This window comes from Odocoileus virginianus, chromosome X (genome assembly GCF_023699985.2).
Source record: "Odocoileus virginianus isolate 20LAN1187 ecotype Illinois chromosome X, Ovbor_1.2, whole genome shotgun sequence".
Lineage (NCBI taxonomy): Eukaryota > Metazoa > Chordata > Mammalia > Artiodactyla > Cervidae > Odocoileus > Odocoileus virginianus.
The window spans coordinates 22,976,437-23,264,794 of record NC_069708.1 but is presented as its reverse complement, the minus strand read 5'-3'; the positions used below and the strand labels follow the sequence as shown (position 1 = coordinate 23,264,794).

The 288,358-nt window shown below is 38.3% G+C and overlaps 1 protein-coding gene, 1 long non-coding RNA gene and 1 pseudogene across 3 annotated transcripts; 2 read left to right on the top strand and 1 right to left on the bottom strand.

Annotated features, from left to right (window-relative positions):
- Window positions 1-52,575: 52,575 nt before the first annotated feature.
- Window positions 52,576-151,695, top strand: LOC139033124 (uncharacterized). 2 transcript variants are annotated; one of them, XR_011485733.1, is made up of 4 exons: window positions 52,576-52,751; window positions 86,621-86,789; window positions 149,493-149,601; window positions 150,284-151,695. It is a non-coding gene; the product is annotated as an uncharacterized lncRNA (long non-coding RNA). The 2 variants fall into 2 exon arrangements; XR_011485734.1 differs by having other exon boundaries at window positions 86,564-86,789.
- LOC110139557 (Krueppel-like factor 4 pseudogene) lies at window positions 77,453-78,861 on the bottom strand (annotated as a pseudogene).
- A 12,348-nt stretch (window positions 151,696-164,043) lies between the features above and the next one.
- Window positions 164,044-283,482, top strand: EDA2R (ectodysplasin A2 receptor). The gene is made up of 6 exons (XM_070461793.1): window positions 164,044-164,191; window positions 186,849-186,945; window positions 264,466-264,644; window positions 266,989-267,159; window positions 270,053-270,439; window positions 273,227-283,482. The coding sequence occupies exons 2-5, from the start codon at window positions 186,875-186,877 to the stop codon at window positions 270,427-270,429; spliced, it is 798 nt and encodes a 265-aa protein (XP_070317894.1). The 5' UTR covers window positions 164,044-164,191; window positions 186,849-186,874; the 3' UTR covers window positions 270,430-270,439; window positions 273,227-283,482.
- The last annotated feature ends 4,876 nt before the right edge of the window (window positions 283,483-288,358 follow it).

The window sequence follows — 288,358 nt, the reverse complement described above, 5'->3', positions numbered from 1 at the left end:
ATACTGAGCAGAGATATCCTTTACAAGAAAACAAGCTATAAAGACTTCCCTGAAAGAACACATGCTGAGAAAATTCATTACCACTAGACACATTTAACTAGAAATGATAAAGGGTAGCTCTTTGAGTAAAAGAAAAAGAATTCTGACATAAAAACACAAGAAGTTAGTAAAACTCACTTATTATTGTAAAGTGAAAAGTGAAGTCGCTCAGTCGTGTCTGACTCTTTGTGACCCCAAGAACCAGGCTCCTCTGTCCATGGGAATTTCTATTGCAAGAGTACTGGAGTGGGTTGCCATTTCCTTCTCCATATTATGGTAAACATATGAATTGTAGCTCACGAGGATACTCTCTCCACGGATTTTTTCAGGCAAGAACACTGGAATGGGTTGCTATTCAATCCAACCACGTCTCCTGCATTGTAGGTAGTTTGTTTACCATCTGGGCCACCAGGAAAGTTTAATATTGTAATGGTGTATATAATTTACTTACATTTCTAGGTTGAAAATTAACAAACAAGTCTATTAAAGTTAAAATAATCTGTTATTAGTTACACAAAGTGAAAATATGTAATCTGTACCATCAACAATCTAAAATATGAGGAGTGGACAAGTAAGAGAATAAAGTTTAGAAATGCTACCAAAGTTAAGTTGTTATCAGTTTAAAGTAGGGTGTTATAATTTTAAGAAAATTTATGTAAATCTCATGATAGCCACAAGGGAAAAACCTGTAGTAACTATACCAAATGGCATAATAAAGAAGTAAAATCATACTGGTACCAAGTGAAATCAAATCACATATACATACACACATACATGTACACACGCACACACACACACACACACACACACACAGATATATGGATAAGAAACAAGGAAAAATGGATCAACAAAAGAGAAAAAACAACACAATTATAAAAGTATTATCTATGAAAAATTGTTTTAAATGTAAATAGATTTAATTCTTCAATCAAAAGCTTTAGAACAGCTGAATGGATAAAGAAAACAATACACAAAAATCATGTGACCATCTCAATAGATGCAGAAAAATCATTGGACAAATTTCCTCATCTGTTCAGTATTTTAAAAATTCTTAAAAAATTAAATACAGAAGGAACATATTTCAAAAATAAAGGCCATAGATGACAAGCTCACAGCTAACATCACACTAAATGATGAAAGTGTGAAAACTTTATTCATAAAATCAGAAACAAGACAAGAATGCCCACTCTTACAGCTTTTATTCAATGCAGAATTAGAAGTCCCAGACAGAACAATCTGACAAGAAAATTAAAAAGATCTGAATTGGAAATGAAGAAATAAACTGTCTATATTTGCAAATGATATGATTTATATACAAAAATCCTAGACTCAATAAAAAAACAAACAAACTCAGATTTAGTTTTACAAAATCAGCAGTTTCCAGATACAAAATTACATTAAAAATCAGTTGCATTTCTATATACTAACATAAATTATTATCTTAAAACAAGTTTAAACTGTTCCATTTACAAAAACATCAAAAACAATAAGACATCTAGGAATAAATTTAATGAAGGAATTGATTGGTATTTACACTGAAAACTGCAAAACACTGATGAAAGAAGTTGAATGAGGCAAAACTAAATTTAAAATATCCCATACACATCAATTCGAAGTTTCAATATTGCTAAAATATCGATAATACCCTAACCCATTTGTAGATTCAATGCAATCCCTATAAGTATTCAATGGTATTGTTGCAGAAGTAAATAAAACAATATTAATATTTATATGGAACCTCAGAGGACTCTGAAAAGCCAAAGCAATTGTGAGAAACAACAAAGTGGAAGGCATCACATTTTCCAATATCAAGCTCTAATATTACGATATAGTATATTCTTTAGTGAACAAAGCAAAGAAATACAGAATGGGAAAAACCAGAGATCTCTTAAAGAAAATGAGATACCAAGGGAACATTTCATGCAAAGATGGGCTAAAGGAGAGAGAGGACAAGGACCTTTGAGTCTTGGACATCTGGTCCCATCACTTCATGGCAAATAGATGGTGAAAAGGTGCAACAGAAAAAGAAGAGGGGAAGGAGATGTGGCAAGAATACACAGAAGAACTGCACAAAAAAGCTTTTAATTACCCATATAACCACAATGGTATGGTCACTCACCTAAAGCCAGACACCCTGAAGTGTGAAGTCAATTGGGCCTTAGGAAAGATTGCTAAAAACAAAGCTAGAGGAGGTGATGGAATTACAGCTGAGCTATTTCAAATCCTAAAAACGATGCTGTTAAAATACTGCACTTACCCCAATGTTCATTGCAGCACTGTTTATAATAGCCAGGATATGGAGGCAACCTAGATGCCCATCAGCAGACAAATGGATGAGGAAGCTGTGGTACATATACACCATGGAATATTACTCAGCCATTAAAAAGAATTCATTTGAATCAGTTCTAATGAGATGGATGAAACTGGAGCCCATTATACAGAGCGAAGTAAGCCAGAAAGATAAAGACCATTACAGTATACTAACACATATATATGGAATTTAGAAAGATGGTAACGATAACCCTATATGCAAAACAGAAAAAGAGACTCAGATGTATAGAACAGACTTGTGGACTCCGTGGGAGAAGGCGAGGGTGGGATGTTTCAAGAGAACAGCATCGAAACATGTATATTATCTAGGGTGAAACAGATCACCAGCCCAGGTTGGATGCATGAGACAAGTGCTCAGGCCTGGTGCACTGGGAAGACCCAGAGGGATCAGGTGGAGAGGGAGGTGGGAGGGGGGACCGGGATGGGGAATACATGTAAATCCATGTAAATCATTTCAATGTATGACAAAAACCACTGCAATGTTGTAAAGTAATTAGCCTCCAGCCAATAAAAATAAATGGAAAAAATAAAATAAAATAAAATACTGCACTTAACGAGCTAGCAAACTTGGAAGACTCAGCAGTGACCACAGGACTGGAAATGATCAGTTTTCATTCCAATCCCAAGAAAGGCAACCTCAAAGAATGTTCAAATTATCATACAATTGCACTCATATTACCTGCTAGCAAGATTATGCTCAAAATCCTTCAAGCTAGGTTTTAGCATTATGTGAACTGAGAACTTACAGATATAAAAGCTGGATTTAGAAATGACAGAGGAACCAGAGATTAGATTGGCAAAATCCTCTGTATCATAGAAAAAGCAAAGAAATTCCAAAAATGCATCCACTTCTGCTTCACTGACTATGTGAAAGCCTTTGTGTGGATCACAACAAACTGGAAAATTCTTAAAGAGATGGGAATACCAGACCACCTTACCTGCCTTCTGAGAAACGTATACGCAGGTCAAGAAGCAACACTTAGAATTGGACATGGAATAATGGACTGGTTACCTGGGAAGGAGTACAAAAACGCTGTATATCATCACCCTGTTTATTTAACATATGCACAGAGTATGTACTGTAACATGCCAAACTGGATGACTCACAAGCCAGAATCCAGATTGCCCAGAGAAATATCAACAGTCTCAGATACACAGATGATACCAGTCTAATGGCAGAAACTGAAGAGGAACAAAAGAGCCTCTTGATAAGGGTGAGAGAGGAGAAAGAAAAAGCTGGTTTAACAATCAACATTCAAAGAATGAAGACCATGACATCTGGTCCCATCAATTCATGGCAAATAGATGGTGAAAAAGTGCAAACAGTGACAAAGTTTATTTTCTTGGGCTCCAAAATCATTGTGGACGGTGACTGCAGCCAAGAAATTAAAAGATGCTAACTCTTTGGAAGAAAAGTTATGACAAACCTAGATAGTGCATAAAAAAGCAGAGACATCACTTTGCCAAAAAACTCCGTCTAGTCAAAGCTATGGTTTTTCCAGTAGTCATGTGCTGATGTGAAATTTGGACCAGAAAGAAGGCTGAGCCCTGAAGAATTGATGCTATTGAACTGTCGTGCTGGTTAAGACTCTTGAGAGTCCCTTGGATAGTAAGGAGATAAAATCAGTCAATCCTAAAAGAAATCAACCCTGAATATTCATTGGAAGGATTGATGCTGAAGCTGAAGCTCCAATACTTTGACCACCTGATGGGAAGAGCCAAATTTTTTAGAAAAGATCTTGATGCTGGAAAAGATTGAGGGCAAGAGGAGAAGTGGGAAATAGAGGATGAGATGATTGGATGGCATCATCAACTCAATGGACATGAGTTTGAGCAAACTTAGGGAGATAGTGAAGGACAGAGAAGCCTGGTGTGCTGCAGTTCATGGAGTCACAGAGTCAAACATGACTTGGCATTTGATCAACAACAATACGGATGCATAGAGCAATGAAACAGGATTGAGAGCCAATAAAGTAAACTATGTATATAAAATCAACTATTATTTCAATAGAGATCCATAAATACTCAATGGAGAAAAAACAGTCTTTTAATGAAAAGTGTTGAAAAATAATACATTTGCACATAAAAGAGTGAAAAAAAATCTATTTTACACCACCCACAAAAATGAACTTGAAATGAATTAAAGATTTAAATGTAGGGCCATAAACCATAAAACTCACAGAAAAAAGAAAGTAAAAAAGCTTCTTGACGTGGGACTCAGAGTAGATATTTTTTGGTTATGATATCTAAACAAGCAATAAAATAAAGAAATGAATATGTAGATTACTTTAAATTAAAATGTTCCTTCACAATAGAACAGATGATCAACAAAATGAAAAGACAATTTATGGAATTGCAGAAAATATCTTCAAATCATGTATCTGAAGACAGGTTAAACGTCCAAATTTTTTAAAGAATTCGTGTGATTTAATAGAAAAAAAATAACCCAGTAAAAATGGGCTAAGGACCTGAATAGACATTTTTCAAATGAGGATACACAAATAGACCATAGGTACATGAAAGGAGTTAAACATCACTATTCATCAGAGATATGTACATCAAAAGCAAAGGCAAAACCTCACATCTATTAGAAAGGCTATCATCAGCACACAGGAGAAAACAAACACTGGTGAAGAGGTGGAGAAAAGGAATTTCTTGTGCACTGTTGGTGGTATTGTAAATTGATACAGCCACTATGGAAAATAGTTTATAGGTTACTCAAAAAACTAAGGACAGAATTACAAATGATCCAGCAAATTCCACTTCTGGCTGTGTATGTCCAAAAGAAATAAAATCACTCTGCCGAAGATATCTGTACCCCCACATTCACTGAAGCATTATTTACAGTAACCAAGGCATGAAAACAAACATAGCATCAATCAATAGATGAATAAATAAGGAAATGTGATATGTGTGTGTGTGGGCATACATATAAATAAATGAAATATAGTTAAGTTATGGAGAAGGCAATGGCAATCCACTCCAGTACTCTTGCCTGGAAAATCCCATGGACGAAGGAGCCTGGTAGGCTGCAGTCCATGGGGTCACGAAGAGTCGGACACGACTGAGCGACTTCACTTTCACTTTTCACTTTCATTCATTGGAGAAGGAAATGGCAGCCCACTCCAGTATTCTTGCCTGGAGAATCCCAGGGACGACAGAGTCTGGTGGGCTGCCATCTAAGAGGTCCCACAGAGTCAGACACAACTGAAGCGACTTAGTAGAAGCAGCAGCAGTTAAGTTATGGGAAAGTAAATCCTGCTGTTTGTGACAAAACAGATGAAACTTGAGGGCATGATGTTTAGTAAAATGTCAGACAAAGAGCAAAAAATACTGTATGGACTCACTTATATATGGAATTTTTTAAAACTCATTTATAAAGAGATCAGATTTGTGGTTAGCAGAGACGGGCTATATATTGTGGGACAATTGGATGAAGGTGGTGGAAAAGTATAAACTTCCGTTTATAAGATAAATAAGTATTGGGGATCTAGGCATGTAGTGTACAACATTATGAGTATTGTTAACACTGCTGTATGAGGGAGTACATCCCAAGTGTTCTCACCAAAATAAAAAAAAAAAAACATTTTCTTGGTATATATAAGAGATAATAAGTTTATGTGATTTTGTTTCTGTTTTGTAAAGTTCAATTGTATCATCTTTTTCAATTCCACATGTAAGTGATTTCATATAATATTTATAATTCTCTTTCCGACTTATTTCACTTAGTATGGCAATCACTAGGTTTATCCATGTCCCTGCAAATGACATTACTTCACTCTTGTTTAATAATGGCGACCCACTCCAGTATTCTTGCCTGGAAAATCCCATGGACAGAGGAGCACGGAGAGCTACAGTTCATGGGGTTGCAAAAAGTCAGACATGACTGACTGACTGAGCACATAATATTCCACATCTTCTTTATCTATTTATTTGTCAATGGATGTTTAAGTTTCTTCTGTGTCTTGGATATTATAAATAGTGCTGTAATGAATATTGGGTTGCATGTATATTTTCAAATTATGGTTTTCCTCAGATATATGACCAGAAATGGATTCACTGGATCATATAATACTTCCATTTTTAGTTTAAGGAACTGTTGTACCAATTTACATCCCCACCAACAAAGAAGGAGAGTTTCTTTTTGTCTACACCCTCTCCAGAATTTATTGTTTGTAGATTTTTTAAGTGTTCTATTTTATATTGAAGAATAGTTGTTTTATAATGTGACAACTTCAGGTGTACAGCAAAGTGATTTAATTACACATATTCATATATCTAGTCTTCCCAGGTGGTGCTAGTGGTAAAGAACCCACCTGCCAATGCAGGAGCCATCAGAGAGGTGAGTTCAAGCCCTGGGTCAGGAAGATCCCTTGGAGGAGGGCGTGGCAACCCACTACAGTATTCTTGCCTGGAGAATCTGATGTACAGAGGAGGCTGGCAGGTTATAGTCCATAGGATTGCAAAGAGTTGGACATGACTGAGGCAACTTAGCAAGCACAAAACATTCATACGTCTATTCTTTTTCAGATTATTTCCCCATATAGGTTATTACAGAGTATTGAGGGGAGGTCAAGCTGAATGTAGAAAAGGCAGAGGAACCAGATATCGAATTGCCTACATACATTGGATCATCGAAAAAAAAAAAAAGAAAAAAACAAGAGAGTTCCAAAAAAAAAATCTACTTCTGCTTTATTGACTATGCTAAATTTGACTGTGTGGATCACAAAAAACTGTGGGAAATTCTAAAAGAGATAGGAATACCAGACCACCTGACCTGCTTCCTGAGAATCTTCATGTAGGTCAAGAAGCAACAGTTAGAACTGGACATGGAACAACAGACTGGTTCCAAATTGGGAAAAGAGTATGTCAAGGCTGTATATTGTCACCATACTTATTTAACTTATATGCAGAGTACATCATGAGAAATGCTGGGCTGGATGAAGCACAAGCTGGAATCAAAATTTCCAGGAGGAATATAAAATAACCTCAGATATGCAGATGACTCCACCCTTATGGCAGAAAGTGAAGAGGAACTAAAGAGCCTTTTAATAAAAGTGAAACAGGAAAGTGAAAAAGTTGGCTTAAAACTCAACATTCAGAAAACTAAGATCATGGCATCTGGTCCCATCACTTCATGGCAAATAGATGGGGGAACAATAGAAACAGTGACAGACCTCGTTTTTGGGGGCTCCAAAATCACTGCAGATGGTGACTGCAGCCATGAAATTAAAAGACACTTGCTCCTTGGAAGAAAAGCTATGACCAACTTCAGCTCAGTTCAGTTCAGTTCAGTCACTTAGTCCTGTCAGACTCTTTGTGACCCCATGAATCACAGCATGCCAGGCCTCCCTGTCCATCACCAGCTCCCAGAGTTTACTCAAACTCATGTCCATTGAGTCAGTGGTGCCAGCCAACCGTCCCATCCTCTGTCATCCCCTTCTCCTCCTGCCCCCAATCCCTCCCAGCATCAGGGTCTTTTCCAATGAGTCAACTCTTCACATGAGGTGGCCAAAGTATTGGAGTTTCAGCTTCAGCATCAGTCCTTCCAATGAACACCCAGGACTGATCTCCTTTAGGATGGACTGGTTGGATCTCCTTGCAGTCCAAGGGACTCTCAAGAGTCTTCTCCAACACCACAGTTCAAAAGCATCAATTTTTTGGCACTCAGCTTTCTTCACAGTCCAACTCTCACATCCATACATGACCGCTGGATAAACCATAGCCTTGACTAGATGAACCTTTTTTGGCAAAGTAATGTCTGATTTTTAATATGCTATTTAGGTTGGTCATAACTTTCCTTCCAAGGAGTAAGTGTCTTAATTTCATGGCTGTAATCACCATCTGCAGTGATTTCTGAGCCCCCAAAAAATAAAGTCTGACACTATTTCCACTGTTTCCCCATCTATTTCCCATGAAGTGATGGGACCAGATGTCATGATCTTAGTTTTCTGAATGTTAAGCTTTAAGCCAACTTTTTCACTCTTCTCTTTCACATTCATCAAGAGGCTTTTTAGTTCCTCTTCACTTTCTGCCATAAGGGTTGTGTCATCTGCATATCTGAGGTTATTGATACTTCTCCTGGCAATCTTGATTCCAGCTTGTGCTTCATCCACCCCAGCATTTCTCATGATGTACTCTGCATATAAGTTAAATAAGCCGGGTGACAATATACAGTCTTGTACTCCTTTTCCTACTTGCAACCAGTCTGTTGTCCCACGTCCAGTTCTAACTGTTGCTTCCTGACCTGCATATACGTTTCTCAAGAGGCAGGTCAGGTGGTCTGGTATTCCCATCTCTTTCAGAATTTTCCACAGTTTATTGTGATCTACACAGTCAAAGGTTTTGGCATAGTCATTAAAGCAGAAAGCAGAGACATTTCTTTGCCAACAAAGGTCCACCTAGTCAAAGCTATGATTTTTCCAGTAGTCATGTATGGATGTCAGAGTTGAACTATAAAGAAAGCTGAGTGCCGAAAAATTGATGCTTTTGAACTGTGGTGTTGGAGAATACCCTTGAGGGTCCCTGGGACTGCAAGGAGGTCCAACCAGTCCATCCTAAAGGAAATCAGTCCTGAATATTCATTGAAAGGAATGATCCTGAAGCTGAAACTCCAATACTTTGGCCACCTGCTGCAAAGAGCTGACTCATTGGAAAAGACCCCCATGTTGGGAAAGATTGAAGGCTGGAGGAGAAGGGGATGAAAGAGGATGAGATGGTTTTAACTTCTTTAAAAAGTACAAACAAACAAACAAAAAAAGACTGTATTTCCCACCAACTTTGCCAGGGAAGGTGAACAAGATTAATCTTAGTTAGAAAAAAATAAACAAAATGGCAGCATAGAAATATTTAGTGCTTGATCCTCCTTCAGAAATATCCATTTGAACAACTATCTGTGCATAAAAATAGCTTCACAAAAGCTAAGGATTTTAGGTTAAGGATTGCAGTAACCAGATAAGAAGTAAGAAAATATACATTAAGGTAGGTAGAAAGGTAGATTCATACTATTTTCATCAACCTGCCACCAATCATAGATATTGGCACCATCACCAATCTAGATGAGAGAGATACAGTCTTCCTGTGAGAGGAGAGTGAAGTGAGTGCCTGACTTCACTGCAACTCCATAACTGAAATACCCAAGCACCAGGCTGACACTTATGGCCCTAGGTATCTCCTTATCATCTCTCCAAAATCTATACCCTCAGGTTGCCCTAGCCCAGCACCTTCTATAGTCCCAGGCGGCATCCTTGGCACCAGACTCTTAGCAGGCTTCTGAAAACCCAGGCCACCAGCTCACTGCAATGCCTGCTGGCTCCATAAATCCCAGGCAGAACTCAACACCAAGTTCCCAGCAGGATTCCATGAATGTAGACCCATGGCTTACCATAGGATCTTCTAGTTTTAGCAGACTCTGCAGGATCCAGAGGTCTTAGGTGGATCTTATGGCACCAGGTCCAAGGCAGGCACCTATGAATCCAGGCCCCTCAGTTCTATTATGCCTCTACCAGCTCAACGGCCCCAGATGTCTCAAGAAACTCCAAGTGTTTTCCTCAGCTTCATGTTCCCAGATTCACTCTTATGTATGCTAGTTCAGATAGCCTCAGAGGGCTACTGTAGCCCCAAGTTCTTGATGGGCTCCCACAAACCCAAGCCCTAAGAGAGCACCAGTGAACCCAGACTCCTAGCCTACCCCAATGCCAGGTTGAGACCCATGGATTTAACCTCTAGACTGCCTCCAACAGACCCTGGCTTCCAGCATTCCCTGGTCCCAGGCTGGCCCTCACAGACCCAGACATGGAGATCACTCCAGTGATCACTAGTGTCTGGTTACACAGGATCCAGGCTTTTCCATGTACAGTAAGGTCTCATGCCCATCACAAAAAACTCAAGGATCAGGCCTACTCTATTGAACCCTGGGTCCAAGCCGTCTCCATGTTCCCAGGCACCAGGCTGGTCTCCATGTAATCATACACCAGATTTTCCCACTTACTGATCATGCACCAAACTAACCCAAAAAGGATACAAGCAGCAAGCATTCTCATGAATACCATTAGATGGCCTACCCAGAATCTATAGACAGGCTGATTATTGAAGGACTTTGTCTACTGAAGCCAGTTTCTAAAGACTAAAAGAGGATGCTACTTCATCAAAGTTTAGGCATCAACATAGAACCACAAAAATCATGAATGATCAAGGAAATGTGACTCAACCAAAGGAAAATAATGAAACTTCAATTACAAGCTTCAAAGACACGGGGATGTGTGAATTGCCTGACAAAGAATTTAAATTTAATCTAAATTTAATGAATCTAAATTTATTAATTTTATTAATTAATTATATTAATTAATATATATTAATATTATATTATATGTAATATCATATAATTATATATTAATATATAATAAAATTTATTAATCTAAATTAATCTAAATTTAATCTAAAATTCCATGAACTACAAGAAAATGCAGGACAATTAAATGAAATTAGAGAAAACAATACATGAACAAAATGAAAGATCCAACCAAGAAATATTATAGAAACTTTTTTTTTAGTTGGAGTATAGTTGCTTTACATTGCTGTCATTTTCTGCTGTACTGCAAAATAAGTCAGTCACACATATACATATATCACCTCTTTTTTGGATTTTCTTCCCATTCAAATCATCACAGAGCACCAAGTAGAATTCCCTGTGCTATACAGTAGGTTCTCATTAGTTATCTATTTTACACATTAGTAGTGTATGTACATCAATCTCAATCTCCCAATTCATCGAATTGTCACTCCACCCGCTTTCTCCTGTGGTGTCCATACATTTGTTCTCTATGTCTGTGTCTCTTTCTGCTTTGTAAACAAGATCATTTATATATATATATATATGAGACTATATGAGTCTCTAGGTCCATCCTCATAATTGCAATTGACCCAATTTCATTCATTTTATGACTAAGTGATATTTCATTGAATATATATACCACATCTTCTTTATCCACTCCTCTGTTGATGAACATTTAAGTTGCTTCCACAACCTGATTATTGTAAATAGTGCTGCAATGAACATTGCAGTACATGTATTTTTCGAGATACAGTTTTCTCTGGGTATATGCCCAGGAGCAGGATTGCTGGGTCATATGGTAGTTATATTTTTAGTTTTTTAAAGAATCTGCATACTATTCTCCATAGTGGTTGTATCAATTTATATTCACATCAATAGCATAAGAGGGTTTCCTTTTTTCCTAAATCTTCTACAAGATTTATTGTTTGTAGATTTTTTTAATGAGGGCCATTTTGACCAGTTCCATCCCTGGGTTGGGAAGATCCCTTGGAAAAGGGAATGGCACCCCTCTCCAGTATTCTTGTCTGGAGAATCCCATGGACAGAGGAGCCTAGGAGGCTACAGTCCACGGGATTACAAAGAGTTGGACACAACTGAGCAACTAACTTCCATTTTGACCAGTGTAGAGTGATATCTCCTTGTAGTTTTGGTTTGAATTTCTCTAACAATTAGTGATGTTGAGCATCTTTTCATGTGTTTGTTGGCCATCTGTGAGTCTTCTTTGGAGAAATGTCTGTTAAGGTTTTCTGCCCATTTTTTGATTGGGTTGTTTGTTTTTCTGATATTGACCTGCATGACCTGCTTATATATTTTGGATATTAATCCTTTGTCATTTGCTTCATTTGCAATTATTGTCTCACATTCTGAGAGTTTTCTTTTTATCTTGTCTATACTTGGTTTCCTTCGCTGTGCAAAAGCTTTTAAGTTTAATTAGGTCTCATTTGTTTATTTTTATTTCCATTATTCTAGGAGATAGGTCAAAGAGGAACTTGCTGTGATTTATGTCAAAGAGTGTTCTGCCTATGGCTTCCTCTAAGAGTTTTATGGTATCTGGCCTTACATTTATATCTTTAATCCATTTTGAGTTTATCTTTGTATATGGTGTTAGGGAGTGTACTAATGTCATTCTTTTACATACAACTGTCCAGTTTTCCCAACCCCACCTATTGAAGAGACTGTCTTTTCTCCATTGTATATTCTTACCTCCTTTATCATAGATTTGATGACAAGAGGTGCATGGGGTTATTTCTGAGTTTTCTATGTTGTTTCATTGATCTATATTTCTATTTTTGTGCCAGTACCATACTGTCTTGATTACTGTAGCTTTATAGTACAGTCTGAAGTTAGCGAACCTGATTCTACAACTGCATTTTTATATTAAAATCCATTAAATGTAGATTTGTGAGAATTAAAGAATACATTGGATAAGAACAAGATGGTGGAAGAGTAGGTAGATGTGGAGTACTTCTCTCTCCACAGATAACTTAGGAACACACCTTCAGACACAGAAGATCTTGCAGAACACCAGCTGAGAGCAAGCAAGAGTACCTGGCCACAGGAAAAGAACACATAGAACCATGCAAAACTTAGTAGGATGAAGGAAGTGTTGTGGGGGGAGGGGAGAGGAGAGTGAGAAGGACAAGACATATGCCTGGGGAATGGGGGAACTGAAACAGGGGTCAAATCCCCCAATCAGAGCAATTATATTTGGAACAGAGGAGAAGCATTTGAGGCTGAGAGTAAAGTAGCTCATCTGTGACAGTCTGAGTGAAATGAGAATCACACAGATAAGCCTTGCTTCAGCCATACGTATCCTGGACAGGGACACAAGTCCCATAGAAAGTACAACGACTAGGAGCTGGAGCATAGAGATCGGAGAGCAACCCCAGTGTGAGGTCTGCTGTTGACTGCAGGGAGATGGCCCAAGGGGACGTAAGGGAGGATATTGCAGTGGGAAATGTCTGTGGAGAAATATCAGGCAGTCATGGATGTGAGGTGATACTACTGAATCACATGCAGGGAGTGGAGCCATCGCTCTAGCCTCTCTCGCCACACCCCAGCACTGGCACCAGAACAACAGAGAAAAGCCCCAGAGAGGCTGGCCCTTTAAGCTCCTGATGTGTGGAACAACAGAGAAAGACCCAAGTCCGGAGGTCCCTTTAAGTGCCTGATGAGCTGAGCAACAGAGAAAGAACCCCACCCAGGGGGCCCTGTAAGTGCCTGAACAGGTCGAGCAACACAGAAGGACCAGTTAGAGATCCTCCGATTGCCAGCTTCCAGAGACTGGAAAAAGATTCTGATAAGGCCAAAGCTCCTGTGGCTGAGGCAGTCGGTGTCCTTGCACACTTGGTGCTGCCAGGGTCCCCACTATCCAAGTAGCTGTGCCACCTCCACGCTGAATCCTCACTGGGGCAAAACTTCTAAATGTTAGAAAAAGCCCTAATATCACCATATCTCCTGTGACAAAGCCACGATTTCCCCTGTGTATTTGGCATTGCCCAGGTCCTCAAGATCCAAGCAACCGCACCACCTCCATGCTTGACCCCCACTGGGATAGAGTTGCCAGAGGCTGGAAAAAAACCTAAGAGCACCATATTTCCTGCTTCCCTAGCAGGCAGCTCCCCTGAGTACCTGGTGCTGCTATAGCCCCTGCGACCCAAGCAGCTGTGGCACCTCCACACCTAGTCTCATTGGGGCAGACTCACAAAAGGGAAACAATGCTGACAGTGGAAATTCAAGAAAAACATATATTATTCTTATATTTTGACTTGTTCTGTAGTTGTTCTATTTTTCTTTTTCATTTTTTTCTCTGTTCCTGTAACTATTGATTTTACTAATACTATTAAAATATTTTAATCACACATTTTATTTCTTTTATATACTTCTGCCTCTATGTTGGCCTTCTGCAGGTCTATGGGTTTTTTCCTTTTTTTTAATTCTCAAATTTTTATTTTTTCTACATTTTTTTCTTTTGTTTGATTTTTCTATTGTTCTTTTCTGTTGTAGCTATTCATATATATATGTATATATACATATATGTACATATATATATATATCTTCTTTATCTAATTCTATTTAAATTGCATTTTTATTCTTTCACTTTCTTTCTTTTTCTCACCATGATTATTAGTTTGTTTTGTTTTCATTGCTTTATTTCCCAGTTGTCACCTTGCTTTGGTTTTGTTTTCCAGTTTGTGCTTTAGTTAGTTTTGTTTTTAACTGGTTGATATAATTTTTTATTTCCTTTGCTCACTGGGTCAATCTATTATACTTTATTTTTGGACTATTTCGGTTTTGTTTATGGGTATAAATATGTGTGCATGTGTATTCCCTTGTTTTTGCTATTATTTGCCTGATTTTGTACTTTCCATTTGTCTGGGGTTCATCTCTTATTTCCTAATTTTTGTTTTTCTGTTTTTGTTTTAATTCCCTTTAATGCCATAAAAAAACCACCTGTAGAATCCCCATTCCCTAGTCAGAGATTGGGCCCTGAGCCTTTGAAATGGGAGGGCTGACTCCAAGACCACAGACTGAGAGAGAACTCCTAACTCTAGGGAGTATTAATTAGTGAGAACTCCCACAAATCATCCACCTGTATATAAGACCTGGCAGCACCCAACTTCAGGCAGCATTCAGTGCAGGATATCTCATCCAAACAGCAAACAAGACAAATACAAACACAATAATCAGCACACAACACAGTCACGCCCATCTGCTGGGGGGGGGAGAAATCACCTCACCCCAGCAGAATGCAAGCAAAGTGTCGTTGTACACAGAGCCTACACAAAATACTGGGCTTGCTTGACCCACTGAGGGTAGAAACTAAAAGGAAGAAGGAATGTGACCTTAAAGCCTGGGAAAAGAAGAACTCAAACACAATTAAGTTAAAAAAATTAAAATGCAGAAAAATATTTCACAAATGAAGGAACACCATAGAGGCACACAAGTGCAAATAAATGAAGAGGAAATAGGCAAATTACCTAAAAAGAATTCACAGCAATGATATAAAAGATGATCCCAAACCTGAGGAATGAAATGGAGAAAAGGTAAGAATCAATTAATGCATTAACAATGAGGTAGAGGAAATAAAGAATAAACAACAGAGACAAACAACACAATTACTGAAATTAAAAGTACTCTAGAAGGAATCAATAACAGAATATCTGAGGCAGAAGAATGGATAAGTGAGCTGGAAGACAGAATGGATGAAATAACTGCCAAGGAGCAGAATAAAGGAAAAGAATAAAAAGAACTGAGGATAGTCTCAGAGATCCCTAGGACAATATTGAACACACCAACATTCAAATTATACGGATCCCAGAAGAAGAAGAGAAAAAGAAAGGGTAGGAGAAAATTTTTGAAGAAATTATAGGCAAAAATTTCCCCAACATGGGAAATAGTCAATCAAGTCCAAAAAATGAAGAGTCCCATACAGGATAAACCCAAGGAAAACATGCCAAGACATACTAATCACTAACACAGACTAAACACAAAGAAAGATTATTAAAAGAAGCAAGTGAAATGCAACAGGTAACACACAAGGGAAACCCCATACAATTAACAGCTGATCTTTCCACAGAAACTCTGCAGGCCAGAAGGAAATGGCAGGATATATTTAAATTACTGAAAGGGAAACACCTAAAACAAAGATTACTCTAATCATCAAGGGTGTCATTTAAAATTGATGGAGAAATCACTTTATAGACAAGCAAACATTAAGAGAATTTAATACCACCAAACCAGCTTTCCAACAAATGTTAAAGATACTTATATAAACAGGAAACACAACTGAAGAACAAGATATACAAAAGCAAACCCCAAGCAATTAAGAAAATGGCAATAGGAATACATATATCAGTAATGGCTTTAAAATGCAAATGGATTAAATGCTCCAATCAAAAGACACAAACTGGTTTAATGGAAACAAAAACAAGTTTATATATATATATATATATATATATATATATATATATATATATATACTGTCTAAAAGAGACCCACTTCACATCTAAAGACACATATAGGCTGAAAGGGAGAGGATGGAAAAAGATATTCCATGCAAATCAAAAACAAAAGAAATCTGGAGTAGCAGTCCTCATATCAGGCAAAATAGATTATAAAACAAAGAATATTGCAAGAGGTAAGGAAGGACACTACATAATGATCAAGGGACCAAAACAAGAAGAACATATAAGAATTGTAAATTTTATACATCCAACATAGGAGCACTTCAATACATAAGATAAACACTAACAAACATAAATGGAGAAATTGACCGTAATACAATAATAGTAAATTATTACCACATAAACACACCACTTACACCAATGAAGATAGCATCAAAACAGAAAATTAATAAGGAAACACAAGTCTTAGATGACAAATTAGACCAGATGGATCTAATTGATATCTTCAGGACATTCCATCCAAATGAAGAAGAATGTACTTTCTTCTCAAGTGCACTTGGAACATTCTCTAGGATAGACCAGATCTTGGGTCACAGATCAAACCTCAGTAAATTTCAGAAAATTGAAACTGTATCAAGTATCTTTTCTAAGCACAACGCTATGAGACTAGATACCAATTACAGGGGGAAAAAACTGTAAAAAATTCAAACACATGGTGATTAAACAATACACTTCTACATAATGAACAGGTTACTGAAGAAATCAAAGGGAAAATAAAAAACGTCCTACAAACAAATGACAAAAAACATGACAACCTATAGGATGTAGCAAAAGCAGATCTAAGGGGGAAGTTTATAACAATGCAAGCCTACCTCAAGAAACAAGAAAAAATTGAATAGACAATCTAACTTTACACCTAAAACAACAGGAAAAAGAAGAATTTAACAACTTCAAAGTTAGCAGAAGGATAGAAATCATAAAGATCAGAGGAGATATAAATGAAAGAGAAATGAAGGGAACAATACTAAAGATTAATAAAACTAAAATTTGGTTCTTTGAGAAGATAAAATTGACAAATCTTTAGCCAGACATATCAAGAAAAAAACAAGAGAAGAATCACATAAGCAATATTAGAAATGAAAAAGAAGCTACAACGGACAATGCAAAAATACAAAGGATCATAAGAGACTATTCAGTTCAGTTCAGCTCAGTCACTCAGTCGTGTCCAACTCTTTGCGACTCCATGGACTGCAGCATTCCAGGCTTCCCTGTCAACCACCAACTCCCAGAGCTTGGTCAAACTCATGTCCATCACGTTGGTGATGCCATCCAAAGATCTCATCTTCTGTCGTCCCCTTCTCCTCCAGCCTTCAATCCTTCCCAGCATCAGGGTCTTTTCTGATGAGTCAGTTCTTTGAATCAAGTGGTCAAAGTATTGGAGTGAGTTTCATCCTTCCAATGAATATTCAGGACTGATTTCCTTCTAGATTGACTGGTTTGATCTCCTTGCAGTCCAAGAGACTCTCAAGAGTCTTCTCCAACACCACAGTTATGAGCAACTAAATGCCAATAACATGGACAATCTGGAAGAAGTGGACAAATTCTTAGAAAAATTCAATCTTCCAAGACTAAATCAAGAAGAAATAGAAATTATGAACAAGCCAATTACAAGCACTAAAATTGAAACTGTATTCAAAATTCTCCCAAAAACAAAAGCCCATGGCTAAATGGCTTCACAGGTGAATTCTGTCAAACATTTAGAAAAGAGCTAATGCCTCTCATTCTAAGTGAAAAAGGAAATAGGTAAATCTATGGCTGATTCATGTTGACATTTGGTAGAAACCAGCACAATAAGGTAAAGCATTTATTCTTCAATTAAAGATAAGCATTTTTTTAATTGCAGAGTAAGAAACACTTCCAAACTTATTATGAGGCCATTATCACCCTGATACCAAAACCAGACAAAAACAACACACAAAAAAAGAGAAATACAGGACAATATCACTGAATAACATAGATGCAAAAAATCCTCAACAAAATTTTAGTGAAAAGAATTCAACAACACATTAAAAAGATCATGCACCATGATCAAGTCAGGTTTATCCCAAGGATGCTGCTGCTGTTACTAAGTCGCTTCAATCGTGTCTGGCTCTGTGAGGCCCCATAGATGGCAGCCCACCAGGCTCCGTCATCCCTGGGATTCTCCAGGCAAGAACACTGGAGCGGGTTGCCATTTCCTTCTCCAATGCATGAAAGTGAAAAGTGAAAGTGAAGTCGCTCAGTCATGCCCAACTCTTTGCGACCCCGTGGACTGCAGCCTACCAGGCTCCTCCATCCATGGGATTTTCCAGGCAAGAGTACTGAAGCGGGGTGCCATTACCCTCTCTGTCCCAGGGATGCAAGTACCTTCAATATATGCAAATCAATTGATATGATACACCATATTACCAAATTAAAAGATAAAAAAACATATGATAATCTCAATAGATAGAGAAAAGGCCTTTGATAAATTTTGGCACCCTTTTATGATAAAAATAAATAAACAAATAAAACTCTTAAAAAAAACTGGCATATAAGGAACCTACCTCAATACTGTAAAGGCCATTTATGATAAACCCACAACAAACATTATGCTCAATAGTGAGAAGCTGAAAGCATTCCCTCTAAGATGATAAACAAGACAAGTGTTTCCACTCTCACCACTATTATTCAACAGTTTTGGAAGTCCTAACTATGGCAATCAGAGAAAAGAAAGAAAGAAATGAATGCAGATTGGAAAAGAAGATGCAAAATTCTCACTGTTTAAAGATGACATGATCCTTTATACAGAAAACCCTAAAGACACAACCAGAAAATTACTAGAGCTAATCAATGAATATAGTAAATCCCCAGGATACAAAATTAATACACAAAATTTGCCTGCATCCCTATATATTAACAATGAAAAACCAGAAATAGAAAGAAAGGAATCAATCCCATTGACCATTGCAACAAAAATAAAAAAATATCTAGGAATAAATCTACTTAACGTGACAAAATAGTTGTATAAAGCAAACTATAAAACACTGATGAAAGAAATCAAAGACAACATAAACATATGGAGAGATATTCCATGTTCTTGGGTTGGAAGAATCAATATTCTGAAAATGACTATACAACCAAATGCAATCAACAAGTTCAACGCAACCCCTATCAAATTACCAATAACATTTTTCACAGAACTAGAAGAAGAAATCTCACATTTCATAAGGAAACACAAAATACCCCAAATAGCAAACCAGTCTTGCGAAAGAAGAATGAAGCTATAGGAATCAACCTTCTTGACTTCAGACTATACCACAAAGCTACAGTCATCAATACATTATGGTATTGGGAAAGAAAAAAACAGAAATGTACACCAATGGAACAAGATAGATAGCCCGGAGATGAACCCATGCACCTATGGGTATGTTATTTTTGACATAGAAGGCAAGAATATACAATGGGGCTAAGATAGCTGCTTCAATAAGTTGTGCTGGGAAAACTGGACAGCTATGTGTAAAATAATGAAATTAGAACACTTCCTAACACCATACACAAAGATAAACTCAATAGAGATTATAGACATAAATATAACACCAGAAACTGTAAAATTCTTAGAGGAAAACATAGGCAGAACACTTGATGACATAAATCAAAGCAAGATCCTCTATGACCCACGTCCTAGAGTAATGGAAATAAAAACTAAAATAAACAAGTGGGGTCCAGTTAAACTTAAAACTTTTGCATAGCAAAGGTAACTATAAACAATGTAAAAGGACAACCTTTAGAATGGGAGAAAATAACAACAAGTGAAACAACTGACAAAGGATTAATTTCCAAAATACACAAGCAGCACATACAACTCAATATCAGAAAAACAACCAACCAAATCAGAAGTGGGAAAATGCCTAAACAGACATTTCTCCAAAGAAGATACAGATGGCTAATAAACACATGAAAAGATGCTCAACATCATTCATTATTAGGAAAATGCAAAACAAAAATGCAGTGAGATACTATGTCACACTTGTCATACTGTCCATCATCAAAAAGTCTACAAAAAGAAAATGTGGGGAGGAGCCAAGATGGCAGAGGAATAGGATGGCGAGATCACTTTCTCCCCTACAAATTCATCGAAAGAACAATTCAATGCAGAGCAAACTTCACAAAACAACTTCTGATCGCTAGCTGAGGACATCAGGCGCCCAGAAAAGCAGCCGATTGTCTTTGAAAGGAGGTAGGACAAAATATAAAATATAAAAAGAGAGACAAAAGAGCTAGGGATGGAGACCCATCCTGGGAGGGGAGTCTTAATAGAGGAAGTTTCCAAACACCAGGAAACCCTCGCACTGGCGGGTCTGGGGGAAGTTTTCGAATCTCAGAGGGCAACCTAACTGGGAGGAAAATAAATAAATAAATAAATAAATAAATAAATAAATAAATAAACCCCACAGATTACGTGCCTAAAAGTAATTCCCAGCAGAAAAGTACCCCAGACGCCCGCATCCACCACCAGCAAGTGGGGGCAGAATGGAGAGGAGCGGGCGGCATTGTTTAGGGTAAGGAACGGGCCTGAGTGCCCTGAGGGCAATTGGAGGGAGCTTTTGTGAGATACCAACTTAAACTGTGGGACAGCAAAAGAGAGAGAAAATTAACTGGCCCAAAGACACTGCCGGCTGTTCACAGAACAAAGGGTCTGAGCAAGTCCAGAGGAGCTAGCCGTCTGCAGAATGGTGCAGCCCCGCCAGAGGCAGGAAGCAGGGGGGAAGGGAAAAGGGCAAATTCGGCCCCAAAGGCGGCATCCCCTACCACACTGCAAACAGGCCTCCAGTTTATAACCAAAGGCTTTCTGAGATTCTGGATGGTCGACATCCGCTGGGAGGGTCGTGGCTAAACACAGGGCGCACTCACCCGACCAGCACAGGTGGAAACTAAGGCTAGGGCCACATAGGAGAGAAGGCGCACGGCACCCAAGGAGAGTGCGCCTGACAAACTCCTGGCTGCCTGAGCTGCTCTGGCCGGGGAAGGCACAAACCACTAGCGCAACCGATTCCACGCTTTTGTGGAGTACCCGAAAACTGGAACTGCATGCAATGCAGGGCACGCTCCACATAGAGCAGCCAGGAGCCTGAGCAGCGTAGATGGGGAAAGCAGTTCCCCTCCCTCCCCACAGCACAACGGAACTAGCGAACCTGAACAAGAGACCACTTCCGCCCACCTGTATCAGGGCAGAAATTAGGCACTGAAGAGACCGGCACACAGAAGCCAAATAAACAAAGGGAACTGCTTCAGAAGGGAACAGTACAACAGATTAAAATCACTGTACATAACACTGACTACACCAGAAGGGGCCTATAGATATCGAGAAGTGAAAGCTGGAATGAGGAGCTATCTGAAACTGAACCAAACCTACACTGACCACAACAGCTCCAGAGAAATTCCTAGACATATTTTTACTTTTTTTAAATTAAAACAATTTTTTTTCTTTTCTTTTTTATTTTTTCTCTTTTATTTTCTTTTAAAATGCCCTAATATTCCCCATTACTCCTTAACTTTCATTTTCATATATATTTATGATTTTTTTAATTAGGAAAAAAGAAATTTTTTTCTTGTTTTTCTTTTTTTTCTTTTTCTCTTATTTTCTTTTAAAGTCCTCTATTACTCCTCTACTACTCCTTAATCTTCATTTTCATTTCACTATAACCTTGCAAAAAAAGAGAGAGAAGTCCTATTTTTAAACCAAACTTCATATATATTTCTAAAATTTTTTCTGTTTTTGTTTTTGTTTTTAACACTGTATTTTTAAGAGTATAACCTCTACTCTAGATTTTTAATCTTTGTTTTTCAGTATATGATATAAATTTTGGACATTTAAGAAGCAAATATTCAGTTCCCATTTTTCCTCAGGAGGGTGTTGATTACTCTCTCCCACTTTTGACTCTCTGTTTTCTACCTCAGAACACCTCTGTTTCCTCCATTCCCCTTCTCTTCCCAATCCAATTCTGTGAATCTCTGTGGGTGTCTGGGCTAAGGAGAACACTTTGGGAACAGACAACTGTGTAGATCTGTCTCTCTCCTCTTGAGCCCCCCTTTTTCTCCTCCTGCTCATCTCTATCTCCCTCCTCACTCTCCTCTTCTTCATGTAACTCTGTGAACCTCTCTGGGTGTCCCTCGTAGTGGAGAATCTTTTCACAATTAACCTAGAAGTTTTATTATCAGTGCTGTATAGTTGCAGAATTCTTGAGACTACTGGAAGAATAAAACTGAAATCCAGAGGCAGGAGATTTAAGCCCAAAACCTGAGAACACCAGAACACTCCTGACTACATGGAACATTAAGTAATAAGAGACCATCCAAAAGCCTCCATACCTAAACCAAAACCAACCACCACTCAAGAGCCAGTAAGATTCAGAGCAAGACATACCACGCAAATTACTAGCAAAGCAGGAACATAGCCCTGAACGTCAACATACAGGCTGCCATAGTCACACCTAACACATAGACCCATCTCAAAATTCATTACTGGGCACGGATTGCACCCCAGAGAGAAGAATTCCAGTTCCACACACCAGAACACTGACACTAGCTTCCCTAACCAGGAAACCTTGACAAGCCAATCGTCCAAACCCACCCACTGGGTAAAACCTCCACAATAAAAAGGAATCACAGACCTCGAGAATACAGAAAGCCCACTCCAGACACAGCAATCTAAACGAGATGAAAAGGCAGAGAAATACCCAACAGGTAAAGGAACATGAAAAATGCCCACCAAGTCAAACAAAAGAGGAGGAGATAGGCAATCTACCTGAAAAAGAATTTAGAATAATGATAATAAAAATGATCCAAAATCTTGAAAACAAAATGGAGTTACAGATAAATAGCCTGGAGACAAAGATTTTCAAGATACAAGAAATATTTAATAAAGACCTAGAAGAAATAAAAAAGAGTCAATTAAAAATGAATAATCAATAAATGAGACCAAAAACACTCTGGAGGGAACCAAGAGTAGAATAACGGAGACAGAAGATAGGATAAGTGAGGTAGAAGATAAAATGATGGAAATAAATGAAGCAGAGAGGAAAAAAGTAAAAAGAATAAAAAGAAATGTGGACAACCTCGGGGACCTTTGGGACAATGTGAAATGCCCGAACATTAAAATCATAGGAGTCCCAGAAGAAGAAGACAAAAAGAAAGGCCATGAGAAACTACTCAAGGAGATAATAGCTGAAAACTTCCCTAAAATGGGGAAGGAACTAGCCATCCAAGTCCACGAAGCTGAGAGAGGCCCAAACAGGATAAACCCAAAGCGAAACACCCCAAGACACGTATTAATCAAATAAACAAAGATCAAACACAAAGAACAAATATTAAAAGCAGCAAGGGAGAAAAAACAAATAACACACAAAATAATTCCCATAAGAATAACAGCTGATCTATCAATAGAAACCCTTCAGGCCAGAAGGGAATGGCAAGACATAGTTAATGTAATAAAAGAGAATAACCTACAACCCAGATTAGTGTACCCAGCAAGGATCTCATTCAGATATAAAGGAAAATTCAAAAGCTTTACAGACAAGCAAAAGCTGAGAGAATTCAGCACCACCAAACCAGATCTTCAACAAATGCTAAAGGATCTTCTCTAGACAGGAAAAACAAAAAGGTTGTATAAACGTGAACCCAAAACAACAAAGTAAATGGCAACGGGACCATACCTATCAATAATTACCTTAAATGTAAATGGGCTGAATGCCCCAACCAAAAGACAAAGGCTGGCTGAATGGATAAAAAATAAGACCCCTATATATGCTGTCTACAAGAGACCCATCTCAAAACAAGAGACACATACAGACTAAAAGTCAAGGGCTGGAAAAAAATATTTCATTCAAACGGAGAACAAAAGAAAGCAGGAGTCACAATACTCATATCAGATAAAATAGACTTTCAAATAAAGGCTGTGAAAAGAGACAAAGAAGGACACTACATAATGATCAAAGGATGAATCCAAGAAGAAGAGATAAAAATTATAAATATATATGTACCCAACATAGGAGCACCGCAATATGCAAGGAAAACGCTAACAAGTATGAAAGAGGAAATTAATAGCAATACAATAATAGTGGGAGGCTTTAATACCCCACTCCCAACTATGGATAGATCAACTAAACAGAAAATTAACAAGGAAACACAAACTTTAAAGGACACAATGGACCAGCTAGGCCTAATTGATGTCTATAGGACATTTCACCCCAAAACAATCAGCTTCATCCTTTTCTCAAGTGCACACGGAACCTTCTCCAGAATAGATCACATCCTGGGCCATAAATCTAGTCTCAGTAAATTCAAAAAAAATTGAAATCAATTAAAAGTCATATTTTCTGACCACAGTGCAGTAAGATTAGATCTCAATTACAGGAAAAAAATTGTTAAAAATTCAAACATATGGAGGCTAAATAACACGCTTCTGAATAACCAACAAATCATAGAAGAAATCAAAAAAGAAATCAAAATATGCATAGAAATGAATGAAAATGAAAACACAACAACCAAACAACTATGGGACCCTGCAAAACAGTGCTAAGGGGAAGGTTCATAGCATTACAGGCTTACATCAAGAAACAAGAAAAAAAAAGTCAAATAAATAACCTAACTCTACACCTAAAGCAACTAGAGAAGGAAGAAATGAAGAATCCCAGGGTTAGTAGAAGGAAAGAAATCTTAAAAATTATGGCAGAAATGAATGCAAAAGAAACTAAAGAGACTAAAACAAAAATCAACAAAGCTAAAAGATGTTTTTTTTTTTTTAAATAAACAAAATTGACAAACCGTTAGTAAGACTCATTAAGAAACAGAGGGAGAGGAAGCAAATTAAGAAAATTAGAAATGAAAATGGAGAGATCAAAACAGACAACACTGAAATACAAAGGATTATAAGAGACTACTACCAGCAGCTCTATACCAATAAAATGGACAACTTGGAAGAAATGGACAAATTCTCAGAAAAGTATAACTTTCCAAAACTGAACCAGAAAGAAATAGAAGATCTTAACAGACCCATCACAAGCAAGGAAATCAAAACTGTAATCAGAAATCTTCCAGCAAACAAAAGCCCAGGACTAGATAGCTTCACAGCTGAATTCTACCAAAAATTTAGAGAAGAGATAACACCTAACTTATTCAAACTCTTCCAGAAAATTGCAGAAGAAGGTAAACTTCCAAACTCATTCTATGAGGCCACCATCACCCTACTTCCAAAACCAGACAAACATGCCACAAAAAAAGAAAACTACAGGCCAATATCACTAACAAACATAGATGCAAAAATCCTTAACATAATTCTAGCAAAGAGAATCCAACAACTTATTAAAAAGAACCATACACCATGACCAAGTGGGCCTTAACCCAGGAATGCAAGGATTCTTTAATATCCACAAATCAATCAATGTAATACACCATATTAACAAATTTAAAGATAAAAACCATATGATTATCTCAATTCATGCAGAGAAAGCCTTTGACAAAATTCAACACCCATTTATGATTAAAACTCTCCAGAAAGCAGGAATAGAAGGAACATACCTCAGCATAATAAAACTATATATGACAAACCCACAGCAAGCATCACCCTCAATGGTGACAAATTGAAAGCATTTCCCCTGAAATCAGGAACAAGACGAGGGTGCCCGCTCTCACCACTACTATTCAACATAGTTTTGGAAGTGTTGGCCACAGCAATCAGGGCAGAAAAAGAAGTAAAAGGAATCCAGATAGGAAAATAAGAAGTGAAACTCTCGCTGTTTGCAGATGACATGATCCTCTACATAGAAAACCCTAAAGTCTCTACCAGAAAATTACTAGAGCAAATCAACGAATACAGTAAAGTTGCAGGATATAAAATTAACACACAGAAATCTCTTGCAGTCCTATACACTAACAATGAGAAAACAGAAAGAGAAATTAAGGAAACAATACCATTCACCATTGCAACAAAAAGAATAAAATACTTAGGAGTATATCTACCTAAAGAAACAAAAGACCTATACATAGAAAACTATAAAACACTGATGAAAGAAATCAAAGAGGACACAAACAGATGAAGAAACATACCGTGTTCATGGATTGGAAGAAGCAATATTGTCAAAATGGCTATACTACCCAAAGCAACCTATAGATTCAATGCAATCCCTATTAAGCTACCAACGGTATTTTTCACAGAACTAGAACAAATAATTTCTCAATTTGTATGGAAATAGAAAAATCCTCGAATAGCCAAAGTAATCTTGAGAAAGAAGAATGGAACTGGAGGAATCAACCTGCCTGACTTCAGACTATAATACAAAGCCACAGTCATTAAAACAGTATGGTACTGGTGCAAAGACAGAAATATAGATCAATGGAACAGAATAGAAAGCCCTGAGATAAATCGACGCACCTATGGACACCTTATCTTCGACAAAGGAGGCAAGGATATAACAATGGAAAAAGGACAACCTCTTTAACAAGTGGTGCTGGGAAAACTGGTCAGCCACTTGTAAAAGAATGAAACTAGAACACTTTCTAGCACCATACACAAAAATAAACTCAATATGGATTAAAGATCTCAATGTAAGACCAGAAACTATAAAACTCCTAGAGCAGAACATAGGCAAAACACTCTCTGACATAAATCACAGCAGGATCCTCTATGACCCACATCCCAGAATTTTAGAAACAAAAGCAAAAATAAACAAATGGGACCTAATGAAACTTAAATCTTTTGCACAACAAAGGAAACTATAAGCAAGGTGAAAAGACAGCCCTCAGATTGGGAGAAAATAATAGCAAACGAAGCAACAGACAAAGGACTAATCTCAAAAATATACAAGCAACTCCTGCAGCTCAACTCCAGAAAAATAAATGACCCAATCAAAAAATGGGCCAAAGAAATAAACAGACATTTCTCCAAAGAAGACATTCAGATGGCTAACAGACACATGAAAAAATGCTCAACATAACCCATCATCAGAGAAATGCAAATTAAAACCACAATGAGGTACCATTACATGCCAGTCAGGATGACTGCTATCCAAAAGTCTACAAGCAATAAATGCTGGAGAAGGTGTGAAGAAAGGGGAACCCTCTTACACTGTTGGTGATAATGCAAACTAGTACAGCCGCTATGGAGAACAGTGTAGAGATTTCTTAAAAAACTGGAAATAGAACTGCCATATGACCCAGCAATCCCACTTCTGGCTATACACACAGAGGAAACCAGATATGAAAGAGACACGTGCACCCCAATGTTCATCACAGCACTGTTTATAATAGCCAGGACATGGAAGCAACCCAGATGCCCATCAGCAGACGAATGGATAAGGAAGCTGTGGTACATATACACCATGGAATATTAGTCAGCCATTTAAAAAAATTCATTTGAATCAGTTCTAATGAGATGGATGAAACTGGAGCCTATTATACAGAGTGAAGTAAGCCAGAAAGATAAAGAACATTACAACATACTAACACACACACACACACACACACACACACACACACACACACATATATATATATGGAATTTAGGAAGATGGTAATGATAACCCTATATGCAAAACAGAAAAAGAGACACAGATGTACAGAACAGACTTTTGGACTCTGTGGGAGAAGGCGAGGGTGGGATATTTTGAGAGAACATCATCGAAATATGTATATTATCTATAATGAAACACATCACCAGCCCAGGTTGGATGCATGAGACAAGTGCTCGGGCCTGGTGCACTGGGAAGACGGAAGGATTGGGTAGAGAGGGAGGTGGGAGGGGGGATCGGGATGGGGAATACATGTAAATCCATGCTGATTCATGTAAATGTATGACAAAACCCACTACAATATTGTAAAATAATCATCCTCTGACTAATAAAAATAAATGAAAAAAAAATTCGCCTATTATGCACTTAAAAAGGGCAACTTTTATTGTATGTATATTTCAATAAACCTGATTTAAAATACTTAAAAAAAAAAAAAAGAAAATGTGGAGGGTTGTAGAATTAAGGGAACTCTCTTGCACTGTTGACCACTTCCAATTTGCCTTGATTCATGGACCTAACATTCCAGGTTCCTATACAATATTGCTCTTTAGAGTATCAAACCTTGCTTCTATCACCAGTCCCATCCAAAACTGGTTGTTGTTTTTGCTCTGGCTGCATCCCTTCATTCTTTCTGGAGTTATTTCTCCACTGATCACCAGTAGCATACTGGGCACCTACCGACCTGGGGAGTTAATCTTTCAGTGTCCTATCCTTTCACCTTTTCATGCTGTTCATGGGGTTCTCAAGGCAAGAATACTGAAATGGCTTGCCATTCCCTTCTCCAGTGGACCACATTCTGTCAGACCTCTCCACCATGACCCGTTCATCTTGGGTGGCCCCACACAGCATGGCTTAGTTTCATTGAGTTAGACAAGGCTGTGGTCCATGTGATCAGATTGGCTAGTTTTCTGTGATTATGGTTTCAGTGTGTCTGCCCTCTGATGTCCTCTCACAACACCTACCGTTTCACTTGGGTTTCTCTTGCCTTGAACATTGGGTATCTCTTCATAGCTGCTCCAGCAAAGCGTAGCCACCGCTCGTTACCTTGGACATGGGGTAGCTCCTCTCGGCCACCGACCCTGGCCTTGGACATGGGGTAGCCCCTCTCGGCTGCTCTTCTGGGCAATCCATCAAAACCGCTGTGCTTCTTTGCCATTCGGTGCAGCCACCACATTTCTGCACCATCTTTCACAGCCACCAGATGTTAGGTCCACGAATCAAGGCAAATTGGAAGTGGTCAAACAGGAGATGGCAAGAGTGAACATCAACATTATAGGAATCAGCGAACTAAGATGAACTGGAATGGGTGAATTTAACTCAGATAACCATTATAACTACTACTGTGGGTAAGAATCCCTTAGAAGAAATGGAGTAGACATTATGGTCAACAAAAGTGTTCAAAATGCAGTACGTGGATGCAATCTCAAAAGTGACAGAATGATCTCTGTTTGTTACCAAGGCAAACCATTGAATATCATGGTAACCCAAGTCTATGCCCCAATAAGTGACGCTGAAGAAGCTGAAGTTGAACAGTTCTATGAAGACCTAAAAGACCTTCTAGAACTAACACACAAAGAAGATGTTCTTTTCATTATAGGGAACTGGAATGCAAAAGTAGGAAGTCAAGAAACACCTGGAGTAACAGACAAATTTGGCCTTGGTGTACAGAATGAAGCAGGGCAAAGTCTAATAGAGTTCTGCCAAGAGAATGCACTAGTCATAGCAAATACCCTCTTCCAAAAACACAAGAGAAGACTCTACACATGGATATCACCAGATGGCCAACACCAAAATCAGATTGATTATATTCTTTGCAGCCAAAGATAGAGAAGCTCTATACAGTCAGTAAAAACAAGACCAGGACCTGACTGTGGCTCAGATGATGAACTCCTTATTGCCAAATTCAGACTCAAATTGAAGAAAGTGGAGAAAACCACTACACCATTCAGGCATGACCTAAATCAAATCCCTTATGACTATACAGTGGAAGTGAGAAATAGATTTAAGGGACTAGATCTGACAGACAGAGTGCCTGATGAACTACAGATGGAGGTTCATAATATTGTACAGGAGACAAGAATCAAGACCATCCCCAAGAAAAAGAAACGCAAAAAGGCAAAATGGCTGCCTGAGGAGGCCTTACAAATAGCTGTGAAAAGAAGAGAAGTGAAAAGCAAAGGAGAAAAGGAAAGATATACCCAATTTGAATAGAGAGTTCCAAAGAATAGCAAGGAGAGATAAGAAAGCCTTCCTCAGTGATCAATGCAAAGAAATAGACGGGGAAAAATAGAATGGGAAAGTCTAGAGATCTCTTCAAGATAATTAGAGATACCTAGGGAATAATTCATGAAAAGATGGGCTCAATAAAGGACAGAAATGGTAAGGACCTAAGAGAAGCAGAAGATATTAAGAAGAGGTGGCAAGAATGCACAGAAGAACTGTACAAAAAAGATCTTCATGACATAGATAATCACAATGGTGTGATCACTCACCTAGAGCCAGACATCCTGAGATGTGAAGTCAAGTGGGCCTTAGGAAAAATCACTACGAACAAAACTAGTGCAGGTGATGGAATTCCAGTTGAGTTATTTCAAATCCTGAAAGATGATGCTGTGAAAGTGCTGCACTCAATATGCCAGCAAATTTTAAAAACTCAGCAGTGACCACAGGACTAGAAAAGGTCAGTTTTCATTCTAGTTCCAAAGAAAGGCAATACCAAAGGCAACACACAATCACACTCATCTCACACACTGATAAAGTAATGCTCAAAATTCTCCAAGCCAGACTTCAGCAATATGTGAACTGTGAACTTCCAGATGTTCAAATTGGTTTTAGAAAAGGCAGAGGAACCAGAGATCAAATTGCAAACTTTCACTGTAATGAAAAAGCAAGAGAGTTCCAGAAAATTGTATATTTCTGCTTTACTGACTATGCCAAAGCCTTTGACTGTGTGGATCACAATAAACTGTGGAAAATTCCTAAAGAGATGGGAATACCAGACCACTTGACCTGCCTCTTGAGAAACCTGTATGCAGGTCAGGAAGCAACAGTTAGAACTGGACATGGAACAATAGACTGGTTCCAAATAGGAAAAGGAGTACGTCAAGGCTGTATATTGTCATCCTGCATATTTAACTTAAATGCAGAGTACTTCATGAGAAACGTTGGGCTGGAGGAAACACAGGCTGGAATCAAGATTGCTGGGAGAAATATCAGTAATCGCAGATATGCAGATTACATCATCCATATGGCAGAAAGTGAAGAAGAACTAAAGAACCTCTTGATGAAAGTGAAAGAGGAGAGTGAAAAAGTTGGCTTAAAGCTCAACATTCAGAAAACTAAGGTGATGGCATCCGGTCCCATCACTTCGTGGCAACTAGATGGACTGACTTTATTTTTCTGGGCTCCAAAATCACTGTGGATGGTTATTGTAACCATGAATTTAGAAGACACTTACTCCTTGGAAGGAAAGTTATGACCAACCTAGACAGCATATTCAAAAGCAGAGACATTACTATGTCAATAGAGTTCTGTCTAGTCAAGGCTATTGTTTTTCCAGTGGTCATGTATGGATGTGAGAGTTGGACTATACAGAAAGCTGAGTGCCAAAGAACTGATGCTTTTTGAACCATGATGTTGGAGAAGACTCTTGAGAGTCCCTTGGACTGCAAGGAGATCCAACCAGTCCATCCTAAAGGAGATCAGTCCTGAGTGTTCATTGGAAGGACTGATGCTGAAGCTGAAACTCCAATACTTGGGCCACCTCATGCGAAGAGTTGACTCATTGGAAAAGACCCTGATGCTGGGAGGGATTGGGGGCAGGAGGAGAAGGGGACAACAAAGGATGAGATGGCTGGATGGCATCACCGACTTGATGGACATGTGTTTGAGTAAACTCCGGGAGTTGGACATGGACAGGGAGGCCTGGCATGCTGCGATTCATGGGGTCACAAAGAGTGCAACACGATTGAGCGAATGAACTGAACTGAACGAACCTTATAGAAAGGTGATGAAACAACAAATACAATTATCAAACAATCACCAAAGTTGCAGTTCCAGACCCGATGCTGTGGTCTGGAACTTTGAAACCATCCTCATGGGTCTAGCCCGGATAACTTGTTCAGCTAAAATTTCCAAATTAGTGGAAGAGGGCAGACAGTTAGAAAAAGCTTTAAAGATTTTTTTTTTTTTTGCAGTAATTGTACATTCAGAGAAGCATTATTATATAAATGAAATTTGGTTTGTTCTCAGCTGTAGGTACTATGATTGAATTGAACAGGAGTAATACAAAACTGGCAATTAATACAAGTTACAGATTAAATTGTAAGTGGGACACAGGCCTGTATAAAATATGACTGATTACAGCAAAGAAATAGTTACTATGACAATGACTAGTCCCTGTGAAATGTCGGGTCCAAGTCCCAAGTTCTTTGGTGCCAGCAGCAAGTTTCCGTATGTCCCATTGTTTAGGCCAACTCTGTTTATCAAGGACGATTCAAGGAGGAGGGGGTGCCATTCCACCGTTAAGCCAGCCAAGAAGTCCTTTGCCATGGTAATGTTTCAACGTAGTGTTAGTAACCATTTACATAATGTTTTTTTGTTTTCTCCCTAACTCTTTCCCTAAAGTTTCAGTAGTATAAACATGTTTCAGACAGAAAAAGGGGAGCAGTGTCCAGAAGTCTTCTTTTGGAGGCAGGACGAAAGCCCAAGTTTGTCGGCTGACGTTTATGCATAATTCTGCTGGGCCCACACACAAAGGAAGGACTTCATAACCTAAAGAAATGTTAATTAGTTTTCCCTCCTTCCCAAGGTGTGAGGGTTTCAGGGAGGGGGCATATGGGTGGAGTCATTGGCTGATATGATCAGTCTTTTCTCCATCTATTTTAGGACCTGTAATAAAGGGAGGTTGAGTAAGTAAGCCCAATTAAGTCTGATTTGTTAATCCGGCTCAAGTGGGGGTCGCACAGGTCAGTATAACAATAGGAAGGTTTTCAGGACTCTGAGGCATTTCCTGTTGAGAAATCAGATTTTTAACTTGATTAGTGAGGGTTTTAAGAAGGGAGGTCATAGGGTTGATGCTGCTGAGAGCGGTGCTTTCTGGAGATCTTTAGAACTGTCTTGGCCCATATTGGAATTTCTTCCTCCTGGGGTTCTTGTTATTCCGTCTCCCTTTTGAATGCTAAGGACCCCTTGGGTCAAATTTTCCGAGGGAAAAGTTTGTTGGATCGATCTGGAGAAATACAAGCATATCCCTTTCCCCATAAGATTAATTTCCCAGATTTCTATTGATTATTGAACATATCTTGGTACCAAATGGGCAGAGGAAGAGAAATGTCCTTCAATTTTTCGAAATGACTTTCTGCTCTTGTTAAAATATTTCCCTGTGGTAGGTTTAAAAAATTTAAAACAAATAAAGCTGTATTAACAATAGTTATAAGTTTAGAAAATATCTTATGTTGGAATCTAGTAAAGTCTGCTTTAGATAAGGAAGACAGTAGTGTACCTGTGTATTCCCCCTTTATTTTTTTTATTTGTAACTTATAGTGTGTGATGTGTTCATTAGACTATGTCTTGTGTCTGTGGATTGTAAGGAATACCTGTGATATGTTTAATAGAAAAAGATTGTAAAAATTGTTTAAAGTGTCTAGAAATATAGTCAGGGCCATTGTCTGTTTTAATAGAACTAGGAGTTTATGGTGGAGGTATATATATTTTTTAATACAAAAATTGAATATATAGAATCAGAGACTATATTAATGGGGTAAGGATGTAGGCAAATAACTTGAATCAGAACATATAATTCACTTTGTTGAGCAGAATGAAATTTAGTATAAAAGACTTTATATTTTTTAAGAGACCAGAATGAAGCTTTGGTGTTTTTAGTCCCATCTATATAAAAGAAATGTGAGAAACAATAAATTCAGTGTTTTTGAAGAAATTCCACAGCTTAACAAAAGGACAATGAAATGAAATTTCTCTAAAATATGTTAGAAAAGCTAATTGTAAATTGGTAGAAGTTTGTAATGTGTTCTGAAATTGAATAAAGTTTTATTAAAGTATAAAGGTGATAGAGAAAGCTTCTGACATAGGCATCAGAAGGGGGCAAAAAGCGTGACCCCCTGCTAGTCTTTCGCCAGATGTCATATAACTACTACTTGGAGAAGGAAATGGCAACCCACTCCAGTATTCTTGCCTGGAAAATCCCATAGACAGAGAAGCCTGGTAGGCTACAGTCCATGGGGTCACAGAGAGTCGGACACGATTGAGCGACATTCACTTTCACATAACTACTAGCAGTCTGCTAATTAGAAAAAGGAAATGTCTCAAAACTGAAGAGAATAGCGCCAGGCCCCTCACCCACAACATGCATTTTGAGATAACCTTGGCAACAGGTGAATTGTCCCGGGCCACAAAATGATTGACATGAATCTTGAAGAAAGGCAGGTTTTCAAGCAAATACAGTTTCATTAACATAGCTTAAGAGAACATTTGCATGAGTAAAATATACTGGTTTGTCAAGTAGCTTTTGAGCCTTAGGTGGAACTGACTTAAAGACAGAGTCTGGGGTAAATACATAGTTCATTAACATACTGTAAGACAAACATTTCCGTAAGAAAAATGCATTGGTTAGCTCAAGGTTTGAGAAAAGTTAAGTTCAGGTGGAACCAGGTGTCGTTATGGCAACACAGAATTTTAAGAGAAATCTCTTTTTAAATTCGTATGGAGAAGGAAAAAAAAGAAAGATATATCACTAGTTTGTTTCCTCCTGCTGCTTAAGAGAGATAAAAATGTCTAACACTTGTAGCCTATTTTCTCCATTTGGAGACCCCTGGCTTTCCTGCCTGTTAAGTCAAACTAGATTGGCCAAGTGAAAGACTGAAGGTTTGTGGGGGCAGGGCCCCAAAAAGCCCAGTAGGTATTCTAGAGGGTACTGCTTCAGGATAAAGGAGAAAGTCATTTAGGGCTGGTTGAGGGTTTGAGGGAAAAGGTGGAATTTGCCCCTGGTTTTTGTTGAAGGGGACCTGGGCGGGGGGTCTCCTGTTTGGAGTTTCCCAGAATAGGTTTCCCTTCAATATCAAATTTAGATTTACACTCTTTGGCCCAAAGCATTCCTCTAGGGCAGCAAGGGCAGATTTTTGGAGGTTTTTGTTTGTTTGTTTTAGCTTTCTTAGGGCAGTCTCTTTTTAAATGGTTCTTATCTCTTCATGTAAAGCATCTTTCATTTCCCTTTCTTAAGGCATTGCCCTTTCTTGTTTTAGCTAGCATTTGCATCTTTTGAGTTTCTGATCTTATATTGTGACAAGCCTTCAAACAATCAAAAATAGTCCCTGTCTCACGAATTGGGGCTATAGCCCTTTGACATTCCTGATTTGCATTTTCATAAGCAAGTAATTTTTCTAGTTGCCTTTTAGTTTCTTCTCCAATTACTGTATGGAAAATAGCAGTTTCTAATCTAGCTAAGAAATCAGCATACGTTTCATTAGGTCCTTGCAATATTTTAATGTAGCTACCTGTCAGCTCCCCTTGAGGAGTAATTTGATCCCAAGCTTCAAGGGCCACTGTTTTTAATTGATCATGCAACAAAGGAGGGAATAGTATTTGAGCTTCTATGGTGTCAAATTGTCCAGTGCCAGTTAACATTTCAAAATTAATTTGGTTTGGGGGAGCACTAGCTCGAGCGTTTCTGTTAGCATGATCTCTGGCTATATCTTAAAACCACATTGTCCATTGAAGATACTCTCTTGGTTTGAGGAGAGCTTTCATTAAAATTTGCCAATCATAGGGAATAAAGGTTCCAATAGAAGATGCCATAGCATTTAGAATCTCTCTAGTAAAAGGCGAATGTGGGCCATACATAGTTACAGCCTTTTTCATTTGTTGCATGTGAAAAAAGTTAATACCTTCATATTGAGGTGTTATTTGCCCTTGAGCATCAACATTTCTTAAAACTGGAAAGGCAGAAAAACCATCACTTCAGAGACTTGTGATTGAAAAGTCAGCAATTCAGAGAGCCTCTGTCTGTCACGAAGGGGGTAGGTTATTGTTATTCAGAAAGGTGTTGTCGGTTTTAATGTTAAAAGGTGTCTTAAGGGAGTTGTTGCCAAAATCGTTAGGTTCTATCAAGCGAGAGACTTTGGGATTTGTGCCTGCTGGCAGGGGAGGAGTGCTTGGAGCAACCAGAGCAGGGTTAGTAGGAAAATTCTGAAATATCTTATGTTGTTCTAATTGGGCATTTTGTAAGGTATCATCGTCTAATTCATATCTATGTAATAAGTGTTCTGCCTGTTGCCGAATATCAGGAGGGCTAGAATTACCTTGAAAGGTCAGAATCACAGCCTCAATGAGAGACCATAGGGGCCAGAATTCCATCGGAACTACCTTCATTAGGGAACCAAGGGTTACATTCAACCACTGTCTGAAGGTAAGCCTCTATTTGCTGGCATGAAACCGAAAATCCCTGAACTTTAAATAAGTGCTGACATAAACTAGAAAAGTGAGGGGGCTTTCCAGCCGATTGACCCATGTCTTAATACTTACTGGCCTCAATAGGCCCTGGGGGGTCACTCCGTCCAAATCTTGTCATGTGTACCAGAATCCCTGTTTCTGGGTGCCACTTGTTGGTCCTTTAATGGACCAGAACCTGGTGGTCCGGAGTCGACGATGAGAAAGTAAAAGAAGGAAAGAGGCTAATAGTTCCTGGGTTACACAGCCAGCTTTCGCGCTCCAGGGAATCAGCCAGAAATATAGAGATAAAGAGAAAGAGGGGAAGAGAAAGAAAGAAAGGAAGAAAGACACAGGGACCAAAGCTCTGATGGAGCAAAGGTGTTTTAATCAACATGGTGTGGGCATGTATACTGTAGTTATTCTCAGCAAAGATAAAGATTAAAATTCCAGACTTACAAAACACAAGGCGATCCCTACTAAAGAGAGAAGAGGGTACTTATCACCATAATGAGAAACTAACAAAGAAAATGCCTGATTCCTCAGCCCTGGGAAAGGCGTGCCTCTCCTCTTAATTCCTGAAAATTCAGAAATTAATAAGGACCCAAGGTTTCCTGACAGATCCAAAACAGCACACAGGAAGCCTCCTGTTAAATGCTTCCTGACAAACTACCATCCAAGAACACTTTCCCTTTTAAAGATGTCTTTCAATCGTAAAGGAGAGATACAGACTTCCCCAAACAAGCAAAAGTGCAGGTAGTTCATCACCACTACTCCTGCCTTACAAGAAATGTTATTTTATTATTTTTTATTTTTTTTTCATTTATTTTTAATAGTTGGAGGCTAATTACTTTACAATATTGTAGTGGGTTTTGTCATACATTGACATGAATCAGCCATGGATTTACATGTAATTTTAAAAAGAGTTCTTCGAACTGAAATGAAAGGACAATAATTAGTAACATGGAGTATATAGTTTTTTAAAAGCACTCAAATTTTAAATGCATATAGTCAAATTCAGAATATTCAAATATTGCAATATGTTAATGTGTTATAACTCAAATTTATTACAATCAAATGAAAATCATTATTAGAAAAACTATAACTACAATAATTTCTTCATGAATGCACAATACAAAATGATATAAATTGTAACAACAAAATTATAAAATATTAGGAGAGGTATGGTTGTTCACATAAAATAAAATTTAAGTTATCACCTAAAAGTAGTTATATCTATAAGATGTTTTGTGTAATCCTCCTGGTAATCACAGTGCAAAAATCTACAAAAGATACACAAAATATAAATAGAAAAGGATCAAAGGAAATCACTTCAGAATGTCACCAACTTACAAAGATAGCAAAGGAGGGAAAAAGGTACAGAGAAACTACATAACAGCCAGAAAACAATAAGATGCCATCAGTAAGTCTTTACCAATAATTATTGTATGTATTTACAGATAAAATTTTCAAATCAAAAGATGAAGGCACTGACTAAATTTGAAAACAAGACACAACCCTATACTGCCTATAAGAATTTCACTTCAACTTTAAGGACACACAAGTGGCAAAAATCAAGGGATGGAAAAAGATACTCCATGCAAGTGGAAACTGAAAGGTCAGAGATAGATAAAGAGGTAAGATACAATAGACTTAAAGTCAAAAAGTGTAATAAGAGACAAAAATTACAGTGATAGAAGAATCAAGTCTTTAAGAGGCAGTAGCAATTATAATTAAATATACACTCAGCAGTAGAGCATCTAAATATATTAAGCAAATACCACAAGATTTGAAAAGAGAGATAAATGGAAAAACATAACCTAAAACAGTGATAGTAGATGACTTCAATATTCCACTTTCAATAAAGGATAGATCATCTAGACAGAAAATCCAATAAGGAAATATTTGATTTGAACTATATCTTACTTCACATTGACACAATAGAAATATATAGAATATTCCACCAAACAGTACCAAAATACACATACTTCTCAAGCACACACAGAGTATTCTCCAGGATAGATAACATTAGGTCAAAAAACAAGCTTTAGAAAGTGTAAGAAGATCGAAATCATATCAAATCTTTTATGAACAAAATGTATGGAATATACAACACAAGCAAACTGGAAAAATTACAATTACAAAATTTACAAATTGCAAAAATTAATAATTACACACCTGAATAATGAATTGACCACAAAAGAAAAGGAAGGAAAAAATCATCTTGAAGCAAATTAAAATGTAAGTGCAGTATATAAAAACTTACGGGATGCAGCAAAAATAGATTTGAGAGGGAAATTTATAGCAATAAATGCCTACATTAAGAAAAACAGAAGATATGGAGTGGCTATACTGGTGAAGTAGGAAGACCCTGAGCTTACCTCCTCCCATGGGCACACCAAAATTGCAACTATTTACAGAAAAATCATCAAAGAAAACAACCTGAAGATTAGTAGAAAAGATCCCCACAACTAAAATTATAAAATAGTAATGACAAAGATACAGGTAAGTGGTTTGGCAATGTGCTAGTCAAAATCCCCAACCTCAAGTAGGCAATGCACAAATGGAGGATTAATCATAATTGCAGCAGTTCTACCCGAAAAGCAAGGTGTCTTAGCCCTACACCAGGCTCCCCAGCCCAGGGATACTGCACAAAGAAAACAAGTCCCTAGAATATTGGTATTTAAGGCTATAAGGCCTGCTTTTGGAGAACCAAAAGGCTGTGGGTAACAGAGACTCTTAAAGGGCATACACAAAATCTGACACTTAAGACAGAAACAGTAATTTGAAAGACATCTGATTCATACAAAATGCTCTGGGAGAGGCAGGAGGCAACTAAGACACACCCTGAGGACACAGACACTGGCAGTAGTCATCTTGGTGAGCTCATTCTACCACAAGGACACTGGTGTGAGCAAATTCTATTCTGGAATCTTCTCTATAGCTTATTAGTGTCAGGACACAGCCCCTTCCATCAGCCTGCTGGCATAAGTCTTAGGATCCTTGAAGTCAAGCAACTAGTGATGCAAAGACATAGATTCACCAACAGGAAGTCTGGAAGCAACCATAGACCCCCGAGACTCCCAGTTGCACTAGGTCATGACACCCCTAATAGGGATATTTTTGTAGCCCTAGGAACCCTAAGCCAGCCATATTGGGACATACCATGCCTAGTGGGCCAACACTAGGCCCAGGACCTGGCTGTATACATCAATGTGTGGGCACCAGTCCCTTGTCCCCCTGGGCTCTTGCCTTGTCCACCAGAGGGTGTACATCAGTTTAGAAACAGCTTTGCCCTCTCAGTCAGTGGCCCTGTGACCTGGCACCACTCACCTGTGGACTGACACCAGCTCTGGGATCCCTGTGCTGGCAGTGAACTACCAGCATCAGGAACTACCTGAGTCCCTGAAGTTATCTGCTATGTGACATTGTCCCAACAACCATGGGCCAGCAGCCAGCCTCTGCACTTGGAAGTCTGGCAACCAACTGAGCCTGGGAAAAATTATGCCTAATCACATGTCCAGAGTAGCTGGCCTCACTGCGAAAGAATAATCCACTCACCCACATAAAAGGCAACTCTAGAGGACATAGATCTGTTGAAAAGAAGGAAGTGTGTGGCTGAACCTCATAGAATGTCTCCCCATAATGCTACTTCTCTAAGATTGGAAAATATAACAAACTTACATGACACATGAACATAAACACGGAGGATCAGGTTGGCAAAATAAGATGAGAGAAGATTATTTTTGAAATGAAAACAAAAAGAAGATGACTGCCCCCCACAAGAGCTAAGTGAAGAGATAATTAATCTCCACAATAAAGAACTCAAGGTAACTATCCTAATGATCTTCAAAGAACTCAAAAGAAGAATGGACGAACACAGTAAGAAGAGTAACAAAATGTTATGTAAAGAAGAACCAAACAAATCTAAAGAATACAATATCTGAAATAAATAATATTTATTATTTTTTAGGAATCAACAGTTGAGCAGATGATTCAGAGAAATGGATTAGCAAAATATAAGACAGAATAGTGGAAATTGCATAACATGAATAGAAGAAAATGAAGAAAATAAAAAAAAAATTAAGTGAGGGCAGTTTAAGAGACCTCTGAGACAACATCAAGTATATTAATGTTTCCATTCTGGAGTCCCAGAAGAAAAAGAAAGGGAGCAGGGAACTTATTTGAAAACATAGTTTCTGAAAAAATCCCCTAACATGGGAAAGGAATCAAATATCCACGTCCAGGAAACAAAAAGTCTCAAACAAGATCCACCCAAAGAGGAATGCAACAAGATTCACTGTAATTAAAATGACAAAAGTTAAAGATGAAGTGAAAATATTAAAAGCAGCAAGGAAAAATCAGCAAAGTAGTAACAATAGAGCTCCCATAAGGCTATCAACTGACATTTCAAGAGAAAATCTACAGGTTAGAAGGGGATGGCATGGTATATTTAAAGTAAAGAAAGGGAAAAGAATACAACAAGAATACTCTACACAGCAAAGCTATCTTTCAAGTTTGAACAAGAGATCAAAGGTTTTATAGACAAGCAAAAGGTAAATGAGTGGAGCACCATGAAACCAGCTTTACAAGAAATGTTGAAGGGGCTTCTTAAGTGGAAAAGAAAGGCCACACAGAGCAATATAAAACTTAGGAAAGAAAATTTCATTAGTAAAGACAAATATGCAGTAAAGGTACTACATAAAACATATAGAAAGCTAATAAGGATAAAAGGCAAAAAAGCAATAAAATCATGTACATCCAGAAAAAGAAGCTAAGGGATACACAAAACAAAAATTATGTAAAATACATGTCAATACATTGGAGGGAGGATAAAATTCAGGGATCTTATAATACATTTGAACTTAGATCATAGGGAGATGATAGACAGAGAATATTCCATCCAAAAGCAGCAAAATACACATTCTTTTCAAGTTCACATTGAACATTCTCCACTATAGAATGCATGCTAGGCACAACGAAAATTTTGATAAATTTAAAAAGATTGAAATCATATCAAGCATCTTTTTTGACTATAAACATATTATTTTGCTGAAAGTTTTACTTTAGATTAGAAGAATTCATTAATAAAAGAAACCACTCATTACACAAAAAGAAACAATTTCAAGAGAGGATTATTTAACTTAATTTCAACATGCAGTCATTAAAGGAAAAGGCATAGAAATATAGAGAGGTAACAGCATATATATCACCAAACTGGGCTGAGACCTACATCAAGACTTGAAGTCCTGAGTAATAGCAATCTGGAGCCACAGTTGGGTAAAGGGCCTTAGGTGGTGTGTCCATCTTGCAGGTGAGACTTCAAATTGCAGTTTGGGGGACTACTGCTTATAATTTGAGGTTTTACAATTCTAATTTTTCTTTAACTTTACAATGCTGTTTGCTTCATCTTGTGAGTAACAAGATTTCCCAGACTCCAGGGACTGGCCAAGACTGACCCACTCCTTCTCTTACCTAAAGTGCCATTTGACTTACTGGTAGCAATTGGTGTGGCTGCAGACACTCGCATAGTCTGGGAAGGGTCAGAAGTTAAGAGGCCTGCTCTCCTGCTTTTGAAGCCTAAAGACTACCTCTGTTTTGATTTCCCTAACCGGTATGAGACTAAAATCAAACACAAGGGAAAAAAATAAACTACAAAAACACAAACACACGGTGTCAAAACAATATGCTTTTGTTGTTCAGTCTCTCAGCCATGTCTGATTCTTTGTGACCCCATGGACTGCACTATGCCAGGCTTCCCTACCCTTCACCATCTCCCAGAGCTTGCTCAAACTCATGTCCATTGAGTCAGTGATGCCATTCAACCATCTCATAGTCTGTTGTCACCTTCTTCTCAGCCTTCAATCTTTCCCAACATCAGGGTCTTTTCTAATGAGTCAGTTCTTCAGATCAGGTGGCCAAAGTATTGGAGCTTCAGCTACAGCATCAGTCCTTGTAATGAATATTCAGGACTTACTTCCTTTAGGATTGACTGGTTGGATCTCGTTGCAGCCCGAGGGACTCTCAAGAGTCTTCTCCAACACCAGAGTTCAAAAGTATCAATTCTACAGTGCTCAACCTTCTTTATGGTCCAACTTTCACATTCATACATGACTACCGGAAAGCCATAGCTTTGACTATACAGACATTTGTTGGCAAAATGCTACTAAACAACAAATGGCTCACTGAAAAAATCAAAGTTGAATTTGTTAAAATACCTGCACAATGATACCAAATCTATGGGATGTGGCAAAGGCCGTTCTAAGAAGGAAGTTTATAGCAATACATAACTATCTCAGGAAAAAAGAAAAATATTAAGTAAGCAACTTAAATTACACCAAAAAATGTAGAAAAAGAATTGCAAAAAAAAAAAAAGAAAAGAAAACAGTTAGTAGAAGGAAATAAAGAATGATGATCATAGCAGAAATAAATGATAGATTAAATAAATAACAGAAAAGTCAATGCAAATAAGAGTTTGTTTTATGAAACAAGAGAAATGTTAAATCCTTAGGCAGGCCTATTACATAAAAAAGAGAGCCCAAATCAATAAAATCAGAAATAGAAAATAAGAAATTATACATGACACTCCAGAAAAGTAAAGCATCATAAGAGATTTTAATAAACAACTATAAGCCAATAAAATGGACAACCTAAAAGAAATGGAAAAATTCCTAGAAATATACAATCTCCAAAGACTAAAACAAGATGATATTTTTAAAAAATGAACAGATCAATTGCCCCTAAAAAATTGAATCAGTAATAAACAAAAACAAGAACAAAAAAATCCCAACAAACAAAGTCCAGGACCAGATAGCTTCACAAGTTCATTGTACCAAACAATTAAAGAATAGCTGAAAGCTCTCCTTATCAAACTATTCCAAATATCTGTATGTAAAGGAATGCTCCTAAAAAACCTATTCTATGAGTACAAGGTCACCCTGATACCAAAACCAGGCACAGATACCACAGAAAAAAAAAAAAAAAAAGAAATTACATGCAAATATCTCTGATTAACAAAGATGCAAAAATGCTGAACAAAATATTAGCAAACCAAATTCAAAAATACATTAAGAGGATGATACAGCTTAATCAAATTTTTGTCCTGGGTATGCAAGAATGGTTTGATATCTGCAAATCAATCAATGTGACACAGCACATTGAGAAATTAAAAAATAATAATCATATGATCATCTCAATAGATTCAGAAAAGGCTTTTGACAAATTCAACATCCATTCATGGTAAAGTGTGTTGAGAGGGAATTACATCAATATAATAAAAGCCATATGTGAAAAATGTACAATGAACTTCATACTCAACAGTGAAAACCCTAAATTTCCTATAAGATCAGGTACAGGACAAGAATGCCCACTATCCACAATTTTATTAAATATACTATTGAAAGTTTTAGCTACAGAAATCAGAAAAGAAAAATAAATAAAAGTAAACCAAATTGGAGAGGAAGTACAACTGTCATGGCTTGCAGATGACATTATACTATATATAAAAAGTCTGAAAGACAGCACCAAAAAAACTATTAGAACTCATTAAAGAATTCAGTGAAATTGAAGGATACAAAATGAAAACTCAGAACTCTGCTGCATTTCTATACACTAAAAAGGAATTATTAGAAAAATAAATTAAGAAAACAATATCATTTTCAACTGCATTAAAAGACTAAAATAGCTGGGAATAATTCTAAAGAGCTAAACAATCAGTACACAGAAAACTATAAGACAGAGATGAAAGAAATTGAAGAGAGCATTAAATAATGGAAAGATATACCTTGTTCACGGATTAGAAGAAAACATTGTAAAATTACTATATTACCCTAAGGTAATCCACAGATTCAGTGCAATTTCTTAAAAAGGCAGAAAGAAAAAAACTTAAAACAAATAATTATAAAAGTAATAGGGAAACACAGGACACCCCAAATACCAAAAACAGTCTTGAGAAAGAAGAACAAAACTGAAAGTATGATAACCTGATTTCATATTTTGACCATCTGATGAGAAGAACTAACTCCTTGGAAAAGACCCTGATGCTGGGAAACATTGAAGGCAGGAGGAGAACATGATGACAGAGGATGAGATGGTTAAATGGCATCACCAACTCAGTGGACATGAGTTTGAGCAAGCTCCAGGAGTTGCAGATGGACAGGGAAGCCTGGCGTGCTGCAGTCTGTGGGGTCATAAAGAGTTGGACATGACTGAGTGACTGAACTGAACTGATTTCACAGCATACTACAAAGCTACAGTAATCAGAACAGTTTGGTACTGACACACACACAAATAAGTTAATGAAACAGAAGAAATCCCAGAAATAAACCCATACTCACATAGTTAATTGCTGCTTATTTTTCAGTAACTAAGTCCTGTTGGGCTTTTTGACAAACCATGAACTGCAGCACGCCAGGCTTCCCTGTCCTTCATTATCTCCTGGAGCTTGCTCAAACTCATGTCCACTGAGTTGGTGATGCCATTTAACCATCTCATCCTCTGCCAATCCCTTTTCCTCTTGCCCTCAGTCTTTCCCAGCGTCAAGGTCTTTCCCAATGAGTCGGCTCTTAACATCAGGTGGCCAAATATTGGAGCTCCAGCATAAGTCTTCCAATGAATATTCAGGGTTGATTTCCTTTAGAATTGAATGCTTTGATCTCCTTGCAGTCCAAGGGACCCTCAAGAGTCTTCTCCAGCACCACAATTCAAAGCCTCAATTCTTCAGCACTCAGCCTTCTTTATGGTCCAACTTTCACATCCCTACATGACTAATGGAGAAACCATAGCTATACTATACTGACCTTTGTCAGTCAAGTGATGTCTCTGCATTTTAATATGCTGTCTAGGTTGGTCATAGCTTCTCTTCAAGGAGCAAGAGTCTTTTAATTTCAAGACTGCAGCTACAATCTGCAGTGATTTTGGAAACAAAGAAAACAAAATCCGTCACTGCTTTTAATTTTTCCCTATCCATTTGCCAAGAAGTGATGGGGCCAGATGCCATAATCTTAGTTTTTTTGGATGTTGCACTTTAAGACAGTTTTTTCACTCCCTTCTTTCACCTTCATCAATAGGCTCTTTAGTTCCCCTTCTCTTTCTGCCATTAGGGTGGTATCATAAGCATACCTGAGGTTGTAGATATTTCTCCAGGAAATCTTGATTCTGGTTTGTGAGTCATCCAGCCTTGCATTTTGCATGATGTACTCTGAATATAACTTAAATAAACAGGGTGGCAATATACAGCCTTGGCATACTCCTTTCTCAATTTTGAACCAGTCCATTTTTCTATGTCCAGTTCAAACTGTCGCTTCTTGACCTACATACAGGTTTCTCAGGAGACAGATAAGGTGGTCTGTTTTTCCCATCTCTTTAAGAATTTTCCACAGTTTGTTGTGACCCACAAAAAGGCTTTCACATAGCCGACAAAGCAGAAGTAGATGTATTTTTGGAAATCCCTTACTTTTTCTATGATTGAGTAGATGTTGGCAATTTGATCTCTGGTTTCTCTGCCTTTTCCAAATGCAGCTTGTACATCTGGAAGTTCTCGGTTAATGTACTGTTGAAGCCTAGCTTAAAGAATTTTGCGGATTATGTTGTGAGTATGAGAAATGAGCACAATTGCATGGTAGTTAACATTCTTTGGCATTACCTTTCGATGGGATTGGAATGAAAACTGACCTTTTCCAGTCATGTGGCCACTGCTGAGTTTTCCAAATTTGCTGGCATATTGAGTGCAACAGTTTCATAGCATCATCTTTTAGAAATTAAGATAGCTCAGCTGTAATTCCATCACCTCCACTACCTTTGTTTGTAGTGATGCTTCCTAAGGCCCACTTAACCTCACACTCCAGGATGTCTGGCTCTAGGTGAGTGACCACACCATTGTGGTTATCTGGGTCATTAAGTTATTTTTGCACAGTCCTTCTGTGTATTGTTGCCACCTCTTCTTAATCTCTTCTGCTTCTTTTAGGTCTTTGCCGTTTCTATCCTTTATTGTGCCCCTCTTTGCATTAAATATTTCCTTGGTATCTCCAATTTTCTTGAAGAAATCTCTCATCTATCCCATTCTATTGATTTTCCTCTATTTCTTTGCATTGTTCACTTAAGAAGGGTTTCTTATCTCTCCTTGCTATTCTCTGGAACTCTGTGTTCAGTTGGGACCAAAAAGAATAAAATATTTTTTATATAAAAGAAATAAAATCTACATGTATTCCCCATCCCAGTCCCCCCTCCCACCTCCCTCTCCACCCGATCCCTCTGGGTCTTCCCAGTGCACCAGGCCCGAGCACTTGTCTCATGCATCCAACCTGGGCTGGTGATCTGTTTCACCCTAGATAATATACATGTTTCAATGCTGTTCTCTTGAAACATCCCACCCTCGCCTTCTCCCAGAGTCCACAAGCATGTAAATCCATGGCTAATTCATTTCAATGTATGACAAAAACTACTGTAATGATGTAAAGTAATTAGCCTCCAACTAATAAAAATAAATGAAAAAAAAAGAAATAAAATCTTTCTTTTATTTTCTTTCCTTTATTTTATAGCCTTTCTTCATTTTTCCTTTATTTCATTTCCTCTCTTCTTTGCATTTCACTCCTTCTCAACTATTTGTAAGTCCTCCTCAGACAACCACTTTCCCTTTCTGCATTTCTTTTTCTTGGGAGTGGTTGGTCACAGCCTCCTTTACAATGTTACAAACCTCTGTCCATAGTTTTTCAGGCACTCTGTCTACCAGATGTAATCCCTTAAATCTATTTGTCACCTCCACTTTATAATCATAACGGGTTTGATGTTGGTCATGCCTAATGGTTTAGTGGTTTTCCCTACTTTCTTCTATTTAAGCCTGAATTTTGCAATTAAGAGCTGATGAAATAAGGAGCTCCTTTGCAATAAGGAGCCACAGTCAGCTCCAGGTCTCTTTTTTTTCCTGACTGTGGGGCTTCTCAATCTTTGGCTCAAATAATATAATCAATCTGATTTCAGTATTGACCATCGGTTATGTCCATGTGTAGAGTTGTCTCAAGTGTTGTTGAAAGAGAGTGGTTGCCAAAAGGGTTGTCCATTCTCTTGGCAAAACTCTGTTAACCTTTGTCCTGCTTCATTTTGTATCTCAAGGCCAAACTTGCCTATAACTCAAGGTATCTATTGACTTCCTACTTTTGCACTCCAGTTCCCTATGATGAAATTGTCAACTAATGTATGGCAAAGGAGACAAGAATATATATACAATTTGGAAAAAAAAAAAAAAGCAGTCTATTCAACAAGTGGTGTGGCGAAGATGATGATCCAAATGGGAAATAAGGAATGTGAGCCTCTTTCTCACACCACATATAAACATTAACTTTAAATGCATTAAGACTTAAATGTAAGACCTAAAACCATAAAACATCTAAGAGAAAACATAGACATTATGAACTTTGACATCAGTCTTAACAATAACTTTTTGGATATGTCTCCTCAGGCAAGAGAATCAAAGCAATAATAAACAAATCAAACTATATAAATCTAAAAGGATTTTGTGGGAGAAATTAATTATCATCAAAATGAAAAGATTGCCAATTGAAAGGGAGAAGATATTTGCTACATGCATCTGACAAATGGATAATATACAGTAAACCTCTGATAGGTCGTTAACATACAATATATACAAAAACTCATTTAAGCCAACATCAAACAACAGCAACAACCTGATTTAAAGATTGACAGAGGACATGCATAGACATTTTTCCAGATGGAGAGCTATATCATGTTCTTGGATTGGAAGAATCAATATTGTGAAAATGACTATACTACCCAATGCAATCTATATATTCATGCAATCCATATCAAATTACCAATGGCATTTTTCACAGAAATAGCACATATAATTTCACAATTTGTATGGAAACACAAAAGACCCTACATAGCCAAAGCAATCTTGAGAAAGAAGAATGGAGCTGGAAGAATCAAATTTCCTGGCTCCAGACTATACTTCAAAGCTACATTCATCAAGACAGTATGTACTGGCACAGAAACAGAAATATAGACCAGTGGAACAAGACAGAGAACCCAAAGATAAACTCACACACCTTTGAGCCCTTTATCTGTGACAGAAGGCAAAATATACAATGGAGAAAAGACAATCTCTTCAATAAGTATGGCAGGGAAAGCTGGTCAGGAATGTGTAAAAGAATAAAATTACAATACTTCCTAAAACCATACACACACACACCAAAAAATAAAATCAAAATAAGTTAAAGATTTAAACATAAGATCAGAAACTATAAAACTCTTAGAGGAAAACATAGGCAGAGCACTGTATGGTATAAATCACAGCAAGATCTTCTGTGGCCCACTTCTTAGAGTAATGGAAATAAAGACAAAACCAAATAAATGGTATTTAATTAAACTTAAGAACTCTTGCACAATGAAGGGGACTATAAACAAGGTGAAAAGACAACCCTCAGGATGGGGAAAAAATAATGGCAAATGTAACAACTGCCAAAGGATTAATCTCCGAAATATTCAAGCAGCTCTTGCAGCTCAATACCAGACAAACAACTCAATCAAAAAGTGGGCAGAAGACCTAAACAGACATTTCTCCAAAGAAGACATACAGATAGACAGCTAATAAATACATGAAAAGATGCTAAACATCATTCATTATTAGATAAATGCAAATCAAAACTACAGTGAGGTATCATCTCATACCTGTTAGAATGACCATCATCAAAACGTCTACAGACAATAAATGTTGGAGAGGGTGTGGAAAAAAGAGAACCCTCTTGCACTGCTGGTGGTGATGTAAACTGATATAGCCACTATGGAAGACAGTATGGAGATTCCTTTAAACACTAGGAATAAAACCACCATGCGAACCAGCCATACCACTTCTAGGCATATACCCTGAGGAAACTGAAAAAGATACATGTACCCCGCGTTCTTTGCAGCACTATTTACAATTGCTAGAACATGGAAGCAACCTAGATGTCCACCAACAGATGAATGGGTCTAGAATCTGTGGTACACATATACAATAGACTACTACTCAGTCAAAAAATGGAACACATAATTAACACATTAGTCAATTTTAATGAGGTGGATGAACCTAGAGCCTATTACACAGAGTGAAGTAAGTCAGAAAGATAAAAAAAATATTGTATATTAACGCATATATATAGAATGTAGAAAGACGGTACTGATGAACATATTTGCAGTGCAGCATATGCAGTGTCTGCATATGCAGACATAGAGAGCAAACTTATGGACATGGTGGAGAGGGAGGAAAAAGAGAGTGGGGTGTATGGAGAGTGTAACATAGAAACATAAATTGCCATATGTAAAATAGATAGCCGATGGGAATTTACTATATGACTCAAGGAACTCAAACTGGGGCTCTGTAACAACCTAGAGGGATGGGATTGGGAGGGAGGCGGGAGCGAGGTTTAAAAGGTTGGGACATATGTATACTCGTGGCTGATTCATGTTGATGTTTGGCAGAGGCCAACAAAATTCTGTAAAGCAATAATCCTTCAATTAAAAATAAATATTTTTTTTAAAAATTACTGCTGTTCTTTTTTCAATTCCATAATTTCTTTTTGTTTTATATATTTTTATATTTCTTTTTGTTTTCCTCAGACATTAGGAAAATCAAGTCAGCTATTTCCATGGTTTTTCCTGTAGTCATGTACTGATGTGAGAGTTGGACTGTAAAGAAGGCTGAGTGCCAAAGAATAGATGCTTTCAAAAAAGATAGGGAGTGGGGGAAGGAGAGGGCAAAATGAATGGAGAGAGTAGCATGGAAGCATATACACTACCATATGTAAAGCAGATAGCCAAAGGAAGTTTTCTGTATGACTCAACTCAAACTGTAACTCTGTAACAACCTAGAGGGGTAGGAACAGGTGGAAGGTCGGAGGGAGGTTCAAGAGGGAGGGAATATACGTATACCTATGGCCAGTTCATGTTGATGTATGGCAGAAATCAAATGAATATTGCTCCTTCAATTAAAAAATAAATTTAACTAAATAAAAAAGGAAAGTGATAGTATCACAAATGGAAATGGAGACTTTGAAATAGGCAGTGCCATGACAGCCAACAGAAATATCTGATAGTGTTGGAGTTCAGACCACAACCGCAGGGTATGCCTACCTGGGATTAGTTCCAGATCTGCTATTTTCATTGGTTACAAGACATAGAACAGGTAACAATCTTAAATCTGCCTCAGTGCCTTTATACATGAAGGGAGGACACCAATAGTATCTACACTAAAGGCTACTGTGAAGATTAAATTCATTAATTCATGCAGAGCAGTTAGAACAATGTTTGGCATACAAGAAACTCCTGAAGAAATTTGGCTTCTATTATTTACAGGGTGAAGGTCTCCTTAAAGAAGTTTGGCAGTGCTTATGAATTGAAGCAGATAGGCAACTAAGAGAGACTTACCTTTGAAGTGTGTGTCTCTTTAACTTTATCCCCTATTTTTAACCCCAATTCCTGGGACCTCATTTGGGTCTTTATTATTTCTCATCTGATCTTATTTATTATGCATGGATTGGGACAAATAGAGCATAAGTTGAGGAATAGGATGTAATCCTGTTTGCCTGGGGCACCAAACTAAAGTAGAGTCAGGTCTTGATTACCTTCAAAAGAGTTTAAACTTGCTCCTTAGGCAATAAGGAATCCTAGAGGATTTTAGAAGAAGTAATAGTATTGAAGAATTGTATTTTAAGGAACAGTCTTGTAATGGGAGAAAGACTAGGTGTGGAGAGACTAGCTAAAAAGATTCCCTATAATCCAGGTAATGATAGTTAATGCCTAACAAGGTAATGAAGAGGGAAAACAGGATGAAAGAGATATTGGAGCAGTTGATGAGAGTTTGCAAGTTAGTTTATTCATTCAGTATTCATTGAACACCTACTACTTGCCTGGCATGGTGACATTATTGGGGATGCAGCAACACATAATCATTCATTCATTCAACAAATATTTATTGAATAATTACAAAGTGTCACACATCATTCTAGGAGCTGGAGATATAACAGTGGTTCCTACCTTTAGGGAGCTCACAGCCTAGACTGGGGGAAAGATAATGAAACAGACAATCACGGTACATTTCAACTAAACTGGGATGAAGATTAAACCCGTGCTTAACCCATTTTTTGTTTTTTGTTTGTTTCTTTGTTTGTTTTGCAATGGGAGCCAAGTCACCTAAACTGTGGTGTATGTGTGAGTACTAAATCGCTTGAGTCCTGTCCAACTCTTTGCTACCCTATAGACTGTAGCCCACCAGGCTCCTCTGTTCATGAGATTCTCTAGGCAAAAATGCTGTAGTGGGTTGCCACGCCCTTCTCCAGGAGATCCTCCCGACCCAGGGTTCAAACCCATTTCTCTTACATCTCCTGCATTGGAGGTGGGTTCTTTACCATTAGCACCACCTGGGAAAACTGTGTTATTTGTGATAGTGAAACAGCAAAGGTAGAGGTCAGATAGGGAAGGGGAAAAAAAAACAGATTACGAAGGTCTTTAATTTCACAACACAGTATTTGAGCTTTCTCCTGGGCAAAAGGCAAGGATTAAAGGATTTAAACAAGGGTGTGCAAGCATAATTTAGAGATGTTGCCCTGGGAATTAAGGTAGGGGTGAACTACCTTAGGGGCGGTCTCCCAGGTGGCCCGGGGAAAATGAATCCGCCTGCCACTGGAGGAGACGGGTTGGATCTCTGTGTCAAAAAGATCCCCTGGAGTAGGAAATGGCCCACCTACTCCACTACTCTTGCCTGGAAAATTCCATGGACAGAGTAACCTGATGGGCTAACGTCCATGGGGTTGCAGAGTCAGATAGGACTCAGAGACTGCACGCTGGTGCAGAACTACTTAGAAAGTATAAAGAAGAGAGAAGTTTCTTACAATCCTAGCTGGTCACAAAAGGCCTATCGATATGATTAAGATCCTACAATATTAATCAATCTCTTGCAGTTTTATGGACGGAGACCCTAGAGAGATCAAGTGAACTTGTCACACAGCTAGTAAAGTGCAAAGCTTAAATCTGAAGTTCTGGTCTGATTCTCAGTCCAGTGATCTAATTAGTACTCCCACGTTTGGCGCTGGAGTATGGTCAGCAAAAAATGACTGCAGGGATGGGTATAACAAGTGTGAAGGGCAAGCAAATGAAAGATCAGAAGAGGAAGTCAAAACTTTACTGCTAAAACCAAAAGAACATTCCTCAGTCAGAAGGCCAAGAATGGTTAATGGTTAAGAGGGTTTGGGGGGGCGCGTGCTAAGGAAGTTTAGTCAGAGAAGAAAATACGTGGACAAATCCCTAAAGAGCAGGTCAGAAAGTTGAGATTTCAGCCCATTTGGCTAACCACAACCTCCACCACGAAAGATGTACTCCAGCGCCCTCTGCTGAATCCTAAAGGCTGGTCACCTAACTCGTGCTGACGCAGACAGTCTGAGAAGTCAAAATGGCTGCGACGTTCCAACGCTCCGTACTGTGAAGGACAGGAAGAATTTAGCAACAATGACTGGAGGATGAACTCTGGGCACTGGCCGCTGAGATTGGGGTTTTGGAATCCCGAGCTGTGACAGCATCCTCTTATGAAAGCGCTCTGGAAATTTTAAAAAGGTCTCTAAGCTCCAGGTATGGCGATGTTGTCATTACAGCAGGCAGTCCAGTAGGCAGCGGTAGAGTGTAGCATAAGAGCCTCAGCTCTTTCCTCTTTGTTTCTAGATCTTAGCTGTTATGACAGGATTTGAAGCTAAGTTAAAGTGTAAGACTGGTGAAATTTAGACTTCAAAAGAAGGAGTTTTAATCTAAGACACCTACATGAGCTACATGGCAAGGATTTATGCCAGTAGTAAAGATCAATGAGTGAACTCCTTAAAATAGTATGTAAAAACATATATATGTGGATTTCTGTGTATTTTGGGTGAAAGAGGGCCCAAAGCTTTCGTAAGAGTTTTTTCAAAAGGGTTGGTGAATCCTTTCTTTAAAGGCTATGGCTCTTGGGGAAGAATACCATACCAAAATGATTATGCAGAAATTTAGAGCCAGACTCTCTGGTTTCACATCTTTATGGAGATCGCTAGCTGTGTGACCTTAAGCAAGCATCTTAACCTGCCTGTGCTTCACTTCTTCATCTGTAAAATGGGGATAACATCAGTGCCTACTGCTGAGGGTTGTGTTAAAATGAGTTTATTAACTAAAATGTGTTATACTAAGGATACATTAACTAAAAATAATTTAATGGTTCCCAAGAGTTTAGTAACCATTGGCAGCATTATACTGCTTATATATTACACACACACACACACACACACACACACACACACATATATATATATATATCTCATGTTGTTAACACTTTCAACACCCATTCTCTCCTTTGATTTCCCTTGTGATTTTCTGAGGTTGATTTACACATGAAGAAAATTGAGACAAAGATAGGCCAAATAACTTATATGATGTTGTCCTGGTCAGTGACTGACTTGAGATTTTAGAACCAGGTCTGCTAGATTCTTGACCTCATGTCTTATCAATATGTCATAAGGGACTTGTGCAAAAGACCTTAGTTAAACATGTGTTAAATCTAACCCTGACTCTCATTTTAGAGTTGAGAAAATAAGTGCTCAGTTCAGTTAAGTCGCTCAGTTATGACTGACTCTTTGCAACCCCATGGACTGCAGCCAACCAGGCTTCCCTATCCATCACCAACTCCTGCAACTTGATCAAACACACATCCATCGAATCAGTGATGCCATGCAACCACCTCATCCTCTGTCATCCCCTTCTGCTCCTGTCTTCAATCTTTCCCAGCATCAGGATCTTTTCCAATGAGTCAGTTATTTGCATCAGGTGGCCAAAGTATTGGCGCTTCACCTTCAGCATCAGTCCTTCCAATTATTCAGGACTGATTTCATTTAGGATGGACTGATTGGATCTCCTGGCAGTCCAAGGGACTCTCAACAGTCTTCAATACTACAGTTCAAAAGCATCAATTCTTCAGTGCTCACCTTTTTTATAGTTCAACTCTCACATCCATATATGACTACTGGAAAAACCAAAGCTTTGACTATATGGACCTTTGTTGGCAGAATAAGTCTCTGCTTTTTATATGCTGTCTCGTTTGGTCATAGCTTTCTTCCATGAGCAAGCATCTTTTAGTTTCAAGGCTTCAGTCACCATCTGCAGTGATTTTGGAGCCCAAGAAAATAAAGTCTGTCACGGTCTCCATTGTTTCCCCATCTATTTGCCATGAAGTGTTGGACGAGCTGCCATGATCTTAATTTTTTGGATGTTGAGTTTTAAGCCAGCTTTGTCACTCTCCTGTTTCACTTTCATCAAGAGGCTCTTTAGTTCCTCTTCACTTTCTGCCATAAGGATGGTGTCACCTGTGTATCTGAGATTATCAATATTTCTCCTGGCAATCTTGATTCCAGCTTATGCTTCATCCAGCCTGGCATTTCGCATGATGTACTCTGCATATAAGTTAAATAAGCAGGGTTACAGTATATAGACTTGACGTACTTCTTTCCCAATTTGGAACCAGTCCGTTGTTCCATGTACAGTTCTAACTTTTGCTTCTTGACCTGCATACAGATTTCTCAGGAGGCAGGAAAGGTAGTATGGTATTCCCATCTCTTTAAGAATTTTCCAGTTTGTTGTGATCCATACAGTCAAAGGCTTTGGCGTAGTCAGTAAAGCAGAACTAGATGGTTTTTCTGAAACTTTCTTGCTTTTTTCAATGATCCAATGGATGTTGGCAATTTGGTTTCTGGCTCCTCTGCCTTTTCTAAATCCAGCTTGAATATCTGGGAGTTCATGGTTTACATACTGTTGAAGCCTGGCTTGGAGAATTTTGATCATTACAAAAAAGTAGGGAAAACCACTAGACCATTCATGTATGACCTAAATTAAATCCCTTATGACTATACAGTGGAAGTGACAAATAGATTCAAGGGATTATATCTGATAGAGTGCCTGAAGAACTATGGGCAGAGGTTCGTGACATTGTATAGGAGGCAGGGATCAAGACCATCCCCAAGAAAAAGAAATGCAAAAAGGCAAAATGCTTGTCTGAGGAGGCCTTACAAATAGCTGAGAAAAGAAGAGAAGCTAAAGGCAAAGGAGAAAAGGAAAGATATACCCATTTAAATGCAGAGTTCCAAAGAATAGCAAGGAGAGATGGGGAATACATGTAAATCCATGGCTAATTAAAAAAAAAAGAAAGCTTAAAAAAAAAAAAAAGCCTCAGTGATCAATGCAGCAAAATAGAGGAGAACAATAGAATGGGAAAGACTAGAGATCTCTTCAAGAAAATTAGAGGTACCAAGGGAACATTTCAGGCAAAGATGGGCACAAAAGGACAGAAATGGTATAGACCTAACATAAGCTGAATATTTTAAGAAAAGGTGGCAAGAATACACAGAAGAACTCTACAAAAAAGATCTTCATGACCCAGATAACCACGATGGAGTGTTCCTTCACCTAGAGCCAGACATCCTGGAATGCTAAGTCAAGTGGGCCTTAGGAAGCATCACTATGAACATGGCTAGTAGACATGATGGTATTCCAGTTGAGCTATTTCAAATCCTAAAAGATGAGGCTGTGAAAGTGCTGCACTCAATATGCCAGCAAATTTGGAAAACTCAGCAGTGGCCACAGGACTGGAAAAGGTCAGTTTTCATTCCAAAGCCAGAAACCATGCTATAATTTTTTATTCCTCTTTCTGCCTTAACTCTTAATTTAACAAATACTAACTGAGCACCTACTTTGTTCCCAGCATTATGCTATATGCTGAGGATACAACACCTAGCTTTGTCCCAGCAAATCCCCTGACTTCATGCAACTTTCATTCAAGTGTGTAGCTTAGTGCTCAGTCACTCAGTCATGTATGACTCTTTGTGACCATTTGGACTATAGCCCACCAGGTTCCTCTGTCCACAGGATTTTTCAGACAAGAATATTGGGGTGGGTTGCCATTTCCTCCTCCAGAGCATCTTCTCAATCTGGGGATTGAACCCACATCTTCTGCATCTCTTGTGTCTCCTACATTGCAGGTGAACTCTTTACCACTGAGCCATTGGGGAACCTAGTTCAGTATTAAGCTGTAATTCACATACTAAATTAGTCAAAAATTTAAATTATGGAAATGAGAAGAGTAATATGCTATGAGAGCATGTAACCTGGGACTATGTAAGACTTCCCTGAAGAGGGGATGCTTGAGTTGAGGGAATTAAATAAAGAGAAGGAAGAGAGTCTGGGCAGAGAAGAGAGCATGTGTACAATGTCCCAAGGCAGTGAGAGGGTGATGTATTTGGAAATCAAAAAGAAGATTAGTGTGTAGTTGGCATGTAGAGGAATGCTGGACAAGTAATGAGACAAGGGTGAAGGAGTGGGCAGGATCTTTATAGGCCAAATAAATAATTTGGACTTTTTCATGAAGTTAATGAGAAGCTACTGAAGAGCTTTCATCAGGGAAACGACATGGCCAAATTTGGATTTTGTAAAGATAAGTCTACCTGCTGAATAGCATATCAGAAGATTTTGAGACAACTTAGGATGCTTTTGAGATAAAAGAGGTGGTGGCTTCTATTGGGTTTGTGTCCATGAGGATCAGAGAGATGAGCATATTAAGGGACTAATTGGGGAGTACAACTAATAGGACATAGAGAGTGATTATATATGAGGAAAGGGGGTAGTCAGGTAGAGAGAACAGAAGTCCGAGGTTCCTAGTTTCTATCTTGAACAATTAAGTGAATGGCGGTATCATTTTCTGAATTCGAAATGCTACAAATTTGGGGTGAAAACAGATGATTTTATATATTATTTGAGCATCTTTTTGTGTTTGTTGGCCATCTGTATGTCTTCTTTGGAAAAATTCTGTGTAGGTCTTCTACACATTTTTTGATTGGATTCTTTGTTTTTTGATATTGAGCTACATGAGCTGCTTGTATATTTTGGAGATTAATCCCTTGTCACTTGCTTCATTTGTGGATGTGTCTGTTAGCCATTCAGTCACTTTTTGTGACCCCATGGACTGTCGATATTTTCTCCATTCTGAGGGTTGTCATTTTATCTTGTTTATGGTTTCCTTTGCTATGCAAAATCTTTTAATATTAACTAGGTACCATTTATTTATCTTAGTTTTTATTTTCATTAATTTAGGCATGGTTAAAAAAAAGATCTTGCTGGGATGTTTCAAGAGAACAGCATCAAAACATGTATATTATCTATAGTGAAACAGATCACCAGCCCAGGTTGGATGCATGAGACAAGTGCTCGGGCCTGGTGCACTGGGAAGACCCAGAGGGAGCGGGTGGTGAGGGGGGTGGGAGGGGAGGATCGGGATGGGGAATACATATAAAACCATGGCTGATTCATGTCAATGTATGACAAGACCCACTACAATATTGTAAAGTAATTAACCTCCAACTAATAAAAATAAATGAAAAAAAATAAATTAAAAAAAAGATCTTGCTGTGATTTATATCAAAGAGGGTCCTGCCTTGCTTTTCCTCTAAGAATTTTATAGTGTCTGGCCTGACATTTAGGTCTTTGATCCATTTTTTCCAAAGAAGTATATACACTTATTTATTTTGATAATTGATCTAATACATTGACTAGTAACTGCTTTTTTCTGTATAGAATTCAGATGAAGCTTTCAAGTTAGACATTTGATACATAGGTTATAGCTGAGTTGTTGAGGACAGGAGAAGCACAGAGTGCAGAAATGAAAAGGAGGGAGAAAATGAGTCAGCGTTGGAAATCTGGAGAAAACATTTAGTGGAAGAAAAGAGACAAGATCTATTTAGTGCGCTTCACTCATTTTAAGCAAACCCTTTGAAAGAATCATGAAAGCTATAGTCTTTTTCATCACAAAAATATATCTACATAAAACTTTATGCATAATTCTCAGGGGTTCACAGAATACTAAAGCTTATGTATCTACTCCAGATTTTGCATTATATTAGTGATTAAGATATTATTTTTGTTAGAGTTTGCTTGTAGTTTTTATAAAGAATATTAATTCTTATTGGCTTCCCAAGTGGCTCAGTGGCAAAGAATCCTCCTGCAAATGCAGCAGACACAGGAACCGTGAGCTAGATCCCTGGGTCAGGAATACCTCCCAGAGAAGGGAATGGCAACCCACTCCAGCATTCCTGCCTTGGAAACTCTATGCACAGAGGAGCCTGGCAGGTCACAGTCCATGGGATCGCAAAGAGTTGGATACACTGAATGACCAAGCACACATTCTTTCTTATACATCCCTAGATATTTTCATTAGAGATAATTATTTTACAATATTGTGATGAATTTTGCCATACATCAACATGAATCAGCATTTAGGTATACATATGTCCCCTCCTTCTTGAATACCCCTCCTAACTTCCTCTCCATCTCACTCCTCTAGGTTGTCACAGGGCATTGGCTTTGATTTCACTGTATCATACATTGAACTCCCATTGGCTATCTGTTTTGCATATGATGATGCATATGTTTCAGTGCTGTTTTCTCACATCATCCCATGCTCTCCTTCCCCTACTGTCTCCAAAATGACTGTGCCTCTTTGTTGTCTTGCAAGTAGGATTGTCAGTTCTATCTTTTTAGATTCCATATATATGCATTAATATACTATATTTGTCTTTCTCTTTCTGACTTACTTCACTCTGTATAATAGGCTCCAGTTTCGTCCACTTCATTAGAACTGATTCATATGTATTTCTTTTTATAGGTAATATTCCATTGTGTAAATGTACCACAACTACCTTATTCATTCATTTAACAATGGACATCTAGATTGCTTCCATGTCCTAGCTATTGGAAACAGTGCTGCAGTGAACATTGGGGCACATGTGTCTTTTTCAATTATGGTTTCCTCATGGTATATGCTGAGTAATGTTGTTGGGTCATATGGTAGTTTTATTGCTAGTTTTTAAGGAATCTCCATACTGTTCTCCATAGTGGCTGTATCAATTTACATTCCCACCAATGGTGTAAGAGTGTTCCCTTTTCTCCACACCCTCTCCAGCATTTATTGTTTGTTGACTTTTTGAAGATTGCCATTCTAACTGGTGTGAGATGATACCTCATTGTAGTATTGATTTGCATCTCTCTAGTAATGAGAGATACTGTGCATCTTCTTTTCATGTGTTTATTAGTGATTTGTATGTCTTCTTTGGAGAAATGTTTGTTTAAGTCTTCTGCCTACTTTTTGATTTTTTTTTCATCTGGTGTTGAGCTGTATGGATTGCTTCTATATTTTGGAGATTAGTTATTTGTCAGTTTTGGCATTTTCTATTAATTTCTCCCATTCTGAGGGTTGTCTTTTCATCTTGCTCGTAGTCTCCTTTGTTGTATAAAAGCTTTTAAGTTTAATGAGGTCCCATTTGTTTATTTTTGTTTTTATTTCCATTATTCTAGGAGGTGGGTCATAGAAGATCTTGCTGTGCTTTATGTCAGAGAGTGTTCTGCCTATATTTTCTTCCAAGAGTTTTATAGTCTCTGGTCTTATATTGAGGTCTTTAATTGATAGTGTGTTTACTCTTGTGTATGGTGTTAAGGGGTGTTCTAATTTCATTCCTTTATATGTAATTGACCAGTTTTCCCAACACCTCTTGCTGAAGAGACTTTCTTTTCTCCATTGTATATTTTTGCCTCCTTTGTCAAAGATGAAGTGCCCATAATTATGAGGATTTATCTCCTGGCTTTCTATCTTGTTCCATTGGTCTATGTTTCTGTGCCAGTTCCATACTGTCTTAATGATTGAAGCTTCATAGTTAGTCTGAAGTCAGTAAGGTTGCTTCCTCCAGTTCCATTCTTCTTTCTCAAGATTGCTTTGGCTATTTGCGGTTTTTTGTGTTTCCATAAAAGTTGTGAAATTATTTGTTCTGGTGCTATGAAAAATACTATTGGTAATTTGATAGGGGTTGCATTGAATCTATAGATTGCTTTGGGTAGTATAGTCATTTTCACTGTATTTATTCTTCCTCCAAGAATCTGGTATATCTCTCCATCTCTTTGTTTCATCTTTGATTACTTCCATCAGTGTCCAAACTGTCTTCCATCAGTTTTCTTCATACAAGTATTCTGTCTCTTTAGGTAAATTTGTTCCTATGTATTTTATTTTTCTTAATGCAGTGGTGTATGGGATTGTTTCCTTAATTTATCTTTCTACTTTCTACATTTTGATTGTTAGTATATAAGAATGCAAGGGATTTCTATGTATTAATTTTATATTCTGCATTTTTACTATATTCATTGATGAATTCACTCTAGTAATTTTCTGGTGGCATCATTACAGTTTTCTATTTAGAGAATAATGTCATCTGAAAACACTGAGAGTTTAAATTCTCTTTTCCAATCTTTATTCCTTTTATTTCTTTTTCTTGTTTGGTTGCTATGGCTATGACTTCCAAAGCTATGTTGAACAATAGTGGTGAGACAGGGTATCCTTGTCTTGTTCCTGCATTTAGAGGAAATGTTTTCAGTTTTTCATCACTCAGGACAATGATTGCTGTGGGCTTGTCATATATAGCTTTTATTTTGTTGAAATATGTTCCTTCTATCTCTACTTTCTGGAGAGATTGTATCATAAATGGGTGCTGTACTTTGTCAATTGCTACCTCAGCACCTGGTAAGATGATCATGTAGTTTTTATCTTTCAATTTGTTAATACGGTGAATCACATTGATTGGTTTGCATATAATGAACAATCCTTGAATGCCTGGGATAAAGCCCACTTGATCATGATGTATGATCTTTTTTAAAAAAATATTTATTTATTTTAATTGGAGGCTAATTACTTTACAATATTGCAGTGGTTTTTGCTATACATTGACATGAATCAGCCATGGGTGTCTACATGTGTTCCCCATCCTGAACCCCCCTCCCACCTCCCTCCCCATCCCATCCCTCAGGGTCATCCCAGTGCACTAGCTCTGAGAACCCTGTCTCATACATCAAACCTGGAGTGATGAACCGTTTCACATATGGAAATAAACATGTTTCAATGCTATTCTCTCAAATCATCCCACCCTCGCCTTCTCCCATAGAGTCCAAAAGTCTGTTTTTACATATGTGTCTCTTTTGCTGTCTTGCATATAAGGTCATTGTTACCATCTTTCTAAATTCCATATATATATGTTAATATACTGTATTGATGTTTTTCTTTCTGACTTACTTCACTCTGTATAATAGGCTCCAATTACATCCACCTCATTAGAACTGATTCAAATGCATTCTTTTTAATAGCTCAGTAATAATCCATTGTGTATATGTACCACAGATTTCTTTTCCATTAATCTGCCAATGGACATCTAGGTTGCTTCAATGTCCTAGCTATTGTAAACAGTGCTGTGATGAACACTGGGATACATGTGTCTCTTTCAATTCGTGTTTCCTCGGAGAGTATGCCCAACAGTGGGATTGTTGGGTTGTATGGCAGTTCTATTTCCAGTTTTTTAAGGAATATCCACACTGTTATCCACAGTGGCTGTACTAGCTTGCATTTCCACCTACAGTGTAAGAAGGTTCCCTTTTCTCCACACCCTCTCCAGCATTTATTGCTTGAGACTTTTGCTTGTCAACTTTTTGATAGCAGCCATTCTGACTGGCATGAGATGGTACCTCTTGTGGTTTTGATTTGCATTTCTCTGATAATGAGTATTGAGCATCTTTTCATGTGCTGCTTACTCATCTGTATATCTTCTTTGGAGAAATGCATGTTTAGTTCCTGGGCCCACTTTTTGATTGGGTCATTTACTGTTCTGTAATTGAGCTGCAGGAGCTCCTTGTATATTTTTGAGATTAATTATTTGTCAGTTGCTTAATTTCCCATTATTTCCCCCCATTCTGGAGGCTCTCTTTTCACATTGCTTATAGTTTCCTTTGTTGTGCAAAAGCTTTTAAGCTTAATTAGGTACCATTTCTTTATCTTTGTTTTTATTTCCATTATTCTGGGCGGTGGGTCATAGAGGATCCTGCTATGATTTATCACGGAGAGTGTTTTACCTATGTTTTCCTCTAGGGGGTTTATAGTTTCTGGTCTTAAACTTAGATCTTTAATCTATTTTGAGTTTATTTTTGTTAGAAGTGTTCTAGTTTCATTATTTTACAAGTGGTTGACTAGTTTTCCCAGCACCACTTGTTGAAGAGATTGTCTTTTCTCCATTGTATATTCTTGTCTCCTTTGTCAAAGATAAGATGTCCATAGGTGCACGAATTTATCTCTGGGCTTTCTATTTTGTTCCATTGTTGTATAATTCTGTCTTTGTGCCAGTACCATACTGTCCTGATGAATGTAGCTTTGTAGTATAGTCTGAAGCCAGGCAGGTTGATTCCTCCAGTTCCATTCTTCTTTCTCAAGATTGCTTTGGCTATTCGAGGTTTTATGTATTTCCACACAAATTGTGAAATTATTTGCTCTAGTGCTCTGAAAAATACCATTGGTAGCTTGATAGGGATTGCATTGAATCTATAGATTGCTTTGGGTAGTATACTCATTCTCAGCATAGTGATTCTTCTGATCCATGAACATGGTATATTTCTCCATCTAGTTGTGCCATCTTTGATTTCTTTCATCAGTATTTTATAGTTTTCTACATATAGGCCTTTTGTTTTTTTTAGGTAAATTTATTCCTAAGTATTTTTTTTTCATTGCAATGGTGAATGGAATTGTTTCCTTAATTGCTGTTTCTGTTTTCTCATTATTAGTGTATAGAAATGCAAGGGATTTTTGTGTGTTAATTTTATATCATGAAACTTCACTATATTCGTTGGCTAGCTCTAGTTATTTTCTGGTGGAGTCTTTAGGATTTTCTATGTAGAGCACCATGTCATCTGCAAACAGTGAGAGTTTTATTTATTCTTTTCCAATCTAGATTCCTTTTGTTTCTGTTTCTTCTCTGATTGCTGTGGCTAAAACTTCCAAAACGATGTTGAATAGTAGTGCTGAGTGTGGGCACCCTTGTCTTGTTCCTGACTTTAGGGGAAATGCTTTCAATTTCTCACCATTGAGGATAATGTTTTTTGTGGGTTTATCATATATGGCTTTTATTATGTTGAGGTATGTTCCTTCTATGTCTGCTTTCTGGAGGGTTTTTATCATAAATGGATGTTGAATTTTGTCAAAGGCCTTCTCTGCATCTATTGAGATAATTATTTGGTTTTTATCTTTCAATCTGTTAATGTGGTGTATTACATTGATTGATTTGTGGATATTGAAGAATCCTTGCATCCCTGGGATAAAGCCCACTTGGTCATGACTTATGATCTTTTTAATATGTCGTTGGGTTCTGTTTGCTAGAATTTTATTAAGGATTTTTGCATCTATGCTCATCAGTGATATTGGCATGTAGTTTTTTTTCTTTCTTTTTTTCTTCCTTTATTTTTTTATTTATTTTTTTGGTAGCACCTTTTTCTGGTTTTGGTATTAGGGTGATGGTAGCCTCATAGAATGAGTTTGGGAACTTTACCTTCCTCTGCAATTTTCTGGAAGAGTTTGAGTAGGATAAGTGTTAGTGCTTCTCTAAAGTTTTGGTAGAATTAAGCTCTAAACTTATCTGGTCCTGGGCTTTGGTTTGCTGGAAGATTTTTTATTGCAATTTCATTTTCTGCACTTGTGTTGGGTCTGTTAAGATTTTCTATTTCTTCCTGGTTCAGTTTTGGAAAGTTATACTTTTCTAAGAACTCATCCATTTCTTTCAAGTTGTCCATTATATTGGCATATGGTTGCTGATAATGGTCTCTTAGGATCATTTGTATCTATATGTTGTGATTTCTCCACTTTCATTTCTAATTTTCTTGATTTGATTATTCTCCACCCCCCCCCCCCTCTTTTTTTTCCTTGATGAGTCTGGATCATTTTTTTTTTTTTTAATTTTATTTATCATGTCAAAGAACCAAGTTTTAGCCTTGTTGTTTATATCCTATGGTCTCCATTGTTACTTTTGCATTTATTTCTGCCCTTATTTTTATGATTTCTATCCTTCTACTAACCCTGGGGTTCTTTATTTCTTCCTTTTTTTGTTGCTTATGGTGTAAACTTAGGTTATTTATTTGATTTTTCTCTTGTTTCTTGAGATACGCTTGTACTGCTATGTACTGTCCCCTAGCACTGCTTTTACTGAACCCCATAGGTTTTGGGTTGTCATGTTTTCATTTTCATTAATTTCTATACATATTTTGATTTCTTTTTTTATTTCTTCTGTGATTTCTTGGTTATTTAGAAGCGTGTTGTTTAGCCTCCATATGTTTGTATTTTAATAGTTTTGTTTTTTCCTGTAGTTGACATCAAATCTTACTGCATTGTGGTCAGAAAAGATGACTGGAATGATTTCATTTTTTTTTTCATTTATTTTTATTAGTTGGAGGCTAATAACGTTACAATATTGTAGTGGTTTTTGTCATACATTGACATGAATTAGCCATGGATTTACATGTGTTCCCCATCCCGATCCCCCATCCCACCTCCCTCTCCACCTCATCCCTCTGGGTCTTCCCAGTGCACCAGGTCCGAGCACTTGTCTCATGCATCCAACCTGGGCTGGTGATCTGTTTCACCCTAGATAATATACATGTTTCGATGCTGTTCTCTTGAAACATCCCACCCTCGCCTTCTCCCACAGAGTCCACAAGTCTGTTCTATACATCTGAGTCTCTTTTTCTGTTTTCCATATAGGGTTATCATTACCATCTTTCTAAATTCCATATATATGTGTTAGTATACTGTAATGGTCTTTATCTTTCTGGCGTACTTCACTCTGTATGATGGGCTCCAGTTTCATCCATCTCATTAGGACTGATTCAAATGCATTCTTTTTAATGGCTGAGTAATATTCCATGGTGTATATGTACCACACCTTCCTTATCCATTCGTCTGCTGATGGGCATCTAGGTTGCTTCCATGTCCTGGCTATTATAAACAGGGCTGCAATGAACATTGGGGTGCACGTGTCTCTTTCAGATCTGGTTTCCTCAGTGTGTATGCCCAGAAATGGGATTGCTGGGTCATATGGCAGTTCTATTTCCAGCTTTTTAAGAAATCTCCACACTGTTTTCCATAACGGCTGTACTAGTTTGCATTCCCACCAACAGTGTAAGAGGGTTCCCTTTTCTCCACACCCTCTCCAGCATTTATTGCTTGTAGACTTTTGGATAGCAGCCATCCTGACTGGCATGTAATGGTACCTCATTGTGGTTTTGATTTGCATTTCTCTGACAATGACTGATGTTGACCATCTTTTCATGTGTTTATTTATTTATTTATTTATTTTGCCATCTGTATATCTTCCTTGGAGAAATGTCTGTTTATTTCTTTGGCCCATTTTTTGATTGGGTCATTTATTTTTCTGGAGTTGAGCTGGAGGAGTTGCTTGTATATTTTTGAGATTAATCCTTTGTCTGTTGCTTCGTTTGCTATTATTTTCTCCCAATCTGAGGGCTGTCTTTTCACCTTGCTTATAGTTTCCTTTGTGGTGCAAAAGCTTTTAAGTTTCATTAGGTCCCATTTGTTTATTTTTGCTTTTGTTTCTAAAATTCTGGGATGTGGGTCATAGGGGATCCTGCTGTGATTTATGTCGGAGAGTGTTTTGCCTATGTTCTCCTCTAGGAGTTTTATAGTTTCTGGTCTTACATTTAGATCTTTAATCCATTTTGAGTTTATTTTTGTGTATGGTGTTAGAAAGTGTTCTAGTTTCATTCTTTTACAGGTGGTTGACCAGTTTTCCCAGCACCACTTGTTAAAGAGGTTGCCTTTTTTCCATTGTATATCCTTGCCTCCTTTGTCGAAGATAAGGTGACCATACGTTGATGTATTTATCTCTGGGCTTTCTATTCTGTTCCATTGATCTATATTTCTGTCTTTGCACCAGTACCATACTGTCTTGATGACTGTGGCTTTGTAGTATAGTCTGAAGTCAGGCAGGTTGAGTCCTCTGGTTCCATTCTTCTTTCTCAAGGTTACTTTGGCTATTCGAGGTATTTTGTATTTCCATACAAATTGAGAAATTATTTGTTCTAGTTCTGTGAAAAATACCGTTGGTAGCTTGATAGGGATTGCACTGAATCTATAGATTGCTTTGGGTAGTATAGCCATTTTGACAATATTGCTTCTTCCAATCCATGAACACAGTATATTTCTCCATCTGTTTGTGTCCTCTTTGATTTCTTTCATCAGTGTTTTATAGTTTTCTATGTATAGGTCTTTTGTTTCTTTAGGTAGATATACTCCTAAGTATTTTATTCTTTTTGTTGCAATGGTGAATGGTATTGTTTCCTTAATTTCTCTTTCTGTTTTCTCATTGTTAGTGTATAGGAATGCAAGAGATTTCTGTGTGTTAATGTTATATCCTGCAACTTTACTGTATTCATTGATTAGCTCTAGTAATTTTCTGGTAGAGACTTTAGGGTTTTCTATGTAGAGGATCATGTCATCTGCAAACAGCGAGAGTTTCACTTCTTCTTTTCCTATCCGGATTCCTTTTACTTCTTTTTCTGCCCTGATTGCTGTGGCCAACACTTCCAAAACTATGTTGAATAGTAGTGCTGAGAGTGGGCACCCTTGTCTTGTTCCTGATTTTAGGCGAAATGCTTTCAATTTTTCACCATTGAGGGTAATGCTTGCTGTGGGTTTGTCATGTATAGGTTTTATTATGTTGAGGTATGTTCCTTCTATTCCTGCTTTCTGGAGAGTTTTAATCATAAATGGATGTTGAATTTTGTCAAAGGATTTTTCTGCATCTATTGAGATAATCATGTGGTTTTTATCTTTCAATTTGTTAATGTGGTGTATTACATTGATTGATTTGTGGATATTAAAGAATCCTTGCATTCCTGGGATAAAGCCCACTTGGTCATGGTGTATGATTTTTTTTAATATGTTGTTGGATTCTGTTTGCTAGAATTTTGTTAAGGATTTTTGTATCTATGTTCATCAGTGATATTGGCCTGTTGTTTTCTTTTTTTGTGGCATCTTTGTCTGATTTTGGAATTAGGGTGATGGTGGCCTCATAGAATCAGTTTGGAAGTTTACCTTCTTCTGCAATTTTCTGGAAGAGTTTGTGTAAGATAGGTGTTAGCTCTTCTCTAAATTTTTGGTAGAATTCAGCTGTGAAGCCATCTGGTCCTGGGCTTTTGTTTGCTGGAAGATTTCTCGTTACAGTTTCGATTTCCTTGCTTGTGATGGGTTTGTTAAGATCTTCTATTTCTTCCTGGTTCAATTTTGGAAAGTTATACTTCTCTAAGAACTTGTCCATTTCTTCCAAGTTGTCCATTTTATTGGCATATAGCATATAGCTAGTCTCTTATGATCCTTTGCATTTCAGAGTTGTCTGTTGTGATCTCTCCATTTTCTTTTCTAATTTTGTTAATTTGGTTCTGCTTCCTTTGTTTCTTAATGAGTCTTGCTAATGGTTTGTCAATTTTGTTTATTTTTTCAAAAAACCAGTTTTTAGCTTTGTTGAGTTTTGCTATGATCTCTTTAGTTTCTTTTGCATTTATTTCTGCCTTGAATTTTAAGATTTCTTTCCTTCTACTAACCCTGGGATTCTTCATTTCTTCCTTCTCTTGTTGCTTTAGGTGTAGAGTTAAGTTATTTATTTGACTTTTTTCTTGTTTCTTGAGGTAGACATGTAATGCTATGAATCTTCCCCTTAGCACTGCTTTACAGTGTCCCATAGGTTTTGGGTTGTTGTGTTTTCATTTTCATTCATTTCTATGCATATTTTGATTTCTTTTTGGATTTCTTCTATGATTTCTTGGTTATTCAGAAGTGTGTTGTTTAGCCTCCATATGTTTGAATTTTTAATAATTTTTTTTCCCATAATTGAGATCTAATCTTACTGCACTGTGGTCATAAAAGATGACTGGAATGATTTCAATTTTTTTGAATTTACCAAGACTAGATTTATGGCCCAGGATGTGATCTATTCTGGAGAAGGTTCCGTGTGCACTTGAGAAAAAGGTGAAGTTGATTGTTTTGTGGTGAAATATCCTATAGACATCAATTAGGTCTAGCTGGTCCATTGTGTCCTTTAAAGTTTGTGTTTCCTTGTTCATTTTCTGTTTAGTTGATCTATCCATAGTTGTGAGTGGGGTATTAAAGTTTCCCACTATTACTCTGTTACTATTAATTTCCTCTTTCATACTCATCAGCATTTGCCTTACATATTGCGGTGCTCCTATGTTGGGTACATATAAATTTATAATTGTTATACCTTCTTGGATTGATCCTTTGATCATTATGTAGTGTCCTTCTTTGTCTCTTTTCACAGCCTTTATTTGAAAGTCTATTTTATCTGATATGAGTATTGCGACTCCTGCTTTCTTTTGGTCTCCGTTTGTGTGAAATATTTTTTTCCAGCCCTTCACTTTTAGTCTGTATGTGTCTCTTGTTTTGAGGTGGGTCTCTTGTAGACAGCATATATAGGGGTCTTGTTTTTGTATCCATTCAGCCAGCCTTTGTCTTTTGGTTGGGGCATTCAACCCATTTACATTTAAGGTAATTATCTATAGGTGTGCTCCCATTGCCATTTACTTTGTTGTTTTGGGTTCACGTTTATACAACCATTCTGTGTTTCCTGTCTAGAGAAGATCCTTTAGCATTTGTGGAAGAGCTGATTTTTGGTGCTGAATTCTCTCAGCTTTTGCTTGTCTGTAAAGCTTTTGAGTTCTCCTTCATATCTGAATGAGATCCTTGCTGGGTACAGTAATCTAGGTTGTAGGTTATTCTCTTTCATTACTCTAAGTATGTCCTGCCATTCCCTTCTGGTGTGAAGGGTTTCTATTGATAAATCAGCTGTTATCCTTATGGGAATCCCTTTGTGTGTTATTTGTTGTTTCTCCCTTGCTGCTTTTAATATTTTTTCTTTGTATTTGGTCTTTGTTAATTTGATTAATATGTGTCTTGGGGTGTTTCGCCTTGGGTTTATCCTGTTTGGGACCCTCTGGGTTTCTTGGACTTGGGTGGCTATTTCCTTCCCCATTTTAGGGAAATTTTCAGCTGTTATCTCCTCGAGTAACTTCTCATGGCCTTTCTTTTTGTCTTCTTCTTCTGGGACTCCTATGATTCGAATGTTGGGGCATTTCACATTGTCCCAGAGATCCCTGAGGTTGTCCTCATTTCTTTTGATTCTTTTTTCTTTTTTCGTCTCTGCTTCATTTATTTCCACCATTTTATCTTCTACCTCACTTATCTTATCTTCTGTCTCCGTTATTCTACTCATGGTTCCCTCCAGAGTGTTTTTGATCTCATTTATTGCAGTATTCATTTTTAATTGACTCTTTTTTATTTCTTCTAGGTCCTTGTTAAACATTTCTTGCATCTTCTTAATCTTTGTCTCCAGGCCATTTATTTGTAACTCCATTTTGTTTTCAAGATTTTGGATCATTTTTATTATCATTATTCTAAATTCTTTTTCAGGTAGATTCCCTATCTCCTCCTCTTTTGTTTGACTTGGTGGGCATTTTTCATGTTCCTTTACCTGTTGGGTATTTCTCTGCCTTTTCATCTTGTTTATATTGCTGTGTCTGGAGTGGGCTTTCTGTATTCTGGTTGTCTGTGGCTCCTTTTTATTGTGGATGTTTCACCTAGTGGGTGGGGTTGGACGATTGGTTTGTCAAGGTTTCCTGGTTAGGGAAGCTTGTGTCAGTGTTCTGGTGCATAGAACTGGATTTCTTCTCTCTTTAGTGCAATGGAGTGTCCAGTAATGAGTTTTGCGATGGGTCTATGTGTTAAGTGTGACTTTGGGCAGCCTGTATGTTGACACTCAGGTTTATGTTCCTGCGTTGCTAAAGAATTTGCGTGGTATGTCTTATTCTGGAGCTTAGTGGCTCTTGGGTGGTGGCTGGTTTTGGTTTAGTTATGGAGGCTTTTGGATGGTCTCTTATTCCTTAATGTTCCCTGTAGTCAGGAGTTTTCTGGTGTTCTCAGGTTTCGGGCTTAAGTCTCCTGCCTCTGGGTTTCAGTTTTATTCTTCCAATAGTCTCAAGACTTCTCCAACTATACAGCACTGATAATAAAACTTCTAGGTTAATGGTGAAAAGATTCTCCACCGTGAGGGACAACCAGAGAGGTTCACAGAGTTACATGAAGAATAGGAGAGGGAGGAAGGAGATAGAGGTGAGCAGGACGAGAAAAAGGGGGACTCAAGAGGAGAAAGACAGATCTACGCAGTTATCTGTTCCCAAAGTGTTCTCTGTAGCCCAGAAACCCACAAAGATTCACAGAATTGGATCGGGAAGAGAAGGGGAAAGAAGGAAATAGAGGTGTTCTGAGGTAGAAAACAGAGAGTCAAAAGTGGGAGAGAGTAATCAACACACTCCTGAGTAAAAATGGGAACTGAATATTGGATTCTTAAATGTCCAAAATTTATATCACATACTGAGAAACAAAGATTAAAAATCTAGCGTAGAGGTTAGACTCTTTGAAATACAATATTTAAAAACAAAAACCAAAACACACAAAAGATTTAGAAATATATATGAAGTTTGGTTTAAAAATAGGCTTTCTCTCTTTTTTTTTCTCAAGGTTATAGTGAAATAAAAATGAAAATTAAAGAATAATAGAGAAGTATTAGAGGACTTTAAAAGGAAATAGGAGAGAAAAACAAGAAAAATTTAAAAAAAGAAAAAAAATTTTTTCCCTAATTAAAAAAATCGTAAAAATATATGAAAATGAAAGTTGAGGAGTAATGGGGGAGTAATAGGGAATTTTAAAAGAAAATAAAAGAGAAAGAATTAAAAGAAAAGGAAAGAAAAAATTTTTTTTAATTAAAAAAATATACATATATATCTAGGAATTTCTCTGGAGCTGTTGTGGTCGGTGTAGGTTCAGTTCAATTTCAGATAGCTCCTCTTTCCAGCCTAAACTTCTCGATATCTGTAAGGCCCCTTCCAGTGTAGTCGGTGTTACCTTCAGGGATTTTAATCTGTTGCACCGGTCCTTTCTGAAGCGGTTCCCTTTGTTTATTTGGCTTCTGTTTGCCGTCTCTTCGGTGTCTAATTTCCACCCTGACACAGGCGGGCGGAGGTGATCTCTTATTTAGGTTCGCTAGTTCAGTTCAGTCCTGCTACGGGGAGGGCGGGGCGCTGCAGACAGATATCACTGTGTGTGGATAGCACTCACCATGTTCCGGCCACACTGGGTTTGCCCCGCTCACGGGTGTCTGTGCTTTCCCCGTCTACACTGCTCAGGCTCCCGGCTGCTCTATATGGAGCGGGCCCAGCGTTGAGTGTGGTTCCAGTTTTCGGGTTCTCCACAAAAGCACAGATTCGGTTGCGCCTGCGTTTTGTGCCTTCCCCGGCCTGAGCGGCTCGGGCAGCCAGGGGCTTGGGCGCACTCTCCCCGGGTGCGGCGCGCCTTTTCCCTCTGTGGCCCCAGCATGCTCCGGTCGGGTGCCTGCTGCTTGTGTTTGTTCTCAGGAGCTGGCCTCTAGCCGCGACCCTCCCTGCGACGGATGTCGACCATCCAGAATCTCAGGAAGTCTTTAGATAGAAACCGAAGAACTGTTTGCAGTGTGGGAGGGGGTGGCTTCTCTGGGGCTGAGTTTGCCCCTTTCCCCTCCCCCCTGCCTCCTACCTCCAGCGGGGATGGGCCGGCTCTTCTCCGGATTTTCTCAGTCCCTTTGTTTTGCGAACAGCCGGCAGTGTGTTCGGGCTGGTTAATTTTCTCCCTTGCTATCCAATAGTTTCAATTTCAATTTTTTTGAATTCACCAAGGCTAGATTTATGGCCCAGGATGTAATCTGTTCTGGAGAATGTTACGTGTGCACTTGAGAAAAAGATGAAATTCATTGTTTTAGTGTGAAATATCCTATAGATATCAATTAGGTTAACTGGTCCATTGTATCATTTAAAGTTTGTGTTTCCTTGCTAATTTTCTGTTTGGTTGATCTACCCATAGGTGTGAGTGGGTTATTAAAACCTCCCACTATTATTGTGTTACTGTTAATTTCCACTTTGATACTTGTGAGCATTTGCCTTACATATTGCAGTGCTCCTATGTTGGTTGCATATATATTTATAATTGTTTTATCTTTTTTGGGGGGATTGATCCTTTGATCATGATGTAGTTTACTTCCTTGTCTCTTTTCATGCCTTTATTTCAAAGTCTATTTTATCTGATATGAGTGTTGCTACTCCTGTTCTCTTTTGGTCTCCATTTGCATGAAAAATCTTTTTCCAGCCATTCACTTTCAGTCTGTATGTGTCCCTAGGTTTGAGGTGAGTCTCTTGTAGACAGCATATATAAGGGTCTTGTTTTTGTATCCATTCAGCTGGTCTTTGTCTTTTGGTTGGGGCATTCAACCCATTTACATTTAAGGTAATTATTGATAAGTATGATCCCTTTGTGATTTACTTTGTTGTTTTCCGTTTGAGTTTACACACCTTTTCTGTATTTCCTGTCTAGAGAAGATCCTTTAGCATTTGTTTAAGAGCTGTTTTGGTGGTGCTGAATTCTCTCAGCTTTTGCTTGTCTGTAAAGCTGTTGATTTCTCCTTCATGTTTGAATGAGGTCCTTGCTGGTTACAGTAATCTGGATTGTAGGTTTTTCTCTTTCATCCCTTAAAGTATGCCCTGCAATCCCTTCTGGCCTGAAGAGTTTCTAGTGAAAGATAAGCTATTATCCTTAGGGGAATCCCTTGTGAGTTATTTGTTGTTTTTTTTCTTGCTGCTTTTAATATCTGTTCTTTGTGTTTGATTTTTGTTAATTTGATTAATATGTGTCTTGGGGTGTTTCACCTTGGGTTTATCCTGTCTGGGACTCTCTGGGTTTCTTGGAATTGGGTGTCTATTTCATTCCCCATTTTAGGGAAGTTTTCAACTATTATCTGAAGTATTTTCTGATGACCTTTCTTTATGTCTTCTTCTTCTGGGACTCCTAAGATTCAAATGTTGGGGCATTTGACATTGTCCCAGATGTTTCTGAGGTTGTCATTTCTTTTACTTCTTTTTTTCTTTTTTCCTCTCTGCTTCATTTATTTGCATCATTCTCTCTTCCACCTCACTTACCCTATTTTCTGCCTAAGTTATTCTACTCTTGGTTCCCTCCAGAGTGCTTTTCATCTCAGTTATTGCATTATTCAGTATTGATTAATTTTTTTTATTTCTTCTAGGTCCTTGTTAAACATTTCTTGCATCTTCTCAATCCTTGTATCCAGTCTGTTTATCTGTAACTCCATTTTGTTTTCAAGATTTTGGATCATTTTTACTATCATTATTCTGAATTCTTTTTTCAGGTAGACTCCATATCTCCTCTTCTTTTGTTTGGTATGGTGGGCTTTTATCATGTCCCTTTACCTGCTGAATATTTCTCTGCCTTTTCATCTTGTTTAGGTTGCTGTGTTTGGAGTGGCCTTTCTGTGTGCTGGAAGTTTGTGGTTCCTCTTTATTGTGGAGGTTCCTCCCTGTGGGTGGAGTTGGACGAGTGGCTTGTCAAGGTTTCCTGGTTAGGGAAGCTTGCATCAGTGTTCTGGTGGGTGGAGCTGGATCTCTTCTCTCTGGAGTGCAATGAAGTGTCCAGTAGTGAGTTTTGAGGTGTCTATGGGTTTGGTGTGACTTTTGGCCACCTGTATTTTAATGCTTAGGGTTATGTTCCTGTGTTGTTGGAGAATTAGCTTGGTATGTCTTGCACTGAAACTTGTTGGCTCTTGGGTGGAGCTTGGTTTCATGGTAGGTATGGATGCTTTTGGGTGAACTCTTGTTAATTAATGTACCCTGGAGTCAGGAGTTCTCTGGTGTTCTCAAGTTTTTGATTTAAGCCTCCTGCCTCTGGCTTTCATTCTTCTTCTTACAGTAGCCTCAAGACTTCTCCATCCATACAGCACCAATGATAAACCATCTAAGTTAATGGTGAAAAGATTCTCCACAGTGAGGGACACCCAGAGAGGTTCACAGCGTTACATGGAGAAGAGAAAAGGGAGGATAGAGATAGAGATGACCAGGAGGAGAAGAGGGGGAATCAAACGGAGAGACAATATAGCCAGTAATCAATTCCCTCTTTACTCTCCAGCCTGGAACACTGAAAGAGTTTCACGGAGTTACACTTAGAAGAGGAAGGAAGGATTATAGAGGTGGCCAGGAGGAGAAGAGGGGGAGTCAAAAGGAGAGAGGCAGATCTAGCTGATCAGTTCCCTGGGTGTTCTCTACAGCCTGGAACACCCAAAGAGATTCACAGAGTTGGGTAGAGAAGAGAAGGTGGAGGGAGGAGATAGAGGTGACCTTGGGGAGAAAAAGGAGAGTCAAAAGGGGGAGAGAGCAATCAAGCCAGTAATCACACTCCTAACTAAAAATGGGTACTGAAAATTGGAATCTTAAAGGTACAGAATTGATAACAAATACCAAAAAGCAAAGATTAAAAATCTAGAGTAGAGGTTAGACTCTCAAAAATACAATATTTAAAAAAAAAATCACAAAAATTATAATATATATATATATATATATATATATATATGAAATTTGCTTTAAAAATAGGGTCTTTTTTGCAAGGTAATAGTAGGTTATAAAAATGAAAATTAAAGGAGTAATAAAGAACTTAAAAATTTTTTAAATGGAAAAATGGTAATAGTAAAATATATCTAGGAATTTCTCTGGAGCTGTTGAGGGCAGTGTGGGGTCATTTCAGTTTCAGATAGTTCCTTGTTCCAGCTTATACTTCTTCTCAAGGTCTATAGTCCCTTTCCATTGTAGTCAGTGCTAACTACAGGGTTTTAATCTGTTGTACCTGTCACTTCCAAATAAGTTCCCTCTTCTTACTTTTTTTGGCTTCCTCTGTTTGCAAGTCTCTTCAGTGTCTAATTTCAGCCCTGACACAAGAGGGCAAAGGTGGTCTCTTATTTAGGTTCACTTGTTCATTTGTGCTGTGGGGAGGGAGGAACACTACAAACAAATATCACTGGCATGTGTGGGGAGTGCTTGCAGTGCCTGGGCCACACTGGGTTTGCCCCTACTCACTGGCACATGTGCTTTCCCATTCTACACTGCTCAGGCTCCAGGTTGCTCTGCAGGGGGAGTGTCTAAAGCAGGCCCTGGGTTGTGTGCACTTCCCAGGTCTAAGCCACTCAGGTTCAGGTTGTCTAGTACTCCACAAAGGCACAGACTCGGTTGGGCCTGCATCTTATGCCCTTCACAGATCCGAAGAGCTCAGGTGACCAGGTGCTTGGCGAGTGAACTCTCCCGGGTGGATTGTGCATCTTATCACCTCCCTGGTCCCAGCCTCTCGCTTTCCTGGGTGCACAGCGAGAGTGCTCTCTCAGGTGTGCCATTTGTCTTCTCTTCTGAGCTGATTTCTGACTGCAACCTTCCTGGAGAATGTCAACCGTCCAGGATCCCAGGAAGACCTGGTTAGCAACTGGGAGCCTGCTCCCAGTTTGGTGGAGGATGCCATCTCTGGGGCTGAGATTGCCCCTCGCCTTCTGGCTCTGGCTGTCACCTGCCTGCCTCTCTGCCTCCAGCAGGGGGAGGGACCAGTCTGCAGCCAGCTAGCTCTGGTATGCGCTCAATCCTTTGTTCTGTGAGTGGGCCAGGCTGTGCCTTAGAGCTTTTCACAGGAAAGTTCTATCTATCTATCTATCTATCTATCTATCTATCTATCTATCTTTTTTTCTCCCTCTGGCTATCCCACAGTTTGGTTTGCTATCTCACATTAGCTCCCTCAGATTATCCTCAGGACATTCAGGCCTGGTCCTTACCCAAAGCATGCAGCCCACGCCTCCCTGTTCAGCCCTGCTCACTGCTGCAGGACACAAGCATCTGGGCTACTTATCCGCTGGGAGTTGTGGTTAGGTGTGTAATCTGTGGGTTTTATGTTTTTATTTTCCTCCTGGTTATGTTGCCTTCTGAGATTCCAAAACTCCCCACAGACCCACCAGTGAGAGGATTTCCTGGTGTTTGGAAACTTCTCCTTCACGACTCCCTCCCTGGGATGGGTCTCCATCCTTAACTCTTTTGTCTCTCTTTTTATCTTTTATATTTTGCCCTACCTCCTTTCAAAGAGAATGGGCTGCCTTTCTGGGTGCCTGGTGTCCAGCATTCAGAAGTTGTTTTGTAGAATTTACTCAGCGTTCAAATGATCTTTTGATGAATTTGTGGGAGAGAAAGTGGCCTCCCCATCCTATTCCTCCACCTTCTTAGGACCACCCCCTGTATGATCTTTTTAATGTGTTATTGGATTCTGTTTGCTAGAATATTTGAAGATTCTTGCATCTATGTTCATCAGTGACATTCACCTGTAATTTTCTCTCTCTTTTCTTTATTTTCTTTTTTTTTTTTTAATTTTTTGTGGCATCTTTGTCTGATTTTGGTATTATGGTGATGGTGGCTTTGTTTGGAAATTTTCTTTCCTCTTCAATTTTCTGGAAGAGTTTGAGCAAGATAGGTGTTAGCTCTTGTCTAAACTTTTGGTAAAATGCACCTGTGAAGCCATCTGGCCTTGGGCTTTTTTCTTTTTATATAAAATATTATAGGTTTATTTAAACTTGATTCTCATCTTGAGTATGCGAAATATGAACTCTACAAAATGTTAATTTTTTACTTTGCAGTTTACAAATATACAAAATAGAAGGTTGCTTAAATTTATATTACATATTTATTAAGGCAAGGAACTATATTAAAAATTTGTTCTGTTTAAGGTATACTTGGGAATAAACCATTGTACATATTATTGCACATCTGAAACCACAGTGTGTAACAGACTGTCTGTATAAAAAGATTTAAAGTAAACCAAGTGTATTTCTCTGACTTAGGCCATGAATGTAGCTCTGAAGGCAAAAGTAGGTTTTCCTTGTCAAAGAATATAGCAGTTTGTGAACTCTGGCTTCACTTGGTACCTTTAGAACCAAGACTTAACAAGCATCATCGTTTAGGCTATTAAAAGCATTTTCTGTACTTGAATTTCATCCTTTTCTTCTAAGGTCATAATAATGGCTTTTAGAATGCAAGGAGAACACAACATGATGTTTGTTCTTATATTACATTGAACCAATTCAGTGGGTTCTGGTCTTCCCTCCCCTCAACTCTCAAATCTAATTTATATCCTGATATCCACAACTTCCAGTCGTCTCTTTGGCATTTCATAAGTCCAGGAATATACATTCAAGTTGGATTTAGAATTGGAATGATAGAAGATCCAGCCACAGACCCTATCTGTTTTTTTGCTTGTTTGTTTGTCTTTTGGTTTCCTACTGTCTCCTGATTATCCATTCACAAGTTGACTGGTTGGGAACTTGACCATGATTATAGTGCTTTCCAGCTGGGTTCCTCTCCTCACCAGGAAGACAATATGAAAGGTTAAAAATACTGAATTCTCTTCTGACAGTGTGGGTCACATCCACTGTTTGGGGGATTTAAAAGTGCCTTTTCATGTGTAAGGTGAGGTGGTCAAACCTTGAGAATATCCCATCCCATTCTGGCACTGGAAGGGGTCATGCCCGGTGTGTTTGCAGTAGTGCCTGGTGAGTTCATCTGAGTGGGCAAACTTCCACCCACAGTCATCCCAGTTACAGTGGTAAGGTTTCTCACCTGTGTGGGTGCAGAGGTGTGCCTTGAGATGAAAACTCTTCATATAGGTTTTGCTGTAGCCTCTGTAATCACAAATGTGAGTGGCCATAGTTTTCTGGGGCCACAACCTTCTCCCCTTCTTTGGCTTGGACTCTTCTGGCATGTAGGAGCTGGGTGGTTTGAGTTCTTGGTAATGGAGCAGTGGGACTTGTGGCTGCATCTTGTCAGGCAGAAAGGAAGGGTGGTTGGGCCTGGGGTGGGGATGGAAGCCAGGGGCGGGGTGGGGAGGGAGCCAAAGGATAGGATGACAGTCTCTGCTGCTCAGCAGCTCCTGCGCACCCTGGATCAGAGTAGTCCTGCTGAGGAGCTGCCACCCCAGGGGAAACTCATGCACATGTGACTGGTGGCCATTGCTGAGAGGGGTCCAAGCAGGAGGAGAGAGCCTCATGCTTGAACTTAGGGTGTATGCACAGTGGCCCACTGCGATAGGGCACCGCCACCACCACCAGGTGGCTGCCATCTGGGCTGCTTTTGCTAACACTGATGACCAACGGGCTGCCCTACTCCTGCCCTGAGTGCCAGGAACACTCAGTGATGCCTTCAACACAAATTTGCTCATCAACCTGCCAACCTGCTGACTGCAGCTGCTGTGGCGGAATGTACACTGGGTCCAATTCAGGCTGTGGGAGCTAGCTGCCAGAGAGCCTCATTTCACTGATGTCTGCCAGGTTGAAGGGAGTGTTGGAGGGGGTGCAGACTCACCACCATAGAGGAGGCTGCCACTGGAGCTGCCTGGTGCCATACTTGTCCTGATTGGATAGCTGAAGATGCAGGTGGAGGGCACCCTGGCAGAACTGCTACTCATTGGGGAGGACAAGGATGATGCTGATGAGGACACCATGGCGGCCACTGACTCCTGATGCGACAGTGAGTTGGAGAGGATAAAGTTCAGGTCCTGGAAATCACCGAACTCCTCCGTCTCCCTCCAGGGTAGGAGAGCCGCGTTGCTGCTGCCACAATCCCCACTAACTCTGCCACTCTCCAGACTGGTGGCCGCAGTCACTGCCGCCTGGTCATAGGGGAGGCTAGAAAGCATCAGGGGAAGTCGATTCACGTAGGAGAGCTCTTGCTGTCAGTAGCTATTTGGGGCAACTGCTGGACACAGTGTCTTCTCCCTTCCTGCTGGGCTGGACTTGAATGTGGAGGACAGGAGCAGCACGTCACTGACAGCCATGTCATACTCACCAAGTAACTGCCTCACTAATGCAGGGGCCCAAAAAGCCCTTGGAAGTCCAAAGCAGTGGGGGTACCTGAACCCCAAAGTCAACAAAGAGGAAAAGAAGACTTAGAAATGAAGCCAAAAACAAAAACCCCCAATTGCCCAAGACCCTTCTTCCTTGGAATAAATATAAAAGCCTTTTCTAAAGTTCCTTTGTGTACAAAAGTTCTTAGAAAAGTTGTAAACTCATAAACATAGACAAGCAGCAAGACAAATAAGTAGGTCTGGTGGGCAAGCTGTGCCGTCTTCGAACCAGCAGCATCCCCCGCCGCTTTTGCCATCATCTCGGCCATCACCATGGGCACTGGGGCTGTGACAGGCAGGCTGTGATGCCAGGTGAGACTGGCCATGGCAGCAAGGATCCATGGACGGGGTGGTGGTGTGAGGCATGGGATATGGGGGGCTGCACCAGGCACCTGCGACCATGGATACTGGCCAATGGCAGGTGGCTGGGTGGGGGTGAGGGGGGTTGAGGGGCAGGGAGGGACATTTGGTGGCTCCTGCCTCTGGGGGCCACAGACTCTGCTATCTGCACACTTGCAGCTGCAGTCCCTCTCTCAGGGAACTACCAGGCTTTTTTTGTTGTTGTTGGAAGATTTTTATTACAGTTTTGATTTCCATGTTTGTGATTGGAAATAAAAGCAAAAATAAACAAATGGTCTGTTCATATTTTCTATTTCTTCCTGGTTCAGTTTTGGAAGGTTATGCTTTTCTAAGAATTTATCTATTCTTCCATGTTATTCGTTTTATTGCCATATAGTTGCTCTCTTATGATCCTTTATATTTTTGTGTTGTCTTGTAACTTCTTTTTCATTTCTAATTTTATTGAGTCTTCTCACTCTTTTTCTTGATAAGTCTGACTTATGGTTTGTCAATTTTGTTCACATCTTTGATAAATCAGCTTTTAGTTTTATTGATCTTTTTCTATAGTCTCCTTCATTTCTTATTCATTTATTTCTCCTCTGATTTTGGATTTTAGAGCCCCCAAAAATAGCCTGTCACTGTTTCCACTGTTTCCCCATCTATTTCCCATGAAGTGATGGGACCAGATGCCATGATCTTCCTTTTTTGAATGTTGAGTTTTAAGCCAGCTTTTTCACTCTCCTCTTTCACATTCATCAAGAGGCTTTTTAATTCTTCTTCACTTTCTGCCATAAGGGTGGTGTCATCTGTATATCTGAGGTTATTAATATTTCTCCAACAACCTTGATTCCTGCTTGTGATTCATCCAGCCTGGCATTTCACATGATCCTGTTACCATTTAATTTATTGTTTGGTTTTTTTTTTTTTTTGGTCAGTCTTTTCTGTGGTTTCTGTCTAGAGAAGTTCCTTTAGCATTTGGTGAGGAGCTGGTTCGGTAGTGCTGCATTCTCTTGGCTTTTGCTTGTCTCTAAAGCTTTTATTTCTCCTTCAAATCTGAATGAGATCCTTGCTGGATAGAGTAATCTTGGTTGTAGGCTTTTCCCTCTCATCACTTTAAGTATGTCCTGCCATTTTCTTCTGTCCTGCAGGGTTTCTGTTGAAAGATCATCTGTTAGCCTTATGGCGATCCCCTTGTATGTTATTTTTGTTTTTCCCTTGCTGCTTTTAATATTTGTTCTTTGTGTTTAACTTTTTTTGTTTGATTAATATGTGTTTTGGAATATTTCTCCTTGATTTTGCCCTGTATGGAACTCTCTGGGCTTCCTGCACTTGGGTGGCTATTTCTTTTCCCATTTTAGGGAATCTTTGATTATAATCTTCTCAAATACTTTATCATGCTCTTTCTTTTTGTCTCTTCTGAGATACCTATGATTCAAATGTTGAGGCTCTTAAACTTATCCCAGAGGTCTCTGAAGCTGTCCTCATTTATTTTCATTCTTTTTTTTTTTATTCTGCTTTGCTTCAGTTATTTCCACCATTCAATCTTCCAGCTCACTTATCCATTCTTCTTCAGTTACTCCACTGTTGGTTCCCTCTAGTATATTTTTAATCTCAGTATTGCATTGTTCATGGTTGACTGTTTATTCTTTAATTCTTCTATGTCCTTTTTAAACATTTCTTCCATTTTCTTCATCCATGAGTTCAGTCTATTTATCCATGCCTCCATTTTGTTTTGAGGGTTTTGGATCATCTTTACTATGATTATTTGGAATTCCCTTTCATGCAGATTCCCTATTTCCTCCTCATGTGCTTGGTCTGGTTGGTTTACACCTTGTTCCTTCACCTGCTGCATATTTCTCTGTCTTCATTTTGTTTAGTTTACTTTGCTTGGGGTCCCCTTTCTGCAGACTGGAAGATTGTAGCTCTTAATTTTGGAGTCTGCCTCCAGTGTGTGGAGTTGGGACAGTGCCTTGTGAAAGTTTCCTGGTTGAGGGACTTGTGCTTGTGGATGGAGCTGGATCTCGTCTCTCTGAAAGGCAGAGCCATATCCAATATTAAGTTTTGGGATGTCTGTTGATTTGGTATGGCTTTGTGCGGCCTGTCTGCTAATGTGCAATGCTGTGTTTCTGGGGTTTTTTTTAATAAATTTATTTTTTAATTGAAAAATAATTGCTTTACAGAATTTTGTTATTAATGCCAAAAATCAGCATGAGTCAGCCATAGGTTTACATATGTTTCCTCCCTCTTGAAACTCACTCCCATCTCCCTCCTCATCCCACCCCTCTAGGTTGTTACAGAGACCCTGTTTGAGTTCCCTGAGTCATAGAGCAAATTCCCATTGGCTATCTCCTTTACATATGGTAATATACATTTCCAAGTTACTCTCTCCATCCATCTCACCCTCTCCTTCCTCCTCCCCCGGCTGTGTCCATAAATCTGTTCTCTATGTCTGTTTCTCCATTGCTGCTCTACAAATAAATTCATCAGTACCATCTTTCTAGATTCCACATATATGCGTTAGTATATGATATTTATCTTTCTCTTTCTGACTTACGTCACTCTGTATGGGCTTCCCTGGTGGCTCAGCTGATAAAAAATCTGGCCGCAATGCAGAAGACCTGGGTTTGATCCCTGGGTTGGGAAGATCCCCTGGAGAAGGAAACAGCTACCCACTCCAGTTTTCTGGTCTGGAAAATTCCATGGACAGAAGAGACTGGCAGGCTAGTCCATGGGGTCACAAAGAATAGGATATGCTGAGCGACTTTGACTTTCAAATATTCACTCTGTATAATAGGCTCTAGGTTCATCCACCTCATTAGAACTGACTCAAATGCATTCCTTTTTGTGGCTGAACAGTATTCCTTATACACACACACACACACACACACACATATGTCACAGCTTCTTTATTCATTCGTCTGTCAATGACTATCTAGGTTGCTTCCATGTGCTAGCTATTGTAAATAGTGCTGCAATGACTGTTGGACTAGAGGTGTCTTTTTAAATTTTGGTTTCCTCAGTGTATATGCCTAGTAGTGAGATTGCTGAATCATATGGTGATTTTATTCCTGGTTTCTTTTTTAAGGAATCTTCATACTATCTTCCTTAGTGATTGTATCAATTTACATTCCCATTAATAGTGCAAGAGTGTTCCCTTTTCTCCACACCCTTTCCAGAATTTGATTTTTGTAGACTTTTTGATGATGGCCATTTTGACTGGATATAAAAGACCAAGGGAACATTTCATGCAAAGATGGACACAATGAAGGACAGAAATGTTATGGACCTAATAGAAGCAGAAGATATTAAGAAGAGACGGCAAGAATACACAGAAGAACTATATAGAAAATATATCCATGACCCAGATTACCACGATGGTGTGATCACTCAGCAGGATCCAAACATCCTGGAATGTGAGTCAAGTGGGCCTTAGGAAGCATCACTACTAACAAAGCTATTGGAAGTGATGGAATTACAGTTGAGCGATTTCAAATCCTAAAAGATGATGCTGTGAATGTACTGCAATCAGTATGCCAGCAAATTTGGAAAACTCAGCAGTGGCTGCAGGATTAGTAAAGGTAATTTTTCATTCCAATCTCAAAGAGAGGCAATGCCAAAGAATGTTCAAACTACTGCACAATTGCACTCATCTCATGCACTAGCAAAGTAATGCTCAAAATTCTCTAAGCCAGGCTTCAACAGTATGTAAACCGTGAAATTCCAGATGTTCAAGCTGGAGTTAGAAAAGGCAGAGGAACGAGAAATCAAATTGCCAACATCCACTGGATCATTGAAAAAGCAAAAGAGTTCAAGAAAACATTTACTTCTGCTTTACTGACTAAGCCAAAGACTTTGACTGTGTAGATCACAACACACTGTGAAAAATTCTTGAAGAGATGGTAATAACAGACCGCCTTACCTACCTCCTGAGAAATCTGTATAAAGGTCAAGAAGCAACAGTTAGAGCCAGACATGGAACAACAGACTGTTTCTAAATCAGGAGAGAAGTATGTCAGGACTGTATATTGTCACCCTGCTTATTTAACTTATATGCAGAGTACATCATGTGAAATGCTGGACTAGATGAAGCATGAACTGGAATCAAGATTGCCAGGAGAAATATCAATAACCTCAGATATGCAGAAGATAGCACCGTCATGGGAGAAAGTGAAGAAGACCTAAAGAGCCTCTTGATGAAAGTGAAAGAGGAAAGTGAAAAACCTGGCTGAAAACTCAACATTCAAAAAACTAAGATCATGGCATCTGGTCCCATCACTTCATGGCAAATAGATGGAAAAACAATGAAAACCGTGATAGACTTTATTTGGGGGGGGGGGCTCCAAAATCACTACAGATGGTGACCGCAGCCATGAAATTATGCTTGCTCCTTGGAAGAAAAGCTATGACCAACCTAGACAGCATATTAAAAAGCAGAGACATTACTTCGCCAACACAGGTCCATCTAGTCAAAGCTATGCTTTTTCCAGCACTCATGTATGGATGTGAGAGTTGGACCATAAAGAAAGGTGCACACTGAAGAATTGATGCTTTTGAACTGTGGTATTGTAGACTGTGGAGAGTCCTTTGGACTGCCAGGAGATAAAACCAACCAGTCCTAAAGGAAATCAGTCCTGAATAATTGGAAGGACTGATGCTGAAGGTGAAGCTCCAATACTTTGGCCACCTAATGCAAATAACTGACTCATTGGAAAAGACCCTGATGCTGGGAAAGATTGAAGACAGGAGCAGAAGGGGATGACAGAGGATGAGTTGGTTGCATGGCATCACTGATTCGATGGATGTGTGTTTGATCAAGCTCAGGAGTTGGTGATGGACAGAGAAGCCTGGCATGCTGCAGTCCATGGGATCACAGAGTCAGACATGACTGAGCTGCTGAACTGATTCTGACTTGTGTGAGGTGATATCTCATTGTACTTTTGATTTGCATTCCTCTAAAATGAAAGATGTTGAGTATTTTTTCATGTGATTGTTAGCCATTTGTATGCCTTCTTTGGAGAAATGTCTGTTTAAGTCTTCTGCCCAGTTTTTGATTGGGTTATTTGTTTTTCAAGTATTGACTTGTATGAGTTGCTTGTATATTTTGGAAGTTAATCCTTTGTCAGTTGTTTCCTTTTCTGTTATTTTCTCCCATTCTGAGCATTGCCTTTTTACCTTGTTTATAGTTTCCTTTGCTGTGCAAAAGCTTTTAAGTTAATTATGTCCCACTTGCTTATTTTTGTTTTTATTTTCATTACTTTAGGTGGGTCATAGAGGATCTTGCTTTGATTTGTGTCATAGACTATTATGCCCATGTTTTCCTCTAAGAGTTTTATAGTTTCTGGTCTTACATTTAGGTCTTTAATCCATTTTTAATTTATCTTTGTGGATGGTGTTAGTAAGTTTTCTAATTTCATTCTTTTTACATGTAGTTGTCCAGTTTTCCCAACAGCATTTTTTGAAGAGGCTATCTATGGCCCATTGATGGGTTTGACTCTTTTGTCAAAAATAAGGTACCCATAGGTGCATGGGTTTATCTCTGAGATATTTCTTCCAAGTTCTATATTTCCATTTTTGTGCCAGCACTATACTGTCTTGATGACTATAGCTTTATAGTATAGTCTCAAGTAAGGAAGGATGATTTCTCCACCTTCATTCTTCTTTCTCAAGACTGTGTTGGCTATTCAGGGTCTTTTTTGTTTCCATATGAATTGCAAAACTTTTGCTTCTAGTTCTGTGAAAAATGCCACTGGTAATTTATTTGAAAGAGATCGCATTGAATCGGTGGACTGCATTTGGTTATATAGATGTTTTCATGGTATTGATTCCTCCAACCCAGGAACATGTTATATTTCTGCATCTGTTTATGTTGTCTTTGATTTTTTTCATCAGTGTCTTATAATTTTCTGTATACAGTTCTATTGTCTCCTTAGTTAGGTTTATTCTTAGATGTTTTATTCTCTTTGTTGCAATAGTGAATGGGAATGATTAATTTCTCTTTCTGATTTTTCATTGTTACTATGTAGGAATGCAAATGATACATGTGTATTAATTTTGTCTCCTTTGACTTTGCTAAATTCACTGATTAACTCTAGCAATTTTCTGATAGTATCTTTAGAATTTTCAACATATAGTATTGAGAGAGTCATTTACTAGGCAGGTTGATAAGAAGTCTCAGTTCAGTACAGTTCAGTTCAGTCACTCAGTCATGTCCGATTCTTTGTGACCCCCATGAATGGCAGCATGCCAGGCCTCCCTGTCCATCACCAACTCCCAGAGTTTACTCAAACTCATGTCCATCGAGTTGATGATGCCATCCAGCCATCTCATCCTCTGTCATCCTCTTGTCCTCCTGCCCCCAATCCCTCCAAGCATCAGGGTCTTTTCCAATGAGTCAACTCTTCACATGAGGTGGCCAAAGTATTGGAGTTTCAGCTTCAGCATCAGTCCTTCCAATGAACACCCAGGACTGATCTCCTTTAGGATGGACTGGTTGGATCTCCTTGCAGTCCAAGGGACTCTCAAGAGTCTTCTCCAACACCACAGGTCAAAAGCGTCAATACTTCGGTGCTCAGCCTTCTTCACAATCCAACTCTCACATCCATACATGACCACTGGAAAAAACATAACTTTGACTAGACGGACTTTTGTTGGCAACATAATGTCTCTGCTTTTTAGTATGCTATCCAGGTTGGTCATAACTTTCCTTCAAAGGAGTAAACATCTTTCAATTTCAAGGCTGCAATCACCATCTGCAGTGATTTTGGAGCCCCCAAAAAATAAATAATTTCTGGCACTGTTTCCACTGTTTCCCCATCTATTTTGCATGAGGTGTTGGGACCAGATGCCATGATCTTAGTTTTCTGAATGTTGAACTTTAAGCCAACTTTTTCACTCTCCTCTTTCACTTTCATCAAGAGGCTTTTTAGTTCCTTTTCACTTTCTGCCATAAGGGTGGTGTCATCTGCATATCTGAGATTATTGATATTTCTCCCAGCAGTCTTGATTCCAGCCTGTGCTTCATCCAGCCCAGCGTTCCTCATAATGCACTCTGCATATAAGTTAAATAAGCAGGCTGACAATATACAGCCTTGACACACTCCTTTTCCTATTTGGAACCAGTCTGTTATTCCATGTCCAGTTCTAACTGTTGCTTCCTGACCTGCATATAGGTTTCTCAAGAGGCAGGTCAGGTGGTCTGGTATTCCCATCTCTTTCAGAATTTTCCACAGTTTATTGTGATCCACACAGTCAAAACTTTTGACATAGTCAGTAAAGCAGAAATAGATTTTTTTCTGGAACTCTCTTGCTTTTTCAGTGATCCAGCGGATATTGGCAATTTGATCTCCTGTTCCTCTGCCTTTTCTAAAACCAGCCTGAACACGTCCAAGGAGCAATGGCTGTGCAGGCGCAGGAGGGCCAAGAGGAGCTATTCCACGGTCAAGGTCAGGAGAGACGGCCATGAGGAGATACCCCTCGTCCAAGGTAAGGAGCAGCGGCTGCGCTTTGCTGAAGAAGCCATGAAGAGATACCCCACGTCCAAGGTAAGAGAAACCCAAGTAACATGGTAGGTGTTGCGAGAGGGCATCAGAGGGCAGACACACTGAAACCATAGTCACAGAAAACTAGCCAATCTGATCACAGGGACAGTCTTGTCTAACACAAAGAAACTAAGCCATGCCATGTGGGGCCATCCGAGACAGACGGGTCATGGTGGAGAGGGCTGACAGAATGTGGTCCACTGGAGAAGGGAATGGCAAACCACTTCAGTATTATTGCCTTGAGAACCCCATGAACAGTATGAAAAGGAAAATGATAGGATGCTGAAAGAGGAACTCCCAAGGTTGGTAGGTGACCAGTATGCTACTGGAGATCAGTGGAGAAATAACTCCTGAAGGCATGAAGGGATGGAGGCAAAACAAAAACAATACCCAGTTGTGGATGAGACTAGTGATACAAGCAAGGTCCGATGCTATAAAGAGAAATATTCCATAGGACTCTGGAATGTTAGGTCCATGAATCAAGACAAATTGGAAGTGGTCAAACAGGAGATGGCAAGAGTGAATGTCGACATTCTAGGAATCAGCAAACTAAAATGTACGGGAATGGGTGAATTTAACTCAGATGACCATTATATCTACTACTGTGGGCAGGAATCCCTTAGAAGAAGTGGAGTAGCCATCATGGTCAACAAAAGAGTCCTAAATGCAGTACTTGGATGCAATCTCAAAAATGAAAGAATGATCTCTGTTCGTTTCCAAGGCAAACCATTCAATATCACAATAATCCAAGCCTATACCCCAACCAGTAACACTGAAGAAGCTGAAGTCGAAAGGTTCTATGCAGACCTATAAGACATTTTAGAACTAACATCCAAAAAGACGTCCTTTCCATTATAGGGGACTGGAATGCAAAAGTAGCAAGTCAAGAAACACCTGGAGTAACAGGCAAATTTGGCCTTGGAGTACAGAATGAAGCAGGCCAAAGGCTAATAGAGTTTGGCCAAGAGGATGCACTGGTCATAGCAAATACCCTCCTCCAACAACACAAGGAAGACTCTACACATGGACATCACCAGATGGCCAACACCAAAATCAGATTGATTTTTTTCTTTGCAGCCAAAGATGGAGAAGCTCTATAGAGTCAGCAGAAACAAGACTGGGAGCTGAGTGTGGCTCAGATCATGAACTCCTTATTGCCAAAATCAGACTTAAATTTAAGAAAGTAGGGAAAATCACTAGACCATTCAGGTATGACATAAATCAAATCCCTTATGACTATACAGTAAAAGTGAGAAGTAGATTTAAGGGACTAGATCTGATAGACAGAGTGCCTGATAAAATATGGACGGAAGTTCATGACATTGTACAGGAGACAGGGATCAAGATCATCCCCATGGAAAAGAAATGCAAAAAGGCAAAATGGTTGCCTGAGGAGGCCTTACAAATAGCTGTGAAACAAAGAGAAGCAAAAGGCAAAGGGGAAAAGGAAAGATATTCCCATTTGAATGCAGAGTTCCAAAGAGTAGCAAGGAGAGATAAGAAAGCCTTCCTCAAACAAGAAAAGGGTGCCCACTGTCACCACTACTATTCAACATACTTTTGCAAGTGTTGGCCACATCAATGAGGGCAGAAAAAGAAGTAAAAGGAATCCAGATAGGAAAAGAAGAAGTGAAACTCTCGCTGTTTGCAGATGACATGATCCTCTACATAGAAAACCCTAAAGACTCTACCAGAAAATTACTAGAGCTAACCAACGAATATAGTAAAGTTGCAGGATATAAAATTAAAACACAGAAATCCCTTGCATTCCTATACACTAAAAATGAGAAAACAGAAAGAGAAATTAAAGAAACAATATCATTCACCATTGCAACAAAAAGAATAAAATAGTTAGGAGTATATCTACCTAAAGAAACAAAAGACTTATACATAGAAAACTATAAAACACTGATGAAAGAAATCAAAGAGGACACAAACAGATGGAGAAATATACCGTGTTCATGGATTGGAAGAAGCAATATTGTCAAAATGGCTATACTACCCAAAGCAATCTATAGATTCAATGCAATCCCTATCAAGCTACCAACAGTATTTTTCACAGAATTAGAACAAATAATTTCACAATTTGTATGGAAATACAAAAAAACCTTGAATAGCCAAAGTAATCTTGAGAAAGAAGAATGGAACTGGAGGAATCAACCTGCCTGACTTCAGACTATACTACAAAGCCACAGTCATCAAGACAGTATGGTACTGGCACAAAGACAGAAATATAGATCAATGGAACAGAATAGAAAGCCCAGAGATAAATCCACGAACCTATGGTCACCTTATCTTCAGCAAAGGAGGCAAGGATATACAATGGAAAAAAGACGACCTCTTTAACAAGTGGTGCTGGGAAAACTGGTCAACCACTTGTAAAAGAATGAAACTAGAACACTTTCTAACACCATACACAAAAATAAACTCAAAATGGATTAAAGATCTAAATGAAAGACCAGAAACTATAAAACTCCTAGAGGAGAACATAGGCAAACACTCTACGACATAAATCACAGCAGGATCCTCTATGACCCACATGCCAGAATATTAGAAACAAAAGCAAAAATAAACAAATGGGACCTAATGAAACTTAAATCTTTTGCACAACAAAGGAAACTATAAACAAGGTGAAAAGACAGCCCTCAGATTGGGAGAAAATAATAGCAAACGAAGCAACAGACAAAGGATTAATCTCAAAAATATACAAGCAACTCCTCTAGCTCAATTCCAGAAAAATAAATGACCCAATCAAAAAATGGGCCAAAGAACTAAACAGACATTTCTCCAAGGAAGACATACAGATGGCAAAAAAACACATGAAAAGATGCTCAACATCACTCATTATCAGAGAAATGCAAATCAAAACCACAATGAGGTACCATTACATGCCAGTCAGGATGGCTGCTATCCAAAAGTCTACAAGCAATAAATGCTGGAGAGGGTGTGGAGAAAAGGGAACCCTCTTACACTGTTGGTGGGAATGCAAACTAGTACAGCCGCTATGGAGAACAGTGTGGAGATTTCTTAAAAAACTGGAAATAGAACTGCCATATACCCAGCAATCCCACTTCTGGGCATACACACCGAGGAAACCAGATCTGAAAGAGACACGTGGACCCCAATGTTCATCACAGCACTGTTTATAATAGCCAGGACATGGAAGCAACCTAGATGCCCATCAGCAGACGAATGGATAAGGAAGCTGTGGTACATATACACCATGGAATATTACTCAGCCATTAAAAAGAATTCATTTGAATCAGTTCTAATGAGATGGATGAAACTGGAGCCCATCATACAGAGTGAAGTACGCCAGAAAGATAAAGACCATTACAGTATACTAACACATATATATGGAATTTAGGAAGATGGTAACGATAACCCTATATGCAAGACAGGAAAAGAGACACAAGTATAGAACAGTCTTCTGGACTCTGTGGGTGAAGGCGAGGGTGGGAAGATCTGAGAGAATAGCATTGAAACATGTATATTATCTAGGGTAAAACAGATCACCAGCCCAGGTTGGATGCATGAGACAAGTTCTCAGACCTGGTGCGCTGGGAAGACCCAGAGGGATCGGGTGGAGAGGGAGATGGGATAGGGGATCGGGATGGGGAATGCATGTAAATCCATGGCTGATTCTTGTCAATGTATGACAGAGACCACTACGATATTGTGGAGTGATTAGCCTCCAACTAATTAAAAAAAAAAAGAAAGAAAGAAAGAAAGCCTTCCTCAGAGATCAATGCAAAAAATAGAGGAAATCAACAGAATGGGAAAGACTAAAGATCTCTTCAAGAAAATTAGAGATACCAAGGGAACATTTCATGGAAAGATGGGTTTGATAAAGGACAGAAATGGTAAGGACCTAACAGAAACAGAAGATATTAAGAAGTGGCAAGAATACACAGAAGAACTGTACGAAAAAGATCTTCATGACTCAGGTAACCACGATGGTGGGATCACTCACCTAGAGCCAGACGTCCTGGAATGTGAAGTCAAGTGGGCCTTAGGAAGAATCACTACGATCAAAACTAGTGCAGGTGATGGAATTCCAGTTGAGTTATTTCAAATCCTAAAAGATGATGCTGTGAAAGTGCTGCACTCATTATGCCAGCAAATTTGGAAAACTCAGCAGTGGCCACAGGACTGGAAAAGGTCAGTTTTCATTCCAATCCCAAATAAAGACAATCCAAAAGATAAGAAGTCTAGGGGTCCCCAAGGAGAGAGGGGTCTGGAAGTCTCAAGGAGGAAGAAAGGAAAAATTTTTTTTCCCTCTATATTCCTTAGGATTATATAACAATAATGTATCCTGCCTGACAACAGTCTCTGGATTAAACCTTCAGGCTAATCCTGTTATCTTAAAATGTAAATTATTGGAGTAGGTCTGGTGAGGTTGTTACAACCTCCAGTCATTCTTTGGATTCACTGGAGAGTATATAACTCCATTGCTAACACTAGCAAGGGAGAACTCTTTCTGCCCCCTTCTGATGCCTATGTCAGAAGTTTTCTCTAGCTCCTTTATACTTTAATAAAACTTCATTACACAAAAGCTCTGAGTGATCAAGCTTAGTCTCTGGCCCCGGATTGAATTTTTCTCCTCCAGAGGCCAAGAATCCCGGCGTCTTTTTGTGGTTCAGCAACAACCTTTCAATATCATGTAATCTGCAAACAGTGAAAGTTTTACATATTCTTTTCCAATCTGCATTCCTTTGTTTATTTTTCTTCTTTGATTTCCATAGCTAGTACTTCCAAAACTATGTTGAATAATAGTGGTGAGAGTGGACACGCTTGTCTTTGTCCTAATCTTAGGGCAAATGCTTTCAGTTTTTCACCATTGAGAATCATATTTGCTGTGGGCTCAATATATATGCCTTTACTGTTTGGAGGCAGGTTCCTTCTATGCCCATTTTTGAAGTTTTTATGATAAATGGGTGCTAAATTTTGTCATAGGCTTTTTCTGTATCTATTGAGATTATCACATGGTTTTTACCTTCCAATTTGTTAATACGGGGTATCATATTGATTTCCATATATTGAAAAACCCTTGCATCCCTGGGATAAACCAGACTTGATACTGGTGTATGAGCTTTTTAATGTGTTGCTTAATTCTGTTTTCTAGAATTTTGTTTAGGATTTTTCCATCTGTTCATCTGTGATATTGGCCTGTAATATTCTTTTCAGTTGTCTTTGCCTAGTTTTGGTATCAGGGTGATGATAGCCTTATAGAAAAAGTTTAGAAGTGTTCCTACATCTGCAGGTTTTTGAAAGAGATATAGAGGGATAGACATTAGCTTTTTTCTAAATATTTGATAGAACTCACCTGTGAAGCCATCTGACCTTGGGCTTTTGTTTTTGGGGAGATTTTTTTTTATCATAGTTTTGGTTTCAGTGCTTGTAATTGGGTTGTCCATAATTTCTATTTCTTCCTGGATCAGTCTGGGAAGATTGAACTTTTCTAAGATTCTGTCTATTTCTTCCAGATTGTCCATTTTATTGGCATTTAGTTGCTCATAATAGGCTCTTATAATTCTTTGTATTTCTGCATTGTCTGTTGTAACCTCTCCTTTTTCATTTCTAATTTTGGTGATTTGATTCTTCTTTCTTTTTTTCTTGATGAGTCTGGCTAAAGGTTTGCCAATTTTGTTTATCTTCGTAAAGAACCAGTTTTTATCTTTTATTAATCTGTACTAGTTTCTTTCATTTCTTTATCATTTATTTCTCTTCTGAACTTTATGATTTCTTTCCTTCTGCTAACTTTGAGAATTTTTGTTTTTTTTCCATTTGTTTTAGATGTAAAGTTAGGTTGTCTATTCAGTGTTTTTCTTGTTTCTTGAGGTAGGATTGTATTGCTATAAACTTCCTTCTTAGAAATGCTTTTGCTGAATTGAATAGGTTGACTTGTTGGGTTTTCACTGTCATTTGCGTCTAGTAATTTTTTATTTCCCTTTTTTTGCCTTCAGTAATCTGTTCGGTGTTTATAAATGTATTGTTTAATCTCCATATGTTTGGGTTTTTTACAGGTTTTTCTTGTAATTGAGATCTACTCTCATAGCATTATTGTCAGGAATGATACTTGATATGATATCAGTTTTACTATTTAAAAAATTTACTGAAGTTTGATTTGTGACCCAAGATGTGGTCTATCCTGGAGAATGTTTCCTGTGCACATGTGAAGAAATTGTATTCTTCTGCATTTGGATGGAATGTCCTGAATATATCAATGATATTTCTGGGCTAATGTGCCCTTTGAGGCTTTTGTTTCCTTATTAAAGTTCTGTTTTGATGATCAGTTCACTGGTGTAAGCAGGATGTTAAGGTCTTATACTATTAATGTGTTACTACCAGTTTATCCTTTTATATCGGTTAGTATTTTCTTATGTATTGAGGTGCTCCTATATTGGGTGCATAGATGTCTAGGTGCTTTATGTTATGTCTTCCTCTTGGATTGATCCCTTGATCACTATGTGGTGTCCTCCCTTATTTCTTGTAATATTCTTTACTTTAAGGTTATTTTGTCTGATATGAGGATTGATACTCCAGCTTTCTTTTGATTTCCATTTGCATAGTAGATATTTTCCCATTCTCTCACTTTCAATCTATATGTGTCATTAGGTTTGAAGTGGGTTTTTATAAACAGCATATATATGGGTCTTGTTTTGGTATCCGTTCAGCCAATCTGTGTCTTTTGGTTGGAACATTTAATCCATTTACATTTAAAGTAACTATTGATGTATATATTCCTATTGCCATTTTCTTAATTGTTTGGGGTTTGTCTTTGTAGAACTTTTTCTTCACTAGTATTTCCTGACTATGTAAGTCCCCTTACAATTTGTTATAAAGCTACTTTGATGCTACTAAATTCTCTTAATGTTTGTCTGTCTGTAAAGCTTTTGATTTCTCCATCAGTACTGTAAGAGATCCATGTCAGATAGAGTAATCTTGGTTGCAGATTTTTTCCTTTCAGTACTTTAAATATATCCTGCCATTCCCTCTAGCCTGCAGAGTTTCTGCTGAAAGATCAGCTGTTAAACATATGGGGTTCCCCTTGTATGTTACTTGTTGCTTTTCCCTTGCTGTTTTTAATATTCTTTCTTTGTGTTTAATCTTTGTTAGTTTGATTGTTATGTGTTTCTCTTTTGATTTATCCTGTATCTGACTCTTTGCACCTCTTAGACTGGACTTGACTATTTCCTTTACCATTTGGGGGAAATTTTCAACTATAACCTCTTCAAAAATTTTCTCATACACTTTCTTTTTCCCTTCTTCTTCTGGAACCCCGATAAGTCAAATGTTGGTGAATTTAATATCGTCCCAGAAGTCTCTGATACTATCCTCAGTTCCTTTAATTCTTCTTACTTTATTCTGCTCCTCAGCAGTAATTTCTACCATTTTACCTTCCATCTCACTGATCTTTTCTTCTGCCTCAGATATTCTGCTATTGATTTCTTCTAGAGTATTTTTTACTGGAGAAGGAAATGGCAAACCACTTCTGTAGTCTTGCCTTGAGAACCACATGAACAGTATGAAAAGGCAAAAAGGTATGACACTAAAAGATGAACTCTTCAGGTCGGTAGGTGCCCAACATGCTACAGGAGAAGAGTGGAGAAATAGCTCCAGAAAGAATGAAGAGCCTGAGCCAAAGCAAAAACAACACCCATTTGTGGATTTGACTTGTGATGGAAGTAAAGTCTGTAGAGAACAATATTGCATAGGAACCTGGAATGTTAAGTCCATGAATCAAGGTAAATTGAAAGTGGTCAAAAAGGAGATGGCAAGAGTGAACATGGACATTTTAGGACTCAATGAACTAAAATGCACTGGAATGAGCGAATTTAACTCAGATGGCCATTATATCTACTACTGTGGGAAGGAATCCCTTAGAAGAATTGGAGTAGCCCTCATAGTAAGCAAAACACTGAAATGCAGTATTTGTGTGCAATGTTAAAAATGACAGAAAGATCTCTGTTTGTTTTAAAGGCAAGCCATTCCATATCACAGTAATTTTTCAAATATATGCTGAACCACAAATGCTGAAGAAGCTGAAGTTGAATGATTCTGTGACCACCTACAAGAACTTCTAGAATTAACACCAAAAAAAAAAATCCTTTTAATCATAGATGACTGGAATGCAAAGGTACAAAGTTAAGAGATACCTGGAGTAACAGGCAAGTTTGGCCTTAGAGTAGAAAATGAAGCAGGGCAAAGCCTGAGTTTTGCCAAGAGAATGCATTTGTCATAGCAAACACTCTCTTCCAACAACACAAGAGATGACTCTACACAAGGACAACACCAGATGGTCAATTCCAAAATCAGATTGATTATATTCTTTGTAGCCAAAGATGGAGAAGCTCTATACAGACAGAAAAACAAAACTGGGAGCTGACTGTGGCTCAGTTCTTGAACTCTTCATTGCCAAATTCAGACTTAAATTGATGAAAGTAGGGAAAACCACTAGACCATTCAGGTATGGCCTAAATCAAAGCCCTTATGGTTATACAGTGCAAGTGACAAATAGATTCTAGGGACTGGATTTTTAGACAGAGTACCTAAAGAACTATGTACAGAGGTTCATCACATTGTACAGGAGTCTGTGATCAAAACCATCCCCAAGAAAAAGAAATGCAAAAAGGCAATATAGTTGTCTGAGGAGGCCTTACAAATAGCTGAGAAAAGAAGAGAAAATAAAGGCAAAGGAGAAAAGGAAAGATATACCCATTTAAATGTGAAGTCCCAAAGAATAGCAAGGAGAGATAAGAAAGTCTTCCTAAGTGATGCAAAGAAATAAAAGAAAACAATAGAATGGGAAAGACTAGAGATCTCTTCAAGAAAATTAGAGATACCAAGGGAATATTTCATGCAAAGATGGACACAATAATGACAAAAATCACATGGACCTAACAGAAGCTGAAGATATTAAGAAGAGGTGGCAAGAATACATGAAAAAACTATGCAAAAAAGAACTTAATGGCCCAGATAACCATGATGGTGTTATCATTCACCTAGATTCAGATATTCTGAAATGTGAAGTCAAGTGGGCCTTAGGAAGCATCACTATGAACAAAGCTACTGGAAGTGATGGAATTCCAGTTAAGCTATTTCAAATTCTAAAAGATGATGCTGTGAAAGTGCTGCAATCAGTATGCCAGCAAATTTGGAAAACTCAGCAGTGACCACAGGACTGGAAAAATTCAGTTTTCATTCCAATTCCTAAGAAAGGCAATGCTGGAAATTGTTCAAACTACTGCATAGTTGCACTCATCTCACATGCTAGTAAAGCAATGCTCAAAATTCTCCAAGCCAGGCCTCAGCAGTATGTCATTTGTGAAGTTCCAGATGTCCAAGCTGGAGTTAGAAATGGCAGAGGAACCAGAGATCAAATTGCCAGCATCCACTGGATCATTGAAAAAGCAAGAGAGTTCCAGAAAAACATCTATTTCTGCTTTATTGACTATGCCAAAGCCTTTGACTGTGTGAATCACAACAAACTGTGGAAAATTCTTAAACAGATGGGAATACCAGACTACCTGCCCAACCTCCTGAGAAATCTGTATGCAGTTCAAGAAGCAACAATTAGAATGAGTTATGGAACAACAGACTGGTTCCAAATTGGGAAAGGAGCATGTCAAGGCTGTATATTGTCACCCTGCTTATTTAACTTTTTTGCAGAGTATATCATGTGTAATGCTGGGCTGGATGAAGCACAAATCGGAATCAGGATTGCCAGAAAAAATATCAATAACCTTAGATATACAGATGACACCTCACTTATGGCAGAAAGTGAAAGGGAACTAAAGAGCCTCTTGATCAAAATGAAAGAGGAGAGTAAAAATGCTGGCTTAAAATTCAACATTCCAAGAACAAAGATCATGGCATCTTGTCCCATCACTTCATGGCAAATGAAATGGGAAAGAATGGAAACAGAGACTTATTTTCCTATGCTACAAAATCACTGCAGATGGTGACTGTAACCAGGAAATTAAAGGCACTTGCTCCTTGGAAGAAAAGCTATGACCAAGCAAAACAGCATTTTAAAAAAAAGAGACATTTTTTGCTGACAAAGGTCCATATAGCCAAAGCTATGGTTTTTCCATTAGTCATGTATGGATGTGAGAGTTCGACCCTAAAGAATGCTGAGATCTGAAGATTTGGTGCTTTTGTACTGTAGTGTTGGAGAAGACTCTAGAGAATCCCTTGGACTGAAAGGAGATCATACCAGTCAATCCTAAAGGATATCAGTCTTGAATATTCACTGGAAGGACTGATACTGAAGCTGAAACTGCAATATTTTGACCACCTGATGCGAAAAGCTGACTCATTGGAAAAGACCCTGCTGGGAAAGATTGAAGGCAGGAAGAGAAGGGGACGACTGAGGATGAGATGGTTGGATGGCATCACTGACTCAATGGACATGAGTTTGAGAAAGCTCCAGGAGTTTGTAATGGACAGAGAAGTCTGGCATGCTGCAGTCCATGTGGTGGCAAAGAATTGGACATGACTGAGCGACTGAACAGAGAGTAGTTTTAATTTCAGCAAGTGTATTGCTTTTCTCTGTATGCTTATTCTTTATTTCTTCTAGGTCTTTGTTAATTGATTCTTACATTTTCTCCATTTTATTTTTGAGGTTTTGGATCATCTTTACTATCATTTTTTCTGAATTTTTTTTCAAATAGTTTGCCTATTTCCTCTTCATTTATTTGGATTTGTGTGTCTAGATTTTTTCTTTATTTGTGCAGTAATTCTCTGCCTTTACATTATTTTTTTAAACTTATTTTGTTTGAGGTCTCCTTTTCCAGTATTCGACTTTGAATTCTTTCTTCCTTTCGGTTTCTGCCCTCCTGTGTTTGGTCAGGTGGTTTGTGTAAGTTTCGTGTAGGTTGTGACTTGTGCTTGAGTTCTGGTGGGAGGAGATGAGTTTTTTATTTATTTTTTCCTCTGATGGGCAGGGCTGAGTGAGATGGTAATCCTGCCTGATGAAGATTGGGTTTGTATTTTTGTCTTATTTGGCTTGTTTGGATGAGGTGTCCTGCACAGGGTGCTACTGGCAGTTGGGTTATGCTAGGTCTTCTACACAGTTGGTTGCCTTTGTTGGAGTTCTCACTATCGGATACTTCCTGGGGTTAGGAGTTCTCTGGTAGTTTAGGGTTTTGGAGTCAGTGCTCCCACTCCAAAGGTTCAGGGCTTGAGCACTGGCTGGGGAATGGTAATTTCACAGATGGTTTTATGGCATTAAATGGGATTAACAGAAATACACAAAAGCAAGAAACAAAAGATGCACCCCAGACAAATGGAAATTACCAAATCAGGCAAGTAATAGCTAAAATAATGGAATATACTCACATACATATACACCCATTAATAAAACCAAAACAGTCCAGAAAATCGTACAATAGATTGACCTGGTGAACAAAGGAAACCAAAAATTATATCTGCCACTTAAGAGCAAAACTAACTAAAGTACAAGCCTGGAAAATAAAATGAAAGCAAGGTGCAAACTGTGTAATAAAGCAGCAAAAGTAATACAAACTAACAAATACTGTGAGAAAAAGAAATGTAAGAAAGAAAAGACGGACAGAATAGAAATGCAAAATGAAATAGAGGTAGATAAAGAAGATTTATATATATTAAAGATTAACTGCAATGGGAACAGAACAGTAGGAAAAGCAAAACAAAATGTAGAAAAAATAATAATAAATTTTAAAAAATAATTTAAATTAAAACAAGAGAATAAAGGAAAGCCCCATAGTACTGCAAAAGGCCAATGTAGGGGCAAAAGTATAATAACAGAAATAAACAGTGTGATGATTAAAAAATAAATTCTCAAAAGCTTCAATAGATTCAATAGTACTAATAAAATCAACAACTATGACAACAGAGGGGAAAGGGGGAGGAAAAAGAAAGAAAGAAAATAGAAGCATCTACAGAACAAGTCAAAGTATAAGAATATATATATATTCAAATATATATATATATATTTGAATTCAAAAATTTGAATCTCTGTTCTCAGCTTCCTTTCCCTCGCTGGGAGTCACAGTCCACCTTGCCTCCGCAGCGGCTGTTGTCACAGGAGACATGGTGTTATTCAGCTTTTTTCTAGCCTGTGGCAGCTCTGCCCCAGTGAGAGTTGAGCATGAAGGTGGTGCAGCTGCTTGGGTCGTGGGGACCCTGGTGACAACAAGTGTGTAGGGTTACAGACTGCCTCAGCCACAGTAGCTATGGCCCTATCAGAGTCTTTTTCCAACCTCTGGCAGCTGGCAATCAGAAGGCCTCTTTGGTCCTTCTCCATTGCTCTGTCCATTCAGGCACTTAAAGGGCTCCTCTGGCTGGGGTCCTTCTCCATCATTCAGCACATCAGGCACTTAAAGGGGACTCCTGGCTGGTGTCCTACTCTATTGTTCAGCATGTCAGTTGGTTGAAGGGCCAGGCTCTCTATTGTTCAGATTCTGGTGTGTGGGGATGGAGAAGCTACGGTGATAGCTCCACACCCTACCCATGACTATAGTATTGCCTTGCCTCCATGGTTGCCTGGTTTTCCTCCACAGGCATTTACCACCACAATCTCCTCCCTCACTTTGGCCTCCCTTTGGCCATCTTCCCACAGTCAACACCAAACTCACCCTGGGACTGCTCCACAATCCCTATGCTACAGTTCCTAGCCACTGTGCCTGCTAGGGGACCCACATCCCTGTCCAGGGTATGTATGGCTGTGGCAGCAATTGTCTGTATGATTATCATTCCATTTAGACTGTCACAGATCAGCTGCATCACTCTCAGCCTCAAATTTCTCCTCTGTCCCAAATAATTGCCCTTATGTAGGGATTGGACCCCTGCTTCAGTTCCCCCACCTGCCAAAGGCAGGTCCAGTCCTACCAACTCACCTCTTTCCCCCTTTTTCCTTTGTCCTACCTAGTTTGTGTGGTTCTATATATTCTATTCCAGTGGTAATGTACTCCTGCCCACTCTCTGCTGGTGTTCTGTAAGCTAATCTGTGTCTGAAGGTGTATTCCTAATGTATCCATGGAGAGAGATGTACTCCATATCCACCTACTCCTCTGCTATCTTGTTCCTGTGTTTCTGTTTTGTTGAAGAATTGGTGTGTGGCTTCTGGGCACTAGTGCTTGCTGGCCTTTTAGTGGGCTTGGTTTTGGTGTTGAAATGGAGGCCTTTGGGGATGCTCTTGCCTATTAATGTTCCCTGGGGTCTGCAGTTCTCTGGTAGATTAAAGTCCTGGACTAGTGTTTCCCATCTCTCAGTCTCAATTCCTACTATAGCTCCAAGACCTCCCAAGCTACACAGTGCACAAGGCACGTCCCCAATACTCTTGATTAAGGCAACACTTGGCAGCCCAGAACACCCATACGACTTACACCAAAGTCCACTAACATCTCTAAGAATTTCTCTGGACCTGTTGTGGGCAGTATGGGGTTAGTTCAGCCTGAGATCTGGCCTCATTTCAGCTTGTACTTGCTCCTAAAGTTCAGTTTCCCCTAAAGTCCACAGTCTGTTCCCTGCCTGGACACGAGTGGGTGAAGGCCGAGGCTCATTAGGGCTCATTTGCTTTCTTGGGATGGAGAGAGGGCAGAATATGGCAGCCACAATTGGTATGTACCAGAGAATGCCTGGGACAACAAAAACCTGTTTAATGCTGTTACAGTCTGAGGCAGGTCGTTAGTTCTCCCAGTTTGTGCATCCCTAGGAGCCAAGCTTTTTAAGCTCCCAAAAAGGTGCAGGCAGCAACCTGTGCCTGCTCAGTCTGGTGGTAGCTGCCACCTCTGGGGTCCGGACCACATCAGTAGTGTTTTCTCCACTGCCTCAGTCACCTTCCCAGGCTTTGGCAGCAGCAGTCACGTCTAATTCTGCAGCTGTGCCAAAGTAGCCCTCTCAGTGTATCCTCAGGGCTACAAACCCAGACCTCTCCCTGGGATCTTTGCCAGAGCCTTGGCAATCCACCCCCACGCTGTGTTGCAAGCAGAGGCTTGCTAGCAGCTTCTTTCAGCTCCCTGCCCCCACCCTCTGGTCAGGGCTGAGGTTTGTGAGCCACTTATTGGCTGGCTGAACAGTGATGTTTGGCAGCAGCATACATTTCTGTAATGATTTTTCTCTGTGTTTCGCCATCTGAGCCCCAGCTGTTGCATGGCATTCCGAGGTTCTGTAGCTCCCCCTTGGCTCTGCATGTGAGGGGGGTTTCCTAGTGCATGGAAACTTTACTTCAGGACCCCTCCCTTCCTTGGGGCCCAAGCCCCCATCGTGAAATTCTTTGTCTCTTTTTATGTCTTTATCTTTTGTCCTACCTGATTCAAAGGAGATTGGCTTCTATTTTTGGAGGTTTGAGTCTTCTGCTGTTGTTTAGAAGTTGTTTTATAGGAGTTGTTACATATTCTGATGAATTTTTTATGTATTTGTGGGGAGGCAGGTGATATCCCCATCTTCCTCCTCCATCATCTTCTTTCATCTCTCTTTGGTCCATTTTGAGTTTATTTTTGTGTATTTTGTTGGGGAGTGTTCTAATTTTAATCTTTTACATGTAGCTGGTCAGTTTTCCCAGCACCACTTATAGAAGAGACTGTTTTTTATCCATTGTATATTCTTGCCACCTTTTTGAAGGATTACGTGGTCATAGGTGCGAGGGTTTATGTCTGGTTTTTCTATCATGTTCCATTGATCTATATTTCTGTTTTTGTAACAGTATCATACAATCTTGATTACTGTACCTTTGTAGTATAGTAAGGAGTTAGTCTGATTCCTTCAGCTCCATGTTTTGTTCTCAAGATTGCTTTGTGGTTTGTGTTTCTATATAAATTGTAAAAAAAAATTTGTTCTAATTCTGAAAAATGACATGGGTAATTTGATAAGGATTGCATTGAATCTGTAGGTTGCTTTTTGTTGTATAGTCATTTTCACAATATTGATTCTTTTTTTTTAATTTTTTTTTATTGTTTGCATTTTCTTTTTTTTTTTCCATTTATTTTTATTAGTTGGAGGCTAATTACTTTACATCATTACAGTAGTTTTTGTCATACATTGAAATGAATTAGCCATGGATTTACATGTATTCCCCATCCCGGTCCCCCCTCCCACCTCCCTCTCCACCCGATCCCTCTGGGTCTTCCCAGTGCACCAGGCCCGAGCACCTGTGGTACATATACACCATGGAATATTACTCAGCCATTAAAAAGAATTCATTTGAATCAGTTCTAATGAGATGGATGAAACTGGAGCCCATTATACAGAGCGAAGTAAGCCAGAAAGATAAAGACCATTACAGTATACTAACACATATATACGGAATTTAGAAAGATGGTAACGATAACCCTATATGCAAAACAGAAAAAGAGACTCAGATGTATAGAACAGACTTGTGGACTCTGGGAGAAGCCGAGGGTGGGATGTTTCAAGAGAACAGCATTGAAACATGTATATTATCTAGGGTGAAACAGATCACCAGCCCAGGTTGGGTGCATGAGACAATATTGATTCTTCCAATTCAATAACATGGTAAATCTCTCCACCTGTTTGTGTTCTATTTAACTTCTTTCATCAATATCTTACAGTTTTCTATGAACAAGGTCTGTAGCCTCCTTAGGTAGGTTTATTCCTAGGTATTTTATTTTTTGTTACAATGGTAAATGATAATTTCTCTTTCTGATCTTTCATTGTTAATGTACAGCAATGCAAGAGATTTCATTAAGTTTATATCCTGCAATTTTAATGAATTCATTGATTAAGCTGAAATAGTTTTCTGGTGGCATCTTTTGTATGTTCTGTGTGTAGTATCATGTCATCTGCAAACAGTGGGAGTTTTACTTATTTCTGATTTGGATTCCTTTTATTTCTTTTTCTTCTATGATTGCCATGGCTAGAATTTCCAAAACTGTGTTGAATTATAGGGATGAGAGTGGACAGCCTTGTCTTACTCCTGATCTTACAGAAAATGCTTTTGATTATTGACCATTGAGAATGATGTTTGCTGTGTTGCTGTGGATTTGTCTTATATGGCCTTTATTATGTTGAGGTGGGTTCCATCTATATCCACATTCAGAAGAGTTTTTATTATAAGTGGGTGTTGAATTTTCTATAAAGGTTTTTCTGCATCCATTGGGATGATCATATGGCTTTTATCCTTTTATTTGTTGTTCTGGTGTACCACATTGTTTTATTTGCAAATATTGAAGAATCCTTGCATCCCTTGCATAAATCCCACTTGATCATGATGTGTGATCCTTTTAATATGTTGCTGGATTCTGTTTGTTAGTATTTTGTTGAGTATTTTATCCCTCTGTTCATCAGTGATATTGGTCTGTGATTTTCTTTTTTTATGATATCTTTGTCTGGCTTTGGTATCAGCATGATGGTAGACTCATAGAATGAACTTGTGTGTGCTCCTTTCTCTGAAATTTTTGGAAAAGTTTGAGAAGTATGGGAGTTAGCTTTTCTCTAAATGTTTGATTGAATTCACCTTTGAAGTCATCTCATCCTGACTTTTGTTTGTTAGAAGATATTTTAATGACAGTTTCAACTTCAATATTGTGATTGGTATGTTCAAATTTTCTATTTCTTCCTCATTCAATCTTGGGAGGTTGTACCTTTCTAAGAATTTGCTCATTTCTTCCACCCTGTCCATTTTATTGGCATATAGTTGCTTATAATAATTGCTTATGATCTTTGTATGGCCGGCTGCCATGGACCGGGCAGAAGCGTGCCAGCTGCAACACACCATGCACAAGCCCAAATTCAGGGGCCCAAAGTCCGGGGCGGCAACCGAGAGTGCCAGGCTGCAATGGCACAGGAGCGGCTGAGAGGAACTACCCCCACACCCGAGGTCAGGGATGGCGGCCAAGAGGAGCTACCCCAACATCCGAGGTCAGGGGCACCGAACGAGATGAGCTACCCCATGCCCGAGTTCAGGGGTGGTGGCCGAGAGGAGCTACCACATGCCCGAGGTCAGAGGTGGTGGCCAAGAAGAGCTACCCCACAAGGTAGGTGTTGCGAGAGGGCATCAAAGGGCAGACACACTGAAACCATAATCACAGAAAACTAGCCAATCTGATCACAGGGACCACAGTCTTGTCTAACTCAAAGAAACTAAGCCATGCCATGTGGGGCCACCCAAGATGGACAGGTGGGTCATGGTGGAGAGGGCTGACAGAATGTGGTCCACTGAAGAAGGGAATGGCAAACCACTTCAGTATTATTGCCTTGAGAACCCCATGAACAGTATGAAAAGGCAAAATGATAGGATACTGAAAGAGGAACTCCCCAGATTGGTAGGTGTCCAATATGCTACTGGAGATCAGTGGAGAAATAACTCCAGAAAGAATGAAGGGATGGAGCCAAAGTAAAAATATCCAGTTGTGGATATGACTGGTGACAGAAGCAACGCTTGATGCTATAAAGAGCAATATTGCATAGGAACCTGGAATGTTAAGTCTATGAATCAAGACAAATTGGAAGAGATCAAACAGGAGATGGCAAGAGTGAATGTCGACATTCTAGGAATCAGCAAACTAAAATGTACAGGAATGGATGAATTTAACTCAGATGACCATTATATCTACTACTGTGGGCAGGAATCCCTTAGAAGAAATGGAGTAGCCATCATGGTCAACAGAAGATTCCAAAATGCAGTGCTTGGATGCAATCTCAAAAATGACAGAATGATCTCTGTTCGTTTCCAGGGCAAACCATTCAATATCACAGTAATCCAAGCCTATGCGCCAACCAGTAATGCTGAAGAAGCTGAAGTTGAATGGTTCTTTGAAGACCTACAGTTCTATCAAGATGTTTTAGAACTAACACCCAATATAGATGCCCTTTTAATTATAGGGGACTGGAATGCAAAAGTAGCAAGTCAAGAAACACCTGGAGTAACAGGCAAATTTGGCCTTGGAGTACGGAATGAAGCAGGCCAAAGGCTAATAGACTTTGACCAAGAGAATGCACTGGTCATAGCAACCACCCTCCTCCAACAACACAAGAGAAGACTGTACACGTGGACATCACCAGGTGGTCAACACTGAAATCAGATTGATTATATTCTTTGCAGCCAAAGATGGAGAAGCTCTATAGAGACAGCAAAAACAAGACCAGGAGCTGTCTGTGACTCAGATCATGAACTCCTTATTGCGAAATTCAGACTTAAATTGAAGAAAGTAAGAAAACCACTAGACCATTCAGGTATGACCTAAATCAAATCCCTTATGACTATACAGTAAAAGTGAGAAATAGATTTAAGGGACTAGATCTGATAGACAGAGTGCCTGATGAACTATGGATGGAGGTTTGTGACGTTGTACAGGAGACAGGGATCAGGATCATCCCCATGGAAAATAAATTCAAAAAGGCAAAATGGTTGTCTGAGGAGGCCTTACAAATAGCTGTGAAACAAAGAGAAGCAAAAATCAAAGGAGAAAAGGAAAGATATTCCCATTTGAATGCAGAGTTCCAAAGAATAGCAAGGAGAGATAAGAAAGCCTTCCTCAGAGATCAATGAAAAATAATAGAGGAAAACAACAGAATGGGAAAAACTAAAGATCTCTTCAAGAAAATTAGAGATACCAAGGGAACATTTCATGCAAAGATGGGTTTGATAAAGGACAAAAATGGTATGGACCTAACAGAAGCAGAAGATATTAAGAAGAGGTGGCAAGAATACACAGAAGAACTGTACTAAAAAGATCTTCACAACCCACATAATCATGATGATGTGATCACTCACCTAGAGCCAGATATCCTGGAATGTGAAGTCAGGTGGGCCTTAGGAAGCATCACTATGAACATGGCTAGTAGACGTGATGGAATTCCATTTGAGCTATTTCAAATCCTGAAAGATGATGCTGTGAAAGTGCTGCACTCAATATGCCAGCAAATTTGGAAAACTCAGCAGTGGCCACAGGATTGGAAAAGGTCAGTTTTCATTCCAATCCCAAAGAAAGGCAATGCCAAAGAATGCTCAAACTATGGAACAATTGCACTCATCTCACATGCTAGTAAAGTAATGCTCAAAATTCTCCAAGCCAGGCTTCAGCAATACATAAACCATGAGCTTCCAGATGTTCAAGCTGGTTTTAGGAAAGGGAGAGGAACCAGAGATCAAATTGCCAATATCTGCTGGATCATCGAAAAAACAAGAGAGTTCCAGAAAAACATCTCTTTCTGCTTTATTGACTATGCAAAGCCTTTGACTGTGTGGATCACAATAAACTGTGGAAAATTCTGAAAGAGATGGGAATATCAGACCTGCCTCTTGAGAAACCTATATGCAGGTCAGGAAGCAACAATTAGAACTGGACATGGAATAACAGACTGGTTCCAAACATGAAAAGGAGTACGTCAAGGCTGTATATTGTCACCCTGCTTATTTAACTTACATGCAGTGTGCATTATGAGAAACGCTGGCCTGGATGAAGCACAGGCTGGAATCAAGACTGCTGGGAGAAATATCAATAATCTCAGATATGCAGATGACACCACCCTTATGGCAGAAAGTGAAGAGGAACTAAAAAGCCTTTGATGTAAGTGAAAGAGAAGAGTGAAAAAGTTGGCTTAAAGCTCAACATTCAGAAAAGTAAGATCATGGCATCTGGTCCCATCACTTCATTGGAAATAGATGGGGAAACAGTGTCAGACTTTATTTTTTGGAGCTCCAAAATCACTGCAAATGGTGATTGCAGCCATGAAATTAAAAGACACTTACTCCTTGGAAGGAGAGTTATAACCTACCTAGATAGCATACTAAAAAGCAGAGACATTACTCTGTCAACAAAGTTCTGTCTAGTCAAGGCTATGGTTTTTCCAGTGGTCATGTATGGATGTGAGAGTTGGATTGTGAAGAAAGCTGAGCACCGATGTATTGATGCTTTTGACCTGTGGTGTTGGAGAAGACTCTTGAGAGTCCCTTGGACTGCAAGGAGATCCAACCAGTCCATCCTAAAGGAGATGAGTCCTGGTTGTTCATTGGAAGGACTGATGATGAAGCTGAAACTCCAATACTTTGGCCATCTCATGCGAAGAGTTGACTCACTGGAAAAGACCCTGATGCTTGGAGGGTTTGGGGGCAGGAGGAGAAGGGGATGACAGAGGATTAGATGGTTGGATGGCATCACCGACTCGATGGACATGAGTTTGAGTAAACTCTGGGAGTTGGTGATGGACAGGGAGGCCTGGTGTGCTGAGATTCATGGTGTTGGAAAGAGTCGGACCCGACTGAGCAACAGATCTGAACTGAACTGATGATCTTTGTATTTCTGACGTGTCCATTGTAATTTCACCTTTTTTATTTCCAATTTTATTAATTTGAGTCCTTTCTCTTTTTTCTTGGTTAGTCTGACTAAACATGTTTATTAATTTTGTTTACCTTCTCAAAGAACTAGGTTTTAGTCATTGATTTTTGTTATTGATTTCATAGTTTCTGTTTCATTTATTCCTGTTCTAATCTTTAGGATTTCTTTCCTTTTACTAACTTTGGACTTCATTTGTTCTTCTTTCTCCAGCTGCTTTATTTGTAAGGTTAGGTTGTTTATTTGAAACTTGTGTTGTTTCTTGAGGTAGGATTGTATTGTTATAAACTTCCTTCTTAGAACTGCTTTTGCTGCATCTCAGAGGTTTTGAATCATTGAGTTTTCATTGTAATTTTCTTCTGTGTATTTTTTTTCTCTTTGCTTTCTTTAGTGGTGTCTTGGTTATTTCATGGCATATCATTTATCCTCCCTGGGTTTTTATTTTTTGCAGCTTTAATTTCCTGTGATTGATTTCTAATCTCAAAGAGGTGTGGTTGCAAAAGTTGCTTAATATGGCTTCAATTTTCTTAAACTTACTGAGGCTTGATATTTGTCCCCAGATATGGTCAATCTTGGAAAATGTTCTTTGTGCACTTGAAAAGAAAGTTTATGCTGGTGCTGTTAAATGGACTGTACTATAAATATCAGTTAAGTCTGTCTGATTTAATGTATCATTTAAAGCTTGTGTTTCTGCATTAATATTATGTCTGGATCATCTGTCCATTGGTGTAGTGGGGTGTTAAAGTCCCCACTATTATTGTGTTACTGTCAATTTCCCCTTTAATATTTGTTAACATTTGTCTTATGTACTGATGTGCTCCTATGTTGGTGCATAAATATTTATAATTGTCATATCTTCTTCTTGGATTGATCCCTTGGTAATTGTATAGTGTCCTTTGTCTCTTGTAACAGTGTTTATTTTAAAGTCTGTTTTGTCTGATATGAGAATTGTTGCTCTAGATTTCTTTTGATTTTCATTTACATGGAATACCTTTCCCCATCCCCTCACCTACAGTCTGTATGTATCCCTCAGTCTGAAGTGGGTCTCTTAAAATCAGCATATATTTGAGTCTTGTTTTTTTTTTTTTTTTTTTTTTGCTGTTGTTGTTCTTTAATTCTTCTAGGTCCTCTTAAAATTTGCTTGTATTTTCAATATCCATGCCTCCATATTATTTATGAGATTTTGGACCATCTTCATTATAATTACTCTGAATTTCTTTTCAGGTAGATTGCCTGTTTCCTCTTCATTTTTTGATCTTGTGCATTTTTATCTTGCCCCTTTGTCTGAAACATATACTTCTGTCTTTTCATCTTGTCTAATTTACTGTGTTTGAGGGTTCCTTTCTGAAAGCTAAATGTATTTGTTCCTCTTGCTTCTGGTGTCTGACCCCATTGGTGAAGTTGATCCAGTGGATTGTGTAAGTTTCCTGGTGGGATGGGCTGTGCTCTGGTGGGTGGAGCTGGATCTTGTCCTTAGATTGGGCTGGGCCATGTCTGGAGTGTTTTGGGGTATCTGTGAGCTTAGTAAAACTTTAGGCAGCCTTTTGCTGATGTGTGGGTTTGTGTTCTGTCTTGCTTGTTGTTTGGCATGAGGCATCCAGCACTGGAGCCTGAAAACATTTATGTGGAGCCAGGTTTTGCAGTCATGATGGAGATCTCATGGAGAGCTCTCACCAATTAATATTCCCTGGGGCCAGGAATTTTCTGGTAGTCCAGTGCCCTGAATTCATCACTCCCACTATGGAGGCTGGACCTGACCCCTGGCTGGGAAAAAAAAAGACCCTGAAATCACACAGGATGGCCAAAGAAAAAAAGAAACAAATGAATAGATGAATAAACTAAGACAAATGGTAAAAGCAAAAGCAAAAAAAGAAAAAAAATGAAGAAACACAAAGAAATGATGCAAAAATAAAAGCATAAAACAAGGGAACAACCAAAGAACCTGAAAACAAAATTATACAATTAAAAAGAAAACTAGCAAAAATCCAAAAGCAGAATCCAAACTGAAAGAAAAAAAATATAGAACAAATACACAAAATAATAAAAAGATTTAAAAAATCAGAAGAAAGGAAAAACAAAAGCAGACAAAACATATACAATAAAATGTAAAGTAAAAATAGAGAAATAACAAAAATATATTAAAAACTTAAAAAATGCTAATAATAAAACAATAGAACAAAAACAAACCATAAAAATAGTAGTAATAATATTTTCCTGGGGTCTGAGGTATCAGTGGTCTTGCTGCCACTGTGAGACACAGGCAACCTCCTCCTCCCCAGGGGGCCCTCCAGTACCTCTAATTCTATGTTCCCACTGTGGGGGCAGGTAAGACTCTGACCTGGCCCAACTCCCACCTATACTTGCCCTTAAAGTCCATTGCTGCTAGGACTAGACCATTCCCAGTTGTAGGAACACTTGTTGTCCAGTCAGATTCCATAGGTGCAGGGTTTATCAAGCTATTCACAAGGATTTAATCTGCAGTATTTATAGGTGCAGAGAAAGATTTTCATTCCTACTTCTGGGGCTCAGCTGTGGTTATAGCCCCAACTCTGAATGTGGTACAACCACAATGATCTGTTCCTGAGGCTGCCCTGAAACACTCGTGTATGCTACAGTGAATACAGTGCATGGAGATAGCACAGCTGCCTGGGTTGTAAGATCCCCACTGGCGTTGGTGAGAAATCCGATCCCCTCAGTGACAAGGTGTGCAGGGAAGACAAAAGCCTTGGATATGAAAGATCTTGCCCTATTTGTAGCCTTTCCTAGCACATAGCAGATATAAGAAAACAATAGAATGGGAAAGACCAAAGATCTCTTCAAGAAAATTAGAGATACCAAGGGAATGTTTCATGCAAAGATAGGCACAATAAAGGACAAAAACAGCAAAGACCTAACAGAAGCAGAAGAGATTAAGAAAAGGTGGCAAGAATACACAAAATAACTATACAAAAAAACTCTTAATGACCCAGATAACCACCTTGGTGTGGTCATTCACCTAGAGCCAGACATCCTGGAGTGTGAAGTCAAGTGGGCCTTAGGAAGCATTACTATGAACAAAGCTAGTGGAGGTGATAGATTTCCAGCTGAGATATTTCGAGTCCTAAAAGATGATGCTATTAAAATACTGCACTCATTATGCCAGCAAATTTGGAAAACTCAGCAGTAGCCACAGGAAAAAGTCAGTTTTCATTCCAATCCCAAAGAATGTCAAAGAATGTTCAAATTACCATACATTTGCACTCATTCCACAGGCTAGCAAGATTATGCTCAATATCCTTCAAGCTAGGCTTCAGTAGTATGTAAACCCAGAACTTCTAGATATACAAGCTGGATTTAGAAAAGGCAGAGGAACCAAGGATCAAATTGCCAACATCCTGTAGGTTATAAAAGTATGCAAGTGAATTCCAAAAGAAACATCTACCTCTGCTTTACTCACTATGCTAAAGCCTTTGACTTTGTGGGTCAAAACAAACTGTGGAATATTTTCAAAGAGATGGGAATACCAGACCACATTACCTGCCTCCTGAGATAGCTGTATGCAGGACAAGAAGCAAGAGTTAGAACTGGACATGGAACAAAGGACTAGTTCAAAATTGGAGAAGGAGTCAAGAATATATGTCAAGGCCATATATTGTCAACCTGCTTATTTTAACCTCCATGCCTAGTACATCATGCAAAATGCTGGGCTGGATGAATCACAAGCTGGCATCAAGGTTGCCAGGGGAAATATCAACAACCTCAGATGTTCAGATAATACCACTTTAGTGGCAGAAAGTGAAAAGTAACTAAAGAGCCTCTTGATGAAGGTGAAAGAGGAGAGCAAAAAAACTGACTTAAACTCAGCATTCAAAAAACTAAAATCATGGCATCTGGTCCCACCACTTCATGGCAAATTGATGTAGGAAAAAGTAGAAACCCATGTTATATTTCATTTTCTTGGGCTCCAAAATCAATGCAGACAGTAACTACAGCCACAGAATTAAACGATGCTTGATCTTTGGAAGAATAACTATGACAAACCTAGACAGTGTATTAAAAAGAAGAGACACCACTTTGCTGACCAAAGTCTGTATAGGCAAAGCTATGGTTTTTCCAGTAGTCAGGTATGAATGTGAGAGTTGGACCATAAAGAAGGCTGAGCACCAAAGAATTGATGCTTTCGAAACTGTGGTGCTGGAGAAGACTCTTGAGAGTCCCTTGGATAGCAAGGAGCTCAAACCAGTCAACCTTAAAGGAAATCAACCCAAATATTCATTGGAAGGATTGATGCTGAAGGTCCAATCCTTTGGTCCTTGATGGGAAGAGCTGGCTCATTGGAAAAGACCCTGATGCTGGTAAAGATTTAGGGAAAGAGGAGAAGTGGGCGACAGAAGATGAAATAGTTGGATTTCATCATTCAGGGAGATAAGTGAAGAACAGGGAAGTGTGGCATGCTGCAGTTCATGGGGTCACAAAAAGTCGGACAGGACTTAACACCTAAACAGCAACTAACTGGCTGATGTGAAAGAATCAGCCTTTGCAGGGGCCTTTCCTAGGGCCTGGTGGCAGGCACACAAGGGCCAGCCTTAGCATGGCCCTTTCCTAGCACCTGGAGGAGAGGGGATGCTACATGTGGAGAGAGAGGCTGCAATGAGAGCTCCATTCCCTGAGTGTCACTCAACACTGGCACCTTGCTTCCATGACAGTCTTGATTTCCTCCAGAAACATTCCCTATTGTGTATTTCCTCTCTCCCATCACCTCAGGTTGCTTCCTTGCAGCCAACAACACTCATCCTCCTAGACTTCCTCTGCAGGCCCTGCATTTCAGCTCCCAGTCCTAGTGCACACTGGCAGACACACATCCTAACCTGTGGTGTGCAGGGCTGTTGCCTGGACCATCCGCATAGGTATCACTCTGTTCTATCTGCTACAGACTGGTCATTTCATCCTTACCAAGCACCCTCAAATGCTCCCCTTCTGTCCCAACTGATTTCCCCACCAGTGAGGGGTTTTCATGGATGTGGGAACTCTCAACCCTTCAGATCCCCCAGGGCTTCAGGTTCTGTCCCACTTCATAGCCTCTTCTTTTTCCTTGATTTTTCTTTCATCTTACCTGGCCACATGGGGATCCTTCCTGTTCTTTCCAGTGTTCAAGTCCCTCTGCCAGTTTCAGCTCATGCTCTGTGAGAATTGCTCAAGCTGTAGATGTATTCTTGATACATTTGTGAAGAGAGATGTACTCTACATCCTCCTTCTCTGACATATTGAAAGAGTCCTATACATTTTATATATTAATCCCTTATCAGACATATCATTTCAAAAATTTTTTCCCATTCATTAGGTTGCCTTTTCATTTTGCTGATGGTTTCCTTTGTTGAGAAAAGGTTTTTAAGTTTAATTATATCCCATTTGTTTATTTTTGCCTTTCTTTATCTTTGTCTCAGTAGACAAACAGCCCCCCTAGAAAAAAAATTGCTGTGTCTTATGTAAAAGAGTGTTATGCCTATGTTTTCTCCTAGTTTTATGGTTTTCAGTCCTACATTTGTGTGTTTAGTCCATTTTGAGTTTGCATTTTTATATAGTGGGGAAAATGTTCTAATTTTATTTTCGTGTGTAGCTGTCCAGTTTTCCCAACCCCTTTTCTTGAAAAGACTGTCTTTTCCCCATTTTTTGCCTCCTTTGTTGTAGACTAATTTGCTATAAGTGTCTCAGTTTATTTACTGTCTCTTTATTCTTTTCCATTGATTTGTATGGCTGTTTTTGTGCCACTACAATGCTGTTTTGATTACTATAGCTTTGTAGTATGATCTAAAATCAGGGAGCATGATGTCTCCAACCTTGTTTTATTCTCAAGGTTTATTTGGCCATTTGGAGTCTTTTGTGGTTCCATATAAATTTTAGGATTATTTGTTCTGGTCTTGTGAAAAATGTCATGGGTATTTTGATTTGATGTTTATTAAACCTGCTGATTGCTTTGGATACTATGACAATTTTGACATTATTAGTTCTTCTTATCCTCAAACATGCTATGTCTTCATAATTTTACAGTTTCAGAGTATGTTTTTTTAAATTCCTCAGTTATTATTTTTGTTACAGTTTAAATGGGATTGTTTTCTTGCTTTCTATTCCTGATAGTTCATATTAGTGTATAGAAAAGCAAAGTATTTGTAGGTGTTAATCTTGTATCTTACAACTTTACTGAGTTCATATATTAATTTTAATAGTTTTTTTGTAGAGACCTCAGGGTTTTCTTCATGTCTTCTACAAAAGTGAGTTTTACGTCTTTCCTTCCACTTTGGGTTCCTTTTATTTCTTATTCTTGTCTGATTGCTGCAGCTAGGACTTCCAATATTTTGCTGAATAGAAGTGGTAATAGTCTGCATCCTTGTAAAATGAAAATACAACTTTAAGTTGTATTTTTATTTCCATTTTTCTTGAGGCATTTTCTTATTTCCTCTTTGATTTCTTCATTGACCTATTGATTTTTTTTTTACTCCAATAGTGAGTGAAAAGTGCTAATTTTGTTTAAATCTTATACATAGTGCTCAAGCCATGGAATAAATATATTGGGTTTTTTAGTAGCCTGTTTAGTCTCCATATGATTGTGTTTTTCCCATTTTTCTTCTAATTGATAATTTTCATAATAGTGTGTTCAGAAAAATTGATATAATTTCTAGTCTCCTAAGTTTGTTGAGAATTGTTTTATGGCTTAGCATGTTATCCATCTTGAAGAATGTTCTATGTGCATTTAAATAGAAAGTGAATTCTGCTGGTTTTGGGTGGAATGCCTTATAGATACCTACTAAGTCCAATTGGTCTAATGTGTCATTTAAGGCCACTATTTCCAAATGATTTTCTGTTTGAATGACCTAACTATTGATGATAGTGGAATGTTAATGAATGTTATAGACTCTTTTTGTAGTGATCCATTTATCATTATAAAATGCTCTTCTTTGTTTTTCTTTATAGACTTAAAAAAAAAGTCTACTGTATCTGATATGAATATTGCTACCCAGGTTTTCTTTTTTTTTATCAATTTATTTTTAATTGGAGGAAATTTTCCTTACAATGTTGTGTTGGTTTCTGCAATACAAAAAGGAAATCAAACATAATTATATATATATTCCTCATTCTTGAGCCTCCCTCCCCTCCCCCAAATCCTTTAGGTCATCACAGAGCACCAGGATGGGCTCTCTATGTTATGTAACAACTTGCCACTAGCTATCTGTTTTATACAAGATATTATGTATATGTCAGTGCTACCTTCTCCATCCACCAACCCTCTCCTTCCTCTGCTGTGTCCACATGTCTGTTCTCTACATCTGCTTCTCCATTCCTTCCATAAAAATAAGTTCATTAGTACAATTTTTCTAGAATCTATATATATGCATTAATATATAATATTTGTTTTCTCTTTCTGACTTACATCACTCTCTATAACAGTGTCTGCTGCTGCTGCTGCTAAGTTGCTTTAGTCGTGTCTGACTCTGTGCGACCCCATAGATGGCAGCCCACCAGGCTCCCCTGTCCCTGGGATTCTCCAGGCAAGAATACTGGAGTGTGTTGCCATTTCCTTCTCCAATGCATGAAAGTAAAAAGTGAAAGTGAAGTCGCTCAGTCGTATCCGACTCTTAGCTACCTGTTTTACATACAGTAATGTATACGTTTCAATATTATTCGCCCAATTCATCCTGCTCTCTCTTTCTCTATTGTTTTCTCCCATTTGGGGAGTTGTCTTTTCACATTGTTTATTGTTTCCTTTGCTGTGCAAAACCTTTTAAGTTTAATTGGGTCCCATTTAACTTTTGTGTTTTTTTCCATTCCTCTAGGAGGTGGGTCATTGAGGATCTTGCTGTCAGTTATGTCAAAGTGTATTTTGCCTGTTTTTCTGTGTTTTATAGTTTCCGATCTTACACTTAGGTCTTTAACCCATTTTTTATTTTATTTTTGTGCATTGTGTTAGGAAGTGTTCTAATTTCATTCTTTCACATATAGTTGTCCAGTTTTCCCAGCTACACTTACTGAGCAGACTATCTTTTCTACCTTACATACTCTTGCCTCCTTTGTCAAAAATAAGTTGCTCATAGTCTTGTGGGCTCTTTATCTTGTTCCATTGGCCTATACTACTGTCTCTGGCCAGTACCTTACTATCTCCTTGATTGTAGCTTTGTAGTATAGCCTGAAGTCTGAAAGGTTGATTACTCCAGCTCCATTCTTCTTTCTCAAAATTGCTTTGGCTATTTGTTTTGTGTGTGTTTCCATACAAATTTTCAAATATTTTGTTCTTATTCTGTGAAAAATACCATTGGTAGTTTTAAAGGATTACATTGAATCTGTAGATTGCTTTGGAGAGTATAGTCATTTTCACAATATTGAGACTTCCAGGCCAAGAACATGGCATATCTCTCCATCTGTTTGTGTCATCTTTTGATTTTTTTCATCAGTGTCTTATAGTTTTCTGCATACAGGTCTTTTGTCTCTTTGGGTAGTTTTATTCCTAGGTGTTTCATTCTTTTTGTTGCAATGGTGAATGGAATTTCTTTCCTTAATTTCCTTAATTTCTATGTATGCTTTTTGATTGTTAGTGTATAGGAAGGCCAGCAATTTCTGTGTATTAATTTTATACCCTGTGACTTTACTATATTCATTTATTAGCTGTAGTAATTTTCTGGTGGCATTTTTAAGGTTTTCTATGTATAGTGTCATGTCATCTGCAATCAGTGAAAGTTTTACTTCATCTTTTCCAACCTGGATTTCTTTTAATTTTTCTCCTCTAATGGCCATGGTTAGGATTTCCAAAACTATTTTGAATAATGGTGGTGATAGTGGGCACCCTGTCTTTTATATGATCTTAGAGGAAATGCTTTCAGTTTTTCTCTGTTGGTTTTGTTTATCTTCTCAAAGAACAAGCTTTAGTTTTCTTGATCTTTACTATTGTTTCCTTCATTTCTTTTTCATTTGTTTCTGTTCTGATCTTCATGATTCCTTTCCTTCTCCTATTTTGGGGGTTTTCTTTTTATTCTCATTTTTCTAGTTGCTTTAGTTGTAATGTTGCTTATTTTGTGTTTTTGTTAGTTTGTTTCTTGAGGTATGCTTATATTGCTATAAACTTCCCAATAGGTTTTAAGTTGTCGTGTTTTCATTGTCATTTGTTTTTAGGTATTTTTTAAATTTTCTCCTTGATTTCTTCAGTGACCTCTTGGTTATTTAGATGTGTGTTATTTAGCCTCCATGTGTCTGTATTTTTACAACTTTTGTCCCGTGACTGATATGCAATCCTATAGTATCATAGTCAGAAAAAAAAATACTTGATATAATTTCTTTTTTGTTTTTTAATTACCAAAGTTGAAATTTCATACAAGATGTGATCTGTCCAGGAGAATATTCCATGTGTACTTAAGAAAAAAGTGAAATCTACTGTTTTTGGATGAAGTGCCCTGTAGATATCAAGTACGTCCATCTGGTGCCATGTATCATTTAAAACATGTTTCTTTATTAATTTTCTGTATGGATGATCTGTCCACTGGTGTGAATAGGGTGTTAAAATCTCTCACTATTATTCTGTTACTGTTGATTTCCCCATTTATAGTTCATAACATTTGCCTTATTTATTGACATGATCCTTTGTAGGGTGCATATATATTTATAATTGTTAAATGTTCTTCTTGGATTGATCCCATGATCATTATGTAGTGTCCTTCCTTGTCTCTTATAACAGTTTTTGCATTAAAGTCTATTTTATCTGATTTGAGTATTGCTACTCCTGCTTTCTTTTGATTTCCCTTTGCATGGGATACCTTTTTCCAGCCTTTAACTTTCTGTCTGTACATGTCACTAGGTCAAAATGAGTCTCTTGTAGACAGCGTGTATAGGAATATTGTTTTTGTATCCATTCAGCCAGTCTTTGTCTTCTGGTTTGAGCATTTATTCCACTTACACTTAAGGTAATTATCGATGTGTATGATCTTGTTACCATTTATTTCATTGTTTTTACTTTTTTTATGTCTTTTCTTTCACTTGTGTTTCCTGTACAGAAATGTTTCTTTAGCATTTGTTGTAAAGCTAGTTTGTTGCTGCTAAATTCTCTTAACGTTTTCTTATCTGTAAAGTGTTTAATTTCTCCTTTAAATATTAATGATAAATCTCCTAGTTAGAGTACTCTTGATTGTAGTTTCTTTTTTCCTTTCATCACTTTAAGTATATCTACCACTCCCTTCTGGCCTGCAGAATTTCTGCTGAAAGATCAGCTGTTAATTTTATAGGGATTCCCTTGTATGATATTTCCTGCTTTTCCCTTGATGTCTTTAATATTTTTTTGTGTGTTTAATTTTTATTCATTTGATTAATGTGTGTGTTGGTGTGTTTCTCGTTTTTTGTCATGTATGGGACTCTCAGGGCTTCCTGGACTTTGGTGACTATTTCTTTTCCTATGTTAGTGGAGTTTTCGACTACAATCTTTTGAAATATTTTCTCATACACTTTGTTTTTCTTCTTCTACTGGGACCCCTATAAATCAAATGCTGGTGCACTTATTGTCCCAGAGGTCTTTGTGACTGTCTTCACTATTTTTTCATTCTTTTTTCTTTATTATGGTCTGCTTCAGTTATTTCCACCATTCTATCTTCTTCCAGCTCACTTATCTGTTCTGCCTGTTATTCTGCTATTGATTCCCCCAGTGTATTTTTTAATCTCAGTTATTGTGTTATTCATTATTGATTATCTATTCTTTATTTCTTGTAGGTCTTTGTTAAATATTTCTTCCATCTTCTTGATCCATGCCTCCATTTATTTATTTGTGCCTCTATTTTATTTCCAAGTTTTTGGGTCTTTCCTATCATTACTCTGAATTCTTTTTCAGGTAAACAGCCTATTTCCTCTTCATTTGGTTGTTCTTGTGGTTTTTTGCCAAGGCTCCCCCATCGGTTCAGCAGTAAAGAGTCCGCCTGCAATGCTGATTGGGGAGAGCGGGTGACTGTGTTTTGTTGAATGGAGTTGGATCTGGTCTCTCTGAAGGGCAATGCCACATCCAGTGGCCTTCGTTTGGGTATTGCGGGCTTGGCATAGCTTTGGGCAGCCTGCCTGCTAATGCGCAGGGTTGTTTTCCTGTTTTACTGATTATTTGGCATTAGGCATCCAACACTGGAGCTTTCTGGCCTTTGGGTTGGTCCTGGTCTTAGTGTTGAATTGGAGGCCTTTGGGAGAGTGTTGAATTGGAGGCCTTTGGGAGAGTGTTGAATTGGAGGCCTTTGGGAGAGCTCTTGATGATTAATGTTACATAGGGTCAGGAATTCTCTGGTTGTCCAAAGTCCTGGACTCAGTTCTCCAGCCTCGGATGTTCAGGCCCAACCCCTTACTCTAGGACCAAGAGTTCACGAGCCACACAGCCTAGGAGAGAAAGAAAGAGATAGAAGAAAAAAGAGAAAAAAGAAAGTTAAACAAACATACAAACGAATAAATAATGAACAGATGAAATCCCAAAACAAATGGTGAAAGCAACACTCAACAGATAAGAACACCCATAGAAATTCACCCACTCATTCTGTGGAGATTGACTTGCCTTTTAAGAAGTCTGGGATCTTCTGCCAGTGCTCAGAAGTTGTTCTGTTGTTTATCATGTAGATGTATTTTGATGCATTTTTGTGGAGGAAGGTGATATATCATTCTTATTCCTCCATTATCTTGAAAGTTCTCTACCCCAGGTTTCTTGTCATTTCCATTTACGTGGAATTTTATTCTTCATCCTCTCATTTTCAGATTGTGTGTGTCTTCATCTTTGAAGTGAATCTCTTGTAAGCAGCATATGTTTGAATCTTGTGTTTTGTCCATTCAGCCTTTCTGTGTCTTTTGATTGGAGCATTTAGTCCTTTTACATTTAAAGTAATTATGTACTTTATGCCATTCAGTTACTTGTTTTCTGGTTGTTTTTGTAGTTCTCTGTTCTTTCCTGTTTTTTAGTTTCATCCCTTCTGATTTAATGATTTTCTCTAGTGATATGCTTGTGTTCCATTTTATCCAGTTTTGGTATATACATACATACATATATATATATAGTAGAATTTTTATATTTCATTAACACAGTGTTCATATATATTGAACTATATCTAGTTGTTGTAAACTGATAATCATTTAAATTCAAAGACATTCTAAAAGGTCTACATTTTTTTACTCCCTTACCCCACATTTTCTGGTTTTGATGCTGTATTTTACATCTTAATGTCTCTTAACTATTTATTATAATTATAGCTGATGGTACAGATTTGTCTTTTAATCTAATGTATTTAAGTGCTTTGTCCACAACATTTACTATATATTTGCCTTTACTAGGGGTATTTTTCATTTCCTATAACTTCTTGTTGTAACCTTTTGTTTTCCACTTGAAGAAGACCCTTTAACATTTATTGTAAGGTCATTTCAGTACATATGAATTAGTTTTTGCTTGTTGAAAATTTCTCCAATCTCCCCTTGAATTCTGAGTGGTAAGCCTTTCCCTTTCAGTATTTTAAATATATAATGCTACTCCCTTCTAACCTGCAACGTTTCTGCAGAAAAATCAGCTGATAACCTTATTTAATTCACTTGTATATGACTTTTCATTTTTCTCTTGTTGCCTTTAGAATTCTCTCTTTAACTCTCTGCTTTGATTATGATTTGTCTTGATGTGAATCTCTTGGAGTTTGTGAATCTCATTCTTGTTTGGGACACTCTATGCTTCCTATGCCTGGATATTTCTTTCCCTCTTCAGGTTCATGAAGTTTTTAGACATACTTTTACCATATACATTTCTATCCTTTGTTTTTTCCTTTCTGAACCCTATACTGTGTATGTTAGTATGCTTGATGTTCTCTCAGAGGTTCCTTCAGCTGTTCTCATTTTTTTAAAGTTTTCTTCTTTCTGTTCTGATTAAGTGATTTCTATTATTCTATGTTCCAGATCACTTATACATTCTTCTGTATCAACTAGTCCACTTTTAGTTCCTTCTGGTGTATTTTTATTTCAGTTACATTTCTCAGCTCTGATTCTTTTTTAAATATATTTTCTGTTTCCTTGTTAAAATTCTCATTGTGCTTATTATTTTCTCAACTTGAGTTAGTATTCTTATTACTAATGCTTTAATCTTTATCTGGTAATTATCTCTTGTTTTAGTAGGGTTTTCATGTTTTTTTTCTTTGGTTTTTCCTTTTTTTTTTAGTTTGAAACACATTTCCCTTGTCATTTTGCTAAACTTTCTCTATCTCTATGAAAGTAGGTGAAATGGTTACCTATTCTGGTTTGAAGGAATGTGCTTGTGTGAGTGTTCCTATGCATTCTGCTTGTGTCCAGTGGCTTTGGTGGGAGAGATGGGTCTGGGAGAGCACAAGTCACATTATTCCCCAGAGTGTGCTGGCAGCTACAACCTTGGTGAGAGGTCAGGATGCAGATGGAGGGACTAGATCCAGAGCTAGATATGAGCTAGGGCTTCTCCTATGTTCAGTGGCAGTCACTGCCCTTATATGGAGTGGACTTCCAGCCCTAAGCAGATGACCTTAAGGACAGTCCAAGCTGGTTCCATTCCCTCCCCTTCCTCCTCCCTGCTGCAAAGGTACCTCTCCCCTATTTTAGAGCAGTGCCAGAGCAAGAGGGAAGGGATGGATACCCAGTGTGTGCCAGGATATGTGCTGGAACAGTTCAGGAAAACCGGTCAAAGCTCCAGGCGAGTTCTAGTCCACAGTTGCCCTGTGCTAACAAAGGCCACCCTCTCCCCATACATAGGCAGGGTCAGGTCCAAGCTGACTCTGCTTTTTCCATGTGCGTGCACTTCCCCCCACCTTACAACAGCACTGACACCTCAGTGGGGAGCAGTGCTGGAGCAAGGAGGGCCTGATGGGAGTGGAGCATGCTCTAGGACAGTCTTGGCAAACTATTCAAAGCCTCAGACAACTTAATCTGCTGCCTTTGCATGCAATGCAAAGGGTGGCAATGGCCACCCTAACCTTGTTCAGAGGCAAGGCCAGATCAGAGTGCATTCTCCTGGGCAAAGACACCTTCACCCCAATGGAGAGTAGTACCAGAGTCGGGGGCTGGGGGAGGGCTGTAACCAGCACCTGGCATAGGCCAGAGCCTGCACTCGGATTATTCTGAATATTAGGTCAGAGTTCCAGGCAGTTTTTTGTCTGCTGCCTCTGTGTGTGTACTGGTAATGGCTGACTTCACCCTGTTCAGAGGCAGAGTGAGGTCCAAGCTGGCTGTTTCCTAAGTGTGTACACTCTCCTTGGCAGTGATAACCTTCACCTTTGTAGAGAGCTGTGAGGGAGTAAGAGATGTTGAAGCAGGCACTCAGTTCAGACTGGGGTATTTTCTGGGCCAGTCACAGGAAAGTGGCTAGAGCCCCAGGTGTTTTCAATCTGCATCCTCTACCTTGTTCTTGGGAGTAAGCAAGTAGGTGCGTGTGCTCTTCTCCAGTGGAGTCTTCATTTCTTAGAGCCCTTTTATAGTCCCACTGGCTTTCAAATCAGCTAAGGGGACTCATCTTCCCATTGCTGGACTACAAGGCTGGGGTGCCAATATGTGGCATGAAGATCTTCCCTCTTTCCCCAGGGAAGATACCTGAGCCCATGATGTCCCCTCCTCTTCTGTGTCCACAGAAGAGGGGTGTGGGTTCCTAGCTGATTGTGTCTCCTTTCTTGCTTCGTGCCAGTCTTCAGTTTATTTTCAGAGAGAGCTATTCCATCTATAGATGTATCTTCCTATACACTCATGGGGGAATATGTGCTCAGTGTCCTGTACTCCATCTTCTTGATCTAGCTCCTTATTTTTACTTTCTACTTAGCTCATTTTTTTTCTTCTGATTTCTACTTCTGTCATTTCTTCTATATTTCTTAGTGATATATATATATATATATATATATATATATATATTTTTTTTTTTTTTAAGAGGTCTCCCTTCTCATTCTCAGTGTGTGAGCTAAAAGTGAGAAATCCCCTCAGATATTAAGGGGATAGGAGCTTTTGTTAATATATCCAGCTGTCAGGTGTTGGTCATCTAACCATTGTTATTACTTTTTTGTTGTTGTTACTGGGGCCATGTCAATTAAGTTCTCTTACAGCCAAGAATCTACAAAGGCTTACATAGGCAGTGGAATCTTTCATCTTGATTTTTGAGCATTAACCACAAGGTTTAAGACCATAAAGCAATGTGCTACAGAGTCAGTATGTTAATTTGGTTAAGATTTTCCCCACAAACTTGCCACATTGTTTCACCCATCCATGGATTGATTGGCAAGAAGGATCTATGGGTATAGTCAATCTAATTATAACACAGGGACAACTGACACTTACACCAACTGTAATACTTTCCCAAGATAAGACATTTTTGTAGTTCCTTCACTCTGATAGTGGACCATAGAATTTGGTCTCTTTAGGCTACAGATGCTAGTTTCTGGTCTTGGACATGTGCAGAAACTCAACCTTTCATACTGCTCAAGATCCCCAAGTCATTTAACCCTAGACCAGACACCTAAATTTTATTTGAATGACACAGGGATCCTGTAATACATTTTCATGATTAGCTATATTAGATGACCAACAAGTTGAATAGTGTGTTCATATTTCACAAGGAACTTGGGTGAAACTGAAGTGTTATGTATACAATTTGTGCCAGTGTCTTCAGGTCACTGTATGTGCATCTAGAAGACTCAGTTCTCTATTCCTACGGAGCGACTGCAGAACCACCAACTAGTTCCACTTCAGACTCCTCCCCTTCCTAGGCATTCCTTTTTCCATCCCAACACACACCAATGTTAAAAAGAAAATTTTCAAATAACCATTTTTTCCCCTTAAAACTGATATGTATATTTATTCTATATGTATGTCAGTCTATATATCTGTCTCTCTCTCTCTCTCTCTCTCTCTCTATATATATATATATATATATATATATATATATATATATATAGTATAGACAGTCTCCCCCCAATCATAAGAGCAGTATATGCTCATCATAGAAAATTTGATAAATACAAAAATTAAAGAAAGAAATAAAAATAATTAATTGTCCTACTAAATTATAATGATCATCATTAATGTTTAGGTATGTTTCCTTCTATTTTCTGTACTTGTGTTAACATAGTTGCATTCATATGTATAACTGTGTGATTGTTATATAAATTTATATATTTCTCATTTTCTATGAGTTGTTGTTTAGTCATTCAGTTGCGTCCAACCCTTTGTGATCCCATGGACTGTAGCACTCCAGGCTTTCCTGTCCTTCATCATCTCCTGGAGCTTGCTCAAACTCATGTCCATTGAGTCAGTGGTTCCATTCAACCTCCTCATCCTCTGTCATCCCCTTCTCCTCCTGCCTTCATTCTTTCCCAGCATCAGGGTCTTTTCCAATGAGTTGGCTCTTCTCTTTACATGAGAAATATAGTCTAATTTCCCTTTTACAGATCCATGTAAGCATCATTTTAATAGCGGCATAATACCCCATCATGCTATGATTTATTTGAACCGGAGCAGGTTTATTAGACATTGAGATTATTTGCAATGTGGTACTATTATAAACCCCAACACTGTAATAAACATTTTTATGCATAAAAATATGTTTATACATTTTATGGTTCCTTAGAATGGATTATCAGAAGGGGTTTACTAAATCAAAGCCTATGTATGTTTCTAACATTCTTTACTACATATTGCAAAATGCATTCCTCAAAATGGATTGCCTTGTAACAAAACTGTGATTCCTGAAACACATTTTTACATGGGCTTCTCAGATCTGGGAAAGTGATCATCTTCTCTTCAAAGCACAGTGGATCTATTCTATCAAGAAGAGTACAAAGGCAAGAGGACATTTTGGATTGCCCTGAGTGTCAGCAAATAGGATTATATCAGAAAAGTTGTTCTTTGCAGTTGGCAGACAACTTAGTTTATATGTAATCCTCTAAAAGTTGTTGGTAAATTTGCGATATGGTTTTCAGCCAGTTCTCACTTCTTACTGGAATTTAAAATTTGTGATTTACATCCCATTTTCTGTCCTTTCTAAGGATCCCGTTTATTTCAGCTCTTCACAAGAATATTTATAGCAGACCCTTTGACATCATATTGATATGAGTTCAATATCAAAGTGAACACTATCAAAGTAAACACTTTCAAAAATTGTAGTAAGCACATATCAACACTGTATAGAAAAAGCCTACATAGGGTACAGGAAATAAAGAAATGCACTTGTAGAAAATCCTTTCCTAATTCAGTGTCAAAATGCTATATTTTCTCAATGTTATTCAAGAGACTGGAAATCTGTTTGATGAAGCCCTGAGTCTATAGCTTCCTATTTCTTTTTATTTGAATATTATTGTTTTCTTAGTCACTAAGTCATGTCTGAGTCTGCGACCACATGGACACATACCAGGTTCCACTGTCCTCCAATATCACCCAGAGTTTGCTCAAATTCATGTCCGTTGAATCAGTGATGATATCTAACAACCTCTGGCAGCCCTTTTCCCTTTTGCCTTCAGTTTTTCCCAGTATCAGGGTCTTTTACAATGAGTTGGCTCTTTGCATCAGTTGGCCAAAGACTTGTTGCCTCAGCATCAGCAACAGTCCTTACAATGAATATTCAGGGTTGATTTCCTTTAGGATTCACTGGTTTGATCTCATTGCAGCCCAAGGAACTCTCAAGAGTCTTCTCCAGGACCACATTCCAAAGCATCAATTCTTTGGTGTGCAACTGTTTTTATGGTTCAATTCTCATGACTGTACATGACTACTGTACATGACAGTACATGACTACTGAAAAAACCATATATTTGACTATACATACCTTTTTTGGAAAAGTGATGTCTCTGATTTTTAATATGCTGTCTAGGTTTGTCATATCTCTCTTTCCAAGGAGCAAGTGTCTTTTGCTTTCATGGCTATAGTCACCATCCACAGTAATTTTGGGACCTAAGAAAATAAAATCTGTTACTGTTTCCATTTTTTCCTCTTCTATTTTCCATGAAGTGGTAGGACCAAATGCTCTGATCTTAGTTTGTTGAATGTTGAGTTTTAAGCCAGCTTTTCCACTGTCCTCTTTCATCCTCATCAAGAGGCTCCTTAGTTTCTCTTCAATTTCTGCCATTAGAGTGGTATCATCTGCATATCTGATGTCATTATTTCTCCTGGAAAACTTGATTCCAGTTTGTGATTTATCCAGCCTGGCATTTCACATGATGTACTCTGCATATAAGTTAAATAAGTAAGGTGACAAGATACAACCTGCCCTACTCCTTCCTCAATTTTAAACCAGTCCGTTACTCCATGTCCAGTTCTAACTGTTGCTTCTTGACCCACATACAGATTTCTCAGGAGACAGGTAAAGTGATCTGGTACTTCTGCCTCTTAAGTATTTTCCACAGTTTGTTGTGATCCACACAGTCAAAGGCTTTAGCATAGTCAATGAAGCAGAAATAGATGTTTTTCTGGAACTCCATTGCTTTCTCCATGATCCAACAAATGTTGGCAATTTTATCTCTGGCTCCTCTGCCCTTTCTAAACCCAACCTGTACATCTGGAAGTTCTCAATTCACATACTGTTGAAACTTAGCTTGAATGATTTTAAGCATTACCTTTCTAGCATGTGAAATGTGCACAATTGTACAGTAGTTTGAACATTCCTTGGCATTGCTTTCTTTGCAATTGGAATGAAAATTGACCTTTTCCAGTCGTGTGGCCACTGCTGAGTTTTTGAAATTTGTTGGTATATTGAGTATAGCACTTTAACAGCATCATCTTTTTCTTTCTTTTTTAAAAAATTTTATTTATTTTTATTGGAGAATAATTGCAATATTGTGATGGTTTTTGCAATACATCAGTATGAATCAGTAATAATATACATGGTATACTTGTATACCCTCCATCCTGAATCTCCCTCTCCACCCCATCCATCCAGGTTGTCACAGAGCACCAGCTTTGTGTGCCCTGCCTCATACATCAAACTTGGACTGGTTATCTGTTTCATATATGGTAATGTATTTGTTTCATTGCTATTCTCTCAAATCATCCTCCCCTCTCCTTCTCCCACTGAGTCCAGAAGTATTTTCTTTAGGTCTCTGTCTCCTTTGCTGCCCTTCATGTAGCGTTATTGGAACCATTTTTCTAGATTACATATGTATGTGTTAATATACAGTACTTGTCTTTCTCTTTCTGACTTACTTTACTCTCTAGCATAGGCTCTAGGTTCATCCACCTCATAATAATGGACCTAAATTCATTCTTTTCTTTTTAATAGCAGAGTAACATTTCATTGTGTATATGTATGACAACCTCCTTATCCATTCATCTGCAACATCTAGTTTGCTTCCATGTCCTAGATATTGCAAATATTGCTGCAGTGAGCATTTGGGGTACATGTGTCTTTTTCAGTTCTGGTTTCCTCAGGACATATGCTCAGTATTGGGATTGCTTGGCCATATGGTATTTTTATTCCCTGTTTTTTTATGTAATCGCCATACTGTTCTCCATAGTGGTTATATCAATTTGCATTCCCACTAACAGTGTAAGAGGGTTCCCTTTTCTCCACACCCTCTCCTGCATTTACTGTTTTTAGACGTTTTATGATGGTCATCCTGACTGATATAAGATGATACGTCATAGTGATTTTGATTTGCATTTCTCTAATAATGAGTGACGTTGAGCATTTTTTCATGTGCTTATCAGTCATATCTCTGTCTTCTTTGGAGAAATGTCTGTTTAGGTCTTCTCTCCACTTTTTCATTGGGTTGTTCATTTTTCTGGTATTGAGGTGCATAAACTGCTTGTATATTTTGGAGATTAATTATTTTTTTTGGAGATTAATTATTTGTAAGTTGTTTTTCATTTGCTATTATTTTTCCCATTCTGAGGGTAATCTTTTCACCTTGCTTAATGCTTCTATCATTATGCAAAAGCTTTTCAGTTTCATTGGGTTACACTTGCTTATTTCCATTATTGTAGCAGATGGATCATAGAGGATCTTGCTGTGATTTGTCAGAAAGGGTTCTGCCTATGTTTTCTTCTAAGAGTTTTATAGTTTCTGGTCTTACATTTAGGTCTTTAATCCATGTTGAGTTTACTTTTGTGTATGGTGTTAAGGTGCTTTCTAATTTCATTATTTTTAATGTAGCTGACCAGTTTTCCCAGGAACACTTGTAGACACTGTCTTTTCTCATTGTATATTTTTGCCTCCTTTGTCAAAGATAAAGTGTCCATAGGTGCATGGATTTATCTCCAGGCTTTCCATTTTGTTCCATTGATCTATATTTTTGTTTTTGTTCCAGTACCATACTATTTGATGACTGTAGCTTAGTAGTATAGTCTGAAGTCAGGAAGGCTGATTCCGCCATTTCCATTCTTCTTTCTCAAGGTTGCTTTGGCTATTTGGAGTCTTTTGTGTTTTCATATGAATTGAGAAATTGTTTTTTTCTAGTTCTGTGAAAAATAATGTTGGTAGTTTCATAGAGATTTCATTGAATCTATAGATTGTTTTGGGTAGTACACTCATTTTCACTATATTGATTCTTCCAATCCAAGAACATGGTACAACTCTCCCTCTGTTTGTGTCATCTTTGATTTCTTTCATCAGTGTTTTATAGCTTTCTGTATACAGGTCTTTTGTCTCTTTAGGTGAGTTCATTCCTAATTATTTTCTTCTTTTTGTTGCAATGGTGAATGAGATTGTTTCCTTAATTTCTCTTTCAAATTTTTCATTTTCAGTGTATAGGAACACAAGGAATTACTGTGTATTAATTTTATATCCTGTCACTTTTTCTTTTTTTTTATTTATTTGAATTGGAGGCTAATTACTTTACAATATTGTGGTGATTTTTGCCATACATTCACATGAATCAGCCATGGGTATACATGTGATCCCATCCCTCAGGGTCATCGCAGTGCACCAGCCCTGAGCACCCTGTCTCATGCATCAAACCTGGACTGGCAACTACTTAACATATGATAATATACATGTTTCAAGGCTATTCTCTCATGTCATCACACCCTCGCTTTCAACACAGAGTCCAAAAGTCTGTTCTTTATCTCTGTGTCTCTTTTGCTGTCTCGCATATAGGGCTATTGTTACCATCTTTCTAAATTCCATATGTATGCCTTAATATACTGCATTGTTGTTTTTCATTCTGACATACTTCTCTCTGTATAATAGGCTCCAATTTCATCCACCTCATTAGAACTGATTCGAATACATTCTATTTAATTCCTAAGTAATATTCTATTGTGTATATGTACCACAGCTTTCTTATCCATTCGTCTGCTGATAGACATCTAGGTTGCTTCCATGTCCTGGCTATTGTAAACAGTGCTGCAATGAATATTGGGGTACACATGTCTCTTTAAATTCTGGTTTCCTCAGTGTGTATGCCCAGAAGTGGGCTTGTTGGATCGTATGGCAGTTCTATTTCTAGTTTTTTAAGGAATCTCCACACTGTCCTCCATAGCGGCCGTACTAGCTTGCATTCCCACCAACAGTGTAAGAGGGTTCCTTTTTCTCCACACCCTCTCCAGCATTTATTGTTTGTAGACTTTTTGATAGCAGCCATTGTGACCAGCGTGAGATGGTACCTCATTGAGATTTTGATTTGCATTTCTTTGAGAATGAATGATGTTGAGCATCTTTTCATGTGTTTCTTAGCCATCTATATGTCTTCTTTGGAGAAACGTCTACTTAGTTCTTTGGCCCATTTTTTGATTGGGTCACTTATTTTTCTGGAATAGAGCTGCAGGTATTGCTTGTATATTTTTGAGATTAATTCCTTGTCAGTTACTTCACTTGCTATTATTTTCTCGCATTCTGAATATGTCTTTTCACCTTGCTTATAGTTTCCTTCTTTGTGCAAAAGCTTTTAGGTTTAATTATGTCCCATTTGTTTTTTTGTTTGTTTGTTTTTTGCTTCTATTTCCATTACTCTGGGAGGTGGGTCATAGAGGATCCTGATGTGATTTATGTCAGAGAGTGCTTTGCCTATTTTTCCTCTAAGAATTTTATACTTTCTGGTCTCAAATAGAGATATATAATCCATTTTGAGTTTATTTTTGTGTATAGTGTTAGAAAGTGTTCTAGTTTCATTATTTTACAAGTGGTTGACCAGTTTTCCCAGCACCACTTGTTAAAGAGGATGTCTTTTCTCAATTGTATATTCTTGCCTCCTTTGTCAAAGATAAAGTGTCCATAGGTCTGTGGATTTATCTCTGGGCTTTCTATTTTTTTCCATTGATCTATGTTTCTGTCTTTGTGCAGTACCATACTCTCTTGATGACTGTAGCTTTGTAGTATAGCCTGAAGTCAGGCAGGTTGATTCCTCCAGTTCCATTCTTCTTTCTCAAGATTGCTTTGTCTATTCGAGGTTTTTTTGTATTTCCATACAAATTGTGAAATTATTTGTTCCAGTTCTCTGAAAAATAACGTTGGTAGCTTGACACTGATTGCATTGAATCTATAGATTGCTTTAGGTAGTGTACTCATTTTCACTATATTAATTCTTCCAATCCATGAACATGCTATATTTTCTCCATTTATCTGTGTCATCTTTGATTTCTTTCATTAGTCTTTTATAGTTTTCTATATATAGGTCTTTACTTTCTTTAAGTAGATTTATTCCTAAGTATTTTATTCCTTTCATTACAATGGTGAATGGAATGGTTTCCTTAATTTCTCATTCTGTATTCTCATTGTTAGTGTATAGGAATGCAAGGGATTTCTCTATGTTAATTTTATATCCTGCAACTTAACTATATTCATTGATTAGCATTAGTAATTTTCTGGTGCAGTTTTAGGGTTTTCTATGTAAAGGATCATGTCATCTGCGAACAGTGAGAGTTTTGCTTCTTCTTTTCCAATCTAGATTCCTTTTATTTCTTTTTTTCTCAGATTGCTGTGGCTAAAACTTCCAAAACTATGTTGAATAGTAGTGGTGAGAGTGGGCATCCTTGTCTTGTTGCTGACTTTAGGGGAAATGCTTTCAGTTTTTCATCGTTGAGGATCAAATTTGCTGTGGGTTTATCCTACATGGCTTTTATTATGGTGAGGTATGTTCCTTCTATGCCTGCTTTCTGGAAGGTTTTTGTCATAAATGGATGTTGAATTTTGTCAAAGGATTTCTCTGCATCTATTGAGATAATCATATGGTTTTTATCTTTCAATTTGTTAATGTGGTGTATCACATTGATTGATTTGCAAATATTGAAGAATCTTTGCATCCCTGGGATCAAGCCCACTTCGTCATGATGTATGATCTTTTTAACATGTTGTTGCATTCTGTTTGATAGAATTTTGTTAGGGATTTTTGCATCTATGTTCATCAGTGATACTGGCCTGTAGTTTTCTTTTTGTGGCATCTTTGTCTGGTTTTGGTATTTGGGTGATGGTGGCCTCATAGAATGAGTTTGGAAGTTTACCTTCCTCTATAATTTTCTGCAAGAGTTTGAGTAGGACAGGTGTTAGCTCTTCTCTAAATTTTAGGTAGAATTCAGCTGTGAAGCCATCTCGTCCTGGCCTTTTGTTTGTTGGAAGATTTCTGAATACAGTTTTGATTTCTGTGCTTGTGATGGGTCTGTTAAGATTTTCTAATTCTTTCTGGTTCAGTTTTGGAGAGGTATACTTTTCTAAGAATTTGTCCATTTTCTCCAAATTGTCCATTTTATTGGCATTTAGTTGCTGATAGTAGTCTCTTACGATCCTTTGTATTTCTGTGTTGTTTGTTGTGATTTCTCCATTTTCATTTCTAATTTTGTTGATTTGATTCTTCTCCCTTTTTTTCTTGATGAGTCTGGATAATGATTTGGCTATTTTATTTACCTTCTCAAAGAACCAGCTTTTAGCTTTGCTGATTTTGGCTATGGTCTCTTTTATTTCTGTTGCATTTATTTCTGCCCTAATTTTTATGATTTCTTTCTTTGTACTAACGCTGGGGTGCTTCATTTGTTCCTTTTAATTGTTGGTTTAGATGTAGAGTTAGGTTATTTATTGATTTCTCTCCTGTTTCTTGAGATACGCTTGTATTGTTATGGACCTTCCCCTTAGCACTGCTTTTACTGAATCCTATAGGTTTGGGGTTGTTGTGTTTTCATTTTCATTTGTTTCTATTCATAGTTTGATTTCTTCTGTCATTTCTTGGTTATTCAGAAATGTGTTGCTTAGCCTCCATATGTTTGTATTTTAATAGTTTTTTTTTTTCCTGTAATTGATATCTAATCTTACCACATTGTGGTCAGAAAAGATGCTTGAGATAATATTTTTTTAATTTACCAAGGCTAGATTTATGGCACAGGATGAGATCCATCCTGGAGAATGTTCCATGTGCACTTGAGGAAAAGATGAAATTCATTGTTTTAGGATGAAATATCTTGTAGGTATCAATTAGGTCTAATTGGTCCATTGTATCATTTAAAATGTGTGTTTCCTTGCTAATATTCTGTTTAGTTGATTTATCCATAGGTGTGAGTGGGGTGTTAAAGTCTCCCACTATTATTGTGTTATTGTTAATTTCCCCTTTAATACTTGTTAGCATTTATTTGCCTTACATATTGTGGTGCTCCTATGTCGGGTGCATATATATTTATAATTGTTATATATTCTTGGATCGATCCTTTGATCATGATATAGTGTGCCTCTTTGTCTCTTTTCACAGTGTTTATTTCAAAGTCTCTTTTATCTGATATGAGTATTGCTATTCCTGCTTTCTTTTGGTCTCCATTTTCATAAAATATCTTTTTCCAGCCCTTCACTTTTAGTCTGTATGTGTCCTTGGGTTTGAGGTGGGTTTCTTGTAGACAGCATACATAAGGGTCTTGTTTTTTTATCCATTCAGCCAGTCTTTGACTTTTAGTTGGGGCATTCAACCCATTTACATTTAAGGTAATTATTGATAAGTATGATCCCGTTACCATTTACTTTGTTGTTTTGAGTTCAAGTTTATAAACTTTTTCTCTGTTTCCTGTCTAGAGAAGATCCTTTAGCATTTGTTCAAGAGCTGGTTTGGTGGTGCTGAATTCTCTCAGCTTTTGCTTGTCTGTAAAGCTTTTGGTTTCACTTTCATATTTGAATGAGATCCTGCTGTGTACAGTAATCTGGGTTGTAGGTTTTCCTCTTTCATCACTTTAAATATGTCCTGCTATTCCCTTCTGGCTTGAAGAGTTTCTATTGAAAGATCACCAGTTACCCTTGTGGGGATCCCCTTGTGAGTTATTTGTTGTTTTTCCCTTGCTGCTTTTAATATTTGTTCTTTGTGTTTGATTTTCATTAATTTGATTAATATATGTCTTGAGGTGTTTTGCTTTAGGTTTATCCTGTTTGGGACTCTCTGGGTTTCTTGGACTTGGGTGGCTATTTCCTTTCCCATTTTTGGGAAGTTTTCAACTACTATCTCCTCAAGTATTTTCTCATGTCCTTTCTTTTTGACTTCTTCTTCTGGGACTCCTATGATTTAAATATTGGGGCGTTTGACATTGTCCCAGAGGTCTCTGAGGTTGTCCTCATTCCTTTTACTTCTTTTTTTCTTTTTTCCTCTCTGCTTCATTTGTTTCCACCATTCTATCTTCCACCTCATTTATCCTATATTCTGTCTCAGTTATTCTACTATTGGTTCCCTCCAGAGTGCTCTTCATCTCAGTTATTGCATTATTCAATATTGATTGACTCTTTTTTTATTTCTTCTAGGTCCTTCTTAAACTTTTCTTGCATCTTCTCAATCCTTGTCTCCAGACTGTTTATCTGTAACTCCATTTTTATTTTCAAGATTTTGGATCATTTTTACTATCATTATTCTGAATTCTTTTTCAGGTGGACTCCCTATCTCCTCCTCTTTTGTTTGGTATGGTGGGTTTTTATCATGTTCCTTTACCTGCTGAATATTTCTCTGCCTTTTCATCTTGTTTAGGTTGCTGTGTTTGGAGTGGCCTTTCTGTGTGCTGGAAGTTTGTGGTTCCTCTTTATTGTAGAGGTTCCTCCCTGCGGGTGGGGTTGAACGAGTGGCTTGTCAAGGTTCCCTGGTTAGGGAAGCTTGCATCGGTGTTCTGGTGGGTGGAGCTGGATCTCTTCTCCCTGGAGTGCAATGAAGTGTCCAATAGTGAGTTTTGAGGTGTCTGTGGGTTTGGTGTGACTTTTGGCCGCCTGAATTTTAATGCTTAGGGTTATGTTCCTGTGTTGTTGGAGAATTAGCTTGATATTCCTTGCTCTGAAACTTGTTGGCTCTTGGGTGGAGCTTAGTTTCAGTGTAGGTGTGAAGGCCTTTGGATGAGCTCTTGTCTATTAATATTCACTGGAGTTAGGAGTTTTCTGGTGTTCTCAAGTTTTGAATGTAAGTCCCCTGCCTCTGTCTTTTACTCTTATTCTTACAGTAGCCTCAAGATTTCTCCATCCATACAGCACTGATGATAAAACATCTAAGTTAATGGTGAAAAGATTCTCCACAGTGTGGGACACCCAGAGAGGTTCACATAATTACATGGAGAAAAGAAGAGGGAGTAGGGAGATAGAGGTGACCAGGAGGAGAAGAGGAGGAATCAAAAGGGGAGAGAACAATCTAGCCAGTAATCAGTTCCCTATTTGCTCTCCACACTATGGAACACTCAGAGAGGTTCACGGAGTTCCATAGAGAAGAGAAGAGGGAAGCAGGAGATAGAGGTGACCAGTAGAAGAGGAGGGGGATCCAAAAGGAGAGATACCAATCTAGCCTGTTGTCAGTTCCCTAAGTGTTCTCCACAGCCCAGAACACACAAAGAGATTCGCAGAGTTAAGTAGAGAAGAGAAAGGGAAGGGAGGAGATAGAGGTGACCTGGGGGAGAAAAAGGAGAGTCAAAAGGGGAGAGAGAAATCAGGCCAGTAATCACACTACTAAGTAAAAATGGGTACTGAAGATTGGAATCTTAAAGGTACACAATTGATAACAAATACCATAAAGCAAAGATTAAAAATCGAGAGTAGAGTTTAGACTCTCAAAAATATAATATTAAAAAAAAATTGCATTGATTGATTTGCAGATATTAAAGAATCCTTGCATTCCTGGGATAGAGCCCACTTGGTCATGGTGTATGATTTTCTTTAATATGTTGTTGGATTCTGTGTGTTAGAATTTTGTTAAGGATTTTTGCATCTATGTTCATCAGTGATATTGGCCTGTAGTTTTCTTTTTTTGTGGCATCTTTGTCTGATTTTGGAATTAGGATGATGGTGGCCTCATAGAATGAGTTTGGAAGTTTACCTTCCTCTGCAATTTTCTGGAAGAGTTTGAGTAAGATAGGTGTTAGCTCTTCTCTAAATTTTTGGTAGAATTCAGCTGTGAAGCCATCTGGTCCTGGGCTTTTGTTTGCTGGAAGATTTCTGATTACAGTTTTGATTTCCTTGCTTGTGATGGGTTTGTTAAGATCTTCTATTTCTTCCTGGTTCAGTTTTGGAAAGTTATACTTCTCTAAGAACTTGTCCATTTCTTCCAAGTTGTCCATTTTATTGGCATAGAGCTGCTGGTAGTAGTCTCTTATGATCCTTTGTATTTCAGTGTTGTCTGTTGTGATCTCTCCATTTTCATTTCTAATTTTGTTAATTTGATTCTTCTCCCTTTGTTTCTTAATGAGTCTTGCTAACGGTTTGTCAATTTTGTTAATTTTTTTAAAAAAACAGCTTTTACCCTTGTTGATTTTTGCTATGGTCTCTTCAGTTTCTTTCGCATTTATTTCTGCCCTAATTTTTAAGATTTCGTTCCTTCTACTAACCCTGGTGTTCCTCATTTCTTCCTTCTCTAGTTGCTTTAGGTGTACAGTTATTTATCTGACTTTTTTCTTGTTTCTTGAGGTAGGCCTGTAATGCTATGAACCTTCCCCTTAGCACGGCTTTTACAGTGTCCCATAGGTTTTGGGTTGTTCTGTTTTCATTTTCATTCATTTATATGCGTATTTTTATTTCTTTTTTGATTTCTTCTATGATTTGTTGGTTATTCAGAAGCATGTAAGTTGGCCTCCATATGTTTGAATTTTTTATAATTTTTTCCTGTAATTGAGATCTAATCTTACTGCATTGTGGTCAGAAAAGATGACTGGAATGATTTCAATTTTTTTTTAATTTGCCAAGGCTAGATTTATGGCGCAGGATGTGATCTATGCTGGAGAAGGTTCCGTGTGCACTTGAGAAAAAGGGGAAGTTGATTGTTTGGCGGTGAAATATCCTATAGATGTCAATTAGGTGTAGCTGGTCCATTGTGTCATTTAAAGTTTGTGTTGCAGCTGAATTCTACCAAAAATTTAGAGAAGAGCTAACACCTATCTTACTCAAACTCTTCCAGAAAATTGCAGAAGAAGGTAAACTTCCAAACTCATTCTATAAGGCCACCATCACCCTAATTCCAAAACCAGACAAAGATGCCACAAAAAAAGAAAACTACAGGCCAATATCACTGATGAACATAGATGCAAAAATCCTTAACAAAATTCTAGCAAACAGAATCCAACAACATATTAAAAAAATCATTCATCATGACCAAGTGCACTTTATCCCAGGAATGCAAGGATTCTTTAATATCTGCAAATCAATCAATGTAATACACCACATTAACAAATGGAAAGATAAAAACCATATGATTATCTCAATAGATGCAGAAAATGCCTTTGACAAAATTCAACATCCATTTATGATTAAAACTCTCCAGAAAGCAGGAATAGAAGGAACATACCTCAACATAATAAAAGCTATATATGACAAACCCACAGCAACCATCACCCTCAATGGTGAAAAATTGAAAGCATTTCCCCTGAAATCAGGAACAAGACAAGGGTGCCCACTCTCACCACTACTATTCAACATAGTTTTGGAAGTTTTGGCCACAGCAATCAGGGCAGAAAAAGAAGTAAAAGGAATCCAGATAGGAAAAGAAGAAGTGAAACTCTCGCTGTTTGCAGATGACATGATCCTCTACATAGAAAACCCTAAAGATTCTACCAGAAAATTACTAGAGCTAATCAACGAATACAGTCAAGTTGCAGGATATAAAATTAACACACAAAAATCTCTTGCATTCCTATACACTAACAATGAGAAAACAGAAAGAGAAATTAAGGAAAAAATACCATTCACCATTGCAACAAAAAGAATAAAATACTTAGGAGTATATCTACCTAAAGAAACAAAAGACCTATACATAGAAAACTATAAAACACTGATGAAAGAAATCAAAGAGGACACAAGCAGATGGAGAAATATACCGTGTTCATGGATTGGAAGAATCAATATTGTCAAAATGGCTATACTACCCAAAGTAATCTATAGATTCAATGCAATCCCTATCAAACTACCAACAGTATTTTTCACAGAACTAGAACAAATAATTTCACAATTTGTATGGAAATACAAAAAACCTCGAATAGCCAAAGTAATCCTGAGAAAGAAGAATGGAACTGGAGGAATCAATCTGCCTGACTTCAGACTCTACTACAGAGCCACAGTCATCAAGACAGTATGGTACTGGCACAAAGACAGAAATATAGATCAATGGAACAGAATGGAAAGCCCAGAGATAAATCCACGAGCCTATGGTCACCTTATCTTCGACAAAGGAGGCAAGGATATACAATGGAAAAAAGAGAACCTCTTTAACCAGTGGTGCTGGGAAAACTGGTCAACCACCTGTAAAAGAATGAAACTAGAACACTTTCTAACACCATACACAAAAATAAACTCAAAATGGATTAAAGATCTAAATGTAAGACCAGAAACTATCAAACTCCTAGAGGAGAACATAGGCAAAACACTCTCCGACATAAATCACAGCAGGATCCTCTATGACCCACATCCCAGAATTTTAGAAACAAAAGCAAAAATAAACAAATGGGACCTAATGAAACTTAAAAGCTTTTGCACAACAAAGGAAACTATAAGCAAGGTGAAAAGACAGCCCTCAGATTGGGAGAAAATAATAGCAAACGAAACAACAGACAAAGGATTAATCTCAAAAATATACAAGCAACTCCTCCAGCTCAACTCCAGAAAAATAAATGACCCAATCAAAAAATGGGCCAAGAAATAAACAGACATTTCTCCAAGGAAGACATACAGATGGCTAACAAACACATGAAAAGATGCTCAACATCACTCATTATCAAAGAAATGTGAACCAAAACCACAATGAGGTACCATTACACGCCAGTCAGGATGGCTGCTATCCAAAAGTCTACAAGCAATAAATGCTGGAGAGGGTGTGGAGAAAAGGGAACCCTCTTACACTGTTGGTGGGAATGCAAATTAGTACAGCCACTATGGAAAACAGTGTGGAGATTTCTTAAAAAGCTGGAAATAGAACTGCCATATAACCCAGCAATCCCACTTCTGGGCATACACACCGAGGAAACCAGATCTGAAAGAGACACGTGCACCCCAATGTTCATCGCAGCACTGTTTATAATAGCCAGGACATGGAAGCAACCCAGATGCCCATCAGCAGACGAATGGATGAGGAAGCTGTGGTACATATACACCATGGAATATTACTCAGCCATTAAAAAGAATTCATTTGAATCAGTTCTAATGAGATGGATGAAACTGGAGCCCATTATACAGAGTGAAGTAAGCCAGAAAGATAAAGACCATTACAGTATACTAACACATATATATGGAATTTAGGAAGATGGTAACGATAACCCTATATGCAAAACAGAAAAAGAGACTCAGATGTATAGAACAGACTTATGGACTCTGGGAGAAGGCGAGGGTGGGGTGTTTCAAGAGAACAGCATTGAAACATGTATATTATCTAGGGTGAAACAGATCACCAGCCCAGGTTGGGTACATGAGACAAGTGCTCGGGCCTAGTGCATTGGGAAGACCCAGAGGGATCGGGTGGAGAGGGAGGTGGGAGGGGGGACTGGGATGGGGAATACATGTAAATCCATGGCTAATTCATTTCAATGTATGACAAAAACTACTGTAATGATGTAAAGTAATTAGCCTCCAACTAATAAAAATAAAAAAAAAAATAAAGTTTGTGTTGACTTGTTGGTTTTCTGTTTAGTTGATCTACCCATAGTTGTGAGTGGGGTAATAAGTCTCCCACTATTATTGTGTTACTATTAATTTCCTCTTTCATACTCATTAGCGTTTGCCTTACATATTGTGGTGCTGCTATGTTGGGTGCATATATATTTATAATTGTTATATCTTCTTCTTGGATTGATCCGTTGACCATTATGTAGTGTCCTTCAAAACCATATGATAATCTCAATAGATGCAGAAAAAGCCTTTGACAGAATTCAACATCCATTTATGATTGAAACTCTCCAGAAAGCAGGAATAGAAGGAACATACCTCAACATAATAAAAGCTATATATGACAAACCCACAGCAACCATCACCCTCAATGGTGAAAAATTGAAAGCATTTCCCCTGAAATCAGGAACAAGACAAGAGTGCCCACTCTCACCACTACTATTCAACATTGTTTTGGAAGTGTTGGCCACAGCAATCAGAGCAGAAAAAGAAATAAAAGGATTCCAGATAGGAAAAGAAGTGAAATTCTCGCTGTTTGCAGATGACATGATCCTCTACATAGAAAACCCTAAAGACTCTACCAGAAAATTACTAGAGCTAATCAACGAATATAGTCAAGTTGCAGGATATAAAATTAACACACAGAAATCCCTTGCATTCCTATACACTAACAATGAGGAAACAGAAAGAGAAATTAAAGAAACAATACCACTCACCATTGCAACAAAAAGAATAAAATACTTAGGAGTATATCTACCTAAAGAAACAAAAGACCTATACATAGAAAACTATAAAACACTGATGAAAGAAATCAAAGAGGACACAAACAGATGGAGAAATATACCGTGTTCATGGATTGGAAGAATCAATATTGTCAAAATGACTATACTACCCAAAGCAATCTATAGATTCAATGCAATCCCTATCAAGCTACCAAAGGTATTTTTCACAGAACTAAAACAAATAATTTCACAATTTGTATGGAAATAAAAAAAACCTCGAATAGCCAAAGTAATCTTGAGAAAGAAGAATGAAACTGGAGAAATCAACCTGCCTGACTTCAGACTATACTACAAAGCCATAGTCATCAAGACAGTGTGGTACTGGCACAAAGACAGAAATATAGATCAGTGGAACAGAATAGAAAGCCCTGAGATAAATCCACGAACCTATGGACACCTTATCTTTGACAAAGGAGGCAAGAATATACAATGGAAAAAAGACAACCTCTTTAACAAGTGGTGATGCAGAAACTGGTCAACCACCTGTAAAAGAATGAAACTCGAACACTTTCTAACACCATACACAAAAATAAACTCAAAATGGATTAAAGATCTAAATGTAAGACCAGAAACTATAAAACTCCTAGAAGAGAACATAGGCAAAACACTCTCTGACATAAATCGCAGCAGGATCCTCTATGACCCACATCCCAGAATATTGGAATTAAAAGCAAAAATAAACAAATGGGACCTAATGAAACTTAAAAGCTTTTGCACCACAAAGCAAACTATAAGCAAGGTGAAAAGACAGCCCTCAGATTGGGAGAAAATAATAGCAAACGAAGCAACAAAGGACTAATCTCAAAAATATACAAGCAACTCCTGCAGCTCAATTCCAGAAAAATAAATGACCCAATCAAAAAATAGGCCAAGAAATAAACAGACATTTCTCCAAAGAAGACATACAGATGGCTAACAAACACATGAAAAGATGCTCAACATCACTCATTATCAAAGAAATGTGAACCAAAACCACAATGAGGTACCATTACACGCCAGTCAGGATGGCTGCTATCCAAAAGTCTACAAGCAGTAAATGCTGGAGAGGGTGTGGAGAAAAGGGAACCCTCTTACACTGTTGGTGAGAATGCAAACTAGTACAGCCACTATGGAGAACAGTGTGGAGATAAAAAACTGGAAATAGAACTGCCATATTACCCAGCAATCCCACTTCTGGGCATACACACCGAGGAAACCAGATCTGAAAGAGACACGTGCACCCCAATATTCATCGCAGCACTGTTTATAATAGCCAGGACATGGAAGCAACCTAGATGCCCATCAGCAGACGAATGGATAAGGAAGCTGTGGTACATATACACTATGGAATATTACTCAGCCATTAAAAAGAATTCACTTGAATCAGTTCTAATGAGATGGATGAAACTGGAGCCCATTATACAGAGTGAAGTAAGCCAGAAATATAAAGACCAATACAGCATACTAATGCATATATATGGAATTTAGAAAGATGGTAACAATAACCCTATATGCCAAACAGAAAAAGAGGTACAGAACAGAATTTTGGACTCTGTGGGAGAAGGCGAAGGTGGCATGTTTTAAGAGAACAGCATCAAAACATGTATATTATCTATGGTGAAACAGATCACCAGCCCAGGTTGGATGCATGAGACAAGTGCTCGGGCCTGGTGCACTGGGAAGACCCATAGCAATGGGTGGAGAGGGAGGTGAGAGGGGGGATCGGGATGGGGAATACATGTAAATCCATGGCTGATTCATGTCAATATATGATAAAAACCACTACAATATTGTAAAGTAATTAGCCTCCAACTAATAAAAATAAATGAAAAAACTTAAAAATAAATGAAAAAAGTTCACAAAAGTTATTATATATATATATATATATATATATATATATATATGAAATTTGCTTTTAAATTAGGGTCTTTTTTGCAAGGTAATAGTAGGTTTTAAGAATGAAAATTAAAGGAGTAATAAAGAACTTAAAAAAACTAGAATAATTAAAAAATGGTAACAGTAGAATATATCTAGGAATTTCTCTGGAGCTGTTGAGGCAATGTGGGGTCAATTCAGTTTCAGATAGTTCCTTGTTCCAGCTTCTCAAGGTCTATAGGTCCCTTCCAATGTAGTCAGTGCTAACTACAGGGTTTTAAATCTGTTGCACCTGTCATTTCCAAAGCGTTTCCCTCTTTTTTGTTTATTTTGGCTTCCTCTGTTTTTAAGTCTCTTCATTATCTAAATCCCGCCCTGACACAAGGGGCTGAAGGTGGTCATTTATTTAGGCTCACTTGTTCAGTTGTGCTGCAGGGAGGGAGGAACACTGCAAACAAATATCACTGGCATGTGTGAGGAATGCTCAGGGTGTCTGGGTCACACTGGGATTTCCCCCACTCAGACCGCATGTGCTTTCCTGGTCTACACTGCTCAGGCTCCAGGTTGCTCTGCAGGGGAACTGTCTAAGGCAGGCCCTGGGTTGCGTGCACTTCCCAGATCTAAGCCACTCATGTTCAGGTTCTCCAGTACACCATATAGATACAGACTTGGTTGGGTCTGAATTTTGTGCCCTTCCCAGGTCCTAGCAGCTCAGGTGACTAGGTGCTTGGTGAGCACACACTCCCCAGGTGGGGCAGTGCATCTTACCTCCCCGTCCCAGCTGCTAAGTTTCCTGGGTGCGCAGCGAGAGTGCCATCTCAGGTGTGCCATGTGAGCCTCCCAGTTGCTAAGCCTCACAGTTTGGTAGAGGATGCTGTCTCTGGGGCCGAGTTTGCCCCTTGCCTTCCGGCTCTGGCTGTCGCCTGCCTGCCTCTCTGCCTCTAGTGGGGGATGGGCCAGTCTGCTGCCAGCTAGCTTTACTCTGGTATTCGCTCAGTCCTTTGTTCTGTGAGCAGACCTGACAGTGCCTTAGGTTAGAGCTTTTCACAGAAAGCTCTCTCTCTCTCCTCTTTTTTTTTCTCTCTCTCTCTGTCTTTCTCTCTAGCTATCCCACAGTTTGGGTTGCTATCTCATGTTAGCTCCCTCATATTGCCCTCAGGGCATTCAGGCCCAGTCCTTACCCTAAGCAATGCAGCCTGCACCTCCCTTTTCAGCCCCTGCTTGCTGGTGGTGGATGCGAGCATCTGGGCTACTTCTCTGCTGGGAGTTGCAGTTAGGTGCATAATCTCTGGGTTTTATTTACTTATTTTTTCCTCCTGGTTATCTTGCCCTCTGAGGTTCCAAAATGCCCCACAGACATGCCAGTGAAAGGGTTTCCTGGTGTTTGGAAACTTCTCCTCTTTTATGACTCCCTCCCTGGGACGGGTCTCCATCCCTAACTCTTTTGTCTCTCTTTTTATTTTTATATTTTGTCCTACCTCCTTTCAAAGACAATGGGCTGCCTTTCTGGGTGCCTAGTGTCCTCCACCAGTGTTCAGAATATTTTGTGTGTTATTTGCTCGGCATTCAAATGATCTTTTGATGAATTTGTGGGGGAGAAACTGGTCGCCCCCTTCTATTCCTCTGCCATCTTAGCTATTTTGTGAGTTTATAATATTCATTGATTACCTTTAATAAGTTTCTGGTGGCATCTTTAGGGTTTTCTATGTAGACAGTTATGTCAACTGCAAACAGTGAGAGTTTTACTTCTTTTCCAAACTGGATTCCTTTTTTTTTTTATCTTCTCTTATTTCCATGAGTTGCCCCCATAGCACCCACAGTAGATCCAGATCCATAACTACTGCAATGTTGGGACCTGACTTCAGTGGATATTGACTGGTAGCCTGGTAAGAACAACATCTGGGAAACACTAGGGCCAACTGTGGGCATACACATGTTTAAGGTGGGGCCAAGAGCAGTGCCAAAAACAGTGAAATCTGAAAACTCACACAGTGGGTGAAAAGTGATGCAGCAGAGCACACTCATAGGTGAACAGCTCTAGAGGAGAAATACTCAGTGACTTCCCTCCCAGGGAAGCCAGGCTTCAATCCTGCCTATTTCAGCACACTGCAGATCAGCCCTGAATATTCATTGGAAGGACTGATGCTGAAGCTGAAACTCCAATACTTTAGCCACCTGATGGGAAGAGCCAACTCATTGGAAAAGACCCTGATGCTGGGAAAGATCAAAGGCAAAAGGAGAAGAGAGCAGCAGAGGATGAAATGGTTAGATAATATCACTAACTCAGTAGACATGAATTTGAGCAAACTCTGGGAGATAGTGGAGGACAGAGGAACCTGGCATGCTTCAGTTCATGGGTCACAAAGAGTTGGATATTACGTAGTGACTGAACAACAACAAATGATCCAATAATCTCATTCCTGGGCATGTATACAGAAAAAAAAACATAATTTGAGAAGCTACATGCACCCCCAATGTTAATTGCAGCACTATTTACAATAGTCAGGTTATAGAAGCAGCCTAAATGTCCATTGACAGAAGAATGGATAAAGAAGATGTGGTGCACATATTGCATTCCTATACACTGACAATAAGAAAACAGAAAGAGAAATTAAGGAAACAATTCCATTAACCATTGCAACGAAGAGAATAAAATACTTAGGAATATATATACCTAAAGAAACAAAGACCTATATATAGAAAACTATAAAACACTTGTGAAAGAAATCAAAGAGGACACAAATAGATGGAGAAATATACCCTGTTCATGGATCAGAAGAGTCAGTACAGTGAAAATGAGTATACTACCCAAAGCAATCTATAGATTCAATGCAATCCCTATAAAGCTACCAACAGTATTTTTCACAGAACTAGAACAAATAATTTCACAATTTGTATGAAAATACAAAACAACCTTGAATAGCCAAAGCAATCTTGAGAAAGAAGAATGGAACTGGAGGAATCAACCTGCCTGACTTCAGGCTCTACTATAAAGCTACAGTCATCAACAGAGTATGGTACTGGCACAAAGACAGACATATACATCAATGGAACAAAATAGAAAGCCCAGAGATAAATCCACGCTCTTATGGACACCTTATCTTTGAAAAGGAGGCAAGAATATACAATTGAGAAAAGACAATCTCTTTAACAAGTGGTGCTGGGAAAACTGGTCAACAACTTGTAAAAGAATGAAACTAGAACACTTTCTAACACCATACACAAAAATAAACTCAAAATGGATTAAAGATCTAAATGTAAGACCAGAAACTATAAAACTCCTAGAGGAAAACATAGGTAAAATACTCTCTGACAAAAATCAAAGCAGGATACTCTATGACCCACCTCCCAGAATATTGGGAATAAAAGCAAAAATAAATAAATGGGACCTAATTAAACTTAAAAGCTTTTGCACAACAAAGGAAACTATAAGCAAGGTGAAAAGACAGCCTTCAGAATGGGAGGAAATAATAGCAAATGAAACAACGGACAAACAATTAATCTCAAAAATATGCAAGCAACTCCTGAAGCTCAATTCCAGAAAAATAAATGACTGAATAAAAAATGGGCCAAAGAATTAAACAGACAGTTTTCCAAAGAAGACATACAGATGGCTAACAGACACATGAAAAGATGCTCAACATCACTCATTATCAGAGAAATGCAAATCAAACCACAATGTGGTATCATTTCACGCCAGTCAGAGTGGCTGCTATCCAAAAGTCTACAAGCCATAAATGCTGGAGAGGGTGTGGAGAAAAGGGAACCCTCTTACACTGTTGGTGGGAATGCAAACTAGTACAGCCGTTATGGAGAACAGTGTGGAGATTCCTTAAAAAACTGGAATTAGAACTGCCGTATGACCCAGCAATCCCACTCCTGGGCATACACACTGAGGAAACCAGATCTGAAAGAGACATGTGTATCCCAATGTTCATCGCAGCACTGTTTATAATAGCCAGGATATGGAAGCAACCTAGATGCCCATCAGCAGACGAATGGATAGGAAATCTGTGGTACACGTAAACAATGGACTATTATGCAGGCATTAAAAAGAATACATTTGAATCGGTTCTAATGAGGTGGATGAAACTGGAGTCTTTTTACAGAGTGAAGTAAGCCAGAAAGAAAAAATGATAACAATACAGTATACTAACATATATATATATATATATGGAATTTAGAAAGATGGTAACGATAACCCTATATGCAAGACAGGAAAAGAGACACAAGTATAGAACAGTCTTCTGGACTCTGTGGGTGAAGGCGAGGGTGGGAAGATCTGAGAGAATAGCATTGAAACATGTGTATGAAACAGATCGCCAGTCCAGGTTCTATGCATGAGACAGGGTTCTCAGGGCTGGTGTACTGGGATGATCCAGAGGGATGGGATGGGGAGGGAGGTGGGTGGGGGGTTCAGGATGGGGAACACATGTAAATCCATGGCTGATTCATGTCAGTGTATGGCAAAAACCACTACAATATTGTAAAGTAATTAGCCTCCAACTAAAATAAATAAAATAAAAAAAGAAGATGTGGTACATGTATAGATAATGGAATATTAATCATCTATAAAAAAGAAAGAATAATGTCATTTACAGTCATATGAATGGACCTAGATTTTGTCATACTGAAGGAAGTTAACCACAGAAAGACAAATATCATATGATATTACTTATATGTTAAATCTTAAAAAAAAATACAAATGCATCTATTTACAAAACAGAGAATCACAGATGTTAAGAAACAAAGTTATAGTTACCATGGAGGAAAGGGGAGAGGGATAAATTGGGAGACTGGGACTGACATATATACACTACTATATATAAAATGGATAATTAATAAGAACCTCCTTTATCACACAGGGATCTCTATTCAGTACTTTGTAATGACTTATATGGGAATAGAATCTTGAAGGGTGGATATATATGTATAACTGACTCACTTTGCTGTACAGTAGAACCTAACACAACATTGTAAATCAATTATACTGCAAAAAAAAATTTAAAATAGCCTTCCAAATAGTCTGAGAGTCTACCATTCAGAGGAAGAACCCCTCAGAGCTTTTAGCCTTGAAGTCCAGTAGGGCTTGAGTGCAGGAGCTCCACAGGGCTAGGGGAAGAAACATTCCACTCTTGGAGGATGCATACAAGGCCTCATGTGCACTGGGTCTCATCACAAAGCAGTATTTCCAGAGGAATCTTGGACACACCTACCAAGGGGTCTTGGAGGGTCTCATGGGGAAGTGAAGATCTATTGTATCTTACCATGGAGGCAAGGACACTGGTAGTTGGAAGCCCCAGGGAATATTGATCAGCATGAGCTCTCTCTGAAATCCACCTTTTTCCACCAAGACCCAGCCCCACACAATAACCTGGTTAAAAAAAGTATTTCACAATAAAAGGGATTTAAAAACTGAACATATTCATAACAGTATCTATTTCTTATAAAAACATAGTGTACCCCATAGCATATCTCAGTGCCTGACTTGTGGTAAGGACTCTGTAAATATTTGTTGAACTACTAGTTATAGATTTGTGATGGGCTTAAAAGAGTCTTAATCAAGTAGTAATACACTGCTACTGTATGTCCAGAAAGAGAAATATCCCAGTAAGTTATTTGAAAGATTTAAGCATTTAAATGCTAAGATATATTTTAATGTTTTTTTAAATATTCAAACTGATTTTATTGTATTCCATCTCCATAGAGAACTGGAGCTTTAGATGCCACATGATTCTCCTAGTTCAAGTTTTAGAATGTACTCTTCATTTTGACTGATAATGTGCTGTGATGATATTTAGGAGGAAGGGAGAAAAAGATGAGTAGTTATAATAGCCATACTCTTGCTTCAATTTTTTCATATTGTACAAATTCTCAGTTATATTAAAAATATTTTTCTTTGATACAGAATACACAATATAGCATTCACGTTGCAAGTAGTGTGTAAAAAAATAACTCTATTTAGACTGCCATAACGATTGTCTGGGCCTGATATTTTATGGCATCATCAACTATAACTACAGCACTGAACCTTTAGCCCAGTGAAAAGGGCAATGTTTGATAAAGCCTTCTTTTTGTTCCAGTGTCAGTGACCAGAAGTTTAAAAACTATATGCATAGTGAGGAAACTTTTCAGTTATATAACTAACTTTCCATCACATAACTACCTTTCAGTCTGAGGCACTGGTGATCTGTACCCATATATTAAAGAATTAGATACTGTCAAGCTACTTTCCAGGTTTTATCAATAATTTTCCAATAACTTTTCCTCTCCATTGTGCTTAATCATATTACCTCATATGTTATTCTTTCCTGAACAAATGAAACAATTTTTCAGTAATAATTATTGTTCATTCTTGTGAAAAGCAATTATAAACTTTTTTTTTATTCAGAGTGAGCTACAAAGTTTGATTTTCTCAGAATCACTCAGTGAATTGGGTTAATTCAGAGTTAGAAAAGGACTTCCTGACTCAAACCACACACTCAGGCCCTGAGCTGAGGCATGAATCCAGACAGACAAGAGGAAGTGTTAACCTGATCCTTCTGGAGCCTGGGACAACCTGTTCCTGCCTCATACCCACCTCTGACATCTATTTCCTGGAGTCACCTTCACTGATATGCAAATGATTCTGGAAGATCTCAGTGCTTTTAAACAGTAACCAATTTGTTTTTCTGCTTTTCATCTATTACACGGGTGGTAGCTACTTAAGTCACTTCAGTCACGTCTGTCTCTGTGTGACTCTATGGACTGTAGCCTGCCAGGCTTCTCTGTTCATGGAATTCTCTAGGCAAGAGTACTAGAGTGAGTTGCCATGCCTTCCTCCAGGGGATCTTCCACACCCAGGGATCGAACCCACATCTCCTGCATCTCCTTCACTGCAGGCAAATTCTTTACTGCTGAGTCATCAGGGAAGCCTACATGGATGGCAGAGTTCACATCATTTCAATCTCAGATAAATCTGATCTAGGGTATACTTTATCCTATTCTGACAGTAGAAAGGCACATAACAATTTCACTTAAAGCATTCACATATAAAATTAATGGAACCTGCAAATAGGGGAACTGCAAATACAAAAACATCATTTAAGGAAAACTCTCACCTTTGACATTATCTTTTAAACTAAGTATAATCCAGTGAATAGAAAAGTAGCAGCAGTTAAAAAGAAAAAAGGAAAATTTCTTAGAGCAGGGAATCTGTCTTTAGAGTCTACATGGAGAGAGGTACCCTCCCCAAACGCACATCTGTGACTTTTTTTTTTCATTTATTTTTATTAGTTGGAGGCTAATTACTTTACAATATTGTAGTGGTTTTTGCCATACATTGACATGAATCACCCATGGATTTACATGTGTTCCCCATCCTGAAACCCCCCCACCTCCCTCCCCATCCCATCCCTCTGGGTTATCCCAGTGCACCAGCCCTGAGCAATTGTCTCATGCATTCAACCTGGACTGGCGATCTGTTTCGTACTTGATAATATACATGTTTCAATGCTATTCTCTCAGATCATCCCACCCTCGCCTTCTCCCAGAGTCCAAAAGTCTGTTCTATACATGTGTCTCTTTTCCTGTCTTGCATATAGGGTTATTGTTACCATCTTTCTAAATTTCATATATGTGCATTAGAATACTGCATTGGTGTTTATCTTTCTGGCTTACTTCACTCTGTATAATGGGCTCCAGTTTCATCCATCTCATAAGAATTGATTCAAATGAATTCTTTTTAATGGCTGACTAATATTCCATGGTGTATATGTACCACAGCTTTCTTATCCATTCATCTGCTGATGGGCATCTAGGTTGCTTCCATGTCCTGGCTATTATAAATAGTGCTGCAGTGAACATTGGGGTGCACGTGTCTCTTTCAGTTCTGGTTTCCTTGGTGTGTATGCCCAGGAGTGGGATTGCTGGGTAATATGGCAGTTCTATTTCCAGTTTTTTAAGGAATCTCCACACTGTTCTCCATAACGGCTGTACTAGTTTGCATTCTCACCAACAGTGTAAGAGGGTTCCCTTTTCTCCATACCCTCTCCAGCATTTATTGCTTATAGACTTTTGGATAGCAGCCATTCTGACTGGTGTGTAATGGTACCTTATTGTGGTTTTGATTTACAAACAAATCCCTACAGTACCGAGCACAGTACAGAGTACTGAACATGCTGCTGACAGTAGAATTGAAAATTCAATTAAACAACATACAAATAGATAACCAAGGACAGAATGACTTAAAATTATACTGATTAAAACTAAAACCATATGAAGTGTAGGAAAACTGTTTGAAGACCAATAATTATGTAAAAATAAATATCTAACTCTAGGACCTATCCTCATAGTAAAAGTTACAAAAATACAATACAGTATTAAATGAATAAAGAATTAAATGGATATATCAAAATTGGTTTATAAAATATTTTACTCTTGAGAAACCTTTTTCTCTTCACTCCCTGTTCTAATAATTATATTCTTAGACATATTTTAATCAAACATTGTAAGAGTTGACTGGGTGAAAAATTCCTTGGGTTGTTTTCATGAATACAAAATTTTTCTCAGAAGGTTCTGAATTTGAAATCTATTTACTCTGAGTGTCATGAGCTGGGACAGATTTAGGGTCACAGTAACTCTTTACCAACACTCTGATCCTACAGTTTCCCAGCCACCCAGGGGCTGCCACTTGCCTCAAACACCCTATTCAGAGAGAGTGAACTGCTGCCAAATAAGGAATGATTACATGATAGATGGGGGTGAGAATTAGACCAAAAAGTAGGGCATTTCACATGTCATGAGTCCATGTTCTGTCTAAATAGAGGGGTTTTTATCCTTTTCGGAAACTGGGGACAAGAGAACCATGGAGGCACATTCTACACAGTGCTCCAGAAGAGGACCACTGATACAGATTTGAAGGAAGGAAGCTCCAGTATTCTTCTGCCAACTCGAAAGAAACTGTCCAGGTAAACGAAAAGGTTTCCTAGCAGTATTTCAAATCTTTATCTTTTAATGTTAACACTGCATGTCTACAGCCCAACAGGAGTGGCATTCATAGAGTGACCTTACAGCTCACAAATGGTTTTAAAAGTGCTTTCTGATTCACTTCATAAGATGATCAATTGCACAGCTGGGAATTCACTGTAGTTTATGGTGCAGTGATGCTTAGAAAGGGAGGTATGTGTGTGAATGTGTAAGTGTGAGCATGTTTGCTCTTTGTTAACCACAGTATTTTTGTGATCTTCTTAAGATCTTGTGATCACAGAACTTTGATTTAAATGGTGTCAATCTGTTCAATATGATTGAAAGCAGTAAACACCATGGCATTGTATTTGATATTCATGCTCTTTGCCTTTTTTCTTTTCAAAATTAATTAAAATATCATTAAAATGTATCATGGTACCTCTTTGTCAGCAAACCACTAAAAAAGATGCCATTGAAAATATTTCCAAGCAGCTTTTCCTTCTTCTGCTGCCCTCTAGAAGCAAAAATAGATCCACCTAACACAAGAAAATATCTTCCAGAGCTTCAGCTGTGTCATAATAGTTAAAACTCAGCTAATTTCCAGGTTCTGTGTTCCTACCTCCTCCACAGCATTTGAAACCTTCTGAAATGACAAGCTTCTTCAATGGTGTATTTTATTCCCAGGAAAAGAACAATCATATGGATACTTGGGTACTCTGCACAAAACCTGGCAGTGAGGATGGACCTGGGGTCCCAATCATCCAGACATTCCTCAAGGAGTCCCCATCGTCGGCTTGCTTCCTCGATCCACCACGATGGCATCCAGGCCGGAGTACTGGAAGAAAGTGTCAAATTTGACGAAGAATGCAGAGTAGTGTGAGCTGAAATCTGACTACAGCACTGCAGCCCCTGGCCCCTGGCCTGGAGCAGCTCCGAGCCCCGGGGCACAGCTGGAACCTTGGAGGGAGCCCCAACAGACCGGGTAGGCACCGGGGACTCGGAGGGTCCAGGCTCAGTCCCGGCGTCCTCCTGGGCCTTGGCCCCCAACTCTTCTCCCACCCCAGTGGTGCCAGGAGGCTCCAGCGTCTTGTCCTTGCTCAGCCCCTGGAAGAGCTTCTTTATCAGACTTCCCCTGGGGTCTGGAGTCGTCAGCTCCCGACCCACCCTCGGGCGAACTCGCATTTCTCACGGTAGATGACCAGCGAGTCTGGTCTCAGCAGCTTCTGCGCTATAGCCCTGGGCGCCACAGGCCCAGGTTCGCGCACCTGCTCTTCCATCGCCTCGGGGTTACTGCAGTGGCAAGCCCGGCCTGGGCCCGTCCCCAGCGGGCCCCGCACGTGCTTGGCACTGTCAGCCGCCAGCCTCTGTCTATTTTAATGTTTTTAGTGAGAATTATTTTAAATTTCTTGGCTTTAGTGTGTTGAAATATGTGGTTTAATTTTAGTTTCATAATAAACTGAAGACCATCTATAAGAACACTAGTGAATTGTGTGAGAGGGAGCCAAAGATGTACATATAATTGTGTATGTGTCACAGCACCTATCAGATAATGTCTGAAGTATATTACTTGTTTCCTTTTTTATATTTTGCTTTCTTTAGCAGTGAAATGAGGAAGATGTGGTTAAGTGTCCACTCCAGGACAAGGTAGCATGATTGCTTTTTGTGAAACTTAATGAGTAAATTGACAGCCAAAACAGTTGCCTACAAAGTGATGATTTCTTCTTTTAAAAAATCACTACCAATATCAGATGAAAACTAGTATAATGAAAAGACCACTAAATTGGAAGTCAAAAGTGTTCCATTTTTATCCCAGCTCAACTGCTTGGCCATATGGTCCTTGATTAGTCCCATACTCCTCTCTGAACTTCAGTTTTCATCTGTACAATGCTTACAATGCATACCCCACAAAAGTAGGTGATTTAATGCAAGTGCTTTGATAAATGCAAAGTGCTTTACAAATTTGAAATAGTATTACAGGAATGTTTCATTTGTGTCCTTTCAGGAAGTATTCATGATGTTATCTGCTATTTTAGTATGAGTAACATAAGACACCGTATCTATCTCATTGTCACCATTAAAGCTATACTTCACTCACACCTGTATTAAGTTGATTGATGAGATGTGAAGGAGCAGTATCCCCCACCACCTCAAGAAATCATGCAGGGGCATGATTGCTTCTGGCCTCCAAATTCATTTTGGTAAAAAAAAAAAAATGTCTACAAACAAAGTTGAAATGTTCCACTAGCCCATTTCGATAAAAGTCTAGAGCCCTTTGACTGCTTTCTTCACTCCAATGTAATAACCTTTTATCAATTCAGAAATATCATCTGGCCTAATTTTACCCGAAATAACTTTGACAGAACCACAGGAATTCAAAACAGAATGCAAAAATCACAAGTGTCTACAAGGAAAGATAACACTAAGATGTAACAACTATACCACCTGGCGTTCAAAGTATCCTTCCCCTACTGCTGCTGCTGCTACTGTTGCTAAGTCACTACAGTCCTGTCCAACTCTTTGCTACCCCACAGATGGCAGCCCACCGGGCTCCCCTGTCCCTGGGATTCTCCAGGCAAGAACACTGGAGTGGGTTGCCATTTCCTTCTCCAATCCTTCCCCTACTAATTACCATTAATCTTTTAATCTGCAAGAATAAGCAGTTTTATAAAACTGTCTCTGTAATACAACTAACTATAAAAATAACAACTTATTCAGTTTTACCACCATCATTGTCTATAAGGAATGAAAACTTTGTAATATATGTAGCTCTGGTTTGCTTTGTATGGTCTTCTCCCTCCAGAGGAGAGGAATCAAGCAAGATTTCTTACTTGACAGCAGTGATGAATGAAGGGACTATAAGGACTAAGATTTGAAGGATGCAATAAAGAAATGGACTTAGTAGGTAAGACACTTTAGGCTAGTAGATCAGCCTATAGGATATTCCATTTGAAAGCAACATAATACACCTTCTTCTCAAGTGCACATGATACATTCTTCAGGATGCGTCATACCTTAAGCCAAAAATCAAGCCTTAGTAAATTTAAGAAAATTGAAATGACATCAAGCATATTTTCCGATCACTATGCTATGACATTAGAAATCAGTTGCAGGGGAAAAACTAAAAAATCACACACATGGAGGCTAGGGAACATGTTACTAAACAGCCAGTAGATCACTGAAGAAATCAAAGCAGAAATCAAACAATACCTAGAGAAAAATGTCAGTGAAAACATGATACTTGAAAACATGTGGGACACAAAAAGGAGTTCTGAAAGGGAAGTTTACAGCAATAAAATCTCACCTCAGAAAATGAGAAAAGGCTCAAGTAAACAACCTAACCTTACACTTAAAGCAACTACAGAAAGAAGAACAAACAACACTTGAAATTAGTAGAAGGAAAGAAATTTTAAGGATTGGAGCAGAAATAAATGAAATAGAGATGAATAAAAAAAATGGCAAACATCAATGAAACTAGAAGCTGTTTTTTTTAAAAATAATAAACAAAACTGATAAACTGTTAGCCAGACTCATCAAAGAAAAAAGGGAGAGGACTCAATTCAATAAAATTAGAAATTAAAAGAAATTACAACTGACACCAAAAACCTACAAAGGATCATAAGAGACTACTACAAGCAACTATATGCCAATAAAAATGGGCAACCTAGAAGAAATAGAAAAATTCTTAGAAAGGTATAATCTCCCGAAATTGACCCAAGAAGAAATAGAAAATATGAACAGGACAATCACAATTACTGAAATTGAAACTGTGATTTATATTACTTCAGTTCTTTTCTTTATTTTTTAAATTTACTTTTTACAATGTTGTGTTGGTTTCTGCCATACCACACAATAAATCAGCCATAACTGCACATGTATTCCCTCCCTCTTGAACATCACCCCCTTCCCCTCATCCCATCCTTCTGGTCATCACAGAGTACCAGGCTGGGCTCCCTGTGTTATATATCAACTTCCTACCAGCTGTCTATTTTACACATGAGAGTGTACATATGTCGATGCTAATTTCTCCATTCACCCCCACTATCTCCTTTCCTCACTGTATCCACAAGCCTGTTCTCCACATCTGCATCTCCATTCCTTCCCTGCAAATAGATTCATCAATACCATTTTTTCTAGATTCCATATATATGTGTTAATATACAATATTTGTTTTTCTCTTTCTGATTTGCTTCACTCTGTATAACAAGCTCTAGGATCATCCACCTTACTACAACTGACTCAAACGTGTTTTTTATGGCTGAATAATATTCCATTGTATATATGTACCTCAACTTCTTTATTCTTCCATCTATCAATAGACATCTAGGTTTCTTCCATGTCCTAGCTATTGTAAACAATGATGCTATTAACATTGGGGGTACATGTGTCTTTTTCAATTACGGTTTTCTCAGATTATATGCACGGTAGTGGGATTGTTGGGTCATATGGTAGTTTTAGTCATAGTTATTAAAGGAGTCTCCATAGTGGCCCTATCAGCTTACATTCTCACCAACAATGTAGGAGGGTTCCTTTTCTCTACATCCTCTCCACCATTTAGTGTTCATAGATTTTTTGATGATGGCCATTTTGATTGGTGTGAGGTCATATTTCATTGTAGTTCTGATTTGAATTTCTCTAATAATTAGTGATTTTGAGCATATTTTCCTGTGTTTATTGGCCATCTGGATATCTTCTTTGGAGATTTTTCTGTTTAGGTCTTCTGCCCATTTTTTGATTGGACTATTTTTCTGGTATTGAGCTGCTAGAAAGCCCAAGTAAACCTATGCATTTATGAGCACCTTATCTTTGACAAAGAAGGCAAGAATATACAATGAAGAGAAGACAGCTTCTCCAATATGTGGTGCTGGAAAACTGAGCAGCTACATGTAAAAAAAAAAATGAAACTAAAACATTTCCTAACACCGTACACAAAAGTAAGCTCAAAATAGAGTAAAGAATTCAATATACTTGTTTCACTGCTATTCTCTCAGAACATGCACTGGGAAGACCCAGAGGGATGGGATGGGGAGGGAGGCGGGAGTGGGGATCGGGATGGGGAACACATGTAAATCCATGGCTGATTCATGTCAATGTATGGCAAAAACCACTACAATATTGTAAAGTAATTAGCCTCCAACTAATAAAAATGAATTAAAAAAATAATTCAATATAAAGGAAGCAATTATAAAGCTCTTAGATGAAAACAGAGGAAGAACAATCTTTGACATAAATTGCAGCATGATACTTTTTGACCCACCTCCTAGAATAATGAAAGCAAAAGTAAACACATGGGACCTATTTAAATTTAAAAGCTTTTGTGCAACAAAGGAAACATTAAATAAGATTAAAAGACAGCCCTCATAATGGGAGAAAATAATTGCAAATAAAACAACTGACAGAGGATTAGTCTCCAAAATATACAAGTAGCTCATACAGCTCAATATCACAGAGAAAATAATTGCAAATGAAACAACTCACAGAGGGTTAATCTCCAAAATATACAAGCAGCTCATACAGCTCAATATCATAGAGAAAATAATTGCAAATGAAACAACTCACAGAGGATTAGTCTCCAAAATATACAAGCAGCTTATACAGCTCAATATCATAGAAAATGTGATGGCTTCACAAGCAAATTCTATCAAACATTTAGAGAAGAATTAACATATAACTTCTGAAACTCTTTCAAAAATTTCAGAAGAAACATTTCCAAAATCATTCTGTGAGACCACCCTCACCCTGATACCAAAACCAAAGATCTCACACACAAAAAAAGAAAATTTCAGGCCAATATCATTGATAAACATAGACACAATAATTCAGAAAAAAAATACTAGCAAACCAAATCCAAAAACAAATTTAAAAGATCATACACCATGATTATGTGGGGTTTATCCTAAGGATGCAAGGATTCTTCAATATATGCAAATAAATAAATATGGTACACCACATTAACAAATTGAAGAATAAAAACCATATGATCATCTCAGAAGATGTAGAAAAAGCCTTTGACAAAATTCAATATTTACTTACAATAGAAACTCTCCAGAAAGTGAGCATAGAGGGGACGTACCTCAACATGATAAAAGCCATATATGACAAACCCACAGCAAACATAATTCTGAATGGTGAAAAAAAGTCAAAGCATTTCCTGTAAGATCAGGAACAAGACAAGGATGTCCACTCTTACCATTATTATGCAACATAGTTTGAAAGTCCTAGCCATGGCAATCAGAGAGGAAAAATAAATAGAAGGAATCCAACTTGGAAAATATAAGTAAAACTGTCACTGTTTGCAAATGGCATGATACTATACATAGAAAACCCTAAATTTGCTAGCAGAAAATTACTAGAGCTCATCAACGAATTTGGTTAAGCTTCAGGATACAAAATTAATACACAGAAATATCTTGCATTTCAGTACACTAACAATGAAAGAGAAATTAAGGAAATAACTCCATTTACGACTGCAACAAAAATAATAAAATACCTAGGAATACACATACCTAAAGAAGTAAAAGACTTATACCCAGAAAACTGTAAGATACTGATGAAAGAAATCAAAGATGACAGTCAGATGGACAGATATACTATATTCTCAGATTGGAAGAGTCAATATTGGAAAAATATCTATACTACCCAAAGCAATCCACAGATTCAATGCAATCCCTATCAAATTACCAGTGACATTTTCCACAGAATTAGAATAAAATATTTGACAATTTGCATGGAAACATGAAAGACCTCAAATAGCCAAAACAATCTTGAGAAAGAAAAATGGAGCTGAAGGAATCAGACTCCCTGATGTCAAACTATACTACAAAGCTACAGTAATCAAAACAGTATGGCACTGACACAAAAACAGAAATATTGATCAATGGAACAAGATAGAAAGCTGAGAGATAATCCCATGCACCAATGGTTGCCTAATCTTTGACAAAGGTGGCATCAATATACAGTGGAGAAAAGATAGTCTCTTCAATAAGTGGTTCTGAGAAAACTGGACAGCTATATGTGAAGGAATGAAAATAGAACAGTCTCTAACACCATACACAAAATAAACTCAAAATGGATTAAAGACCTAAATGTAAGGTCTGACACTATAAAACTCTTAAAGAAAAGCATTGGCAGAATACACTTTGACATGAATTGCAGCAAGATCTTTTTTGATCTGTCTCCTAGAATAATGAAAATAAAAAATAAAAATAAACAAATGGAATATAATTAAACTTAAAAGCTTTTACACAGCAAAGGCAACCATAAACAAAATAATAAACAACCCTCAGAATGGGAGAAAATATTACAAATGAAGCAACCAACATGGGATTAATCTTCAAAATATAGAGACAGCTCATGAAACTCAATATCTAAAAAAACAAACAATTCAGTCAAAAAATGAGCAAAGGGTCTTTTTCTCCAAGGAAGATATGAAGATGGCTAAAAAGTACATGAAAAGAAGCTCAACATCACTAATTATTAGAGAAATGCAAATCAATACCTCATTAAAGTATCACCTCACACCAGTCAGAATGCCCATTATCAAAAACTCTACAAACAATAAATGCTAGAGTGAGTGTGGAATAAAGGGAACCTTCCTACACTGCTGGTGGGAATATAAACTGGTACAGCCACTCTGGGGAACAGTATGGAGTTACCTTAAAAAATTAAAAATAGAACTACCATGTTCTATGGTAATCCCACTCCTGGGCACATATCTGGAGAAAACCATAATTCAAAAATATATATGCACCTGAAAGTTCATTGCAGCACTATTTACAATAGCCAGGACATGGAGCCAATCTAAATGTACATCAACAGAGGAATGGATAAAAGAAGATGTAGTAATATCAGTGATAAAAAGAATGGAATAACATTGTTTATAGTTACATGGATGGACCTAGAGATTGTCATACTGAGTGACATACTCAGACAGACAAATATCATATGATATTGCTTGTATGTGGAATCTAAACAAAGGGAACAAATGAACTTATCTACAAAATGAAAATAGAGTTAGATTTAGAAATGAACTTATGGTTACCAGGGGTTAATGAAGTTGGATGGGGGAGGGATAAACTGGGAGATTGTTATTGACATATGTACACTACTATATATATATAGTAGATAATTAGTAAGAACCTACTGAATAGTACAGGGAACTCTACTCAATACTCTGTAATATCCTATATGGGAAAAGAATTTTTAAAATAGTGGATATATGTATATACATAGCTGATTCACTTTGCTGTACAGCAGAAACTAATGCAACATTGTATATCAACTATACTCCATTAAAATTAATTTTAAAAAGGCAAAAATATCAATTGAAATTATCATTATTTTGAAAAACTATATATTTAATATGCCCAAAACCACATACTTGATTCTCTACCTCCATAAAACTGCTTTTCTGCCAGTATTCTCAACTAAATAAATGTTATCACCATGCATCCAGTTGTTCAGCCCTAGAACCTAGGAATCCATCAAGTCCTAATTTTTTTTTACACACTGCCCATACCCACTTCAATAGAAAATAAATCTTACCTTTAAAATAAATACAAAATCCAACTATTTCTTTAACAGTTTCATCCAAGTCCAAACCAACATTATACATTAAAAGACTCAAATTTTATGCCATATGCAGTGGGAGGCTGTCATGTAGGTTTTTGGGACTGCAAGGAGATCCAACCAGTCCATCCTAAAGGCGATCAGTCCTGGGTGTTCATTGGAGGGACTAATGTTGAAGCTGAAACTCCATTAATTTGGCCACGTGATGCAGAGAGCGGACTCATTTGAAAAGACCTTGATGCTAGGAAAGACTGAGGGCAGGAGGAGAAGGTGACGACAGAGGATGAGACGGTTGGATGGCATCACCAACACAATGGACATGGGTTTGGGTGGACTTCAGGAGTTGGTGAGGGACAGGGAGGCCTGGCATGCTGTGGTTCATGGGGTCGCAAAGAGTCGGTCACCAATGAGCGACTGAACTGAACTGAGTGATAGAGGAAGTGGGTGGAATCTTCTCATTTCTTAAGTGTAGAGACTCCTCAGCAGGGGTGACATGATAACTAATAATGCTCTGGGGCTGAAGATTGGTTTCTAGGTGGATTAGGTGGGGGAACCTCTGAGCTTAGTGAGGCTACTTCTCCATAGATGGAGGGCTGGGGATTAAGGAGACAGAGGTTATTAAAGGGAAGTTGAGGGAAGTGGTTAAGTGAAAGTAGGCATGGGGTTATTGCTGGAGAATCTTGAAGTCTCTTGAAATAAACTCAGAGGCATAGTAAATCATGAAGATGTGAAGAGAAAAGGGACCCCCCCCCCCACCAATGGGAGGAATTCAAATATATTTGTGGGTAGAGTGACTGGCCACAAGAGGAAAGGTGAACAATAAAGGTACCTGTGGAAAAGAGGTTAATAAAGCACGGTGCATACGGGACAGGAGAGAGAGGAGAGGCTCATTCTCTCTCCTCTCCACCAAGAGGAAAAGCCAGGGTGGATGGAGAGAGAAATTTACTGGCATAAGGGAAAGTGATGGAAGGGATTCATACCTAATAGCATCTGTTTTCTTGATGATAAGGGTAGGGGTCCATTTTTCTGGACTGATAACAAGATGCCAAAATAGGGACTTTAGGGAAACTGTAGAAATTTAGAATAGTTGTACAGGGAAGATGGGAAGGGCTTCTAATTGGGAAGGACAGAAGTTATTTCATTTAGTGCATTAGAACAGTGGTGTTCAAACTTGAGTGGGCATCAGAATTACCTTGGAGGGCTTGTTAAAACACAGATTTCTGGGCCTATCCCTGGAAATTTCTGATTCATTAGATCTGGGTTGGGGCTAGAGAATTTCCATTTAAAAAAAAAAAAGAACACAAACACACATACAAAAATTTCCATGTAGTGATTCTGCTGCCAGAGACCTGAGTGAGTGTTCTTGAATCCACTGCTGTTTTCTGGCTGTATTACCATGAACAAGTTCCTTGGCCTCTCTATATCTTGGTTTCTCATCTGAAAAATAAGGATGATAATCATGGTACCTATCTCATATGGCTGTTATAAATTAGTTAAGACACATAAAACACTTAGAACAAGGCCTGATAGTAGCTTAGGAGCAATATGGAGAACTTAAGAATCCTATTTTTTTCTGGCAACCTCTCTTTGCCCTACCCCTATTTCTAAGTCCAGGCCCTCAAACTGCCTTCACCTCACTCCTAGGTGCTGTTTGGTTTCTAGGGATATTTCTGGAGAGACCTACCCCCTGAGGCTTAGTAGTAACTCTGCCTATAGATTCTATAGCTAAGCTTGTATCCACCTCCTTCTCCAGCCTGCCTGGTTAACTTTAAGCTTTCTCATAAGAGGCCGACTTGCACCTCACTGAGTGCAAACACAGCCAAAGTTCACAAGATCCTGCTAGGGAGAGTCTTGAGAGGTGGTTGGATGGAGGGCAATCTTGGATCTAAACTCTACCCTGGTGGAATCACTCCGAATCCAGAAAGGAGGCAGACACTAAAGAAAATAACCATAGCTGCCCAGCTATGTATATAATGTATATATATAAACATATAAATATTATATATTATATAATATAATGTATATAATGCCCCATAACATTATATTAGTGAAGATAAATGGGAGAGACTGTTATCTGGAGCCCTAGAGACTGACTTGACCCCTCATTGTGATTATTAGAAAACCATATTTTATACTGAATATAAATCTGCCTGCCTGTACATTCTACCCATATGTCCTCACTTTGCCCCCTTAAGATACAAACCTCATCTAAACCTTCTACCCTGTGACAGCCTTTCCATTCAGATATTGGCAGAAAGTGACCAAGTCTTCTTGAGTCTTCTCAAACCAAACATAGTGGGGTGTGGAGTGTAGCAATGCCTGGGTATCTGGATGTCTCACCAATGCTAAGAATAAGAATTTTAGAACCTGCTTTCTGGATACTAGATAAATCCCTTATATGATTATTAATCTTTTATGATTGTGTATCCCTTAGTGTTGTTACAATAGGTTTTATTCTTTCTCCTATTTACGCATTTATTTATTGTCAACTTATGTGTTTATTTATGTGCCAAGTCTATCATGCTGTGGATTCATTTTGAAACTGAACTGAGCTAAACAATTCTAATATTTTGCAGAAATGCTGCTTCAAATTACTATGGCCCTCGTTCTGTAAGTAGAAGCTTTAGAATGAAGTATCTAAATCTCTCTTTTTTTTTTTCCATTCCCAGTGACAGTTGTCTAGCCCCACAAGGCTCTCGGTAGATGAAAAGTAGCATGGTATAGTAAAAAGAGTCCCAATCTCAACACCTCTGCTTAGCAATTCTGTGCTCATTTGGATGTCACTTAACGTTTTATATATTCCATTTAATTTTTTTTTCACTTTTAAGATAGAGCTAATAATCCTCAGATCTTGGATGTGCTCTAGAATGGTTAGTGAGATAACATATAAATCGCCTATCTCAGCGCCTGCATATAATACACATGCAAGAGATGGCATTTCTGCCCTTTCCAATTAGTGGTGGTGGTGTTTAGTTGCCAAGTTGTATCCAAATCTTTTGTGACATCGTGGACTATATCTCACCAGGCTCCTCTGTCCATGGGATTTTCCAGGCAAGGATACTGGAGTGGGTTGCCATTTCCTTTTCCAGGTTCCAATTAGTAAATTTGCATAATAATAATAATGGCACCTTCCCATAGTTATAAGGATTAAAGGAAATATATGTGTAAATAATTCTAGAGGACTATGCTATCTGTTATTTTAAAGTAATATTATTAGCAAATACATGTGTAAAATAGTCAGTTATACAGTCTTCTGGTCACTGTGTGCTTAACTTCCAGTCCTAGGCCTGAGAAAGTAGTGTGTAGGAAAAACACAGGGGTTTGACTAATTGCCTCAGTCGAAATTACATTCTCTTATAGGAGGATTGAATCAGGAAAAAACAAATAAAATTAGAAACTAGTGACAAGAAAGTAGACTAATAAGGTTAAAATAATAATAAAAGGTAGAAAAATTAGAGGGAAAAGATTAATAATTATAGACATAGTAGTTATCACTGTCATTCTAACAGGTCTCAGTTATTGAGTTGCTGTGTCTGGAACTGGATTAAAAAATCTATAAATATTCTCAAATCTTCTGACCTTGTTTCTTTCCATATTTTATAGATATGGAAACAGAATCTCTGAGAGATTAAAGTACTTGCCTAAGATGACTCAGCATGCAAATTTTAAGTGGCAGTTCTGGAATCCCAGTTCAGACTCCAAAGACATTCTACTGTTCCATGTCCTTACTCATTGGAGCAAGACAGCAACATGTAGCATGCTTAGAGTCAGATTCTGGTTATAATTCTGGATTAAACTTGTAATTGCTGTGTGCCCTTGGACTATTCAGTTAACTTGTCTGATCTTGAGTTTCCACATGTATAAACTAAGAAAAATAATACTTCAAAGAGTTGTTCTGTGGGATAAATGAGATTGTATGTATAAAGTGTTGTGAGGGTCCCAGCATCATCAATATTATATTACTGGAGAATATCCAGTGACATAATCTGAGAAGGGTTAGAGAAATAGAGGAAAACCAGGAGATGACCATGTTTTCCAATACAAGCAATAATGTTTCCCAAAGAAAAGGGTGGCTGATACTGGAAAAAAAAACTGAAAATAAATAAGAAAATGAGTGAAAATGTTTTCTAAAATGTGGAAGTATAAAGGTCATTTGTGACCTCAGGGAAAGAGCATTGGGCTAGAATCCAGATTACAATAAATTGGGAAGCTAATGGAAACTGAAGACATGGAAACCATGAGTGAAGACTACTTTAGTCAGAAATTTGGCTGAGAAAGAAAGAGAGATGAGGCTATTATTTGAGGAAGAGGCAGTGTGGTAGAAGATTTTACTTTGCAGTGGGAAGAAGTGTATGTTTTGTGGGTAGAAAGGTTGGGCACAAAGGGGAAGGTGAATAATAAAGATACAAGTGAGGAAGTAGTTTTAAAATGAGTCTTGGTTCTACTGAGTGAAGTCTAAGTCAGAGAGAAAGACAAATATCATATGATATTACTTACATGTAGAATCTAAAAATGGGAACAAACTAATTTCTCTACAAAACAGAAATAAAATTGCATATGTAGAAAACAAATTTATGGCTATCAGAGTGTAAAGGGGGATAAATTGGGTGATTGAGATTGACATATACACACTACTATATATAAAATAGATAACTAATAAGGACCTACTTATTAGAGTTCCACAGGGAATGCTATTCAATACTCTGTAATGGCCTACATGGGAAAAGACTAAAAAAGAGTGGATATATGTATAACTGATTCACTTTGCTGTACAACAAAAGCTAACACAACATTGTAAATCAACTATACTCCAATAATTTTTTAAAAAGAATAAAAAACAAAGTACCAAAAAATGAGGCATAGTTTATAGGGAAAGGGGGAAGGGAAGATCTTGAGCTCTTGAGGCTAGGGTTGTTGAAAATCCCCTAACTCTGACCTTGAAGAATGTTCCCATCTTAGCTGGAAAGGACTTATGTTTAAAAAATAAAAGACAGCAAGGCTGTGTCGTGGGAGAGTGCCCCTGGCTAAAGGGTCCTCTTGCTGCCAGCTCACATTTCTTCATCCTGTGGGGCTCTGTGGCTACTCAACTTCAACATATTCAAAATCCTTCTGACCTCTTCCATTTTGTCTTTTACCCTTGGTTCTCTAGTTAATTTATTTATTCCTTCTTCTATATACCAGTCTCCTTCCCAGCCCTGTCACTTATTAGTTGTTTGACATTGGGCAGTCAGACTATGCCTCAGTTTTCTTACCTCTAAATTGTGAATCAAACTAGGGTAGTTACGAGGATTAAATTAGTTAATATATGTAAAATATTAAGAAGAGTGCCTGGACGATATCAAGTGTTGCATAAGTGTTATTACTGGATGTTAGCTCATAATGCTTACCGATTAGTGGAAGGGAAAGGACAGACATTAAACAACCAAGCAAATTTATAAATTAAATTATTACAGATTACAATTCAGTGACAGTAAGGAAATAAGTATAATGCAGTGGACAAAGGGACCACTTGAATGAGTGAAGCTTATATGCAGAAGTGACACTCTGCCACAAAGTCTCAAGTCCTCCCGAGAAACCACAGATCTTAACCAGCTCCACAACCTCTCCTGCTTCTATTCCCTTTCTCCCCGCTTTAGTCCCTGGAGCTTTCCAGTTACTGCCAAAGGCGGGACTTTTTCACTATTCACCCACCCTTCCCCAACTCCTCCCCTACTTTCCCTGTCAGGGGTGAAACTTCTTTGTGTAGCCACGCCTAGACACTGCAGTGATCCAATAGCTGCTTCATGGGGGCGGGGAAGTAGGCAGTATCGTGAAAGGAAAGAGAATAGGTTCTGGCTGTTGTTGCTGCACATGTGAAATGAGTCAGAGCAGAACTTTGACTGTAATGGATTTCATCTACTGACTGTGTGGTATGGAGGCTGGGGGCTGAGAAGTGGGGGCTTGGTGGGATATCTGGCCGGCACTGAGGTACATTTGTCCAAGAATTCTGTTGCTGGAGCAAGATCCATCCATCCATTCATTTACAGGGTAAGTGTGGAACACTCTCTGGCGTGGCAAGGTGGTTGAGATTTGTGGAGCATAGATATGGGAGTTCAGGATCATGTTAGGATGATTCTGCTAAGGTGCTACAAAGTCAGAATGGCTGGGAAGGTGTCCTGTGGTTGTCTGTCTACCCACCCATCTGTATCCAGAAAGTGCTGTGTAAGATGCCAGGGACATGCACTAATACTCTGATGACCTTGGTGAGCCAGTTCCCCTGGGTAGGCTTTTACTGCACCCCTATGTCCTTTGGAAACATGCCTGGACTGTCCAACCACCCTATCTGCGGTTGGGAGATAAGGAAGAGAAGGAGTCTAGGAGCTTAGAGAAGGGAGGGAGGAGTCTGATCATATTTGTAAAGCATCCCGAAGGAAGTTGAGCTGCTGGCCTACCCACGTGGCCCCTGGGCAAGTCGGGGCTTGTGTAAAGAGCTTGCAGGCTCTATTTGGGGGCTTTCAGTTTTCACCCTCACCCACCCGGCTGGGTTTCACTTGATCCTTCATTCCTGGAAACTGAGCCCAGGGCAGTGATATTTTGATCCTGCTTTATCTCAACATTGGCCAAGGCTGAGGCAGCTGTGAGAACTGGGGGACAAGAAAAGACCCGCCAGGAAACTAGGCTGGGGAAGCAGAGACTGCAAGATCTGATTTAGACAGATGTTGGCAGCTTTGACCAGCATCACACCATGCAGGGTGGCTAAGGCAGGAGAGTATGGGGTATCTTCCCCTACAAAATTCTTTAGTCCCTTCCTTCACCCCAGCATACCTCCAATTCAACATAACACTCTCGCTGAGCACCTACTCTGTGCCACACTGTATGAGACAGACATATGCCTAAGACATAGTCTGTGCCCACTGGCACCACGTCGTGGGTATAAGAGCAATTAAATAAGATAAGCTTTAAAGATCCTGTCAAAATGTTTTGATGTTGTCAGAGGAGGATCACATCTAGTTGAGCCAGAGAAAATCAAAAAGGGTTTTTGGATTTTTTTTTTTTTTTACATTTTAGCACCTTTCAGAGCTGCAAAGCCAGACTACTTAAACTCAAATCCCACCCCTACCATTTATTAACTTGTGTGACATTGATCAAACATAATTACTACACCCTCTCTGAATTCTGTTTTAGTCTAGGCTAAGCCAGAGATAATAATAGAGCTTACTTTATTAAGTTTCTGTGAGGATTAAATTAGATAATCTGTGTGAAATAATTGCACACACTTAGCACAGTGCCTGGACCAAAATAAGCACTTTATAAATGTTAACTATTATTATTATTATTTATGATGAGCCATGAAACACAGATAGGATTTCAACAGGTGGAAACAGGAGAGACAGCAGTCCAAGCAGAGAAAAAAACAAGAACAACTGTTTGGAGTCAGGGAAGCTCTGGGCTTGTGAAAAGAACACCAGCTGAACTGGATTTTAGAGTACAACTAGGTGGAAAATGGAAGTTAAAGTTGCCATGGTAGATTGATGACAAACCATGGAAGACTTTTGAATGCTAGATTTTCTCTTTAATTCATCAGACTTTGGAAAATCATTGAAGGTTTCTGAGCTAAAGAAAAAGACAGGAAGAATAATCTGGTAAACATGAGTTACCTTAATTGTAATAAGAAAACATGAGAGGTAGATAAACCAGATGCAGAGAGGGAATGAGACCCTGGAGGTGGTGACTATGGGAATGGAAAGGAGATAATGAATTTAACAAGACATCACAGATGAATCTGCCGAATTTGGAAGTTGACAAATTACATGAGATTGAAAAAAGAAGAATGAGAGAATCAACATCTTTTGGGATTGGTTTAGACTTTAAAAGGTTGTGTATTCCAATAATTCCATCCATTTTTGTGGATGGTACAAATAGAAAGGGTGTCCACTTTCTGAGTTAGACAGAGCTTATTAAAGTTCTGGGTCTGCTACTTACCTGCTGTTTGTGATCCTAAGCATATCAATTATTCTTTATTTCCAACCAGGATCAAAACAGTACTCATAGGACATTTAGAAATATGTCCTGGGAGTGTGATTTTTGTACACAAGGAATGAAGTTACTACTGCATTTAATGCCAACCAGTTTGATACAACAAAGCATTGTTCCTACTACCCACTTATACCAGTAGCAAGCCCATTGAGAAATATGAATTTCTCCAAAACTGTTTAGAGGGAGAATAGTATCCATATCATAGGTTTGTTGAAAGGATTAAAAGAAGTAATCCTTGCAAAATGCCTAGCATGATATCTGATGCATAGTAGGTTTTTATGAATCATAATTTTCTTTCACTCCAATTAGCTACACCTTATAACATCTTTGCTAGTATCTGCCTGAATACTTTCAGAGGGAATGCACTTACTAATCTCTGAGAGAGTCCATTCCCTTCATAGAAAGCCTTGACTCCGCAAAAGTTCTTCCTTTTGTTAAGCTAAACTCAGTCTTCCTGTGGCTTCCAGAGGTTCTAGTCATTCTCTCTGGGGCCACTCAGAGAAGTCTGCTCAGTCTCTTCAGGATTGTTCCTCAAAGATCTGAAAACCAAAGACCAGATTCTCATTCATCTTTCATTCCCAGGTCAAAAACTCTTTCATCTTTTCTCTTATAGCATGCTGTCAAGTCAAATAAGACTCTGAGATTTTAAGCTATATAAGTTGCGGTGGTGGTATCTTCATAAGTGATGGGAAACACTAAAAGGAACATGATGGATGAATGTGACAAGTTCCTTTGTAATTTATTTTTTCTTAAATTCCCACTATGTGCCACGTACTTTCAAATCCATAATCCCACTACTTACCCCTAGGGAAGGTTCAGGTCTTCTGGTCTTAATTGTACAGGTGGCCAAATAGGCCCAAAGAAAATGAAACTTGCTAGAGATCGAGTTAGTAAGTGTCTAAGCAAAACTTGAAAACCAGATTTTTCTTACTCCAAGGTCAGTTTTGTTTTGTTTTAATCTTGACACTAGGTCCTAAATTTGGAGGCTTTGAATTCTAGTCCTGGCTCTGCCACTGACTGGCTATCTAAATGAGGAGAAATTCTATACTTTCTAGAGGAGCCTCAGTCTCCCCATCTGGATCATCAAGGGAATGAGGTTAGGTTGTCTTAAAGAATCCTTTTGAGATTCCATGACAATGTTTTCAGTTATTTGATGCTTTGAAGTTTTAGCCAGTTACCAAAGATGAGGAAAAAAAAAAAAAAAAACATAATGAACTGAGGTGACTGCCTCTTACCAAAGGAATTCAAGTAGGTACGGATGGCATTTTTTTATTGGGCAACAGACATTTGGGAATAAAATGACTTTTGAATTTCCATCTAACTCTAAGATTGTACAATACTGAACATTGTTTTACAGGATGTGCATTTACATATGAGATCATGATCTTCTTGTTATATCAGTTGCATCTTTTCCCCACTATCCTGCCACCTATCTTTTCCTTAGACAGCCTGAAAAATAAAAGTCAAGCAATATTTTAGCATCAATATCTCATCCTGTACAGACAGGCTTCACTCTATGGACTGATTCTCCCATTCATATTGTGAGGATAAGCAGCCCTGAGCTATGCTTGCAAATGCTTATCAGTTTGAATGTCTGTTTCCTTAGGATATTGCTGGCCTGTGAGGAAGAGATAATGCATATGATAGAATTTAGATTGCTTTGTGAGAAAAAGTACTGTTCTTATTGATATCTTCAAAGAGATACAGCTATTCCATATAGTCTGGTAAATTGGACAGGGTGGAGAGAATATGGGGCAAGACCAAAGAACATTAATAAAAATCAGAAATGAGAGCACTTGAATGAGTTTTATTGAGTTCTTAACCCTGTAAAAAAAATCATACCACAAATCCAGTTTTCAGCTGGGAGAACTCAGTGAAGAGTATATCCTCCTTGGGAAGTCACCTAGTACTGCTGGTGGTGTGTGTGTGTGCGCGCACCTGTGTGCATCCTCAATCAATTCAGTTGTGTCTGATTCTTTGCAACCCTATGGACTGTAGCCTGCTAGGCTTCTCTGTTCATGGTGATTCTCCAGGTAAGAATACTGGAGTGGGTTGCCACACCGTCCTCCAGGGGATCTTCCTGACCCAGGAAGCAAACCCGCGTCTCTTAAGTCTCCTGCATTGGCAGGCGGGGTTTGTTTGTTTGTTTTATCACTAACACCACCTGGGAAGCCTACTGCTGGTGATGTAAGTAGCTTTTAATGATATCAGAATTTCATGGTATCTTGTGTTGGTCAGTACATGAATGTGACTCACTTTGGCTAGGGACACTGAGAAACAAAAGCAGTGGTTTGGAGTATTGGTTAGGGACACTGAGAAACAAAAGCAGTGGTTTGGAGTATTGGTTGTTTGTCTGGCCTGTGGCCTCTCTTCAATGCCCTTTGCTCCCAAACTCTGGGTGGAATAGAAACAACACTCATAGCAACCCCTCATATGTGTAGCACAGTTTGGAGTTTCCAGAGCACTTTCACATACATTATCTCATTTATCCCTTGAACATCATCCAGGGTAGTTTTTATACCCTTGCTCATACTTGGGAAAACTGTTTCAGCAATCATTAATGTTTTCCTACTGGAGAAGGAAATGGCAACCCACTCCAGTACTCTTGTCTGGAAAATCCCATGGATGGAGAAGCCTGGTAAACTACAGTCCAATGTTTTCCTAATATGCTGGGAAAGATTGAGGGCAGGAGGAGAAGGGGATCACGGAGGATGAGATAGTTGGATGGTATCACTGACTCAATGGACATGAGTTTGGGTAAACTCTGGAAGTTGGTGATGGACAGGGAGTCCTGGCATGCTGCAGTTCATGGGCTCACAAAGAGTCAGACATGACTGAGCAACTGAAGTGAACTGAAATGGATATGTTTTCATAATCAGCCCAAAGATGGCTGGTTTTAATTATATCACAATATTCTTAGCTACACTGTTCTCTTCCTCACTCCCTTTAACAATTTTTTCAGCAGTTTCCAGACACTAACCATATATTTATATACTTTTTAGCATCCCCCCCTCAATTTAGAGTCTTTTAAGTTATGTTTGTCTTTTTTATATTTGAGCTTTTTTATTGTGTATGCGTGTGTTTTCACATGTTTTGAACGAGAAAGATGTTAACCCACATGGTTAACATTTGCTTTTGGCTGAATTAAAATTGCCCCATGGGATATTAATTCTGTCTGTACAGTGACAATTGTTTTTAATAAAATTTTCTTTTATTTTTCTACCCCAACATTTTTATTCTTGCTGAGTCATTATCTGTTGCTCTGTACACTGGAATAAAAAAACAAGGTAAATAATTGTGACATCTTTAACTTTGCTAGCTCTCTTTATTCTCCTCTGTTGATATGCTAATCAACAGTACTAGACCAAGCGTTGCTATCACTAACAGTTGAAATACTTCAACCACTTTGGAAATGAAAAGAGAAGCTTGATAAAAACTGTAACAACAACCTATGGTTTCTGAATTATTTCTATTCCATGCACATATTGTGATATATTTGAATATTAAAAGACAATATACTTTTGTCACATACCAACAAGATAATGCATTTCCAGTTCTGATGCTCTTTCATCTACCTGTACCAACAGCTGACACTATTGCTTATCTTTTACTTCTTAAAACTTTGTCCTGTACTATCCCATCCAGGTTCTAGTCTTTCTTCCCTGGATTCCCCTTCTTGGTTGCTGCTGACTATTCTTCTTCTTCCAGCTTCAAATATGTATGTCCATTAGTGTTTCATTCTTAACATTTTTCTTAGCTCATCTAAGCCTCTATCGTGATTTACTTAGGCCAATGTTGCTTAACCTTCCAAAAGTTTTTTTTCTAATTGATCTAAGGTTTAAGTATGTTTTAAAACAAATCTTATGGAAATAGGTCATGAGAAGTGAAGTGCGAGAGATAAGAGAATCTCTCTTCTCTCCACCTAATAGAGAGTCTGAAAATTAGGCTCATAAACTGAAATGTTAAATTTTTAGACTGAAACAATGTGAATATCATAACTTTGTATCTTCATTCAGTATTTGGGAGGTGTGATGGGAAAAGAAATGTATATCAGCATAGGCATGCATAAAGTTTATAACCGCATCCTATATTAAAGGCTGTTCTCACACAATCTTGTAAAGAGTTATGTGATATTTAAGATATACACAGGTTTAAAGAATAACATTGTTAGCTTTAAAATGAAATATTACTATAATAAAGTATTTCATTTACTCCTCAAAAAAAAAAAGTGAAAGTGTTAGTTGCTCAGTTGTGTTCGACTCTTTGTGACTCATGGACTGTTGTCTGCCAGGTTCCTCTGTCTGTGGAATTCTCCAGGTAAGAACACTAGAATGGATAGCCATTCCCTTCTCCAGGGAATCTTCCTTACCCAGGGCTCAAACCTAGGTCTCCTGCATAGCAGGCAGACTCTTTACCATCTGAGCCAACATGGAAGCCCCATGTTTTAAAGTACCCCAGATAATTCTGATGTGCATTCATGAACTGAGCTGGTATTTTTATGCGTTTGACTTATTTCTAGCCCTCACCTATGTTCTACATATTTTAATTGCCTGTTGGGCACCACCACTGACATGCTCCTTTGTTCACTCCAACTTTCCAAACTTAAAACAATTTAAAACTGAGAATGTTGTCTTTTTTTTTTTTTTTTAATAAAAGGAGCTCCTCTTTCACACTATTTGTGGTCCTGCGGTTATCCTGGCTTCCTAGGCAGAAACCTTTAGAATCTTCTCTGACATGTCTTTCGGTTCTCATGCCCATGTAATTGTAAGGTCCTATAGACTTTCCTTGTAAGATCTGTATCTCCCATCATCACTTCCTTTCTGCTTCTATTGCTCCCATCATTATCCTGGCCCTTATCTCCTAGGACTTAAGCAGAAAACCTATCTAGCCTTTCTTTAAAGAACAGATGAATGTTCAGAAAATATTTTTGTCCCTATAAGATCACTGAGGAAATAGTAAATTTAAGTGACAGCCTGGGAGGACCTACATTCCCTATTTTAGAGTTCAATACTGCCTTGGAAAGCATGCCATAATCATAAGTCTTAAATTACCTGTCAGTCCTGGCTTTGTTTAATGCTAGTTAAATAAATTTCAGTCAGTTCACTTCAGTTGCTCAGTCATGTCTGATTCTTTGCAACCCCAAAGACTGCAGAAGGCCAAGCTTCCCTGTCCATCACCAACTCCCAGAGCTTGCTCAAACTCATGTCCATTGAGTCGGTAATGCCATCCAACCATCTCATTCCCTGTCGTCCCCTTCTCCTCCCACTTTCAATCTTTCCCAGCATCAGGGTCTTTTCCAATGAGTCAGTTCTTCCCATCAGGTGGCCAAAGTATTGGAGTTTAAGATTCAGCATCAGTCCTTCCAATGAATATTCAGGACTGATTTCCTTTAGGATTGACTAGTTTGCCCTCCTTGCAGTCCAAGAGACTTTTTTGAACACCACAGTTCAAAAGCATCTATTCTTCAGTGTTCAGCTTTCTTTATAGTCACACTCATACATGACTACTGGAAAAACCATAGCTTTGACTAGACAGAACTTGTTGGCAAAGTAATGTCTCTGCTTTTAAATATGCTGTCTAGGTTGGTCATAACTTTTCTTCCAAGGAGCAAGCATCTTTTAATTTCATGGCTGCACTCACCATCTGCAGTGACTTTCGAGCCCCCAAAAATAAAGTCTCTCACTATTTCCATTGTTTCCCAATCTATTTGCCATGAAGTGATGGGACTGAATGCCATGATCTTAGTTTTCTGAATGTTGAGTTCTAAACCAACTTTTTCACTCTCCTCTTTCACTTTCATCAAGAGGCTCTTTAGTTCTTCTTCACTTTCTGCCATAAGGGTGGTGTCATCTGCATATCTGAGGTTATTGACATTTCTCCCGGCAATCTTGATTCCAGCTTGTACTTCATCGAGCCCGGCATTTTGCATCATATACTCACCTTATAAGTTAAATAAGTTAAATAATGCATATAAGTTAAATAAGCATGGTGACCATATAAAACCTTGACATACTCCTTTCCTGATTTGGAACCAGTCTGTTGTTCCATGTCCAGTTCTAACTGTTGCTTCTTGACCTGCATACATATTTCTCAGGAGGCAAGTAAGGTGGTCTGGTATTCCCATCTCTTTATGAATTTTCCACAGTTTCTTATGATCCACACAATCAAAGGTTTTGGTGTGGTCAATAAAGCAGAAGTAGATTTTTTTTCTGGAACTCTCTTGCTTTTTCGATGATCCAACAGTTTGATGGATCAACAATTGCCAACGATTTGTTGGCAATTTGATCTCTGGTTCCTCTGCCTTTTCTAAATCCAGCTTGAACATCTGGAAGTTCACATACTCTAGAAGCCTGTCTTGGAGCATTTTGAGCATTACTTTGCTAGTGTGTGAGGTGAGTACAATTGTATGGTAGTTTGAACATTCTTTGGCATTGCCCTTCTTTGGGATTGGGATGAAAACTGACATTTTCCAGTCTTGTGGCCACTGCTGAATTTTCCAAATTTGCTGGCATACTGAGTGAAGAACTTTCACAGCATCATCTTTTAGGATTTGAAATAGCTCAATTGGAATTCCATCACCTCCACTAGCTTTGTTCATAGTGATGCTTCCTAAGGCCCACGTGACTTCACATTCCAGGATGTCTGGTTCTAGGTGGGTGATCACACCATTGTGGTTATCTGGGTCATGATCTCTTTTGTATGATTCTTCTGTGTATTTGAGGTATTTTTTTTTTCTCTTTAAGCCTCTGTTTTAAAAATCCATTAATTGGTGATAATAATCCATGGCTTATTCTCAGAGTTATTGGAAAAACCTATTAAGGTAACTGGTATGAAACCCTTTCCAATTGTGAAATCTTTCACTAGGCCAGAAGATTGCTACCATTTTTTGGTAAATGTTTACAATTAACTCATCCAACAAATATTTATTTTGTCCCTACTGTATGCTAGGCATGTTCTAGGCATGGAGGATGAAGTACTAAACATAACGACCATGATCTCATGGTGTTTACATTTTAGTTGGGTTAGAAACGAGCAATAAATAAGTAAATAAGTAAGATATAAAATGTGTCAGATTGTCATAAGTGCTACTGAGAATAATGAAACAGGAGAGAGAATAGGGAATATAGTGGGAAGTTGAAGTTTTAAGAGAGTAGTTAGAAAAGCCTCACTAAGAAGATAGATCCATGGCTGATTCATGTCAATATATGGCAAAAACCACTACAATATTGTAAAGTAATTAGCCTCCAAGTAATAAAAATAAATTAAAAAATAAATAAATAAAAAGAAGATATTATAAGATCAAAGAACTGAAGAAGGTGAGGAAAGTAGCCATGTAGATATCTAGGGGAACACATGCCTGACTAAGGGAACAGTGAGTGTGAAAGGCCTTAAGATGGGAGCATTTTCAGGTTAGTTTCAGGAAGAGCAAGGAGGTTGGCATGGTTTGAGTTAAGAGAATAATAGGAAGAATAGTAGATTATGGGATCAAAGAGGTGATGGGGAGGTAGGAAGACCACCTAAAGCCTCATTGGCCATTTTGAGGACTTTAATTTTATTGAGTAGGGAGAACCATCAATGCATTTTGAGGTTGGAAGTGACATGATTTAGCACGTTTTAAAAGAATCATTCCACCCTCAGCCCATGTCACACTATCACTCATTCTTTCCAGGAAAAAAAAAAATGAGTGGGCCCCAAGTTAGTCCCTCATCAAGTTCCCTCTAAGTGTGAGAGGACATAAAGTCCTTTTTCTAACTGCATCTAATATTCAGACAAAATGTACAAGAACCAAAAAGAACCTTAAAACAATGATTTTCAGGGAATTCCTTGACTACCCAGTGGTTAGGACTCAACTTCCACTGCTGGGGGCCTAGGTTTGATCCCTGGTTGGGGAACTCAGATCCCACAAGCTGAGTTGAAGAACCAAAACAGAAAAAACAAAGACTTTCAAAGTTGGCTGTACATGAGAATCACCTCCTGAATTTTTAAAAATTCCAAGTACATCAGAATCTCAGGAATCCTAAACAAATATATGTGTTTTTTGGAGTTCCCAAGATGCACTAGATGAGAACCACTAGTCAAAGATTTGACCAAATCCTCATGGTATGATTGGGGACCTTGAGTCCAGCACTGGGGAGGAATACACTTTTGATAGCAGAGCTAGACCTGGGACCACTCACCATTCTGAGGAATGCAGAATTCACAAATATGTGTGCGGAAAGAAGATACGAGGTTTGATAGTTTGGAAGCAGATTATGGGCAAGAGAAAGCTGGGATAGAAGTGGCCCTGAGCCATGCCAAGAAAGAGAAGCCTGAGAGCTAGCACCAAGTGATAAAACACCATCTGGATTATAGGCCAATCATCTGGAAATGATGAAGGCATTGCACAGATTAGAAGCTTGATTTTCAAAGAAATTGCTGTTCTCAAGCCCACACTGAGCAACTACTTTGATTTTTTGCCAGTCCCCTACATGTGGGTGACTGGGTAGGCTCACAAGGAGAGAAATGGGCAGGGCATGGACCACCTGCTGTCTTCCTCATCCTCTTTAATCTCACATCTCCTGCACTGCCCAGGCAAGGCAAATATCTTCCATGAAGTCCTGAGTTCTTAATTTAGACCTGTCATCCTGTTTTGCCCACCCGTCCTAGATAGAGAAAGCACGTTTCATTCCACAGGCATGTGCAAGTTGAGAAGAACAGCAGTTGCAAGCTGTGGCCAGAGGCAGCTGCACTGGCAGTAGTTTAAGTACCTAATATCAGCAGAAACTTGGCAACATCAATTTTTCAGGGCGCCATGAGCTCATGTGGGAATTACTATTAATGTAAGCTTCATTGCTTATCTTTTTCCCTGTCAACTTGCATTCTTATTTTTCTAGGTTAATTTTTTCAAAGGGGACAGGATCAGGACAAGAGGATAGACAGGGTGAACAGTCACATGACAGAGACAGACGAAATAAGGAGATACTCTAGTCATCTTGCACTTGTCAGCACCTCTGGTTAAACTGAATTAATAACCCAAACAGCACTTAATAGATAAATTTGAGTTAAAAAAAATCATTTGGAGGCATATATAAGAATAATACCTTTTTATTTCATTTATTTTTATTAGTTGGAGGCTAATTAGTTTACAATATTGTCGTGGTTTTTGTCATACATTGATATGAATCAGTCATCTCATTTGAATCAGTTCTAATGAGATGGATGAAACTGGAGCCCATTATACAGAGTGAAGTAAGCCAGAAAGATAAAGACTATTCATAATACCTTTTTAAAATTTTTTTCTTCATTTATTTTTATTAGTTGGAGGCTAATTACTTTACAATATTGTAGTGGTTTTTGTCATACATTGACATGAATCAGCCATAGATTTACATGTATTCCTCATCCCTATCCCCCCTCCCACCTCCCTCTCCACACGATTCCTCTGGATCTTCCCAGTGCACCAGGCCCGAGAACTTGTCTCATGCATCCAGCCTGGGCTGGTGATCTGTTTCACCCTAGATAATATACATGTTTCGATGCTGTTCTCTCGAAACATCCCACCCTCGCCTTCTCCCACAGAGTCCAAAAGTCTGTTCTGTACATCTGTGTCTCTTTTTCTGTTTTGCATATAGGGTTATTGTTATCATCTTTCTAAATTCCATATATATGCGTTAGTATATTGTATTGGTCTTTATCTTTCTGGCTTACTTCATTCTGTATGATGGGCTCCAGTTTCATCCATCTCATTAGAACTGATTCAAATGAATTCTTTTTAATGGCTGAGTAATATTCCATGGTGTATACGTACCACAGCTTCCTTATCCATTTGTCTGCATGATGGGCATCTAGGTTCCTTCCATGTCCTGGCTATTATAAACAGTGCTGCGATGAACATTGGGGTGCACGTGTCTCTTTCAGATCTGGTTTCCTCGATATGTGTGCCCAGAAATGGGATTGCTGGGTCATATGACAGTTCTATTTCCAGTTTTTTGAGAAATCTCCACACTGTTCTCCATAGTGGCTGTACTAGTTTGCATTCCCACCAACGGTGTAAGAGGGTTCCCTTTTCTCCACACCCTCTCCAACATTTATTGCTTGTAGACTTTTGGATAGCAGCCATCCTGACTGGCATGTAATGGTACCTCATTGTGGTTTTGATTTGCATTTCTCTGATAATGAGTGATATTAAGCATCTTTTCATGTGTTTGTTAGCCATCTGTATGTCTTCTTTGGAGAAATGTCTGTTTATTTCTTGGCCTATTTTTTGATTGGGTCATTTATTTTTCTGGAATTGAGCTGCAGGAGTTGCTTGTATATTTTTGAGATTAATCCTTTGTCTGTTGCTTCGTTTTGGAAATACAAAAAACCTCAAATAGCCAAAGTAATCTTGAGAAAGAAGAATGGAACTGGAGGAATCAACCTGCCTGACTTCAGACTATACTACAAAGCCACAGTCATCAAGACAGTATGGTACTGGCACAAAGACAGAAATATAGATCAATGGAACAGAATAGATAGCCCAGGGATAAATCCACGAACCTATGGACACCTTATCTTTGACAAAGGAGGCAAGAATATACAATGGAAAAAAGACAACCTCTTTAACAAGTGGTGCTGGGAAAACTGGTCAACCACTTGTAAAAGAATGAAACTAGAACACTTTCTAACACCATACACAAAAGTAAGCTCAAAATGGATTAAAGATCTAAATGTAAGACCAGAGACTCTAAAACTCCTAGAGGAGAACATAGGCAAAACACTCGCTGACATAAATCACAGCAGGATCCTCTATGACCCACCTCCCAGAATATTGGAAATAAAATAAAAAATAAACAAATGGGACCTAATTAAACCTTTTTTAAAATTTTAATTTGAGGAATAACAAGCATTGTCTAATAGAATGATATAAGGTAGTTCAAGGTATTAAAGAAAATGCTGAAGAACTAGGTTTTTTATGAAATATGTCTCATATCATAAATTTCATTTTTCTAAAGTGTACAGTTCACTGTTGTTGTTTTTTTTAACATATTCACCAAATTACACAACCATCACTACTATCTAGTTTCAGACAGTACCCCCCATTAAGTAGTTATTTCACATTTTCTCCTTCCCTCAGTCCCTGGCAACTACTAGCCTACTTTCTGCCTCTATGAATTGTCTATTCTGGATGTTTCATATAAATGTAATCATGCGTTTTTCCTTTTGTGTAGCTTCTTTCACTTAGCATTATGTTTTCAAGGTCCATCCATGTTGTAGTCCTTATTGAGTATTTCACTCCTTTTTCTGGCTAAATAATATTTAATTGTATTGATAGACTACACTTTGTTTATCCACTTATCAGTTGATTTATATTTGAGTTGTTTCTATGATTTTGGCTATTATGAATAGTGCTGCTAAGAACATTCATGTCCAGATTTTTGTGTGAATATATATTCTCATCTATTTTGGTTATATAACAAAGATAAGAATTGCTGGATCACATGGTAACTTTATGTTTAATATTTTCAGGAACTGAAAAACCATTTTTCAAAGAGAGTACACCACTTTACATTTACCAGCAATATATGAAGTTGCAATTTATCCACATCCTTCCCAACATTTAATCATGCCCCCCCCCCTTTTTTTTATTATGGCCACTTTAGTGGGCAACCCACTCCAGTGTTCTTGCCTGGAGAATGGCAGAGATGGAAGAGCCTGGTGGGCTGCCATCTATGGGGTCGCACAGAGTCAGACATGACTGAAGCGACTTAGCAGCAGCAGCAGCAGTGGGTGTGAAATAGTATTCATGGTGATTTTGATCGGCATTTCCCTAGTTGATAATGATGTTAAAGCATCTTTGAGCAGTGTATATTCAAATATTTAATTAGATTATTTGTCCTTTTATTGTTGAGTCATAAGATTTCCATGTTGTATATGTATGCATGCATGTGTGCTAAGTCATTTCAGTCATGTCTGACTCTGTGAAACTCTATAGACTGTAGTCTGCCAGGGTCCTCTGTCCATATGATTCTCCAGATAAGAATACTGGAGTGTGTTGTCATGCCTTCCTCCAGGGGATCTTCCTGACCCAGAAATCGAGCCTGCATCTCCTATGTCTCCTGCATTGACTGGCAGGTTCTTTACCACTGCTTCCCTGGTAGCTCAGAGGGTAAAGCATCTGCCTGCAATGCAGAAGACCTGGGTTTGATCCCTAGGTCAGAACGACCCCCTGGAGAAGGGAATGGCAACCCATTCCAGTATTCTTGCCTGGAGAATCCCATGGCTGGAGGAGCCTGGTAGGCTACAGTCCATGGGGTCGCAAAGAGTTGGACACGACTGAGAAACTTCCCTTTCCCTTTCTTTACCATTAGTGCCACCTGGGAAGCCCATTATATATTTGTGGGTGTATATATGTGTGTGTATATTACAATATATACATTATATAATATATATAATATTACAATATATACATTATACATATGCATTATATATGTATATACACACATACATTGATATATAGTTTGTGTGTTCATGCTTAGTCACTCAGTTGTGTGTGACTCTTTGCGACCCCGTGGACTGTAGCCTGCAACCTCTGTCTGTGGAATTCTCCAGGTAAGAATACTAAAGTGGGTTGCCATTCCCTTCTCCAACCTGGGTGTCCTGAATTACAGGCGGATACTTTGCTACCTGAGCCACCAGGGAAGCCCTACACATGGCTTGTCAGTTCTCTATAACTTACAGTTTTGTTTTTTTTTCTTTCCTCCTGTTATGTGGGTTGTCTTTTTATTTTCTTGATAGTGCCCTTGAAGTTCAAAAGTTTTAAATTTTGGTTAAGTAAAATTTATGTATTTTTTTTTCTGTTTTGTTGTGTTCCTTCTGGTGCTATGATCTAAGAAATCATTGCCTAATTAAAGGTCACAAAGATTTAAACCTATATTTTCCTATAAGAAAAAAATTTAATTATAAATATTTGTGTTTTCTTATAAAAACTCCATTAAGAGTTATATAGGTTTATATCTTTCATTTAGAGGTTTGGTCCATTTTAAGTTAACTTTATATATAGTGTGAGATAAGGGTCCAATTTGATTCTTTTTCATGTGACTATGCAGGTGTCACAATACGTTTTTTTGAAAAGCTTATTCCATTCCCATTGAATTGTCTTGGCACTCTCTTTGAAAATCATTTGACCATAGTGTAGCAACTTTATTCTATTTTTTTTGGTATGTAAATCATATTTCAAAGTTTATTTTTTATTTCTTTTTACTCTATTCTTTAAATTTATTATTATTATTATTATTATTATTATTATTATTTACTTTACAATATTGTATTGGTTTTGCCACACATTGACATGAATCCACCACGGGTGTACATGTGTTCCCCATCCTGAACCCCCCCCCAACCTCCCTCCCCATTCCATCCCTCTGGGTCATCCCAATACAACAGCCCCGAGCACCCTGTATCATGCATCGAACCTGGACTGGAGATTTGTTTCACATATAATAATTTACATGTTTCAATGCCATTCTCACATATCATCCTGCCCTCGCCCTCTCCCACAGAGTCCAAAAGACTGTTCTATACATCTGTGTCACTTTTGCTGGCTCACATATAGGGTTACTGTTACCATCTTTCTAAATTCCATGTACCTGCATTAGTATACTGTATTGGTGTTTTTCTTTCTGGCTTACTTCACTCTGTACAATAGACGCTAGTTTCATCCACCTCATTAGAACTGATTAAAATGTATTCTTTTTAATGGCTGAGTAATATTCCATGGTGTATATGTACCACAGCTTTCTTATCCATTCATCTACTGATGGAAATCTAGGTTGCTTCCATGTCCTGGCTATTATAAACAGTGCTGTGATGAATATTGGGGTGCATGTGTCTCTTTTGGATCTGGTTTCCTCAGTGTGTATGCCCAGAAGTGGGATTGCTGGGTCATATGGCAGTTCTATTTCCAGTTTTTTAAGGAATCTCCACACTGTTATCCATAGTGGCTGTACTAGTTTGTATTCCCACCAACAGTGTAAAAGGGTTCCCTTTTCTCCACACCCTCCCCAGCATTTATTGCTTGTAGACTTTTGGATAGCAGCCATTCTGACTGGCGTGAAATGATACCTCATTGTGGTTTTGATTTGCATTTCTCTGATAATGAGTGACACTGAGCATCTTTTCATGTATTTGTTAGCCATCTGTATGTCTTCTTTGGAGAACTGTCTGTTGAGTTCTTTGGCCCGCTCTTTGATTGGGTTTTTTATTTTTCTGGAATTTAGCTGCAGGTATTTCTTGTATGTTTTTGAGATAAATCCTTTGTCCGTTGCTTCATTTGCTATTATTTTCTCCCAATCTGAGGGCTGTCTTTTCACCTTGCTTATAGTTTCGTTTGTTGTGCAGAAGCTTTTAATTTTAATTAGGCCCCATTTGTTTATTCTTGCTTTTATTTCCAATATTCTGGGAGGTAGATCATAGAGGACCTGCTGTGATTTATGTCGGAGAGTGTTTTGCCTGTTTGCCTCTAGGAGTTTTATAATTTCTGGTCTTACATTTAGATCTTTAATCCATTTTGAGTTTATTTTTGTGTATGGTGTTAGAAAGTGTTCTAGTTTCATTCTTTTACAAGTGGTTGACCAGTTTTCCCAGCACCACTTGTTAAAGAGGCTGTCTTTTTTCCATTGTATATTCTTGCCTCCTTTGTCGAAGATAAGGTGTCCGTAGGTGCCTGGATTTATCTCTGGGCTTTCTATTTTGACCATTGATCTATATTTCTGTCTATGTTCCAATACCGTACTGTCTTGATGACTGTGGCTTTGTAATAGAGCCTGAAGTCAGGCAGGTTGATTCCTCCAGTTCCATTCATCTTTCTCAAGATTGCTTTGGCTATTTAAGGTTTTTTTTGTATTTCCATACAAATTGTGAAATTATTTGTTCTAGTTCTGTGAAAAATGCCATTTGATTCTTGATAGGGATTGCATTGAATCTATAGATTGCTTTGGATAGTATACTCATTTTCACTATATTGATTCTTCTGATCCATGAACAGGGTATATTTCTCCATCTATTTGTGTCCTCTTTGACTTCTTTCACCAGTGTTTTATAGTTTTCTATATATAGGCCTTTTGTTTCTTTAGGTAGATATATTCCCAAATATTTTATTCTTTTCGTTGCAATGATGAATGAAATTGTTTCCTTAATTTCTCTTTCTATTTTCTCATTGTTAGTGTATAGGAATGCAAGGGATTTCTGTGTGCTAATTTTATATCCTGCACTTTACTATTTTTATTGATTAGCTCTAGTAATTTTCTGGTGGAGTCTTTAGGGTTTTCTATGTAGAGGATCATGCCATCTGCAAACAGTGTGTTTTACTTCTTCTTTTCCAATCTAGACTCCTTTTATTTCTTTTTCTGCTCTGATTGCTGTGGCTAAAACTTCCAAAATTGTGTTGAATAGTAGTGGTGAGAATAGGCACCCTTGTCTTGTTCCTGTCTTTAGGGGAAATGCTTTCAATTTTTCATTATTGAGGATAATATCTGCTGTGGGTTTGTCATATATAGCTTTTATTATGTTGAGGTATGTTCCTTCTATGCCTACTTTCTGGACGGTTTTTGTCATAAATGGATGTTGAATTTTGTCAAAGGCTTTCTCTGCATCTATTGAGATAATCGTATGGTTTTTATTTTTCAATTTGTTAATGTGGTGTATTATATTGATTAATTTGCAGATATTGAAGAATTCTTGCATCCCTGGGATCAAGCCCACTTGGTCATGATGTATGATCTTTTTAATATGTTGTTGGATTCTGTTTGCTAGAATTTTGTTAATGATTTTTGCGTCTATGTTCATCAGTGATATTGGCCTGTAGTTTTCTTTTTTTCTGGCATCTTTGTCAGGTTTTGGTATTCGGGTGATGGTGGCCTCATAGAATGTGTTTGGAAGTTTACCTTCTTCTGCAATTTTCTGGAAGAGTTTGCATAGGATAGGTGTTAGCTCTTGTCTAAATTTTTGGCAGAATTCAGTTGTGAAGCCATCTGGTCCTGGGCTTTTGTTTGCTAGAATATTTCTGATTACAGTTTCAATTTCCATAGTTGTGATGGATCTTGTGTGTTAAGATTTTCCATTTCTTCCTGGCTCAGTTTTGGCAAGTTGTACTTTTCTAAGAATTTGTAAAATGCCTCAACATTCGAATCATAGGAGTCCCAGAAGAAAACAAGGAGAAAGACCATGAGAAAATACTTGAGGAGATAATAATTGAAAACTTCCCTAAAATGGGGAAGGAAATAGTCACTCAAGTCCAAGAAACCCAGAGAGTCCCAAACAGGATAAACCCAAGGTGAAACACCCCAAGACACATATTAATCAAATTAACAAAGATCAAACACAAGGAACAAATATTAAAATCAGCAAGGGAAAAACAACAAGTAACACACAAGGGGATTCCCATAAGGATAACAGCTGATCTTTCAATAGAAACTCTTCAGGCCAGAAGGGAATGGCAGGACATACTTAAAGTGATGAAAGAAAATAACCTACAGCCCAGATTTCTGTACCCAGAAAGGATCTCATTCAAATATGAAGGAGAAATAAAAAGCTTTACAGACAAGCAAAAGCTGAGAGAATTCAGCACCACCAAACCAACTCTCCAACAAATGCGAAAGGATTCTCTAGACAGGAAACACAGAATGGATGTACAAACTCAAACCCAAACAGTAAAGTAAATGGCAATGAGATCATACTTATCAATAATTATCTTAAATGTAAATGGGTTGAATGCCCCAACCAAAAGACAAAGACTGGCTGAATGGATACAAAAACAAGACCCCTATATATGTTGTCTACAAGAGACCCACCTTGAAACAAGGGACACATACAGACTGAAAGTGAAGGGCTGGAAAAAGATATTCCATGCAAATAGAGACCAAAAGAAAGCAGCAGTAGCAATACTCATATCAGATAAAATAGACTTTAAAACAAAGGCTGTGAAAAGAGACAAAGATGGACACTACATAATGATCAAAGGATCAATCCAAGAAGAAGATATAACAATTATAAATATATATGCACCCAACATAGGAGCACTGCAATATGTAAGGCAAATGCTAACAAGTATGAGAGGGGAAATTAATAGTAACACAATAATAGTGGGAGACTTTAATACCCCACTAACACCTATGGATAGATTAACTAAACAGAAAATTAACAGGGAAACACAAACTTTAAATGATACAATGGACCAGTTAGACTTAATTGATATCTATAGGACATTTCACCCCAAAACAATGAATTTCACCTTTTTCTCTAGTGCACAAGGAACCTTCTCCAGGATTGATCACATCCTGGGCCATAAATCTAGCCTTGGCAAATTCAAAAAAATTGAAATCATTCCAGTCATCTTCTCTGACCACAATGCAGTAAGATTAGATGTCAATTACAGGAGAAAAACTATTAAAAATTCCAACATATGGAGGCTGAACAACACACTGCTGAATAACCAACAAATCATGGAAGAAATCAAAACAGAAATCAAAATATGGATAGAAAGGAATGAAAATGAAAACACAACAACCCAAAACCTATGGGACACTGTAAAAGCAGTGCTAAGGAGAAGGTTCATAGCAATACAGGCTTACCTCAAAAAACAAGAAAAAAGTCAAATAAATAACCTAACTCTACACCTAAAGCAATTAGAGAAGGAAGAAATTAAGAACCCCAGGGTTAGTAGAAGGACAGAAATCTTAAAAATTAGGGTAACTTTTTCTAAATGGCCACAAATTAGAAACAGCCCAATGCCCATCAACCAAAAAAACAACAACAACAACAACAACAACAAAACACACATAAAATAAATTGTGGCATATCCAAACAATGGGATACTACACAGCAATGGTAAGGAATAAATGTTACTATACACAATGTCATGGGTAAATCTCACAGATGTTGTATTGAGCAAAGAAAGCCAGAAACAAAAGAGGGCTCTCATATGAATCAAATTTACATGACATTTAGGACAGGTTAAACTAATAATGGTGATAGAAGTCAGAATAGAAGTTACTTCAGAGAAGGAAATGGCATTGACTGGGAAGGGGGATGCGAGAGTCTGCTGAGGTAATGAAAAGGTTTTGTATCTTTATCTGGAAGCATTTATATGAGTATATTCCCTGGTGGCTCAATGGTAGAGAATCTGCCTGCAATTCAGGAGAAACAGGAGCTGTGGGTTATACTCCTTGTTCGTGACGATCCCCTGAAGGAGGGCATGGCAACCCACTTCAGTATTCTTGTCTGGAGAATGCCAGAGACAGAGGAGCCTGGTGGGCTATAGTCCATGGGGTTGCAAAGAGTCAGTGACGACTGAAGCGACTTAGCATGCATCCATACATATGTCGAAATTTTATAGGTCCATCTATGTTGCTGACTTATACAGCAGTTTGGAGGATTCAAATGTATCTTCTGGGATACCTTGGAAGAGTGTCTAGCTGCAGTTAGAGGGCACCTCACAGTAGCTCTGATTTTCTCAAAACTTAATTATTCTCTCTCACCTTCTCTTAAAATAAAAAGGCAGTACGTCTGCAACAGGACACTGCTGACCACAGGGAAGAACTTGACATAAGGCCTGAGTTTGTCCCTTGGTAATAATTTAACCATTATTAGACAATTTTACTCATGGCCATGGCTTCTTCAGAACAGATCAGAGTCATTGTGGCTTTCTTCTCTTTAAAAAAAAAAAGGTAATTGGTTAAACTTATTGTGAAAGACAGTTTAATTTCCTTGCTTGGGATAAACAGTTTGACAAAATGAGAGAAAAAAGGCCTATGTTCATTCCCTGGAGCCTGATATGGGGATTTGGCCATACACCTAACTTGCCTACTCACAGGTCTCAAAGCCAAGGTTAGAGGGACATGTTAAGATTCATGCCACATGACATTTATTAAATGGAAGGGGCTCTGGATACCAAATAGAATAGAGTGTCTCAGATACCCAAAGGGCAGAAACAGCTGCTTTGGAGATTTCAGATGCCTATATTGGGAGTTTATCTTAAGGGCACGACTGCTCTTTGGCTCCTGCCAATGATTTTCTGTTTTTGTGGGCAAGAAGAGGATACAGGGGAGTTGCCCAGACGAGTATTCTGGCCCTGTGCCCATGACACTTAATTCTCTTGTCATGAGAGCTGTGAGACCACTGATAGTTCTTGTTCTTAATGACACAATGTGGGGTAGGGAGGGGAGTATGTCTACTGAGGCTGACAATATGGGTCAATAATCAAAACAACATAGACGGGAGCATCTTAAGCTTATGTAAAAAATGGGTTTTGTAGCCTACTTTCTTCTGAATGAAGAAATGGGAAAGAATGGCCCAGTTGATCGTGGGCAAATGTACATTCAAGCAAGAATGCCAGACAGGAAAACTTACTCCATTGCTACTGGGGACTTTTGAAGGGAGGAATGGTGGTATCTAGCACAGAGTATACACATATACTCTCCTCTCTTCTGACTGTAACAACACATTTACGATTTTATATACTTTGAGAAACCAGCTGCAGTTCACCGTGGTATGAGGATAAGGAGTGAACAAAAGGATCTCACCCCACCTTTCTCTTTGAGAAATGCAAGCCTCAAGTATCAGTTACTGACATTAAAATTCATCTTTGTAGAAAACTACCTCTCTATATACTAAACTCTGTCTTATTATGTATAACTTCTCAAATCCTTCAGAATGCTTTGATGGACCTTAGTTCATTTAATCATTCCAAGGGCTATATAAGGTAGGTAAGGAACATACTGACCCCTTTCTTCAGATTAAGTAACTGAAGCCAGAAAAAATAAGTGACTCATACAGAATCATAGATTGAAAGAAGAGCCAAGTAAGTTGACCAACCATCCCAGTTTACGTGACACTGTCCTAGTTTCAACACTGAAATTCCCATATCCTGAGAAAACTTATTAGTACTAAGCAAACCTGTATCCAGGATAGAACCCATACCTCCCAACTCTTTGACTAATGCTAGTGCCAGTGCCCTATACCATTTGTATTTTGAGAACTGTTATCTGAGTAATGCTTCCTTTTCTCTGCACTTTAATGTACCAGGACATTTCTTCATGCTGGATCATTCTCCCCTCCCACACTTCCAAGGACAGAAGCAATGACAGCTAGTTGTCCTCAAAGGTACCTGAGACAGTTTTGGCAAAAGAAAACCATGTTTCAGCTTTCTCATCCACAAAAGGATAATAATTTCTACTGCTTACAACATGGATTTTGTGTGGATCAAATATAATGAGTATGAAAGTGCTTTCAAAACTGTTAATAGCTGGTAACATGTGAGAGATTGTGGCTATACTCTAGTTCCTAGACAGATACCAGCTCCTTGTCTTATCATTTTCTTTCCAGTTCAGCAAGTGTTACAGCCACTAACTGTATGAACATTGGTGAATTCCTTGGCCTTTATGCCTCATTTTTCACACATTCAAAATTAGGCTAATAATAGTTCATGATATGGTTGTTTCAAAGCTTGAATAATTACATGTAAACCATTTAAGACTTCTTGGCACATGGTTAGTGCTGTACAGGCATTAGCTGTTTTGAGTTGGCTTCCTCAAACCTTCTAACCCAGGTCCAGAGGCTAGACTAAGAGGTCCATAAGCCAACTGAGATGGAAGCCACTACTTGCCTTGAGATCCTTTTCCATTTGTTCCCTAATTGTATTCTGTGCCCATAGCCTTCCCACAATGGATTGCCAAGAAAATGAGTACTGGGACCAATGGGGACGGTGTGTCACTTGCCAACTGTGTGGACCTGGACAAGAGCTCTCCAAGGTAAGTACCCCTGGTCAGGATGTTTATTTCTGTTACATCCTAGAAAAGCAGACTGGCAACCAAGAAAGTCCAAGATTAGGAGAGTCGACCCCATCTGTGACTAATAGGTTTAGTAAATAAAACATATGAAATCCAAAGATTATGACAATAGCAGTCACAGTTTCATTAGGAATTCAACCTGGCAGCATTAGAGGCTGGGGAGGATTCCATGAGATAATGGAGTATCTCAAGAGGAGATATATAATGCAAAGGCTTAGGAAGGCTGTTAAGTATTAGGGACATATGTCAACTAAAGCAAGAGCCACTCATCTGGGGTCCAGGAGCCAGCTATCAAGTCTTAGGAATGGAAAAGAGAGAACTAAGTAGGCTGAAATGTGGCCTCTGTATAGAGGAACTGGGCCACTGAGGAAACTGCAAGAGGGGATTCATTGATGGGGAACTAGGAAGGGTCTAGAATCCCAGTTGGTAACAAAACAACCCACAAGGCAGGAATTATATACTCAACCCTGATTTGTAGAGCTGCATAATTGTTTCTGCTTCAGGTCCCTGTTGGTCCCAGAAACTGAGGGTGGTATTAAATTGAGACTGCAGTTTGGGGACACAAAGTTTGGGAGCAGTCAGCAGATTTTTTTCACACTCACATATTTTATGCAGTTGTCTATTAATTCAGCAATCACTTACTGGTTTTGTTCATTGTTATTCAGTCGCTAGGTCATGCCCTACTCTTTGTGACCCCATGGACTACAGCACACCAGGCTTCCCTATCCCTATCCTTCACTATCTCCTGAGTTTGCTCAAACTCATATCCATTGAGTCAATGATGCCATCCAAACATCTCATCCTCTGCCACCCCATTCTCCTCCTACCCTCAGTCTTTCCCAGTATCAGGGTCTTTTGCAATGAGTTGGTTCTTCGCATCAGTTGGCCAAAGTATTGGAGCTTCAGCATCAATCCTTCCAGTGAATATTCAGGGTTGGTTCCCTTTAAGGATGACTGGTTTGATCTCCTTGCTGTCCAAGGGACTGTCACGAGTCTTTGCCAATACCACAGTATTGATGCACAGAAGCATCAAGTCTTCAGTGCTCAGGTTTCTTTATGGTCCAACTCTCACATCCATGCATGACTACTGGAAAAAAAAAAAAAACCATAGCTTTGACTGTATGAACCTAGTCAGCAAAGTGGTGTTTCTGCCTTTTAATATGCTGGGTAGGTTTCTCATAGCTTTTCTTCCAAGGAGCAAACGTCTTTTAATTTCTGCAGCCACTGTCCACAGTGATTTTGGAACCCAAGAAAATAAAGTATGTCACTGTTTTCATTGTTTCCACATCTATTTGACATGAAGTAATGGGACTGGATGGTATGATCTTAGTTTTTTGAATGTTGAGTTTTAAGCCAGTGTTTTCACTGTCCTCTTTCACCTTCATCAAGAGGCTCTTTAGTTCCTCTCTGCTTTCTGCCATTAGGGTTGTGTCATCTGCATATCTGAGCTTATTGGTATTTCTCTTGGTAATCTTGATTCCAGCTTGAGCTTCATCCAGCCCAACATTTCACATGATGTACTCTGTATATCTGTACACATGATGTACTTTGGCCACCTAATAGGAAGGACTGACTCATTGGCAAAGACTGTGATGCTTGGAAAGATTGAAGGCAGGAGGAGAAGGGGACAACAGAGGATGAGATGGTTGGATGGCATCACTGATTCAATGGACATGAGTTTGAGCAAGCTCCGGGAGTTGGTGATGGACAGGGAACCCTGACATGCTGCAGTCCATGAGGTTACAAAGAGTTGGACATGACTGAGTGACTGAACTGAACTGACTGTATATAAGTTAAATAAGCTGGATGACAATATACAGCCTTGACATAGTCCTTTCCCTATTTGGAACCAGTTCATTGTTCCATGTTTGGTTCTAGCTGTTGCTTTTTGGTCTGCATACAGGTTTTTCAAGAGGCAGGTAAGGTGGTGTGGTCCTCTCATCTCTAAGAATTTTCCATAATTTGTCATGATCCACACAGTCAAAGGCTTTAGTATAGTCAGTGAAGCAGAAGTAGGTGTTTTTCTAGATTCTTTTGCTCATTCTATGACCCAACAGATGTTGGCAATTTGGTCTGTGGTTCCTCTGCCTTTTCTAAATCCATCTTGTACATTTGGAAGTTCTCAGTTGATGTACTGTCGGGGCCTAGCTTGAATTATTTTGAGTATTACCATACTAACATGTGAAAGCAATGTGCAATTGTGTGGTAGTTTGAATATTATTTCACATTGCCCTTCTTTGTGATTGGAATGAAAACTGACCTTTTCCAGTCCAGTAGCCAGTTCTGGGTTTTCCCAAGTTGCTGGCATATTGAGTGCAGTACTTTAATGGCATAAGCTTTCAGGATTTGAAATAGCTCCACTGGAATTCCATCACTTCCACTAGATTTGTTTCTACTAATGCTTCCTGAGGCCTAGTTGTCTTCACACTCTAGGATGTCTGGCTCTAGGTGAGTGGTCACACCATTGTGGTTATCCAGGTAATTAAGACCTTTTTTGTATAGTTCTGTGTTTTCTTGCCACATCTTCTTAATCTCTTCTGCTGCTCTTAGGTCCATACCATTTCTGTCCTTTATTGTGTCCATCTTTGGAGAAGGGAATGGCAACCCACTCCAGTATTCTTGCCTGGAGAATCTCATGGACAGAAGAACCTGGTAGGCTACAGTCCATGGGGTCGCAAAGAGTCAGACATGACTGAGTGACTAACACTTGCATTAAATATTCCCTTGGTATCTCTAATTTTCCTGAAGAGATCTCTAGTCTTTCCAATTCTATTGTTTTTTCTCTATTTCTTTGCATTGTTCACTTAAAAAGTCTTTCTTATCTCTCCTTGCCATTCTCTGAAACTCTGCATTCAGTTGGGTATATTTTTCTCTTTCTTCTTTGCTTTGTGCTTCTTTTCCTTTCTCAGTGTTTATAAGGTCTCCTCAAACAATCATTTTGTCTGTTTGCATTTCTTTTTCTTGGGAATGGTTTAAACACCTACAAAGTGGCAGGCATGGTTTTAGGCACTGTGGATGTGGCAAAACAGACAAATATTTTTGCCTTCACCAATCTTAGCTTTTTTTTCTAAATTGATTTTTTTTTATTGAAGGATAATTGCTTTACAGAATTTTGCTGTTTTCTGTCAAACCTCAACATGAATCAGTCATAGGTCAATAAGTGAAACAGTGAACAAGATACATACATAGATATGGAAGTATGACAAGAATTAAATTACAGTGATCTTATACAGAGTGACTGGTTAGCTCCATCGTGTAGTATGGGAATGCCTTTTTAAGGAGGTGCCTTCTGGGAAGAGGATAGAACCAGTGCAGAGTTCCAAGGTGAAAATGAACTAGGAATGTTCAAGGAAGAGGAAAAATGTAAGTACAGCTGATGATTTTTGGGTGAGAGACAGAGTAGTACATAATGAGGTCTCAGAGAGAGATATTGGCCAAATCATGGGGACTCTTCAAGTTTATGATGAGAAAAAAAATTTTTAAGTGCACCAAGAATCCTTTGGAGAGTTTTAGGTTTGGGCTTCCCTGGTAGCTCAGACAGTATATAATCTGCCGGCAATGCAGGAGGCCCAGGTTTGATTCTTGGATCAGGAAGATCCCATGGAGAAGGGAATGGCAACCCACTCTAGTAATCTTGCCTGGAGAATTCTGTGGACAAGGAGTCTGGCAGACTACAGTCCAAGAGTCACAAAGAGTAGGACACAACTGAGCAACTATTACTTCACTTCACAGGTTAGAGAGTGACATGATCCCCTGACTGAAACAAAATGTAGTGATTATTTAGCCTGCCTCTTTTCTACCTATTTTGTAAATAGAGACTAAGGCCCAGGGATATCAAGAAACAAGCACTAATTCTAATTTTAACTCCTCTACACATAACATTCTATACCACAGTGGGGTACCCACATTGTTTATAAGGGATCCCCAAGACCAAGGAATGATCACCAAGATGTTGGTCATGCCAGATATTATGATGGACCGAATGGAGTAAACTACTTGGCTTGACAAAATCTATTTTAAATATCACATTGATCTTCATGATCAGAAGTCTCAGCACTTTTATAAGAACAAGGTATTAGATGTATCCCTGTTATGTACATGGCCATTACCTTTAAAGTCACCCATATTACAAACCTGAACTTTTCTAAGGGGAGAAAACAGGTCTTTCTGTCAAACTGTTGTTTGTTACCAAACTCTCAAAAAGTGGCCCATAATGAAATGTATATTTGTCTAAGCATCTCTTTGGTTGTAATTTATTTTAGTACTACTATAAACCTCAGAAAAAAATGAAGTAACTGCAATACTGTGTTTTTGCAACAACTTTACATGTAAACAGCATGTGCTTGTATAACAGTCTGTGCTTTGTAAAGAGCTTTCATGTGCATTATCTCATTTGGCTGTCATTCTCACCAAGAAAGTATTATAAGCCCCATTTTAGATGATGAAACTAAGACTCAAAGAGGATATGTGTCTTGTTTAAAGTCACAATGGTTCAGTAAAAATAAACATGAGGCAGATACACATGGATTTGAGTCCCAGCTTTGCTGTGGGCAAATTAATCTTTTATTCAGTTAGGATGTACTAAGTTAAAAATAACATAAAACTTAACAGACTTGAAAAATAAACACATTTATTTATGTAATGAAATTTGGAAGCAAGAAACCTTGATGTTGGTTGGGCAGAATGTTGTCAACATCCTGGGTACCTTGCTATTTTTTCCTCATGCTTGTGGTCTTTTGGTTACCATAACTGAAAGCATTACATCCTTACATCATAGTCAAAGTTAGGAAGAAGGGGCAGGGGGAAAAAGCAGCTTAATATTGTTAGGGGAGAAGGTGGTGCTAGTGGTAAAGAACCTGCCTGCCTAATGCAGGAGACAGAAGAGACACGGGTTTGATACCTGGGTTGAGAAGATCCCCTGGAGAAGGGCATGGCAACCCAGTCCAGTATTCTTGCCTGGAGAACTCCATGGACAGAGAGGAGCCTGGTGGGCTATCGTCCATAGGATTGCAAAGAGTTGGACACAACTGAAGCAACCCAGCACACACACACATTTTCCTAGAAGCTCCCCAACAGATTTCCTTTTGAATCTTTTGTATCATATTAACCAGAGTTGGGCATTATAAGTATCTCAAAATTGCAATGGATGCTAGAACATGAGTACTTGGCAAACAAAAATGGGATTGCCATAACAGAATAAGACCAATTAAGAATCAGTTCTTGAGACTGGTCACTTTACCACCCAGAATGAAATCAATGTTATATTAATAAGGAAGAAAATGAGCAATGAATTTTTTATAAGAAGCTAACAGCATCTGACACAATCTTATTTTTATTATTTATTTTGTTTAGTTTTTAAGTTCACTCATATGAACTGTAAAGTGTTAGTCACTCAGTCGTGTCTAGTTCTTTGTGATCCCATGGACTGTTACCCACCAAGCTCCTCTGTGTCCATGGAATTCTCCAGGTAAGAATACTAGAGTGAGTTATCATTTCCTTCTCCAGGATGAACTGTAAACATCACTGTAAATAAATCTTTAGAGAAGAGCAACACTCTTCTAGCAGGACATTTTTAGAAGTAAAATGATCAAGCTAAAGAATGCATTCAGTTTTAAGATTCCTATAATATATTAGCAGATAACACTTGCTATTTTTTTCTTTATTTTACCAATTTCCACTATAATTACAATTGTTTTCAATAGTGCATGGAGTTCTTATATCCCAGAAACCTAACCAAGCATAAATAATGTATGTGTCTATCATCTATTTTATGTCTTCCTTTGTCGCATTAAATTACTAACATGTGAGGAGTTTGTTTGTTTTCTCCTTTTTTTATTCGATAGGGGAAAATATCACCTTTTGGTGTTTGTTTATTTGCAGTGTTGTGAACTGCTTCTAAATTTTTGTTTTCCTGTTCTACTCACTGTTTATCATTCATTCTTCACTCATGTAGGGCACCTGACTAGAAATACATACAGCAGAATGTGGAGTAGCTTAAAAATCTTTTATATAATGTATAATATTTTTAAAAATCAGAAATGGTTTTTAATTTTATTTCATTTTGTCATTATCTCTTGACTATTTAATGAATGTATCATTGATATATTAATTTGATAACCTATGTTAATAAATTCCAAAATTAAAATATCTTCCATACCCAGGACAAGGCATTTTTTATTGTGATTTTGGGTTAAATGACCTCTTATGTTTTATAAGTTAATATTTTATTTATAATAAATAAGTACTCTTATTTACATAAATAAGTATAATAAATAAGTACACTATTGGCATCAAAATTGATATCAGAGTTATGCTGAAAGTGAAGTAAAAGTGTTAGTTGCTCAGTCGTGTGTGACTTTGCGACCCCATGGATGGTAGCCCGCCAGGCTCCACTATCCATGGAATTCTCCATGTAAGAATACTGGAGTGGTTAGCTATTCTCTTCTCCAGGGGATCTTCCCGACCCAGGGATCGAACCCAGGACTCCTGCATTGCAGGCAGATTTTTTATAGTCTGAGGCACCCGGGAAGCCCTTGGTGCTATCAGCATCAAAATTTATATCAGAACTGTGCTAGCTTGGTAAAATTAATTAAGAGGATCAATGTTTTTCTTGTTATAAAACTAATTAGCAGGAAAATAATTTGGGGGGACATGATCATTTGAACATTTTTCTTTGTTTCCCCATTAGGAAACAAAATTTTCAATATAAATTTTTCATGATACTTTCTTCCTTTTTAATTTCTTAAGAAATGAAACTTCTATTTAAGAAATTCTTTTTTAAATTAATTAATTTAATTGTAGGATAATTAATTTACAATGTTATATTGGCCTCTGTCATACATCAACATGAATTGGCCATAGGCATACATGTATTGTTGCCCTCCTGAACCCCCCTTCCAACTTCTTCCCTACCCACCCCCCTTCAGGTTGTTACAGAGCACCAGCTTTGGATTCCCTGCATCATAGATGAAACTCCCCCTGGCTATCTATTTCACATTTGGTAAGGTGTATATTTCAGTGCTATTTCCTCAAATCATCCCACCTTGCCTCTCATTGTGTCCAAAAGTCTCATCTTTATGTCTGTGTCTCCTTTGTTGCCCTACACATAGGATTGTCAGTACCATCTTTCAAGATTTCATATATGTGCATTAATATATGATATTTGTCTTTCTGACTTACTTCACTCCGTATAGTAGTCTCTATGTTCATCCACCTCATTAGAACTGACTGAAATGTGTTCTTTTTTTTATAGTTGATTAATATTCCATTGTATGTATGCACCATAACTTCCTTATCCATTCCTCTGACGATGGACATCTAGGTTGTTTCCATATCCTAGCAATTGTAAATAGTGCTGCAGTGAACATTGGGGTACATGTGTCTTTTTCAGTTATGGTTTCCTCAGGGTATATGCCAAGTCCTAGGATTGCTGGGGCACATGATAGTTTTATTCCCAGTTTTTCAAGGAATCTCCATACTGTACTCCATAGTGGTTGTATCAATTTTCATTGCCACCTACAGTGTAAGAGGGTTCCCTTTTCTCCACACCCTCTCAGCATTTATTGTTTGTAGACTTTCTGATGGTGGCATTCTGGCCAGTATGAGATGATGTTGTTGTTTGTTGTTAAGTCATGTCCGACTCTGTGATCCCATGAATTGCAGCATGCCAGGCTTCCCTGCTTTCAACTCCCAGACTATGCTCAAACTCAAGTCCATTGAGTCAGTGGTGCTATCCAACAATCTCATTCTCTGTCACCCCCTTTTCCTCCTGCCCTCAGGCTTTTCAGCATCAGGGTCTTTTCCAGTGAGTCGGCTCTTAGCATCAGGTGGCCAAAATTTTGGCGCTTCAGCTTTAGCATCACTCCTTCCAATGAATATTCTGAGTTGATTTCCTTTAGGTTTGATTGGTTTGATCTCCTTGCTGTCCAAGTGACTTTCAAGAATCTTCTCAAGCCCCACAGTTTGAAAGCATCAATTTTTCAGAGCTCAATCTTCTTTATGGTCCAGTTCTCACATACATACATGACTACTGAAAAAAAAAAAAAAAACATAGTTTGACTATAGGGACCTCTGTTGGCATTTGGGAAATGATAACTCATTGTAGTTTTGATTTGCATTTCTTTAATAATGAGTGCTGTTGAGCATCTTTTCATGTGTATGTCTTCTTTGGAGACATGTCCGTTTAGATCCTCTGCCCTCTTTTTTTGTTGGATTGTTTGTTTTTCTGGTATTGATGTACTTGAGCTGTTTGTACATTTTGGAGATTAACTCTTTGTCACTTGTTTCATTTGCTATTATTTCCTCCCATTCTGAGGGTTGTCTTCTCACTGTGCTTACAGTTTCATTCATTTTGTAAAAGCGTTTAATTAGGTCCCATTTGTTTTTTCTTTGTTTGTTTTTATTTCCATTACTCTAAGAGGTAGGTCATTTAGGATCTTCTGTTGATTTATGTCAGAGAGTGTTCTGCCTGTTTTCTTCTAAGAGTTTTATATTTTCTGATCTTACATTTAGATCTTTAATCCATTTTGAGTTTATTTTTGTGTATGGTGTTAGGAAATGTTCTAATTTCATTCTTTTACACGTAGTTGACCGGTTTTCCCAGCAACACTTGTTGAAGACACTATTTTCTCCAGTGTATTTTTTTTGCCTTGTTTTCCAAAGATAAGGTGATATAGGTGTATAGATTCATCTTCAGGCTTTCTATCTTGTTCCATTGGTGCATATTTCTGGTTTTTTGCCAGTATATACTATCTTGATGATTGTAGCTTTGTAGTATAGTCTGGAATCAGGAAGGTTAATTCCTCCAGCTCGATTCTTCTTTCTCATATTGCTTTGGCTATTTAAGGTGTTTTGTGTTTCCATGCAAATTGTGAAATTATTTGTTCTAGTTCTGTGAGAAATACAGTTCATAGTTTGATAGGGGTTGCATTGAATCTGTAGACTGCTTTGGGTAGTATAGTCATTTTCATTATATTGATTCTTCCAGTCCAAGAACATGGTGTGTCTCTCTATTTGTGTCATCTTTGGTTTCTTTTATCAGTGTCCTATTTTTCTGCATACAGGTAATCTCTTTAGGTAAATTTATTCCTAAGTATTTTATTCATTTTGTTGCAATGGTGAATGAGATTGTTTCCTTAATTTCTCTTTCGGATTTTTCATTGTTAGTGTATAGGAATGCAAGGGATTTCTGTGTATTAATTTTATATCCTATGACTTTACTATGTTCATTGATTAGCTCTAGCAATTGTCTGGTGGTGTTGTTAAGGGTTTCTATGTAGAGAATCATGTCATCTGCAAACAGTGAAAGTTTTGCTTCTTTTCCAATCTGAATTCCTTTTATCTCCTTAATTCTCTGACTGCTGTGGCTAAGGCTTCCAAAACTATGTTGAATAGTCATGGTGAGAGTGGCTCCCCCATCTTTATTTTAGAGGAAATGCTTTCAGTCTTTCACCATTGAGAATAATGTTTGCTATGGGTTTGTTGTATATGGTCTCTATTATGTTGAGGTATGTTTCTTCTGTGCCCACTTTCTGGAGAGTTTTTATCATAATGGGTATTGAATTTTGCCAAAGACTTCCTCTGCATCTACTGAGATGATCATCTGGTTTTTATCATTCAATTTGTTAGCATGGCATATCACAGTGTTTGATTTGCATATATAGAAGAATCCATGCATCCCTACAGTAAAGCCCACCTGATCATGATGTATGATCTTTTTAATATGTTGTTGAATTATGTTTGCTAGAATTTAGTTGATGATTTTTTCATCTATGTTCCACAGTGATATTAGCATGTAATTTTTTTTGCGTGTGTGTCATCTTTGTCTGGTTTTGGTATCAGGGTGATAGTGGCCTCATAGAATGAGTTTGGCAGTTTTCCTTACCCTGAAACTTTCTGGAAGAGTTTGAGTAGGATAAATGTTAGCTCTTCTCTAAATTTTTGGTAGAAATTAACTGTGAAGCCATCTAGTGTTGGGCTTTTGTTTGTTAGGAAGATTTTTGTTTACAGTGTTGAGTTCCATGCTTGTGATTGATCTGTTCATATTTTCTATTTCTTCCTGGTTCAGTTTTGGAGGACTATATTTTTCTAAGAATTTTCCCATTTCTTCCAAGTTTTCCATTTTATTGGCATATAGTTGCTTGTAGCAGTCTTTTATGATCCTTTGTGTTTCTGATTTGTTTGTTGTAACTTCTCTGTTTTCATTTCTAATTTTATTGATTTGAGTCTTCTCCCTGATTTTTTCTTGATGAATTTGGCTAATGGTTTGTCCATTTTGTTTATCTTCTTAAAGAACCAGCTTTTAGTTTTATTGTTCTTTGCTATAGTCACCTTCATTTATTTTTCAGTTATTTCTGCTCTGATCTTTCTGATTTCTTTCATTCTAGTAACTTTGGAGTTTTTTGTTGTTGTTGTTTTGTTTTTCTTTTTCTAGTTGCTTTAGGTATAATGTTAGGTTGTTTATTTGATGTATCTCTTGTTTCTTGAGGTAAGCTTGTATTGCTAAGAACTTCCTTGTTAGCACTGCTTTTACTGCATCTTGTAGGTTTTGAGTAGTCGTGTTTTCATTTTCACTTTTTTATATGAATATTTTGATTTACTTTATCATATCTTCAGTAATCTGTTAGTTATTCAGAACTGTGTTGTTTATATTCCATGTTTTTGTGGTTTTTATAGGTTTTTTTTCCTGTAGATGATATCTAATCTTACTGCATAATGATCACAAAAGATGTTTGAAATTATTTCAGTTTTTTTTAAATTAACAGGGCTTAGTTTGTGGTCCAGGATGTGATCTATCCTGAAGAATGTTCCTTGTGCACTTGAGAAAAAAAGTGAAATCTATTGGTTTTGGATTAAATGCCCTGTAGATATGTTAGGTCCAGCTGCTCCAATGTGTCATTTAAAGCTTGTATTTCCTTATTAATTTTCTGTCTAGATGATCTGTCCATTGATGTGGGTGGAGTATTTATTAAAGTCTTCCTTCCATTATTACTGTGTTGCTGTCAGTTTCCCCTTTAATAGTTGTTATCATTTGCCTTATGGATTGAAGTGCCCCTACATTGGGTGCATATATATTTATAATTGTCTTCTTCTTGGATTGATATCTTGATCATTATGTAGTGTCCCTCTTTATCCCTTAAAAGAGCTTTTATTTTAAAGTCTATGTGATCTAATATGAGTATTGCTACTTCTGCTTCCTTTTGGTCTCCTTTTGTATAGAATATCTTTCTCCAGCCCCTCACTTTCAGCCTATATGTGTCCCTAGGTTTGAGGTGAATCTCTTGTAGACAGCATATGTGGGAGTCTTGTTTTTGTATCCATATAGCCAATCTATGTCTTTTGCTTGGAGCATTTATCCCATTTACATTTAAGGTAGTTATTGATAAGTGTGACCCCATTACCACTTACTTTATTGTTTTGAGTTTAATATTATGTTTATTTTTTGTTATTTTGTTTTGGATTTGTTTTTATAGGCCTTTTCTGTGTTTTCTATCTAGAGAAGTTCCTTTATCATTTGTTGAAGCACTGGTTTGGTGGTACTGAATTCTCTTAGCTTTTGCTTGTATGTAAAGCTTTTGATTTCTCCTTCACATCTGAATGAGATCCTTGCTGAATAGAGTAATCCTGGCTGTAGATTTTTCCTTTTCATCACTTTAAGTATTCCTGCCATTCCTTCCTGGCCTGCAGAGTTGAAATTCAGTCATTCACCTTGTGGTGATCCCCTTGTGTGTTATTTGTTGTTGTTCCCTCACTGCTTTTATTTTTTTTTTAATTTTTTAAAATTTTTCCCTCACTGCTTTTAATATTTGTGTTTAATTTTTGTTAGTTTGATTAATATGTGTCTTGATATGTTTCTCCTTGAACTTATCCTCCCTGGGACTCTCTGGGCTTTGGGATGGTTATTTCCTTCCCTATTTTATGGAAGTTTTCAGCTATAATCTCATATATTTTCTCATGCCCTTCCCTTTTTTCTTCTTCTTCTGGGACACCTATAATTCAAAAGTTGAGGTGCTTAATGGTGTTTCAGTGGTCTCTTATGCTATCTTCATTTCTTTTTATTATTTTTTCTTTATTTCTCTCTTCTTCATTTCTTTGCACCATTCTGTCTTCCAGTTCTCTTATCCATTCTTCTGCCTCAGTTACTCTACTGTTGGTTCCCTCCATTGTATTTTTAAACTTAGTTATTCCATTGTTGACTGTTTATTCATTAATTCTTCTAGGTCCTTGTTAAACATTTCTTGTATCTTCTCAATCCATGCCTCCAATCTATTTATCCATGCCTCTATTTGGTTGTCAAGATTTTGGATCATCTTTCCTATCATTATTCTGAATTATTTTTCAGATAGATTCCTTATCTCCTCCTCATTTGTTTGATCGAGTGTTTACCGTGTTCCTTCTGCTGTGTATTTCTCTGTCTTTTCATTTTGTTTAGTTGGCTGTGTTTAGGGTCTCCTTTCTGCAGGCTGGAGGGTGGTAGTTCCTCCTAATTGTGGTGACTGCTCACCATGGGTGGGGTTGGACCAGTGCCTTGTGAAAGTTTCATGGGTGTGGGGACTTGTGCCAGTGTTCTGTTGGATAGAACTGAATCTCTTCTCTCTAGAGGGTTTTGCTGTGTCCAGTAGTGAGTTTTGGGGTGTCTATGGGTTTGCTATGGCTTTGGGCACCCTGTCTGCTAATATTTAGGATTGCGTTCCTGTTTTGCTGGAGGATTGGCATGGGGCATGCTGCACTGGGAGCTTGCTGGCTCTTGGTGGAGTTTGGTCACAGTGTAGGTATGGAGGCCTTTGTTTGGGCTCTCATCTATTAATGTTTCATGGCTTTGGGAGTTCTGTGATGGTTCAAAGAACTGGAGTTGAGTCTAGTGCCTCTGGGGTTCAGACCCAACCTCTTACAATAGCATCAAGACTTCTCAGGCTACACAGCACAGAAGACATAACCCCTCATTCTGAGGAGATTGTTTTGCTGTTCTGGACATCTGGGGTCCTCTGCCAGTGTTCAGAAGTTGTTTGGTGGAATTGTTCCACATGGAGATGATCTTTTGATGTGGGAGAGGTGATCTTTTGTAGGGGAGAAGGTGCTCTCCACATTCTATTCCTCCACCATCTTGAAGCCATCCCTGAAATTCTTACTGAGGGCAATTTGATAGTGTTTATTTTATATACTGTGCCAATATCAGCTTTTAATTGGTGTACTATTTTTTTTTATATTTACAGTAACTGTTGATATGTTAGACCCTAAGTCTGCCATTTTATCCATTTTTTTTTCTGTTTCTTGTTCTTCCATGTGTCATTCCTTGCCTTCCTGTGGATTACTTGAACAAATTTTTAGGATTCCATCTTGATTTATTTGTAATAATTTTGTATAGCTTTCCTCAACATCATTCTGGGTATGCTAAGTCCCCTACATATGAACCTTCAAGTTGTGAATTTTCAAAGATGCAAGTATGTGTTCCATCAGTGTCAGATGTGAGTGACATTGCAGCTTTCCCTCCATCTCCTACTGCTGACAATCCTTTATCTCTACCATCTCCCACCTCCTCTCCCTCTCCAGTCATTAAGTCTTGCCCATTCAATAGATGTGAACCCCTGTGTACCAGCTGTTGTACTGTACTACTGTACTTTTCAAGGCGCTATACAGTAAGATTTAAAATGTTTTCTTTATTTTTTGTTTTTATGTATTATTTGTGTGAAAAGTATTATAAACCTATGACAATACAGTACTTTATAGCCAACTGGGTACCTATGCTAACTTTGTTGGGCTTACAAAAATATTGGACTTACAAATGAATTGGACTTAATGAATATGCTGTCAGAATGGAACTCATTTGTATATAGTGGACTTAGAGTGGATTTACTGTATTATACACATGTGAATTAACACTCTCCACTGGTATCAACATTTTATCATTTTTTTAGTACAGCATGGAAACATTAATTCTACTGAGGTTCCTTTACTTTCTCACCTTCAAATATCATTGCTATGAGTATCAGATAATTTTAAGATTTTGCTTTTAATAAATAAACACAATTTATAAAACTCATGAGGACAGTTGATTGTATATACCCATATTTTTGCTCTTTCAATATTCTTTTTTTCTTCTTGATGCTCCAGAATTTCTTCTTCTATAATTTAATCATTTATTTTCTGTTTGAATTTTTATTTCTGTTTGAAGAACTCCATTTATCCATTCTTTAAGGATAGACCTACTAGCAACACATTCTTTTAATTTTCCTTTGCCTCAGAATATCTTTATTTCCTCTTAATTCCTGAAGGGTACTTTCACTGAATATAAAATTTGCACTTATGACAGTTTTTTTTTTTCTTTCAGCACTTGAAAAACATTGACCTCTTCATTCCAGCCTGCATAATTTCAAGTAGAAAACCCATGTCATTTCTATTAGTATTGTCTTTAGTTAGTGTCATTTATTTCTAGCTACTTCTAAGCTTTTTTCTTTGTCTTTAGTTTTTAGAAATTTCATTACAATATGTTTTGGTTTGCATTTCTTTAAACTTGCCCTATTTAGGAATATCTCATCCTCTTGAATCAGTAGCTGTTTTGCCAAATTTGTGAAGTATTAACATCTATTTCTTTGAAAATATTTTCAGACACATATTTTCCTTTTATTTTCATGAAACTCTGATAATATAATTGTTTGATTTTTTATTGTTGTTCCACAGGTCCATGATTGCATACATTCTGTTTTTCTGTCTTCAAGTTCAGTGGTTCTATTATCTGCCATCTCCTCACTACTATTGAGTTCATATAGTGAGATTTATTTCTGTTTTTATTTTTATAGTTTCTATGTAAAATTGCTTATTTTTATAATTCATATTTCTTTGCTGTGATTTTCTAATTTTTCTTTCGTCTCAATATAATTTGTGATTGCTTGTTGATGCCTGCCTTAAAATCCAGGTTATTCCAACATCGGTTTCATCTAAGTATTGGTGTCAGTTGATTGCCGTTTCTTATTCACGTTGCATATCCCTGATTCTTGTTTTGACAGGAGATTTTTCCTTCACATTTTGGACATTTTGTCAATTATATTAGGAGATTCTGGGTTATATTTAAATCTTTTATTTTAGCAGACAGTCACCTGTTTGTGTTTATCACACAAATCCTAGTCTACTTTTGTGAGTCTGGTTCTAATAATTTAAATTTCAGGGTCTTTGTGGTTGTGATTTTGGTCTGTGTGGTTTACCTAGTTCTTCTCTGACTCTCAATACGCTCAGCTGATCCTGCCTAGGGGATGTAAGAGATTGAGCCAGGTCTCTGATGCATCTAGATTCGAGGAAAGGAGTCTCTGAGTTGTGGAAGAAAGGAAAGGACACTTCCAAGGCCAGTGCACTTTTTGTGGTAGGATACCATCACAAAGCACCAATACTCCGTTGCCACCTGTCTCTAGAAGTTTCAGACTCACAGGAAAGAGAGTCTTTTTGGATTGGACACATGTTGCTTTGGAATCCCCCTTGCATCCCAAGTGGCATTAGTGGTAAAGAATTCACCTGCCAACGCAGGAGAGGTGAGTTTTATCCTTGGGTTGGGAAAATGCCCTGGAGAAGGAAATGGCAACCCACTCCAGTATTCTTGCCTGGGAAATCCCATGGATAGAGGATCCTGGCAGGCTACAGTCCATGGGGCCACAAAGAGTTGGACACGACTGAACAACTGACCGTGTTGCACCCACTGCAGCCTAGTATCTCTGATTATGGAAGAGTTTTCCCAGGATGGGTCACTTGTTGTGATACACCACTGTACCTCAAGCCTGCTTATTTGTGAAACATAGATGAGAATGTACAACTTGTGGTTGTTATACAGGAATTTGTCTGATTGATTCAGCTTAGTCACAACATCTAGAATAGTATCACTATACAGAGTAGTTGCTCATTAAATATTTTTTGAATTTATGAATAGAATAAAGAGGCATGACTGACACATGGTTGATTCCCAATAAATACTAGCTAGCTAGATCTCATCATTCCCTTGGCTAGCAAGTGAACAAGGGAGGAGTAAGGTCCAGGTTTTCTTATTCCAGTGCTCACAATAAAGAAATGCCTCCTATAAGAACAATATCTAATGTATATTAAAGACGTACTATGTTCCAGGCATGATGACAGCCTTATGCACACACACATCCTCCTTCCTCTCCCTTCCTCTTTTCTACCCTTTCCCTTCTTTCTTCTCCCCCTCCCCTCACCTTTCTTCTTCTCCTTCAGTTTCTTCTTCATCATCTTCTTCCCCTCTCTCTTTCTCTTTCATTTTAGGCTGATTTGTTTCATTTAAATTTTAAAGAATTGGTTTATTTTCAATTTAATCTTGTTGTATCATTATGTAAGTTATTTGCATTCTTTCATAGCCTAATCTATAAAACAAAGCTTATTTCCAAATTCTCAGTTCTATACTTGTCCTATCCAACTTATTCCTTCCTTCTTCTTTTAGGTATGTACTCTCCTCCCCATTATTGTTTTAATTTTTGTTTTATTGTTTATTCTTCTATTGTTTCTTTTCATAATATAAGCAGATATGCCTGTGTGTGTACTTGAACCAACCTTACTCTTTCATATTTAGATAAATGGTAACTTGCTTTTCTAGACCTTGATTTTCTTTTTCATTTGACAATATGTCTAGGAGATCATTCCATTGCACTCTATATAGATTATCCTCATTCCTTTCTATACCTGCAAGGTACTCTATTGTTTATCTTCCATAGTTTATTCAACCAGTCTCCTCCTGATGAAATTTTTTCTATTACAAATAGTACTATAATGAGTAGCCTCACACATGAACCATTTTTTCCACTTTTTACAAATGTCATTGTATCTGTGAAATAGGATTCTAAATGCGTGCCTGCTAGGATAAATTAAATGCTTATGTAATTTTGTTAGATATTGCCAAGTTCCCCTCCATATAGACTGCACCATTTTGCATCATCACCAACAATATGCCCGTTTCCCTACAGCCTTACCAATGGACCATGTTGCCAAACTTTTGGAATTTTGTCAATCTAATTAGTTTAAAAACGGTACTTCAATATAGTTTTATATTTAATTTCCCTTATTATTATGAGTGGAGTGGAGCATCTTTCATTGGAATAAGAGCCATTTCTATTTCTTTTTCTGTGACATGTATGTTTACTTTTCTATAGGGTTGTTGCTTTTTTTTTTAATCTTTCCTAGCTCTATATATTAAGGCTCTCTCTCCTTCTTTGTGTGTGTGTGTGTGTGTGTATACACACATGTTTACAATTATACCAAAGAAATTCCTGCACTGTTAAGAAAGTTCTAGTACCCACAACAGATTTCTCAACCTGGGAATCTGAGAGAGGGACTGAGAACCCCCAGTCCCTCTGAAGGCTAGTAGGATTTGTTTATAGAACTTCCATAGGACTGGAGAAATAGACTTTTTAAAAGAAGGTGCCAATACCTTCAATAACCTTACCATTGTTTGACCTCAGGCCAAAAACATGGAGAGACCACAGCCCCGCCCACCAATAGAATATTTGATTAAAGATTTCCTGAGCATGGCCCCAACCATCAGAACAAGACCCAGTTTCCCTCCACAGTCAGTATCTCCCATCAGGAAACTCCCATAAGCCTCTTATCCTTATCCATCAGAAGGCAGACAGAATGAAAACCACAGTCAGACAAAACTAACCAAACTGATCACATGGACCACACCCTTGTCTAACTCAATGAAACTATGAGCCATGCTGTGTAGGGCCACCCAAGATGGATGGGTTATGGTAGAGAGTTCTGATAAAACATGATCCACTGGAGAAGGGACTGGCAAACCACTTCAGTATCCCTGCCTTGAGAACCCCATGAACACTATGAAAAGGCAAAAGATATGTCACTGAAAGATGAAGTCCCCAGATCACTAGGTGCCCAATATGCTACTGGAGAAGAGTGGAGAAATAGCTCCAGAAAGAATGAAGAGACATAGCCAAAGTGAAAACAACACAAAGTTGTGGATGTGACTGCTGATGGAAGTAAAGTTCAATGCTGTAAAGAACAACATTGCATAGGAACATGGAATAGTAGGTCCATGAATCAAGATAAATTGGAAGTGGTCAAACAGGAGATGGCAAGAGTGAACATTGACATTTTAGGAATCAGTGAACTAAAATGGACTGGAACAGGAGAATTTAATTCAGATGACCATTTTATCTACTACTGTGGGCAAGAATGCCTTAGAAGAAATGGAGCAGCTCTCATAGTCAAGAAGAGTCCGAAATGCAGCACTTGTGTACAATCTCAAAAATGACAGAATGATCTCTGTTTGTTTCCGAGGCAAACCATTCAATATCACAGTTACCTAGGTCTATGCTCCAACCAGTAATGCTGAAGAAACTGAAGCTGAACAGTTCTATGAAAACCTACAAGACCTTTTAGAACTAACACCAAAAAAGCTGTCCTTTTCATCGTAAGGGACTAGAATGCAGAAATAGGAAGTCAACAGATGCCTTGGAGTACAGAATGAAGCAGGGCAAGGGCTAACAGAGTTTTGCCAAGAGAAAGCACTGTTCGTAGCAAACACTCTCTTCCAACAACACAAGAGATGACTCTACACATGGATGTCACCAGATGGTCAATACTGAAATCAGATTAATTATATCCTTTGCAACCAAAGATGGAGAAGCTCTATACAGTCAGCAAAGGCAAGACTGGGAGGTGAATGTGGCTCAGATCATGAACTCCTTATTGCCAAATTCAGACTTAAATTGAAGAAAGTAAGGAAAATCACTAGACAGTTCAGTTCAGTTCAGTCGCTCAGTTGTGTCTGACTCATTGTGACCAAAGGACTGTGGCACGCCAGGCTTCCCTGTCCATCATCAACTCCCAGAGATTACCCAAATGCATGCCCATTGAGTCAGTGATACCATGCAACCATCTCATCCTCTGTCTTCCCCTTCTCGTCCCGCCTTCAATCTTTCCCAGCATCAGGGTCTTTTCTAGTAAGTCAGTTCTTCACATCAGGTGGTCAAAATATTGAAGCATCAGCTTCAGCATTAGTCCTTCCAATGAATATTCAGGGCTGATTTCCTTTAGGATAGACTGTTTGGATCTCCTTGCAGTCCAATGGATTGTCAAGCATCTTCTCCAACACCACAGCTCAAAAACATCAGTTCTTCGGTGCTCATCTTTCTTTATAGTCCAACTCTCACATCCATACATGGAAAAGCTATGGAAAAACCATAGTTTTGACTAGAGGGACCTTTGTTGGCAAAGTAATGTCTCTGCCTTTTAATATGCTGTCTAGGTTGGTCATAACTTTTCTTCCAAGAGCAAGTGTCTTTTAATTTCATGGCTTCACTCACCATCTGCAGTGATTTGGGAACCTGAAAAAATAAAGTCTCTCAGTTTCCATTGTTTCCCCATCTATTTGCCATGAAGTGATGGGACCAGATGCCATGATCTTAGTTTTCTGAATGTTGAGTTGTAAACCAACTTTTTCACTCTCCTTTTTCACTTTCATCAGGAGGCTCTTTAGGTCTTCTTCACTTTCTGCCATAAGAGTGGTGTCATCTGCATATCTGAGGTTCTTGATATTTCTCCCAGAAATCTTGATTCCAGCTGTGCTTCATCAAGCCTGGCATTTTCACATGGTGTACTCTGCATATAAGTTAAATAAGCAGGGTGAAAATAAACAGCCTGATGTACTCCTTTCCCAATTTGGAAACAGTCTGTTGTTCCATGTCCAGTTCTAACTGTTGCTTCTTGACTTGCAAACAGATTTCTCAGGAGACAGGTAAGGCGGTCTGGTATTCCCATCTCTTGAACAATTTCCCACAGTTTATTTGATCCACACAGTCAAAGCCTTTGGCATAGTCAATAAAGCAGAAGTCAATTTTTTTCTGAAACTCTCTTGCTTTTTTGATGATCCAGTGGATGTTGGCAATTTGATTTCTGGTTCCTCTGCCTTTTTTTTTTTCCTAAATCCAGCTTGAACACATTCAGGTATGACCTAAATCAAATCCCTTACTATTATACAGTGGAAGTGACAAATAGATTCAAGGGAGTAGATTTGATAGACAGATTGCCTGAAGAACTGTGGATGGAAGTTCGTGACATTGTACAGGAGGCAGTGATCAATACCATCCCCAAGAAAAATAAACTCAAAAAGGCAAAATGGTTGTCTGAGGAGGCCTTACAAATAGCTGAAAAAAGAAGAGAAGCTAAAGGCAGAGGAGTAAAGGAAAGATATACCCATCTGAATACAGAGTTCCAAACAATAGCAAGGAGAGACAAGAATGTGTTTCTCAGTGATCAGTGCAAAGAAATATAGGAAAAGAATAGAATGGGCAAGACTAGAGGTCTCTTTAAGAAAATCACAGATACAAAGGGACCATTCATGCAAAGATGGCTACAATGAATGACAGAAATGGTATGGACCTGACAGAAGCAGAAGATATTAAGAAGAGGTGGTAATAATACACAGAAGAACTATCCAAAAAAAGATCTTAATGAACCAGATAGCCACGATTGTGTGATCACTCATCTAGAGCCAGATATCCTGTAGTGTGAAGTCAAGTGAGCCTTGGGAAGCATTATTATGAACAAAGCTAGTGAATGTGATGGAATTCCAGTGGTGCTATTTCAAATCCTAAAAGAAGATGTTGTTAAAGTGTTGCAGTCACTATGCCAGCAAACTTGAAAACTCAGCAGTGGCCACAGGACTGGAAAAAATGTTGTTTTTAATTCCAATCCCAAAGAAAGACAATGCCAAGGAATGTTCAAACTACCACACAGTTGCATTAATCTCACATGCTAGTAAAGTAATGCTCAAAATTCCCCAAGTGAGGCCTCAACAGTATGTAAACTGAGAACTTCCAGATGTTCAAGCTGGATTTATAAAACGCAGAGGAACCAGAGACCACATTGCCAACATTGATTGGATCATTGAAAAAGCACAAGAGTTCCAGAAAAAACATCTACTTCTGCTTTATTGACTACACTAAAGCTTTGACTTTGTTGATCATGACAAACTGTGGAAAATTCTTCAAGAGATGGGAATACTATACCACCTAACCTGCTTCCTGCGAATTCCGTATTCAGATCAAGAAGCAACAGTCAGAACCAGACATGGACCAACAAACTAGTTCCAAATTGGGAAAGGAGTACCTCAAGGCTGTATATTGTTACCCTGTGTATTTAACTTCTATGCACATTACATCATGCCAAATGCCAGGCTCAATGAAGCGCAAGCTGGAATCAAGATTGCTGGGAGAAATATCAATAACCTCAGATATGCAGATGACACCACCTTTATAGGAGAAAGTGAAGAGGAACTGAAGAGCCTCTTGATGAAAGTGAAAGAGGAGAGTGGAAAAGTTGGCTTAAAGCTCAATATTCAGAAAACTAAGATCATGGCATCTGGTTCCATTGCTGCATGGCAAATAGATGAGAAAAAAATGGAAACTGTGAGAGACTTTATTATCTTGGGTTCCAAAATCACTGCAGATGATGATTGCAGCAATGAAATTAAAAGATGCTTGCTCCTTTGAAGAAAAGCTATGACCAATCTAGACAGCATATTAAAAAGTAAAGACATTACTTTGCCAACAAAGGTCCATCTAGTCAAAGCTATGGTTTTTCCAGTAGTCATGTATGGATGTGAGACTTGGACCATAAAGAAAGCTGAGCGCCAAGGAATTGATCCTTTTGAACTGTGGTGTTAGAGAAGATGCTTGAGAGTCCCTTGGACTACAAGTAGATCAAACCAGTCAATCCTAAAGGAAATCAGTCCTGAATATTCATTGGAAGGAATGATGCTGAAACTGAAGCTCCAGTACTTTGGTCACCTGATTGAAGAAGTGACTCTCTGAAAAAGACCCTGATGCTGGGAAAGATTGAAGGCAAGAGCAGAAATGTACAACAGAGGATTAGATGGTTGGATGGCATCACCGAGTCATTGGACATGAGTTTGAGCAAGCTCTGGGATTTGGTGATAGAAAGGAAATATTGGCTTGCTACAGTCCATGGGGTCACAAAGAGTTGGACAAGACTGAGAAATTAAGCGCACATATTAAGGATATTAATATTCAATGTGTTATGTAAGCTTTTTGTTATGTAATATAGTTATGTTAATGAAATATATTTAATTAAAATATAAAAATAATTATTTAATATTTTTTCCTAGTTTTTCACTTTTTAAAATTTTGGTTATGAATCTTTTGTCCTGAAAAACACTTTAAAATTTTATGTAGGTAAATTGAATTTTTCTCTCTTTCCATTATTGCTTCTGGACTTTGAACTATAGTTAAGAAATAGTACTCTATTCCTAGATTAGAGGGGAGGAGTGGGTGAGATGTATGGAAAAAGTTACATGGAAACTTACATTACCATATGTAAAATAGATAGCCAATGAGAATTTGCTATATGGCTCAGGAAAGTCAAACAGGGACTCTTTATCAACCTAGAGGAGTGGGATGGGGAGGGAGATGGGAGGGAGGTTCAAAAGGAAGGGGATATATTTATACCTATGGCTGATTCATGTTGAGGTTTGATAGAAAACAACAAAGTTCTGTAAAGCAGTTATCCTTCAATAAAAAATAAATTTAAAAAGCGAGGAATTCATTCATATTTTGTTTCAATACTTGCAAGTTTTCATCCTTATATTTAAAATCAATGATCCATTTTGAATTTATTCTGGTATATAGTGTGAGATATGGATCAAATTTTATCATATGGCTATCCAGTTATTCGACATGACAAATTAAAAAGACCAAATTTTACTCAGTGATTTGAGCTGCTTTCATTCTTTATTTGCTCAACTCATTTAATAATAATAAACTTATGAGGTGTAGGTAGCATTAGCTCTGACTTAGTTGACAAGACCATTCAGGCCCAGAGATTTTGTTGTTGTTACATGATTTGATCATTGGTATAGATGGACGTTAAAGCTCATCTTGACTCTGGAAACAGGGCATTATATCATTGCATGTATGTTGTATTGCTTTGACCCTTAGTTCACCCTGTCAAACAGATGTAACATCCATCACTATTCCAATGCTTCATATAAGGTAACAGAATTTCTATTAATAAGAAGCCCCTTGCCTTCCCCTTAATTCCAGATTGTAAATAAAATGGTGAGCACTGATAACAGATGTTCCCTCCATGCAGCTTATCAGATTCCTGGTATCTAGCAGGGAGCTGGATTTGGTGAAATGGATTTTTCCAAGTTAGTCTATAAGGCATTAGCTAAAGTCTGTTAACCTAAAACAATAAAAGCCTGTTATTTTTACAAGAAAAGTTGGTTTATTTAGGAACAGCAAAAAACAATCAATTCAGATATGCATGTTATGGTGGGTCAACCACGGGCAAGCCTGGAGAATAAAAGAAAGTAATATTCTTTCATAGAGGAGAAAGACCAGTTAGGAGGGGCTGATATAAACAAAATGTCCATTGGAGAAAACTGGAAGTTCAAAATGTAGTGACTTTTCATTGCCTGAGTTGTGACAGTCTCTCATTAGCTAGGCTGATGTCAAGCAAAGTGAAATTATTCCTTCTTCCTTCTAGTTAACAAAGTATTAACCTTTTTCCTACTTAAGTTGCAAACATATATCTCTTCCCATTGGGTCTGCAATTCACATTGAACAGTAGGGCATAAGAGCTCTCCTTTCTGGCCTCCCAACTCTATTTTAAATGAGATTTCTGCTTACTAATTTTCACTTTCTCCTTTTGATTAAGAAATTTCAAAAGGTGCTTAACATTACTAATTATCAGGGAAATTAAAATTAAAATTACAATGAGGTATCACCTTACACTGGTCAGAATGATCATCATCAAAATGTCTACAAACAGTAAATGCTGGAGATTTTGTGGAGAAATGGGAACCCTCCTACACTATTGGTGGGTATGTAAATTAGTACAGCCACTATGGAGAACAGTGTGAAGTTCTTTAAAATACTAAAGATAGACCTACAATATGATCCAGCAATCCCACTCCTGGGCATATAATCTGGAAAAAGCAATAATTTGAAAAGATACATGTACCCCAATGTTCACTGCATAACTATTTTCAATAGCTGAAACAAATGCAGCCTAAATGTTCATTGACAGAGTAACGGATAAAGCAGATGTGGTGCATATATACAGTGGGATATTACTTAGCCATAAAAAGAATTAAATGTAAGTCAGAGAAAGACAAATATCATATTATATCACTCATATGTGGAATCTAATTTTAATATGATACAAATTAACTTATGTATAAAAGAGAAACAGACTCACAGATTTCAAAAACAAATTTATGGCTGCCAAAGGGGAAACATGGGTAGGAGGGATAAATTAGGAGCTTGGGATTTAACATACACACACTAATACATATAAAATAGGTAAGTAACAAAGACCCACTATATAACACAGAGAACTCTACTCAGCAATCTGTAGTAACCTATATGGGTAGAGAATCTGAAAATTAATATATGTGTAACTAAATCACCTTTCTATATACCTGAAACTAACCCAACACTGTAAATCAACTATACTCCAAAAATTATTTTAAAAAGAGAAATTTCTCTGAAAGCATCACTAACCAGTAGTCAGAGATTTTTTATTTGTTTGTTTGTTTGTGTTGCTGGATTCAGTGACATTTTGTCCCTTGATATCAGGAAGGACCTTTCCTGGATGTCATGTCCCATATTAGAGGAAAAGTACACAGATTGGAAACCTATTGAGGTCACGTTCAAATAACAAGGAGGGGTAAGAGGGAGATTTGCAGATGTTTTCAATCTAAAGTCTGTATTTTAGAATAGTCAATACAGCAAGGGCACATTCAACACTGAATTAAACAAGCACTTTGGGAAGACACAGTCCAGGAATAAATATGAAGCAATCGCTGATGAACTTTTGGCAACTTTAGACAATATAGTTATCTCAAAATGACTGTTTGTAAACAAATGTTTTGTCAATAATACAGCCTCTAGGTTGCAAATTTTGAGATCATGAATTTGGATAACAATCCAGAATTGGTTAGTAGTCCAGATGAAAGAAGGAGACTTATGTGAATTCTAAATCTTCTAATAGGCTTAGTCCAGGCATCTTGGGATAGCTGTCTCATCAGGTGTCATCTGCTTCAATTCTGGGAAATGCTTACCTTCAGTTTACCAGATGATGTGCAGGTCCAATCAGGGTTTGATGCTTTCTTTAGTTGTGGCATGTGAATTCCCTGGATTTTGGCAGCACAGGGGTTTGTTAGCAGTACCTGACAGGGGACTTCCAGTGGGACTGGAAAGGTTCTTTTGAAGGTGCTTTTTTCCAATAGATGACATCTCCATGTTGCAAGGTATGATTCTTAAGAATAACATTGTAAAAAGATTGCTGTACCAGGGCATGGTTATTTTTAACAAGAGCAATTAGGCCTTTATAATATTGAAATGTGTCTCCTTTTATCAAGATCAAAAGAGATGGGGACCAGGTGCTTTGAGTGTCCTGTGACTATTTCAAAGGATGAGTTTATGAGTTCCAAGTTGGATAGATCTGCGATTTAGAAAGATCAATGTCAATTCTTTATGCTTGGAGAACCTCTACCAATTTTGCCGAATGAATCTTAAAAAAAAAAAAAATGTGTTGAAATGTAGTTGACTTTCAATGTTGTGTTAGTCTCAGATGCAAATCAAAGTGATTCAGTTTTAAATATAATATACATATATATTATTTTTCACCATTCTCTTCCATTATAGGTCATTACAAGATATTGAGTATAGTTCCCTGTGCTATACAGTAGGTCCGTGTTGATTATTTTATGTATAGTAGTGTGTATATTTTTGTCCCAGATTCCCACTAATTTATCCCTCCCTTTCTCCTTTTGTAACCATAAGTTTGTTTTAATAGCACCATCAGTGCATTTGACTAACCCTGAGAACTGAACATGGCAAGCACCATGAAAGTCTAAAACTGGGCAAGTAACACAGATTTGTTGAAGCATCTGACCAGTAAGATGGGCTTTATGATCACTGTAAAAAGTGAGAGGGGTTCCCCAGGTAGGGATAATCTTGACTAACAAAATTTTATCCAAAGAAGAAGCAGTGGCCTATCTACAAGGGAAAGCTTCAGTCAGTGAGAAAACATATAGCCCATAGCTAAAACATTGATATACATGAGATGAGGGTGGCTGTGTGAAGTCCATTTACCAAATCTCAAATGGCCCATTAAGCAACTCAAAATGTCCAGGAACAGTGTGAACATATTTTCCTGGATTGCATGTTTTGAACAGGTGGGTCAAGCAAGGCAGGTAATTTTTGTGGCATTATTAATATTTCCCCAACAGTATCGGCTCAGGAATGCTGTTAATTTTGTCAGTGGACCTATGATTTAATGCCCATACAATGGTAAGGAGTGGGAATCTTAGAATTTCTGCTAGGGCTGATTTGTTATTTGGCTGAAACCAGAGTTCTGTCTTTATTGAGCCAACAGTTACTAGATGCCCATTTTTCCCCCTTTTTGAAGGCCAGTGGTTGGGAAATTCTAGTCATTTTTTTTTCTACACTGTCATCCCAGGGAGCATGCCTTTGGACCATGACAGAGATTAGGCCATTAGTTCCTTTGATAGTAGTGTTTTGGTGGAAATATCACTTAGATGGTTTCTTTAAGCCTCTAGGGAGTCAAGTTTGGAGTGTCCAGGGATGGTAATAATAGCCAAGGCAGCTCACAAAAGTATGGCATCCAATAGGTTTTGCATGTAAGAGACATTTTTAATCGTTTATGCATTAGAGATAAGAAAATCCCAGTGTTTCCACACCACCCCAAAGGCATATCAGCTAGCAATATAAATATTTGCAGTTTTGCCCTTGACTTGATTACAAGCCCAAGGAGAGTATAAAATTCAGCCTAATGGGCTAAAGTAGCCACCAAAGGCAAAGGTGCTGCCTCAACAACTTCAAGAGGAGTTGTAATAGCATACTCAACATGATGTTGACTTTTTTCATCTTTTAAATTGGAACCATCAGTAAACCATGAAAAATGTACATTGAATAGAGGAGTTTCCTGTAAATCATTACAAGGAGTCAAAAGGTTATCTGTCAGTGATAAGCAGTCCTAAAGGGTTTTGTCAGTGAAGAATCAGAGACAAATAGCAGGTTTGGAGTTATGATGATGTGAAAGAGTTGTGTGAAGAGTTCACTTGCAGGATTTTGTGAATCCTTTTGCAGTTAATTTCATAAGAAGTGAAGTGACTAACTGAAAAGTATTGAATGTGATGAGAATTCAGGAGGGTGTCTATGCATGGAGTACCACAATTATTTTTTCAGCAGATTTAACTAGAAGGGCAATGGCTGGAATGGCTGTGAGGCAAGGGGGGTATCCCATGCCACAGGGTCCAGCTGTTTTCTATGATACAGTAGGAGCCAATGACAGTCTCTGTTTTTGGATGAATATGCCAAGGGCATTGCATTCTTTCTTGCAAAGAAGTAAAGGGGAAGCTGACAGGGTGTCCAAGTGCAGGTAGTGTCATAAAGCTTTTCTTTAAGGTTCCAAAAGCTATGTCATCTTCATCTCCCCAAGTAATGTGGTCAGGCTCGCTGTTATTCTTAAAGCAAATATGGGCTGGGAGGTAAGAAACAAATTTGGAATCCAATTTTGTCAGTAGCCAGCTAGCCCAGTAAAACCTCATAAAATGTGTAGTTGCTCAGTCGTGTCCAACTCCTTGCAACCCCATGGAACGTAGCCCACCAGACTCTTAAGTCCATGGAATTCTCCAGGCAAGAATACTGGAGTTGGTTACCATTTCCTTCCCCAGGGGAACTTCCAGACCCAGGGACTGAAGCTGGGCCTACAGCATCATAAGCAGATTCTTTAATGTCCGAGCCGCCATAAATTGACACTTAGTTTTAGGTTTGGAGAAGCTCAGAATTCCATGAAGCCTACATAGATCCAAATTTAGTCCCTTGTTCAGAGATCAAGTGCCCTAAATACCCAACGTGAGTTTTAGCAAACAGCCATTTTTCTTTGGAGACTATGGTCCTTTAAGGCCAAAAGTTTTAACAGATGGATGTTGTCTTTGTGTGAAGAGGTTTGATCAGGAGAGCATAGAAACAAATTATGTGTATATTGTAACAACTTTGAACCAGTAGAAAACTTCAAATTGTTCAAATCAGCTTTCAAGATTTGTGAAAATTCCATATCAGAGCTATTGTAAATACTGTTGCTGTGAACATTGGGATACATGTGTCTTTTTGAATTATGGTTTTCTCTTGTGGCTCAGATGGTAAAGCATCTGCTGACAATGCAGGAGACCTGGGTTCGATCCCTGGGTTGGGAAGATCCCCTGGAGAAGGAAATGGCAGCCCACTCCAGTACTCTTGCCTGGAAAATCCCATGAATGGAGAATCCTGGTAGGCTACAGTCCATGGGGTTGCAAAGAGTCGGACAAAACTAAGCAACTTCACTCACTCACTTTCTCAGGGTATATGCCCAGTAGTGGGATTGTTCAACAGATGAATGGATAAAAAGTGTGGTACATACATACAATAGAATGTTACTCAGCCATAAAAAGGAACAAATTTGAGTCAGCTGAAGTGAGATGGATGAACGTAGATCCTGTTATACAGTGAAGTAAATCAGAAAGAGAAAAACAAATATCACTTATATATGGAATCTAGAAAATGTCACTGCTGAACCTATTTTCTGGACAGAAATATAGATGGAGATGTAGAGAACAGAGTTGTGGACACAGTGAGAGTAGGAGAGGGTTGGATGAATTAGCATTCATCCAATGAGATTAGCATTGACATATATACACTACCATGTATAAAATAGAAAGCTAGTGGGAAGCTTCTATAAAGCACAGGAAGCTCATCTTGGTGCTCTGTGATGACCTAGAGTGATGGGATGGGGGCAGGTGGGAGGGAGGCTCAAGTGGGAAGGGGTATATGTATACTTATTGCTGATTCTCATTGTTGTACAGCAGAAATCCAGTGCAACATTGTAAAGAAATTATCCTCTAATTAAAAAAAAATATTTGTGAAAAGATTTGTGAAAGTTAAGAGGGGCTTTCTGGAAATTCCATGGTGATCCAATGGTTAGAACTGCACTTTTACTGCAGAGGTTTATCCCTGGTCAGAGGACTGAGATCTCACAAGCTGTGTGGCACAGACCCCCGCCCAAAAAAAGAGGGGTTTTCTGGGAAACACTGCAGCACTACTGTCTTGATATATTGTCTCCCTTTCCAGGTGAAAGCAAACATTTATTGGTTACCCTTATCAACTGGAATACTGAAGAATGTACTGCATAGATCAGTTATGGTGAAAAATTTTCTTTCTATAGGAATGGATGTTAGTAATGTATGGGGATATGAACAACAGTGTGTTGAGAGAAAACAATACTGTTTATTGCTCAGAGATCCTGGACACACTTCCTTGGGTTTTTCTCAAAGGTAAAATGGGAATATTACAGATACTAGTGCAAGGGATAATGAGACCCTGAGCCTTGCAATCTTCTTTTATGGGGTTTATACCTTGAAGGGCTTCTTTACTTTTAGGGCATTGGTTAATTCTGGGGAGAGGATTTGAGGGATCTGTTTGAGTATTGATGGGAGGTGCACTGTGAATTTTGGCAATATCAGTTGGAGATTTTTCCCATAAGAAAGGTGGGAGTTGGCTCAATAGGGACAAATTGTCAGTGCCTCCAGAATCAGCTCAAGTACTGTCAGAGATAAGGAAAGATGTTGAAGCATCATTTATTTGATCTGGTTAGCTATTTTCATTGCTGCTGTCAAATTCTAAAATTATTTTCCCCTTCTGGAAGAAAGAAATTCCAGCATGATACTTTTCCAAAAAGTTTTAGCCTAATAAGTGGATAGGGGTAGAGGAAATAAGAAGAAAAGAGTGGGTATCTCTCAGGCCTAATCAAGATAGAATAGGTTCAGAAACAGGAACATTTTATAGTTCACTAGAAATCTCCATTATTTGAACTATTTTAGGATCCTGAGACAGGAGTTGCTTTATAACAGTGGAGTTGAACACTGACAGTGTGATTCCAGTGTCAGTAAGGACAGTAAGATATTCATTACAAACATGGAGAGTTATTTATCTGAGCTGATTAAGAGGAAGGATTGGGAGGAGTCCCTATAGATCCTTGGAGTCCCAGTTTTTGAGAAATGGGAGGGAATTGGAAAGTCTGATTAGAGGGTTGAAGGCACCTAAAGTGCTTAAGTTTGTGTAGTTTTTTTTGTTGTTGTTTGTTTGTTTGTTTTTGCCAGTGTCTTGGCTCTTTGCAATAATAGCTGAAACTAAGAGGTTGTTTTGTTTAGGGACCTCCAGTTTTCAGAGTTGAAAATTAAGAATTTTAGCATTTTTCTCTTTGGTGACTAATGTAGGGTGCAGGCAAGCTGATTTGCCAAATTAACTAAATCCAGGGTGGACATAGTTTACCATTCCATCTGGGTCCTTTTAACTAAAAGAGAAATATCCTGTTTCAGCCCATTCATAAACACAGAGTTAAAGGCTACCCAGTTGTATTTAGCATCTGAAGGAAACCCAAAATTCCCTTTGAAGATCATTTTAAGTAAACCTTGGTGACACAGATGATAAAGAATCTGCCTGCAATGCGGGAGACCCAGGTTTGATCCCTGGATTTGGAAGATCCCCTGGAGAAGGGAATCTCTTCTCCACTCCAGTATTCTTGCCTGGAGAATTTCATGGGCAGGGGAGCCTGGTGGAATACAGTCCATAAGATCGCAAAGAGTCAGACATAAATGAGCAACTAACAAACACACAACTTATTGTAGTCATTAATAGGCTCATTAGATTTTGTGTGCAAGCCTGAATTTTGTTTCAATCAATAGGCTTAGGGAAAGCTACTATATTGCTCACTGGAGTTCTCCAGAAAGTGTTTTAGCCTCTTGCCAAAAGTTAGCATTTGTTTTTCTAAATCTCTTTCAAGATTTTCCCACTGGGCAACATTATCCTGTGTTTCACTTGACCCTCACCAACAAGCATGTGGACTAACTGATACAGATCTGAAAACCTAGGTTAATAAGTTTGAATAACTATGTTCAATTCATCAGCAAACCTGGGTGGCTGGTCCTTATAAAATTCTTCAACTATGGCTCACAACTTGTCCTTAGCCCAGGGAACAAAATGAACTTGGGAATTTTTTTGGATGCTCAGAAGACTTAACTTTAAAGAGGCAGGTTCTAAAAGGTTCAGAGGAAGGAGCAGGGAGAGATTTAACAAAAATAGGAAGTTCAATGCGAGAATTAGAAAGGAGAATCTGAGGCGTAGAGGCAGTCCGTAAGGAAAGGAGGAAGATAGCACTAGAGGCACAGCTTAACATTAACATGGCTGCTGCACATCCAGGGATGGAAGATGGAGATGGGGAAAGGCCTCAGGAGCCATTTTGTCTTTTTTCAATAGTTTGTTTCAGTTATTTTAAAACTTGTATTTTACAGTGAGACAATTTTAGACTTGTGTGATCACATTTGGAACTTGCAAAATACTGATTATAATAGGTGTGTTATTCAGTTTTGAAAATTTTAGAGTCATGGCTGTTCAATTCTGTTTTAAGAAAGGTATTATTCCCCATAATGGCCACTGGTATTCTAAATTAAGTTGGTCCATTTAGTTAAAAAGGCATGTGAGGAAGAACTGCAGTTTTGAAACATTAAACTGGCCAGAATCCCTGAAGTAGGGTCATACTCAGAGCATTTATATAATTGGGATCCCATTTCCTAGAGATATTTTTCTCTGGAGTAAAGGGGGGAAAGTCCTAAACAACACAATTCTAATAGGAACAGTCCAGTTCCAAAAGGAATTAGAGCAAAGGCTAGCACATTTTCAGTAGGGACAGCCTGATTTCAGAGTCAGGCCAAAGTGCCCAACAAGTACTAACAGAAAGATCAAAGTCCTTAACAGACAAATCAAAGCTTTCAAGAAATATTTTTGTATATTAATTTTGTATCCTGCCACTTACTGAATTTGTTGATAGCTCTAGTAGTTTTTTGGTGACGCATTTACAATTTTTATTCTATGTATATTATCACGTCATTTGTATACAGTGACATTTTTACTTCTTCCTTCCTAGTTTGGATACTTTTTATTTATTTTTTTCTTTTCTAATTGCTGTGTATAGGACTTCCAAAACTATGTTGGATAAAAGGAGAGAGAGTGAACATCCTTGTGTTGTTCCTGCTCTTAGTAGAAAAGTTTTCCATTTTCACCATTGAGTATGCTGTTAGCTGTGGGCTCATCATATATCACCTTAATTGTGTTGAGATATGATCCCTCTCTACCCATCTTACTGAGTTTTTTCCATAAATGGATGTTTAATTTGTCAAAAGTTTTTTCTGCATCTGTTGAGACATTCATATGATCTATATCCTTCAATTTATTACATTGCTGTACCACATTAATTGATTTATGGATACTAAACAACCTTTGCATCCTGGAACAAATCCCGCTTTATCATGGTGTATGATCTCTTGAATGTATTATTGGATTCAGCTTGCTAATATTTTGTTGTTGATTTTTGTATCTATGTTCATTAGTGATGTTGACCTGTAACTTCCCTTTTTGTGTGTGATATCTTTGTCAGGTTTTTGTATCAGGGTGGGTTTGGCAGCATTCCTTTCTCTGCAGTTAATTTGCATTGTTGTAGAGCAAAAACTAACACAAAATTTTAAAGCAATTACCCTCTAATTAAAAAATGGAAAAAAAGAAAGATATGTGTTAACTCTAAATGTTTGGTAGAATTTACCTGTGAAGACTTCTGGTTCTGTACTTTTGATTGTTGGGATTTTTCCATTTTACATTTGATTAAATTTCATTACTGGTAAGTGATCTGCTCATATTTTCTATTTCTTTCTGACGCATTCTTGGGAAATTGTAAATTTCCAAGAGTTTTTCCATTCTAAGCTATCCATTTTACTGAGATACAGTTCTTCATAGTAGTCTCTAATGAGTCTTTACATTTCTATAGTGTCTGTTGGAACTTCTCCTTTTTCATTTCTGATTTTTTTATTTGGGTCCATTCTGCTTTATTCTTGATGAGTCTGGCTAAAGGCTTATCAATTTTATTTATCTTTTCAAAGAACTATATCTTAGTTTCATTGATCTTGTCTATTTTTTGGTCTCTACATTTTTTATTTCTGCTCTGATCTTTATGATTTTTTTCTACTAACATTAGGTTTTGTTTGTTCTTTTTCTAGTTCCTTTAAGTATAAGATTAGATTGTTTACTTGAGATTTTTCTTGTTTGCTGAAACAAACTTTTATCACTATGAATTTTAGATTTTGAATCATGTTTTTGTTTATATTTGTCTCCAAGTATTTTTTATTTCCTCTGTTTCTTCAGTGACTCATTGGTTTTATAGTTGCATATTGTTTAGCCTCCATGTGTTTATGGTTTTTGTGGAATTTTTTCTTGCAGTTGATTTCTAGTCTCATAGTTGAAAAGGATGCTTGATATGATTTTAATTTTCTTAAATTTCCAAGGCTTGTTTACTGGCCTAGCATGTGATCAATCCTGGAGAATGTTCCATGTACACTTGAAATGAATGCATATTCTGCTGCTTTTGGATGGAATGTTATATATGTATCTATTACATTCATTTGGTGCAATGTGTCATTTAGGGCCAGTGTATCCTATTGGTTTTCTATCTGGATGATAAGTCTGTATATGTATATCTGTTGGGAGTTAACATGCCCTACTTTTACTGTGTTACTGTCAATTTCCCTCTTTTATTGTGTATGCATCTATTGTGGTTTTTTGGTTTGCAATTACCATGAGATTTTGATATAGCAGACTATATATGGAAGATTGTTTTAAGTTGCTGGTCTTTTTATTTCAAATGCATTTCCAATATCCTGCATTTGTGCTCTCTTCACAATTGCTGGTTTTGATATCATATTTGTGTGCAGATGATTTGCTACATTTATTGTATGTTTTTACTTAATTGGTGAGTTTTTCTATTTGTAATTTTCTTGTTTTTAACATGTCCTTTCCTTTTTCCACCCATAGAAGTTCCTTTAGCATTGGTTGCAAAGCTAGACTGGTGATGCTGAATTCTCTTAGCTTTAGCTTCTCTGTAAACCTTTTGAGTATCTTGAGTCTCAAGATTCTTGAGAGTCCCTTAGACTGCAAGGAGATCAAACCAGTCAGTCCTAAAGGAAATCAATCCTGAATATTGATTGGAGGGAATGATGCTGAGGCTGAAGCTCCAATACTTTGGCCATCTGATGTGAAAAGTTGACTCATTAGAAAATACCCTTATGCTGTGAAAGACTGAAGGCAGGAGGAGAAGGGGATGAGAGGACAAATGGTTGAATGGCATCACCAACTCAATGGACATGAGTTTGAGCAAGCTCCAGGAGATGGTGAAGGACAAGGAAGCCTGGTGTGCTGCAGTCCATTGGGTTGCAAGAGTTGGACACAACTGAGTGACTGAACAACAAACCATTTGATTTTTCCATTGATTCTGAATGAGAGCCTTGCTGAGTATTCTTGGTTGTAGGTTCTTCCTTTCATCACTTTAATATATCATGCCACTCCCTTCTGGCCTGCAGAGTTTTTGCTGAGAAATCAGCTGATAACCTTATGAGAGCTCCCAGTTATGTTATCTGTCCTTTTTTACATTGTTGATTTTAATATTTTTTCTTTAATTTTAGTCAATTTGATAATTTGATAACTATATGTCTCAGTATGTTCCTTGTTGGGTTTATCCTTCCTAGGACTGTCTGCCCTTCCTGGACTTGGGTGACTATTTCCTTTCCCGTGTTAGGGAAGTTTTCTGCTATTAATATTATCTCTTCAAATATTTTCTTAGGTCCCTTCTCTTTTTCTCTTCTCCTTCTGAAACCTTTATAATGTGGATGTTGGTGTGTTTAATGTTGTCCCAGAGATCTCTTTAACTGACCTCATTTTTTTCATTATTTTTTCTTTATTCTGTTCCATGGCAGTGATTTCCACCTTCTGCCTCAGTTTTTCTGCTATTGATTCCTTCTAGTATATTTTCTATTTCAGTTATTGCATTATTCTTCTCTGTTTGTTTGTTCTTTACTTCTTCTAGGTCTTTCTTAAATAGTTTTTGCATCTTCTCAATCCTTGCCTACATTCTTTTTCCAAGGTCTTGGATCATCTTTACTAACATTTTTCTAAATTCTTTTTTTTGGCAGGTTGTCTATTTCCACTTCACTTCATTGTTCTTCTGGGGTTTATCTAGTTACTTCATCTAGAACATATTGCTCTGCCATCTCATTTTGTCTAACTTTCTGTGATTGCAGTTTCTGTTCTGCAGGCTGCAAGATTGTAATTCTTCTTGTTTTTGCTATCTGTCCTCTGGTGGATGAGGATGTCTAAGAGGCTTGTGCATGCTTCATGGTGGAAGGGCTCCACTGGTAGGTGGACCAGGATCTTGTCCCTCTGGTGGGCAGGGCCATGCTCAGAAAACATTTAAGCAGCTTATGCTGGTGGATGCAGCTGTCTTCCCCCTTTGTTGGTTGTTTGACAAAAGACATCCCAGCTCTGGAGCCAACAGAATGTTGGATGTGGTTAATAGCAGCATCTTGGAGGGCTCATGTTAATGAGTACTCCCCAGAGCTGCTACCACCATTGTCTTTGTCTCTACAGTGAGCCACAGCCACCCTGGCTCTACAGAAGACTCTCCAGTACTAGCAGGTAGGTCTGTCTCAGTTTCTTATGGATTCACTGCCTTTTTCCCCTTAGATCTGGTGCATACTGGACCTTGTTGCACCCTCCAAGTGTGGAGTCTCTGTTTCCTCCAGTCCATGGATTTCCTGTGATCAAACACCATTGGCTTGAAAGCCAGATTCTTTGTGGACCCCTCCTCCCATTGCCAGAACCCCAACTGGGAAGCCTGACATGGGCTCAGGGCTTTCATTCCTGTGGGAGGGCCTCTGTGGTACAATTGCTCTCTAGTCTGTGGGTCACACTCCCAGGAGGTATGAAATTTGATCTTATCAGTTTCACCCCTCCTACCATCTCATTGTGGCTTCTTCTTTGTCTTTGACTATTAGGGTAATTTTTTTGGCAGGTTCCAGCATTTATCTGTCAATGACTGTTCAGCAGTTAGTTGTGATTTTGGTGTTTCTGTAGAAAGGGTTAAGCCCACGTCCTTCAAATCTGCCATCTTGAACTTATGTTTCTCTCCTCATTTTTTATGTATTTTTTTTTCTTTTTTCTGTTCCACTTCAGTGATTTCCACTACTTTGTTTTTCAAGTCACTGATCTGGTCCTCTGTATCATTGTCATATATTCTACTACTGATTCCTTTTATTGTATGTTTTATTTTGCTTATGTCATTTTCTATCTCTTTTATTGTTCTTTATAGTTTCTAGTTCTTTATTTAAAACTTTAAATGTTTTGCTCTGTTTATATCATCTTCTCATGAGTTCTTTGTGCATCTTTATGAACATAACTTTGAACTCTTTATCAGGTAGGTTGTCTATCTCCACTTCACTAGTTCTTCTGTAGTTTTATCTTATTCCTTTATTTGTAACATACTCATTTTGTCTAATTCTCTTTTCATTTCTGTGCATTTGGTATATTTGTTACATTGTATAAGTGGTCTTTTGGGGGAAATGTCCTATACACCTCAGCATTGCACTTCTTTTTGGTCATCAGAGATAGGGTTATCCCCCATGTGAGTTGTGTGGGTCCTTCTGTAGTGGCAGGCTGACTATTGTGTGTAGTCTGGAGGTTGTCTCTCACTCCTAGTCAAGTTGGTTGCTAGACCCTTCCTTGTGAAGAGGCTACCTGCCACAGATTGGTAGGGCCAGATCACAAGGTAGCTGGCTGCAGAACCCCATGTTTCCCCAGGGCTAGTCCTGGCCCTCTGGTGAGGGGAGCTAGGTTCTGCATTGGGTGGCTGAGGGTTGGTATTCCCAGATCTGTTTTTGTTCTGCTGCTGAGCTAGGTCATTTATTGGGTCTAGGGCATCTCAAATAAATGCTGGCCTTTTGGTGAATGGATCTACATCATGGGTCACCTGGCTAGGGTCCAAGTTATCTCTGGGCAGTTGTCCACCATTGGTGGGCGAAACCATGTCCTGGGGCTAGTGCTGGCATACTGGTAGACAGAACCATATCCTGAGGCCTCTGGCTGCAGGGCCTGGTCATCCCAGAGCTTGTATTGGCCCACTGGAGTGTAGGACTGAGGCCTAGGATTCCTCAAGGCTAGTACCAGATCATTGGTGGCAGAACCAGGTCATGGGACCATGGGGATCCTAGTGTTGGTGTTTAAGGTCCCTGGTGAGCAGAATTGAACTCACTGGGACCTGGGACAGTTTCTATCAACTGGTGGGTGAAGCTGGTCTCAGAGCTAATGCTGGTCCAGTAGTGAACATAGTCAGATTTCAGCATCTGTGGCTGCAAGGCCCTGTGTTCCCAGGTCTAGTGCTGGTGAACTGGTTTGTTGCAGGCCAAAGTTTCAGGCCCTCTGGTGGACTGGGTTGTGTTCCTGGTTGACTGTAGGCTCAAGGGATCTTAAGGCAGCTTTCCTCCTCATCTGTGGGTCTTCATCCCTGCCTGGTGACTAGTTGTTTGGCTGTAGGTGTCCCAATACTGTTGCTGACAGGCTGGCAGGCAGGGCTGGGTCCCTGCACTAATAAACTAGAAGGGTGATTACAAAATGGCAATTACCAACACCAGCATCTTCATGGTAGAACCAGCTCACAAAAAAAATTGCTGCAATAAGTATCTATGTCCCCAGGGTGAACTGTCTCCAGTTGCATCTTGTCTCTCCAGGAGGCAATCCAAAACCAACAGGTGGGTCTGACCCAGCATCCTATAAGATTACTGCTTCTGATCTGGGTCCTAGAGTGTGTGAGATTTTGTTTGGTACAACTGCTCTCTAGTCTCTCCATCCTCTAACAATGGAGTCTCTATGGGACTTCCCTGGTGTTCCAGTGGCTAAGATTCCACACTTCCAATGCAGGGGTCCTGGGGTTTGATCCCTGGTCAGAGAACTAGACCCAGCATGCCACAACTAAGAGTTTACATGGTGTAACTAGAGGATTTTGCATGATAAAACTAATACTTGTGCAGCCAAATAAATTTATTTTAAAAAAATAAGAATGGAGTCTCTGTTTCCCACAACCCTCTGGCTCTCCTGTAAGTAGACCCAAATGGCCTTCAGAGCCAAATGTCCTGGGGACTTGTGTTCCCAGTTCAGGACTCCTGGACTGTAGACCCTAATGTGGGTCTCTGCCCCCTTACTCCTTAGGGGAGAACTTTTGCTGTTGTAGTTGTCCTCCTAATTATGAATCACCCACATTGTGATGTAGGTCTTGAATATATCATACTTTTGTCCTTCCTACATTTTTCGTGTAATTCTTTCTTTACCTTGAGCTGTGGAAGATCTTTTTTTTTTTTCTAATCTTCCAAGCTTTGTCATCAATAGGTCCTCTGTAAATAATTGCAATTGTATGCTGATGGCAGAGGATTAGTTCAGAATATTCCTATCGTGCCATTTTGGGCAATCCTCTCTTCAGTTAAATTTACTTCCAAATATTTTATGTATTTAGATATCATGAAGTGTAACTGCTTTTTAATTTCCTCTTTGGATTGCTTCTTGTGGGGTATTGAAATACACCAGATTTTTGTGTGTTTATCTTACATACTGCTACTTTTCTGAGTTCATATATGTATTACTTTGCTAGGGCTACTATAACTGTAGAACTATAACTATATATGTGTCTGGAATCTATGTATATATAATTTCTTAAATGAACAATGCAAAAAAATAGAGGAAAACAATAGAATGGGAAAGACTAGAGATCTCTTCAAGAAAATTAGAGATACCAAGGGGAAATTTCATGCAAAGATAGGCACAATAAGGACAAAAATGGCAAGGACCTAACAGAAGCAAAAAAGATTAAGAAGAGGTGCAAGAATACACAGAAGAACTGCACAAAAAAAGGTCTTAGTGATCCAGATAACCATGATGGTATGTTCATTCACCTAGAGACAGATCTTAAAATGGGAAATCAAGTGGGCCTTCAGTTCAGTTCAGTTCAGTCGCTCAGTCGTGTCCGACTCTTTGCGACCCCATGAATCGCAGCATGCCAGGCCTCCCTGTCCATCACCAACTCCCAGAGTTTACTCAAACTCATGCCCATTGAGTTGGTGATGCCATCCAGACATCTCATCCTCTGTCGTCCCCTTCTCCTGCTCCCTCCAATCCCTCCCAGCATCAGGGTCTTTTCCAATGAGTCAACTCTTCACATGAGGTGGCCAAAGTATTGGAGTTTCAGCTTCAGCATCAGTCCTTCCAATGAACACCCAGGACTGATCTCCTTTAGCCTTAGGAAGTATTACTAAAATCAAAGCTAGTGTGGATAATGGAATTCTAGCTGAGCCATTTAAAATCTTAAAAGATAATACTATTAAAGTTCTGCACTCAATCTGCCAACAAACATGGAAAACTCAGCAGTGACCACAGGACTGGAAAAGGTCAGTTTTCATTCCAATCCCAAGGGAGGGCAATGCCTAAGACTGTTCAAACTACTGTACAATGGTCTGCATTTCACATAATACCAAGGTAATGCTCAAAATTCTTCAAGCTAGGCTTCAATAGCACATGAACTGAGAACTTCAAGATGTACAAGCTGGACTTAGAAAAGGCAGAGGAACCAGAGATCAAATTGCCAACAATTGTGGATCATAGAAACTTCAAGAGAAGTCCAGAAAAGCATCTATTTCTGTTTCATTGACTAAAGCCTTTGTCTGTGTGTATCACAACAAACTGGAAAACAATTAAAGAGATGGGAATACCAGAGGACCTTACCTGCCTCCTGAGAAACCTGTATGCAGGACAAGAAGCAACAGTTATAACCATACATGGAACAATGGGCTGGTTGAAAATTGTGATAGGAGTATGTCAAGGCTGTATAATTTCACCCTGCTCATTTAAATTTTATGCAGAGTACATCATGGGAAATGCTGGGCTTCATGAATCACAAGCTGGAATTAAGATTGCCAGGAGAAATATCAATAACTTCAGATATGCAGACAACACCACCCTAATGACAGAAAGTGAGGAGAAACTAAAGAGTCTCTTGATGAAGATAAATGAGGAGAGTGAAAAATTTAGCTTAAAACAACATTCAAAAAACTAAGATGCCAACTAAATATGGTATCTGGCCCCATCATTTCAAGGCTAATAGATGGGAAAAACATGGAAACAGTGACAGACATTATTTTCTTGAGTTCCAAAATCACTGCAGATGGTGACTGCAGCCATGAAACTGAAAGTTTCTTGATACTTGGAAGAAAAGCTATAACAAACCTAGATAGCAAAAATGCAGAGACATCACTTTGCTGTCAAAGGTCCATTGGCTGAAAAAAAACCATTTTTCCAATTGTCATGTACCAATGTGAGAGTTGGGCCTTAAAACAGGCTGAGCCCTTTTGAATTGTGCTGCTGGAGAAGACTCTTGAGAGTCTTGGACTGCCAGGAGATCAAAGCAGTCAATCAGAAAGGAAATCAACCCTGAATATTCATTGAAAAGACTGATGTTGAATCTGAAGCTCTAATACTTTGGCCACCTAATGCAAAGAACTGATCCACTGGAAAAGACCCTGACACTGGGAAAAATTGAGGGCAGGAGAAGTGGGTGACAGAAGATGAGATGGTTGGAGGGTGCCACCAACTCAATGAACATGAGTTTGAGCAGACTCCAGGAGATGGTGAAGGACAAGGAAGTCTGGTGTGCTGCAGTCCATGGGGTCACAAAGAGTCAGATGAACCTTAGTGACTGAACAACATCAACAGTTGTTATAAATATGTGTGTGTATATATGTATAACTCAGTGAAACTAAACCATGCCCTGTGGGGCCACCGAGATGGCTGGGACATGGTAGAGAGGTCTGACAGAATTTGATCCACTGGAGAAGGGAATGGCAAGCCACTTCAGTATTCTTGCCTTGAGAATCCCAGGAGCAGTATGAAAAGCAAAAAGATAAGACACTGAAAGATGAACTCCCCAGTTAGGTAGATGCCCAATATGCTACTGGAGATCAGTGGAGAAATAACTCCAGAAAGAATGAAGGGATGGAACCAAAGCAAAAACAACACCCGCTTGTGGAGATGGTTGGATGGCATCACTGACTCAATGGACATGAATTTGGGTAAACTCTGGGAGCTGGTGATGGACAGGGAAGCCTGGCGTGCTGCGGTTCATGGGGTCACAAAGAGTCAAACACGACTGAGTGACTGAACTGAACTAAACTGAATATATATATATATATATATATGCAGTGAAGTTTTACTTCTCATAGTTCTTGAGGTCAGAATCAAAGTGTAGACTAGCTTTTGTTCATTCTGAGGCCCTCCTTGCTTACATCTCTCTTTTTGTTCTTTGTTTTCACGATTTTCTCTCTATGCGTGTATATGTGTGAATCTGGTATCTCCCTTTATCTATGCCTTAATCTCTTTCTTTTTTTTAATTAATTTATCTGCTTATTTGGAGGATAATTACTTTACAATATTGTAACAGTTTTTCCATACATCAGTATGAGTCAGCCATAAGCATACATGTGTCCCCTCTTTTTCCTGAATCCCCTCCCACATCCCACCCCACCGTATTCCTCCAGGTTGTCACAGAGCACCTGTTTTGGGTGCCCTGCTTCATAAATCAAACTCGCACTGGTTATCTCTTTTACATGTGGTAATGTATAAATTTCAATGCTAATATCTCAAATCATTCCACCCTTCCTCCTCCCACTGAGTCCAAAATATGTTCTTTATGTCTGTGTCTCCTTTGTTGCCCTGTACATAGGATCATTGATACCATCTTTCTAGATTTCATATATATGTGTTAATATATAGTATTTGTCTTTCTCTTTCTGACATACTTCATTCTGTATAATAGGCTCTAGGTTCCTCCACCTCTTTAGAACTGACTCAGATTCATTCCTTTTTACAGCTGAGTAATATTCCATTGTGTATATATACTATAACTTCCTTATCCATTTATCTATAAATGGAAATCTAGGTTGTTTCCAAGTCCTAGCAATTGTAAACAGTGCTATAATAAATACTGGCATACATGTGTCTTTTTCAATGCCCAGTAGTGGTATTACTGGGTTGTATGATAGTTTCATTCCTAGTTGTTTTTGTTTAAGGAATCTCCATATTGTTTTCCATACTACTTGTATCAGTTTGCATTCACATGAACAGTGTAAGAGGGTTCCCTTTTCTCCACACCCTCTCCAGCATTTATTGTTTGTAGACTTTTTGATGATGTCCATACTGACCTGTGTGAGATGATACCTCATTGTAGTTTTGATTAGCATTTCTATAATATGAGTGATGCTGAGCATGTGTTTATTAGCCATCTGTATGTTTTCTTTGCAGAAATGTCTGTTTAGGTCTTCAGCTCACTTTTTGATTGGGTTGACTGTTTTTCTGGCATTGAGTTACTTGTATTTTTTGGAGATTAATTCTTTGTGAGTTGTTTCATTTGTTATAGTTTTCTCCCATTCTGAGGGTTGTCTTTTCACCTGCTTATACTTTCCTTCATTGTGCAAAAGATTTTAAGTTTAATTAAGCTCTATCTGTTTATTTTTTGTTTTATTTCTATAACTTTGGGAGGTGGGTCATAGAAAATCTTACTGTGATTTATGTTGAGAGTGTGTTCTGCCTGTGTTTTCCTCTAAGAGTTTTATGGTTTCTGGTCTTACACTTAGGCATTTAATCCATTTTGAGTTTATTTTTGTGTATGGTGTTAGAAAGTGTTGTAGTTTCATTCTTTTATCTGTAATTGACCAGTTTTCCCAACACCACTTGTTGAAGAGACTGTCTTTACTCTCTTGCGTATTTTTGCCTCCTTGGTCAAAGATAGGGTTTCAATAGGTGTTTGGATTTATATCTGGGATTTCTATATTGTTACACTGATCTGTATTTCTGTTTCTGTGGCAATACCATACTCTCTTAATGACTGTAGCTTTGTAATATAGTCTGAAGACAGGAAGGTAGATTTGTCCATTTTCATTCTCTCAAGACTGCTTTGGGTATTCAAGATCTTTTGTGTTCCCATACAAATTGTGAAATGATATGTTCTAGTTCTGTGAACAGTACCATTGGTAGTTTGATAGGAATTGCATTTAATTTATAGATTACTTTGGGTAATATAGTCATTTTCACTATATTGATTCTTCCAATTCAAGAACATGACTTATTTCTCCTTCTATTTGTCTCATCTTTGATTTCATTCATCAGCATGTGGTAGTTTTCTGTATACAGGTCTTTTCTCTCTTTAGCTAAATTTATTTGTAAGTATTTTATTCTTTTTGTTGTAGTGGTGAATGAGATTCTTTCCTTAATTTCTCTTCTGATTTTTAATTATTAGTGTATAGGAATGCAGAGGATTTCTGGGTATTAATTTTATATCCTGTGATTTAGTATACTCATTGATTACCTCTAGTGATTTTCTGGTGACATCTTTAGGGTTTTCTATGCAGAGAATCGTGTCACCTGGAAACAGTGAGAATTTTATTTCTTCTTTTCCAACCTGAATTATTTTTATTTCTTTTTCTACTCTAATTGCTATGGCTAGGACTTCCAAAACTATGGTGAATAGCAGTGATGAGAGGAAGCACCCTTGTCTTGTTCTTGATTTTAGAGGAAATGCTTTCAATTTTTTACCATTAAGGGTAATGTTTGCTGTGGTTTTGAGTATATGGCTTTTATTATATTGAGGTTTGTTCCTTCAGTGCCTACTTTCTTGAGAGTTTTATTTTTTATCATGAACAGACTTTGAATTTTATCAAAGACTTTTTCTGCATCTATTGAAATAATTGTATGGTTTTTATCTTTCAATTTGTTAGTATGGTATATAACATTGATTGATTTGCATATATTGAAGAATTCTTTCGTCCCTGGGATAAGGCCCACTTGATCATGATGTTTGAACTTTTTAATATGTTGTTGGTTTCTGTTTGCTGGGATTTGGTTGATGATTTTTGCACCTGTGTTCATCAGTAATATTGGCCTGTAATTTTCTCTTTCTTTGTTGGGTTTTGGTATCAGGGTGATGGTGGCTTTCTAAAAATGATTTTTTGAGTTTTCCGTCCTCTGTAATTTTCTGGAAAAGTTTAAGCAGGATAGGTGTTAGCTCTTCTCTAAATTTTTGAAAGAACTCTCCTGTGAGGCCATGTGGTCCTGGGCTTTTGTTTATAAACTTATGATCATAGTTTCAACTTCCATGCTTGTGATTGATCTGTTCATATTTTCTACTTCTTCCTGGTTCAGTTTTGAAAGGTTATACTTTTCTAAGGATTTTTCCATTTCTTCCAAGTTGTCCATTTTGTTGGCATATCATTGTTCATAGTAGTCTCTTATGATTCTATTTCTGTGTTGTCTGTTGTAATTTCTTTTTCATTTGTAATTTTATTGATTTTAGTCTTCCCCCTTCTTTATTGATGAGTCAGCTTAATGTTTTTTTTTTCTATTTTATCTTCTCAAAGAACCATTTTTTTCTTGTATTAATTTTTGCTATATTCTCCTTCATTTCCTTTTCATTTATTTCTGCTCTGATCTTTTATGATTTCTTTCCTTCTACTAACTTTAGTGGTTTTTTTTCTTCTTTTTCTAGTCACTTTATGTATAATGTCAGGTTGTTTATTTGATGTTTTTCTTGTTTCTTGAGGTAGACTGTATTGCTATAAACTTCCCTCTTGTCACTGCTTTTACTGATCCCATAGGTTTGACTTGTCATTTTTTTCATTTTCATTTGTTTCTATGCAGATATTTATTTCCTTTCTGATTTCTTCAGTGATCTGTTGGTTATTCAGAAGGGTGATTTTTGTGAACAATGAACACAATTCCATGTGTTTGTTATTTTTTTATTGTTGATATCTAATCTTATAGCATTGTGATCATAAAAGATGTTTGAAAATATTTCAGTTTTATTTTTTAATTTACTAAGACTTGATTCTTGGCCCAGGATTTGATTGGTCCTGGAGAATATTCCATGTGCACTTGATAGAAAGGTGAAATCCATTGTTTTTGTGTGAAATGCCCTATAGATATCAATTATATCCAATTGTTCCAATGTATCATTTAAAGCTTGTGTTTTCTTATTAATTTTCTGTCTGGATGATATGTCCATTGTGTGACTAGAGTATTAAAGTCCCCCCTATTGTTGGGTTAGTGTCAATTTCCCCTTTATTTTTGTTGTTGTTCCGTCACTAAGTTGTGCCTTACTCTTTGTAACCCCATGGACTGCAGCACGCCAGGCTTGTCTGTCCTTCACCATCTCCCAGAGCTTACTCAAACTCATGTCTATTGAGTCAATGATGCCATCCAACCATCTGGTCCTCTGTCGTCCTCTCCCGCTTCTGCCTTCTATCTTTCCCAGCATCAGGGTCTTTTCCAATGGGTCAACTCTTTGCATCATACTGGCATAAGTACTTTGGAGGAGGTCACCATTACCCCTACCATAATTTGGCCTTAGGCCAAACTATAGGGAGGGAACACAGCCCCACCCATCAGCAGAAAATTGTATTAAATATTTACTAAGCATAGCCTTGCCCACTAGAGCAAGACCCAGTTATCCCCACAGGCAGTCCCTCCCATCAGGAAGCTTTTACAAGCCTCTTAGCCTCATCCATTAGAGGGGAGACAGAATGAAAACTACAATCACAGGAAACAAACCAAACTGATCACATGGATCACAGCCTTGTCTAACTCAATGAAGCTCTGAGCCATGCCATGTAGGGCCACCCAGGACGGACGGGTCATGATGGAGAGTCCAGACAAAACGTGGTCCACTGGAGAAGGGAATGGCAAACCACTTCAATATTCTTTCCTTGAGAACCCCATGAACAGTATGAAAAGCAAAAAGATATGATACTGAAAGATGAATTCCCCTTTGATAGTTCTTAGCATTTACCTTATGTATTTTGGTTCTACTATATTGGGTGCATATATAATAATAATTGTTGTGTCTTCTTGGAATGGTCCCTGCATTATGTAGTGCCCTTCATTGTCTCTTATAAGAGTCTTTATTTTAAAGTCTATTTTATTTGATATGAGCATTGCTACTCTCACTTTCTTTTGGTCTCCGTTTGCATGAAATAGTGTTTCCAAGCCCCTCACTTTCAGCCTGTATGTGTTCCTACGTTTGAAGTGAGTCTCTTGTAGATAGCAAATATAGAGTCTTATTTTTTATATCTATCCAGCCAATTTGTGTCTTTTGGTTGGAGCACTTAACACATTTACATTTAATGTAATTAGTGAGAAGTATGATTCCATTACCATTTACTTCATTGTTTTGGATTCCTTTTTATTGACCTTGTCTGTGTTTCCCTTTAGCATTTGTTGAAGAGCCAGCTTTGAGGTGCTGAATGATCTTTGTTTTTGCTTATCTGTAAAGTTTTTTATTTCTCCTTCACATATGAATGAGATCCTTGCTAGATAGAGTAATCTTCCTTGTAGGTTTTTCCCTTTCATCACTTTAAATATACCCTGACATTTCCTTCAGGCCTGCAGAGTTTCTGTTGAAAAGTTCAGCTGTTAGCCTTTGGGGGATCACCTTGTATGTTATTTGTTGCTTTTTCCTTTCTGTGTTTAATATTTTCTCTTCGTGGTTAATTTTTGTTAGTTTGATTAATATGTATCTTGGTGTGTTTCTCCTTGGAATGATCCTGTATGGGACTCTCTGAGCTTCTTGGAGTTGGTTGGCTATTCCCTTCCCCATTTTAGGGAAGTTTTTGACTATTATCTCTAAAGTATTTTCTCATGCCCTTTCCTTTTGTCTTCTTCTGGGACACCTATGATTCAAAAGCTGGGGTCTTTGTCACAGAGATCTCTGAGGCTGTCCTCATTTCTTTTTATTCTTTTTTCTTTATTCTACTCTGCTTCATTTATTTCCACCATCTGCTTTTAGCTCACTTTCCCATTCTTCCACCACAGTTACTCTACTTTTGGTTTCCTCTAGAGTGTTCTTAATCTCAGTTATTGTGTTGTTTACTGTTGATTGGCTGTCCTTTAATTCTTTAATTCTTCTAGGTCCTTGTTAAACATTTCTTGCAACTTCTCAATCCATGTCTCTAGTCTAGTTATCTGTATGTATCTCCCTTTTGTTTCCAAAATTTTGAATCATCTTTGCTATCATTATTCTGAATTCTTTTTCAGGTAGACTCCCTATCTCCTCCTCTTTTGTTTGCTTTGGTAGGTTTTTATCCTGTTCTTTCACCTGCTGGATATTTCTCTATCTTTTCATTTTGTTTAGTTTTCTGTGTTTGGGGTCTCCTTTCTGCAAATGGAAAGTTTGCTCCCTCTGGGTTGGGTTGGACCAGTGCCTTGTGATGGTTTCCTGGGTGGGGGAATTCCTGTCTGTGTTGTGGTGGATGGAGCTGGATCTTGTCTCTCTGAAGGGCAGTGCAGTGTCCAGTAGTGAGTTTTGGGGTGTCTCTGGGTTTGGCATGGCTTTGGGCAGCTTGTCTGTTAATGTTCAGGGTTATTTTCCTATTTTGCTGGAGGATAAGCATGGGGAGTCTTGCACTGGAACTTTGGCTCTTGGGTGGTGCTTGGTTTCAGTAGAGGTGTAGAGGCTTTTGGGCGGATTCTCATCTATTAATGTTCACTGGGGTCAGGATTTCTATGATGGCCCAAAGTTCTGGAGTTGAGCCTCTTGCCTCAGGTTTTCACTTCTCAGTTCTCACAGCACAGAAGAAAAAACCCACAGATTAATGCTGAAACAACTCTCCACAGCCAGGAACATCCTAGGAGAATCACAGAGTTATACAGAAAAGAGAAGAGGGAGGAGGGGGAAAGAGGTGACAAGGAGGAGAAAAAGGGAGGGTCAAAAGGGAAGACAGCAATCAATCCAATAATCAAATCCCTAAGGGAAAATGAATACTAAAAAATTAGAATTTTAAGACACAAAATAAAAGATCAAAATGCAAAAATTAAAACCTAGAATAAAAATTAGACTCTCAAAAGTGCAATAAAAAAGACAAAATCAAACACAACATTTTAAAACTTATTGAATTTATTTTATTTTCCATTTATTTTTATTAATTGTAGGCTAATTACTTTACAGTATTGTAGTGGTTTTTGCTATACATTGACATGAATCAGCCATGGATTTACATGTGTTCCCCATCCCGATCCCCCCTCCCGCCTCCCTCTCCATCCCATCCCTCTGGGTCTTCCCAGTGCACCAGCCCTGAGCACCCGTCTCATGCATCCAACCTGGGCTGCTGATCTGTTTCACCCTTGATAGTATACTTGTTTCAATGCTGTTCTCTCTGAACATCCCACCCTCACCTTCTCCCACAGAATCTAAAAGTCTGTTCTGTACATCTGTGCCTCTTTTTCTGTTTTGCATATAGGGTTATTGTTACCATCCTTCTAAATTCTATATATATGTGTTAGTATACTGTATTGGTCTTTATCTTTCTGGCTTACTTCACTCTGTATAATGGGCTCCAGTTTCATCCATCTCATTAGAACTAATTCAAATGAATTCTTTTTTATGGCTGAGTAATATTCCATAGTGTATATATACCACAGCTTTCTTATCCATTCGTCTGCTGATGGGCATCTAGGTTGCTTCAATGTCCTGGCTATTATAAACAATGCTGCGATGAACATTGGGGTACATGTGTCTCTTTCAGATCTGGTTTCCTTGGTGGAATTAAAATAAGTGTTTTTATAAAGATAAAAGTAGAGTAAAAAATGGAAGTTAAAAGAGTAATAAAGAAGCATATAGGACAGTATGAGGGAAAAAAGAAAAAAGGGGGTCAAAGAAAGGGGGAAAATGGGGAAAAAAGAAAAAATTTAAATTTAAAAAAATTAAAATAATAATTATAATAAAAATTTATAGGAGGCAGAAAGTATGTATCCGGTGGTACTTAGGTGAATGTTCTCTTTCCCTGCTCCAGGTGAGTTGCTCACTCAGAAGGCCTTCTGATATATCTAGGAAGGCCTGCAGGATTTTAATCTGTTGCACCTGCCATTTCTGGGGTGGTTCCCCCTTCTTTCTTTACTCTCGCTGGCTGCTTCTGCTTGTAAGCCTATCTTCAGTGTCTGATCTCCACCCTGACATGAGGGGGCAAGAGTGGCCAGTTATTCGGGCTCACTTGCTCAGTTGTGCTGTGGAGAGGGAGGGATACTGCTGGCGTGTATGAGTGGATGGACCACACAGGGGTTGCCACAGCTCATGGTGGGTGTGCACCTCCCAGGGCCAATCCATTTGGGCTCCCAGGTGCATTGTGAGATCACAGTCCCAGGTGGACCATGGGTCTCCTCAGGGGAGCTGGTCTCAAGCTGTGACACTCCCAGCAGATCTGAGCTGTCCAGGATCCCAGGAAGACGTGGGTAGTGGCTGGCAGTCTGCTCACATCTTAGCAGCAGATGTGGTCTCTGGGGTTGAGATTGCAGCGACCCTTTGCCTTCTGCCTCTGGCTGGTGCACACCTGCCTCTCTGCTTCCTGGCCTATAAATGGCAGCAAGCTCACCCCACTGTGATATTCACTAGGGCAAGCTCACCCCATTTTGGTATTCTGATTCTATGAGCACACCAGAAATCAAAATGAGGCGTTAGAGCTGTCCCTTGGGAACGGTCCTTTGTTTCTCTTTGTTTCTATGGCAATCCCACATTTTCCCCATTCTGTCTGTGCTTTGTCACATTAGCCCCCTCAGAGTATCCTCACAGCATTCAACCCAGGTCCTTTCCCTGAGAACCAATGACACAGCCCATGCCTCTGCACCCAGCTCCCACTCGCTGTGCGTGGATGCAAGCATGTGAGCCTCTTCTCAGCATTATTCCTGTGGTGAAGTTTTCTCGGTCTTCCCTCTGAGTTACCTAAGCTCCCATTGACCCTGCCTTTGAGAAGGTTTCCTATTGTGTGTGAACTTCTTCTCCTTCATGACTCCCTCCCCAAGAAGAGTCCCTGTCCCAAAACCCTCTGTCTCTCTTTTCATCCCTATCATCATTCTGAGATTTGTTTGCATTTCTGGGCATTTGGTGTCCTTCACCAGTGTTCAGAAGTTGTTCTGTGGGAGTTGCTCCACATGCAGATGATCTTTTATTGTATTTTGGGGGAGAAAGTGAACTTCCTATCCTATTCCTCCTCCTTCTTGGGACTGCCCCCCAAAATCTCTTCTTGTAAGGATATTAGTCATATTGCATCAGGGTACACCCTACCATCCCATTTTAATTAAATTATCTCTGTAAATGTTCCAGCTTGGAAATACAGTCACATTCTGAGGTACAAGAGTTATTTATGGCTTCAACATATGATTTGAGGGGCGGGACATAATTCTGTGGTCTTCTCTGGTAGCTCAGCTGGTAAAGAATCCACCTGCAATGCAGGAGACCCTGGTTCAATTCCTGGGTTGGGAAAATCCACTGGAGAAGGGATAGGCTACCCACTCCAGTATTCTTGGGCTTCCCTGGTGGCTCAACTGATAGAGAATCCACCTGCAATGCGGGAGACCTGGGTTCGATTCCTGGATTGGGAAGATCCCCCAGAGAAGAGAACAGCTATCCACTCTAGTATTCTTGCCTGGAGAATTCCATGGACAGAGGAGACTGGGAGGCTACAGCACATAGGGTCACAAAGAGTTGGACATGACTGAGTGAATAAGCACAACACAGCACATAATTTAGCCCATAAAATTTACTAGTAGGCATTTGTGTGGAATAATTGGGTTTTTCTACACATAGGATCTTGTGGTCTACAAGTATAGTTTTACTTTTTTTCTTGACCATGCTGCACAGGACGTGGGATCTTAATTCCCCAATCAGGGATCAAATCTTCACCCCCTACATTGGAAGTGCAGAGTCTTAACCACTGGACCACCAGGAGAGTCCCTAGCAGTCCAGGGACTTCTTTATTTCCAATTTGTATTCATTTTATATATTTTCCTTCTATAATAACTCTGGCTAGAACTTCTATTAAGATGCTGACTTGTAGTAGTAAAAGTGGCCATTCTTTTTGTTTCTTTCTAATCATAGGGAGAAGGTGTCAGTATTTTGCCATTGAGTTTGATATAAACGTTGGATTTTTCATGTATGTTTTTTACCATAATGGGGATGTTCCCTTTTATTTCTACTTTAATTTGGCAATTGGGATGATCAAATCTCTTTTTTTCTCTTTATTCTATTAGTGAATGATGTTAACACTTATTTTATTATGTTAAATCATCCATGCATGCTTATGATAAACTTCTCTTGGTGTGTAATCTTTTAATATGTGATAGGATTCATTACGCTTATATTTTTTGAAATTTTAAGTGAATACACATGAGCAATATTGGTGTATAATTTTCTTTTCTTGTGGCGTGTTTTTATCTGGTATTTTATCAGGTTATTGCTGACCTCATAACATGAGTTAGGTATTAAACTTCATTTAATTTTTTGGTAAATTTTGAAAAAGATTAGGAGTAATTCTTTTAATGTTTGTTAGAGTCAGTAGAGAAGCTATCTCTTCCTGGATTTTTCTACATTGAGAGATTTATGATTACTGATTCACAATCTTTCCTTGTTATAACTCTGTTGATGTTATGTATTTCTTATTGACTCAGCTTAGGTAATTTGTGGATTTCTAGGAGCTTACCCCTTCATCTAGATTATCTAATTTGTTAGTATATAATTGTTTAAATATTCTTTGCTAATTTTATTTAATTTCTGTAAGCTTGTAATTAATAATATACCCAGATTCATTTATTTTTTATTAATATTTATTTTATATGTATACTTGATTTACAATGTTGTGTTCATTTCAGATATACAGAAAAGTGATTTAGTTATACATGTGTACATAATATATTATTTTTCAGATCCTTTTTCCATATAGGTTATTAGAGAATACTGAGACGAGTTCTCTGTGCTATACAGTAGGTCCTTGTTGATTATCTATTTTATATATAGTAATGTGTATCTGTTAAAACCAACCTCCTAATTTATCCCTCTGCTCAACGTTTTATTTGTTAACTATAAGTTTATTTTCTAAATCTGTGAGTCCCTCTCTGTTTTTTGAATAATTTTATTTGTATCATTTTTTAGATTCCACATATGAATGATATCGTATTTGTTTTTTTTTTCTGTCTGACTTACTTCACTTAGTATGATCATCTATAGTTCCATTTGTGTTGTGACAAAAGGCATTATTTCAGTTTTTATGACTAAATAATATTCCATTATACAAATGTACCACATCTCTTTAACCTTTCACTGTAGATGGACATTTAGATTATTTCCATACCTTAACTATTGTAAATAGTGCTCAATGAATATTTGAGTTCAAGTATCTTTCTGAAGTATGGTTTTTGCCATATATATGCCCAGGAGTGGGATTGCTGGATCTTCTGATACCTCTGTTTTTCTGAGGAATCTCCATACTGTTCTCTATAGTAGCTTTATCAATTTACATTCCCATCAACAATGCAAGAGGGTTCCCTTCTCTCCACGCCCTCTCCAGCATTTATTGTCTATAGATTTTTTGAAGATGTTCATTCTGACCAGTGTGAGGTGATATTACATTGCAGTTTTGATTTTTATTTCTCTAATAATTAGTGATTATTATTCCAAAAATGCTCAGTCACTCAGTCATGTCCAGCTCTTTGTGACCCCATGAACTGTAGCCCACAAGGCTCCTCTATCCACGGGATTTTCCAGACAAGAACACTGGAGTGGGTTGCCATTCCCTTCTCCAGGGCATCTGCTTGACCCAGGGTTTGAACCTGCATCTCCTGCATTGGCAGGTGGATTCTTTATGGCTGGCGCCACCTGGAAAGCCCAATAATGAGTGATGTTGAGCATCTTTTCTCGTGTTTTATGGCCATCCACTATTCCTCTTTGAAGAAAGATCTATTTAGATCATTTCCCCATTTTTTGATAAGGTTCTTTGCCTTTTTAAAAAAATATTGAGCTGTTTGTATATTTTGGAGATGAATCTTTTGTCAATTGCATTGTTTGGAAATATTTTAGCCCATTCTGTGGGTTGCCTTTTTGATTGGTTTATTGTTTCTACTGCCATGAAAAACCTTTTAAGTTTAATTAGGTCCTATTTGTTACATTTATCTTTATTTTCATTACTCTAGAGGTGAATACAAAAAGATATGTCTATAATTTATATCATAGACTGTTCTGCTTATGTTTTCCTCTATGAGTTTTATAGCATGCAGTCTTATTTTAAGTCCTTAATCCATTTTGAGTTTATTTTTTGTGTATGGTGTTTGAGAATGTTCTTTTTTTAAATTTATTTATTTTAATTGGAGGCTAATTACTTTACAATATTGTAGTGGTTTTTGCCACACATTGACATGAATCACTCATGGGTGTACATGTGTTCCCCATCCTGAACCCCTTCCCACCTCCCTCCCCATCGCATCCCTCAGGGTCAGCCCAGTGCACCAGCCCTGAGCACGCTATCTAGGCATCGAACTTGGACTGGCAATGTTTCACATATGATAATATACATGTTTCAATGCTATTCTCTCAAATCATCCCACCCTTGCCTTCTCCCACAGAGTCCAAAGGAATGTTCTATACATCTGTGTCTCTTTTGCTGTCTCACATATAGGGCCATCATTATAATCTTTCTAAATTCCATATATATGCATTAGTATACTGTATTGGTGTTTTTCTTTCTGACTTACTTCACTCCATATAATAGGCTCCAGTTTCATCCACCTCATTAGAACTGATTCAAATGTGTTCTTCTTAATGGCTGAGTAATGTTATATTGCATATATGTACCACAGATTTCTTATCCATTCATCTGCTGATGGACATCTAGGTTGCTTCTATGTCCTGGCTATTATAAACAGTGCTGCGATGAACATTGGGGTACACGTGTCTCTTTCAATTCTGGTTTCCTTGGTGTCTATGCCCAGCAGTGGATTACTGGGTCATATAGCAGTTCTATTTCCAGTTTTTGAAGGAATCTCCACACTGTTCTCCATAGTGGCTGTACTAGTTTGCATTCCCACCAACAGTGTAAGAGGGTTCCCTTTTCTCCACACTCTATCCAGCATTCGTTTGTAGACTTTTGGATAGCAGCCATTCTGACGGGTGTGAGATGGTACCTCATTATGGTTTTGAATTGCATTTCTCTGAGAATGAGTGATGTTGAGCATCTTTTCATGTATCTGTTAGCCATCTGTATGTTTTCTTTGGAGAAATGTCTGTTTAATTCTTGAGCCCATTTTTTGATTGGGTTATTTATTTATTTTTTATTTATTTATTTTTTTGGTATAGAACTGCATGAACTGTTTGTATATTTTTGAGATTAATTCTTTGTCAGTTCCTTCATTTGCTATTATTTTCTCCCATTCTGAAGGCTGTATTTCCTTCATTGTGCAAAAGCTTTTAAGTTTGATTAGGTCCCATTTGTTTATTTTTGCTTTTATTTCCATTACTCCGGGAAGTGGATCATAGAGGATCTTGCTCTGATTTATATCAGAAAGTGTTTTGCCTATGTTTTCCTCTAGGAGTGTTATCGTTTCTGGTCTTATGTTTAGATCTTTAATCCATTTTGAGTTTACTTTTGTGTATGGTGTTAGAAAGTGTTCCAGTTTCATTCTTTTACAAGTAGTTGACCAGTTTTCCCAGCACCACTTGTTAAAGAGATTGTCTTTTCTCCATTGTATATTTTTGCCTCTTTTGTCAAAGATAAGGTGTCCATAGGTGCGTGGATTTACCTCTGAGCTTTCTATTTTGCTCCATTGATCTATATTTCTGTCTTTGTGTCAGTAACATACTGTCTTGATGACTGTAGCTTTGTAGAAGCTCTTAAAAAATGCCATTGGTAAATTGATAGGGGTTGCATTGAATCTGTAGATTACCTTGTGTGGTATACTCATTTTGACACCATTTTTCCAATCCAAAATCATGGTATATCTTTCCATTTGTTTGAGTCATCTTTGATTTCTTTCATTATCATCTTAGTTTTCAGAGTAGAGGTCTTTTGTCTCCTTAAATAGCCTTATTCTTAGGTATTTTATTCTTTTGTTGTGATGGTATCAGGGTGATGATTACCTCACAAAATAAACTCCTAAATGTTCCTACCTCTGCACTTTTTTAGAAGAGTTTCAGGAGTGAAGGTACTTAGAAGGATGTTGACTCACCTATGAAGCTACTAGGTCCTTGACTTTTGTTTTTTTGTTTTTTGTTTTTTTTTAATCACAGTTTCAATTGCAGTACTTGTGATTGGTCTCTTCATGTTTTCTATTTTTTCCTTGTTTAGTGTTGGGAGATTGTAACTTTCTAAGAATTTGTCCATTCTAGGTTGTACATTTTGGGGGGATATAGTTGATTGTAGTTGTCTCATTATCCTTTGTAGTTCTGTGGTGTCAATTGTGATTTCTCTTTTTTAATTTTTAATTTTATTGATTTGACCCTCTCTCTTTTTATTTTGATGGCTCTAGGTAAAGATTTATCAATTTTGCTTATTTCTTCAAAGAACCAGCTTGTATCTTCATTGACCATTTCTATTTTTTTAAGTCCCTTTCATTTACCACTATTCTAAATTTTATGACATCTTTCCTCCTGAAACTTTGGATTTTGTTTGTTCTTTCTATAGTTGCTTTATGTATAAGGTTAGGTTGTATATTTGTGATTTTTCATGTTTCTTGAAGTAATAATGTATTGCTATAATAAACTTGCCTCTTAGAACTGCATTTGCTGTGTCCCATCATTTTTGGATCATCATGTTTCCATTTTCTTTTGTCTCTAGGTTTTCCTTTAATTTGCTCATTGATTTATCCAGTGATCTTGTTTGTTAGTTGCATATTATTTAGCCTCCATGTGTCCGTGTGTGTTTTCTACAATTTTCTTCTTAAAGTTGTTTTCCAATCTAATAGCACTGTGGTTGGAAAAGATGCTTGATATAATTTCAGTTTTCTGAAATTTATCAAGGTTTTCTTTATGGCTCATAATGTAATATATCCTGTAGATTATTCTAACTGTGCTTGAGAAGAATGTGTATTCTGCTGCTTTTGTTTGGAATGATGTATAAATATTAAATCCATCTGGTCTATTGTGTCATTTAAGGCCTGTGTTTCCTTATTAATTTTCTGTCTAAATATTTATTTATGCAATTGGGGTGTTACTGTCCCCACTATTATTATGTTACCTAGCTCTTCTTTTATAACTGTTAGTGTATGCCTTATATATGGGGGTACTTTTATGTTGGATGCATATATATATTTGCAACGGTTATCTTTTTTGGACTGATAACTTGATTATTATGTAGTATCCTTGTTTGTCTCTTTATTTTATATATATTTTGCAAAAGGTTTTAAGTTTAATTACACCCAATTGCTTACTTTTGCTTTTAGTTCAGTTAGTCTAGAAGGTAATGTTTTTTATTTTCCTGGGCTCCAAAATCACTGCAGATGATGACTACAGCCATGAAATTGAAAGGTGCTTGCTCCTTGGAAGAAAAGCTATAACAAACCTAGACAGTATATTAAAAAGCAAAGACACTATTTTGTCGAAAAATGTCCATATTGTCAAAGCTATGGTTTTTCCAGTAGTCATGTATAGATGTGAGAGTTGGACTATAAAGGCTGAGTACTGAAGAATCAATGTTTTTGAAATGTGATGTTGGAGAAGATTCTTGAGAGACCCTTGGACTGAAGAAAAATCAAAACAATCAATCCTAAAGGAAACCAGTCCTGAATATTCATTGAAGGGACTGATGCTGAGGCTGAAGCTCCAATATTTTGGCCACCAGATGTGCAGAGCCAATTCATTGGAAAAGACCCTGATGCTAGGAAAGATAAAAGGCAGGAGGAGAAGGGGACAACAGAGGATGAGATGGTTGGATGGCATCACCAACTCAATGGACATGAGTTATCCATTTTGAGTTTATATTTATGTATTGGGATAGGAAGTGTTATATGTTCACTCTTTTCCATGTAGCTATCCAGTTTTCCCAGCCCCATTTATTGAAGAGGCTATCTTTTCTCCACTGTATATTCTTACCTCCTTTGTCAAAGATAATGTTCCCATAGGTGCATGTGTTTATCTCTGGGCATTCAGTCTTGTTCTATTGATCTTTATTTCTGTTTTTGTCCCAGTACTGTACTGTCTTGATGACTGTAGCTTTGTAGTATAGTTTGAAGACAATAAAGTTGATTCCTCCAGCTCCATTTCTCTTCCTAAGGACTGCTTTGCATATTCAAGGTCTTTTGTGTTTCCAAAAAATTGTGAATTTTTTGTTCTAGTTCTGCGAAAAATACTATTGATGATTTGCTACAGACTGCATTGAATCTGTAGATTGCTTTGGGTATTATAGTCATTCTCACAATATTGATTTTTTTGAAAATCTTTTGTACAGAAAAGGAAACAATAAACAAGATTAAAAGACAATCCTCAGAATGGGAGAACATTATTGCAAATCAAACGAAAGATTTGTTTTTGTTGTTTTTCAGTCTCTGAGTCATATCTGACTCTTTGTGACCCCATGTACTGCAGCACACAATACTCCCCTATCCTTCACTATCTCCCAGACTTTTCTCAAATTCATGTTCATTGAATTGGTGATACAATGTAACCATCTCATTCTGTACTACCACCTTCTCATTTTGCCCTCAATCTTTCCCAGCATCAAGGACTTTTTCAACGAGTTGGCTATTCGCAGGATCAGTCCTTCCAATGAATGTTCAGGGTTGATTTCCTTTCTGATTGACTGGTTTGATCTCCTCATCGTCCAACGATCTCTAAAGAGTATTTTCCAGCACCACAATTCGAAAGCATCATTTCTTCCATGCTCAGCCTTCTTTATGGTCCAAATTTCACATCAGTACATGACTACTGGGAAAACAATAGCTTTGACCACATGGACGTTTTTGTGCAAAATGATGTCTACTTTTTAATTCACTGTCTAGGTTTGACATAGCTTTCCTTCCAAGGAGAAGGCATCTTTTAATTTTTTTTTAATCTTTTTTTTTCCATTTATTTTTATCAGTTGGAGGTTAATTACTTTACATCATTGCAGTGGTTTTAGTCATACATTGAAATGAATTAGCCATGGATTTACATATATTGCCCATCCCGGTCCCCCCTCCCACCTCCCTCTCCACCCGATCCCTCTGGGTCTTCCCAGTGCACCAGGCCCGAGCACTTGTCTCATGCACCCAACCTGGGCTGATGATCTGTTTCACCCTAGATAATATACATGTTTCAATGCTGTTCTCTTGAAACATCCCACCCTCGCCTTCTCCCAGAGTCCACAAGTCTGTTCTATATATCTGCGTCTCTTTTTCTGTTTTGCATATAGGGTTACTGTTACCATCTTTCTAAATTCCATATATATGTGTTAGTATACTGTAATGGTCTTTATCTTTCTGGCTTACTTCACTCTGTATAATGGGCTCCAGTTTCATCCATCTCATTAGAACTGATTCAAATGAATTCTTTTTAATGGCTGAGTAATATTCCATGGTGTATATGTACCACAGCTTCCTCATCCATTCGTCTGCTGATGGGCATCTGGGTTGCTTCCATGTCCTGGCTATTATAAACAGTGCTGCGATGAACATTGGGGTCCATGTTTCTCTTTCAGATCTGGTTTCCTCAGTGTGTATGCCCAGAAGTGGGATTGCTGGGTCATATGGCAGTTCTATCTCCAGCTTTTTAAGAAATCTCCACACTGTTTTCCATAGTGGCTGTACTAATTTGCATTCCCACCAACAGTGTAAGAGGGTTCCCTTTTCTCCACACCCTCTCCAGCATTTATTGCTTGTAGAGTTTTGGATAGCAGCCATCCTGACTGGCATGTAATGGTACCTCATTGTGGTTTTGATTTGCATTTATCTGATAATGAGTGATGTTGAGCATCTTTTCATGTGTTTTTTTGCCATCTGTATGTCTTCCTTGGAGAACTGTCTGTTTAGTTCTTTGGCCCATTTTTTGATTGGGTCATTTACTTTTCTGGAGTTGAGCTGGAGGAGTTGCTTGTATATTTTTGAGATTAATCCTTTGTCTGTTGCTTCGTTTGCCATTATTTTCTCCCAATCTGAGGGCTGTCTTTTCACCTTGCTTATAGTTTCCTTTGTTGTGCAAAAGCTTTTAAGTTTCATTAGGTCCCATTTGTTTATTTTTGCTTTTGTTTCTAAAATTCTGGGATGTGGGTCATAGAGGATCCTGCTGTGATTTATGTCGGAGAGTCTTTTGCCTATGTTCTCCTCTAGGAGTTTTATAGTTTCTGGTCTTACATTTAGATCTTTAATCCATTTTGAGTTTATTTTTGTGTATGGTGTTAGAAAGTGTTCTAGTTTCATTCTTTTACAGGTGGTTGACCAGTTTTCCCAGCACCACTTGTTAAAGAGGTTGTCTTTTTTCCACTGTATATCCTTGCCTCCTTTGTCGAAGATAAGGTGACCATAGGTTCGTGGATTTATCTCTGGGCTTTCTATTCTGTTCCATTGATCTATATTTCTGTCTTTGTGCCAGTACCATACTGTCTTGATGACTGTGGCTTTGTAGTATAGTCTGAAGTCAGGCAGGTTGATTCCTCCAGTTCCATTCTTCTTTCTCAAGGTTACTTTGGCTCTTCAAGGTTTTGTGTATTTCCATACAAATTGTGAAATTATTTGTTCTAGTTCTGTGAAAAATACCATTGGTAGTTTGATAGGGATTGCATTGAATCTATAGATTGCTTTGGGTAGTATAGAAGATATAACAATTATAAATATATATGCATCGAACATAGGAGCACTGCAATATGTAAGGCAAACGCTAATGAGTATGAAAGAGGAAATTAACAGTAACACAACAATAGTAGGAGACTTTAATACCCCACTCACAACTATGGATAGATCAACTAAACCGAAAACCAACAAGTCAACACAAACTTTAAAGGACACAATGGACCAGCTAGACCTAATTGACATCTATAGGACGTTTCACCCCAAAACAATCAACTTCACCTTTTTCTCAAGTGCACACGGAACCTTCTCCAGAATAGATCACATCCTGGGCCATAAATCTAGTCTTGGTAAATTCAAAAAAATCGAAATCATTTCAGTCATCTTTTCTGACCACAGTGCAGTAAGATTAGATCTCAATTACAGGAAAAAAAAATATTAAAAATTCAAACATATGGAGGCTAAACAACACGCTTCTGAATAACCAAGAAATCATAGAAGAAATCCAAAAAGAAATCAAAATATGCATAGAAATGAATGAAAATGAAAACACAACAACCCAAAACCTATGGGGCACTGTAAAAGCAGTGCTAAGGGGAAGATTCATAGCATTACAGGCCTACCTCAAGAAACAAGAAAAAAGTCAAATAAATAACCTAACTCTACACCTAAAGCAACTAGAGAAGGAAGAAATGAAGAACACCAGGGTTAGTAGAAGGAAAGAAATCTTAAAAATTAGGGCAGAAATAATTGCAAAAGAAACTAAAGAGACCATAGCAAAAATCAACAAAGCTAAAAGCTGGTTTTTTGAAAAAATAAACAAAATTGACAAACCATTAGCAAGACTCATTAAGAAACAAAGGGAGAAGAACCAAATTAACAAAATTAGAAACGAAAATGGAGAGATCACAACAGACAACACTGAAATACAAAGGATCATAAGAGACTACTACCAGCAGCTCTATGCCAATAAAATGGACAACTTGGAAGAAATGGACAAATTCTTAGAAAAGTATAACTTTCCAAAACTGAACCAGGAAGAAATAGAAGATCTTAACAAACCCATCACAAGCAAGGAAATCAAAACTGTAATCAGAAATCTTCCAGCAAACAAAAGCCCAGGACCAGATGGCTTCACAGCTGAATTCTACCAAAAATTTAGAGAAGAGCTAACACCTATCTTATTCAAACTCTTCCAGAAAATTGCAGAGGAAGGTAAACTTCCAAACTCCTTCTATGAGGCCACCATCACCCTAATTCCAAAATCAGACAAAGATGCCACAAAAAAAGAAAACTACAGGCCAATATCACTGATGAACATAGATGCAAAAATCCTTAACAAAATTCTAGCACACAGAATCCAACAACATATTAAAAATATCATACACCATGACCAAGTGGGCTTTATCCCAGGAATGCAAGGATTCTTTAATATCCACAATCAATCAATGTAATACACCACATTAACAAATTGAAAGATAAAAACTATATGATTATCTCAATAGATGCAGAAAAAGCCCTTGACAAAATTCAACATCCATTTATGATTAAAACTCTCCAGAAAGCAGGAATAGAAGGAACATACCTCAACATAATAAAAGCTATATATGACAAACCCACAGCAAGCATCACCCTCAATGGTGAAAAATTGAAAGCCTTTCCCCTGAAATCAGGAACAAGACAAGGGTGCCCACTCTCACCACTACTATTCAACATAGTTTTGGAAGTGTTGGCCACAGCAATCAGGGCAGAAAAAGAAGTAAAAGGAATCCAGATAGGAAAAGAAGAAGTGAAACTCTCTCTGTTTGCAGATGACATGATCCTCTACATAGAAAACCCTAAAGACTCTACCAGAAAATTACTAGAGCTAATCAACGAATACAGCAAAGTTGCAGGATATAAAATTAACACACAGAAATCTCTTGCATTCCTATACACTAACAATGAGAAAACAGAAAGAGAAATTAAGGAAACAATACCATTCACCATTGCAACAAAAAGAATAAAATACTTAGGAGTATATCTACCTAAAGAAACAAAAGACCTATACATAGAAAACTATAAAACACTGATGAAAGAAATCAAAGAGGACACAAACAGATGGAGAAATATACCGTGTTCATGGATTGGAAGCATCTTTTAATTTGATGGCTGGAGTCACCATCTTCAGTCATTTAGAGCTCAAGAAAATAAAATCTGTCACTGCTTCCACTTTTTCCCCTTCTATTTGCTATGATGTGATAGATCTAGATGCCATGATCTTAGTTTTTGGAATGTTGAATTTTAAGCCAGATTTTTCACTCTCATCTTTCACCCTCATCAAGAGGTTCCTTCGTGCATCTTCACTTTCAACCATTAGAGTGGTATCATCTGCATATCCGAGATTGTTGATGTTTCTCCCAGCAATCCTAATTCCTGTTTGTGATTCATCCAGCCAAGCATTTCATATGATGTACTCTGCATATAAAATAAATAAGCTATTTTCATTCTCCTTTCCCAATTTTGAACCAGCCAGTTGCTCCATGTCTCGTTTTGTTACTTCTTGACCTGCATACCAGTTTCTCAGTAGAAGGTAAGGTGCTCTGGTATTCTCATCTCTTTAAGAATTTTCCACAGCTTGTTGTGATCCATACAGTCAAATATTTAACATAGTCAATGAATCAGAATTAAATGATTTTTTTCTGGAATTCTCTTGCCTTCTCTGAGATCCAGTGAATGTTGGCAATTTGGTTTCTGGTTCCAATGTCTTTTCTAAAGCCAGCTTATACATCTGAAAGTCCTCAGTTCACATACTGCTGAAGCCTAGCTTAAATTATTTTGAACATAAATTTCCTACCATGTGAAATGAGTACCATTGTACAATAGTTTGAACATTCTTTGGCATTTCCCTCCTTTGGGATTGGAATGAAAATTGACCTTTTCCAGTCCTGTGGCCAGTGTCAAGTTTTCCACATTTTATAACTTATTGAGTGGAGCACTTTAACATCATCTTTTTTTTTTTTTTTTTTTTTAGAATTTTAAATAGCTCCTCTGGAATTCCATCACCTCCACTAGCTTTGTTTGTAGTAATGCTTCCTAATGTCCCTTGACTTCACATTCCAGAATGTCTGGCTCTTAGTGAGTGATCACATCATTGTGATTATGTGGGTCATTATTACCTTTTTGGTATAGTTCTTCTGTGTATTCTTGCCACCTTTTCTTAATCCCTTCTGCTTCTCTTAGGTCCTTACCATTACTGTCCTTTATCATGCCAATCCTTGCATGAAATATTCCCTTGACATCTCCAGTTTACTTGAAGAGATCTCTAGCCTTTCCCTTTCTATTGTTTTCCTTTCTTATTTCTATTGTTCATTTAGGAAGGTCTTCTTATCTCTCTGTGCTTTTCTGTGAAACTCTGCACTCAGTTGGGTGTATCTTTTCCTTTTTCCCTTGACTTTTGCTTCTCTTCTCCCCTCAGCTCTTTTTTCTCTTCTCTCCTCAGCTCTCCTCAGACAACCATTTTGCCTTTTTACATTTCTTTTTCTTTGAGATTCTTTTTTTCACTGACTTCTATTCAATGTCATGAATCTCCATCCATAGTTCTTCAGGTACTCCCTCAAATCTATTCCTCACCTCTACTGTATAATCATAAGGGATTTGATTTAGGCTATAGCTGAATAGCCCCGTGATTTTCACTACTTTTTTTTTTCAATTTAAGCCTGAATTTTGCAATAAAAAGCTCATGATCTTAGCAACAGTCAGTTCCAGGTCATGTTTTTCCTGATGGTATAGATCTCCATCTTCAGCTGCAACAAATAGAATTAATCTGATTTTATTGACCATCTGGTGATGTCCATGTGTAGAGTCACCTCTTGTGTTGTTGGACTAGGATGTTTGTCATGACCAGTGTGTTCTCTTGGCAAAACTGGGTTAGCTTTTGCCCTGCTTCATTTTGAAATCCAAGGGCAAACTTTCCTGTTACTTCAGGTATCTCTTAACTTCCTACTTTTGCTTTGCAACCCCCTATGATGAGAGAAACATCTTTTGGGCATTAGTTCTTGAAAGTGTTGTAGGTATTCATAGAACTGGCCAACTTTAGCTTCTTTGGCATTACTGTTTAGGACATAGACTTGGATTACTGTAATGGTGAATGGTTCACCTTGGAAATGAACCAAGGTCATTCTGTCATTTTTGAGACTGCACTCAATCACTGCATTTTGGACTCTTGCTGACTATGAGGGCCACTCCATTTCTTCTAAGGAATTTTTGCCCACAGTAGTAGATGTTATGGTCATATGAATTAAATTCACTCGCTCCTGTGCCTTTTAGTGCACTTATTCCTAAGATGTCAATGTTCACTCTTGCTATCTCCTGCTTGACCACATCCAATTTATCTTAATTCATGAACCTATCATTCTCGGTTCCTATGCAATATTGTTATTTGCAGCATCAGATTTTACTTTCACCACCAGACATCCACAACTGAGTATCATTTGTGTTCTGTCCCAGCCACTTCATTCTTTTCTGGAGCTATTAATAATAGTCCTCTGCTCTTACCCTGTAGCTTATTGGACACCTGGAAGGCTCACCACCTGGTGTCATATCTTTTTTCCTTTTTACACTGTTCAAGGGGTTCTCCTGGCAAGAATATTGGAATGTTTTATCATTCCCTCTTGCAGTGGACCACATTTTGTCAGAACTGCTCACTATGACCCATTTGTCTTGGGTGGCCCTTCAATGCATTGCTCATAGCTTCATTGTGTTATGCAACCCCCTTTGCCATGATAAGGCTGTGATCCATGAAGGGATTAATCTCCAGAATATATAAGCAGCTCATACAGCTTTGTTAGGAAAACAAACAGAGCAATCAAAAATTTGGTAAAAGATCTAAACAGACATTTTTGCAAAGAAGACATGCAGATGGACAGTAAACACATGAAAATGTACTCAGCACTCTAATTATTAGAGAAATACAAATCAAAACTACAATGAGTTATCACCTCACCTCACAACAGTCAGAAAGGCCCTCATCAAAAAATCTACAAACAATAAATGCTGAAGAGGATGTCGAGAAAGGGAGACTCTCCTACACTGCTGGTGGGAATGTAAATTGATACAGCCATTATGAAGAACTGTATGGAGATTCCATAAATAACTAGGAATAAATCTACCATATGACCCAGCAACCCCACTACTGGGCATATACTCTGAGAATGCCATAATTGAAAAAGACACAGGTACCCCAAAGACTCGGACATGACTGAGCAACTTCACTTTCACTTTTCACCCAATGTTCATAGCAACATTATTTATAGTAGCCAGGACATAGAAGCAACCTAGATGTCCAATGACAGATGAATGGATAAGGAAGATGTGATACATATATACAATAAAATATTACTCAGTCATCAAAAGGAATGAATTTGAGTCAGTTTTAGTGAGGTGGATGAATCCAGAGCATGTTGTACTGAATGAAGTAAGTCAGAAAGAGAAACACAACTATAGTATATTAACACATGTATATGAAATCTGGGAAAATGGCATTGATGAACATATTTGCAGGGAAGGAATGGAGAGGCAGATGTAGAAAATGGACTTGTGGATACAGTGGGGCAAGGCAAAAGTGGGAGGAATGGAGAAAGTAGCTTCAATGTATGTACTCTATCAGGTCTAAAATGGATAGCTGATGAGAAGTTACTATGTACCACAGTAAACCCAATCTGGTGCTCTGTGATGACTTCAAGGGTTGGGGTGGGGGAAAGGAGGGAAGGGAGAGAGGGAGTGGATGTATGTACAATTACACCTGATTTGCATTGTTGTATGACAGAAACCAAGACATTATAAAAATTAAAAAACAAATTAAAAAAATAAAGTCCGTTTTTTCTCATATAAGTGTTGCTACTGCAGCTTTCTTTTGATTTCTATTTGCATAGAATACCTGTTTTCATCCCCTCACATTCAGTCTGTGTGTGTCCTTAGATTTGAAGTGGGTCTCTTATAGACAGCATATCTTGTTTTTGTATCTATTCAATCAGTCTGTATTTTTTGGTTGGAGCATTTAATCTATTTACACTTAAGGTAATCATTGATATTTATGTCTTAATGCTACTTTGTTAACTGTTCTAGATTTGTTTTTTAGGTTTCCCCCGCTTCCTTCTTATTCTCTTCTCTAGGGATTTGATGCAGAGCAGGCAATGGCACGCCACTCCAGTACTCTTGCCTGGAAAACCCCATGGACAGAGGAGCCTGGTAGGCTGCAGTCCCTGGGGTCCCTGGGAGTCGGACATGACTGAGCGACTTCACTTTCACTTCTCACTTTCATGTATTGGAGAAGGAAATGGCAACCCACTCCAGTGTTCTTGTCTGGAGAGTCCCAGAGACAGGGGAGCCTGGTGGGCTGCCATCTATGGGGCCGCACAGGTTGGACATGACTGAAGCGACTTAGCCGCAGCAGCAGGGATTTGATGACTATCTTAAGAGTTCTGTTGTATTATTTTTTACTTTTTATGTGTGTATCTATTACAGATTTTTGGTTTGTGCTTCCCATTAGGTGTTGACATGAAGTATATAAATATATATTGCTTTAAAGATTGCTTTAAAGTTGCTGGTCTATACATTTCAAACACATTTACAATATCCTGCGTTTGTATTCTCCTCTTCTCATGATTGTGGGTTTCAATAATATGTGTATGAATGATTCCATACATTTTCTGTATGTTTACATTTACTGTTGAGCTTTCCCATTATGTAATTTTCCTGTTTCTAATTGTGGCATTTTTAGCCTATTTCATCATTTGTTGTAAAGCTCCTTCATCATTTTCTGTAAAACTCATTTGGTGGTATTGAATTCTCTTAGCCTTTTCTTGTCGGTAAAGTTTTTTATTTCTCCCTAAAATCTGAATGAGAGCCTTGTTGAATAGAGTATTCTGGATTGTAGGTTTTTCCCTTTCATCACTTTGAATATACAGCATCGTGCTACTCATGTCTGGCCTGCAGAATTTCTGGTGAAGAAATCAACTTGATAGCCTTATGGGGATTCCCTTATATATTATCCATTCCTCTTCCCTTCTGCTTTTAATATTTTCTCTTTGTATTTTTGTCAGTTTTTTTTTAATGTATGTCTCAGTGTATTCCTCTTTGGGTTTATCACGTATGGGACTCTCTGTGCTTTCTGGATGCGGATGGGTATTTCTTTTCTCATGTTAAGAAAGTTTATGGCTATTGTGTCTTCAAATATTTTCTCACATCCTTTATCTATCTTGTATCCTTCTGGTACCTTTATAATGTGAATGTTGATGTGTCCCAGAAGTGTCTCAGACTGTCCTTACTTTTTTCATTTTTCTTTATGCTATTCTACAGCATTAATTTCCACCATATTTTCTTCCTGCTCACATAACCCTTCTTCTACCTCATTTATTCTCTTTTTGGTTCCTTGTAGTGTACTTTTCATTTGTGTCATTTTATTCTTCAATTCTGTTTAGTTATCATTTATATTTTCTGCCTTTTTGTTAAAAACTTATATTTTCTCACTCTGTGCATCCATTCTATTCATTAATTCTTGGATCATCTTTACATTATTACTCTGTACTCTTTCTTGGGTAAATTGCCTCTCTCCACTTCACTTAGTTGTTCTGGGGTTTTATCTTGTTCCTTCATCTGGAAAATATTCCTCCACCATCTCATTTTGCCTAACTTTTTGTGTTTTGGATCCCACAGGCTGTAAGATTTTAGTTCTTTTTTCTGGTGTTTGCCCCCTGGTGGTTGAGGCTGGTCTTGTGCAGACTTCCAGGTGAGAGGGACTGGTGTCTGCCCACTTGTGGGTAGAACTGTGTCTTGTCACTCTGGTTGGCAAGGCTGTGTTAAGGTGTGTATTTAGAGATGGCTGTGTGCTCAGGAAGATTTTAAGTGGCCTGTCTTCTAATGGTTTAGGCTATGTTCCTGCCCTGTTTGTTGTTTAGTCTGAGATCTCCTAGCACTGAAGTCTAAGGGCTGTTGTGTAAAACCAGGTCATAGTGTCAGAGGTGGCCTCCTAGACAGCTCATGCCAATGAGTACTCCCCTCTACCTCTGCCACCAGTGTCCTTGTCCCCACAGTGAGCCACAGTTGCCCCCTATCTATCCAGGAGACCCTCCTGGGCCAGCTGGTAGGTCTGACCCAGGCTACTATGAAGTCATTGCTTTTCTCCCTAGGTCGCCGTGCACATGAAACCTTATGTGTTCCCTCTAAGAGTGTTATTATTTTTTCAAGTCTTGCAGAGTTCTTGCCATCAAGCCACACTGGTCTTCAAAGCCAAATGCTCTGGGGGCTCCTTCTAATGACACCATAGCAGCAAGCTTGGGAGCCTGATGTGGGGCTCAAAACTCTCAGTTCTGTGGGAGATCCTCTGAAATTTAGTTTCCAGTTTGTTGGTTGCCCATTTGGCAGGTACAGGATTTCACTCTATTGCAGATGTGCCCCTCCTAATCATCTCACTGTGGCTTCCTTTGTCTTTGAATGTAAAATATCTTTTCCTAGATTCCAGTACTTTTTTGTTGATGGCTGTTCAGCAGGTAGTTGTGATTTTAGTATTTTCATTGAGAAGTTAAACTTAGGTCCCTCTACTCCATCATCTTGTCAGGAAACTCTCACTTTCATTTCTGATCTTAGTCATTCTTATCTTCTCTCTTTTTTCCTTTGTCAATATAGCTAAAAGCTTGGAAATTTTGTTCTTCATTTCAAAGAATCTACTTTTTATTTCATCTACCCTGTTGTTTTTTCTACTCTATCTCCACTCTAATCTATATTATTTCCTTCTTTCTGCTAGCTTTGGGTTTACTTTGCTCTTTTTTCCTCATTTCTCATGATGTAAAGTTAGATTATTGATGTGAAATCTCTTTTCTTTTTTAATATAGGCATTTACAGGTATAAATTTCTTTCAGAGTGCTACTGCCCTGATGTATACTATACATTTTGGTATGTAGTATTTTCATTTTCATTCAGTTTAAAAGTAATTTATAGTTTCACTTAAGCTATTTTCTTTGATCCATTAGTTCCTTTAAGAATGTGGTGTTTACAGCCCAGGTTGGGTGCATGAGACAAGTGCTCGGGCCTGGTGCACTGGGAAGACCCAGAGGGATCGGGTGGAGAGGGAGGTGGGAGGGGGGACCGGGATGGGGAATACATGTAAATCCATGGCTAATTCATTTCAATGTATGACAAAAACCACTGCAATGATGTAAAGTAATTAGCCTCCAACTAATAAAAATAAATGGGGGAAAAAAAGAATGTGGTGTTTAATTTCCACATGTTTGTAGATTTTTTCAATTTTCTTTCTGTTTTTGTTTTACAGCATCATTGTCTTGTGGTCAGAAAAAGCAATTTGTATAATTTCAGTCTTTTAAAACTGACTGAAACTTATGTTTCTACCTAACATGTGTGATCTAACTTACAAAGTGTTCCATGTGCAATTGAGAAAAACGTTATCTTCTTTTGTTAGGTGTAGTGTTCTATATATGTCAGTTATATCTAGTTGTTTTATAGTGTTGTTAAAGCCCTCTGTGTTGTTATTGATCTTCTCTCTAGATATTCAATCCATTATTTAAATGTGGTATTAAAGTCTCCAACTATTTTTGTAGAACTGCTATTATTCATTTAAATTTTGTCAATGGTTCATAGATTTTTTGGGGGGGAAGGATTAGTTCTTCGGTGAATGTATGCTGAGGGTTGTTATAACTTCTTGATGTATTGATCATTTATTAAATATATAATATTCTTCCCTTTCTCTTATAGAAGCTTTAACGGTAAAGTCTATTTTGTCTGTTATCAGTATAGATATCCCAATTCTCTTTTCAGTACTATTTGCATGGACTATGTTTTCCATTCTTTTACTTTCAACTTATCTGTGTCTTTGAATCTAAAGTGAATCTCACTGTATAGCATATAGGTAGATTATGTTCTTTTTATCTATCCAGCAATCTGTACATTTGAAGAGTTTAATCCACATACATAAAGATTAATAATGATAAGAGAGTCCTTCTGGCATTCTATTATTTGTTTTATGTATTTCTTACATCATTTTTTGTTTATTGTCTTCCTCATTGCTGTTTTTGTGCTAGTTTTTGTTTGTTTGTTTTTTGTTTTTTGCAATGAAAAGTTTTAATTCCCTTACCATTTCTTCCATGAGATTCTTTTGGATATTTTTCTCTGTGGTTACCATGTGGATTCCCTTTAACATACTCAATTTTATTTATTTTTTTAAAAAATTGTTAGGGTATACTTGATTTACAATGTTGATAGTTTTAAATATACAGCAAAGTAAATCAGTTATACATATACATATGTCCCCTTTTGTTAGATTATTTCCCCATATAGGCCATTACAGAATATTGAATAGAGTTACCTGTGCTATACAGTTGGTCCTTATTAGTTCTTTCATATATTACATAATAAATTTTAACAATGTAGTTTGAGTTGATACCAGCTTATTGATAACTTCAATAGGATACAAAAACTGCTCTTGTACAGTTTGATATCACCTTCTTTTGTGCTATTTTTGTTTCTTTTGCTTTTATCTGTTACAAACAAGTGTGCTTTCATTTTAATGTGAAGAATTCCCTTTAGCACTTATTAAAATGCTACTCTAATAGTATCAAACACCTTTAGCTTCTTTTCTTTATCTAGGGATGTTTTAGTTTCTCACTCATGTTTTTAAAGTTTGTTTTGTTTTTTTAAGTGTGGACCATTTTAAAAGTCTTTATTCAATGTGTTAAATACTGCTTCTGTTTTATGTTTTGATTTTTTGGCCATGTGGCATGTGGGATCTTAGGTCCCTGACCATGGATCAAGCCCATACCTCCTACTTTGGAAGGTGAAGTCTTAACCACTGGACTGGCAGGGGGGGCCCCTCTCCCTCATTTTTGAAGGATTTTTTCAGGGTATAACATTCTTGGTTAACAGATTATTTCTTTTATTTATTTTTTAATTTATTTATTTTAATTGGAGGCTAATTACTTTACAATATTGTAGTGGTTTTTGCCACACATTGAGATGAATCAGCCATGGGTGTATATGTGTCCCCCATTGTGAACCCCCCTTCCACCTCCCTCCCCACCCTATTCCTCAGGGTCATCCCAGTTCACTGGCCTTGAGCGCCTAGTCTCATGCATCAAACCTGGACTGATGATCTATTTCACATATAGTAATATACATGCTTCAATGCTATTCTCTCAAATCATCCCACCCTCAGCTTCTCCCACAGACCAAAAGTCTGTTCTTTATCTCTGTGTCTCTTTTGCTGTCTCGCATATAGAGTCATGGTTACCATCTTTCTAAATTCCATGTATATGTGTTAATATGCTGTATTGGTGTTCTTCTTTCTGGGTTACTTCACTCTGCGCAATAGGCTCCAAGTTTCACCCACCTCATTAGAACTGATTCAAATGCATTCTTTTTAAAATCTCAGTAATATTCCATTGTATATATGTACCACAGATTTCTTATCCATTCATCTGCCAATGGACATCTACACTGCTTCCATGTCCTAGCTATTGTAAACAGTGCTGCAATAAACATTGGGATACACGTGTCTCTTTCAATTCTGGTTTCATTGGTGTGTATGCCCAGCAGTGGGATTTCTAGGTCACATGGCAGTTCTATTTCCAGTTGCTAAAGGAATCTCCACACTGTTCTCCATAGTGGCTGTACTAGTTTGCATTTCCACCAACAGTGTAAGAGCATTCCCTTTTCTCCACACTCTATCCAGCATTTATTGTTTGTATACTTTTTATCACAACCACTCTGACCAGCATGAGATGGTACCTCATTGTGGTTTTGATTTGCATTTCTCTGAGAATGAGTGATGTTGAGCATCTTTTCATGTGTTTGTTAGCCGTCTGTATGTCTTTTTTGGAGAAATGTCTGTTTAGTTCTTGAGCCCATTTTTTGATTGGGTTGTTTTTGTGGGTTATTTTTTTCTGATATAGAGCTGCATGAGCTGCCTGTATATTTTTGAGATTAATTCTTTGTCAGTTGCTTCATTTGCTATTATTTTCTCCCATTCTGAAGACTGTCTTTTCACCTTGCTTATAGTTTCCTTCATTGTGCAAAAGCTTTTAAGTTTAATTAGGTCCCATTTGTTTATTTTTGCTTTTATTTCCATTACTCTGGGAAGTGAATCATAGAGGATCTTGCTCTGATTTATATCAGAAAGTGTTTTGCCTATGTTTTCCTCTAGGAGTGTTATCGTTTCTGGTCTTACATTTAGATCTTTAATCCACTTTGAGTTTATTTTTGTGTATGGTGTTAGAAAGTGTTCTAGTTTCATTCTTTTACAAGTAGTTGACCAGTTTTCCCAGCACCACTTGTTAAAGAGATTGTCTTTTCTCCATTGCCTATTTTTGCCTCTTTTGTCAAAGATAAGGTGTTCATAGGTGCATGGGTTTATCTCTGGGCTTTCTATTTTGTTCCATTGAGCTATATTTCTGTCTTTGTGTCAGTAACATACTGTATTGATGACTGTAGCTTTGTAGAATAGTCTAAAGTCAGACAGCTTTATTCCTCAAGTTCCATTCTTCTTTCTCAAGGTTACTTTGGCTATTCGAGGTTTTTTTGTATTTCCATACATATTGTGAAATTATTTGTTTTAGTTCTCTGAAAAATACTCTTGGTAGCTAAATAGGTATTGCATTGAATCTATAGATTGCTTTGGGTAATATACTCATTCTCACTATATTGATTCTTCTGATCCATGCTGATCCATGAACATGGTATATTCCTCCATCCATTTGTGTCATCTTTTATTTCTTTCATCAGTGTTTTATAGTTTTCTATACATAGGTCTTTGGTTTCTTTAGGTTGATTTATTCCTAAGTATTTTATTCTTTCCTTTGCAATGGTGAATGGAATTTTTTCCTTAATTTCTCTTTCTGTTTTCTCATTTTTAGTGTATAGGAATGCATTCCTATACACTAACAGTTTTTTTTCTTTTGGAACTTAAGTATGTCATCTTATTGCCTTCAAGCTTCCACAGATTCTGAAAAGATATCAACTTTGAATTTATTGAGGATCCCTTGTACTAGATTTCTCTCCTTCTGCTTCAGGATTTTCATTTTGTCTTTGACTATCTACATCTTGCTTATGTCTCAATATGGATCTTTTTGAGTTTTTCCAACTTGATATTTGTTGAGCATGGTGAATGTGTTATTCATGTCTTTTCTCAATCTTGAGAAATTTCAGCCATTATTTATTCAATTTTTTTTTCAAATTTTTTTTCTCTCTCTCTTACTTCTGGGTCTCCCATAATGTGTATATTGGCCCACTTGATGGTGTCTCTCAGGTTTTGTTTGCTTTATTTTTAAATTTCTGCTCCTCCAACATTATACTTTCAACTGTCATGTTTTAGGTTTGCTCATTTATTCTTAAACCTGCTCAAATCAGCTGTTGAACTCTTCTAGTGAATTTTTTATTTCTGTTATTTTACTTTTCAATTCTAGTATTTCTGTTTTGTTCCTTTTTACAATTTTTCTATATTGATTGTCCCATTTTGTTCATATATTTATTTCCTTATATTCTTTAATTCTTTGTCTCTGTTTTTCCATGTTTTTCTTTGAACACATTTAAGAAAGTACTTTTCTGTCTTTGTCTAGTAAGTCTGATGTCTGGACTTCCTCAGGAACAGTTTATGTCAATTTTATTTGTTACTTTAAATGGGTCAGACATTCCTGTTTCTTTTTATGCCTTGTGTTTTTTGTTGTCATTGTTAAAAACCGCTCAATGTTTTAATTATAATGTGGTAAATCTGGAAATCAGATTATCCCCCTTCCCCATTGTTAACTGTTTTCAGTTGTTACTTTATTTGATGATGGCTATAATAGTCCATTTGTTTAGGAGTTTTAACCATACCATCAGGTAGGAAGATAGGCATGAGCAATGAGGGGTGGTCTAGCTGAAAAGGATGCCAGCTGATCTCTAAATCCTACCCCAGACATGCCACAGTACAGCCAAGGAGAGCTCACAGATATGGTACAAAATAACCACGGAGACCTTTCCAACTCCAGTGTATGCTCCCTAGGCACACAGTGGATACAAACTAACCATAGGGTTTCTCCAGGCCTGGTACATGCCCCCTTGATAAACAGCTGTGACCTTAGGCAGCTGGGAACCTATTCAGTTCAGTTCAGTTCAGTCGCTCAGTCGTGTCCAACTCTTTGCAACCCCATGAATTGCAGCACGCCAGGCCTCCCTGTCCATCACCAACTCCCGGAGTTTACTCAAACTCATGTCCATCGAGTCAGTGATGCCATCCAGCCATCTCATCCTCTGTTGTCCCCTTCTCCTCCTGCCCCCAATCCCTCCTAGCATCAGGGTCTTTTCCAGTGAGTCAACTCTTCACATGAGGTGGCCAAAGTATTGGAGTTTCAGCTTTAGCGTCAGTCCTTCCAATGAACACCCAGGACTGATCTTTAGGATGGACTGGTTGGATCCCCTTACAGTCCAAGGGACTCTCAAGAGTCTTCTCCAACACCACAGTTGAAAAGCATCAATTTTTTGGCGCTCAGCTTTCTTCACAGTCCAACTCTCACATCCATACATGACCACTGGAAAGTTACCATAGCCTTGACTAGATGGACCTTTGATGGCAAAGTAATGTCTCGGATTTTTAATATGCTATCTAGGTTAGTCATAACTTTCCTTCCAAGGAGCAAGCTTCTTCTAGTTTCATGGCTGAAACCACCATCTGCAGTGATTTTGGAGCCCAAAAAATAAAGTCAGCCACTGTTTCCACTGCTTCCCCATCTGTTTGCCATGAGGTGATCGGACCAGATGCCATGATCTTAGTTTTCTGAATGTTGAGTTTTAAGCCAACTTTTTCACTCTCCTCTTTCACTTTCATCAAGAGGCTTTTTAGTTCCTCCTCACTTTCTGCCATAAGGGTGGTGTCATCTGCATATCTGAGGTTATTGATATTTCTCCTGGCAATCTTGATTCCAGCTTGTGCTTCTTCCAGCCCAGCGTTTCTCATGATGTACTCTGCATATAAGTTAAATAAGCAGGTTGACAATATACAGCCTTGACGTACTCCTTTTCCTATTTGGAACCAGTCTGTTGTTCCATGTCCAGTTCTAACCTATTAAGCATTCATAAATACTCTATACATACATGTGCCATGTGTTTAGTTGCTTAGTCATGTCTGACTCTTTGTGACCCTATGGACTGTAGCCCACCAGACACCTCTGTCCATGGGGATTCACCAGGCAAGAACACTGGAGTGGGTTGCCATGCCATCCTCCAGGGGATCTTCCCAACCCAGGGATCAAACCCAGGTCTCCTGCATTGCAGGCATACATACGTCTTATTATAGCAGACTGAGTTATGGGAAAGACATGCACAATAGAACCTGTTGGTATGTAACTTGCAACTATCAATCAAAATTCTCAGTTCATGCCCATCTAAATAAATATGTAAACATCCCGCCATTAAAATCTCTGATACTTCATCATTCCTGGTCCAGTGACTCTCTTGGCTATGCCTACCTCTCCCTTGAGGTGTTGTTTCTGATCTTTCCTTAACAAACTTGATTTTGCCACAGCTAAGAGCTCATATTCTTCTTTGTGTCCTCAACAAGGACTGAGGCCCATGAGGGAGGTTCCCCTTGGACCCTCTCCCTACCCAGTAACAAAACTATTTGCACAAAAGCTGTATTTCTTGTTATATGTGATCACTGAAATCTGTATTCATTTAGATCATATTCAGCTAGTATTTTAACAGGGATTTCCTTGAGTGCCAGTAGTTAAAAGCAAGCAACAACAATAACAACCCAAAACCCCCACATATCTCACCCAGGCTTTGCAGATCGGCTCTGTGCTGAAGCACTCCAACACTTAGCCAAACTGGCACTTAGCCTGTAGGTCAGTCTTGCATGTGAGCTTTGGGTTTTTTCCACTTTTTTCTAATCATGTATCTTGCCATAGACATGCTGCTACCTTTTTAAACTACCCCTCCAAATATAGTGGTGCTTTTGAGTGTCCTAATTTCCCAAATAATCTTCTCCAGCTTTCTCTTAGGCAGTCTATTATATGTCTCCACTCATAATTTCTTTCCCCAGGCATCTCTGGCTTATTGCTTTTCTTTGAAAATATTTTAAACACAAGACAGATAATCACGATAGTATGATCACTCACCTGGAGCCAGACATCCTGGACTGTGAAGTCAAGTGGGTCTTATGAAGCATCACTGCAAACAAGACTAGTGGAGGTGATGGAACTCAGTTGAGCTATTTAAAATCCTAAAAGATGATGCTGTGAAAGTGCTGCACTCAATATGCCAGCAAATATGGAAAACTCAGCAGTGGCCACAGGACTGGAAAAGGTCAGTTTTCATTCCAATCCCAAAGAAAGACAATGCCAAAGAATTCCCAAACCACCACACAATTACACTTACCTCACATGTGAGTGAAGTAATGCTCAAAATTCTCCAAGCCCAGGCTTCAACCGTACGTGAACTGTGAAATTCCAGATGTTCAAGCTGGTTTTAGAAAAGGGAGGGGAACCAGAGATCAAATTGCCAATATCTGCTGGATCATCGAAAAAGCAAGCAAGTTCCAGAAAATATATATATTTCTGCTTTATTGACTATGCCAAAGCCTTTGACTGTGGGGATCACAACAAAATGTGGAAAATTCTTAAAGAGACAGGAATATTAAACCTCCTGACCTGCCTCTTGAGAAATCTGCATGCAGGTCAGGAAGCAACAGTTAGAACTGGACATGGAGCAACGGACTGGTTCCAAATAAGGAAAGGAGTACATAAAGGCTGTATATTGTCACCCTGCTTATTTAACTTATATGCAGAGTACATCATGAGAAATGCAGGGCTGGATGAAGCACAAGCTGGAATCAAGATTGCCAGGAGAAATATCAATAACCTCTGGTATGCAAATGACACCACCCTTATGGCAGAAAGTGAATAGGAACTAAAAAGCCTCTTGATGAAAGTGAAAGAGGAGAGTGAAAAAGTTGGCTTAAAACTCAACATTCAGAAAACTAAGATCATGGCATCTGGTCCCATCACCTCATGGGAAATAGATGGGGAAACAGTGGAAACAGTGACAGACTTTATCTTTTGGGGCTCCAAAATCACTGCAGATGGTGACTGCAGCCATGAAATTAAAAGGTGCTTGCTCCTTGGAAGAAAAGTTATGACCAACCTAGATAGCATGTTAAAAACCCGAGACATTACTTTGCCAACAAAGGTCCGTCTAGTCAAAGCTATGGTTTTTCCAGTAGTCATGTATAGAGGTGAGAGTTGGACTATAAAGAAAGCTGAGTGCTGAAGAATTGATGCTTTTGAACTGTGGTGTTGGAGAAGACTCTTGAGAGTCCCTTGGACTGCAAGGAGATCCAACCAGTCCATCCTAAATGAAATCAGTCCTGAATATTCATTGGAATGACTGATGCTGAAGCTGAAACTCCAATACTCTGGCCACCTGATGGGAAGAACTGACTCATTGGAAAAGACCCTGTTGCTGGGAAAGATTGAAGGCAGGAGGAGAAGGGGACGACAGAGGGTGAGATGGTTGGCTGGCACCACTGACTCAATGGACATGAGTTTGAGTAAACTCCGGGAGTTGGTGATGGACAGGGAGGCCTGTCGTGCTGGAGTCCATGGGGTTGCAAAGAGTCGGACATGACTGAGCAAGTGAACTGTGCTGAACTGACCTAGCCGATGATGATTTATATAAATACCTAGCTTTAGTACATGCTCTGCACTCTGATATTTGGTGTCATTATTTTATTTTATCTTATTTCAACTTTCAATACTGGTTGAAACCTTTTAAATTGATGTCATGATTCAGTAATGGGTTGCAACTTGCAGTGTGCAAAATGTTGCTATATGCAGTGTCCACTAGTCCCATAGCTAATCCTCTCAAAATCTCTGTGATGTTAGTAACTCACATTTCTCTACAGGATTGTGGTTATGGAGAGGGTGGAGATGCATACTGCACAGCCTGCCCTCCTCGCAGATACAAAAGCAGCTGGGGACACCATAGATGTCAGACTTGCATCACCTGTGCTGTCATCAATCGTATCCAGAAGGCCAATTGTACAGCTACCTCTAATGCCATCTGTGGAAACTGTCTGCCCAGGTGAGCCTTCTGTATGAGGTCAAGCTCTTCTGGTCCTTCTCTATACCTTGGAGGTCTCACTGACCCTTACCTCTCAGAGCCTAGTTGAAGTTTTCTAACTGTCCATATAATGATGAGGTTAAGCTCCCATGAGGGCAAAACAGTATCTTCTCAAGATCCTCCTATAAAGTGCCTAGCACACAGTCAGTTATAGATGAGTTGTAAACAGCTTTTTTTTTATCATGCTGGCATACTTTGCTCAGACCCAAGTTTCAAGGTAAATCTCACTGTAGATCTAAAAGAGACTGGGAAGCAGTTGGTATCAAAGCAGTGTTTCCTTTTCTTGTGAGACTAGTTCCTCTTTTGGCTATATGGTTTGGTGAATGGGGGAAGAGGTGAGGAGTCTGGGATTCTAAGTCAGAAACAGACATAGAGGCAGAGAACTCAAAAGGAGTCAGAATGAGAGATGGCATCCTAGAGGGCAAGACTCTTAGAAGCTGCCTATGGTTCAAGACAGACCAATCCAAGTACATTGCTTGTTTGACCACCTTGCCATTTCTTATTGTTCTGACCACAGATTCTACCAAAAGACACGTATTGGAGGCCTACAAGATCAAGAATGTATTCCGTGCACAAAGCAGACACCCTCCTCTGAAGTTCAGTGTGTGTATCCAGTTCTCTTCTCCCCTTTCTTCCCCAATCCATAGGATGACAGCAAAATGGGGCAGTAAAATCTTCCCCTACCCTCTCCTCCTCCTCCTTCCTATAGGGAAGATTGGCAAGGGAATCTGTTATATTTGAATAATAGTTTCACAATATATTTTCTGTGTAACCTAAAAATCATTGTAACTCATTGAACTTCATTTCCCTTATCTGAAAAAAAATGTAAGTCATGAAAATTGTTTTTCTTCATACCTTGTGGAGTGCTGTCTATTTCTAATGAAATAATAGGTTAGAAGCACTTTATAAATTATAACATTTGTACAATTGTGGATTATTTATTTGAAGTTTATAGGAGTCCCTAATGGTTAGGACTGGTAACAGGTTGAAGTACTAGGTTCTAGTCTGTACCCATATCACTATCCATTTATATGTACAACCTAGATTACTGTACCCAGCAAGGATCTCATTCAGATATGAAGGAGAATTCAAAAGCTTTACAGACAAGCAAAAGCTGAGAGAATTCAGCACCACCAAACCAGCTCTTCAACAAATGCTATGTCTATCATTTTTGTCTGTCTACTGTCTATATGTCAACTCACATTTTTTGAGTGATATCTTTTTAAAACATGAAGTATATCAAACATGTAAAAATATTTTAAATGCATAAAAATATAAAAAATAAAAATGTTCAATTATACAGTATCAGTAATTAATAAATCTTAAAATCATACATATTTGCTTCAGATGTTTTTTAAAAATGAAGATTTCACAGGTTAAACAGAGCTCATTTTTCTGTCCTTTCTGAGTTTCATTCTCTTTTAACCTCCCCAGAGGCAACCAGTAACATGAAATTGTGTATATCTTGTTGGTAGGATATACTACAATAACAAACTCCCAAATCTCAGTGGTTTAATATAATAAAAGTTTGATTTTTGCTATGCAAAGGTCTTCTTCCATCTTGTGACTATACCATCAAATCATGTGGCTTCCAGGTTGGTGGGACAGTGTAAGAGAAAGAGGAGATAGACATATTAGCTGTTAACTATTTCAGTCTGCAGGTAATATATATTACTTCCACTCACAGTTCATTGGCCAGAATTACTCTGATGGCCTTACTACTATGGGAAATGTAGAGAAGCGTGTGGATAACTGGTGAGCATTATGACTCTGCCATACCCTCCAACCATATTTTGATACATATAAATATATATATATATATATATATTCATAGGCAATATATGTTATTTTTTAATTTTGTAATATTTTGCTTAAATGATATCAAACTATATATTCTCCAATTTACTTTTCCCCTCTGGATTATTTATATTGAACCATATAAGTCTTTTATTTTAAATGCTATATAATATCACATTATAGAATTATATCATGATTGATTTATCCTGTGCCCTGATGAACATTTTAGTTTGTTTCTATTTTTCTAGGTTATATAACTAGATGTGACATGGAAAGACCATAGGATATATGAATCTTCAAGTATCTATACTAATTTATACCATATCAGCAATATATCCAAGTCCCTCCACTTTGTTCCTTGCTCTACAAAGGAGTAGAACCAATTTATCAGCCCTAGTTGAGGAAGACCCTAGGGAGAAGGTGATGGCTTGAGGAAGTCCAGACCCAGTGTCAGGATGACTATTGACTGCTTATAGTGACTGACCTCCCCCACTTTCTTGTCTCACAGGTGCCTTCCAGCTGAGCTTAGTGAAGGCAGATGTACCCACAGTATCCCCTCAGGAGGCCACACTTGTTGCACTGGTGAGCAGTCTGCTCGTGGTGTTTACCCTGGCCTTCCTGGGGCTCTTCTTCCTCTACTGCAAGCAGTTCTTCAACAGACATTGCCAGCGTGGTAAGGGTAGCTGCTTCACATATTACATGAATCAGGAACAAGTTTCTGACTAGCTGAATAGAGGAAATTTTCTGGGATTGAGAGTTAATGGACTTTCCCTACAGTGATGAAAAGCCTCAAAGGTAGACTATCTGGGGGGTAGCAATGGGCACAAGACTTCAGAGATAATTGAGGGTGACCCTGTGAGTTTATAGGACCTGGTTCATTAACGTACAGGAGTTCATAAAGGACTACAACACTATGGGAAAACCCTTGAGAAAGGCATCTGGAGACCTAGGTTCTAAATCTACCTCTAAATCACTGTGTAATTTCAGATAAGTCATCTAGCTTCTTTCTCCTTAATATTTAAATCTTTCTCCTTAACCTTTAAAATGATAGAGTTAATTTCTAAGTTCTTTTCTAACTAGTCATTTCTACAAATAGGTATAGATTCTGAAGCAGAAAAGGAGGGAGGCTGGCTGGAATGAGACGTGACTGTAATAAAAGTGAGTGAGGTCTCAGGCGATGGTTATCAGTATAGTGATATACCAGATGTGAGTAACAGAGTCCAGTGTCCAGAAGAATTGACAAAATTAGACATTTTTTCTCAGACAGTAATGATACCCAAAGAGGTATGGCCCAACCCATAAGAGATTTAAAGTTAAGAATAACATCATGATCTGTGTTCAGCACAAGTCCAGCCATTAACCAAGAATGTGGGACAGAAAGTCCAGGCCACTGAGGGCAAATATGGGGGAGGTGGGATGGTGACTGGCCAAAACCAAACTAGGGGTTAAATATTTAATCAAGAGTACTGAGGCTTGGTGTACCTTCAGTGCCCTCAAGGGAGCTGAGAGCTAAATAGAAACACCAAAATAGGAACCCAGGCTAGTAAATGGAGTTGACTTAGTAAGGGAAGATACATTCTAATAGATACACAGATGCTTAGGACTCCTCATCAGTCTACTGGATATTAGATCCAAAGCAACACAACTTTTTAACCTCTCTGTGTAAAGATCCTGCTTATATAGACCTGCCTTTTACAGGTTCAGATCTAGGGCCTACTATATGATTTTCAAAAAGCCTAGCAGATACATTTGACTCTACCACTTGAGTGGAGATAAATCTAAAATTTCAAGGGATGCAGGACACAAGGGGAACACTATTATCCCTTTGTGGTTTAGTCATTAAGTCGTGTCTGATTCTTGCGACCCCATGGACTGTAGCCTGCCAGGTTCCTCTGTCCATGGGATTCTCCAAGAAAGAATATTGGAGTGGGTTGCCATTTCCTTCTTATCCCTTTATGACCCTTCCAAAACTCTGGTTCTCTCACCTCTACTTTCTGATGTCTCCCGGAACATTGTGGCTCAGGGTGAACCATCTTGTCTCTGACTTTGGAGGCCAGTTCCTCAGATAAGAGCAGTTGACCCATCTCTGGGCATGGGCAATGAAACATTTTGGCTCCAGGGCCCAGAAGGAAGAAGATGAAGCAACATTTGAGAGCTGCCTGTTTCCCTCCCCCTGCCTTAGGAGAGGAGAAATGGGTAACCTTTCTCGGCACCTCCTCTGTCTTCAAAATAATAATGCAGTACCCTTCTCTGAGGATACGAGGGCAGGTAGCTCCCTCATGGTCTCCATAGGGGGAAAAGGGTAAGACATTTTCTCATTTGGGGAAAGTGTTTATCAGAAGTCACTGACTTATATGCATACTGGGCTTGTATGGGTGAGATTAATATGTGAATTGGATCCAATATAAGGTACAATAGAGAGGAGTAGGAATTGTGACAAACTGACTAGTTCACCCCCTGTCTAAAGGGAATCTACTACCCAGCTTTAGCTGTTTACTACCATGTAGGAATATTCAATGTTTCAAAACCTTCTGAATTTTCAAGAGAAGCCAAGAATCTAAATCTTTGTATGAAATAGTGTTAAGTTCTAACAATGAGTTGTAATTAAAAGCAACCAATGCCACAGTGCAGGGGTCAAACAAATATACATCCCATAGGCTCTTAATTTGTAACCTGATGTTGAATCAGATTTATGCATTAAGGCATATTAATTTTCTATCACTTCTATAATAAATTACTACAGAGTTAATAGCTTAAAATAACACTCATTTATTATTTTACCCTTTCCATAGATCAGAAGCTTTGTAAGCTTGGCTGGATCTTCACTTAGCATCTAACGAGGCTGAAATCAAGGTGTTGCCAAGGCTTTATCCCTTTCTGGAGGCTTCAGAAGATAATATACTTCCTGAATCATTCAGAAAGATAGAAGAATTCAGTTCCTTGCAGTTATAGGGCTGAGGTCCCATTTCCTTGCTGAAGGCCAGTCCCAGTTTCTGTATACCACCTGCTCTTTGGCTTATGACCCCTTCCCATTTTCAAAACTAGCAATGGTGGTCAAAAGCTTTTCATTTCACATATCTGATACTCTCTCTGACACTTCTTACTCCATATTCCCTTTATAGGGACACATGTGACTACATTGGGCCCACTTGGGTAATCCAGGATAATCTACCTGTTTAAGGTCCATAATCTTAATTCCACCTGCAAAGTGCCTTTTGCCATATAACACAACATATACACAGGAATAGCACCAGGAAATAAAGCTCATTGCCAGATCTAGAGTGGAGATTGTTAAACTCCTGCTTCCCACAAAGGATTCTCTTTCTCTGGAGAAATTGATTCTTTTTCCCTGATCCTCCACCAGGTAGCCTCAATCTGATACCCCAATGTAAATACATTTCTCAACTTTGTCAGCTCAGCCTGGTGCTATGTGCTCTGATTCCCAGGGATGGGAAGGAGTGCACTAGTTCCCAGATATTTCCCAATTTTGTGCTCAGGACCAACTGCTCCACTGAGAAGAGCCCCTATTTTTGGCTTCCTCTGACCCAGTGGCTTTCTGTTTCAAATTTCAGGAAGTTCGCTTCAGTATGAGGCTGGTGAGACAGCAGAGGAGGAATCTCTCTTCCCCATACCACCTGGCCAGAAGACCAGCCCTGAGTCCCCACTGAGTGAAAGCATATTTGAGACCCAGCCACTTAATTCCATCCTAGATGACAACGGCAGCTCAACTCATGGCTTCCCTATACAAGAATCTTTTACCTTGGCCTCCTGTGCCTCAGAGAGCCACTCCCACTGGGTCCACACTCCCATTGAATGCACAGAGCTGGACCTGCGAAAGTTTTCCAGTTCTGCTTCCTATACTGGAGCTGAGACGTTAGCAGGAAATGCAGCTGAAAGCTCTGGAGACAGGCCGGAGCTCACTGTGCTCTTTGAAGTCCTCAGCCCTTAACTCTACTGAGGTGAGCTGGAAATGTAAGACAGAAAGACCAGAAACTGGTGACCATCCCCAGAGGAATTATCCCCTGGAGTTCAGTAGGGATAGGGGTAGAGGAACAGCAAACTAAGAACACTGGTGGATAGAGAGACAACAATGGTAATGCTAATTATTTTGAGCCAGTCAGTCATACATCAGATCTGGGCCTATAGTTGTCAAGTAACTAGCCAGGTTGACATAATAACAATTTCTATATCCTGGCCTTTTTAAAACTTTCTTGGGGCCCCACTATCTAATAGTTATATTCAGTTATCTCCCATCATGTGTTCAAGCAGCAAGGTACAATGGGAAAATAACAAATCTCAGTATCTGGCAGTCCTATATTTCAAATCTACCTCCATTCCCTAATAGCTGTGTGAACCTTATATAAATTCCTTCACCTCTCTGAGCCTCAGGTCCTTAATCTGTGAAAAGTAAGAAATACTATTCACCTTATAGTGTGAGAGGTGAGTGAGAAATGGCATGTGCAAGTGCCTTTTACGGTGTCTAATTCATTAGAGGTATTTTTTTTTCCATTTATTTTTATTAGTTGGAGGCTAATTACTTTACAACATTGCAGTGGTTTTTGTCATACATTGAAATGAATTAGCCATGGATTTACATGTATTCCCCATCCCGGTCCCCCCTCCCACCTCCCTCTCCACCCGATCCCTCTGGGTCTTTCCAGTGCACCAGGCCCGAGCACTTGTCTCATGCATCCAACCTGGGCTGGTGGTCTGTTTCACCCTAGATAATATACATGTTTTGATGTTGTTCTCTTGAAACATCCCACCCTCGCCTTCTCCCACAGAGTCCACAAGTCTGTTCTATACATCTGAGTCTCCTTTTCTGTTTTGCATATAGGGTTATTGTTATTATCTTTCTAAATTCCATATATATGTGTTAGTATACTGTAATGGTCTTTATCTTTCTGGCTTACTTCGCTCTGTATAATGGGCTCCAGTTTCATCCATCTCATTAGAACTGATTCAAGTGAATTCTTTTTAATGGCTGAGTAATATTCCATGGTGTATATGTACCACAGCTTCCTCATCCATTCGTCTGCTGATGGGCATCTAGGTTGCTTCCATGTCCTGGCTATTATAAACAGTGCTGTGATGAACATTGGGCTCCATGTGTCTCTTTCGGATCTGGTTTCCTTAGTGTGTATGCCTAGAAGTGGTATTGCTGGGTCATATGGCAGTTCTATCTCCAGCTTTTTAAGGAATCTCCACACTGTTTTTCATAGTGGCTGTACTAATTTGCATTCCCACCAACAGTGTAAGAGGGTTCCCTTTTCTCCACACCCTCTTCAGCATTTATTGCTTGTACACTTTTGGATAGCAGCCATCCTGACTGGCGTATAATGGTACCTCATTGTGGTTTTGATTTGCATTTCTCTGATAATGAGTGATGTTGAGCATCTTTTCATGTGTTTTTTTTGCCATCTGTATGTCTTCCTTGGAGAAATGTCTGTTTAGTTCTTTGGCCCATTTTTTGATTGGGTCATTTATTTTTCTGGAGTTGAGCTGGAGGAGTTGCTTGTATATTTTTGAGATTAATCCTTTGTCTGTTGCTTCATTTGCTATTATTTTCTCCCAATCTGAGGGCTGTCTTTTCACCTTGCTTATAGTTTCCTTTGTTGTGCAAAAGCTTTTAAGTTTCATTAGGTCCCATTTGTTTATTTTTGCTTTTGTTTCTAAAATTCTGGGATGTGGGTCATAGAGGATCCTGCTGTGATTTATGTCGGAGAGTCTTTTGCCTATGTTCTCCTCTAGGAATTTTATAGTTTCTGGTCTTACATTTAGATCTTTAATCCATTTTGAGTTTATTTTTGTGTATGGTGTTAGAAAGTGTTCTAGTTTCATTCTTTTACAGGTGGTTGACCAGTTTTCCCAGCACCACTTGTTAAAGAGGTTGTCTTTTTTCCACTGTATATCCTTGCCTCCTTTGTCGAAGATAAGGTGACCATAGGTTCATGGATTTATCTCTGGGCTTTCTATTCTGTTCCATTGATCTATATTTCTGTCTTTGTGCCAGTACCATACTGTCTTGATGACTGCATTAGAGGTATTTAAACCATGTTAGTTTTTCTTTACCTTCCTTGCTCCCAGTCACAATTTATATATCCCTACATATACACTACAGTCATCTGGTCTTCATAACATCCCTTTGTGGTAAGCAGTTCAAGGTTTGTTAGCTTCATTTTATAGAGGCAAGACCTGAGACACAGAGAGGATAAATGATTTGTTCAAAGTCACAGAGCATTTCAGTGGCAGAACTGAGCTAGAACCCAGGTTTTGAAGCTCCAATCCAGAGCTTGTTCAATTCAATCAATGTGACTATTCCATGGCCAGTGTTACTTTCTCAAAAGCTTAAGAAAGTAACAAGGGACAGTATGAAGCATGAGAGTGGACTCTTGTTTTTCAACTAACGAACTCCTTTACCACCCATTTCAATATTTCTCCTAAGCTATGATAGTGTCCAGGCTCCCCATTGACTACCTCTCCCTGTATCTTACCTAAGAAAATGTAAATAATATGTAGGTGAAAGCCAAGACTGCTACTAAGGTCAGTCTAGATACATTCAAGGTCATATAGTCCAACCTCCCTTCCAAGTCTTTCAATCCATGCTTGAGTCCCTTTTATAATATCCCCATGAAGTGTTAGTGTCATACTTACAATGTCAGAAAGCTCTACTCATCAATAGGTATTGTTGCTATGACTGATGGATTTGAGCTCAATGTAAAGAAAGACTTTCTTTCCCTCTATAGTAACCAACCCTGGGTCCTGCTCTGCTCCTTGGGATGCACAGACCTCATCTGCTTCCTGTGTCGTGAGATAGCCCTGAAGAAGTCTAAAGAGAGCATCTCCTGTCTGGAAAGTACCACTTTGGTTCATTTAAAGTATGGGGTACTTAAAACTGAATCCAGTTTCATGTGAAATTGTCTTATCAATGTAGAGTAAGATAGAATTGTCAAGTCATCACCTCAAACAGGTGACGTTTTTCTGCTATTGTACCCTAACCACTGGCCTAAACCATTTTTTGAGGGATGGAGAGAAGAAGCAGATAATGAGATTGCCCCATTGGTTTCTAACTTGCTCCACTCCCTCCCTAGGTCTCTTGGGCTCATGGCAGCCCAATCATTCTCTCTGGACTCTCCTGCCTTGTTCTTAAACCACAACAGCAGCAGGGACATGAGATATGATATCTACAACAACCTGTACTCTACAGACAGAGCACATCCTATCTCATCCTACCAAAGGATTGATTCTTCATAATTTTCCCAAGACTAACCAACAGCATTTCTTGCTTTCCTATCCTAGCTAGACTAGAAAGCCAGATTACCCAGTCGTGGGACTACCAGACATGTTCCTAGCTCAGCTTGGTTTTAGACAAGAGGGGAATAGATGGCAGTGAATGGGGTAGAGTTTTAGTGCCTGCCTTTTTGGTCAGGTGAACCTAAAGGAGGAGCCTCAGTATCCTATTGATACATCTACCTTGTACTTTAGGGACAAAATCAAACTTTTCCTATTCAACTACTCTGCACTGCTCCCCTCCACAGTACACACACACACACACACACACCCCTACACACATGTTAGGATAGGCATGAAACCTCAATTCCCCATACATCTCTTAGACTGCTGTGGCTGTGACAATCACAGAGCTAATCCCTTTGCCCCCTTTCCCCTTACACGTTTCTTACCTTCTTTAGTGGGGATCCAACTCAGTTTCTTTTTGACCTTTAAAATGGTACTTCCTAAAGTTCCTTTTATCTTATTTATCTTCTTTTCTTGCCTCTTTTGTCCCTTCATGGTGCCTGATCTTCTTAAGCCCAAGGTTGAGTCTCTACATCCCCAGGGCCAAACTCAGAGCTCAGAGCATTTTTAGGGTGATTGTGAAGTCCCTGAGCTCTAGGGGGACACTTAAGACCTTAGGTTTTTGTTAAAGCCTGCCCTAGGGCCTCTCAGGAAACATTGGTGCTCTTAGTTTAGAGAAAAACCAATCAATTGCTAAACCATCACGACCAGTTTCACACGCTTCTTAGAATAAAGTAGAACTTCTCCCTCCATGGCTGATGCTTCAAGGTAGATTGGAACATCGAGGCTCAGGTATAGGCACCATGTACTGATTTTAAGTCTCCCTTATGTCCATAATAGGATAATTAGGCTGACATCTACCCCCTTACATAGATCACATTTTGAAATAAAAATTGCCCAGATGAATAGAGCAATTATTTTATTTGCTTGGTGTTAATAGCAGCCTATATAGTCCAGCATACCCAGAAAAGAGCTATACAAAATAGATCTTAGTGACCTGGATAACCATGATGGTGTGGTCACTCACCCAGAGCCAGTATGAAGTATGGAGTATGAAGTTAAGTGGGCCCTAGGAAGCAATGCTGTCAATAAAGCTAGTGGAGGTGATGGAATTCCAGCAGAGCTATTTAAATTCCTAAAAGATGATGCTATCAAAGTGATTCACTCAATATATCAGCAAATTTGGAAAACCCAGCAGTGGCCACAGGACTGGAAAAGAGCAATCCTCATCCAAATTCCCAAGACGGGCAGTACAAAAGAATGTTAAAACCACCAGACAGTTGCACTCATCTCCCATGCTAGTAAGGTTATGCTCAAAATCCTGCATGTTAGGCTTCAGCATTACGTTAACTGAGAAATTCTAGATGTCCAAGCTGAGTTTAGAAAAGGCAGAGGAACCAGAGACCAAATTGCCAACATTCACTGGATCATAGAGAAAGCAAGGAAATTCCAGAAAAACATCTGCTTCTGTTTCATCTACTATACTAAAGCCTTTGACGACTGTGTGGATCATAACAAACTGGAAAGCTCTTAGAGAGATCTTACCTGTCTCTGAGAAACCTATATGCTAGTTAAGAAGCAACAGTTAGAACCTTATATGGAACAACTGCCATAAGGGTGGTGTCATCTGCATATCTGAGGTTACTGATATTTTTCCCAGCAATCTTGATTCCAGTTAGTGCTTCATCCAGCCTGGCATTTCTCATGATGTACTCTGCATATAAGTTAAATAAGCAGAGTGACAATATACAGCCTTGTCGTACTCCTTTCCCAATTTGGAACCAGTCCATTGTTCCATGTCCAGTTCTAACTGTTGCTTCTTGACCTGCCTACAAATTTCTCAGGAGGCAGGTAATGTGGTCTGGTATTCCCATCTCTTTAAGAATTTCCCACAGTTTACTGTGATTCACACAGACAAAGGCTTTGGAGTAGTCAATGAAGCATGAGTAGATGTTTTTCTGGAATCCTCTTGCTTCTTCTATGATCTAACAGATGTTGGCAATGTGATCTATGATTCTTCTGCCTTTTCTAAATCCACCTTGAACATCTGGGAGTTCTTGGTTCACATACTGTTGAAGCCCAGCGTAGAGAATTTTGATCATTACTTTGCTAGCATGTGAAATGAGTGCCATTGTGCAGTAGTTTGAACATTCTTTGGCACTGTCCTTTTTTGGGGATTGAAATGAAAACTGACGTTTTCCAGTCCTGTGTCCACTGCTGAGTTTTCCAAATTTACTGGCAATTTAACACCACCCTTATGGCATAAAGCAAAGAGAAACTAAAGAGTCTCTTGATGAAGGCAAAAGAAGAGTGAAAAAGCTAGCTTAAAACTCAACATTCAAAAAACGAAGATCAAAAAAAATAATAAAAAAACGAAGATCGCTACATCTGGCCCCATCACTTCATGGCAAATAGATGGGGAAACAATGAAAACAGTGACAGAATTTATTTTCTAGGGCTCCAAAATCCCTGCAGACGATGACTGTAGTCATGATATTAAAATATGCTTGCACCTTGGAAGAAAAGCTATGACCAACCTAGACAGCATATTAAAAAGCAGAGACATTAGTTTGCCAACAAATGTCCATCTAGTCAAAGCTATGGTTTTTCCTGTAGTCATGTATGGATGTGAGAGTTGGACCATAAAGAAAGCTTAGCGCCAAAGACAATGCTTCTGCACTGTAGTGTTGGGAAAGACTCTTGAGAATCCCTTGGACAGCAAGGAGATCAAACCAATCAATACTAAAGGAAATCAATACTGAATATTCATTGGAAGGACTGGTGCTGAAGCTGAAGCTCCAATACTTTGGCCACCTAATGCAAAGAGCTGACTCATTGGAAAAGACCCTGATGCTGGGAAAGATTGAAGGCAGGAGGAGAAGGGTACAACAGAGGATGAGATTTTTTTATGGCATCACTGACTCAATGGATATGAGTTTGAGCAAGCTCTGGGAGATGGTGAGGACAGGGAAACCTGGTGTGCTGCAGCCCATGGGGTCACAAAGAGTTGGACATGACTGAGTGACTGGACAACAACAACATGGAACAGCTGACTGGCTCAGGGTCACAGAATTACAAGAAAGGAGTACAACAAGGCTGTTTATTGTCACCCTATTTATTTAACTTATACACGGAGCCCATCATGCAAAATTTGAGGCTGGATGAGTTACAAGCTGGAGTCCAGATTTCTGGGAGAAATATCAACAACCTCAGATATGTGGGTGATACCACTCTGATGCCAGAAAGTGAAGAGGAACTAAAGAACCTCTTGATGAAGGTGAAGGAAGAGAGAGAAAAAGCTGAAAATTAAGTATTAAAAAAACTAAGATCATGGCGTCCAGTTCCATCACTTCATGGCAAATAGAAGGGCAAAAGGTGGAAGCAGTGACAGATTTCCTCTTCTTGGGCTCTAAAACCACTGTGGATGGTGACTACAGCCATGAAATTAGAAGATGATTGCTTCTTGGCAGGAAAGCTATGGCAAACCTAGACAGTAGGCTAAAAAGCAAAGACTTCACTTTACTGACAACGGTCCATAGAGTCAAGGCTATGGTCTTTCCAGTAGTTATGTATGGTTGTGAGAGCTAGATCATAAAGAAGGCAGAGTGCTGAAGAATTGATGTTTTGAAACTGTGGTGCTAGGGAAGACTCTTGAGAGTCCCTTGTACTGCAAGGAAATCAAACCAGTCAGTCTTAAGGCAAATCAACCCTAAATAATCATTGGAAGGACTGATGCTGAAGCTGACACTCCAATACTTTGACTAGTTGATGCAAAGAGCCGACTCATTAGAAAAGACCCTGAAGCTGGGAAAGATTGAAGGAGAAGAGGGTGACAGAGGATGGGATTGTTGGATGGTGTCACTGATGCAATGGACATGAACTTGAGCAAACTGCAGGAGATGATGAGGGACAGGGAGGCCTGGCGTGCTGCAGTCCGTGGAGTCGTGAAGAGTTGGACATGACTTGGTGACTGAACATCAACATAGTCCAGAATGTTGGAGGTGATTTAACTTGCAAAAACCAAGACTAGACATAATCATATTAGAATGTGAATGCTAGAATTTACTACATATATGCACTAAACTTTGCAGTTTGCACTCAGAGCTATCATCTCTTTCGATCTTTATACAGACCCAAGGCCAGGAAACAGTAGCTGACTTTATTTTGGGGGGCTTCAAAATCACTGCAGATGGTGATTGCAGACATAAAATTAAAAGATGCTTACTCCTTGGAAGGAAAGTTATGACCAACCTAGACAGTATATTAAAAAGCAGAGACATTACTTTGTCAACAAAGGTCCATCTAGTCAAGGCTATGGGTTTTCCAGTAGTCATGTGTGGATGTGAGAGTTGGACTATAAAGAAAGCTGAGTGCCAAAGGATTGATGCTTTTGAACTGTGGTGTTAGAGAAGACTCTTGAGAGTCCCTTGGACTGCAAGGAGATCCAACCAGTTCAACCTAAAGGAGATCAGTCCTGGGTGTTCATTGGAAGGACTGATATTGAAACTGAGACTCCAATACTTTGGCCACCTGATGTGAAGAGTTGACTCATTTGAAAAGTCCCTGATGCTGGGAAAGATTGAGGGCAGGAGGAGAAGGGGGCGACAGAGGATGAGATGGTTGGATGGCATCACCGACTCAATGGACATGAGTTTGGGTAAACTCTGTTAGTTGGTGATGGACAGAGAGGCCTGGCATGCTGTGGTTCATGGGGTTGCAAAGAGTAGGGCACGACTGAGTGACTGAACTGAACTGAAGGCCAGGATTACCATCCCCAGGTTTCCTATGATGAAGCTGAGGCTCAGAGATGAAAGGTGACTGACCTTAAGTTACTCAGTGATGTATAGCATAATTATTAAAGCTAGGGGCCTCTTCAGTGTCTTGAAATTTTCATTTTATAGAAGTGTTTGGAATAGCAGGTTTTCTGGCATATCTGTTTCAGAAAACAACTCTTTGGGGAAGGAAAATGGATGGGGGGCCAAATAAGGCTCTTATGCCTGAATGTATTAATGTAATATCTTTGCCCACAATACCAGGCCTATTCTCTCTGCCTCCCATCAGCTCCCCTACTCCTACCTTATATCCAGCCTGGATGTATATTCTCTGCCAGTGGTAAAGTAAGAGACTTTACATCAGCACTATCTCTCAAGAGATTGAAAAGTGAGAATAGCTGTAATGTCAGACAGGACTTCATCTATCTATCTATCTTACCTCATTTTCCCCTGGGAGGTAAGAGAGAAAGGTTGAAACCAGTAGGAGTGTACACCCTACTTGTCCTTCCTACCCTCCTGTGTTCAATTTAAGAGTCTCTGATCTTAGTTTTGGCAGTGACTTGAGTCTTTAACTTTATTTCGAGGTGGGAGAGGGCAAATAACCCATCTTTAAAAGCCTCTCCCAGATAGATTGCAGATATTTGAAAAAAATCTGTCAATAATAAATGCTTTAGTGCTTTATATTGTAAAAAAGTTCTTTCATACATTATACCTGTTTTAAAGATGAGGAACCCGAGTTCAAGACAGGAGTAGTAACTTACTCAAAGCAATTCATATTTGGGAAAGGCAGCCTGCTCCACATTCCCATCCCCAGACCAAAGTATGAATTTCATGACTGAGAGTAGAGCCCAGGGAAGGTCAGGTAAAGCAGAAACTGCTCTTGACTCTGGCAGAAGGGCTTCCCTGGTGGTTCAGCTTCCCTGAGTTCACCTAAAATTCAGGAGACCCAGGGTTGATCCCTGGGTCAGGAAGATACCCTGGAGAAAGAAATGGCAATGCACTCCAGTATTCTTGCCTGGGAAATCCCATGCAGTCCATGGGTTCACAAAGAGTCAGACATGACTCAGCGACTAAACCACTACCACCATGGCAGGACAGACAGAGGTGTTGGAGGGCACTGGTTATTTCTATCCACTAGACATTGCCTAAATAACCTTTAAAAGATCATTAAGGACCATAGGGAAGAGACTTTGGATATTGAGTAAAGCAGTTCATTTCCACCACCAGAAAAAGCAGCTGGCTCCGTAATCTAAGTTGTGGAGGCAGCAGCATAGTCTTCCATTGAAAAACAGCACATGGCTTTATCCGCATCCAAGATAGAGAGGGTTTCTTTTCTTTTTTGCTTTACTCTCCACATAGCTCTTAATTCCTATGGCCTACAAGTTTTCTCCTGCCTTCTTCCAAGTCACTTTAGATTCACCACACTCCATGGGTCAGCTGGACCATCTTATGCATGTTTTAAGAGTGATACTTCTGTGTTGCAACATAGGGTGGGGCAAATATTTTCCCTGTGAATCTCCTGAGCCTCACCCTTTATTTGAAGTCCTATAACTCCCTGCCTCCAACAGGGAGCAGGGTGGGAATTTGGTTTCTTGGAACCTTATAGAAAGCTTAGGAGCAAAAGTGACCTTCCCTCTTGGGCCTGATTTCCCCAAAGTACCTCCTAGCAGACCTCCAAATATACCCTCCAACATACATAAGGGTAGCTGAGTGGGGAGAGGAAAGAAGACCTACTGTCTCTTTCTATTGATATGTCAGTTGGATCTCATATTTCTCATCATTCCTTCCAGTTTTATTCCTTCAGAATTATGCTTTTCCTTTAATTCCTAAAGATATATCTCATGAGAGAAATATCAATAACCTCAGATATGCAGGAGACACCACCGTTATTGCAGAAACCAAAGAGGAACTGAAGAGCCTCTTGATGAAAGTGAAAGAAGAGAGTGAAAAAGCTGGTTTAAAACTCAACATTCAAAAAATGAAGATCATGGCATCTGGTTCCATCACTTCATGGAAAATAGATGGGGAAACAATGGAAACAATGACAGACTTTATTTTCTTGGGCTCCAAAATCACTGCAGATGGTGGCTGCGCCATGAAATTCAGAGATGCTTGCTCCTTGAAAGAAAAACTATTACCAACCTAGACAGCATATTAAAAAACAGAGATACTACTTTGCCAACAAAGGTCCTTATAGTCAAAGCTATGGTTTTTCCAGTAGTTATGTATGGATGTGAGAGTTGGACCATAAAGTAAGCTGAGCACCAAAAAATTTATCCTTTTGAACTTCAGTATTGGAGAAGACTCCTGAGAGTCCCTTGGGCAGCAAGGACATCAAACCATTCAATTCTGAAGGAAATCAATCCTGAATATTCATTGGAAGGACTGATGCTGAAGCTGAAGCTACAATACTTTGGCCACATGATGCAAAGAACTGACTCATTAAAAAAGACCCTGATCCTGGGAAAGATTGAAGGTGGGAGGAGAAGGGGATGACAGTGACAGAGAATGAGATGGTTGGATGACATCACCAACTCGATGGACATGAATTTGAGCAAGCTCTGGGAGTTTGTAATAGACAGAGAAGCTGCAGTCCATGAGGTCCCAAAGAGTAGGACATGACTGAGCAAATGAACTGGACTGATATATCTCATGACCATGATGTAATAAGTAACTTGGAGGCTGTATTCTTCTGTATTTTCTGTTTTGTTGTTGTTGTTGAGTCCTGTACAGCTAATTCTTGTCCCACAATTACTTGGTGGTTAATTAAGTACACTAAACAGCATGTGCACTTCAATAGGTCCTAGCACTGGCAAATGAATGCTCTCTACAACAGACTTCTGCTTTCAAGGTTTTATTAAATGTATCATTGGGAACAGTTCATCTACAAACACTGATTAAGGGTTCCCAGGGCAACCCACTAGTCAGGGTGCTAAAGAGTACCTAGGAAAAAATTAAAAGTTCCCATTGTACTGCACTGGGGATTAGAAGCAATTGAATTGCAAGCCTGTATCAAGCAGCCTGACCTAACACAGGTATTGGTAAATATGTGTGAGCCAAGGGTTTAGGTCTTGACTTTTAAGTTCTCTGTTATTTTCTTTCTGGGACAGTTTATTCTTATCTCACTGATTCTAATTAGCCATGTCTGGAGCTTCTGGCAGGGCAAGAACCAGTATCCAAATTGAAGATGATTCAGCTTGAGGAGGCCTTAGGTATTCAAACGTCACCATTTGCATTGCCATGGTTCAAGTCTAATATCGCTGCATCTATGGGAAAGGTAGTGATTGTGTCACAATTATATTATCGATAAAATATTACAGCCAGCCATCTTCACTGTGCCTGCTCTAGACTATAATTTACAAAGCTCTTTTATATATTTGTGGTCTCATTTCACCCTCACAATCCCCTGAATAGGGTGTTATAATATTCCTTTTGAAGAAGAGAAAAACAGCTTATATTAGATATATCACTTGGCAGACTAGAGGTCAGTCTAACCTGTCTTTTGATCCCCAGACCAGGGCTTTCTCCACTGTTTACCCTTAACAATTTCACTTTAACAATTGCTTTAACGTGGTACAGTTACCATAGTGACACTGAGGGCAACATTGCAGAAAAAAAAAACCAGCAGCCATGTAGCAAAATTTCCCAATGGTATATCCTTAAACACAATCACTACAAAGCTCATTGTAAGCTCCACCCAAGACAAGAAAATTTCCGACTAGAATACACAGCCCAGAATAACTTCTTAGCAATGGCCTTTTCTGTAGCAATTAAGACACCACCCTTTGTTGCCAAGCTTACCTCAGTACACAGGTATGCCAACCAGGAGCAAGGTCCTCATGGTATGAACTTTGTGTGATCATCCCAAGTCATACCCAGAATCACCTTGGTTCTAGGAGAGGAGTTCAGGATGAGGAGGGCACATGTATGCCTGTAGCTGATTCATCTTGATGTATGGCAAAAACCATCACAATATTGTAAAGTAATTATCCTCCAATTAAATAAGTTAATTTCAAAAATTGTAGTTAGCAATTGAACTAGGGAAATGTTTTACTTTGCTTTTTTTAAGACATCTTGTGTAGAGGTGAGGTGAAGGATGCTTTTCTTCTTTATAATTACTGCTTATAGTGAAATCGTTCAGTCGTGTCTGACTCCTTGTGACCCCATGGACTACAGCACAAGAGGCTCCTCCGTCCAGTCCATGGGGTTTTCCAGGCAAAAATACTGGAGGGGGTTGCCATGTTCTTCTCCATAATTGCTGCTTGGCCATCACAAATGTCACACTAAAGTTTCTGTTCCTGGGGAGTGCTTTTAAAGATTTCATTGCTCTTAAAGTACAGGTATCTTTGAATGCCTTGCTTTCATGTGTCTTTTCTATTTGGGTAATATTTGTTAGTGGAAGCACAAAAGACACGTGACAGAAACATTTTCAACATGCCCCTAAGACTAGATAATAATTGAGTTGTCTATATTTGAACTAGCAAAAGAAAAGTGTTCTTATTTGTAAGGGAGGGGAAGTATTTGCTGGGTATGAGTTTACTTTTTTGGTTCAGTATTTTCTTCTCTGTATACCTAGATTTGAATTTTGACAGAGAGGAGGCTAGGAGAACAACTTTCTCCTTCAAGGTTCTCAGACTCAGGCTCAGTAAGAGTGTCAATACTGTAGCACCCTCTCTGAAACACAAACCCCTACTGTACTGGGAAGATAATCTCTTATGCATGTAACACCCTGCTCACCTCACTACCAAGGTCTCTGGTGTTTTACATTGAATGTGGGTAAATTTCAATTACTTTTATTATCCTAAGTTGGTTATTTGGAGACATTTTGTTGAATCTTGAGCCTTATGTTTGTGGTAGCTACTGACAGAATGTTTTATTTCTGATGCTCTGGAGATATTTCATATTAGCCAATAAAGAAAAAATGCATCCAAAAACCTTGTTTATTATTCTGCTTTCAAATAATTAAGGTGCCTCCTTTGGCTGGTGTGTCTTTGCTCAGTGAGTATAGCAATGAAACATGTTTCTTATCAGTGGATCCAGCACGAAGGGTGGTGGGATTCACTGAGTTGCCAGCCAAGAGATCTGGGTTATAATCTAAGTTTTCCTTCAATATTTCTGAATTGCTTATGGCATCTGTCTTTTTTGTAGGCTACAGATCTACTAAAATTTTTGTGTGCTAAACTAGCCCTTGTTAAAACAGGGTTCCATCTTAAGTCTGCAAAATATCTGAGTTTTTTTTTTTTTTTTTTCATTTTGATCATAGTATTTCTTAAAGCATAGAAGCATATTATCTTTAGACTGTCTAGATTATTATCTCTTAGAAGTACTACCTGGCCATTTTAGAATCTGTTTACAATCTCATTGAATTTAAAGAACCATGTAAAGAGATACTATTTAACTTTCAATTCTGTGTTTTACTATAATCTTATTTAAGACCTAGAGTAATCTAAGTTTCTCCCATATTTAATATGCTAACAACACATGTTGGCAAGGCTGTGGAGAATGGGAAAGCCCATACATTGTCAGTGGGATTGTAAAGTGGTGCACCTACTTTTGAAAACAGCCTAACAATTCCTCTAAAAGTTAAAGTTAGAATTAATACATGATCCAATAATTCCACTACGTATGTAACTCAAGGTAATTAAAAATACATGTGCACAAAATAATTTTACACAAATATTCATAGAAACATTATTTACAGTATCCAAATAGTAGAAACAACTTAAATGTCTATGAACTGATGAATGGATAAGCAAATTGTCAAGTATACATATAATGTATGTTCAGTAATAAAGAGGATTGAACTAACACATGACACATCATAAATGAACCTCAAAGCAAGCTAAGTGAAAAAGCCAGACAAAAGAAACTGCATATTGTATTATTCCATTTGTATGAAATGTCCACATAGGCAAGCTAATAGAGACAGAAGTTAGATTAAAGTTGTCTGAGGCTGGCAATGAGGAAAGGAATTATAGACAGTCCCCAATTTATGATAAGTAAGTTGTTCAACATACAACTTTTGACTTTATTGTAGTGTGAAGGTGATAAACATTCAATAGAAACCATACTTCAAATTTTGAGTTTTTATCTCTTCCTGAACTAGCAGTGTGCATGCTAATTACATTTTTTTACTTCTATTTTAACAAATTTATTCATTTTAATTAGAGGCTAATTACTTTACAATATTGTAGTGGTTTTGCCATACATTTCCATGAATCAGCCACGGGTGTACATGGGTGTTCCCCATCCTGAAACCCCCTCCCACCTCCCTCCCCATCCCCTCCCCCTGGGTCATCCCAGTGCACCAACCCCGAGCACCCTGTCCCATGCATCAAACCTAGACTGGCGATCCGTTTCACATATGATAATATACATGTTTCAATGTCATTCTCCGAAATCATCCCACCCTCACCCTCCCCCACAGAGTCCAAAAACTGTTCTATACATCTGTGTCTCTTTTGCTGTCTCACATATAGGGTCATTGTTACCATCTTTCTAAATTCCACATATATGTGTTAGTATACTATATTGATGTTTTACTTGCTGGCTCTGTATAATAGACTCCAGATTCATCCACCTCATTAAAACTGATTCAAATGTATTCTTTTCAATGGCTGAGTAATATTCCATTGTATATATGTACCACAACTTTCTTATCCATTCATCTACTGATGGACATCTGGGTTACTTCCATGTCCTGGCTATTATAAACAGTGCTGCAATGAGTATTGGGATACATGTGTCTCTTTCAATTCTGGTTTCCTCAGTGTGTATGCCTAGCAGTGGGATTGCTGGGTCATATGGCAGTTCTATTTCCAGTTTTTTAAGGAATCTCCACATTGTTCTCCATAGTGGCTGTACTAGTTTGCATTCCCAAAAACAGTGTAAGAGGGTTCCCTTTTCTCCACACCCTCTCCAGCATTTATTGTTTGTAGATTTTTGGATAGCAGCCATTCTGACTGACAGGAAATGGTACCTCATTGTGCTGTTGATTTGCATTTCTCTGATAATGAATGATGTTGAGCATCTTTTCATGTGTTTGTTAGCCATCTGTATGTCTTCTTTGGAGAACTGTCTGTTTACTTCTTTGGGCCATTTTTTGATTAGGTGGTTTATTTTTCTTGAGTTGAGCTTCAGGTGTTGCTTGTATATTTTTGAGATTAATTCTTTGTCAGTTGCTTTGTTTGCTATTTTTTCTCCCATTCTGAGGGCTGTCTTTTTACCTTGCTTATAGTTTCCTTTGTTGTGCAAAACTTTTAAGTTTAGTTAAGTCCCATTTGTTTATTTTTGTTTTTATTTCCATTACTCTGGGAGGTGGGTCATAGAGGATCCTGCTGTGATTTATGTCGGAGAGTGTTTTGCCTATGTTCTCCTCTAGGAGTTTTATAGTTTCTGGTCTTACACTTAGATCTTTAATCCATTTTGAATTTATTTTTGTGTATGGTGTTAGAAAGTGTTCTAGTTTCATTCTTTTATAAGTGGTTGACCAGTTTTCCCAGCACCACTTGTTAAAGAGGTTGTCTTCTTTCCACTGTATATTCTTCCCTCCTTTGTCAAAGATAAGGTGTCCATAAGTGCGTGGATTTATCTCTGGGCTTTCCATTTTGTTCCATTGATCTATATTTCTCTCTTTGTTCCAGTACCATACTGTCTTGATGACTATAGCTTTGTAGTAGAGCCTGAAGTCAGGCAGCTTGATCCCTCCAGTTCCATTCTTCTTTCTCAAGATAGCTTTTTCTATTTGAGGTTTTATGTATTTCCATACAAATTGTGAAATCATTTGTTTTAATTCTGTGAAAAATACCGTTGGTAGCTAGATATGGATTCCATTGAATCTATAGATTGCTTTGGGTATTATACTCATTTTCACTATATCAATTCTTTCAATCCATGAACATGGTATATTTACCCATCTATTTGTATCATCTTTGATTTCTTTCATCAGTGTTTTATAGTTTTCTATATAGGTCTTTTGTGTCTTTAGGTAGATATATTCCTAAGTATTTTATTCTTTTCGTTGCAATGGTGAATGGAATTGTTCCTTAATTTCTCTTTCTGTTTTCTCATTGTTAGTGTATAGGAATGCAAAGGATTACTGTGTGTTGATTTTATATCCTGCAACTTTACTATATTCATTGATTAGCTCTAGTAATTTTCTGGTGGAGTCTTTAGGGTTTTCTATGTAGAGGATCATATCATCAGCAAATAGTGAGAGTTTTACTTCTTCTTTTCCAATCTGGATTCCTTTCTTTTTCTGCTCTGATTGCTGTGGCCAAAACTTCCAAAATTATATTGAATAGTAGTGGTAAGAGTGGGCACGCTTGTCTTGTTCCTGTCTTTAGGGGAAATGATTTCAATTTTTCAACATTGAGGTTAATGTTTGCTCTGGGTTTGTCATATATGGCTTTATATTATGTTGAGGTATGTTCCCTCTATTCCTGCTTTCTGGAGGGTTTTTGTCATAAATGAATGTTGAGTTTTGTCAAAGGCTTTCTCTGCATCCATTGAGATAATCATATGGTTCTTATCTTTGAATTTGTCAATGTGGTGTATTACATTGATTGATTTGTGGATATTGAAGAATCTTTGCATCCCTGGGATCAAGCCCACTTGGTCATGATGTATGATCTTTTTAATGTGTTGTTGGATTCTGTCTGCTAGAATTTTGTTAAGGATTTTTGCATCTATGTTCATCAGTGATATTGGCCTGTAGTTTTCTTTTTTGTGGCTTTGTTGTCTGGTTTTGGTATGAGGGTGATGGTGGCCTCATAGGAAGTTTACCTTCCTCTGCAGTTTTCTGGAAGAGTTTGAGTAGGATAGGTGTTAGCTCTTCTCTAAATTTTTGGTAGAATTCAGCTGTGAAGCCATCTGGTCCTGGGCTTTTGTGTGCTGGATGATTTCTGATTATAGTTTCAATTTCTGTTCCTGTGATGGGTCTGTTAAGATTTTCTAATTCTTCTTGGTTCAGTTGTGGAAAGTTGTACTTTTCTAAGAATTTGTCCATTTCTTCCAAGTTGTCCATTTTACTGGCATAAAGTTGCTAATAGTGGTCTCTTATGATCCTTTGTTTTTCTGTGTTGTCTGTTGTGGTTTCTCCATTTTCATTTCTAATTTTGTTGATTTGATTCTTCTCCCTTTGTTTCTTGATGAGTCTGGCTAATGGTTTGTCAATTTTATTCATCTTCTCAAAGAACCAACTTTTAACATTGTTGATTTTTGCTGTGGTCTCTTGTTTCTTTTGCATTTATTTCTGCCCTAACTTTTAAGATTTCTTTCCTTCTACTAACTCGGGGGTTCTTCATTTCTTCCTTCTCTAGTTGCTTTAGGTGCAGAGTTAGGTTATTTATTTGACTTTTTTCTTGTTTCTTGAGGTAAGCCTGTATTGCTATGAACCTTCCCCTTTCACTGCTTTTACAGTGTCCCATAGGTTTTGGGTTGGTGTGTTTTCATTTTCATTCTTTTATATGCATATTTTTATTTCTTTTTTTATTTCTTCTGTGATTTTTTGGTTATTCAGCAGCGTGTTGTTCAGCCTCCATATGTTGGAATTTTTAATAGTTTTCCCCTGTAATTGACATCTAATCTTACTGCATTGTGGTCAGAGAAGATGCTTGGAATGATTTCTTTTTTTTTGAATTTGCCAAGTCTAGATTTATGGCCCAGGATGTGATCTATCCTGGAGAAGGTTCCATATGCACTTGAGAAAAAGGTGAAATTCTTTGTTTTGGGGTGAAATGTCCTATAGATAACAATTAGGTCTAACTGGTCTAATGTATCATTTAAAGTTTGTGTTTCCTTGTTAATTTC

Excerpts from the sequence above, each read along its gene's own strand:
- EDA2R (XM_070461793.1), top strand. The coding sequence starts at position 186,875 with ATGAGTACTGGGACCAATGGGGACGGTGTGTCACTTGCCAACTGTGTG. Across the intron at positions 186,946-264,465 it reads CTGGACAAGAGCTCTCCAAG|GATTGTGGTTATGGAGAGGG; the intron begins GTAAGTACCCCT and ends ATTTCTCTACAG. Across the intron at positions 264,645-266,988 it reads TGTGGAAACTGTCTGCCCAG|GTGCCTTCCAGCTGAGCTTA; the intron begins GTGAGCCTTCTG and ends CTTGTCTCACAG.